The sequence below is a fragment of the Leptinotarsa decemlineata genome, unplaced genomic scaffold (genome assembly GCF_025532065.1).
Source record: "Leptinotarsa decemlineata unplaced genomic scaffold, Ldec_3_MD MMD2_tig00026328_RagTag_RagTag, whole genome shotgun sequence".
In the NCBI taxonomy this organism is placed as follows: domain Eukaryota; kingdom Metazoa; phylum Arthropoda; class Insecta; order Coleoptera; family Chrysomelidae; genus Leptinotarsa; species Leptinotarsa decemlineata.
Genome location: NW_027412688.1, coordinates 32,302,973 through 32,591,330, shown reverse-complemented (window position 1 = coordinate 32,591,330; position 288,358 = coordinate 32,302,973). Strand labels below are relative to the sequence as shown.

The 288,358-nt window shown below is 35.2% G+C and overlaps 3 protein-coding genes across 4 annotated transcripts; 2 read left to right on the top strand and 1 right to left on the bottom strand.

Moving 5' to 3' along the window:
* Positions 1 to 118,206: 118,206 nt before the first annotated feature.
* On the top strand, positions 118,207 to 120,761 carry mRpL14 (mitochondrial ribosomal protein L14). The gene is made up of 2 exons (XM_023157800.2): positions 118,207 to 118,511; positions 120,458 to 120,761. The coding sequence occupies exons 1-2, from the start codon at positions 118,316 to 118,318 to the stop codon at positions 120,709 to 120,711; spliced, it is 450 nt and encodes a 149-aa protein (XP_023013568.2). The 5' UTR covers positions 118,207 to 118,315; the 3' UTR covers positions 120,712 to 120,761.
* A 7,366-nt stretch (positions 120,762 to 128,127) lies between these two features.
* On the bottom strand, positions 128,128 to 285,132 carry crp (transcription factor cropped). Of its 2 annotated transcripts, none has more exons than XM_023158270.2 (5): positions 284,657 to 285,132; positions 247,268 to 247,433; positions 133,485 to 133,668; positions 132,994 to 133,358; positions 128,128 to 131,897 (listed from the first exon to the last, which is right to left on the bottom strand). In XM_023158270.2, exons 1-5 carry the CDS (start codon positions 284,734 to 284,736, stop codon positions 131,568 to 131,570), a joined length of 1,125 nt encoding a protein of 374 aa, XP_023014038.2. In that variant the 5' UTR covers positions 284,737 to 285,132; the 3' UTR covers positions 128,128 to 131,567. The 2 variants fall into 2 exon arrangements, with proteins under 2 accessions (XP_023014038.2, XP_023014045.2); XM_023158277.2 differs by lacking the exon at positions 284,657 to 285,132 and adding an exon at positions 249,578 to 249,825.
* On the top strand, positions 160,519 to 162,279 carry LOC111503862 (uncharacterized). Its single transcript, XM_023158291.2, has 2 exons — positions 160,519 to 160,747; positions 161,463 to 162,279. Exons 1-2 carry the CDS (start codon positions 160,612 to 160,614, stop codon positions 162,095 to 162,097), a joined length of 771 nt encoding a protein of 256 aa, XP_023014059.2. The 5' UTR covers positions 160,519 to 160,611; the 3' UTR covers positions 162,098 to 162,279.
* Positions 285,133 to 288,358: the final 3,226 nt, after the last annotated feature.

Genomic DNA, 288,358 nt, shown 5'->3' with positions numbered 1-288,358 from the left:
ATTTTCACGCCTGATGCTTCGTTTCAATTTTCCCCAAATCAACTCGATGGGATTGAAAACACAAATGTTTTTGTATGTAAAACTTCAAGTACTTAGTAGGTTGTTGGTATAATTATCTTCAAAATACAAATTGTAATTCATTTAAAAACTTTGTATTTCATCTTTCCTCGAACTTTTATTCAGTACTTTGATGAGCTGTCTCGAATGATAGGAAGCGTTGTCAAGAACTATTACACCATTCTCATACAAATTTGGTATCAATGTATTTTCAAACCATTACTCGAAAATATTAGCTTCCATGCTCTTATGATAGTCAACATTGCAGTAAAGTTTTTTTCCACATAATTTCAAAGAATTCGGAACCCATCCTTTATTTCCTCCGCAATGCACAATCATTAGTCGCGATCCTTTGCAGGCATGTTAGCCGTACACATTCTCGAACCGTTAGTCCACCCTTTTGTCTTTATTATGCTTTCCATAACTACTTGACGTTTATTTATTATTTTTAAATCTAAATCCTAGTTTCTTCATTCAATTCTGAAGAGTTTTGTCACAGCAGCTCACATTATGGCCGAAGGTATTCAATTTCTTCCTTATGATTTCAGATGTAGGAATCTCATTACTTTTGTAACAGTCGTATATTGTTTTTTCAATGATTTTATCAGATGAATGTTTTGGTAATCCTGTATCACATTGCGATTTGCATTCATAAGGTTTGTTTTTGACTATTTCACGTACAGTTGGGACAGGAATTTCGATCAAATCTGATTTAGATGAATCTTTGCATGAATACAGTTTATACATCAGAACAACATATATACTACAATTTATATAGGTTTTGTGTAATTTTGGTCATAATATAACGATAAAAGTTTGCGATAGCATATATCTATCTTTTATGTGGTAGCCACTATATGCAAAATACTGAGCCATAAATACAATTAAATTGGATAATTTTATAACAATGCATATTTTAGAATATCTGTCGAATTCTTATAAAAATTGATACAATTGTCGTTTTGAGTATTAAATATAGATAAACTTTGTCTTTTACTCTAAGTAATTTGGACAAATCGTTTCACTATGTTGATTATAAAACAACGATAAAAATAAAAACAACAATAAAAATTAATTTGCGCTTCGGGGCGACTTCATTGGTTCCAGTGGCGCATTTGCTTTTTCAGCTGCAGGAAAACCCGAAAAAACCTGTAGCAACACATCTTCCGGTGATCTTGATCTGCCAATGTCCTCTCCCTCATAAAACAAAATGTAGGATGTCTCCAGAGTTTCCAATAGATTCAATACATTGCGAGAACACTTCGTGACACGACTATCGTTAAACTTAGACTTTTATAAACAAATCATTCAAAAGTTATCACGTTAAGATTAACTTGACGCAATTTAGTATGCCATTACGCGTCGCTCGTACTGTAAGACGACGGGGGACGATGCGCGGGGGTAGAGGGACGGTCAATGAAGCGCCATCACTGAGAACGCGACCCGAACGCGGGCAGACGCGTAAGGGCAGACGTCTTCGGCGGTTGTGTTAGTTTTGCGAAATTTCTTTATAGTTAACATTACTTAGAGCAGTTGGCATATTTTTTTAATTGCTGTATTTTTTAAGTAAAAGTATAAACTACTGGTTGTTGCCCGCTCTTTTAACGTACAGCCGAAGGTACTGAACCTAGAATCTTGAAATATGCAGGTAGGTTCTATGTATGGCGTAAATAAGCATCAGAAAAGGGAATCAGGAATTTCTACCCCCAAGGGGTAGAATTTCGTCAGTTTTGAAGTTGGAAAACTGAAGTTTTCGGTTAATAAACAATATTGTAACTATTTGTTTAAAATGGTCTACAGTCCCATTATGCGCCAATACAATATTATTCCTATGAAAGAAGAACTGTCACAGATCTCAACATGATTTTCAAGTTAATGAAAGGATTAGTTCGTTGTCTACAGCTGTATTCCAAAATCGAGTTCAATGTTCTGGGTAAAACGTTGGGACGTGCAGAATTCTTTAAGTTACATTGTATAAAGATAAATGCTGCTCAAAATTCACCACTTTAGAAAAGGCTTAAAAACTTCAAATAATTTTGCAACAATATCCGATATCTAATACTTATTTTCACTGTTTAGACTGTTTCAAATGTAGGATTAAACAAATTTTAATTGATAAGTAGTGTCACTCTTTTAATAATTATGTTACCCTTTGATTGTACGATGTACAATCCTCTTCTTTTTTCTCAAAGCCCACTTTAACTGAAATTATGAAGTGGGTTGTCTATTGGATTCGTTAATCTGTTTGAAACCCCTATATTGATGAATAAATAAATAAATTTCATCAATGTTTTCTTCTGTACCTATTAGCGGACGACCTTTTAAGCCCAACGTATAAGATACAATAAAATAAAAATTTGCAACTTCAGTTGAACAAAATACATAAAAAATTATCATTTGGATTCTATTCCATAGCTTTCCAATATTTTACATTTGTTAAAGTTGGTAGAATAATTTATTTCACAAGTAACAATACCTAAACTGTGACAATAGATATAGGCCCAGATGAAATAAAAACTATTAATTTCAATTGAGGTAAATAGTAAAAAAAACGTAATTTGGAGTCTCTTCTATAATTACATTACATTCTTAATTTACTAGAGTTGACTGAGAAGTTGTTAAGTGGACAGAATAAAATGAATGTTTTTCATAGTATGCACTCCAAAGTTGTTTGGTTTCTGATCAATAAAAATATCTATCTGTCGTATCTCATGACGGTTACCGTGTTAACAGACCAACATCAAAACTTTGCTAGTTCATATTAGATGAATCAGGGGTGCTGCTCTATATAACTGATCCAACAAAAGATATTCCAGACCTTTTTTTGGCTGGTTTTTCTTCCCTCTTCTCATCATTAGTTCGCCTTCTCTCAACCCCCGCACGAGGATGCGGTAAGAGAACGTGATCAGGCGCGATGATTTTCGAGCAACTAACTAACAACTAACAATGTAACAAAGTTAATGGACGGTTCTTCCTAGGACTGTCGATGCTTCGATAGGATAACAAAACACGCGTCGCGCGGTGCGTCTCGACGTTCGCCGTCGCCAGCTGTGACTTCCGACGGCACGATTTCTATCTAGTTGGCAAAGTTTGATTTGTTTAATTACGAGAGCTTGCCGTCGGAGTGTTAATGATTCAATTAGGATTTCGTCAGCCTTAGAGGCTCCAGGCATCAAATCTTTACGGGGCCAATTGCGAAACGAATGTAAATAATAATGATAATTCTGAAGAAAGGTGGTTTGGTAACAGGATGAATTTCTTTCTAAAAAACAATTGTTTTCTTACCGACGTTTCGAATTTTGTTAATTTATTCTTCAGGGCTCGAAAAGTAGTTTCTTCGTGTTGATAATATTACTATTTTTAAAACCAAAATGACATGAAAGGTACCCTAACACAATGAAAATTCGTAGTTTTTCGTTTTGGAACTTTTTTTATTGCCGTAATCCTTCTTTCACAGCTTATTTCTCCCTAGTCAATTATAATTCGTAATGTTTTTATAATTCTCAATCCTGGAAGTAACGAGAATATCAGTTTTTGATCAAAATTCTATTGTTGTATAATTTTGTATGATCAAATAGCATTTCAATTTATTTGCCATCTTAAACCCGTAAGCCGTAACCCGTGAGGTTTCTATGGCAGCAAAAATGAATGCGTTGTTGATATCTGTTGAGAACTGTCAGACGTTCTTGAACATATCAATGATGTATTCAAAGGATGAAGGGTCTGATTTGCTATTTAGTTAGGCAAAATCAAATTGAAATCCTCTTTTGGCCAGGAATATGTATGTTGAGCTATACACGAATTGTCGTATTCTTGACAATTAAAAAGAAATTTGAGGGAATATGGTTTTTCTGACAGAAGGAAAACAAGAAAATGGGTGGTTGCTGGAAGTGTGAGAATTCAAATTGATGCTATGGGTGAGAAAATATTACCACATAAAAATTTACACAGTGAACACAAGTTTTTTTAATTTAGAATTGACCAGGTACAAAAATTATGCTAAACAAGATTGTTCTTTACAAGAAATTGCCCACGAAAAGGGGATTTCTGTAAAATCCACCAGAACTATTTCGAAAAAGAACAAATATAAATGCTACATGATACGCAAAGTATGGACGGACGAATTAAAGTTCACCAACCATGGTTGTTTTAACAGAAATATCCATTATAGGTGGAATGATACAAATAAACATTTACATAGGGAATTTTGTGTACAAACATCCTTGGCACTTTCTTTTATATTGATCATTTGAATAGTGAAATGTTTCTTCATTTTCAATGCCACACAATTGCCACTGAATATTCGTCATGAAATACAATATTTTCAACTGGACGGCGCTCCTCCCCATAATGCAGCAATACTAAAGGAACATCTAGATGCAATATTCCCAAGAAAATGGTTTGGAAACAATGGACCAATTAACTGGCCAGCTCGATCCCTAGATCTTACTTCTTTAGATTTTTTGTCTGGGGATACATAAAGGATAAAGTTTTTTCAACTCCAAATACGGATATCGACCTTCTCAAACAAAAATTGAGAGAAGCATGTATTAGTATTACACCTATTATGCTAGAAAATTGCCACAGAAATTGTCAGGACCGACAATTTCGAGCATTTATTGTAGATTGCCATGTAGCTTTGATTTTCCGTATTGGTTTCATTTTTCCCAAAAGTTCATGATGAAATAAATTGTTTTTCTCTTTGATTGTTGTCACTGATGATGGTGGTTATTCCAAATGAAAGGCTATAAACATATCAAATGTTATATACATATCAAATGTGATTGTAAATTTATTGCTTTATCCATATCTGTAATAAAAAAGTAGGGTCCGTATTTAAAAAAAGTTGACGGTGGCCATGTTGACACATTTTTTGATATTCTCCGAAATAACAATTCCATTCGAAAAAAACTAAAAACATCATTTTGGTTTTCCCCGTATAACTCGAGAAGGGCGGGAGTCCCCGTAAATTTTCAGTTACCTTGACAGTTACCTTTTATCCCTTTTAATCGTGTTAGTATCTGTTACGGTTTAGAATATAGCAATGTTACCACATCATGAATGAAACGGCCTGTATATCTAATATGTCCGATGGTTTTTAAAATAGAAATATTATCAATACGAAGAAACTACTTTTCGAGCCCTGAAGAATAATTTAATTAAATTCAAAACGTCGGTACAACTGTTTTTTTAAACCAAACAGAAACAACCCCCAATACAGTATTGTGACGCCCGTCTGAGTTTTGTAAAATCACAATAAACTATATTAATGCGGTAAAAATACGTTTATAAAAAGACACAGTCAGCAGAATAATCTGATTTCTACAAAACTGTTTCAACTACCAGTATATTGTGATATTTGCTGTTAAATGAAGATTAAAATTGGTTATTAAAACAACAGAACGAAGTTTCATACCATACCTAGTTATGTACCACGAAATGCAATATGTTTTCACTTTAATCCAAGGGATCCAATTCTCCTTGACTCTAATTAACTGAAATTCCATCTGAACTAATAAGCTGTTTCATTGGAAAAACTTGATTTTCTCGTTCATTTCAAGCTGAATAAGAGAAAAATTGTGTGAAATTGTTAAGTCTAACTTATGTAAAATACATAATTGGAATTTTATTCAAAATAAGAAATGCTATACCCCTAAAATACCTTAAATTGATTGATTTTTCATGAGTATATTTCAAAATTCAATGTCTTATATCACTATGGAGTAATTCCTTATTAAAACGAATTAAAAAAATTCAGAACATATTTGTAAGGTGTATATACAAGTTGAACTACAAGGAGCCTACAGTCAAATTGTATAAACAAAAAAAACATCAGATTTGTCATCCTTACATAAATGAGCTCAAACTTTAAAATTTGACTTTTAAAATCAATGATAACCAACACAACCATTTGACAAGATATTCAGGCAATCTGAAATTAATGAAAATGAAAAAAAATATTGGTCAAAATTCGACATAAAGGTATAAAATTTTACAATAAGCTACCGAATGCTTTAAAAAAAATGTAATGAACAAAAATTCTGGATTAATTTGGAAAAATATTTATTGTTTGTATAGATATATTATCTGATGAGTACGTTTATGTTCATGTTAATAATAATGTCCAAACATATATGAAGGTATATATATGTACCTATATGTGTGTATATGTATGTATATTTATATTTTTTTCAAGTTTCAGTCATTATTCATTTTTGTCTTTGTGTGCTCTGTTCGTACTTAGTTATGTTATAGGTAATTTTTTGAATCACTGTTTTTGCCTGCTGTAAACATTACAAAAAACATTGACATAACTACATAAGAATTCAATAACTGATTTAACGACTCTTAGAAAACCAGATTGACTTGGACTACTTTCAAATTATTTCTTCCCATTTTGCTTATTATTTCAAGAACGACTTATGCACGACCCACAACTATTTTCGTTGAATATTTTGGCGAAGGTGCTGGTTCTTACATTTGATGATACGCCCATTTTCTCCATCATTCACTATTTCATTTGAACATATGTTTTGACTAACAGACAATTCCGATTATTTGCATTTTTTTTTCATCAACACATGTACATATTACACATATCTACACATATTTCATAAAATGAAGATTTTTTTACTCAAAAATACGTTCATATAACAAACTCACTCTATTTTTGCAAAGCGTCGACCTTTGGTCTCTGGATAGAACTTCTTCAGAATGCTAAAATAGAAGAGATAATAATAATAATAATAATAGTGACAAAATAGTGAGATGCATTGAACAACTGATACCACTTTGGCGAACTCGCTTCACCATAACATCCAAACAGGGTGGATCACTTTCAGAAGGTGTGTATTTCATGGTGATTTCCTCAGTCCTTTTCTCTTCTGCATCTCACTATTGCCATTATCCGTTGCGCTCAGAAATACTCGAGGGTATAACTGTGGCACCCCCGAAAACCGGAGGCACAAGGTCACCCATTTGTTTTATATGGATGATCTTAAACTTTATGCCTCTGGAGAGAAGGATCCCCATTAGTCCTTGAGGGTAGTGGAAAAGTACATGCGTACTATGGGTATTAAATTCGGGATAGACAAATGTGCAATGGTCCAGCTCAAAAGAGGACGATGCGGGTACTACGGAGAGAATGTGCAGCTTGTAAATGGAAGCATCCTACACCATCTGGATGCCGGAGAGACGTATACTTACCTCGGGGTGGAACAACGCACCACACAAGATGTAACAACAGTGAAAAACTCTCTTCGCGGCAAGAATCAGCACAAATTTCGACAGATCTGGTCATCGGAACTGTCGGGGAAGAACAAAGTCGCTGCATCAAATTTTCTTGCTGTTCCAATCTTACTCCACTCGTTTGGAGTAGTGAAGTGGACTCGGGAGGAGTTGTATCAACCTACCGTAAAGACCCGAAAAATGATGCATCTCTAAAGGAGTTTGAATACTAAATCGTCCGTTCCCCGACAACAGGTAGGCCGTGGACTTTTGAGTTTGGAGTGTCTACATGACAGAATGGTACTGGATACAGCCTGTAAAGTCGTCAGGAGTTCGGATCCCCTTCTCTGCATGGTCCGTGATCATGAGAGAGCAGGAATTGGAGCATTTCTCTTTAGGGCAGCTGCCCGAGTAGCTGATGAACTCGGTATAGTTTTCGACACTGAATGAGGTGGCCACAACTCTGTCACCGAGTTGGAACCCGTTCAGCAAAAAGCTTAGATAAAAGCCGCAGAGATCACTTTACTTCTGCGGAAACAAAAGGATAAGCCAATGCATGGGGTATTCTTCAATAACATGGCTTATCAAAGCACCTGACGTTCGCTTTTCTCAGGTTGAGTGGGCTGAAGTCGGAAGCTGAGGGGTTCATCATGGCTTGCCAGGATGGTATCTTCAACACCTTAGTCGCGTGATGGGTACAGAGGTTCCTGACACAAGGTGCAGGGCATGCCGCGAGGCGTCCGAGACCCTAATGCATTTGCTATCAGAATGTCCAGCATATGCAGTCTCGGCCTACATCCATCGACATAACGCGGCCCTAAGAGTGCTATATTACCATCTATGGCACTCTTGACGACCCCGGTGTTGCCATACGCTTCGGGGGATATTGAATCCGTTGTGGGAAACGAGAAGTGCCGAATTTATTGGAACTATTCGTTCCCCACCCTCAAGCTAATAAGCCTGGCCTGATGTAGTCCTTCTCAACCACCAGAGCAAAAGGCAAGTTGTCGTGGAGTTTTCAGCTTCTGGCGAGACAAATATCGTTAGAAAAGAGAAGGAAAAACGGATGAAATATCGAGATTTTCTCTTTGAACTCCGCAGACACTATCCAGGCCACTCTGTCAAGATCGTTGTTGTGATTATTGGAGTCCTTGGTGGAATGATGCCCTCTGATCTTAAAATCATACCGGCTTGCCGCACTAAGGCAGAAATTTTAGGCGGACAGATGCAGAAGGCTGTCATTCTTGGCTCACCGCGCTTGCCCAGGGCACATGATTCTCGGATCCAATGATCAAGAGCCAAGAGGCGAAGTTCAAAACTGCAGTGTAGAACACTACAGGTTTGTTCTCCCACTTAACCTCCAAACATCATCAAAAAATGGATAAAAGTCACAAGTATATTGAGTTTACGATATCATGAAACTAAATATTCATTCAAACAGTTTATCAAATTCTAGCATTGATGAAAATGATGTCAAGTTTCAAAATATTTGACATTAGTTATGTCATATCCAAAGCTAACTGTAATAACAAGAATTACATTTATAGTGAAAAGATTTCTTCTCATAATTTACTTGATGAATTATTTACCTATAGGTACAGCGTGGAAATCATTTTTATTTCAGTTATGAACGAAATTGACCCATCTCAAGTGAATAAATTAAAATATTACAAAGATTTTCAAAATCTGTTCATTCCTTGATATTGTTCGAGTGTTAATTGATTTGATACGATTAAAAAAAAATTTTCCTTTCCAGGTGCAGAACTTTCGCTGTCTAGTTTTGAGAAAGTATTGTGCTAGTATACAGGCTTTTTTATTTGATCAAATATCACTTTTATGTAAGGTTATTCTACTCGATGATGTTCTGAAGGATTTTCCAATGTAATTCAAATCACAATCATCACAAGGTATATTATAAACAATATCCGATTCCTTCATAAACACTGTTGAATCTTTCAATTACATTTTGAGATTTCCAATTACTTCAATACTCCCCTTTGAAATTTTAATATCCTTTTCTTTGTCGAAAACTTGAATTGTGCTTGATGGTAGTTTCCAATATTAGGAAGTAAAAAATACTATTCGATTCTTTCATGTATCTGATTTCTAAAAATATATGATTGAAAATATCAAAAGTTGTTTATAATATACCTTGTAACAATTGTAGTATTGATAATAATAATGCTCTAAAACGTTCCCGAATGTTCTATATTGTCAGTCAGCAAGTATTCCACTGAATTTCAGAATGTTCCTGAATGTTCTGGAATATTGTGAAAAGCGGGATCGGTCGGTAGTCTAACATAAATCATTGTTCGAAGTTACATAAATTGTTACTCGTGGGACTTTTATAGGACAGAGTAAACTTAAAAATTCCTTAAATTGATGGATGTAGCCGTTACTACGTGGTAGGAAAGCATAATGAAGAAAAGAGAAATGAAACTTTCTATGTTTTTTACTACTTTCATTTGTAACTAACGTTACTGCAGTTACTGCAATGAACTCTTTATTGTATACGTTTGAAAATGTCCGTATAGGACGAAACTGCAGTAACGTTAGTTACAAATTAAAGTGGTAAAAAACATAGAAAGTTTCATTTCTCTTTTCTTCATTAAAAATTCCTTCTGACGCTGAATCAACAAAGGAAATGGATGTCGTACTTACGGCTCCAACTGACCTCCCTATAATAGACATATACTTTATTGTCCAAAAAAATACAATCTTATTGACAAAGCTTGTTGAAAAATCTGGTATATATAGCACTTCAAAGAATACACAAAATACAAACACAAATACACAGAAACACAATTTGAGCAAAACTAAATGCACATATCTAATAGACAAAATATTTCAATAGAAAATAAAATGTAACAAATTGTAAATCAAATAGTTTGTATAGTCCCTTTCAAAAGATGTAAATAACAAATATATACAATTTCAACATAAGTTCACGTGCCATTGCAATAAAATAATATATCCCAGTATAAAATATAATTTAAAGTATAGGTGTCAATATAAACAACAAAAAAACACCTATATTAAATCACAGCAAAGTTCCATTGCAATATCCATCAAAATTGTAGTACGCTTTAGTTGCAAGGGCATCTTTAACAAGATTTCTGAACTTTTTATAGCTTTTTTCCTTCCTAATTTCGTGAGGTATTTGATTATACAGCTTTTTACTTTCATAAATTAAAGTATACTTTGTCTGGCTTGTTTTCGGAACAGGAAGATGTATTTCAGTTTCAAGTATGAAAATACAAGTAACAGTGAGAATTTTTTCTCTCAAAAATAATGGTCTGCATGACTCACGTACTCCCACTAACCGCTCGCTTTTGCAAAACAAACACTGAATGAAAAAGTTGTTGACTGCAAAATCCCCAGAAGGCAACACCATATCCCAGGTGGGACTTAATCAAGGAATGATATACCATTTTTGTTGTGGATGAACTCAGTTCATTTGAAACTATTCGAAGTGCATAACATCCTGATGCCAATTTTTTATTCAAAGCTGAAATATGTTGATCAAATTTTAATTTGTTATCCATGAAGATTCCCAGGAAGTTGGATTGCTTTTTATTCTCAAGAATTTGTCCATTCAAGTATACATTGTTAATATTACAGCTGAAGGTGAGTAGGTTAGTTTTTTTAATATTAAAGCACTAGTTCGCGTCACACCATTTTTTCACAACTTCCAAATCACTAGAGATAGTTTCTTTCATATCAGAAGTATTTTTTCCATGCCAAAGGAGCGTGGTGTCATCCGCAAAGATGATAAAACTTCCTTGAATTGAGAGAGTCACCAGGTCATTTACGTAAATAAGGAAAAGAATCGGGCCTAGTACTGATCCTTGTGGTACGCCCCATAAGATATCCTTCATGTGTGATAGTTTTTCGTTTGATTTTACTGTTTTCTAACACTTAAGTAAGACCTGGACCAGTCATTACACACTCCTCTCAAGCCAGAGTAGTTCAACTTTTGCAAAAGAATTTCATGATTTACACAATCAAAAGCTTTGGAGAAATCGCAGAAACTGCAGCTACGACCTCACCATTGTTGAGATGTCTGTAGACATGTTCAAGAAAGGAAAAGATCGCATCATTTGTGCTTTTTGCCTTCTGAAAGCCAAATTGACAGTTGGTTAATATATTGTATTCATAAAGAAAAGCTAATACCCTTTTTTTCACCATCTTTTCTATGATTTTTGAGAGTGTTGAGAGCATGGAGATAGGTCTGAAGTTGTTTGGATCTTCTGCATTACCACCTTTGCAAATAGGAATTACAAGAGCTGTTTTTAGACACGGAGGGTAATTTCCAAAGGAAAAGGATTTATTTATAGCAATCAATAGTGTATTCAAAGCGGTATCGGGAAGGTTATTTAAAATTTTTACTGAAATTTCATCAAGGTCTGTTGCATTTTTGTTTTTATTTTCTTGCAAGATTCCTTTCAGCTCTAATAAATTTGTGTCTTCAAAGTGAAAGTTGTTGGGCATATTTACATTATTTAAATAATCCATAGGATTTGGAGTAGGAACAAGGGATGAAGTTAGTTTTTGAGCAATTGTGCAGTAAAAATTATTGAGTGTTTCTGAATCTATATTGACGTGTTCTGGAATTGAGTTTGATTTATTTTTTAAACTATTCATTATGGCCCAGTTTTCTTTGATTTTATTATCAGCTTTGTTTATTCTACTCTTGTAATGAATTTCTTTTGCATGTTTAATTACCCGTCTGTGAATTTGACGGTATTTGTTGAAAAATGTTATAAAAAATTTATCGGAAAAATATTTTCTTATTGAGTGGAGCGATCTCAAGTTGGTAGCAGAAATTTTGATATACATTTTTTTATATAAATTCAGATCAGGAGCGAGAGCTTCTCAACTCTCCTTCTTCAACTCTCAACTCCTGATCCAATAACTGAACCAAAAAAAAAGGTATGGTGGTACAGCCAGGACACGACCAAGTCGTCTCATCAACAGCGGGGTACCTTATAAAACCGCCTTGCACCAAATTCTCAGAGCGGCGTAAGCAGAATCTGTCTCAGGTGGAAGAGCACCAGCACGGTTGAATCTAAAGCATCATCAAGTGTAGCTGACGTGCAAAACCCGTGCATATGGGAAGGTTGTCGCGGGTATCAAAGTGGAAATTTTGCACCTTGACTATCCGACTACCTCATTTATGATGAAACAGCTGAGCATATACCTTATGTCTGCCCCGCTGGGGAGCGAATCAGGTTTTTGGAGTCCGGCAGAGCCGTACTCTTACCAATCTGACATGATAGACCACTCACCATACAAACTAATCGGCTTCGTTAAGAAGCTGGGTTTATTTGGTCGAATGTGAATAGGTGTGAGCCACAATGAAACCTTACGGGTTGCGGTGGAGGGTCGAATAGGACCACTCACTTTGGACCTAACCTAACCTAACCTTACTCTTAGCACAATAACTCACAAATTTATGAGTAGAATATCATGAAATTTCAACAGTTTTCTTTTGAAGTTTAATAGTACCTGAAAAAGTGGTGAATATAATTAGACTACCGCCATGTGTGTTAGGTTCGAGACTTTTCATATGCTGTTTAAATCATAATAGTGGTGCAAAAAATACGATCTTTTCAATATATATTCTTTTGTGTTGTTGCCTCAAACAACATTTTATCGTACTACTATTTCAACGTATACTGATTACTGCTGTTGAGAATAGATCCTTCTGTGATTATTATCCAAATCTTAGTCTTAAATCCTTATCCCATGTTCAATAAACGATTATGTAAAAAAAGTCTCAAAATAACAAGACCGATTTTCTCTCGCAGAATTCGATTTAAAACTGCTTCGTTATGACGCGTAATATATTCCCTTTGATGTCATATTAAATTTTTCACCCTCGTCGTTGAATTTCAAGGAAGTTCGTTATTTTTTGAGCTATCATATATCGGGCGAAACGGCAACTTCATAACTGTTTACTTTATAATATTATCATATTGCTTCCTTAGCGATAATTCTGCTTCTAATGATCGTAATCCTTTCCTTTGACATAAAAAAAATAATTGTGGGGGATTGAGGTGGGGGTTTTCTTTTGTGGATCGGAAAATGAATTACTCTTGCTTGGATGAATGTTTCAAGGGTTTGTTCTTAAGGAATAGATTCATTACCATAATCATTGGAGGGCGATGAAGGAAAAATTAGGATTTCACAGTTTTTCAGCCTCGTTTTCTTTGTAAATAACGAAAAAATTCGCTATGGAAAGTTTTTAAATTAACATTTTGAACATGGTTTTTAAATTTGTTTCTCTTGAGATCTTTACAGTGTCTAGTCCTTTGGAGACGGAATTTTAACCATCTCGAGAAGAGAGAAATAGAGAATTAAAAATGATGTACTTTCAACACATGTTTGGCAAACAGTTAATTCTTCCGAAACCTCAATAAAAGTATCAGTACTTTTTCCGTTAACCACCTGTCGCACCTCTACGAACGACAACCCTCAGAAGTCAAAACTTGTGCGAGCTAAGGATTAACGAGGTCTTATCTTTTAACGTATTACCTAACACGTTAAAGGTAACCTATATTTTTCAGCATATTTCGTGTTGTTTTGATTTTCCTAACAAAAATGTCAGAATATTGCTTTCTTGTGAATCGAACTCACCAAGCTTCACAGTCAGGATAGAAAATAAAGAAATTGCGCTTGAAAAACCGTAAAGTACGACGGAGTCCATATTGATAGTTTCTTGAAATGGAATAATCACGTTAAGGAATGGAGGTTTCACGAGTTCAAGAATTTTGTTACTTTACCCAAACTAAATACTGTACCATGCTATTGTGGAATCCCTACTGCAATACGGAATTATAGCATAAGGGGGGGGGGAGTACGACACTGCCACATTCTACCTCTAGAAATCTCACAAAAAGAATATCAAAGGCTATGTTGGTTGGGAGTCCCTTCCATATATTCCAGCAACCAATTATCTACAGACGCGAACGTAATGGATATCACAAAGCTGTATGCAAAAAACATACTAATGTTTTATAGCGATGAAAAATTTAGTGTACAAACCGTGAATCACATCCACAATACAAAGAATGAACATAAGATAATTACTGCGAGCTAAAAAAGCAATTGGACAGAGATTCTTTGCGTATATTGCACCACGACTTATGAACGCTATTCCAGAAGCCCTGAAAAGTTACATGTATTCTCGTCCTTTCAGAAAAAAACTAAAAAAAATTATTGATTTCTTTTGAGAGACACACAATTTATGCTATCATTTTCCCAGAAAATATGTAAAACCAAAGTGTAAATATAAGAGTATATATGTGTATCAATATATGATTGTTTTTATGTGTTTATTAGTGTAAATACGAACAAGAACTAACAATGTAATACTTACCATTTTCTTCACTTCTCGTCAAAGATAAGCTTTCCCGAGCTTTTTTAGAGGTTTTCTTTTGAAATCATTGCAAATGTTAAGCTGAAACTCCTCAAAGACAAACTTTCTCGAGCTTCTTTGAGGTTTCCTACGGTTATTTTACCAAACTCTTCTTACCTTAATAATGTATTGAAATTTTTGTCTATATTGTATTTGTTTCAAAAACTACAACTCACGATTGGATCTCCACAAACTTTATTTGAAAAAATATTATATTTTTATTAAAACAACGATGAAAATAAAATAGAAACAAAAACAACAATAAAAATTAATTGGCGCTCCGGGGCGACTTCATTGATTCCAGTGGCGCATTTGCTTTTTCAGCTGCAGGAAAACCCGGAAAAACCTGCAGCACCACATCATCTGAAGATCTTGATCTAACAATGTCCTCTCTCTTATAAAACAAAATGTAGGGTGTCTCCAGAGGCTCCAATAAATTCAATGCATCGCCAGAACACTTCGTGACACAACCATCGTCAAACTTAAACCAGTCCGTTTCGTCTTTGACCAAGCCGTAATAATGACCAAATTCAACGCCAGACCACAGTGAACAATGACTGCATGAATATTATAATAGTGGTCTGCTAGGTTGAAATGTTCATCTATTTCGAACCTTCCAAAGAGTTTTTTGCTTCCGTTACAGGTTGAGTCTTGTTTGAAAATCATCAGTGTTATCATTAGATTGACTGGTGCCTCAACTATACTTGTTTCCTTATAACAGTCAGTTAGTTTGGCGCATGTTTGACAATACAGTCGATCATCACCTGTTAAAAATTCCATTTTCAGATGATTAAACAATAAGATTTGCACGGACTGGTTATTAGTCATATTAGGAAAAGCTAGATGAAGTTCCAGAAATTCACATGAGTTTTCGGTACTTCTTGAACATTTACCACAAAGTAAACAAGTGAGGATTTTTTCAGCAATAGATTTACAAACACAAGACGAGATGGGTTGTACGGAATCATTCAGACCAGAGCGGTCAGGAGTATTGATTTTGCTATTGTTTTGCTCACGAAGAGTATTCAACAAGAACCCCAAGAATTCGGAACAATCCTCTTGTTGTCCTAACGAGTATCTAGTGGACTTCAAAGACTGCAGGAAATCGGTTGGAGGGAAAGATGATACCTTTTTACGAAACTGCAGCTGCATGAACAGATGTTTGAGTTTGATGAATAAGTAGGAAACATTCCCGTTCTCGTTCATCATTAAAACTTCGTTCTTAAAATTCTTCGTCATGAACAACACTTTCCTAAATTATCCAATCCAATTTTCTTCTCTGGATTTTCAGGACAACTATCTACGGATTCGTAAGGCAGAACATGTTTCACAGAATCTCCATAAGAACCATTTCTCAAGCTGCGATCGATCCTTCCAAGTGAAGAAGGGTTTCGTAGAGGGATCGATTCGGCTCCTGCTTTATGAAGCTTTTTCACTGAAAGGGAATCAGTTCTACGAGGAATGCAACTCATTTTTTGGGGCCAAGAATGACCTGAGTCCACTGACCGCATTGAAAAAGAAGAAGGTGGATCAATCACTTGTGAATCAACCTTGATAGGAGACTGATGAATATCCACATATGTCGGCTTGTTTCGAAGAGGTTTCAGTTTCGTACTGAAATTAGGGAAATGCATGATCTCATCAAAATTATGTGAAGGAGGAATAGTTCCAAGTACTAAAGCAGCATTGCCACGTTGAATAGCAATACTAATTCTTTCTATCAAAAAAGAGGTAGAACGGTGATCTTTCGTTACTTGGCCTATTCTCCTCCCAAGTTCATGAACGAATAACAGAGACTCCGGGCCATAAACACCAAAATTTTCAACCGCTACTGGATGAAACAGATAGTTGTTTCCAAGATTTTGGTATTTTTTTCTTTTCAATTTCTCGCCAGACAATGCTGCAGTTCCAGCAGACTTGGAACTTTCGGCTAGATGGGAAGCCACGACCGTGTCAACGCAAGTGAAGTCCCATACCACAGGTTTACCGTATTTCCATAGTATGAGAGTATATGAAAAATATAATCACAACATGTTTCGCTAGCACAGTAGCTTTCTCAAGTGTATGAATTCATACACTTAGTGTTCGTTTATCAAACAATAAATGCTATAAACACGAATGCTGCTAGTGAAGATGGATTCAATTTAAAACTATTAAAATTATGCTATCCACATATAATTCCTTACATGACACACATTATAAATTTTTGTTTAGCTCAAAATATTTTTTCGTAACTTTGAAATAGGACCGTTGTAAAAATATTGCCTAAAAATTCAAATCCACCTGAATTCAAAGATTTGCGGCCAATAAGTGTCCTACTAACTTTATCAAAAGTACTTGAAAGATAGAAGTACAATCAAAGAAACATATTGATTAGTATTCATTATTATTATGACGCAATCTGGATTTCGAAAAAATTATAGATGTACAACGGCACTCTTCCATATTATTGATGATATTGTTCGAGCCTCAAAGGTGAGTGTACAAAAAAAATATTCATTTCATATATACAGAGTATATATGAAATGAATATTGAAAATAATGGAATATAGAAATGTACACTAAGTCATTCACCTCTAGAAGTTCAAAATCTAACTCCACTATTTTTCTGTGCGTGTATGACGAAAGTAATTCTTCAGGAGGTTCTTTTGTAACACAAGAATTGATAAAAAATTCAATTATTTCAGCAGGATTTTTCATATTATCTGGTACTGTGCTTGACTTGCCAGGTACAACGTTATAAGCTCTCAAAGTATTCCAAATATTTTTAGAATTTTTATTACTGAACTCTCTTCTAATAGCAGAATTTGTGTAGTTCCTCATGTCCTTATAAAACTGAAGGTGATGATCAGATTTAGTTCCGTTATACATGTTCAGCGCTTTATCATGTATTATCTAATTATGTTCATCAGTAAAACAAACTCGGTATTCGTTACAAGTTATGCTGACGATACAAATATTTTGATTGTTGAAGACAACATGGAGGCACTCCATAAAACTGCTGAGGATATATATGATGAAATCATATTGTGGGCTGAAATGAACAATTTGAAACTCAACGAATTTAAAACTAACACCATGTTGTTCAGCAGACCTGGTCAAAGGGATTGAATGTGATACTATATGAAAATAGTGAAAAATCAATTAGTCCTGTAGAAACTGTGAATATGCCAGGAATTTTTCTAGATAAAAAATTAATATGGAATCAACATATTGATACCTTATGTAATAAACTGAAGAAAAGCTGCTATTTTATTAGATGCAAGTCAAATCATTGAAGCTCTAGTATACTCTTAACATTGTACCATGCTAACTTCCATTCACACCTTCGATATGGCATTCTCAACTGGGGTATGAGTGCTTCTGTTAAAAGGATATTTCTCCTCCAGGAATATGCAGTTAGAATAATAGCTAAACTAGGGTATCGTGATTCATGTAGAGATGCTTTTAAACAGCTAAAAATTCTTACAGTTGCCAGCACCTACATACTAAAGGCTAGTGCATACGTTTTTCAAAAATAAATCTAATTTTCAGTCCTCTCTTCCAAATCATAACCACAATATTCGTTCGAAAGATACAATCGTACCAAACGCTCATGGAACTTCTTTGTACGAAAAAAGCGTAGAGTACAGTGGGTGTAACTTATACAATATGCTTCCAATAGCTCTTAAGAATTCCCCAAATATTAATGTGTTCAAAAGTCAGCTGAAAAAAATGCTACTTCAAAGGACTTGTTACACCATTCAAGAATTCACCAATCAACTAACCTGAGATCTTGAGCTTTAGCACATTTGGTTAAAGTGCTTACTTTCAATACTTGAAAAATTGTGTTTTGACTATATTTCATTGGCTTTTTTATAGTCTATAACTAGTTACATTTACATGTTACTTTTATTACTTTTGGATATTTATCACTGTTTGTGTTATTGTGTTGTTTATATTATTTTGACTGACTTATAATATGGTTACATATTATTTGGACTGACTTTTACAAAATAGTTATATGTAGTTATTTACATTTATATGTTTTTACATTTACTTTTATAATTGACATTTTCTTGGTTTATTGTGCATTGATTTCTGTCAACTGTACTTTTCAACCAAAGAAATAATAATAATAATAATTATTATTATCAACATTTCTTTGTTTGTAGGTGGTTGACAATGTTTCGTGGTGCATTTCATCAGATCGGACTTTCATTGTCTAATATGATATAAATTGATTTGAAATCCCTGAAAGAAGCTGTAAAAAATTTAGAAAGATAAGCTGAAAAAACAATTTTATTAAGCAAAAAACTGAAATTACAATAAAATAACATACAAGCAACAACCAGAAAAAAAACAAAGGAATTGAACTGTTAACACGAGCTGAAAAAATTGAAGAAATTATTAACAAGAAATGAAAATATAAAATTAATATTTGTTTGAAGGTGATTGACAATGTTTCATGATGAATACCACTGGTTCTGTATACCGAAAATCCACTCATACGGGACAGTATCTGAACCACGAATCCAACCACCATCAATCGACTAAAAGAGGAATCATCAAGACCGTACTTTTGCGCTTTGTAATACTAAGGAAGGTCTCGAGAAGGTACTAGACATCATCAAAAATAATCTGCAACGGAATGGCTACTCCAAAGCGATGGTAGAAAATACCTTGGATAAAAGAGAAGAGAAGCCGTCACAACCAGTGCTTGCACTTCCCTACATCAGAGGATTATCGGAGAGGATAAGAAGAATTAGTTCCAAGTACAACATCAGAACCTGCTTCAGATCTGGTAACACTATCCGTAGCAGCCTCACGAAAACCAGGCCACCAAACGCGGACTGCGATTCCAAGAATTGCATTTACCGAATACCCTGTGAGTGCGGAAAATCCTATATTGGTGAAACTAAGAGGCCATTGAATGTTCGCATTGACGAGCACAAAAAACACACACAGCGAGGGGAAACCAGCAAATCAGGAATAGCAGACCATGTTTGGACCCATCAACACACCATCCAGTGGTCCCAAGCTGAGATCTTGCACAGAGAGGAACATTGGTTTAGGAGAAAATTCAAGGAAGCCGCATACATGTTGTCCAACAACGTTTTCAGCTAAGCTAGCAACATATAGAAACCCATCATCAAGCGAAAAATGGCCAACTCCCGCCAAACGGTCATCTCCCACGGAACTAGTGAAGCGGAAAATGAAAAGCGGGGATAAGTGAAAGTACTCGAACGACCTATAAATAGTCATCTCTCGGAGGAATCAGTCCAGTCATCACCCGAAGACGATTGTAGATACTAACAATCGAAACATCGTGAACTAACGTATTCTATTTTTACTTGTGTTTTATTTCACTATTATTTCATTTCAGGTTCAGGTTTTAATTCTTCTTTTTTTGTTGTTTCAGAGATTTCTAATCATTTTATATAGTAGACAATGGATGTCCGAACTAGTGAAATTCATAAAATTAATAGATTCTAAACCAAGTTACTTCGCGACGTTTCGATTGTTAGTATCCACAATCGTCTTCGGGTGATAACTGGTCTTATTCTTTCGAGATATGTGTGTTGGTCGTGTTCCGCTTGATTAGAGGTTTCCATATATTACGTATCTCTAAGCTAGCTTGGCTAAATGCGTTGTTAGACAACATATATGCGACTTCATTGAATTTCCTCCTAAACCAGTGTTTCTCCTTATGGATGATTCCAGCTTGAGCCCACTTGATGTTATGTTTATGAGTCCAAACATGCTCTGCTATTCCGGACTTGCTGGTTTCTCCTCGCTGTGTGTGTTTTTTGTGCTCGGCAATGCGAACTTTCAATGGGCTCTTAGTTTCACCGATGTATGCTTCTCCGAACTCGCAGGGTATCCAGTAAATACAATTCTTGGAATCGCAGTCCGCGTTTGGTGGCCTGGTTTTCGTGAGACTGCTACGGATAGTGTTCCCAGATCTGAAGCAGGTTCTGATGTTATACTTGGATCCAGTCCTTCTTATCCTTTCCGACAATCATTTGATGTAGGGATTTCAAATCAATTTATATCATATTAGACAATAGAAGTCCGAACTGATGAAATGAACATTTCTTTGATAGCGCCAGTTAACTAAGGAGCTCTGGGCTACGAGACACGCGATGTTATTGAAGCAATTGCGTTCCGCGCACTACCGGTAAGAAAATCATTTTCCTTTCAGTTATTACGTATATGAACCCCTCTAAAAGCGCCATACTGGACGAAATAACTCACCAAAAGCTTCCACCATCTCCCGGTCTATAAGGACTAACGAGTTCATCCTATACAGAGCAAATTTTATGAAAATTATTGCTTTCTTCCTTTCTTTGGACCATTCCGACCATTTTTTTGAAGATGGAGAAGTAAAAAGCCGAAACGTTACTTTCTCAAAAATAAATTTCTCCAAGAAATAAACTTCTTTCAATTCAATAAAGCTGTTTTGTAGAATAATTTCATATCGATAAAATAATGTTTTCCATCAGCTTATGCATTGCCAAGATGATTGGATTCGCCTTGCAAACGTGAAAGATTTAAACGAGGTATTCTCGACTAACAATTTCAAACTTGGAATATCAAAACCTGACAAAATGTTATCAATATCCCGACGAGTGTTCTAACGAACGGTGTCGTTAGAAGAAATAAAATCCGTAAAGATCCTTGTAGAAAATGAGACGACGTTCGACGCGGTCTGTAACAAGCCTACCGCGATTTCGACACGATCCCACTTCATTTCGGAAACAAATGATTGTAATTTAATATTCCCGTCGACGCTTATCGGGCAAATAATGCGAATTAAGCTCCGCTTCTGATCAGAAATTCGATATACCGTTTCGGAGTCGAAACTCAAAAACTAGTATTAATCATTGTTATGGCATTTCCATCGTTTTAAAACTCATTATTCGGTTTATCACGAACTGATCCGTCGATGGCGCTTAAAGCTTCGAAGCCTAACTGTTAATTGGATTCATTTTGATGGGGATCCCGATTACAACTGTTCGTAATCGAGAGTTGTTAGTTTTACGACGAGAGGTATTTGTAGAAAATTCTATCGCTCACTTGATAACCTGACTTGATTTTTTCTGATGAATAGTATATTTTTGCTGGCTATTCGAATACTAGCACAGTCCCAGTAAAAATTGCCAACTTGAGCTCTGCTAGCTCATGAAAATCAGAAAGAGCAACGATTTCAGGAGCCTAAGCCATATTGACTGCCTGTGACAGTGTTACACAGTTTTGTGCCAGACAAGGGATAGATGAAAAGATCATTGTCCACTATCAAGACCCCAGTCAATTCCCAATATACCTCTTCGGTATCTGTACCTGTAGAGTAGGGAGGGTGACTATAGACCCACAGCACTTAGGCCACATGTGACCCATTGTACATCCTCCCGAGGAGTTAACCGCCTAGGTCATCTTCCATCTTGTCCTTTCCAGGAAGGTGGACGGATCACTAGGGAGCGACGAGATCCATCTTGATTTTATTGAGGTTTGGAGACCAGCTCCCCTACCCTTTTGGCTGATTGTTGGTCTTGAGAGGGACCAATGGGTTCATGACTGATTGATGACGGCATGAAGTCCTTAGACATCAGTGCCGCCCTTCACGGGATACCCCTACCTGGCTGGGGTGGGATGGATGAAAAAGTTATTCATCCGTTAACGGGGGACATGAGAGCCTCATTCGACAGAGTGTCGGGGCCTTCTATATCGTGAGGGGTCGTCTACAGCATAATCTGTGGCTTCCCTAACTAAATCACTAGGGAACATTTCCTTTATATAATGTAAATGTAGGCCAAGACTCGCCGAACACACACACTCTTTGGCAACCTTGAGGTGTTTCACGGTGGCCTTCGCGAAGGTTTTGGAAAGTGCAGCGACACTTAGGAGGAGGGTGCCACTCCTGCCTCCTTCGCTCTCTTTCTCCTTTTGGTGTCGGCGCCGCCAATGCGCTTGGCCTTTGTATTACATCACGAGTTGATCTGCTATATCCGGCCTCATTTCAAGCGGTAGATTGGGGTGGACATTTCTGTTCATCCCCAGCCACCGCATTAGATTGAGGTGAGCACTTCTGTCCAGCCTCGGGATTGGTTTTTGTTTTTGTTGTTTCTGTTGTTTTTTCATTCATATGTGCTCCCACGAGTAGCAAGGGAAGAGTTGGTCACCTCTGGCAGAGCCCTGCATTACCAGAGGAAGGCTGATTACAATGAAGTGTCACCCGGTTCCCCAAGGAGATCGTTCGTAACCGTATACCACCCTGCGGCCATTCAGCTGTCGGCACGATTCCTTACAACTCAGCTTGGGTAGGCTGGTCCACGGTGGCATGTTTCGCAAAGGATTTTGGGGAGTTTCAGTTCCCCTCACCCTACTTATTACTGCCACTGACCAGGAGTCCGGCGACCCCGTCCATAAGGCCACATTGGCTTCCCGGACAGGGCCTCCAGTCCCCTGGCCGTTCCCTTATCCACCACCTGGGGACGCGCCCGATAGGTAGCCCAACCCACGGGCAATATACCTCTTTCAAACCGTCTTGTTTTATTATAATAATGATAATAATAATAATGTTTATTTCTTTGGTTGAAAAGTACAGTTGACAGAAATCAATGCACAATAAACAAAAGAAAATGTCAATTATTAAAGTAAAAGTAAATGTCAAAACATATAAATGTAAATAACTACATGTAACCATATTATAAGTCAGTCAAAACAATATAAACAACACAATAACACAAACCGTGATGAAACATCAATAAGTAATAAAAGTAACATATAAATATAAAAATATAAATGTAACTAGTTATAGACTATAAAAAAGCCAATAAAATATAATCAACACACAATTTCTCAAGTATTGAAAGCAAACACTTTCACCAAATGTGCTAAAGCTCAAGATCTCAGGTTAGTTGATTGGTGAATTCTTGAATGGGGTAACAAGTCCTTTAAAGTACCTTTTTTTCCAGCTGACTTTTGAACACATTAATATTTGGGGAATTCTTATGAGCTATTGGAAGCGTATTGTATAATTTACACCCACTGTACTCTACGCTTTTTGGAAGAGAGGACTGAAAATTGGATTTATTTTTGAAAACGTATGCACTAGCTTCTAGTATGTAAGTACTGGCAACTGTAAGAATTTTCAGGAATCACGCTGTCTGAGCGTTTTTAAGGATTTGCAAGATTAGTACCCAAAACCTCCATGTCAAGTTTTCGATGGCCCACCCTGTATATAAAACAAGGAATCCACAAAAATTCTCCGCATTATTTGATGACAAATAATAAATTGTATAGCCATATTCATCGTACTTGTTTCAGAAAGTTCTTCGATATCCCGAAGCACCGCTTCCGTAATTTCAACTGTTCGTACACTTTGAGCTCTTACTTCAGATGTTTATTTTTGGACAGTACCAGTTTCCACAAGACGATGAACATTGGATAAGGTTCGATTATCTGGCAAAGCACAATTTGGATATCTTTAGTAACAAATGCTTCTAGCTCGCTCTCCATTACCGTCGGCTACGCCGTACACATAATACGTATCTGCCAATTAGAAATTCTGATAATTCAATATAATCGAAACTGTGAAAACGTAATAATGAAGAAGATGAGGCACAGCACATGATATATTTTATTGTATTGAAGTGTGAATATGAGGTGAATCAAAAGCTGAAATAAGAACGAGTTTAATAAAGTTTTTGGTGTAAGTGAAATTTACTTCTTTCATTCATTGAATATATTGTGTAGGAATACTGTGAATGATATCTGATTCAATTCCATTATGAATGTTTGGAATACAAACGGAATAGAAAGAATGTTTTTCGTATAATCCAGCGTTCATATAAAAGTATTTGTTTCGAAAGAATTACTCTTTCGTGTAATTCAATGTTTATATGAAAGTAGCTGTTTCGAGTTTCAGTTTGTTCCTGAAATTAACTTTTTTGCATGATCTACACATAGAGGGTTAATTTTTGAAATTGGTTGCTTCCACATTTTTGAATCAAGATGATTTTCAGACAATACAAGGGTTTTAATACTTTTACTCAAAAAAGGCATGTTACTGAAAAATTCTCAATTGAGCTTTCTTGTTCAAAATTGAACGTGGAATTCAAAAATAGTTTCCATTTGGGAACAAACATTAAACATAACGGTAGAAAATATCGAATTGTAGAGTTTTTTTTTAAATTCTGAAAATGCTCAACTTCATTAAGTGTCACTGACAAATAATTTGAAAACTGAAGTGAGATCGAATTCAATACAAAAAAATCAATAGTTTCTCAGTTTCATTTTTTACTCTACGATGAATCGTAGAATAAAAACTTATGATGATTTTTTTTATCCCAAATTGAACAAGGAGTTCAAAACTGGGTGAGTTTTATTTGGAAAAAATTCATAGGCATATAATTTTTTTCTGCTGAAATATCTGAGTCAATTTTCGTACCTACGCCAGTATTGAAGTTGAAGATTATTTTTTTCATTGAAGAATAAAAACTTTCATTAACTGTTACTACTTACCAAATATCACTGAAATTTACCAAACAGGTTGTATTTTTGTAACGGAAAATGTTTGGTCCCTAGTTTATCAAGCCTGTAGATTGACACCCTTGAATATTCGCATATCATCAAGGAACACCCTGTATATTACATATCTAGTAAGGGACCGTACAGGAAATGGATGTTATGAAACGATCGGGGGAAACGCAATGAGTACATGAGGCTGAAGTGTTTTCTGCAGACTTAGAAAAAAGCAGTGAAAATAGCTATTTATGATATGACTGTTGAAAGCAAGGTTTTATTTTGTGAGTGGAAAAGTTTGCGAAACAAGCGTAACGAGTTGAGCAATTTCACTTACTTTCAACACAAATATCATACAGAGTTTTATACAACGGTCCTTTTTTATAATAAAATAGAGAAATTTAATATTTCTATATAAATACATTTTGACATCTTTTGTCAGTTAACTATTTTCATGTTATCGCATTTTCTGTGAAGTGGCCGTGTCAGGTGACGCCCAATCACCTGGTTATCAACAAACAGAATTGTTTACAGCTCACGCGTTTTATTTAAAGTCACATTTGAAGTTCTTGCTGATGTTTAATGTCTTGCATAATGAAGAACAATAGTGATGAATTGTGTGTTCCTGACGATATTGAAGAGGCTGCAGAAAGAGCATCAACTGAATTGTTACCAAAAAAATCGGCTCAACAGTACGACATCGCATATTCTAATTCGACTTAAAAACGTCAAAGCCTATCTAGAAGAGATATCAATAATATGGAACTCGTCAAATTCGTGGAGCAAAAATGGTGTTAATACAAGCAAATATTGTTGCTCCCATTTTTGGAATATATGTAGTCTGTCGGCTGTACCATTTATTAATAGAAGACAATAAATTAATAGATAAATCATTGCTTGTTCAAATTCCAAATACTAAAACAAAAATTGGACGTTCGTTTTCCATTCCATATTTTGTGGTTGGATCGTGATTCATCGTGCTAAAATCGTTTTCCGTTATATATTTGCTCACTTTCATACTTAATTCCTGTTTTTCAATAATTACTGTGGCGTCACTTTTGTCGGCTTTAACTGCTGTGAGGTTGTTGGAGATCAACTTCTTTTTTATTGATTTGATGGCTTTCGTGATTGCTGGTTTCTCCGGAGTTTTTTCTGGTTTTTTGATTATTTGTTTCAGCGTGTTGATTGCTTCTGATCTGATTTCGTCTACTTTTGATGCCTCTACTTGGGTCAAAGCCATCTCTGTGTCTACAATTAGGTTCTCAATGGTTTGTGGCGTGATTTTTTGGTATGGACTGAATTTTGAACCTAGTTCGAGTGTTTGTATTTCTATACCGTTGAAATGTACGTTCGTTAAGTTGATGACCCTCGGATGGAATGTGTGGTGTTTTCTCATCGTTGTTGTGTCCTTATCTTGTTTCTGTATTAATGTGTTCAGTTTTTTGTTTAGTTTTTGGTATGTGTTCTCCTTGAGTTGGTGGTTTTTCCTAGATATATCTGCGTGTTTTTCATTCCACTTTTCAGCCGTTAGTACTTTTGCTAGGTGTAGATGTGTTTCATATAATTTTTTGGTGAGGATATTCTTCTTCTTGTATGCTTCTTGTATTTTGTTTTGGATCCATGTAGTTTGGGCTTTTTCTAATACTTTCTTTGCGCTGGTACTATTGTTTTTTATCTGTATTTTCGTGTAAATATCAATAATATGGAACGCGTCAAATTCGTGGAGCAAAAATGGTGTTAATACAAGCAAATATTGTTGCCCCCATTTTCGCAATATATGTAGTCTGTCGGCTGTATCATTTATTAATAGAAGACAATAAATTAATAGATAAATCATTGCTTGTTCAAATTCCAAATACTAAAACAAAAATAGGTCGTTCGTTTTCCATTGTTGCAAAAAACCATGGACTAGTTTAAAAATACGTTGTATTACGCCCTCCTGTTATCAATCATCAACGTTTTTGTCTGAAATACTAAAATTATAAATGCCCTCTACCATTGCTGAGTTTCTGAACCTCCCGGAACCAAAGGAATATACAGTTCACTGTTTCAGAAGGTCTTCTGCTTCTTTGCTAGCAGAATCAGGAGCAAATATAACGTATATTGAGAAGCACGGAGGATGGAAGCCTACAATAGGAGCAGAGGGTTACATCGATCAATCTATTTCTTATAAACAGGCTATTGCTGAAAGAATAATCTCTACAGCTAGCTCCAGCGTTACAGCATCGTTCTCTTCACTTCAAGAATTAAATATTAATGCCCACGAAATTGTCAACTCAGCTAGTTCAAATATATCACGAGGCTCTTCAACATCGCAAGGTATTAATATCAGCAGTTGTTCTCATGGTACTTTTCATATCAAGGTTAATAAATAATAATAATAATAATAATGTAATTAATGTATATAATACATTTGTAACAGCATTTAATTGTATCTATATATATTGCTCATGATGAAACTTCCTCGAAAATTTAATAATTATGTTTTGTTTATTGCTATTTTGTCGAAAAAAGTCGTGTTTAAAATACTTTTGACACTAGTGTTAAAAATATTTTCAACACGCTACTTTGTAGACATCATCTTTTAATACTCTTAACAACCATTAAAAATGTCACTTATGAAAGTTGTACAAAAAAGTCATTACATAAATATCAACCACCCCTGTTATATTCTACCTATCTCCTGATCCTCGTAGCATAATTTCCATTTTCATCATCATTCCCATTATCGAAAGAAACTGGAACTCCTCGTTATCCCAATAAACCGTAGAAAACAATAAATACGGGAATCACCACCCCTTCGCCCTTCTGGTCGACAAACTACCACAATTCCCTTCAAATATGGCCGAATTCTTTCCGGGAATGTACTTATTAGAATATGAAAGAGTCCGCCTCAAATCCCTCTGGTGTTGCCCAGCCGAAGCTTCCGCGATGTCGATTCCGGGTCGACAAAAAACCACCAATTTACAAATGAGAGACTGGTTTCTGGCGGATGAACATTAAACATCAAGCAGGCATCGGAATATAAATTAAAAGCCGAGCGTCGACCAATGGGGGACGTTCGTTTCTAGTGTGCGAGAACCAATGGGGCCTTCGGTAAACTAAAGGTGTTTTGCGATATTTACCGTGTGTGTTTGAAGTGCACACACGTAACAAAAGACTTCGAGGGAATTATAGTCCGGGAGACGAATGGGAGGTATTCGTCTGGAGCACAAAATCCAAAAATGTAAATAATTTGATCCCAGGAATAACATGTGAATTGATTAACAGTGAAAACATTTGAAAAATCTTTCATCTGCAGGCTCAAAATAGACTTTGAATCAGACCAAAAATTATTACACGCATTATTAGGATACACAATTTTTATGATTCCTTGTGCGGGATTTACCTATTTTATCAGGTACAAGTAATTAATCAATAATTTTGCGTGAAATTTTCTCTTGACAGGTTAGGTTAGGTCAGGTCCAAAGCGAGTAGGTCTATTCGACCCTCTACCGCAACCCGCAAGGGTTTATTGTGGCTCACACCTATTCACACTCGACCAAATGAACCCAGCTTCTTAACGAAACCGATTAGTTTGTATGTTGAGTGGTCTTTCAGGTCAGATGGTAACTGTACTGCTCTGCCGAACTCTAAAAATCTGATTCGGTCCCCAGCGGGGCTAGCACAAAGTATGTGCTCTGCTGTTCTGTTCTTGGAGTGAGCCAATCCTAGAAGATTCTGCCAGAAGTCCATAAATCTACTTGCCATTGAGGTGTTCAATCTATGTTGCCAATGACAGATTCTGAAACGATGAAGTTCCTTGCATCACCCTCTTTTGCAAGGGAGTCAGTAGCCTCATTGCCTTTCAGGCCAGTATGGGCAGGAATCCAGACCAGAGACAATCTATTAAGTCCTCCTATCGAGGAGATTCGTTTTTAGCAATTTGCTACCAATTTAGACGTTGCTCGGTATAGGAACCAAGACTGAAATACAGTCTCATAGGTTCCTAGGCAGGTTGATATCTCTGTCCTAGGTCTGTGACGGAAAACACCTGCACCAGAATCGGGAGGTGTTTTTGATCCATCTGTGAACCAACAACAATCTTCTCTCAATATGCCCTTCTCCCGGGGGATCCAGTCCTCTCTACTCGGGAACAGTAAAGCAGTTCGTAGTTGACAGTTAGAGGCATAAAGTCAGAGGTAATTTTCAGAATGCTGTGACTTCCACTGTCAACCAACAGTCTGTTGCAGTCTGTATTAAATTGATTTGTGAAATTGGCAATGTGGACAAGTCTATATGCAGTCGGTCTAGCCTCTCTCTCCAGAATAATGTGGAGAGGAGGTAGATCTAAAAGGATCTCCATGGCCGCTGATGGCACCACTGATAGCCAGACAAGCCAGTCTATGTTAGCCAGAGAGTTTTGCCTGGGCCGTTTTCTGTGAAGCCTTCGGCCACCAGGCAATTGCACTATAAGTGATCAGACTTTCTGTTGCAATAGCCTCTTTAGCCATGTTCAATAACAACAACCGGGATTCTCTGACCATTATGCCCAAGAACTCACTTGGCAGACTTCAAATGATAACAACAAAATTAACGAAAATTACACCCAAAAACGAATAACAAACGAAAATACCATTTCCAACTTCGAACACTATTTCAATAAAGAACCACTGAATTTATCGACATCAGACGATATAAATATAGTCTACAAGTCATTTTGGGATCACGTAAGATACTGCTTTGAGATCACACATCCGTTAAAAAAAATTAAACTGAATACAAATGATACAAAAACAAATTTCATTATGTCTCGAGAATTGAAAAATGAATTTAATGAACTAAAATACCAAAATTGGCTAAGAAAGCAGCAGGATAATGAGAATATCCATGATTACTATAAAAAAGCTAAAAAAAACTTAAATGAAAAGTTTGAATGTTTGAATCAGAAAAGAAAATTTTTTACAGCAATCTTTTATTGAATGCTGAGAACCCTACAAAAAAATTATGGGAGTTAGTGAATTTGAAACTAGACAAAAAGAAAGTTTTGCATAACGAAATCATCATCTGCTTAAATAACGAAATTATTGTAAATAAATGCCACATCGCAAACCTATTCGCAGATTACTTTGCAAACTCAGTAAATGATAAATATGCTGATCAAATGCCTCGTGTCGAAAATTGCACATTACCCGAAACTAATAGTAACTCATTCTTCTACGAACCATATGAACAGAACGAAGTAATGGACATCATTTCAAACCTGAAAAATCAAAGCCTGTCGGAATGAATTCAGTTTATATATCACTCAAATTATAAATATGACAATGAGAGTTGGTCATTTTCCAAATATTTTGAAAATATCAAAAACCACCCCAGTATATAAAAAGGGTGACCCTCAACAAATTGAAAATTATAGAGCAATCACGACATTGAGTCCAATAGCCAAAGTAATTGAAAAAGGAATCTATATACGCTTAACACATTTTTTGGAGAAATATAACATTCTCTCGGGTAGTCAACACGGGTTTAGAAAAGGGTTATCAACCCAAACTGCAACAACTGAGGTCACCCAGTATATATATAGCAGTCTTGATAATGGTGAAATGTTCTCGGTATATTCTTTGATTTAACGCGGACTTTCGATACGCTGAACCCAAACATACTCGAAAGAAAACTGGAACGTTTAGGATTGCGGGGCCCTATTAAAGACTGGAAAGGCAATTATATGTGAAAATTGGGAATGATCTCTCAAGCCAATAATATGTAGGTATTGGAACCCCTCAAGGGAGTATCTTAGGACCACACTTATTTCTGTTGTACATAAATGACCTACCTGACTTCATTGAAGGGGGAAAGGTGTTTATGTATGCAGACGATACGACAATAATAGTGACGGGCTCTTCGCCGAGTACTGTTAATGTGAAAGTGACCTCAGTAGTGAACCAATTCTATGAATGGTGTACAAGAAACCATCTTGTGGTGAACCTACAAAAAACTATGTTCATTCAATTCAACAGTGCACGCAGTAATAAACCAAACCTTGTCAATCTGAATATAAACAACAATCAACATGAATTATCAAGCTCAACAAAATTCTTAGGCATACATCTCGATAATAACATAACGTGGATCGAACAAATGATTAATACACGTAACAAACTGTAACATACATGTAATGCCTTCCTAACACTAAAAAAATCTCTTCATGAATCATCTCTCCTGAAAGTATATTACTCCGTAGTCCACTCGACCTTATCATTCAACATAATCAGTTGGGGCCTTGCAACTGAATGGACTAGAGTCTCGTTCTCCAAAAACGCATAATAAGAATTATATATAATATGAAACCTTTTGACTCATGACGAGAAGTATTAAAACAAAAGGGTATATTGACATTTCCCTGCATATACATTCTAAATATATTACTGTATATACATACTAACAAAGATTGCTATGCTAGAAATGGTGATAGACACCAGTATGAAACAAGAAACAAAGATAACCTTCGCATCGAAAAATTCAACCACGCATATTATACAAAATCACCACAACATAATGGACTTACACTATATAATTATATATCAAATAATGTAAAATAATTATCGCACCCTCTCTTCAAGAAAAAAAATAAAAAAATGCTGACAATGAATGCTTTCTACAGCCTTGAAGAATTTGTGAACTATTGCAAAAGTACCTAATTTATGTTGATACTTGTATGTAAGTATGCCCCTGCATGAATATTGTACTTTCAAAATAATTTATTGAATTTCTAATTTTTTGAAAAATGATTTGCATAACATTAACAATGTGCTACTAAGTGTAATATGACTTGGCATATCCAAGCACAGCTTGGCTACAAATGGTTAATAAAGAATCTGAATCTGAATCTGAACTAACAATTTCTACATCGTACCTTTATATATATTCATTTTATACATATTCATTCAATGATTTGGATCTCACTGACTAGTTCTCTCTGACAATATCTAACAAATTAACTATATAATAAATTTTTACCATTTGGGGAACAAAGAGAGGATAATTGCATTTCTAGTGAATGGGAAGAGTGCTTATTTGCTACTTTAACATTGTTTGGCACAAAACTATAGAAAATGCCTAAAAGATTTTAGAATGGCAGATGTACACTCAGTGAAAAGAAGTGGACCGAAAATTGAGCCTTATGGCACTCCAGAACTGAAATTGATACTTATAGAATGATTATTATCAATACATACCTTCTGTTTTCGATTCCGTAGACTATTCTTTCCAGTAATTTCATTGCAACAACAAATAAACGTATACAAAGTTAAATAGCCCAAAAAAAGTGATTGATTCCAGAAAGACAGAAGTATCAGTACATTTAACAAACCCGACTGATGTCATCCACAATATGCAGGAGTGTAGTGGTGCAACTATAACCAGATTGAATTGCAGAGAGTAAGGAGAAGTTAGTGAGATGTTTTTTTATCTGTCACTCTATAACTCTCTCCAATACTTTAAATAGCGGAAAAAGTATACTCACAGCTCGCAATTTTTTGAATTTATTCGATTTCACCAATGACTTCTTCCAAACCTCTGGAATAATGTCACAACTCAGTACTCGCTTGCCTTATTAACGAGAGGATTTTATTCGCTGTTTCACCCGTTCATCATTCATCTTGATTGAATGTTTATTGTAACGAAACGGGGAAAATACTTCACAAATAAACTTACGCTAAAATGTTAATCGAAAATATAATAAATCACCAAAAACTCACATTATACTGCCATCCACCCAGCAGGATCGAAGAGAAGGAGATGTGCTGCATTGCTGGAAACTTTTCTGAAAATCAATAGATACTGAATGAATTTCTCCATACTGTCTGTTCATGATCTTGACTTCTCTCAATATTTATGAAGATTTATACGCTGACATTGCAACTTTGATCCGGTCACTGTACTTTAGGTAAAATGCTCAATATGCAATCTGTGCAAAGTTTGCGTATTTGGAGATTGTTTTATATTTCTATATCCTGTGATCGTATCAATTTTGATGTCAATGAACTTGGAATATTAAAAGATGGAATTCTGAATACTGAGTGTTTCTGTTTTAGAATACTAGAGTTGAGGTCGGAACATCTTTCAATTCATGTATTTGCTTAAATGAATTTGAATTATTTCATGATTATTTTCCATATTTGACAATAATATTATCGATTAGATGAAAATTGATTATATTACTTTTGTAAGGCATGTGAAAGGAGCATATTTCAATCAGACTCAAATACATTTGGTAACAACCTTTGGCATTGGTGTTAACATTGCAAATTGTTTCATGAAGATCGTTTGAAGTGTTGAAGCATTCCAAGTATTTGAGTATGATTTCACAAACTACACCGGAATCTGTTTGACTAGGATAACATCGGATTCTAAGAAAACATGTTCAGTAGTGGTGATCTATTCAAATCTAGTTGGTCATTCAGTTGAATATTAGGATTTTCTAGTTTATTAATGTCCAATGTTTCCAAGTGATTTAGCTTTAAACTTTTATTTTCCATGTGCAACATTTCGAAATCTCCGTTCAAGATATAATTTTTCTTCTATAATATAATTCGAATATGTTGAACTTGTTTTCTCATTCATATAGCTCACATGATGTTCTTGGATGCGATTTCCGAATGTTTCGCCGGTTTGACGAACATATACCCAAATTCAGAAAAAGTCATACACAAAGATTTATATTCTATTTCGGACCTAAACTATACAATATGTTACCTCTAAAAGTAAAGTAAATAACAAAAATGGCGAACTACAAACAAAACATTAAAAGTTTCATTCTCGAAAACAATACCCTAAATTTAATTTTCAACTGATACACACTCCTCTATTACTCTATAACTTATTACTTATTCTTTCTTATTTTCTCTTTCCCATTATCCTAACCAACCTAACTGATATAAAATAATTCTTATGATAAATTTCAAATCCATCTACTCAATATTATCAATATTATCATTATTATTGTTCGAAACTCGCAGTGCATAAAAAAGTAAATTAGGATACCCAAATGGAAGAATGGAACATTACAATACAAGCATTCATTGCTTAGGTATGTTCTATGTTTCCTTTGGGTTTACGATGTATTTTTATCATAGTAGATATTGTACCAAACACAATATGAAAATAAATAAAAAAAATATATAGTAGAGCAAGCTTCTATCGTTTGTGCAAAATATGTTAAAGTTCTATTATTTTGATTTTGATTATCTAACTTATCAATAGTAAAAATGTCCCCAAAAGCTTTCGCGTAGATTTATTTGGAAAGTATTTTGTCTATTAATTCAGTTTCAAAACCGTTGTTTACTCCAATTTGCTTGAAGAGCATTGACTTATCTACGAGTCATGCTATTATAAGATGCTATTTTGTGTTGATACGAATGGTAGAATCGCAATAAATGGTAATATCCATACGGGAAGGTTTGCGATAAATTGAAAAATCATTGTTCATTTTACTAATTGTCAAATCCAAGAAATTTACTGAGTCTTATTCCGAAACTTCGAAGCCCGCCATTGAAGATGATAGTGTTACAAATAAGGTAAATTTTTTATCATAACTCTTTCAGCGTACCTATGAATAATATCTGATTCAATTCCATATCGAAAGTTTGGAATACAGAAATAGTAATTTCCATATAATTCAATGTTCCTGTGAAAGTAGTTATTGTGAGATGACTTTTTTCTTCAGTTTGTATCTGAAAGTAACTTCTATGCATGACCTTCCCAGCTCTACGAAGATTCATTTCGAAATTAATTGCGTTATTCCTTCTTCTGAATGTCAAAAAGCTCTGTCCCAAAAGTAATCTTTCCTTAAAATATTTCCCTTTCAATTTTATGAAAATAATAGTGTGATATGTGAGTTTTTTAGTGGGTTGCTTTTTTGGTTTATGCTCAACCAAACATACAGATTGAAAAAGCTCTTCGTTATAAAATCTGTAAATGCCCTTCGTTTTTCAGCGAGCACAAACCCTTGTTAGGCACACAATAACGGCAAAATGCACGCTTCCTCAAAAAAATTTCCATCAGAATGTGCGAAGAAGCTCCTTCAGCATCATTCAGTCGACGGTTCCCGTTTTCCATAAAGTTTTCCTCCGCTCCCGGGAAAACCGCACGCATATACATCTCGTCGCTAACTCAACAATGATAAAATAAATTGGATTAAGGCCATACCCTGCTCGTGACTTGTAGAGTTTCACAATGGCTCATCATTCCGATTTTCCTTCTGTTCGATTTTTAGCCGCTGCGAGGAGGCGTTTAAGTGTTTACTGAACTGTCAGATCCGGAAAATGTCTCGGAAAGCATTTTTCCTCGGAAAAACGTGAACACTTATCCAATCTTTTCGATTCTGGCACAGGGGTGGATTAGTTGGTAATGTAAGGCGGTGGCAGTGGTTGATGGATGGAGGGGTATCTGTCGATGATTAGAAAGGTCCAAGAGGATGTTGGTTGATGAGTACCAATGATAATAATAATAACAACATCGAAAATCTTGGCTTATCAAAGCCCCGACCTTCGTCTTCCTCAGTGGGCCAAAGTCAGAAACTGAGCAGTTCACCATGGTTTGCCAGGTAGGTAGGTGTCTTCAACATTTTACTCTACCGCAGTTGGGTGATGGGTATAGAGGTTCGTGACACAAGGTGCAGGGCCTGTCGCGAGGCTCCTAATGCACTTGGTTACCATCTACGGCATAATAATAATAATAATGATATTCACGGTATTGACGAGATGCCGATGTTTGATAATGTTTCAATTAATTTATCAAATCTAGCATCAATAAAATAATGTACTTTATATTTTAATCCAAATGTTATTATCCTAAATTCACTTTTAAAATCTACACACAAGTAGAAATTTCCAAAGAATTCTTTACAATTTAGAGTTGGCAACAGCTTTTATCACTACAACCACGGACATATGTCATGTCAACTGTCTGTCAATCCTAACCAAAAGAAACGTTTTGTGAAATGTCGACATGTGACATTATCTTTTTTCAAAACAATTTTAAACTGTAACGTTTTTCATCAAATATTTTATACAATATTAGACATCCTTTCGCCATTTTTATAAATGTATTGTATCAATGTTCATCCAACACTTTGTGTCCAATATTTTACATAACCATCGAATAAAACATCCTCAAAAAAAAAAGTTGTGAGTCTAGCCATTCATTTATATCTTAATATTACTTACACCCACAATTTTGTAGCATCCCCGATGATGGAAACAATTTATTAAATTTCCGATAGCTTGGACAAACTTCAAAGAGTACTATTTCATTTGCTGCTAAGCCCCACTATTTGTGGTTCCAATAGGCACCAATAGGAGGTTCCACTTATGTTTCGCTTGCATTTACGCAGCTATTTTTATCAAGTACTTTATTGTTTTTTTCTCATTTTGTCTTCAATCAGTCATGAACCCATTGGTCCCTCTCAAGACCAACAATCAGCCAAAATGGTAGGGGAGCTGGTCTCCAAACCTGGAAGAAATGACGATGACATTCTGGTCTCATTTTGTCTTCAATCGAGGACCGCCTGCCCGGTACTGACGATGCCCAATAGACTGAAACAGCTGTCTACCGGTGGCTCCTAAATTGAGATCAATATGAGAATGATCAAAAAGTACTTATCTATTTATTTCTTGATTTTCATGGAATTATTTTCCAGCAGCTTGACTGCATTAACCTTTCTAGATTTCATATCATTTCTAGAAACATGTGGATTCGTTTTCCGATGGCATTTCAGGTTAGCTTCCCAAATTTCTGCTACCGCAGTTGTCGGTTGATTGGTCACCAACACTGACATAAAAACTTGGCAAGTTGACTTGGCTGTCACACCAAAAGGTGGTTCCACTTATGTTTCGCTTGCGTTTACGCAGCTATTTTTATCAAGTACTTTCTTGGTTTTTTCTCATTTTGTATTCAGTTAAAAGGGGAAGGAGGCCAGGCTTCAACCTGAATAAAATCAAGATGGATTACGTCTCATTTTGTCTTCAATCGAGGACCACCTGCACGGTACTGACGATGCCCAATAGGCTGAAACAGCTGTCTACCGGGGGCTCCTAAGTTGAAATCAATATGGGAATGATCAAAAAGTACTCATCTATTTATTTCTTGATTTTCATGGAAATGTGCGGTTAGTTCCTGTTAGTGACACCGTGTCCCGTGTCCCGTACTGTAGGAATGGGTAAGTACTTTAAATTTTCTTTGTTCAAATATCATTTCATACATATTTGAACGGTGTAAAGTCTCCTTACGTCCATCAATTGTGTTTCAGAGTAAAGGGAATCACTGGAATATCTTAGATCTTTCTGCAGAATCATTTTGAGAAATATTCTTTGAGAGACTTCTATCAAATTCAGGGAAGTTCGTGATACACCTCCCCACTCTATGATCCCAAAATTCAAATGAGTTTCCATTCCATTTTTTGTATGAAGTCTAGATAATATATGAATTGTTTGAATTTGAATTATTGAAAACGTATTTTTTCCACAAGATATGATATATGCTCATTCCATCTCAAGTGTGAATCTAGAAATATACCTAAATATTTAATTTTGTTCGCAGTTTTTGAAATATGTTGTTCTTGTTCCACGTAATTTCTGTAATAGTTCGTTTTTGCTTGCTTGATAGAGTATTCTACTTCTCTTTTTTTGTAAATATTCAATATTTCATGTTTCATCATATGGATTTCTCTTCCATTTACGATACGATGTTTTAACCGACTTCATTATAGATTTTGTAATTCATTTCTTTTTTCCTTGTTCTTTATTTTTCATCTTTTTTTTGGTGATTTTTCAATACAATTATGTATTAATCCTATGAATTCATTTGTTAGAAAATTGAGATCTCAATGAGGACAGGGAACTTCATTCCACTCGATCTTTTGAACAAGTTCGGTCAACATGGAATCGTCAAATGTTTCGAAATATCATTGGTTTGGTACTTTTCAATTAATTTTTGTTACTTATAAATATTACGATCTGGAGTAATATGTTAGGAACCACACGTTAAAAGGTAAGACCTCGTTAATCCTTAGCTCTCACAAGTTTCGCACAGATTGTATGGTGATTAGTTATGGCCGTGTCTACTGTAATAGATAAGATCATATTATATTTAGTTTTTTTAGAGTTAATGAGAGTTTGATCCAGGCATGACTTTGAATTTCTTTTCACTCTAGTTGGGGAGTTATTTGTTGAATGAAAACCATATTCGTCTATATTTGATATTGCAGGATATTCCGCTAGATATATGGGTTATTCCCATGCAAATGAATGCCTGTGTTGTGTTTTTTCATTTAAAAAATGGGATATTGAGACATGTATATTCTGTTACTAAATTTTATATTCAATGGAGAAGCTAATCATAGAGAGGCTCATAAATTTAAAATGTTGTACATAACGAAGGAGAGAAGAGTGTTTTTTGTATGAATTTTTTCACGTGATTTTTTGATTTTTTTTACACTTGTAATAGTCTCGAAGTTAGCGTTTGGAAGATTATAGAACTTTGGTCCTGAATAAAAAAGAAATCTTTATGTATGCGTTTTTCTGAAAAGAGTAATTTGTAGTGACAATAAATGATCAGGACTGGTGCTTTTTCAATTTATCCATATTTATAATAATCAATTTGTGGTTTCGATAAGTAAATACACCATTTATATTCAAAACCCCTAAGATTTTTTTTGTAAATGATTTTATAAGAGAATTCTGTGATTTGTAGGTGATGGTATGGTGAAAGGTGTTTTTTATAGAGGTACAGAACTTTAAGTTGTCAACACTTTTTCATCTGGCGGTCATTTTGTCAGCTGTTAAGTGATTTATGTTAAGTTTGGTTTGGCATTTCAACATGAATAGACTGACGCCTGAACAACGCTTCCAAATTATGCAAATTTATTTTGAAAATAATGATTCTGTTCGAAATACGTATCGCGCACTACGTCCAGTTTTCGGTCAACAAAATCGCCAACAGAGCAATTAACTCGTTTACTCTAAATGATAATACGCATCCATATAGATGTCGTACAGTTCGTAATAGCTGCTGTATAGTGTATAACGAATCAGTCTATCCGCCATCGTGCAAAAGAATAGGAAATGTGTCTATCCACCTTATGGAGGATTTTGCTGAAAGATCTTTGTTTGCGAGCTTACAAAAATCCAACTCGTGCAAGAATTGAAGCCACACGATCACCTAGCAAGGCGTAATTTTTGTGAATGAGCCCGATGATCTCGATAAGCGAATTTATTTATGATGGTCTTCGAGTACATGTTGAGACACCGTTACATCCAGAAGAACTGACTGTTTGGTGTGGTTCATGGGCTGGTGGAATCATTGGTCTGACTTTTTCGTTCATCAATCGAACAACCATGATGTGCAGGAGCTGTTGTTTCAACAAGAGGGCGCAACATGTCACACAGCTCGTGTCATAATTGATTTATTGAAGAAAACATTTCGTAACCGCGTTTCGAACCCGTGAATTGGCCTCTAAGATCGTGCGATTTAACGCCGCTAGACTATTTTCTGTGGGGATATGTGAAGTCGCTAGTCTACACCGATGAGCCCGAAACGACTGACCACTTAGAGGACAACATTCGTCGCGTTATTAACGATATACGGCCACTAATGTTGAAAAAAGTAATCGAAAATTCGACCTCCGAATTAGACTACATCCGAGACAGTCGTGGCGGTCACATGCCAAGTCATAACTAGTTGAATTATAATTCCAGAGATTATTTTTCCAAAAAAGTCAATTCAAAAAACTAATCAATAAAGTTTATTGTATGATTTTCACTATAAGGGTTTTAAAAAAACCGCGACACGTATTTCGCTATACAATAGCATGCTTGAAGAAGCTATCGTATAGCGAAACACGTGTCGCTGTTTTTGTAAAACCCATATAGTGAAAATCATACAACAAACTCTATTGATTAGTTTTTAAATATGGATTTTCATCAAGTATCGGCCAATTCTATTCAATTAAAGTCAATTCAAAAATTCATGTTTGTTTCATTTCATTTCAAAGTTTTATACCTCTATGAAAAACACTACAGGTACAGGGTGTCCCATATAAAACTCCACAGGCAAATATCTAAAAAATCACAAAGAATATCCATATTTCGTGAAAGCAGATGATTTTGGTGTCAAAGGGTCCTCTTATTTACGTAGAGATCCAGCACTAGGCGTCATCCGGTAAGGCGTCGCGACACCGACGCCAATTTTTTTAAAAGGTAACCTAGTATTTTCAATTGGTTTTTGAATTCAGCATTATATTCTGAATTCAGCCATATGGCACACTCGTAGATTTCCTTAAATACTGATGAAAAATGTCAATTTTATTGCGTATTATAAAGAGTGCCATATATAGGTCAAAATAAATACAATAATGTATTTATCGATCTGTCAGAAGACCTGTCAGATTCATAAAATTGAAGAATGGTTCAATTTTCAAATGCAGAAAAATTGATATGATATGTATTTATGGCGAAGCAAGAAGGAATTCAAAAGAAGCAGTGAGATATACGCTAATCGGATTCGTGACAGAAAATTACCGTCAGACAAAACATTCGCCGGGTTAGCCAAATCTTTGGCACGAAATGGGTGTTTCAATGAACGGAAGCGAAAGAAACCAAAAACGGCTACTGATGAGATTCACAGTGTTGCAGTGCTAGGTGTTATGGAACCATATAGTTCTATCAGACAAGTAGCAATGCATTATAACATTTCGAAATCGTCAATACAACGTATTTTGTCAAAAAAAAACAAATTCCATACAGAATACATTTGGTTCAAGGACTACATCCAGGTAATAATCTTCATGTTTCAGTTTTAATAACTAAAATATATTCCCATATTCAGGAGATGCTGATAGAAGATTGAACTCCATTGCATGGTTGTCCACCCGTATTCTGAAAGAAATATTATGGAGTAATGAAAGCCGTTTCCATAACAACGGTATAATAAACAATCATAATTGTCACTTTTGGTCTGACGTGAACCATCATTGGGTGCAAGAAACGAGATTTCAGGAATCATTGATGATTGTTTGATAGGACCTCATTTTTTCGAAGGAATTCTTAATGGGGAGAGGTACTTGGTTTTTCTACAACATGTGTTGCGAATCTTTTGGAGAATTTACCTATACAAACTCGACTTAATATGTGGTTTCAACAAGAAGGGGCACCTCCATATAATAATAGAATAGTTACATAATATTTGGATGATACTTTTAATGAGAAATGGATTGGAAATAAGGGTCCAATACTATGGCCAGCTCAAAGTCCAGATCCACTCCACTAGATGTCCTTTTGTGGGGATATATCAAAAACTTGGTTTATATGCGACGTCCACAAAATGTGGAGGATTTGAAAAATAGTTTCACAAATGTTTGTGCTTCCATAACGCGAGAGACGATTTTAGCTGTCACGATTCGGGAATTACAAAAAGATGCAATATATGTATTCTACGTAAAGGGAGGCAGTTCGAACACTTACTAAAATGATTCTCGTTATCACTAATTGATTTCGTTATCATCATGTTAGTCGAGTTATGGTCAAAGTAACATATTTTTTGGTAATTTGAAACATTTATTTTAATTTGTACAGAAATACGCAACTAGATAAAACTGAACAGACAATGAAATCATAACTGATGGATTCATTTCATTAAACTCGTATTATTACATTAATTTTGACTTATTCATGGCCCTCTTTGTAATATGCAATAAAATTGCTTTTTTCCATCAGTATTCAAGGAAAACTACAAGTGTGATATATCGCTGAATTCAGAATTTAATGCAGATTCCAAAAACGAATCGGAAAATCTAGGTTGCCATTTAAAAAAATTGGCGTCGGTATCGCGACGCCCTAATGGATGACGCCTATTGCTGGATCTCTTCGCAAATGAAGGGTACAGGAATAAAACAAGGAATGTCACAAAAAATAGATTTCAAGTATTTTAATATTTTAATATAAATTCGCTGTTAATTGCTTACAAAATGAAACAAAGTTTTCTTACTGTTATATAAAGGCAACTAAAAAATATATTCTTTGAAACAGAGAATGAAATTTTGTAACAATACTTTAAAATTTAGGTTTGTTGTCAAAATTGTGTGCAAATATACAAAAATACAGGAAAAAAACACGGAATGTCCATCATATCCTTGCAAGGAATGTGATAGGCATAGCCGTATTTACATTTTCTCTATTCTTGCCAATCAAGATGTCACTGATAGTGTGCAAGTCTTGTGTAAAAATCTGCTGCTTCTGGTTGTTCACAATATAACTTTAGTTTCTGCAAGTTTAAAAACTTCTCCTTTTTAATGGGTAATGTTTCTGAAAAAATTAAAAAAAAAGTGCGGGTTCTATGTTTGAGATGCTCTATGAGCTTACCTGTATATTTTGCATTAGGAAGTTCAAACTCGTTTTCTCCCAGCTTGATTCTTCCAGACTTTTTCTTTTTGTTATTAATAATAGAACTGTTACTAAAGGCGCCATTATAAGTTGATCGAAAATACATTAGCTTTAGATGATCTCGGGTGCAGTAAATTTCGCGAATTTCTTGAATTGCAAAGGGGCATTTTGCTCTGAACTTATTCTTGAAAAATGTTCCCCAGTCCTTAACCATGTGTTGCTGAACCCTTATCACAGAAAACGGAGTTGGTTTCGTTCTCGACTCTTCCAGTAATTCATAGTAATCTTTTGGCAATTCCATTCGTGTTTTTAGGTTAACTAGTCCCATATTCTTGTCACACTCCAGGTAGGAGTGTCCTCGGATTGGAAATGTGATACGGATGGAATCAAGTCTTCGAACAGAATGTACAATATAATGCATGAAACGGAAAGCGGAATAATTTTTATTCTGTCCTCCAGCAGAGTCACAAAATATGTGCAGATGTTTGATGCTACTCTCAGCGTGATTCATTAAGAAGTCGAACAAAAAAGAGCAGACTTCATCAGATCCCTTATTTGCAAGATTTTCTGGATAGGTATAGAACAGTGACTGTGCTGTACCCAAAACATGTATATTAAAAGAATACATTGACAGTTGACGTATATAATACACGTCGTTTGTCGGTATGTTTGGAAGGTATACGTTTTTCTGATAGTCCATTGCAACGGCGATACAATCATTGCTGGTTCTATCTCGACGCCTAGCTGATCGTTTTTGATCATAAAATGATTCAGCTTTTCTTTTACGGAGTTCATTTTGAATTTCCAATCTTCTTATAGCGACTGCAGCTTCTGGAGTCCCTTCGACTCTCAATCTGTTTACCTCCGCAGTAAATCTATCACATGTACTACATGTATCGCTCCGCCGATATCCGAAACTGATGTTAAATTTAGTGTTAAAAATATTACGATAAGTTTCGTAAGATATTTTTTCTGTTGGATGTACCAGTTTAAACATGTTGAACATCTTGGTGATGTTAAGTTCTTCAGGTAGGTAAAGTTTTTTTGAATCGTTCAAGCTATAATGTGAAAGCCTTCCCTTGAAAGAACTAATATGGTCAAAAACGTGTTGATATGTAGAATCAGGTAAGCTCCTTATCTTGGAACTATGTTGGCCTCTTTTATCTTTCGGGGCCGTTCCTCTATTCTTTAAAGCTTTCTGCAAGTGCTCTAGTTTTCCTTTGCTAATGCCATGGATACTCAGGAAAGCTTTGTAGCAAACCGATGTCTCAACAATGCGGGCGTCTTCTTTTACCCTAATTTTATAGGAAAATACGCTATCATGAAATACAGCTTCCTCTTCTGACTTCCGATTTCGACGTCTTTGAACCGGAGTAACCGAAATTAAACTGCATAAATAACTATTTTGTTCATTGTTTGTGAGCAAATTGTTGAAATGTGACAAAATCGTCATACGTTGTTCGTTTGTTGTAACTTCAAAACATCTCAAACGCTTACAAAGACATGCCGGACCCTGCTCATGGGAAGCCAATCGAACTTTCTTCATCACATCTTGAATTCGTCCAGTTTTAGGCCTCTTTTTTGACCGTTTTGCCACATTGTCGCATTCCATTTTTGTCATAAAATATAGTACAAAGCTTCCTATTAACGATAACATAAATCACGATGCGTACTACATGCAAGTTGAATTAAGACTGGACCATTTTGATCGACGAGACTCGCTGGCAGTCGCTGGCACCGGAAGCCGTGGACCCTCCTTGTTTTGAACGTGTAGCGCGCGGACCTTCCTAGTTTTATGCGTGTACGGTAGATCTTCATAATGTACAATCTACGTGACGTTCCAAGTTTCATGCCGCTAATGTTGGCCACAAGAAAAAGCTTAGAAAATAGCACCCGATAGAACTGAAAACCAAAAAACGTAATATTTTGGACACTCCTTGTTTTATTCCTGCACCCTTCAAATAAGAGGACCCTTTGACATCAAAATCATCTGCCCTCACGAAATATGGATATTCTCTCTCATTTTTCAGATATTTGCCCGCGGAGTTTTATATGGGACACACTGTATATTTTTAAAAGCACTTTCTCACGTTGAGATGCAATAACTTAAAATTAATCCTAAAAAATAATACAAGGTAATCAAATTTTTTGACATAATATCTCCTAGACTTCCTACAGTATAATTATTATTCATTCATGTATGTGCTCATTACATATAATGTGTTTATCTCAAAAAATTCTCAGATATTTAATAGAGGGCGTTTAAAATATTTCCGGAAACCTAACAACTTTGTCGTTGATAATCAGGTTCATAGATTTTTATTGTTTATAGAGTTGGTTGATCTGTTGTAGCTTTTTTGACTTAAAAAATAAAAACGAAACAGAAAGATACAAAAATGATTAAAGATTCATTAGGCTAAAAGAGGATACACAAATTAAATGGTATTCACAAGAATTGTTCAGTTAATAGACTGAGCAAAATGCAGGGTGTCCACTTCACAACATTTCAAAACTGTCTTGAACTCTCCACCGACATAAATTATTGACTTGGAATACCGTCAATGAAAATCGAATATATCGTGAGGCAAAATATTTTGAAATACTGAATGATTCAATTTTGAGAACTCCTCATCTCTGATTTCGGTAGATGAAAACATGGATTTACTTTTCGACAGAGCTCTTCTGCTCGTTGAGAGATTCATAAAAGAATTATAAAGATTGAAGATTCATGAAAAAATATTCAACATCATTGAAAAAATCAGTGAGTATTCAGAATAAGTAGAATTATTTAAATGATTGACAAGCAAAGGAGTACATTAAGCAATTACGTTCGATAATTTTGAAGTTTTGCTCGACCCGTTGAGTCTATTTTATCTGAAACAATAAGCGAATTCATTATGCTACTTTTACTAGTCTAATCAACAAGTTCAAAAACATGATTTATTAGACATTTATTCATTATAATTGCATAATTTAATTAATTATATAATTTTTATGACACTTTTTTATATATGTTTGTTTGAAGGTGATTGACAATGTTTCGTGATGAATTTCACTAGTTCGGACTTCCATTGTCTATTATATAAAATGATTTGAAATCCCTGAAACAAGTAAAAAAGAATAAGCTATTCTTTTTTAAAGAATAAGCTATTCTTTTTTTAATTATTCTTTTTTACCATTGTCTATTATATAAAATGATTTGAAATCCCTGAAACAAGTAAAAAAGAATAAGCTATCTCTATTTTTTTGAACTTGTTGATTAGACTATACATAGAAATTCGCCAAAGGTGGAGTTGTGACTTATTTTAGAGATGATTCTATATGTGATAAAACTAACCTCGATGAATGTTGCGTAATAAATATATAAAAACGTGCTGAAACTGAAGTATTTCGGAACTTTCCAGTTACCGGTTACAGTTATCTACAGGTTGAATTTCCCATTATGCAACAATCTATTTCATTTTCTGATCATGTACCTATTAATGCACATTTATGTACCTATTTCAAAACAGCCACTTTCCAACGGAATCATATATATTGAGAAATATATCTACTATATTTCGACGAACCCCAGAAAACGTTACGACCCCTATCTATTGGGAAATCCTCCTCACATCCCTTATTGACGTCCATATTTTTTCACTACTGATTGAACATCTATCAGGGTTCAAATTGCCCCTCGAGGGGAACTGCCGAATTCGGTTATTGGTTAACTAAAATTTCATGACAGCCTGACACGTTTTTGGCATGTTATTCAATAATGAGTAATTCGAGGGGGTGAATAAATTGAAAAATCGCCTGTCCCTCGTTCGGCTCGTTGGAAATGTGACTGTGACTGTCACAAAATACGTTACAGTAATAGTAATTGCATTTGGGCCACTTTTATACCGCATGTTATCTGAAAATTAACAGACTATAATTTCGGTGCATTTAAGTTACGATGATGACATTTTGTCGTTCAAACAATTCATTTCTAAAGTCCTCAAACTAAAAACTCATTTAGAAGTTCGAACCCAGCACTCAGTAAATTCTACCCGAAGTAATAAAGTACACATCAGAAAGAATGATATACCCCTCTTTCCATAACTGAGTAGTCTCCAAGCAACATCCTGGTATATTCTGGAATACTCCGGAATAATCTGGAACGTATAGTTCCAAAGTTTTTCGTGGCTTGGAAAGATTTTCAAGGAACTGGGTATGAATGTAGTTTTTAAAACAAGTCATACACTACAGAGCCTTTTAGGAAGTCCAAAAGACAAAGTCGAGAATTCGGTAAAGTCTGGAATTTACGAAATTAAATGTGAGGACTGCGATGCTAAATATTATGGACAGGCTGAAAGATCTATTGAAATAAGATATAAAAAATACTCAGCACACCTAAAATATGGAAGACCTGAAAAAAACCATTCTATAGATTTCAGTTCATTAAGATCAGTTAGACAAGTTAACAACAACAGGCATCTAGATGCCTATGAGAGTGTAGAAATGAGTTAACATAATAATATTATAAATAACGATGGTGGAGCAATACCAAATAATATACTATTATAGCTGGTTAAAATACTATTTTATTTATTAGATCTATCTGACTACTACATAAGAACATATTGTAAAAAAACATATTGTAATTGAAATATTTCAATTATTAGATTTACCTGACTATTACATAAGGATACATTGTAAAATTAATTTAAGATTAGTAGATAAGGCAAGGAAAGTTTTTGGCTTTCTACTACTCCATCTTGATACAAAAAAAAGGATGAGGGAATCTTCCAAAGAAAGGAAGGAAGTAATCAATTTGAAAATAAGTAACTCTATACATGGATGTGTAGATCATGCAAAGAAGTAACTTGCAGACTAGATCATTTTTTGTATCAAAATGGAGTAGTAGGAAGCCAAAAACTATCTTTACCAAAAATTAATCACTCCAAAAAATATAACCCCTTCAATATTGTGAAATTAATTTAGGACACTCAAGACCTAGAACAGGTATCTATGGTATAAATTAGGATAGCTTTGTAAATATAATTAGTTTGATCTCCCTCTTGGTCACTTGGTGATCGAAACACTTGTCCAGGGGTTGAAATAACGGTTTGGTGTTGAGAAAAAACTCCAGTAATATTCATTACTATGCAAAAGGTTCCAAACAGTGTGTCACAAGTCTGTTAAAATCTGTTTTTCGATCAACCAGCTGTCACTAACCTACGAACAACAACCCTCAGAAGTCGAAACTAAGCTGAGAATTAATAAGATCTCATCTTTTAATGTGCGATTCTTGTACTTGAATTCATTGGAAATTTCAGTAATTGTATTTTAGTAATAGCTTCTTTTCGAGCAAAATTTTATTCAAGACTTCAAATGCAAAATAGTGACTAACTACAATGAAAAATGCTTACCTTAATGGAGATTTAAATTCTTGCAACAAATCTGTAGTTGTGATGTTGTTGCAGTGTTGAAATTTGTAATTATATTACGGTCTATCCAGGCCATTTTTTTAGCTAATCCCATTGTCGCTATATCGGAAACGATAAGACCTACTCGTACAAGGTCGGTTAAATTGGAAAATGGTTTCCTATTTTGGAGAACTAGAATAATCTTTTTTAGATCAAGAATATATGTGGTTGTTTTTGAAATATTCGCCAAAAACTAGATTTGTCGAATTTTGTTGTTTTTTTTGCTCTACGGCATCCATTTCGAATGATATATAAAAGGCAGAGGAACTTCTAGTTTTTTTTTCATCGATATTTGTAGCCATTATAATGATTAATCAGCTATGTATTATAATACAAGTCCGTAGTGAAAAAATAAAATATGAGTTTACAATATTCAATGCCAAAAGCTCAGCACAAAATAAAAAACAACACCATATTTTTTTTATATAATAATAATGTTTATTCATAAATAGCAAAAAAATACAGACCTTCCATTGTTACAAAGTAAAATGATTCAAAAAAAACTTAGCAATATGAGGTTTAGAATAAACAAAAATCCACCGAAGCTAATATTATCAGCTTGTGTGTGGTGACATATTATTATGGTGTGATGTTGACGAATCAAATGAGATACAGTCAAATTAATGGAAAAGAAAACAAGGGTATAAATAAAATTGCAGGTTAACGAGAATAATGTGTTTTTAACTAGCTTGAGAGTTTCAGATAAAGCTTAATTATAAAAAGAGTAGTAGACCAAAGTTGGAACAAAAATGGCTTAAGAAAAGTGTAAACAATATAATTGTTTTCCAAGGAAATAATACTAAATAATAATACCAAAAAATCCATAAAAATAAAATTACTATTCAGGTTATCATAACGGTAAGATTGAGAGTATTCATCAGAATATACGAATTGTAACTATAATTTGTTGTGAAGTAAGGATAATTAGTACAAAAGAATCGTTTCAAACGTTATATTTACGCCATAAATTATTCATGAAATATGGGGCAAGGGCGATCATGAAAGTATAACTTGTGTTGATGTAATGATGGCATGCCTTAGATTTCCACAGAAAAATACGACAGAACGAGTGTGTGAAATAAATTATTTTAAATAGCCTCAACTTCAATATCAATCATAGTATGTATTTTTTATATCGACTAATCGATGTGTTACAATTCTAGATCTTGAAATCAGCCATAACTTCAGCTTCTTCTCTGGGATATAGTTTTAGTCATATGTGGAACTAAAATGGTAAATTTTTTTGACCTTGTGGAGTAGGAATAATCTAAGAATATTTTGCACCGGTTTTATCCTGGTCAACAGCAAGTGTCAAATGAAATAATTGTTTTACATCTAAGATATTGCCAAGCTTGTAAGGGTTATCTGATGGGTAGGGAATTGGTTTTCTGAATATTATTTTCAAAATCATTTTTGAATTATTTCAACATTCTTTATAATTTCACAAACTACACCTAAACGATTTGATCTCCACAAACTTTATTGAAAAAATATATCACAACATGTTTCGCTAAACATTAGCTTTTTCAAGTGATTAATACATCAAATTATCCTTACATTCATATTTATATACTACAGGTAACCATAATTGAGACTACCTGTAAGAAATTACCTAAATCTCTACATCTCGTACCTGTTCAATTATGATTACCTAAAGCATATTGCCTCACATCTACATCAATATTATCAAAATGTCTGAAAACAGCGATATAGAAGGATTACCATCGACTCCAATATTTTTAAAAGATCAGATTAATTACAGTTGTTATATTCAATATAAATATAATTAGAATCTTTATAGTTTTCATATATCCATGATAATACCATTAAGTTTGTGTTTTTTTTTAAAATATGAGTTAATTACTGTAAACGTGTTCAATACAAATATAATATTTATAGTTTTTCATTATTTATCGGGTTTAGAAAAAATAGCATATGCAACTCTCATGTAATGGTTATTAATACACTCGCATATACCATACAAAACTCGCCTTCGGCTCGTTTCGTATACCGGTTAATGCATGTGTCTTAATAACCATCTTTACATGATCGTTGCATAATTTACTATTATATGCCTCTCCCCAAGCTATTATGCCATATCTCAGTTGGGATTCCACTAATGCGCAATACAGCATTAAGAGATGTTTTTCTTAAAGAATGTTTCTTAAATATTAGAATTTAGACAATAGGCTTCTAATCTTCAGCACTAACTTTCTAATGTGTAAGTTCCATTTTAAATGATTGTCTAGCATTACACCGAGATACTCTATTTTTGTAGCTTGTGTGATTTTCACTATGCAGTTTTCACCTCTGATTGCAAAAGGTGGAAGACTGAGTAAGTTTCAGTTACTCACTGAAAAGGTTAAATATTTTGTTTAAGAAGAATTTATAGTCAATAGTTTGAAATTGAGCCAGTCAATGATTGTTTTGAAGTCATTTTGTGCTTTAGTGATGAGTGATGATGAGGAAGTAATGACGTTTTTTACATTTGACACAAATATGTTGAGAAAATAGATCGAATATTTATTTAAAATGAGTAGATCAGTATTCTTAGTAGATTGATAATATGGGGCTAGTGGACACATCTATATGCAGGATATGTGAACAGGAAGATGAAACTGTCAGGCATGTCCTGTGCCCGGAGTTATCGTCAATATGTGTGTTCGGCGAGTCTTGGCCTACACCTGCCGATATGAAGGAGATGTCTCCTAGTGACCTGGTCACTTTCCTGGAAAGGACAAGATGGACGATGACCTAGGCGGATAACTCCTCGGGAGGATGTACAATGGGTCACATGTGACCTAAGTGCTGTGGGCTTACACTCATCCTCCCTACTCTACAGACAGACATAGAGACGTCATTTATGAATATGTGGATTATTGGCTAAAAATTATTACATAAAAGATTAATTCTGGCAAGATTTTGAAAAAGCAATTCAATGTTATGCACTCACTGAAGGAAGCTCAAACTGTTCGATATCCTTTTTTCAGTTCATTTAAATACTTGTAATTCTGTTCTTATTTAGAAAGTTTTTTTGTACTGTGTTATTGAAAAAAAATCCTTTCTTGAACGTGTTTTGTAGAGACGAATACGCTGCACCTTTCGCAATCACCACACAAAATGGCGTCCGTGGAATGGGCATTGCATCGTTGCACTTTCGTCATTAAAATTTTGTAATTACCGCAGCATTTGAATCCAGAGAAATAAACAAAAACCGGCTTTCAAATCATCCTGGCTTTTCCGTAGCGTTGTATAACATTTGTCGCATCTCGAAATACGTTTCTGAAAAGGGTAGATATCCCTTGGTTTCCTTTCCTGCTGTATTAAAGTTCGCCTCGTCACACATGACATCAGGAATAATTATCGCCTCGCTGCATAATCGACCCTCCTGCTATTATAATTCGTATAATAAGTCTGCCATTTTTAAATAATAATGTGGATTTAATGGCGGAGCTCGCACTTTTTAATCAACCTACTCGCAAACGGATTATTTTGGTTGGCTTTCGTCTGCATATTTTGTTGACTCATTAAAGACTTTGATGATCACTGGGTAACAACGGTATTGCTTCTTAGGTGAAAGTACCCAATTCAGAATAAATTTAAGGCACTGAAGATTATCACTTTGCAAGCAGCTCCAATTTCTGTGATATTTTAGTTTTTTTGCATCATAAAGATTGCTCAATAATATGCTCGTCATGATTATCTCAAAGTTCTCAATCTGTTCACTCCTCAGATTGAAACACACACAGCGAGGAAAACCAGCAGGAATAGAAGAGCATGTTTGTGGTCGAGTGGTCCCAAGCTGTGATCTTACACAAAGAGAAACACTGGTTTAGGAGGAAATTGAAAGAAGCCCCATACATGTTGTCCAACAATTTATTCAGCCAAGCTAGCGTATAGAGATACGCAACATATAGAAACCCATAATCAAGCGAAAAATGGCCAACTCCCCCCACACGGTCTTCTCCCGCCAAACCGGTGAAGCGGAACGAGTAGATAGGTGAAAGTACTCGAATGACCCATAAATAGTCATCTCTTGGAGGAATTAGTCCAGTCATCACCCGATTATGGATAGTAACAATCGAAACGTCGTGAAGTAACTTAGCTTGAAATCTCTTAATATTATATTTTTGTTTTTTTTTACTTTTATTTTATTTCACTGTAATTTCATTTCAGTGTTTATTTGCTTAATATAATTGTTATTTTCAGGTATTAGTTACAATTTGGAAGTCCAAACTAATGAAATTCATCATGAAACATTGTCAAACAGCTTTAAACAAGCGGTTATAGATGTTTCACATAAAAAACCCTAATACAAAGATGTGTAGATCATATATCCCTCTCAATTTAGACAAGATTCCTATGGCTGGGATTGAATCAAATAGGCGATATAATGTCATTACGTAGAGCTTGCCAAATGTAGGAAGAGCTTTCGAATTTCGATATGGTTATAGGGAACGCACATGTTGTGAGGATTCTCAAGTTTCTTTCTAGGTTTGACAACATCGGATGTCCACCAGTGAGGATGTCAGTGTTCCATGTAAGTGAGATTTTACCTCTTTCATTTACTATATTGTGTAGTAATCCTGTGAATGTTTGAATACAAACTGAATAGAGAAAAGTGTTTTTTATATAATTCAGATTTCATATATAAGTACTTGTGTCAAAAGTATTTTTCTTTCGAGTAATTCAATATCAATATCTCCATGGGCTTTCCTTTCAGTTTGTGAATGAAAGTTATGTATTTGAATGATCTCACACATCTTGATATAGAATCATCTTTTTAAATTGATTGCTTCCTCCCTTTCTTTGAAAGAATCCGATAAATGTATGTATGTAGATGGAGAAGTAGAACGCCAAAACCTTTATTTATCCTAAAAATTGTTGTATCTTTTTTGTTCATACTTCACAAATACTGATGAAAGGTTTGAACTAGTGACAGTATGGAATGAAAATATTTTGCAAGAAATTGTTGGTTAATTTTATGATCTATAACAGGAAAGAAAAATACAAAAATTATGATTAAAACTTGTAATTTGGTTTCCACAATAGCAATACCAAAACAAAAAAGGCTGGAGAGTCTTGCCAATGACCAAAACTTGTAATCTGGTTTCCACAATAGCAATACCATAACAAAAAAGGCTGAAGAGTCTCGCCAGTGACTAAAACTTGTGATCTGGTTTCTACAATACCAATACCGAAACAAAAAAGGCTGAAAAGTGTCGCCAATGACTAAAACTTTTATCCGATTTCCAGAATACCAGTACCAAAACAACAAAGGCAGGAAAGTCTCGTCAATGAATAAAATTTGTAATTTGGTTTTCATAATACTAATACAAAAACAAGAAAGGCTGGAAAGTGTCGCCAACGACTAAGACTTGTAATCTGGTTTCCACAATACCAATACCAAAACAAAAAAGGCTAGAAAGTGTCGCCAATGACCAAAACTTGTAATCCGGTTTCCACAATACCAATATAAAAAAGACTGAAAATTGTCGCCAATGACTAAATCTTTTAATCTGGTTTCCACAGTACCAAAACAAAAAAGGCTGGAGAGTCTCACCAATAACTAAAATTTGTAATCTGGTGTCCACAATACCAATACCAAAACAAAAAAGGCTGGAAAATGTCGCCAATGACTAAAACTTGTAATCCAGTTTCCACAATATACAAAAAAGACTGGAAAGTGTCGCCAATGACTGAAACTTGTAATCCGGTTTCCAAAATACCAAAACAAAAAAGGCCGGAAAGTCTCGCCAATCAATGACTAAAACTTGTAATCTGGTTTCTACAATAGCAATGCCAAAAAAAAGGCTGGAGAGTCTCGCCAATGACTAAAAGTTGTAATCTAATTTCCACACTAGCAATACCAAAACAAAAAAGGCTGAAGAGTCTCGTCAATGACTGAAACTTGTAATCTGGTTTCCACAATACCAATATCAAAACAAGAAAGGCTGGAAAGTGTCGCCAATGACTAAAACTTTTATGCGGTTTCCAGAATACCAATAGCAAAACAAAAAAGGCAGGAAAGTCTCGTCAACGAATAAAACTTGTTTTTTGGTTTTCATAATACTAATACAAAAACAAGAAAGGCTGGAAAGTGTCGCCAACGACTAAGACTTGTAATCTGGTTTCCACAATACCAATACCAAAACAAAAAAGGCTAGAAAGTGTCGCCAATGACCAAAACTTGTAATCCGGTTTCCACAATACCAATAAGACTGAAAATTGTCGCCAATGACTAAATCTGGTTTCCACAATACCAAAACAAAAAAGGCTGGAGAGTCTCACCAATAAGTAAAATTTGTAATCTGGTGTCCACAATACCAATACCAAAACAAAAAAGGCTGGAAAATGTCGCCAATGACTAAAACTTGTAATTCAGTTTCCACAATATACAAAAAAGACTGGAAAGTGTCGCCAATGACTGAAACTTGTAATCCGGTTTCCAAAATACCAAAACAAAAAAGGCCGGAAAGTCTCGCCAATCAATGACTAAAACTTGTAATCTGGTTTCTACAATAGCAATGCCAAAAAAAAGGCTGGAGAGTCTCGCCAATGACTAAAACTTGTAATCTGGTTTCCATAATACCAATACCAAAACAAAAAAGGCTGAAAGGTCTCGCCAATGACTAAAACTTGTAATCTGGTTTCCACAATAGCTATACCAAAACAAAAAGGGCTGAAGAGTCTCGCCAATGACTAAAACTTGTAATCTGGTTTCCACAATAGCAATACCAAAACAAAAAAGGCTGGAAAGTCTTGCCAATGACTATAACTTGTAATCTGGTTTCCACAATATCAATACCAAAACAAAAAAGGCTAGAGAGTCTCGCCAATGACTGAAACTTGTAATCTGGTTTCCACAATAGCAATACCAAAACATAAAGGGCTGGAGAGTCTCGCCAATGACTAAAATGTGTACCTAATCTAGTTTCCACAATATCAATACCAAAACAAAAAAGGCTGGAAAGTGTCGCCAATGACTAAAGCTTGTAATCCGGTTTCCAGAATACCAATACCAAAACAACAAAGGTAGGAACGTCTCGTCAGTGACTAAAACTTGTAATTTGGTTTTCATAATACTAATAGAAAAAGAAAAAAGGCTGGAAAGTGTCGCCAATGACTAAGACTTGTAATCCGGTTTCCACAATACCAATACCAAAACAAAGAAAGTTGGAAAGTCTCGACAATCGAACTCAAGAATAGTAATTCTTCACACCTACTGATGGAAGTTTCGAACTATTGACAGTATTGAACGTAAAAATTTTATAGGAAATTGTTGATTCATTTTATGATCTATAACAAGGAAGAAAAATACAAAAAATTTGGCACAACTTTGTGATCTGGGTTCCACATTCTTTCTCATCCATAATACCAAAACAAAAAAGGCTGGAAAAGCTCGCCAATCGGACTCTAGATATTCCCAGCATATGCGCTTGTCATCGCAAACGACCCTTTCATTGCATAATTCATCACGACAAAATGGCCCCTAATTTGACCAAACATGAGAAACGACGTAAGCGATTTTATCTATAGAAATAATGAGCAAACATCCTGTGGCAGACAAAAGCCCGTTGAAGAAATTAACGAAATTGAAGTTGAGAAATCCATCGAATCCTCATACCCCTTTCCGGCCTCGAAACAAAAAACAAATCTACGCGATAGAAATTCATGAAATACAATCTGATCAATTCGATTCATCGTGCTGTCTGCTGTCAAAACAGCGACGTCATCAACGTCGTCAATTACTGTAATGAGAGGAGATAGCAAAGCGTTCGAGGGTTGGTAAGGGGGGTGTGGGAGGCAGGCCGTGTGTTGTGTGTGTACACATAAATGTCAGGTTTCATTTCCGATAACATCTAAAGATGTCTTGCGGTTCGAATGATATAGATTTGATTTTTCAATAGGTGAGATTCCGGACGATAGCTTTGTCGAGAAAGAGAGCTTTTGATGTCGGGGGTAGAGTTTTTATTATGTAATGCGAGTGTGTTTGTTGTGGGGGTTTTGTCGTTTGTTAATAACTTGAATGTGTTGGGCTTTGATTTGTATCAGAGGATTTGTTTGTTATTCCGGGAATTTTTTTTTGCTTTGTTGTCGATTACTGAAACTAATATTTCATTTATACTTCACAACACCCTTAAAACAATTATTTATATTCACACCGCACAAATATTTTAAAACTCTGATTTGATCAAGAAAACAAAACAGGAATATTTCACTACGAATTTTTAAAATGTTGATCAAATGTATGTCATGGAATTTGGAGAGTAGCTACAAGAAGGATCAAGGAATGAAATAACAATGATCAGAACAATAATAATAGTAATATATTCGAAGATTCAAGTGACCGCAGTTTTCTTCGACAAGTTGAATTAAAACCACAAATGGATGTTCCATTTCAACAATAATAATATAGCTTTTATTTGCCAAACAGTAAAACAATTTACAGAGCAATTTGTTGAAGGTAGGTACTCACTTTTTGAGGATCTACGAAAAAAATATCAAATATTATGCACAAATTCACTGCGAAATCAAAAATCCTTATGTTACGAACCTCATGTGCGACACTGTATGTAATCTGGTATAGTGACCTAAAAAATATTGAAATATGGTCCCAGTGTGAAAAGTAAAATGATTTCTAACAAAATATTGGCCTGATGGCCAAGTTTCTTTTGCCAATGGAGCTGAACACCAACAAAACTCACTATCAAAACAAATCATGGCTCTTGTTATTTTTTGCGGTTTGAAACGTCCACAATCTAGAGGAGTGAATCAAGATCATTGAAAAATATACCAATTTAAATAAACAAAACGGTTTTATAAGATCAAATCATGGCCTTTTGGTATTTTTTTGGAGTTTCAATGTTCACGATCTGAAGGAATTAATACATCAAGATCATCGGGAAACAATGCGGCATTTATAAGATCAAATCATGGTCTCTCGGTATTTTTTTGGGGTTTTATCGTTCCATAATCTGATGAAATCAATACATCAGTGGAAAACATGCCAATATGATAAACAAAATCGCAGTCATCAGATCAAATCATGGCCTCTTGGAATTTTTGGGGTTTTATTGTTCCACAATCTGAAGGAATTGATACATCGAGATCATTGGAAAACATGACATTTTAAATGAACAAAATCGCATTTAATAAGATTAGAAAGAGAGAGAGAGAGAGAGAGAGAGAAATATACTTCATTGTCCAAGAAATCAAGTTCTTATTGACAAAGCATGTTACGAAAAAAATTGTTGAACAGTGCTTTTTTAAATATACAAAATATTTACGAAAGTAGAAAAACCCTATACTAATTAATTGAAAAATAATCATGTCAAATATAGAAAAAAGGAGTGGATATATAAAAAAATCACATAAAAATAAACTAAAATGAAATATAATAATATATACTGAGAATAAAATCACATCTTTCACTGTAAAATTCCTCGAGATTATAGAATGCTTTTTTGAGTAGAGCTTCTTCCATTATTTTTCTGAATTTGTAATAATGTTTCTCCTTTCTGATTTCGGAGGGTACGTATTTATATATTTTTTTGCTTTCATAAATCAGAGAGTCCTTTGTCAAAGTAGACTTCGGAATAGGGAGAGGTATTTTATTTTCCGATATTTGCCTTGTAACATATTTCATTTGACTGCTTGGTTATGGAGTATCAACTGTATTAAGGTTTTTGTGTATTAGACATAGAGACTATAGTATAAAAATACAGGTGAGGGTAAAAATGCCCTTGCTGAAAAATAATGGTCTACAGTGTTTACGCATTCGAGCTTTGCTTAGGTATCTAACTGTCCTCTTTTGTAGGACAAACACTGATTGAAGTAATTATTGACTACAAAATGCCCAAAAGGTATTTCCATATCTCAAATGAGCCTCAATCATAGAGTAGTAAATCATCTTCGCTGTAGATGTGCTCAGTTCATTTGTGACAACTTTAAGTGCATAACATCCCGCCGCTGATTTTTTTGTCAATGATCTTATATGCAGATCAGATTTCAGTTTGTCATCAATATATATTCCTAGGAATTTTGAATTATTTTTGTTCTCTGAAGTTTCTCCGTTGAGGCTCAAATTTTCACAGAAGGTGCTAGAGGTAAGTACGTTCGATTTATTGGTATCAAAACATAAGTAATTGGAATCACACCAATTTTTTACCATTGCAAAGTCACTAGTGATAGTATATTTCAATTGCTGGAATTTTTTTTCATGTCAGAGGATGGTAGTATCATCTGCAAAAATAAGCATGCTCAAGAAAATAAAAAATTATCGTGTTAGTCCTTAGCTCGCACAAGTTTCTCAACTTCTGAGAGTTGTTGTTCGTATGGGGGCGATATCTGATTAACGAAAAAACATATTTTAAACAGATCATTGCTGCTTTTTGAACTTTGAAAACCAAACTGGGTGTTTGATAAAATTTTTTGACTGTCTAGAAAGGCTAGAACCCTTTTTGGACAAGTTTTTCAATCACTTTCGAAAGAGTTGAAAGATATTGGTCTGTAATTGTTTGGATTTTCTGTTCTGTTCTGTTTTTTTAAATGGCAACCTATATTTTTATCGCTTTTTTCGGTTTCTACATAGAAAATAAAAGACACTTTATGTATATCTTCACTTCGAAAATTTTGACGGTTTTCGAGATATCTAGCATGACAGGTTTTTTTTCAATATTCGTCACTCAGAATATTTGAAATTATAAACTTGTGCCAAGTCCAATTGTATTTATTTTTTGGTCAAATATTCTACAGTGGTAACTCTCTCAAACGATATATCTGAAGTCGACCTGTGATATACAGGGTATGAAAAACCGCTTTCCACATATTGTAAATAAAAATTTGCAGAATCTTCCTTATTTCAAATGGAACACCCTGTATATTATTGATCCATAAGGAGCGCCAACGAAACCTCTACAAATTTCATAGAGTATTCCCTATGGCTAGGTTCAATAGTTTTTCTTAAAAAAGCATTTTTTTCGAAAAATGGTCGTTCTTCCTATTTCTACGCCATAAACTCGATGAAAGACTTTTTTCAAAGCGAAATCCATTTGACGACTGATAAAAATGTACGAAAGATATTTTGTTTCAATTTTGTACATTATAGCGTGAGCAAACAAATATTTTTTACGAAATAAATGTAGGTATATACCTATCACATTTTTCTAAATGGAAAATTATTTTTTTCATTGGATGCAGAATTTTTCCCATAAATCGTACAATATCAAACCAAACAAGATTAAATGAAAAAACATTGTGAATATTACTAATTTTTTTTTTCATGTTATGGTGTATATTCATGACTTCAGGACTTAAGTTCTAGATATTTAAATTTGTCAACTGACAAACTACAAAACTAAAAAAGGAAGAGTTTAATGAAGGTTGGTAATGAAACTTTTATAAAATATGTTCGACATGTCTTCCATTTTCTTGAATGCAGAGCTGAAGTCTATGTTTGAAAGACTGTTCTATCCTGCGCAATACAGCTGGTGTAATGCTGCCAAAAGCATTCGTTATTCCAAGTCACATATTTTCGGAAGAAGCTAGTGGCTTGGTGGCTCGACGTGAACATATTTTTTATGTATCCCCATAAAAAAAATCCAGTTTTGTTAAATCTGGTGATGTAGCGGGCCACCGTACAGGCCCATTCCGTCCTATACATTTATTGGGAAATACTTCATTTAGATGATCTCTCACTTCTGCCGAAGGTGCACATACATTGTTCCATTCTTATGTCCCTGAAAAAAGTATGGACCAATTACATATTCTCCAATGATACCTTCCCAGGCATTTATCGACCACCTATATTGATAGTCCACCTGTTCCAATAAGTGGGGATTTTCTGTCGAATAATAATAGTAATTATGTCGATTCACAAATCCATTTTTATGGAATGTCGATTTATCCGACCATAAAATGTTATTGAAAAAATATTTGTTTCGACGAACTTTTCCCATGACCCAATTGCAAAATCTCACTCTTTTCTCAAAATCGGCATACAGTAGTATGAGATGGATGAAAGCGATGTTTCTTCAAAACTCTTTGCACTGATCTCTCACTTATATCCACTATTTCACCAATTTGTCGATGACTCCTACTAGGATCTTCTTCAACGGCAAGAAGAACTTGCAATTCATTATCTTCATTAGTAGCTGGCTTGATGCGGTCATGTTTAGAATAATTGATACATCCGGTTTCAACAAATCGTTTAATTTTATTTTATTCGCTAAGGTAGTTTTAGACCGAAAAAATTTGGCACAAATTTCGATTATTGAAATTATTGTAATTATTCAATTACGTACATTTTGCGGTGTAATTCAAAACTTTTTTATCTAGCAACAGATAATTTTAGGCATGGGACGATATTTTAAGGAAAGGCTTGGACAAAAACTATACATCAAATGAAGAAATTTCACGGTGTTCTATTTAGGGAATACATGTGTTATAAAAATAACATATATCTCGATCACAGTCGTCACATATGGGTTTCACAGTAAAAAAATCATTGATATTATGGCGATAAAATAGAGAGTTGTCATTTTTAGAAAAAAAAATAAGAAAAACTATAGGACACGCTATCATGTACAAAATTGAAACAAGATATCTTTCGTACATTCTTCAGTCGTCAAATGGATTTCGCTTTGAAAAAAGTCTTTCATCGAGTTTATGGCGTAGAAATAGGAAGAACGACCATTTTTAGAAAACAATGCTTTTTTAAGAAAAACTATTGAACCTAGCCATAGGGAATACTCTATGAAATTTGTAGAGGTTTCGTTGGCGCTCCTTATGGATCAATAATATACAGGGTGTTCCATTTGAAATAAGGAAGATTCTGCAAATTTTTATTTAAAATATGTGGCAAGCGGTTTTTCATACCCTGTATGTCACAGGTCGACTTCAAATATATCGTTTGAGAGAGTTACCAATGCAGAATATTTGACCAAAAAAAATTCAATTGGACTTGGCACAACTTTATAATTTCAAATATTCTGAGTGACGAATATTGGAATGCTAGATATCTCGAAAACCGTAAATATTTTAGAAATGAAGATATACATAACGTGTGTTTTATTTTCTATGTAGAAACCGAGAAAACGATAAAAAATATAGATTGCCATTCGAAAAAACACAGTTGGGATCCGCCCAGAAAAAATTGAACACCCTGTGTGACCGCCAATATTTTTATTTTGTCGAGCTCGAGTAATAAGGTAATATTATAGAAATTTAGATTCCTATCTGTTTCCTAAATAGAGATATGGAACACCGCGCCACTGTTGCAGGACCCTTTATATTCTTCCAAGCTTCAACTTTTCAATAGATTTGTTTCATGCAACTGAAAATTTTAAGACAACAGCTTCATGGTCAGATAGACGTGCCGGAATTACATAACAAGTCAGTTTATTTTCATACATATTTGTGCAAATATAGTATATGATAGTGGACGAGTGTCGTGAAATAAGTGTTGGCTCCTGAACTATCATTTTTAGGTCAAAAGACAAGAGTAAATCATCTAGTGCTTGAGTGGATGATGAAGATGACTTTTCATTATAATTTGTTGTTGAAATCGCCACCTATGACAAGCTGAGAATTGACAGGAAGATGTGACAGAAGAATCTCTAATTTATGTAGAAATGTGACATTACACATTGGCGATCTATACAAACAAATTAAGAAAATGTTATTATAATTATCGTGAACTGTAGATAATTCAAATTCTCTTTCTGCTATGAGGAATTGAAATTGATCGATATTTTTTAGTTTAATTTCTTTATATAAGCTTTCCTTGATACACTTCCTGAATACCAGTTTTCAAATATGTCCCCATTGAGAGAAATCAAAATGGCAGACATTTCACTCCACTCCTAGGTTCAAGTGAATATCGCGTGGAATCTGTATTAATTATTCTTTTTGTCGGCACCTCATATTGAAGAAGTATATACTTCTTGCTTTTTAGTTTTGCCAGGATAACTTGTTCCTTCCGAAATTACAGTCCACTTGAAAAATACAAGTGAACCTTTATTCATCATTACTATCCCTCAGAGTTACCGCAAATACCTGTTGAAGCCCGTGCTCGTATCCTGGGGCTCTGTGCGATTGCTCCAAGTGGAGATTTACACACAATTGTGTACTTGCTTTGGCATGTTGGAGGACCCGCCTTGTATGAGAGGATAATACACTAAGAAGAAATGGCGAAAAATTCTAACGAAACTAATTCTAGTCAGCCATGCTCAACTGGTGGGAGATAGAAGAGAATAAACTTGTTTCCGGGTCCTAATATCACAGATAACACTGTCATATAATATTCAAATGAACTCGTTCCCATCAACTTGAATCTCACGACAGTCTCTTCAGGTTTGCTTTGATTGTTAACGAAAGACATTGCCAATGTTATAATAATAATGATAATAATATTGGTAAACTCAAACACAAAATACAATGTACATTACATTAAATAATAAACAAGGGCAGGAGGAATTCCACTAAAACCGATTTGGTTGTGTGTAGAAGGGTTTCCAGTTCCAGTATTCCTAACAGGTGTGCTCAGGGCCGTCGCCATGGGGGGGTGGGGGGGAGCTTCCCCCCCTGCTTTTTCGACTTGGGAAAAAGTTGGGAAAGGTTGTGAAATTTTGGGCCATGAAGATAGAAAAAAATAATAGTAGAAAACAATAAGCACAATATTATTTAAGTGTTGTTTCCTTTCATTTGTATTGAATATTCCTATACATGGTGGAAGACCAAGGACCTTGGGTCGAAAGTAGAATAATTTCCATTATTATTTTTATAATCACCAAAATTTATTTTTGTTTGTGCATACCCTAACGGGCATAAGCATTCAGCCAATCTTTGGATAGCTAATCCCTCGGCTTTCATTCCTTCGAAAGTTGGGAAACTTTGCTGGTGGAGTTGGGAAAATTTAGATTCCCTCCCCCCCTGGTTTTTCTTTTCGCTACGGCCCTGGGTGTGCTAGTAGCACATCACATTAAAAACAAATTTATAAGCATAATGAATTATTAAGTAAAATCTGAAAGCTAGGTTTTTTCAACGTAGCCGTAGGGCTACGTGTTTCATAATTAGAAGTAGTAGTTTTGGATTTATTTCTTCTACCAGTTTGTATATGGAAGAAATATATGTGCATGTTTAACACATGGTTGCAGAGAGTTTTCAAACGTAGTTGATCTTTCCCTTCTTCGGAAGTCCCTCATTTTCCATGAAATATGAGAATTGGAACTTTCTATGTTTTTTACCTCTTTCATTTGTAACTACCGTTACTGCAGTTTCGTCTTATGTAAGGTCATTTTCAAACTTATACTTTAAAGTATAGGACGGAACTGCAATAACGTTAGTTACAAATAAAAGTAGTAAAAAAACATAGAGAGTTCCAATTCTCATTTTTCATGATGATTTCCTACCACGTAGTAACGGCTACATAAATCAATTTTTTTTCCATATAATTATGGAAAAACCTATGTTTTATCGCATAGTGATGAAGGACATCGCAGAATGGTTATGGAAAGTGGATTTCATAAATAAGCACACTGCTGTGTTTTCATCTCTAGACAAAAACCATTTATTCTTAAGGACAAAACACAAGCACAACAGGAAAATACTTAAGGTGCTCTAAGAGCGGTGCTTTTGAGAAAGTAGTGATTAACATTAGCTTTGAATCGCTGGAGATTAAAGTCATTTGGAAAAATGTTCCTAGGAACTTCATTCACGTAAACGCCATTCTCTAGATGAAAGAGTTCTTAAACTGTGAAGTTCCAGGTGAACTGAGTTAAACCTCAAAACGATGAGCAGCCATAGTGGTGAAATGAAATGTACCAAGTCACTTGAACACTTCCCTTGAAAGTATCTATAAAAAAGAGACAGATCTGCAACCATAACTTCAAAATTTGGCCAGCAAATGACACACGGTCAAAGGCCTTAGAAATATGAAGCGCTATACAGCTCTTGACTCTCCATGGTTCTCGATTGCGTTATTCCAAATATGGATGATATACTATAGAAGGTCGCCTGTTGATCTTTGTTTTCGAAAGCCATACTGATGATAGCTCAAGATGTTGAAGCCTTCCCTACTGTACTATGGTAGTGAAGTTGTACATGAGTGTGTTGATACTATAAACGCTAGTCTTGAAAGGGTGTATAGATATTGCTCTGAAAATCTGCTGAAGTTGAATGTAAATAAACAAAAAGGATGTTATTAGGAAAACATAGAGATCATAATAATGAAAACCTACTTCTACGATTGAATGACAGTAATATAGATAAAGTAAACAAATTCGTGTACTTGGGTGTAACTATTGACAGCAACTTGAAATTCAAGGAACATGCTAATCAAGTTATTAAAACAATAGTTTACAAAATCAACTATTTAAGAAAATGTTCAATGTTCAATGTTCAAGATATGTTGCTTTATGACTTATTCCATGATTTTTGATATCACTGATAGGAAAGTGACTGGTTTATAGTTATTTGGAAGATTTTTGTTGCTATTTTTGGGAATAGGCTGAACGCAAGCAATCTTGCAACAAGAAGGAAAAACCCTTATTTTACATTTACATTTTCTGTTTTTGTTTCTGAAAGTAAAATCGCTTCTTTCTCCAATTCCTTAATTGTCAATTTTGATAAAACGGTATGTCTACAGTTTTATTCTCGTTCAAAAATCTCAAACGATTATTTTGTTGGCGTAAACAACAAAAATATATATTTTTCGGATTAAATAAAATTTCTGGGCACATATTTATGCAAATTCGAAGTGGAATAGGTTGATCAGATGTATGAGAGACTCAATAGTAGTTATTATGCTATTTTGCAGCTGAAAAATATATTCACACTAGAGCAATTAATAAATGTGAATTTCATTAGTTAGCACTTGCATTGTCTGATATTATATAAAATAATTTGAAATCCCTGAAAAAACTAATAAAAAACAATAATTTAAAAAAAAATAACTGAAAATAACGATTATATTAAGCAAAAAAACTTGAAGTGAAATAATAGTGAAATAAAATACAAGTGAAAACAGAACAAAAATTGAAAACAAAAATAGAAAGTTGAGAGATTCCAAAAGTTAAAAGATTCTTTTTATTTTCATTTCTAATTTTTGTTCAATTGTTCTTTTTTTACTTTTATTGTATTTCACTGTTATTTCATTTCATGTTTTTTGTTTAATACAAATGTTATTTTCAGCTATTCTTTTTTAATGTTTTTTTATTAGTTCTTCCAGGGATTTCAAATAATTTTATATAATATCAGATAATGAAGTCAAACTAATGAATGTGTACTATGCTCTCTCATATTCAAATATTTCTTATCCTTTGGGGAAGTACGGCCAATGCTCGCAGTGTTTTTATCAGTCAAAAAAGATCAGTTAGTCTAATCATTGGCTTGGACTACCAAATGACGTGTAGGAATCATGTTAAAAACTTTAAATTGTTGAAGGTACCATCGATTTACATTTATAAGTCTGTAACATATCTAAAACTCAACATCAATAGCTTCCCAAAAAAAATTGACTCTCATGACTATGCTACGAGGCATAGTGACTTATTTCATAATAATATTAATTCATAATCTTTTAATTTGTTGATTGCTTGTTTGTATGGACGATATGTCTATGTATACACATGTTATGACTTGCCCTATATCATGTGTATGATCTAAAAAGATGAATAAAGTTTATAATTATTATTATTCTAACTGTATATCATACCTTTATATGAATTGTCCATATATAGATATTTATTATTATTATATCGAACCAATCCTTGTTTGACAAATTATTCTAAGCAAATCTAAATGAATAGACTCGTTGACTGACCATAAATAATTTCTAAAAGTGTGAAATATAAATGGCATTCATCAAATTTGAATTCGATTGGACAGCTTTGACAGATTTCAGTTTCATTCAGTATTGTAACATTTTTTATCTTGTTATCCTGCCCTATGTATGCATCTATAAAAATGTAGCTTTGTTATTTGCCCGTGTGTTCACTATTGTTAATTTGAAAATGATGGACATCCCCAATGATTACCACTGACGGGTGCCACGTTAATACAGAATTAGTTATTCAACGTACCAACCATTGAACAATTTCAACGATGACATGGAACATTACTCCAGGGAAATTATTCAAGGAATCCGGAAAAATAGTAGCATTGTCGTCAGAGTGGAAAATAATAATAATAATCAAGTTTCAAAACAATATTTTTGTACAACTGTCATTAAAAGTGACATTTTCAATGGTTGTCAAGAGTATTAAAAGATGAAGTTTACAAAGTAGCGTGCTAAAAATATTTTTAACACAAGTGTTAAAAGTATTTTCAACATGATTTTTTTCGTCCAAATGGCAATAAACAAAACATAAGTCTACAATTTTTAAGGAAGTTTTATTATAAACAATAGATATAGATATAATTAAATTCTGTTACAAATGTATCATATACATTAATTACATTATTATTATTATTATTTTCATTTATATACATTAATATGAAACGTACAATTAAAACATCTGTTAATATGAGGTACCTTGCGATATTGAAGAGTTTTGTAAGCTTTGTAATATATTTGAAATATCTGAGTTGACAATTTAATGGGCATTAACATTTAATTCTTGAAGTGAAGAAGACGATGCTGTAACGTTGGAGCTAGCTGTTTGGATTATTCTTTCAGCAATAGCCTTTTTATAATAAATAGATTGATCGATGTAACCCTCAGCTACTACTGTAGAATTCCATCCTCCGTGCTTCTTAATATCCGTTATATTTGTTCTGCTGGTTCTGCTAGCAAAGAAGCAGAAGACCTTCTGAAACAGTGACCTGTATATTCCTTTGGTTCCGGGAGATTCAGAAACTCAGCAATGGTAGAGGGCATTTTCCCAAACATGTTCATACCAACCTATTTGGATGATATTATCATTTCATTTCACGACTTTTTGTCACAGGTGAGACAAATCTACACCTGTCATGTTTTTTCATTTAATTCCAGCCACAAAAATCTTGTTTAAATTGAAAAGGATATATTTTTAGGAGAGAGTGGTTTGTAGAAAGAAAATTTTTGGAAAATTTTCAAAGGAAGGAACTCTTTACAAAGATGTGCAGATGATGCACAGAAGTTACTTACCAATGAATATTACTGGAGTTTCATCCCAACACCAAACCATTATTTTAACACCTCGATACGTGTTTCGATCATTAAGTGATCATCTTCAGGAGGAAGATTAAATTTCCTCTTGAAGATGATAACTTGATGATCGAAACACGTGTCGAAGTTTTGAAATAACGGTTTGGTGTTGGGATAAAACTCCAATAATATACGTTAAGTGATCATCTTCAGAAGGAAGATTAAATTTCCTCTTGAAGATGATAACTTGATGATCGAAACACGTGTCGAAGTGTTGGAATAACGGTTTGGTGTTGAGATAAAACTCCAATAATATACATTAATAATAATAATATACTTTATTGTCATTAAGAATAAATATTGTGGACAAAGCTTGTGAAAAATACACACAAATGTATATACAGAAGTATAAAATGTGAATATAAAAACACCTACAAAAAAAGTAAAGTTAGAGCATTCACTATAGTTCAACATCTAAATTTTGTCTCAACATGGTTGTGTACAGATTTGTTTGAGAATATTGTCAACACTTATATAATAGGCAACACTTGGTTACCAAAAGATAGAAATATAGAAATACAAATGCACGGAGCCACCAACAGGAGCCAACCGCACATTTGTGGTTTCAGTTGATAGATCTCGTGTTCACAAGAAAACTATCAAAATCACCACGGAGGCAGCTGTAGCTACCTGCGTGACATCCGGGTCCAGGAAATTATACAAATATGAAAGTTATTGAGTGTCTTGATATAGAAACAGAAGTTAATATCGGACATAACACTCATGAAAGTGGCAAACCATAGACACGTGTTTCGGGCTTTTGGCCCATCATCAGTATGGTGCAGCCAAGTGTAAGGATGGGCAACACTTGGTTACCAAAAGATAGAAATATAGAAATACAAATGCACGGAGCCACCAACAGGAGCCAACCGCACATTTGTGGTTTCAGTTGATAGATCTCGTGTTCTATCTTTTGGTAACCAAGTGTTGCCCATCCTTACACTTGGCTGCACCATACTGATGGGCCAAAAGCCCGAAACACGTGTCTATGGTTTGCCACTTTCATGAGTGTTATGTCCGATATTAACTTCTGTTTCTATATATATATATATATATATATATATATATATATATATATATATATATATATATATATATATATATATATATAATATAAGATAAATAAATTGCACCAGATAAACAAACATTTATATCCAAACAAGAATATAAACAAATATCTTATATAACCTAAATTCAAATATGCACATTTTGTCACGTAAATTTATCATTATAGAACTCTTGCATATTATAATAGGGTCTATCAGCTAAAAATGTTTTTACTCCTATTCTAAACATTTTGTTGGTCAAATGTTGCCTGTCTTATATATGAGGGCAAGTGATTAAACATCTTGACCCCATTCTAATTAATATAATTCCTGAACAAATTTGTTAAAGGAATTGGCAATTTCAACGCGATGGAACGGGTGCTATAAGAATGGCATGAAGCCTCAAATAGGGACATATTTTTTAAATGAGACAAACCGTTTCCAAAATGAACAAAGCAATCACTTTTAAAATCTTTTGCTCAGCGAATTTGTGTATGCATGAATCACGAGGTTTAATCTTACCCATATACTTGATAGCCGTTTTCTGCAGTACAAATACAGACAGAAGTGCTGATGAACTACATACTCCAAAAAAAGGTATTCCATACGTAGGTGGGATTCAACTAGGGCGTGATACACGTTGTTCAATATGCTCAATAAATTTGAGCTTATTGGCAATGTGAATACCTAGAAATTTAGATTAAGTCTCGTTCTTGATCACTAAGTTATCACCATATGACAAGACATCAAGAGCACATCTAAATGATAAAATATTTGTTTTCGTGATATTGAAGAATGCCAAATTAGCATTACATCACTCCTTGATTTTTTTCATATCAGTAGATATTACGTTGTGTAAATCATCTGAGTTTTTGTTGTTCCACAATATCGTCATGTCATCAGCGAAAAGAGTGAAATTTCCATAAATGCTCATAATTGCAATGTCATTGACATATAATGAGAATAAGATGGGTCCCAAAACTGATCCTTGTGGAACACCACACAAAATTTCCCCTTTTTGTTTCTGAAAGTCCTGTTGTTCTTACCATTTGATTCCTTCCTGAAAGGAAGGATTCAAACCATTTGAGCGTCATTTCTCGGTAGCTGTATTGGTGAATTTTTCTTAGCAATATCTTATGATCAACACAATCGCACACCTTAGAAAGATCACAAAAGACCGTAGCTGCTACACTGCCAGAATTGAACTTTGAGTAAATATCATAAAGAAACGAAAAGATGGCATTGTGCGTATGTTTATTGCTTTGAAAACCAAACTGGCTTTCTCTTAAAATATTGTGGTGTTGTAGAAAAACGGTCAGACGTATTTTCACAAGTTTTTCGATAACTTTGGCTATATTTGGAATGAAAGAGATCGAGCGAAAATTTGCGGGATCATCTGAATCTCCACCTTTATTCTAATGGAAGGACAACGGATGTTTTCAGAAAATCAGGAAAAAGTCCATTGTGGAAAGAGATGTTGATATTAAGAGATACCAATGTTTGCAGTGCCTCAATTTGAAGATTGCTACACCAAAGGTTCCAAACAGTACATCACAAGTATTTGATACCTATATTGAGGAAGTTGTGAAAAAATATGTAATACGCCATTTTTTTTCTGCGGCCATCTTGGATTTACAATGATACAGAATTCATTAAGTTGCATTGTCATCAAAACTGAATGTCTGTACCAAATATCAGATCAATCTATCAACAGAAAGGGGGTCTTCAATTAATAAACTTACCCAAACAAATAGGATAATCTGAATAAAACCTTTTGAAAATATCAAACTCGGAGCTGTTTTCCTTTCAATTCTTGCAATTTTTTGAAAGAAGTATTGTTGACATTTCGAAGCTCTATAACTACTGAGCAAGTGAATCAAGTTTGAAGGTTTTGTATTGGTTTTTCGGTGAAAATTTGTCCTGTCAATGCGATTATGGATTCTTGCCTTTTCTTGGCAATTTGGACTTTTCTTGTGGTACGTTTCTAATGTTCCATCCCGTATAAATTCTTCACGACAAACTCTCTTTGTCTAATAATAAATTTTTGATTCTATTCTCCTGTAGTTTCACCTCAATTATTTTATTATTTGAAGACCAATTATTCATCACAAAAAGTGAAAGGACTTCAGTTTTACTCAATGAAAGCCTAATTTTCACGGAACACATTCTATTGGGGGTTCCTGTAATTCGAAATTAAAAATCGCCCCGCACAATGTGTAATGGCTTCGTTGTGCTGACGAATGAGGATAATTACGAATTACCATATTTAATATAATAAAGACTTCCCGGCAGTCGCTCCGGTGAGCTTTGTGTTCCTATAAAATGGCGGTAATTTCTCTCTCTCGGCGAGCGGGGATTCGTTTTCGGTTCGTTAGACGTCATGATGAAAATTTCTCTCGCCATATTTGTGATCTAAGATTGAATGGTTTGAATCGTAATGGCATTTCAAACGAAGCGAATAGCTGACTGTTCTGGTCTGCACGGTTGTGTAATTGACTTTGTGCAAAACAAGCCCTAACTGGGCTTTTAAGTTCGTTATCTAATCATGTTTTGGTCGATTTCGTTCGTTACTTACGTTTCACGTTCCGTTTTCGTTCTTGGAAATGCTAATTTTTGATTATCCTCAAAAAAAGAAGATCGATCACAAACATTTTATTAATATTAACTTCCATGCTGGAGTTCAAAAATTAGTTTTCAAAGACGCATATAGAAACTTTCTATACATCTGAATCTGGTCATTAAAACTACAGAATTTACCACGCCGCTCTTCCTCTACTCGCTTGGAGTAGTTAAGCTGTATCAGCTGGACGTAAAGTAATCGTGATAGTCGCACCAACTATTAAATACTAGCGATCCGCTCCAGCCCCGCACGGGTGCAATACTGATACTAAATATAAATTCACCAATCGGAAATTTAAGGGCACAAAGAAACAATGATGAAAAAATATTTTTGTTTTACAGGCGCACATTTTCCCTCACAACTGACGTGGAATATTTAAAGATATTTTCTTATCGCACGTCTACAACATAAAACGAACGTACATACAAAATGTCAGCCTCCGAAAATAATTAAAAAATGAATAGCTGAAAATAACAATTAGATATATCAAGCAAAACAAACCTGAAATGAAATAATAATGAAATAAAATACAAGTGAAAATAGAACAATCGAACAACAAAATAAAAATAATGAAGAAAAAGGAAAATAAAATGAAAAGTTAAGAAGAGATTCCAATACAAGTTAGTTCACGACGTTTCGATTGTCAGTATCTACAATCGTCTTCGGGTGATGACTGGACTGATTCCTCCGAGAGATAACTATTTATGGGTCGTTCGAGTACTTTCGCTTATCCCCGCTTTCCATTTTTTCCGCTTCACTGGTTCAGTGGGAGATTATCGTTTGGCGGGAGTTGGCCATTTTCCGCTTGATGATGGGTTTCCATATGTTGCGTATCTCTACGCTAGCTTGGCTGAATACGTTGTTGGACAACATGTAAGCGGCTTCCTTGAATTTTCTCCTAAATCAATGTTCTTCTCTGTGTATGATCTCAGCTTGGGACCACTCGATGTTGTGTTGATGGGTCCAAACATGGTCTGCTACTCCAGCAACATCATCCCCAAAGGTTTTCTGCTGAAATCGCCAATCCCAGGAGGGAGAGCTAAACGTATATTGGAACGCGCCAGCCGAGCACTGATAAGGTCTCAAATCAATTGTCTCCGTTGGAAGAGGTCAACTTTGTTGCAGGATGCCACGGGACAATTTAAAAAAATTAAGATGGGAGACATTGGAAGATGATCATGGACCAATCTTTGCCAAGATTGAAAGCACGTGCTTGAAGATCCGCCAAGACATGGATAATACCCACAACAGAAAGTGGGGGAAGTTAGTGAGGAAACAATGCCCAAATACAGACCGAAAACCGGACTACTATGAAGCCGCCAACGTCATCAACATGAGTTCCCGCCCGCTCACGGGAATAGAGGAATCCTTGTTGAGGAAAGGCCTAAATTTCGCCATTGTACCAACATCTATGCCCACTTTGCAGATAATTACTGCAGTAGAATCCACCAGTTCCCTTATCGACCAGACCGAGACAGAAGAATTCAGATGTAAAATCAGAGAACAGCTGGATCGAGAACCAGTTCCAACATCTAACATCAGCAATGAAGAACGTAGAGCTCTGAACGGCCTACGTAGAGACAACACACTCAAGATCCTACCTGCAGATAAAGGAAACGCTACTGTGGTGATGGATACTGTTCTCTACGAACAGAAGATCGAAGATGTTCTTCAGAAGGGACGATACACAAAGATCGTACGGAGCCCTACTGCATCAATTGAAAGCAAGTTGTACCAGATGTTGAAAAAAACACCAAGTCTATTTTTCGGACAAGGAAAGATCATCGCTAACACCGCACTACAGTAAGCCACCTCACTTGTATGGACTACCCAAAATCCACAACAAGGACGTTCCGCTTAGACCGATCATGAGCTCCAGAGATTCGGCTACTCAAAACTTGTCTAGATTTTTACTTTCCATAATACAACCATTACAAGGAAAAACATCGTCTTTTGTGAAGAATTCGAACTACTAGGGTTAATTGAAATCACACAGGAAGATCAACTAATTAGTTTCGACGTGGAAAGCCTTTACACAACGTTCCGGTCGAAGAAGTACTCCAAATCGTACAGAGAAAGCTATTCAAAGACGGGAACCTGAATCTACCTATAGACGTAATTATGGAATTACTAGGATGCTGTGTACGAAACTATTATTTTCAACTGAAGGACGAATTCTTTACACAAGATGAGGGACTGCCAATGGGATCGCCACTTTCACCAATCATAGCCAACATATATATGGAGTTGTTTGAAACTCTGGCCATTGAAGAAGCCCACAAGAAACCTCGAGTCTGGTTGAGATATGTTGATGACACCTTCATAATATGGAACCATGGGAATACTGAACTAGACGCCTTCCTGAAACACATCAACAGCGTGAGACCTTCCATCACTTTTACAATGGAGAAGGAAATCCACAACGAATTGCCATTCTTAGACGTTTTGGTGAAGAGGACCGACACTAAGTGGGAAAAATCTGTATACCGAAAACCCACTCACACTCCAACCACCATCAATCGACTAAAAGAGGATTCATCAAGACTCTATTAGACCGTGCTTTCGGGCTCTGTAATACGAATGAAGGTTTCGAGAAGGAACTAGACATCATGCTCTTCTACGGAATGGCTACTCCAAAGCGATGGTAGAGAAGACTTTGGCTAAAAGCAGGAGCCTCGCAAGGTAGAGAAGCCGTCACAACCAGTGCTTGCACTTCCCTACATCAGAGGATTATCGGAGAGGATAAGAAGAATTGGTTCCAAGTACAACATCAGAACCTGCTTCAGATCCAGCAACACTATCCGTAGCAGCCTCTCGAAAACCAGGCCACCAAACGCGGATTGCTATTCCAAGAATTGCATTTACCGGATACCCTGTGAGTGCGGAACATCCTATATTGGTGAAACTAAGAGGCCATTGAATGTTCGCATTGCCGAACACAAGAAACACACACAGCGAGGGGAAACCAGCAAATCAGGAATAGCAGACCATGTTTGGACCCATCAACACAACATCGAGTGGTCCCAAGCTGAGATCGTACACAGAGAGGAACATTGGTTTAGGAGAAAATTCAAGGAAGCCGCATACATGTTGTCCAACAACGTATTCAGCCAAGCTAGCGTAGAGATACGCAACATATGAAAACCCATCATCAAGCGAAAAATGGTCAACTCCCGTCAAACGGTCATCTTCAACTGAACCAGTGAAGCGGAAAAAATGGAAAGCGGGGATAAGTGAAAGTTCTCGAACGACCCATAAATAGTCATCTCTCGGAGGAATCAGTCCAGTCATCACCTGAAGACGATTGTAGATACAGCTATTCATTTTTAATTCTTCCTTTTTCATTTGTTTCAGGGATTTCAAATCATTTTATATATTAGACAGTGGAAGTCCGAACTAGTGAAATTCATCATGAAACATTGTCAATCACCTTCAAACAAAAGTGATGAAAAGGTAATTTTCATACGTAAACGCGTCCGTTTTACCCCCAATGGGAGATCCATAGTTGGAATATTCAAAAATCCTTTCTTATTGCATATCTACAACATAAAACGAACCTACATATAAAATTTCAGCCTCCGAAACTATAGCGGTACCAAGAAACACCGATGAAAATAATTTTCATATGTAAACGCGACCCTTTTGTCCCCAACGGAAATTGAATTGTATTTGTTTCGAAAGAATTATTTTCTTTCGTGTAATTCAATGTTTATATGAAAGTAGCTGTTTCAGGAGGACTTTCAGTTTGTGTCTGAAAGGTACTTCTTTGCATGATCTACACATTCTTGTATAGAGTTTCAAATTGATCACTTCCTTCCTTTCTTTGGAAGATTCTCTCTTTTTTTTGTATCAGATGGAGTAGTAGAAAGCCAAAAACTTTCTTTCCCTAAAAAATTTGAGAAATTGTTGAATAAAAAAGATGAAAATAATTACGACGTACTGTTTGTTAAATCATGACAGTTGTGATTGTGAGCATATGATTAATTGTTATGTCATAACAGCATCAGAATAATCAGCAATATCCATCACAACGTTATTTACAATTACTCGAGCGAGAAGATCGAATCTTTCACAACGGAGCCGTAATGCAATTACCCTGCAGAATATTGTGAATCAATCAAATGTAGATGAAGAAGAAATCGCCGTGTTGTCAGGTCTACTGTTTTTGCAGTGAATCTTTGTTTTTGCTTCCGAATTACTGTTTTACTGTGTACTAATCTACTGACAAATAATGATTAATGAATGACTGTAAATATTGAAACTAACGATATATGTAGTACCTAAGTATCTATAAAATATATTTTCTATTGTTTTTTGTATCAATAAACTGTTTTTATACAAAAAATCTTCTGCTAGGCATAAAAATGACCGGGTAACACTGGCCATGTTATTAAGGCGACACTTCTTGTTTCACAAACACAATATGAAAACGTTAATATAACGCAGCTAATATCATAACATATCAAAAAATAAGCTCAAACATGCAAATCTGACTCTCAAAATCAATAGTGATCAACACAATTATTCGACAAAATACTCGTATTCAGGCAATCTAAAATCAATAAAAATGGAAGCAAAAATTGGGTAAAATTTGTAACGAATATTTTTAGGACCTTCATCTCTATTTTTCATGTTTTTGAACTTGTTGATTAGACTATCAATAAGTTTTTGGGTGTTAAAACGAACACCAATATGTCCTGGCATATCCGTGTCGATTGCAAAGGGTGCTTCTCAAAAGCTTGGAACATTATTTCGAACCAGAAAACTGTACACACCTCAGCAACTTTTGATGCTTTATAAAGCTCAGATCAGACCTTCTTTGGATTATTGTTCTCATGTATGGAGGTCAGCCCCTAATCATGACACTGAAATTGCTGGATTCCATCCAGTACAGAGCCATTTGCCTGATTGGAGACACGAACATCACTGGCAACCTTGATAGTCTGGAACATCGAAGAAAGGTTAGAGATTTGCCTCTCTTCTATACAGTGTGTAACAAAGAAAACTTAACAGAGCCGTTTTTGAAAATAAATAGTAATATTTTTGAAAACAGCTGGGACACATCGATTTCTAATAAAAGGGGGACACCTTTCAGACTAATCAGATTTTTTGTAGTACGTACCTCCTTGGAGGGATGCGTCCGACGACCCTTATTTAGATTGGGAAAGTAGGTCGAGTGGCACCTTGTTTTAAAGGTCTTTCGAATACCTTTACATCTCTGTTGAAAGAAAATTTTTGTAATCATTAGTTTTCGATATAATTTGAAGATTTAAAGGTATTTTTATCGAGTTCAACTCTTTTTAAAATAAATCAAGTTGTTTTTAAGGTACAATTTACGTTCAGAACTTTCATAAAAAAAAAATTTTTGCTTTTTATGGCAATTCGTAAAAAAGTAAGAATTATTTGTTTATTACGAGGAGATTTTTTCGGGGGATGGGGTTGGTTACCACCCTTACATTTTAGGTAAATTGAGTGGCACCTCCTTATGAAGGTTGTCTTTTGACGTGGAAATTTTATGGTTCTGGTGAAAAAATGAATCATATTAAAAACTTACCTACAGAATGAATACAACCTGCTGATTTCCTTGAATGCTGATGACACAGAAAAGTTTAAAAAACTGTTTTAGGATTGATAAATCCCAAAAATTGTTTTTAAAGCACACACAAAAAAAGTAACACCTAATAAGGGTAACTCACATGTGAAATTTACAGTAAATGTTCAAAATGTGCGACATTTTGCTCCATGCAACAATAAAGATTTTGTTCGAATTTTGCTCTTACATTATTCAACATCTCAGGAGTTATAGCTCGGCATTCATCAATAATTCTACGACGTAATTCATCCAAATTGGCTGGCTGTGTAGCATACACTTTAGACTTTAAATATCCCCACAAAAAGTAGTCCAGTGGTGTTACATCTGGTGATCGTGCTGGCCATTCAATTGGACCTCTTCTGCCAATCCATTGTCCTTCAAAATTATTATTCAAAAAATTTCTAACCTGCTGGGCATAATGGGGTGGTGCACCGTCTTGTTGAAAATGGATAAATTCAAGTTGACATCTTGGATCCTGTTCAACTATTTCAACTATACGAGGTTGTATTGCCTCTTTAAGAAGTTGTAAATAAGAATCACTGGTTAAATTTCCATCAATGAAAAATGGACCTATAATATGATTGCCTAATATTCCGGCCCAGACATTCAACTTTTGAGGATGTTGGGTATGTATTTCTACGTATTGTCTTGGGTTTTCATCCGACCAATAACGGCAATTGTGACGGTTCACGCAACGTCCGAAAAACAGATGTTATAAAGCAGCTCGGGATTTTGCATTAATCTCTCACTCATGCCCTCATAAAACTCCTGTCTTCGGTCAAAATCATCCTCATTGAGTTCATGAACAATTTTAATTTTGTAAGGATGGAATTTGTGGTTTTTAAGGATCCTCCATGCGCTCGTATGGCTTATTCCGGCCATTGCTGATAAACCTCTGGTACTTAACCTGATGACTTGACCAATCACTCCAAACGCATTATCGTCATTCACTACCCTTCTCTGAACATTTTTTTTATTTAAAACCGAACCTGTCTCCCTGAATTTTGTGACCAAATCCAGAACGTGATTTCTGCGTAGGTGTTTACCAGGGTTTTGCTTGTTGAAGAAAATTGATGTTCTATTAGCATTTTGGTCGTTGCCAAAAAATGAAGCAATAACTGAAACCCTTTCAGCAGTAGTGAAAGGTATTTTTAAACAAATAACAATACACGACCTGTTTAAACAAAATAATCGAACGATGTACTAATGAAAACTGGAAGAGGAGTGGGTATTGATTTTGAAAAAGGGATTTTATTTAACAAAAAACTGATAAGAAGAACTGCTCGATTTTTTTTTTATGTAGGCATACACGTTACCGAGTGTCTAATGTATTATTGAGATGGCAATTTTAACTTCAAATTATCTCGAAAACTAATCGTTACAAAAATTTTCTTTTACCAGAGTTGTAAAGATATTCAAAAGTACTTTAAAGCAAGGTGCCACTCGACCTACTTTCCCTATCTAAATGAGGGTCGTCGGACGCTCCCCTCCGAGGGGGTGCGTACTACAAAAAATATGATTAGTCTGAAAGGTGTCCCCCTTCAATTAGAAATCGACGTGTCCGAGCTTTTTTTAAAAATCTTACTTTTTATATTCAAAAACGGCTGTGTTAAGTTTTCGTTGTTACACACTGTATATACTTTCACGAGAGGTGTTCAAGTGACTTGGCACATTTCATTCCATCAAGGGTACATATCAAAAATACGCGACGGACTGTGGCTGCTCATCGTTTTGAGGTTCAACTTAGTACACCTCGAACTTCACTGTCCAAAAACTTTCATATGGAGAACTGCGTTTATGTGGAATAAACTTCCTGCGAGAATATTTTTCCAAATAAATTAAATCTCCAGCGATTCAAATCCAACGTGAATCGCTACTTCCGCACAGGCACCGCTCTTAGATCGTATTAAGAATTTTCCTGTAGTGCTTGTGTTTTGTCCTCAAAAAATAAAGTTTCGATAAATTATGATGATTGAGATAATTTAGAGTTTTACCCAACTCCTTGTCAATACGTTTCGTTGCCCGTACTATTCGGCTCTTCTACCCTCCGGCTCTTCCTAACATCGCCAAGAACACATAATCAATGAAAAGGTCGCAGAAGCCATTACTGTGACGGACCTCAAAGCAAACCGGTAAGTGCCCCTCAGAAAAGCTCCCCGGCTATTTTTTATTCCTCCGCACGGTGACTTCGAGTTAATGGTAGTGCGGATAGGGGGGCCAGCCCCTCACCTATAGTTTCGCGAGGGGCGGTCTCACCCCTCTTCTTCGTGAATAAAAAGTCGAGCAAAGCTTTCGCTCATATTTACATATTTTTACATCTCAAAGGGCCTTTATTCGCAATGCTATCTTTCGATGGAAAGCCGGGGCTGGGGAATATTCATTCGAGTCGACAGGGACGAAGGGGGGATAATTTTTTGAAAAGAGAAAGACGGCAACAGCGATGGCTGAAAGTACAGTCCGCGTTAGCAGTTCGTTGAGGTTACTGAAGGGTGGGTAATGACTGGTTTTCGTTGTTAGATGGTTAATTTTTGTTACAATGGATTTCTCGGCTTCGATGGGATTATTGGTAATATTAGAAATTATAATACTTATTTCGCCAACTCCTCTGGCGAGTAGTTTACCGAACTTTTTCGTCATTGCTCAGAAGATACATTGAATTTTAATTTTTCTCATGACACAACTTCAAAAATGCAATCCCATAATAATATACGTAGAGAAGATTATTGTTTTGGAAAAAAACCTTCTGACCTTTTATTCTCCATAAATGAACATAAGAAATTTATAAATTTACAAAACATAGGAGAAAATAACATCCATGACAACTCTCAAGATAAAGTTATGTGTATTATATAAAAAAGGAGTTTCTTCCATATACAGTGTCACCCATTTTTAATGGAAACACCCCCCTAAAATTTGAAGTTGTAAACCAATTTTATTAATTTTTTTTTGAAATGTCAAGTACTAAAAGGTCTAGCTTGGGAGAAAATTTGAAATTTTTATTAAAGTTTCAGGGCATACTACGATATTTTTTCTTAGTCGAAAAATCACTACGCCACTGGATTCAGAGTGCCTATAAACAGGTGTGACCAAAATTTCATGAAAAAATATTCATTATTAACAAAGTTATGACAACTCAAAAATTCGAAAATTCACACAGCTGACAGTTTCAAAAAACACCCTATATCAACAGATATAGCCATGAGAATAATTTTTTTATGATTTCAACAATAAAGTGCCGCCAGATGAAAAAAAAAACAAATAGCGTAAATTTTTTTAATGAAAATAACGGAATTACATTCAAGTTTTCACGCAAATTAACTAAAACTAAGACCTAATATTTCAATTTAAATCTTGCCATGGAAATGATATTACAGTTTGGCACTTGTGAAAGATTTAAGTGTACTATTGTCAACTATATTCACCTTACAGTTCTTCGAATTATTTTGTATCATGGCTGCAAGATTGAGCATAATAGAGAAAATTGAAATTGTACGCCTTTCGGGAGATGACGTTAGAAGTGCTAGAGAGGTTTGTTTGTAGAGTATTTAATGAGAGACATCCAGATCGTCCTCGTATTAGCTGCGGTAAGGTAAATAAAATAAATAAAATATTAAATGAAACTGGTGCAGTATCAAAAATGATGTTAAAAAGTAATCATGTACAAAGACGAAACAGGAATGACAGAAATGATCAAATCATTTTAGATTATTTCGGAAATAATCCAAATGCCAGTATAAGGAATGCCACTTTAGATTTGAATATGCCACGAGAAACTAATCGGAGATGACTCAAGGCGAAGAATATTAAACCTTTCAAGCCAAAATTTTTACACACACTTCAAGAAGGCGACGAAGCAGGACGCCTGGAATATTGTTTATGGGCCCAAGGGAAATATTTAATATTCACAAGCTGCCAATCAATGAACGATCAGATTTAATTGTCCAGTTAGATGGGTGTTCAGTTCATTATGCCAGAGCTGTGAGGCAATGGCTTAACGAACATTTTCCAAACCGATGGATAGGCCGTGGTAGTCCGTTTATAGAGTGGCCACCCAGATCTCCAGACCTCACAGTTTTGGACTTTTTTCTCTGGGGACTTCTCACACAAAAGGTTTACAAAAACCGCTCAAGAGATAGAAATGAACTTTGTGCAAGAATTTGACAGGTATGTGCAGATATTAGCCCTCAAGAACTAAGGAACGTAATCAGAAACATTCGTAAGCGCTACGACACATGTATCGAAATACGTGGTGGATTAGTAGAGGCTACTAGAATATGAGTTAGAATTAATTGTTGCACTGAATTGGAACATTTCAATAATTAGTTATTAGTTACGTTTATTAAAATTTTTTGCATCATTGTTAGTTGAATTGTGTGAATGTAATTCCGTTATTTTCATTAAAAATATTTACGCTATTTGTTTTTTTTTCATCTGGCGGCACTTTATTGTTGAAATCATAAAAAAAATATATTGTAACTGTTAGCTGTGTGAGTTTTCGAATTTTTGAGTTGTCATAACTTTGTTAATAATAAATATTTTTTCATGAAATTTTGGTCACACCTGTTTAGGGTCACTCTGAATCTAGTGGCGTAGTGATTTTTTCAATAAAAAATCGCTAATAAAAATACCGGTTTTCGACTAAGAAAAAATATCGTAGTATGCCCTGAAACTTTAATAAACATTTCAAATGTTGTCCCAAGGTAGACCTTTTAGTACTTGACATAAATTTTAGGGGGGTGTTTCCATTAAAAATGGGTCACACTGTACAAACGTTAATATGTAAAGGGTAGAGAATTTTCAGAGAACGAAAGAAAACTGTAGATATATAAACTACTCAAAATGAATATAGAGACATCCTTAAAATCCAATAAGTGAAAAAATATGTATTATTTCATGATAAAAACCTCTGGTGTGTACTCCATACTAATTCTTATCATGTTCCATTCGTTTGTTGTTTACTTTTTTTACTTCTTTTTGTACTTTTAGCTACAAAATCATTAATGTGAAAAATTCTGTATTCAGTTTCACTTCACTTTAGTTCGTGATAGGTATTAAATTTTAAAATTTAAACAATGAATGTTGATGTATTGGGTACAAGGAGGATACGTAGGTGGTACCTCAACGAATTTCAAGTTGCTAGAGCAGTGGCATTGATCGAAGTAGGGTACTCAAGGCGTCGTGTAGCCCAAATGCTTAATGTGAGTCATTCTGCGGTTTCCAGAGCTTGGAATCGCTACAAAATTTACGGCATAGTAAAAAGATCCCCTTATACCAATCAACAAAGAGCAACAACCCGCAGAGAAGATCGTTTGTTACGACTTTGGGCAATTAGGGGTCGCACCGATTCTGCTAGAACACTGCAAAATCGCCTTATAAAAGCTACGGGAATGCGAATTTCGAACCAAACGATACGAAACCGATTTCACGAAGTACAACTCCATGCAAGACGGCCTGCTAGAACCCCTAGATTAACTCTGTAATGTTTACAGATGAAAAAAAATTCATGTTATTCAACAATGACGGACGTGTTCGGGTATGGAGATGTCCCGGTGAACACTATTTGGATGACTGTGTGCAAGAAATTGTTCCATTTGGAGGTGGATCGATAATGGTATGGGCTGGTATAACTTTGACAGGACACACGGACCTTGTGGTATTTCTGGAAGGGACTTTAACGGCTGTCCGTTACATAGAGGAGATATTGGAACCTCATGTCCCATTTACCCAAAATATGGGAGCTGGGTTCATAACAAGATAATGCCAGGCCACACGTAGCCAGGGTCGTGAGAAATTTCCTACAGGAGCACAATATTGATGTCATGAGATGGCCAGCTAATAGTCCGGATTAAAATCCGATTGAGCAGCTCTGGGATGAAGGATCATTAACCCTTCCAAAATCTGAACCAAGCTGCAGATGCTCTTTTGACGATTTGCGAGCAGAGCAACAAATTATTAGAAATTTGGTGGAAAGCATGCCTCGTCGTTGTGTCGAACTTCTTAGAGCCAGGGATGGACGTACTTACTATTAATGTACATTTTTCTTAATTTTTTTCTGAAATAAATTTTATTTGCAATCCCAGCGACATGATTGTGACGAGACTAATTGATGTGTTTCCTTCAGTTTGTATCTGAAAAAACTCTTCTGAATAATCTGCAAATGAAGAGCTTTTATAGTTATTACGTTTATTACGAACACTAGTGCATTTAATGTGGTAGTATCAAGAAGGTTATCAAAAATTTTAATTGATATTTCATCTATTCCAGCATCCTTTTCATTTTTGAAAGAGTGAATTATTTTTTAAGCTTATTTGCATAAGTATGGTGTAAAATAATAAATCCAAATGTTCTCTAAATGAGTCTGCGGATTATAAGGAATAAGTATGTTTTTTGTTAATTTTTCTGCAATAGTAATTGACGTTTGACGTTTTCACATAAGATTGAACCCGTTGCAAATTCATTTTAACCTGGTGGTAATCGAATTTCAAGGGATTAATCTCTTAATTTATTTTATTAGTTTAATAAAAATATGAATGAGACAGTGATCATTGGATAATTTTAAAATATAATCAATTGAAGTAAATTTAATTGAAGTCGTTTCCTTATAAACAGGTGTTCACTATTGATTTTTTTCATGAAGTTGTCCATAAAGGTAGAGCTTCTATTTTTTTCTTTGCTACTGACTGATTGAATAAGAATTATTCTAAAAGGTATTTTTCTTTAAGAAGGCACTGATACTCAATTTCAAATTACTAGTGAGGATAGGGTTAGGAACAAAAGATGTAGACTTTATTGTTCCTTTCCCACCATTATTTTTATATCGATTACATTGGGCGAACTTCGACGAACCGTACTCTTATATTTCCCATGCCTTTCAATCCCAGAGAAATAGATCCTTTATTGTTTTAACGAATTTGAATTTTGAGTTCAGTCGAAGGGTATAGCTCTTGCTGAATAGTCTAGCTGCCTTAGTGTATTATCAAAAATGGATATCAGTGTTTTCGTTCAAGTGTCGACAGTGAATACAACTTTTTGTGGTTGGGATGAGTAGAAAAATGCGGTGTTTTTGATTATCAAAAAATGTGTAGAGAATCACGAAGAAGAAAATAGTTATTTGCCTGTCTTTTCTTGTGGCATTTCATAGATATGAAGTATACATTTCTCAAAGTTTTTGCGCTTAGTTACCCTACGAGGATTTTTATGGTACCAGGTATTTTTCTCAACCTCTCGGAAAAGTAGGCTTTCTGGAACCGTTCTGGAATAGAACTGGTATCCAAATTTGTTAAGTTTTCTCATACCATGGAAAAAAGGTTCTAAATGCATGAAATGCTATTCCATGTATTGCTTCAGACTGCAAAATTTGAAATTTCTTCACACAAATATATAGATATGAAATATTTTTATGGAAAAATGAGAAATCTGAGTGAAAACTTATTATATGCAACTATTCCAACCAAACTGAAATTCAGTTACTCCACTTTTTCTCAGTTAAATCCAATACCTTTTTTTAAACTTATCGTCACCTGAAACCAGAATATCATTAACAGTCGTTGCAAAATTGACAAGCTGCTGATTATGAAAGTTGAAACTCCCCAGAAAGATTAAAGAACAATAAATAACTAAAAAGAACTAAAATAACAAAATTTACAAAAAAGTTCAACAATTCATAATGCCCACTAATGGTCTGAGGTGATATATTCCTTTGCAAATTCATCATTCATGCTATTCATTGAGCACATCAAGAAGATTATGAAAAATATCGGCCCGAGAATGCTACCTTGCGGTATTCCATTTAAATGATATGTGAATCATTTTTCCACTTCTAACTGAAATTATGTAAACTTGACCAGTCGTTTATGATCTAGCCCAGGGGTCTCCAAACTACGGCCCGCGGGCCAAATCCAGCCCGCCAGTGTCATCAATCCGGCCCGCGACAGCCAATGATTTACTGTCATCAATCTGGCCCGCGACAGCCAAAGATTACCTAATTGTTGTTACTATTGCTGTGATAAGTTGAAGAAGAAAACACAGAATGATAATTACTCGGTTTTATTTACTTGCAAGGTAAAACTTAACGACAGAAATGATGACAAAGAAAACTTAACTTGAGTATCTAAGTTTAAGCATATTAATAACTAACAAATAATTGAAATGAATCACAGTAAAACAAAAACACTAATGAGATATATGTAATTGTGATTTTCCACCGACAATACTTTGTAGTTGTGGATCAATTTTACTTGTACCAATTATCAAAAGAGATTTAAGATGCTCATCGCTCAATTGAGATCTGTAAACATTTTTTGTGTACTTCATCTTGGAAAACGTTTTCTCACACAAGTAAGTAGTACCAAAAACAGAAAACAACTCACGAGCAAATTTACGCAAATTATCAAATTGTTCCAGTGGGAGACTCTTATGAAATTCCAAAAAAGATAAATTTTGATATTTGTTCTTAAGCATATCACTGCACCGTAAATCAATAATTACCATTTGGACTTCCAGAGCCAGGGTTTCAATGTAAGAATCAAAAGGATTTTAAAAAAGCTTAATTTCATTCGCAATGACATCAAAATCTGAAAAACGAGTATCAAAATTTATCTTCAAAGCACTCAAAGTTTCGATTGCAAAATTGACGGGAAATTCAGTCTTTGTAGTATGGCTGAATATTTCACATGTTTCAAAATGTGTGAAACAGTTTTTACCTAATTGCGATTGAAATAGTATTATTTTCTGCCTGAAGGATTTGATATTGGTGTATAAATCAGGGAGAAGCTGATTTTCTCCTTGCAATCTCAAATTCAGTTCATTCATATGATTTGTCAAATCACCATAGAAGGCTAACTTCCACATCCATTCACTATTTTCTAAATCGCCAAAAGGGCGCTGCTTCTAATTTAAAAAATTCTGATCTCTGCTCGAAGTTCAAAAAAGCGCTTAAGGACTTTTCCGCAACTAAGCCAGCGTACGGCAGTATGATATGGTAAATCATTTTCTCCAATCTGTTAAATAAACTCGCGGAATTGTCGGTGATTCAGCCCAGTGGATCTGATGAAGTTAACAACTGATATGATTGGTTTTAGAACTTCAGACATATCCAAACATTTTCCGCACAAGGGCTGTTGACGAATGATACAATTAAGACTAATGGTTTTGAACCACCATCATTTTCTACAGCCTTTGACACAAGTGCAACCACTCCTTTATTTTTACCATACATATTTTTGCCTCCATCACTTGTTATAGATTTCAAATTTCTCCATCGAAGGTTCTTTTTATTAATGGCATTTTCAACTCCCTTAAAAATATCTGCCCCAGTTGTCGTGCCGTGAATACTATCAATATCAAGAAGTTCTTCATACACTTCATAGCTTTTATCTACTCCGCGAATAAAAATCAACACCTGAGCAGTATCTGGCACATCCGTTGACTCATCCAATGATAGAGATGTCCATTTTTGTCAGACAGTTGAGATGATATATTTTCTGCGATGTCTTGCACCCTCCGAGCCACGGTGTTTGCTGACAAACTGACACTTTTAAATAAATTTACCTTTTCGGGGCATATTTCTTCGGCTACTGCAATCAAGCATTCTTTTATCATTTCTCCATCGGTGAATGGTTTGCCACGTTTTCCGATTTCAAGAGCCACACGAAAGCTGGCGCGAGTTGCAGACTCTAGTTCAGTATTAGCTTTGGTAAACAAAGATTGCTGCGATTTGAGTCTGCGTTTCAAAGCTTCAAATTTTTCCTTCCGCAAACTTCCTGAATACTTGGAGTAACTTTGAAGATGTTTCGATTCATAGTGTCGTTTAACGTTATAGTCTTTGAGAACAGCTATGGTTTCATTACAAATTAAACATAGCGCCTTATTACTGGACTCAATCACAAAATACTGAAACTTCCATTTTTCTTGGACCTTTCTGCATTCACTGTCGATTTTTTGCTTCTTTTCCATACTAACAAATCGCAAATAAAAACAATAAGTCAAATCAAAACACTTTTATTGACGGGTGTTACTTTATTTCACAATAGACAGTTTCGCTTTCTTCGCCTTTCCTACGCAGACTAACTCGCAGTTGCGCCGCTAGCCTTTTTATATGCAATTATTACTGCCATCTCGAGGTGATCGGAATACACTAGCTTGAACCAGAACTTTCTCGAACCAACGCAGTAATTCCTAATATTTAATTACGCCCAATGCCACCTAGCGGGTAGCTGCAAAATATAGTACATAGTACCACTACTCGCCACTAGATGTCGTTAAGTGTCACAATACACAATAATAATTGAAATGCAAAAAAAAAGCAAGTTTGCTTAGGTCACGCACTTTGCGACTATCCTAGTCTAGAAATATAGTTAAGGGCAGAAATTGGCCCTTGGAACAAACTGAAAAAATCATTATGGCCCGAAGACTTCAAAGTCTGGAGACCCCTGATCTAGCCGATTTCAAAATTTTTGCTCTGATGCAACAAAAGTGTCCAGTCCAAGCTGTCAATAAATATCTAGTGAATAGCTGACATAGTTGATCTTCTTAGGCGTAACCATGTTGGTTCTCACAAAAAAAGAAATCTATGATCTGATCAAAATAGGCTTATTCAAATAACTTTGAAAAACTTGAAGGTTGACTTATAAGCCTATAATTTTCCTTGAGTTCAATATTAGCGCTTTTAAGTGTTGGTTTCACTATAATCAATTCAAGTGGTTCTGGAAATATGCCTAAATTTCATTATATATGATATGTGAAGCAGTTCTTTCATATAAGGAATATTTTCTTTTAAAAAAGTGTTCGTGAATCATCATCCCCACTGCTTTTTTATTCTTAATCGTGTGATAATTCGAATAAGTCTTCTTGAGAAACAGGTTTCATCTATCGGTATTTTACTGAAATTGTTCATATGGAATGTTTCTCATCATATTAGGCATATTCTTTTGTGATTTTTCTAGCTTCTCAAAAGGTTTTTCCGAAAATGCTGCTGAAAAAATTATCCAGAGTTCCACTGGAACTTAACCCACTTTCTGTGAATTCAGAGTAGCGATTCAAATCCAACCTGAATCGCTACTCTCACACAGCCACTGCTCTTAGAGTGAATTAAGGATTTTCCTGTAGTGCTTGTGTTTTGTTCTTAAAAAAAAGTTAGAAAGTCAGAACTTTTCATTCCCAAAAATTAATCTTTCCTAAAAATATAACCCTTTCAATTTATGCTAAATGTGTTCTATAAATGGAAAACTTTTGAACTCAACGCTAATCGATATCACCCTGTATATATATAGAGAGAGATTTCTCTTGCAATTAAAGAAATTATGCAATGCTGATTACGAAGAGAACCAGAACGAATAATCATCAACGGGATTATAATTATAATAAGTTCCTAAACTGGTGATCCAATCCGCGTGGAACAAAGAATGCATTTATTTTCCCTAATGAACAATTCATATAATTGTAATTCGAGAAAACCGAACCTGTAAATTATTCGTAATTATCCGATAATGCTCTGACTGCATAATTGATGGTTTTCGAAATTCCTTTTCACAATTTACTTATGTTTACAATATTTTGCCATCACTAATAGTTATGAATTTGGAACTGTATATCTCTCAATTGATTTTCTAAGATTTCTAGGTTCTAAGGCAATTACTTTTTCTACGGATACTATACAATGTGTCACTTCTCTCATCGCTTTCATACGTTCAAAACGAAAAATTTCTAACCCAGTGAGAAATATCCGTCATTACAGTGAGAAATAATTTCTCACTGTTATCACGATAACCCAAGTCAGTCATGAATTGTTACATGTCAGGTTGATATGACACGTTCTTCATGTTGACAACGCTACGCCAACGATTCGCGTGCAATATCCAAGTAGCCCATTGTCGGCGTTTCCATAACAACAAAACCGAAGAACTGCATAATTATTGCATAGATGTTTGCAATAATTTGCTACCAAGCACATCAAGAGAAAAATATGAAACTTTATGGACTGGAAAATGAAAGCCAAGGTAAATTCTTGTTCCAAAGATACCTTGTTTGTTTATTTTGAAGAGTTGTCAAGAAGATTGAAATCATCAACATTATGGTTTCAGTACTTGATGCTGAGGTGTACCTTAATTATTAAAAACTAAGTTGATATATCAAAATACGTAAAACAACGTGCATTTTTAAAACGCAAATCTGAAAAATCTGACGTGATATATCATCTTGAAGCATTTTTCACCATCTTTCAATTTACCGAGTAATATACAGGAGGTTTCATTTCATAAAATGAACTTTTGACTACTTTTATGCACAATGGAAATAATACTAATTTTAGCACGCCCTGTATGATATGGTGTTATTTATATATTTCGGGTTTGTCCAAACTATCTTCAAAATATCAACTTTTCATGAATTGAGAGTACTGATGTACTTAATTTCAATTAAGGATTTTTTTTGGACCATATTTAGCACAATTTATTTTTTATCTCGAAAACAGATAGAGATAGGTATAGGACATTATTAACAAAAAAGTATTAAAATACCAGAGCGATTCTAAAAATGTATTAATATACGGGGTGTTCCATTAAAAAAAAAGTTGCTAGGACTTTTTGATGGAAGTGGCAACGCCGCAATGCTGAAAATATTTTAGATCGATAGAACAAGTAGTAAGTAAATGTGAGAGGTGAAATTTTCAGAAAAATCATGATTTGCGTTTTCCAGAAACGTCTAACCTACCATCGACCGTGAGTCACGCTGTATATGTATTTTGATTTTCAATACTTGAAAACAAGCCAACCGTAGAAAAAGTACAGTGTACAATGCGTGAGAGAATGACATATAATAATAATAATAATAATAAATCGACTTTATTCATCAAAAATAAATTAGATGAACAGGCGGATTATCAGCATAAGCTGTTTTTCAAATTAACCTTACAAAAATATACAATAAAAACTATAATAATAACAAGTATAGAATAGAAGATAAATCAACCAATACAACAATAAACACAATAATAAAAGCTTGATTGAAATGAATAATAATAAGGGTTTTGCAAAAATCGACATACAGAGCACCAATTACCAGGATTTAAGCAGAAGTTTCAAGCGTTTTTTAAATGTCATAATCGTGTGAAGTCTGAAGTCACTGGGCAACTTATTATACAGCTTAGCGGAAATATAGGAGAAACTTCGAGTAAAAAGTGCCGAGTTGTGTTTGGGAATGACCAAGACAGATCCATTTCGAGTATAATAGTTGTTAGTCTGGGAAAAACTAACAAGTCTATTATATAAATAATCAGGTTTATTTGTTAATAGTAATCTATGTGTATTTGTGAGGATGTGTAGAGTGCGTAGTTTTTCAAGTCTTAACCATCCGGAGTCATCAAACCTACTACTGATTTGATCAAATTTACGTATACCGAAGGAAAATCTCAAACAAGAGTTTTGAATTCTTTGGAGGCGAAGAGAGTCGTACTGAGTAAGGTCCATATATGCAATCGCAATAAGATAATTTAGAGAAAATTAAAGTTTCGCAAAGCTTAAATTTGAGCTGTGTAGAAAGAATGTCTCTATTGGGAAAAATTTGTCTGAGAATGTTATAAGACGATTTACAAAGATGACTGATATGTTTAGAAAATCTCAAATCGGAGTCAATTCACAAACCCAAGTTTTTGCATTCAGAAGTGAAAGGCAAGGCAACATCATTTATGTGGATCTTGATGAGGTTGGAAATAAGGCTCCTTTTAGATTTGGGTCCAAATAACATATACGATGATTTTTTAGCATTCAATTTCAAGTTATGTGCGCACGAGACGTTATACAGTGAATTGAGATCTCTATTTATCAGTTCTTGTGCTTCCAGATTGCCTTCCGGAAAAGATAAGTAAATTTGAGTGTCAATTTGAGTAGTGATGGATATTGCAAAATTTAATACATTTGTAGAAATCTGAGATATAGATGTTAAATAAGAGAGGTCCAAGACTGGAACCTTGTGGAACTCCAAATTTGGTGTTCAGAACTGCAGATTTTAAGTGATCAAGGCTGATACACTGAGTTCGGTGTTCCAGAAAGCTTTCAATAAGATCTACGGCACATTTATCCAAACCAAAGTGACTAAGTCTATTACATAAAAGACTGCGGTCTCACTCGCTTGAATTGCGCTTGATTTGCGGCATTCGCCTTTGGCTCGTGCCAACAAACTTTTGTGCTCGAGAGAAATATGTCGTTTTTCTCACTTGTTATACAATATAATATTGTCAACCGCTCTGATATTGGTAATTGTGGGTAATAGGCCATTGTGAAAATAACTCCTCAACATGAAACTAACCTTTGCATAGAAGTGCTCGGTAATGGTAATAATCTATATCAAAGTGAAATGGAAAACTAGGTTCACCATACCATAAGTTAATTATCGCAATCTTCTTCTTAACCTAATCTACTGATGGTGTTCAAGTTCAAGACGTTTATTCACAGTTAGGTAACATTAATTCTCAGGTACATTGGTGGTAGGAGGGAGGCCCTGCTATAGGTTCATGCCTCTTCAGGGTACGGGTTAATTTACAAATTATTCTTATCTTTCTTAGTGTTTAGTTTTTGCAGGTTCAGGTTGAGTTAGAACAGGAATGGTGTGAATAAGGCTTCAGTGTATTCCAGGCTGTGTGATGTCCACTAAGGGATTACCAGTGTGATGTCGAGGATGTACCGGATCTGCTCCATCGGGTCTTCCATTGCTCCTAGGAGTTTGGCTGAGGGAAACGGGAGCCTCCTCAGTATCCTTCTGAAGCCTCCACGAGGCGTTCAGAGACTAGTCAGTGTGTTGACAGCTGGAGTGTTGTTGCTGCTCATTGTTTCTGCGGCGTATCAGCCTCAGAGTTCCTGAAATCTTAGATTAATTGGGGTAATATTTATTGTGTTATACAAAATTTGGGAGGGGTATCGGAATAGGAGGTTATGGATGTTACGTGGAATTCTTTTCTCGGTTGTTAGGATGTGATGGAATCGTCTCAGGGAGAGCGTGCAGTAGATCGTGGCTTTATAATCCAGAACTGGTCTTATACACATTTTGTGTATAAGACCAACAGAGTCTTTCTGTTGCATCTTCCTAGCTTGCCTTTCAGCGATGTCGGGTGATTTGCTCTTTACCAAACTCTGTCCAAAGTTTCTCTTAGGTCGGTTTCTCAGTCGAGAGTCCTCGTGAAAGTAACCCATTGCTGTTCTAGGAGAAAAAGGTGGTCCCTTTCCTTTATGGAGCAGAACGCAAATAGTAAACGGTATTTCCAACGCTGATTGTAGATTTTCCATTATATTGGGTTGTAAGGCTCTCCAGGCTCTTATAAATGTTTGAAATCAAAGCTCAAAAATCAAGCATTCGTACCAGTATCACACTCTCACCTTTGAGTGAATGATCATTGGTTCCGAAAATTGTGTGCCTTGAGTATATGGATTGCCTGACCAGCTATCAGGTCCTCACCAAATTGTATAATGGTTGTCGACCTTGGAGCGAACTGTACTTCACAAGCCAATTTTGGATCCTGGTAGTAGTGGAGGGTCAAATATACTCATTCACTTTGGACCTTCCAACCCCCATATGGAATGAACCAAAAATGAAAGTGTTGGTCAGAAGTTGGTCAAAAAACTACGCCACGTGTGAAAAATTAATAATTTTGATAGATATTCCCAGTATCCCTCGTAGCTTAATGAATGACCATGGTCTCGTCATAACTGTAGGACTTCGCAAGGAGTTGGTAGACGTTAAAATGGAGGGGAAATTTTCCGTGTGGTTAGCAAGTGCACAGAGGTGTCAAATGCCTTGGAGTGCCAAGAAATTTCATGATGGTAGACCAAGATAATAAAATTGGTTCTTGACTTGAGCTGACGTAACCTGAGAAAGGCAGAGGACATGTGTTTTGTAGGAGACGATGTTCTCGATGTTGTCAAAGAAGACTCCGTAAATATGTTCATAGTAATATTAGTTCTAATGACCTCACTCATACATCAATTTCATTTTTGTTCCAGTAACAGGACATACAACGACGATAATCTAAACTTTAAAATCTGTATCAAGAATATTTTTGTTATCTTATGCACACAATTAAAATTATCGGCCTCTATGTTGTCGTTAGACTTATAACTAAAGTGTTGTTGTTGTCATCCTTGTAAAACAATTCAATGATCTTAGGCATCCAGCTACTAGACTCACGATAATTATTTCTGATGAAGATAATGGTATGTGATGACAATTAAATCATTGTACAGGACGAAAGTCAGTTTGAGGCATGCTAGGAACAAAGATATTGTTCATTGAAGCCGATATTTCTAATGAATAAACAATTGGAAACCTCCTTCGATTTAACGGAAAATAAACTCCAGTCAAGAATTTTCAATAGAACCCTGTATATGTTTTAACCCCATTCGAGGTGTGTGTATGTTTTCAACAATATAACACAAGTAACTACTTCCTTTCAAAATGGCGGTGTAGGAGCCATTGCCTTCAAATTCGCTAAAGCGGCACTATGAGGATATCTATGAAAACTTGATGTAGTTAGAAAAAAATAATTGCTCAGTTTTTTAATAACAAATGGAAATATCCAAATGCAAGAAGTGATATCTTTGAACTTTCACATCACAGTGTACCTCTTCTACTACAAAGAATATCAAGGACTCTATACGGTTCATTTTTCTGTGCCAGTGAAGAAGTGAGTTTCAAAGCTTCCAACTTTATCTTATCATAAAGTAGTTATTCTTGAAAAAAAAAAATTTACAAAAAACAAACCACATTTTTCGTACTCAATATAAAATTTTCGAAGTTTGGGAACACTGTTCCCAAACAACAGAACTGCAACACTCTTCTCGAAGCGCGTTTCACCAACCAAGGTGGCGCTTTCGGGAGATAAACGTCATTTGCATTTGCCTGTCCACTTACAATAATAATAATAATAAATAAACTTTATTGTCTGAAGATACAATAATCTTATCGACAAAGTGTAGACATTCATAAAACTTAATATATCATGGTTCACATGATATTGTCAATAAAATATAGGACTATCAATTAATTTAATTTTCAATTGGTTATAACTAGTATTAAGATAAATAAATTAAATAACACATATAACATACTGAGCTGATGTTAGAAGTCAGTGAACAGTTTCTCAAAAAATTCCGTAATACTATATAAAGCCAGATCCAGAAGAGAAGTTTTCAATTTTTTTCTGAACACAGCATATGTTTCAGAATGTTTTATTTCTGTTGGCAGATGATTGAATATTTTGCCAGCGTTATATGCATAAACTTTTTAATAAATTTGTTTTTGGGATTGGAAGTTTTATGTCATTTCTCTGGCGGGTGATTCCATCAGCGAACTTGTAAAGTGTTTTGTTTTTATATACTAGACAGGTAGTTTCGGGAATGAACAATGAGGGCAGAGTTAACAACTTACGAGTTTTGAATATAGTTCTTTACAAGATACCCTGGAAGCCGCCTTACAAAGATAGCGAATTGCACGTTTTTGAAGAACAAAGATTGAGTTAAAATGTACTTAATTACAGACTCCCCAGAAAGCGATTCCATATCGAATGTGCGATTCGATCAAGACATGATAAACCTGCATTGCTGTCGCTGTAACTAGTTCATTTACAACGATGCGTAGTGCATAACCACCCGAGGCGATCCTTGAACCTAGCTGTCTAACATGATGCTGGAAGTTTAGTTCCCCATCCATGTGCACCTCTAGAAACTTATTACATGCATTATTTCTTATTGCACCATCACCCAGAGGGATATCCGGCAAAGCACAGTGGAATGATACGCAGTTAGTTTTTTTAATATTGAAGGAGAGTAAATTAGCATCGCACCACTCTTTGATCTTTGTAATCCCTAAAACTATTTTTGAGTGCAAGTTATCAGCATCTTTATCGTACCATAGAATGGTAGTGTCAACAGCAAAGATTGTGAAAGAACCGTCGGTTGTAATATTTACTAAGTCGTTAAAATACAGTAAGAAAAAAATTGGTCCCAGCACTGAGCCCTGAGGAACCCCACACTCGACGGAACCTCCATCTGAGAGCCTATGTGTTCTCACAATCTGAGTTCTCTGTTTAAGGTACGATTCTATCCAATCATAACTCTGTTTTCTGAAACCATACTGGTTTTGTTTACGCAGTAGAATTTTATGGTTTACACAGTCAAATGCTTTTGACAGGTCGCAAAACACCGCCGCACATGCGTCTCCACGGTTTAGTGTAGTGTACAGATCATTAAGGAAGACAAACATGGCATCTCCAGTTCCTTTCCTAGCCTGAAAGCCAAATTGCTGCCTATTTAGAATTTTATTTCTTTCCACGAACTCCATTATTCTTACCTTTACTAGTTTCTCAATGATTCTACCAAGAATTGGTATAAGCGATATTGGCCTAAAATTGCAAGGGTCATTAATATCACCACCTTTATAGATTGGAATTACTATAGTGGTTTTTAGGAAGTCCGGATATGTTCCCTTCACAAACGAGTTGTTAATAAGTTGGACTAGTAATTCTAAAACGAAAATAGGCATGTTTTCAATGATACTAACTGAGATATTGTCATACCCACAACACTTTTTGTTTTTTATGCTACTAATAGTTGCCATAAGTTCTTGTAAATTGGTGTTATATAATATCAAGTTTTCGGATATTTTGATACTATTCATATAGATCAAGGGATCAGGGGAATCTGGAATGCTTATGGATAGTTTTTTTGCTATAGTGCAGTAAAATTCATTGAGTGAATTTGGACCAAGGGTAACGGTCTCAGTTCTGGCTGAGTGTCTTTTTGGTAGTACAAAACGTCAGGTTAATTTCAATATTGTAACTTTTTTAGTGCTTGTGAAAAAAATTGTTATACAAATTTTATGTACCCCCTTTAAGGGGCTGTATCTTAACAAAGAATGCTCCAATAAAATTTCTTTATATGAAAGATCCTATCTTTTTTTCGATGAGGAAACACCTCCTTAAATGTTTCACACTCATTTAGTTACACCCAGTATTGAAATGTTCTTCACGATGAAAAATGTCTTTATTGGTAATACTTGGGGATCATGTCATACAATATTCTTAAACCATTATTTCACCAATAAATCTCTTCACAAAACGCAGTTTCAATTTTATTCAATATCTAATAACTTAAAATCAAAATAAATGACAGAATTTCAAATCGGATCCAGTGTTGCGAACCTGATATGGCTGAATCCACAGAAATTTGCACCGATTGGTGTTCCTTCAAAATAAGAATCAGAACGGATATACACGATATAAATTTATTTATTCATTTAGTACAAAACTTCCAGATAGAAATGTTGCTGGCAAAAGGAAGTTGATAGAGAGGGTTAAGCAAAAATTGATGAGGAATTTGTTGAACACAGTAAGAAACGTTGATTTCTTCCCAAAAGTATCTCTCAAAGAAAATTGGAATTTCTCCAATTTTCCTTGAGACACGCTGTATCTTGGATCATTACTGGGCCCGGCATTGTCCCCCCTGAAAAATGGCTCGCACTTCTGAAGACTGCTTAATAACACCCTCTCCCATGCAGCGGAATGAATTGCCATTCTCCCGCTTCATAATGGAAAAATCCTTGTATGCAGAAAACGTGGAGGCGGTTCACAGGCCCTATCCAGAATGTAGGAAAGCAACGTCTCGCGCTCTTGATGGGGATTTACAATTAGAGATAATTAGAGCTGCAGTAGCGTCTCTCGACTCTTGGCACAAGTTGCGGGGAAGCGATTAATTAACGACATTTAATTGGATAGTTGCACATTGAGCTCGTTTCACTGTGGAAACGCATACTAGATCTATATTTGATGCGATTCTGCTGAGGATCTTCCAAAGACGATGTATAACAACAAATTATTGTCTGAGATTCCAACGAAATGTTATAATAATACTTTATGGAGCCTGTGAAAGCATCAGGAGTTCGGATCTCCTTCTCAGTATGGTTCGCGACCATGAAAGAGCAAGAATTGAAGCATTTCTTTTAAGTCAACTGTCCAAAAGCGAGTTGAACTTGGTTTGGTTTTCGACACAGAACGAGGTTATGACAACTCTGTCACCGAGTTGGAAACCGTTTTGAAAAAGGCCCACATAAAATCCTCAGAAACCATTTCACTACTGCGGCAAAACAAGAATAAGCCAATGCATTGGGTCTCCTTTAACATCACTAAAGACCTCAGCTCACCAAAGCACCTGACCGCTTTTCTCAGGTCGAGTGTGCTGAAGTCGAAAACTGAGGTATTCTTCATGGCCTGCCAGGATGGTGTCTTCAAAACCTTAGTCTACCGCAGTCACGTGATGGTTATAGAGGTTCCTGGAACAGGGGATTTCGAATCCGTTGTGGGGAACTAGAAGCGCCGAATTTATTGAATTCCCCACCCTCAGGCTCATGCAACCGTAATGAGCCTGTCGTAGTCCTTCTCGACCACCAGAGCAAAACAATATTTGTCGTGGAGTTTTCAGCCCCTGGAGAAACGAATATAATAATAATAATATCGTCTTTATTATCTTTTAAGACATCTAAAGCAAATCAATCATGAACAGTTCATTTATTATAAGAAGATAAAAGACTAAGTTCAATTTACATGATGACAAGTCATCATTCAATTGCTCTTCCACTTAACCTCAAAAATGTTGCCTAGTACGCAAAGGAATAAACAAAAAGGATTCTTAATTATCTTATATATTATGCTAATTCATAGATTTGTAATAGGTAGGTAGCTATTGGGTCGTTAATAGTTTAACGATAATAAGAATCGTTTGAAATTGATTGAAGTCATCTCGTTTCATGGGCTCGGGAATGTCATTATAAATTGCACAGATCTGGTAGCTGAAACTCCTTCTAAAGAACTCTGTGCGAAAGGATGGTGGAGTTAGTCGACCTTTATACCTTACCTTATACCTGGTGTAAGTGAGACGGCACTTTACTATTAATTATTTTGTGAAACAAAGTTGCAACATGTAACACTCCCCTATCGTTCATATTTAACCAGCCGGTATCCTTCAGTTTATGTGATATTCTTTCTCTTCTTCTAATACCAAAAATTACCCGTAAGCAGGAATTCTGAACTTTTTGTATCTTTTTCTTGAATTGGTTGGTTAAACATGGACCATACAAAACATCAGCATAATTGAATATAGATAAAACTAACGATTCACACAGATTCGCCTTCACCTTCATGGGCAGGAAATTTCGGTGTTCATATATAATTTTAATCGAATAATATGCACGCCTAATAAACTGATAAACCTGACTTTCGAATTTCAAGTCCTTATCTAAAATGATGCCCAGGCTTTTGGCTACTGGAACAACCACAAGTAGGTACATGATCATTTACTATTACTTTCACAGATTTGCAAATATCATTTCCAGGACCTTTTGGTCCGAAAACAATAACATTGGATTTACTACAATTTTTATTTAAGCAGTGATCAGAAACATTTTTCACAAATAATTTTAAGTCACTATCGATTTGAGTACACGCATTATCTATCATTTCAGGTGAGAAGCTATAATACAACTGGGTATCGTCTGCATACAAATGTATATTATAAAATTTTAAACATTTTGCAAGTTGATATGTATAGATAGCAAACAAAAGGGGTCCCAAAATAGAGCCCTGTGGTACTCCACATATCAGCTTCAAATATTGTGAGCTGTTTCCTTCTATGGTAACCTTTTGTTGACGGTTGGTGAGATACGATCTGATTAGTGATATAGTATTTTTAGAGAGTCCTATATAGCCAAGAATTAATAACATTAAATCGGAGTTAATAGTATCGAACGCTCTACTAAAATCAAGAAGTACCAATACTGTATTATTTTTGCGTCAAGTGCTCTTATAATATCATCCACTATATGCAACAAAGCAATTGTACAACTATGTACTTTACGAAATCCGGATTGAGTTATTGGAAGTATACAGAAATTGTCAATGTGTTCTTTCAACTGAACTTCAATAGCTCTTTCAAGAACTTTTGACAAAGTTGGTAATAAACTAATGGCGCGGTCTTTGTACTCTGATGGATTTTTTTTTGGTTTTTTTGTTGAGCTCTGAAATGAAATATACCTTCTTTTTTCTCTTAATCGCCTGATTAGTGACGTTCCGCATGTCTTTATAGAACTGAAAATGAATTTCTGATTTACTTCTTTTGAATCTTCTGAAAGCTTTATCCCTTATTAACATCATCTTATGTTCCAATTAGTCAAGGGGATCGCTTCTTAGTTATTCTAGATGTTTTCAAGCGAGCATGTCTATCGAAAAGATTGGTCAAACAGTTAACTAAAATAGTTATTTTTTCATCAGCTCCTTCCTGATCAAATATATTAAAAAAAGGAATACAGTAAAGATTTCTCTTGAAATCGTCTCCATTGAAATATTTGAAATCCCTAAATTCATGAATTTTAAACTTATTTTCATCAGTCCTAATATTTATTTTACACGAAACGAGCATATGATCTGAAACTCCATTGGTGTCAATGATATCTTTGTCGAGAACCCATTCAGCTTTAGTTATAATTACATCTAAAAGTGTTGATGTTGTTGTAGTTATTCTTGTTGGGGCATCTATAATTTGATCTAAACCAAGCACTGTATAACTGACAATATTTTTTCGGTATTGTTATTATCGTAATCAAAAACATTGATATTGAAATCTCCCCCACAACCAATGCCATCTACTGTGGGATATATAAAACCGAGGACATCTTCAAACTCATCTATAAAATCTGTATTATCAAAATTAGGTGGCTTATATATCACTCCAAATGCACTTTTCTTTTTCTGAATAGTTGCTTTAATCCACAATTGTTCACTGGAATGACAAGTCTAAGGCAAATCAATTTTTTTACTGGAATATGTTTCCTTCAGAAAAATACACAACCCTCCACCACTATTAGCTCGATCCAATCTGTACAACTTTTACATCAATGGAGATATCATTATCACTTATATTGCTTGTGAGCCAAGATTCACATATAAGAAAAATGTCAAAAAAAAAACTTCGAAACTAATAATTTAATATCCCTTAACGAAGGTATTAAGGATCTAGTATTCAAGCTACTTACCTGCAAAAAACCACGGTTCATGTTGAAATTCTCAAGCAATAAAAAATAAAAAAAAACAATGATAATACTTTGAAATAGAGGAGGAAAAACGAATACATTATCGGGATTTTCTCTTTCAACTCCATTCAATCCAGATCACTCTGTTAAGATGGTTGTTTTAATTATTGGAGTCCATCTGCTCTATTTTTTCTTAATTACTTCCTCCGCTATCGCACCATTTACAGAAATGTAGTTAAACTAGCCAAAAGCAAATATAAAAGTAGAATGGATAAAGCTACGAATAAATCAAAAGAAACTTGGTGTATAATTAATGAACTTACTGGCAAGTGACACAAAAAATTTGTAGACATTCCGTATTCTCCTACTGAACTTAATAACTTCTATAGCTCTATTGCGGAGGACTTGACAAAAAATATAAAAGCAGCCGGTGACCCCTTAGACTATATGAATATTGAAGTTACGAACACCTTTATATTATATGATACAAATATTACCGAACTGCATGAAACATTATTTCCCATTAAAAATAAAAACACCACAGGCTCAGATTAAATCTCTATAAAAATCCTAGAATATATTCCGATAAGAATACTCGATATATTAGTTGGTCTAATAAATAATTCATTAAGAGAAGGAATCTCCGGTTTTTTTGAAGTTGTCGATTGTGTTAGCACTGCCAAAGGAAGAAGTCATCAATGGTCCATCAAGTCTTCGTCCAATTTCTCTAATCTCTGCAATGGCTAAATTGATAGAAAAATTAGTAAAAATAAGAATTCTTTGCTTTCTGATTATAATAAGTGATTGCCAGTTTGGTTTCCAAAAGCAAAAAAAACACTTCCGATGCCATATTTTCATTTGTTTACAATGTTCATTCCAACATAAATAACAAAGAAACAGTGGCTGCGGTCTTCTGTAATACAGCCAAAGCATTTGATTACGTGAATCATAAAATTGGTTTACGGAAACTCAGTAGATACGGTATAACTGGAATAAGTCTTAAGTGGTTCGAGTCATACTTAGCAGATCACCTAGATGGTCAAAACCACTTCATACTGAAATGGAGGTAAAATTACTTGCGGCATTCCACAAGGTTCGGTACTGGGCCCACTTTCGTTCTTAATTTACGTTAATGACCTATCGTCTATAAACATCCCAGGAAAATTTAGTTTATTTGCTGATGATACTACAATTTTATGGCATGCTCCTAACAACCATACGTTGTATGAAGTTATTGAGAATGACATCACGAAAGTGGAAGACTGGTTTCACTCAAATCTCTTGAGCTTGAATTTATCAGAAACAAAAGTAGTGTCCTATCATTCCAGCCGTACATCGAAATAATATTCAGATTGACAACGTAGCAACTTCTAAATTCCTTGGCTGGTTCATTGACAATAATTTAAAATTCAACAAACATGTAAATACTTTGAAATGAAGCTCTCCCCTGGATGTTATGCAATACGAGTAACTGCATTTGAGCTCGGATCTGCAGAAGCTAGAATGGTTTATCATTCCCTTTTTGAATCCCATGTTCGTTATGGTATTTGCTTTTGGAGTGTGTGTTCTACCACATGCCTTCAATCAGTATTACTAATACAAAAACGTGCAATACCATGCATATGCAAAGCCAAGCCTAGGGACTCTTGTCGGCCTCTTTTTGCCTCTAACAGAATCCTAACTGTGGTCTTCTTATTTATGTAAGAGACAATCTGCCTTCTCTTCAAAAATAGGGTATTTTTTAACAACTTGGATGAGCCAATGTATCAAACCAGGCAAAGATTCAGCTTCAAATTACCGTTGCCTTTTCCGACCCTAGTTAAAGATTCCATTATTTACAACGGTCTCAAAATGTTCAATCACCTTCCTCAAGCTATGAAAATCATAAATGACCTTAGAGCTCTTAAGAAAGAGTTGAAAGACTTGCTTTCTGTGAGACCTTATTATAGCTTAGCAGAATTCTACGATGATAATTTTAATTGAGAAGACTAACTGTAATATCTACGGTATTTTATTAATTTGATTCAATTTAGTTTAAATTGATTTATTTAATTTTAATGACCATGTTCTTATATCCTGAACTTTGTATTAGGTTATTATTACTTACATGTCTCTTTTCAGTGATTTTACTTTTGTGATACTTTTGTGATTTCATGTATATGTTATTTATATTTCGCACAAGGCTTTGTCAATAAGAATTTATTCTTCAGACAATAAAGTGTATTTGAATTGAATTGAATTGAATGATACCCTCTCTACTCTCGAATCTCAAGATCATACCGGCTTGCTGCACTAAGGCAGAAACCTTAGCCGTCTTAGCCATCAATTGATATCTGTAAGGAACGGTTTTTTATCAGAATGAGTCTGAACTACTGAAACTGGCTTGTAGGTGATCCACTCGACTGATTTCAGCAAAGTCCTGCCATTGGATGAACAAGAAGCGTCTATGAAGAATCTTGCAAATATTTGTGTAAAATATATTTCAATGTACAGCGTGGTATTAGCCGGAGAAGTGATCATAGGCATTTACCAGAACTAACTGTACCTTGGGAGAGATGAATACTTATTTTCTTCAGTATTCGAGAAACCTGGAGAGCCACATGCATAGATGAAGTAAAATTGCCAATGTCATTCCGATTCCAAACATAGCTACGCCTAAAAGTTTTAATGATAATCGTCCCTTGTATATTGTAACGAATCTGAAGCCGGCCCTGACCGATATCTCAGCCAGCAAACACATGACTCACCGCGAACCGCCACGAAAAGTATAGATGAGTGCCGAAACGACTAGAGAGATCTGGAGTGATCGTTGCCGATATAAAAGCCGGCTTCCCGTTCCGAGATGGCAGTCTGTATTCAGAAAGCGAATCGAACGGTTAACAAAGAATTCGAACATTGAAGATAAATTAAGCGTTAGTTGCCTAGTGTTGTATATAAATTAGTTGTGATAGTGAAATATTGTTAAAAATAAATTTGTTTAAGACAGTTAATTCTTCAATTCGTTACAGTATTTTACCTACATTTTCCAAACTATTTAAAAAAATACTTTCTCTACAGATCAGTTCAATAGTATCTTGCCAGAAGGGCAGTCCGGCTTCATTTCGAAACATTTTACACAAACGACTTTTTTTAAAGTCTTGCATTCATATTGATAACTCAATACTATCGATTCTAGTTCTTATGGATCAAAGTAAAGCTTTCGATCTTGTTAATTTTTAGCTTCTTCTTGCGAAATAAAAATTCATTGGGTTTCAGGAAAGAGTATTAGATTTAATTAATAGCTATATCCGAGGCCGATCACAAAAACTAATGCTTCATAATAAGCTGATATGCTATACACTTGAAGCAACCATTTCTGAAGTACCCCAAGGTAGAATTCTCTGGCCTTTATTATATGTCATATTCATTTTTGATTTTCTATTATTTTTGAATTGTTGTCGTCGTGTTCATTTATATGTCGACGATTCATTTTGCGATTTGCCTGATTTAGAAAGCTATGTGAGCAACGCCTTGTCAACTTTTTAGTACGTTACAACATTAGTTGTAAATATTTAAATTTAAGTTTAAAATTCGTTAACTTCAAGTCTGACAAATGGTTAGATTAACGGAAATGCATAAAATAACAGTTTTACAAATGATTGGTTACTGTAGAATGCAGCCCTTCAGTTTATTATAATTTTCTACCTGAATATAATCGACAAAAATCGACCAGATGGTCGATTGACTGAGCCAGCTAAGAATTAACGAGGTCCTACCTTTCAACGTGCGATTTCTAGCACGGGTTGAGCAATGGGGGGTGAAAATCAAAGGCCCGGTCTCGCGGATTGAACCACCGTTTCACCTAACGGTCGATTGAATAAGTTAAACGAACCAGTCATGCCAACGCAACCGACTACCGTCCCACCTACAAGTATGTAATGTATTCAAAAGTAAATGTATTTATGAATACAATATGTTTGGAAAAATATGTTTTTCCTTATGAATAACAAACCCGTATAAGTCGAAACTTGTATGAGTTAATGATTAACGATGTCCAATCTTTTATCGTGTGATTCATAGCACAATGAATTTATACTTGTTGTATATTTTACATATGAATAGGAGTCATTCTTATTTTCAGTCCAATGAAAAAAAATTGAATAGAATTTTTTCAAGGACAAAACTCAAGCACTATAAGAAAATTCATCAGGCGCTCTCAGAGCGGTGCCTGTGCGAAAGTAGAGATTCACATTAAATTTGAATCCATTTGGAAAAACGTTCTCGGAAAGTTTATTCCACTTGAATGCAATTCTCCAGATGAAAGAGTTCTTAAGCAGTGAAGTTTTGGTGTAGTGAGTTGAACTTCAAAACGATGAGCAGCCACATTGCGTCGCGTATTTCTGATATGTACCGCTCTTGGTGGAATCAAATATGCCAAGTAACTTGAACACTTCCTATGAAAGTAACTATAGAAGAGAAACATACGTTCAACCTTTCTTCGATGTTCTAGACTGTCAAGATTGCAAGTGATGTTCGCGTCTCCAATCAGGCGGATGGCTCTTTTCTGGATGGAATCCAGCAGCTTCAGGGTATGTTTGGAGGCAGAGCTCTATACATAAGAACAATACTCCAAAGACGATCTCATCTGAGCTTTAAAGAAGCATCAAAAGTTCCTAAGTTTTGTTACAGATTTCTGGTTCGGAACAGTGTTCCAAGCTGTTGCAGCTTTGCAATTTCAGTGACATATGGGTGTCCATTTTATCCCCCAATAAACTTATCGAAGCGGAATTGTCTGTCCTAGGTCCTGAAATTATTATATCTGGATCCCTGGATCCCTGGGTAACACCAGCGTTGATGGTGAAGGTATTCTAGAAATATCCATCGACGGCCACTTGCAGGAAACGTTCTTTCAGGAAGCTGGACAGCCATATACAAAAATGATCCGACGAGCCATAGCATCGAAGTTTGGCCAAAAAACCTTCATGCCACACACGGTCGAAAGCCTTAGAAATATCAAGCGCAACAGCTCTTGACTCTCCATGTTTCTCGATTGTGTTATTCCAAATATGGGTGACATACGATACAAGGTCACCCATACAAAAATTTGCCCTCTTCGCGGGATGGCGGTAGGTTGAGTTTAAGGCTGTCACTCGGGCTGAATATTGCGAAAAATGCGGCCCATGAAGGTCTACGCCTCCACCAAAAATCAAATATCTGCTTTCAAAAATTACTGCAATGCAGGAGTGCCTTCATCGCTTAAGTATGTCACACTGTATTATGTAAGATAACATTTGTGCAGAATAATTTTTTTATTTTTTGGGAAAGAAAGTTTTTGGCTACTCCATCTTGATACAAAAAAAAGGATGAGGGAATCTTCCAAAGAAAGGAAAGAAGTAATCAATTTGAAAATAAGTAACTCTATACATGGATGTTTAGATCGTGCAAAGAAGTAACTTTCAGACACAAACTGAAAGAAAGTCCTCCTGAAGCAGCTACTTTCATATAAACATTGAATTACACGAAAGAAAAAAATTCTTTCGAAACAAATACTTCCATATGAACACTGAATTATACAGAAGATACTTTTCTCTACTCAGTTAGTATTTCAAACATTCTTTGTGAAAAAAAAATCAGATATCATTCACATTAAAGTTCTACTTTAAATGAATTGTAACAAATTTCACTTACATGGAACACTGTCATCCTCACTGGTATACATCGATGTTTCGCCTTAAGACACTTGCCCCAAGGCTCTTCACTACCAAATTAGATAACATTATAGAAAATACACACAATTCATTCATGAATTACGATTTTTAATGTCACGGAATAAGCTTGATCTGATTATGTCATCGATGACATCGTAATGACATTCATTCACCTATTTGATTTATTCCCAGCCAAGAGGAATCTTATTTGAATTGAAGGGGTTATATTTTTAGGAGTGATTAATTTTTGGGAAAGAATAATTCAGTGTTCATATGGAAGTATTTGTTTCGAAAGAATTTTTTTCTTTCGTTTAATTCAATGTTTATATGAAAGTAGCTGTTTCAGGAGGACTTTTTTTCAGTTTGTGTCTGAAAGTTACTTCTTTGCATGATCTACACATCCATATTCCTTTTTTTTCTGTATCAAGATGGAGTAGCCAAAAACTTCCTTTCCCAACAATTAATCACTCCTAAAAATATAACCCCTTCAATTAATTTTTTTTTATTGTTATTGAAATTGTTAATATATAAAAAAAGAAAGTAATACAAATTATGAAATTATGAAACAACAACAGAAATGAATTGACGCTCCGGGACGACTTGGTTGAATCCAGTGGCCACTTTGATTTTTCAGCTGCAGGAAAACCCGGAAAAACCTGCAGCAACATATCATCTGAAGATCTTGATCTGCCAATGTCTCTCTTTCATAGAATAAAATGTAGGGTGTCTTCAGAGACTGCAATAAATGCAAGATATTGCCAGAACATTTAGTGACATGAATATCGTCATGTCACTAAATGCAGTCAATAACTGCATGATGATTACAATAGTGATCTGCTAGATTGAAGTGTTCATCTATTTCGAACCTTCGTAAGAGTTTGGTGCTTCCGTCACAGGTTGAGTCATGTTTAAAGATCATCAGTGTTATTATTAAATGGACTGGTTACTCGGCTATATACTTGTTGTCTTATAATGGTCAGTTAGTTTGGGTGATAATCAACTGTATTGCCAAATACAGTTGATCAGTTCAGAAGATTTAACAATAAGCTTTGCACGGACTGGTAATCAATCACATTAGGAAACGCTAGTTGAAGTTCCAGAAACTCACATACGTTTTTGCTACCTCTTGAACATGTGCTACAAAGTAAACTAGTGAGGATTTTTCCAGCAAAAGATCTACAAACACAAGACGAGATAGACTGTACGGAATCATTCAATCCACAGCGGTGAGGATTCTGCTATTTTCCTGCTCACGAAGAGAATTCAACAAGGACCCCAAGAATTCGGAACAATCCTCTTGTTGTCCTAACGAGTATCTAGTGGACTTCAAAGACTCTAGGAAATCGGTTGGTGGGAGAGATGATCCATTCTTACAAAACTGCAGCTGCATGAACTGGTGTTTGAGTTTGGTGAATGAATAAGAAACATTCTGGCTCTCGTTCATCGTTGAAACCTCGTTCTTGAAATTCTTTGTCATGAACAACACTTGTAGAATACTATTCATGTAGCAAGTGTTTCCCAAATTATATAATCCAATTTTTTCCGAAATATTCTCAGGACAACTGTCTACTGATTCGTAAGGAAGAACATGTTTCATTTACATCAGAACCATTTCTCAAGCTGCAATCGATCCTTCCAAGTGATGAAGGGTTTCGTAGAGGGGTCGATTCGGCTCTTGCTTCATGAAGCTTTTCCACTGAAAGAGGACCAAAACCACGAGGACTGCAGCTCAAATTTAGAGGGCAAGAATGGCCTATATTCATTGACTGCACTGAAGAAGAAGAAGGTGGATCAATCACTTGCGAATTATCCTTGACAGAAGACTGAAGAATATACATATATCTCGGCTTGTGTTTTGAAGAAGAGGTTTTAGTTCCATACTGAAATGAGGGCAATGCATGATCTCATCAAAATTATGTGAAGGAGAAATAGTTTCAAGGACCGAAGCATCATTACCACGTTGAATAGCAATACTAATCGTTTCTATCAAAAAAGAGGCAGAACGGTAATCTTTCCGAATTCATGAACGAATAACAGAGACTCCGGGCCATAAACACCAAAAAATTCAACCGCTACTGGATAGAACAGATGTTAATAATAAAATTAATATTTTCATATCAGTTTCTGCTATTTTTCTTATGAGCAAACTGGTGTTGAAGCACATGTCTTTTGTGAATTAGTCAGTGTCATGAAAAGTATTCATTCCATCAGAAATTTCCTCTATGCTCAGGGCAATAAGATGAGAATTCCCGGACAAGATGAATATCTGCGAACTTCGTGCTTCGTCAATAAGAATTTTGTTCTCTAGAAAATAAAGTATATCTTGATAAATTGTCCACCTGAGGCACTCCGCCCCTGCCTCTTCGTACGGTCACTCGATGGAAATTCGGCAGCATTCCCACAAATCCACCTCGAAACCGACGTAACTCGATCCGGAGTCCGTTCTTTCAAACATTAGAATAAGGTGTTAGGTCCTTTGTTCGAGCATTGTCATTCGTTAAAGGGATCCGTCCACTGTGTACAGCGGCCGTTTTATTCGGTCCCGCGATGTTTGACAAGTACTCGAAACATGTCCACACCTCGGTGAATGCGTGTCACGGCAAACCGAGATTGAAAAGGACACCCGCACAATGACTGCCGTATACAAACACACCTCGAGTCTAAGAGCGAACGTCTTCATTCTTTCCGTTTTTTTTTGCTCCAGATGACGTGGTTTTCGTATCCATCATTCATCGAGAGATGGGTGGCTATTGATTCGATGGGAAGTTGGTCGATGAGGGGATTTCACGAGGAATGGACTATTTGCAAGTCTCGCTCAAATGCCAGTACAACTCTTCTATTTATCATTACAAAGATACACATCACTTCTTCAAACAAACGCAAGAAGTACGTACCCCCCTCTTAACTTTCGAACGTGGCAAGATATCAGAGTCGGACAAAATTTTTGTAGATTTTTTCAGTACTTTTTGATGAAGAAACCAACACTTGCCGCTGAGAAAGCGAGGATAAAACTGGAGGCTGAGACCTTTCACTCTAGAACCTGGCGTTCCCACCGGTGTTCTCCAGGGTAGCGTTCTAGGACCTATGCTCTTTCTTTAATTCGTTCACGACCTCAACAACAGTAATCGTCAACATTGTACAGTATAGTTTGCCGACGACTCTCCGTTCACTCTGAAGGCCACGGATTATGAGAGACTGTCGTGTCAGGCCAATCAAGCAGTTGTTCATATGCAAAAATATTGTTCTCAGAGTGGTCTCATTCTCAACAGCTCTAAAACTAGCTCTACCTATTGTCTACCTATTGTCTACCTATGTCACACCTATTGGTGTGACACCCAAGTCAACTTGCCAAGTTGACTTGACCTATTGGTGTGACACCCAAGTCAACTTGCCAAGTTGACTTGACCAATAGGTGGTTCCACTTATGTTTCGCTTGCGTTTACGCAGCTATTTTTATCAAGTACTTTCTTGGTTTTTTCTCATTTTGTCTTCAATCGAGGACCGCCTGCCCGGTACTGACGATGCCCAATAGGCTGAAACAGCTGTATACCGGTGGCTCTTAAATTGAAATCAATATGAGAATGATCTAAGAGTACTTATCTATATATATATATATATATATATATATATATATATATATATATATATATATATATATATTTATATATACTTTGTATTCAACGAAAGTCATTTTTTGTGGAGGAAAAAATCAGTTTTTTATCGACCTTTTTTTGGGTAAGTAATCGTTACCTTCCACAATCTGAAAAAATATAAAAATTATAATGGAGAACTTTATACAAATGTAGAAGGGCAAACTTTTTAGTTTACCCCTATAAGTTACTGCGTAAAAATCAAAGTATTTTTAACAAAGAAAAATCTTCTATTTATCAGTAACTTGTCGTATTTCACAATTTTGCCTATCAAAAAAAAAAATTATTAAGAAATTATACTTATCTTTTACGTTTCGGAGGGCAAAATCTGTCTCCGTCTTCAGAATTGGATAAAAAATCGGGGTAAACTAAAAAGTTTGCCCTTCTACACTTGTATAACGTTCTCCATTATAATTTTTATATTTTTTCAGATTGTGGAAGGTAACAATTATCCAAAAAAAGGTCGATAAAAAACTGATATATTTTGTATTGTGAATTTATATATCACAAAGAGAATTTGGCTTTTAACAACAAAAAGACTGAATATTGTGAAAATACAAAATTTTAGGACTATACATTGATGAAAGTCTATGTTGGAATACTCATATTGAGATGTTAAAAAAGAAAATCGGACCAATTTTGGGAATATTATTTGGGAGTAGAAATCTCATTCGAATTTAATATCTTAAATGTATATATTTCTGTTAGGTATATTTAAATCTACACTATTTAATTTCAATTTGGGGAACAGCTAATTCACCAATAATGAATCTTCTCAAGAGACTGCGGAATAAAATATAAAAATGTATATTCACATTACCTTGTCTTGAACCTACGTCAAATGTATATATATATATATACCACGTGATCTTTTAGATATTCAGTCCATTTTTCAATTGTAAATTTGTTTGTTCAATCATTATGTTAAAAAAATCATAAACATTCGAATTTGGATTTCAATCAAATAAATACCATCCATGATTATAATACAAGACAAGCAAAAAAACTACTAGTTAAATCATATCGATCAAAATTTGGGGATAAATCAATATTTCATTTAGGAGTTGAAATATATAATAATCTTTCAGAGAAACTGAAAATGAATCAAAAAACAAAATTCAAATTGGAATTGTATATAATATATGTATATGTGTAAATATGTGTTTGTATTTATGTATGTATGTGCTATTCATTCATTTAATATGTTAGTATTGATATAATTTAATCATTATTTTAAATTTTATCCCTCTTATAAACATTCTTATTTCTTGGGATTAATGAATATTACTATTATGAAGTGGACCAAATTGGTCACTTTCAAAGAGAAACTTCTCTTTTCAAACTAAATAAATAAAAACTGATGGCTGTGTCTGAATTTTATTGACAAAGTTAATGGTGAAAACCGCATATCAATATCCATCGTCGTTTCTGAGCATGTTTTTCAAAAATGTGCATTTTCGAAAGTTTGCTTCAACTTTTTTCCTGTAAATGATTTCTTGTTTCTTGTTTCAATAGTGTATAAAACTTATTTTTTCAAATGAGATATCAATAGTTATTGATGAAAAAGAGTTAGAGCTTAAAATTACCTTTCCAAAAATATAGCACATTTGATGTTTTCCTAGAGTCATCTTTGAAATACTTAGCTTTTAGGTTTTTCCATATAGCAACGATGCGGCAACAAAACAGAATGCAGATCTTTACTGGTGGCTGTCAAATTTTGATTAAGCAGTAGAAACGCTCTTCAATTAGTGGTTTTTGTTCAATTTTCAAACACATTGGCAATGAATTATGAGAATTACGAAAAATAGGATATGAGTATGCTTTATACAAACCGAGAAAATGCAGCCAAGCAATTTGGGTAAATATTCGTTTTGAGGGCACTCGGCGATTTTGAAAAAAAATTTGAGTGTACTTACGTATACAGATGCGTAGATTACGAATCCGAAAGAATAAAACGGCGCTCTCACTTATTTACAAAGTTAAGGCCCTTGAAAGTTCAGAAAAGGGAAACTTCTTTTTCACAATATAAACTATTTAAAAACACAAACATTTGTTCACTAGGTCACTTTTACACCATATTCCTCCTTAATTGACACATTTCAATTCAACAATCAACATTTTTCTTATAAAAAAACTCAATTTAAAAACGAATACTTCTCCTGGTGACATTCTTCTATTTCTAGGTTAGTTACTAGTGACATTTCAGAAAAAAGCGGTTGTATATTTCCCGCCGCCTACTATTTCAAATTCGTAGATTATCTTATTACACCACCAGGAATATTGACAGCATTAGTAGTACCAACCATGCCATCCATTAACCTTAAAAAGGTAAAATACAGAGATATATAACCAAAAAAAGCAGCTCCGTACTTTTTTAACATTTTTATTGGAAAAATGTTGATTGTTGAAGTGTCAAGGAAGAAGGAATAAGGTGTGAAGGTGAGCTAGTGAATAAATGCTTGTGTTTTTAAATAGTTTATCTTGTGAAAAAGAAGACTGAAAAGTTGCTCTTTTCTGAACTTTGAAGGCCCGTAACTTTGTAAATAAGGGAGAGCGCCGCTTTTGTCTTTCGGAGTCGTAATCTACGCATCAAAATACGTAAGTACACTCAAAAAATTTTTTCAAAATCGCCGGGTGTCCTCAAAACGAATATTTACCGAAAAAGTCATTTTGAAAGCTGTTGAAGATAATCCCAAAACATCAACGCGAAATTTGAAAATATAAACAGACCTAGCAAGACTAACGTTAGGAGGATTTTCAGAAAAACTCAGATTCAAGCCATACAGGAGGGAGAGTTCATCAACTCAGACCAGGAGATTTTGAACGCCTAGTTCAAGCCAAGTTCGTGATTTTTCGTTGGATTGTATTTGGTCAGACGAAACTTATGTAAGCAGTGTCGGCATTTTCAACCGCTACAATTCTTATACTTGGGCACAACAAAATCATAATTCTATTGTGGAGCAAAGAAGTCAAGGAAAATTTGGATTTAGTATGTGGGGTAGATGTTTTCAGGAGTAGAATTATCGGCCCGTTCCTTTATAATGGCACTCTCACTTTTCACCATTCGGTTTGTCATAAAATTTGACCCTCAGACAGAGCCATCAGTTTTCATCTCACCAGTTTGAAAACAGGAGTTTCCCTTCAAAAGTGTCCAATTTGGCCCAGTCAGTACAATTCCGTAATAGTAGACACTAAATTCTCAGAAATATTATGGTATTGAAACGAAAACATTGTTATCAAGATTGTGACTAGATATTTTATCATTTTTCACCAGTATAATTTCTGTACGCCACTGACAGTCTTTTCTTAGAATTTACTGCCTACTATTTTGGAATTATAGTTTTCCAACTTTTCTTTCCAATATCAGTATGAAAAACTTTTGTTGTCTTTTATCTTTCATTTTAAGATAATAACTTGTTTAAGAAAACAAAACAGCTTTCAATATTTTTTGAAAAAAAAAATGCAAGAAAATAATGAAAAATAAATTATTTTTGTATCGGTTGCTGAATCAATAAACGACATTTCCTTAAAGGTATATTATCATATTTGCTAGAAGTAAAAAAATGAAAAACGTCATAAAAAAATGCAAATAACAATAGGAAAAACAATTTCGCACAACAAGTTGTTCAGTTAATAAACAATAGAGTTAATAATTTTGTTCACTAAAATTTTCATGGATAACTTCGAAAAAACAATTCTACTCCCCCTTATCAATATTAATTAGCAGCTGACCATAGCGCATGATCCACAGACTCGTCAGTATCCCAATATCCACAGAGAATTCCAACAAAAAATTAAATTGGATAAAACAAAATGCAGTGAAGAGCAACTTCAAACCGAACGATTCATCACATACTTGACAAAAACTTTTCAGAGGCCATTAACTAAATATACGCCCACATTGAAAATAACACCAACACCTACAAAACACTCAGATGAACAGGGAAATCATCAAATAAAATAGATAGACTACTAACAAAAGAGAACAATAACATAGTGTTAGGAATCACAAGTTAAAATGTAAGACCTCGTTAGTCCTTAGCTCGCACAAGTTTCGACTTCTGAGGGTTGTCGTTAGTTGGGGGGCGATAGCAGGTTAACGGAAAAAACATATTTTTTTTAAACATTGTGTAAAGAGTAACAAGTCAAACATGAACAAAGATAGCAAATCAGGGGTCTACAAAGTTGCATGTGAATCGTACACAACTTTTTATATAGAAAGTACTTCAAGAAATTTCAAAACGACAATCTCACCTGTTCTTGCCACCTTTCAGAGAACAATCACGATTTCAATATGGACAAAAATAAAGAATGAAGTACAAAAAATTTAACGTCCTGGAATCTCTGGAAATCAATAAATCAGACATTCAAGTTTCCTTGTAAATGAGCACATTCACTCACCATTGTTAAACTTGTTTTCATAAAATGACAATAATTAACATAGTGTCAAATTACCTGTTTTCCTAGAAGTTATATTGCATTGTTATGGTTTTTTCAAAATCTAGGTACCTGTTTTGACAGAATTATCTAGTTAAGTTTTATACCTACTGCTGTTATATAAAACACATTGTATAATGGTAGAATTCAATAGAGTTCACTCCAGAAATCATATTAGAGAAAATGAAGTTACTCGATGTGAATAAGGGTGCTGAGATCGATGGTTACCCTACATACTTCGTTAAAAATTGTGCCTCTGGTCTATGCTATGCCTTGAGCATCTTATTTAACAAATCCATGCAGTCTGGTGCTTTCCCAGAGGTTTGGAAACCTGCTCTCCTAGTCCCGATTTATAAAAACTCTGGTAATAGAAACTCAGTAATAAATTATCGAGGTATCAGTAAACTGTCCATTTTCAGCAAATTGTTAGAAAGCATTGTTTATGACTCTATGTTTTACCATATCAAGTCATCAATCTTAGAATGCCAGCATGGTTTTTTCTCCAAGAGGGCCATAGAAACAAACTTAATATATGCCGACTACATTTCAACTGCATTAGACAATCGAGCACAGGTGGACTCACTGTATACTGACTTCAGTAAGGCATTTGATAAAGTCGACCATAACCTTCTTATTTCAAAACTTGCTGGAATCGGTATACAGGGAGATCTCCTTAGATGGCTTTCATCCTAACTTCACAATCGCAGCTCAGCTAATGAGCATAAATGGATACAGATCTGCTCCAGTTGTGGAAACCTCGGGAGTACCTCAAGGTTCACATCTGGGTCCATTAATGTTCCTAGTATTTATAAAAGATTTGAAATATTGCTTCAAGCATTCACATGTATATGCTGATCACTTAAAAATCTACACAAAAGTAACGACGATTAGAGATTGCTCAGGAAGATTCAGGAAGACCTCAATGCTTTTTTAGAATACTATACCCTCAATAAATTAAAACTTAATAATAATAAATATGCATGTATATTTACATAATTTGTTACAGAGTAGACCAAATTAAAGATCTAGGAATCTATTTTGATACAAAAATGACTTTCAATCCCCATTTGGATTATGTAATAAATTCCTGCAGCAAAACCTTGTGATTTTCCTGCAGAATATGCAAAGACTTCAACAAAGAGGCTACAATAAAATCTATTTACTATGCATTTGTTTATAGTAAACTTAAGTTTGGAAGTGTCATATGGAGCCCACATTATAATACACATAAATGACAATTGGAAAGATTCCACAACAGATTTGTAAGGTTCTTGCATTTCAAAATAATGAAGACTCATGTAACACTTGGCATTAGTGAAATTCGATCTCACTATAAAATACAGCTTCTAGAACAACGAAGAATAATAACTAACTTAGTTTTTATCTATAAAATTATAACAAACGGTTATGACTCACCCAATCTAGTATCAATGATTTTTTATCACGTTTCTTATAGGAACACTAGAAACAGAAAATGACTTGCCAGTCCGAATTTCAACACAAATTTGGGCAAAAACTCCCCAATTACTAGAATGTGCGATTCTTTCAACAAATATTGTAACGTAAATGTTTTCTCTATTACGTTGAATTTCTTTAAAATAACGATGAAAAGAATATTCAACACATAGCAAAAATAATTGGTTAGTGTGTACGAAATTTATTAATTCATTAATTTTTATTTTTTCTTGTATCTGTTGACACCGTATATCTCTGTAACCACTACTATCAGTGGATGCTCCTTATGGGTATTTCTGTTTGTATCCCAAATTTTGAATAAATAAATAAATACATAAATAAATTAATGTACCAGTCCAACTGATTGTGTATTTATCATTTATCATGGATAAAAATAGGACTGGTATTATGTGGTCATATGAAACTTGTTATACCAAACGTTTCGTGTGGCAGTCATCTTCAATGCCATAGTATCATATGAAATGTTTTATTTATTTATCGAACACGGCTTAACGACTCAAACATGTGTTTTTCTTATGTATTCATTGTGTTTTTTATTGCTACAAATTAAAGAGTTAGTAAAATTTATGATAACTCGTAACGCAAACAGAAAGTTTATTAACATTTTTCAAAAAACTGAAAATAAAATTTTTACCATTTTCTTTAAAATAATCTCAAAACACTAGGTACTAGTCGCCTTCGAACTAAATTAATGGACAACCCAAAATGTATGACAATAACAAGAGAATCGTTATCGATGATCAGCAATACAAATACACCTTTGAAATCCACACATAGGAACAGTAATAGATGCATTAAGAAATTCCATAGCACAAAAGTGTCAAAACCGTGATGCGGGCCATTCATATCGAACGAATTCCCAGTTAAATTAGCCACACTTGTCTCAGGTACCATCATCAACAAGAATAAGGAATCAGCAGATGTGGACGCCCTGGCAACTTCAACATCACATTCGTGTGTCATTCATATTTCAAACACACAATGATTGTGTATGAAAATATTGTATACGCTTTTTCTTGGGAATACAAATTGTAGGGTGGATGTCCTAAAGAAAACCAAGGGGATGTTAATATGTTGTTTCTTGAGACAGGTGGGGGTTTGGTCAGCTGAATTCAATTTCATATAACGAAAAGTTCAAAACCGTATTTGACTAATACTTCAAACTAAAAGGGGTATATTTTTGAGAGAGATTAGCTTTTGGGAAAAAAGTTTTTGGCTTTTTTTTCTCCATCTTTATACAAAAAAGTATCGGAAACTTCCAAAGAAAGGAAAAAAGGTTCGAAATAAACTCTGTCTACATCATGCATAGAAAAAATTATTTGACTACTTTCATATGAACATTGAATTATTCGGAAATCAATTTTCCTTCTCAGTTTTCACCCCGAACATTCGTTATGGAATGCCAAAGAGAGTGTCTCTTCGGCGAGTCTTGGCCTTTACCTGACGATATAAGAATCAAATCATTCATATTAATTATGAAAGAATTATGAAATGTCACTTACATAGAACCCTATCATCCTCGATGGCGGACTTCGAAGTTTCGGAATAAGACACTTGTCTGATTATCCCATCAGCAGCTATCTGGATAATATTACAAGATTGAACACTCGATTCATTCATAAAATTACAACTTCTTGTCATAAATAAGTTAAATATACTCATGTCATCGATAACAATACGTAATGACACGCATACCCCTTCCATTTTGAAAATTATTGAACTTTAATTATTCGTCAACTGTCGATTAAAAAAGCGAATATAATTAGTCTATCTCTTCGATTTTTTTCTATTTTCTACATCTACATATCCTTAAAAATAGATAGTGAATTTGTAAAGTGGTCAACAGTGTACAAGGAAATTTTAAAATTTTCCCGCGATTCCTACATTATGTATTGCCATTTTCTATTTGATCTCAAGAATGCAAATCGAGAATTGAAATGCAAAAAGTGTATTTTCAGAGATTTGCAGGTATTTGTTGATGATGTCATAGATGATTCATTATTGTGTCTATTCTTATTCTGAAAAAGATGGTTCAGGTCTACCAATCCATTAAAGAATTGATAGTGAGGCTAATTTCGAGTCTAGCAAAATTGATAGAAAAATTAGATGCTAGAGTTTCGTTTCTGTTGCAAACCAACAGTAAGATAAATTCAAAAAAGCAACAACAGCTGTTTTCTGTGATTTTTAAAAACCTTTGACTGTGTAAATCAAATAAAATCAACTATAAAAGCATTTTGCCATAGAACTGGAGATAATGGTTAGTTATAATGCATATCCTGCTTTGAAAAATGCAAACAGTTTGTCAAGCTATTTTATTTCACACTGAATGTGAATGTAGGTCATTCCCAAAGCTGTATATTTTGATGTATATTACTGACCTAGCCTATGATACGACTAACTTATGCTAGACAACAACCCTGCTCAAAACGAAACTGTTAGTCCTGATTAAGTTTAAAGTCAAGAGTAGCCGGTAAGTACCTACAGATCTTGTATTCAAATAAATGTCTTTGCATGATCTACAGATCTTTGTAGAATTTCATAGATGTATTTAATTATTCCGAATATCTGGGATCATCAGTTTGTTGTATGAATATTTCTTTACATACTGTCATTGTGACAAAGCAGATTGTCTTTCATGGTCATAAAGTTTCAGCAAGGTTTAAGTGAATCATCTTCCAAAGATGTTCAAAAAAGTGATGTTGGAGAGTTGAAGACTTTTGTTTTCACCGCAAACTAAAAGTTCGCCTACAGATTGAAATATTTTCTTGTAATTCAAATTTTACATTAACACTCATATATTTTACGTTGTGTAGTGAGAATGTGTGGAGTGAAAACTGAATGAAAAAAAATGTCCGTGTAATCCAGTGGTTACAATTGAAACCAGTTGTTTCAGATATATTTTTGCTTCCAAATGAAAGTCACATCCTATGCAACTGCTTTTAGATAGGTAATCATTTGTGAAAAAAGGTGATCGAAATTGTTTAGCTACTGCTGACTACAAACAAAATTCAATGCACACTCGCGACATCTGTGAACCAGAACTTTCATCTTTCTTCAGTTTGTTCAAGCATGCAACAATAGGTGAAACACCACAATTTTTGTTAATGAACGTTATTTGTAAAGAAATAAGATGAAAGTATTTGAACATCGACGAAATGATCAAGAATTGTGGTAAATTATGAATTATTCTTGAATACGGTATGTTTCGTATCTGATTATGATCCAAAGAAAAATGAAAACTAAAAATATCCATCTACTGTTGAAATTTCAAACTTGGTATCTGCTTCTGGAGACGTCAATGCGTATTATCGTTTTCTACACATTCAGTCTTCGTTATTTTTATAAATGTTAGATGGGGTTAATGACAGATGTCACAGAAAACCTAACCTAACAATTCTAACCTTACTTTTTCTCAATCTAAGTTAAATTTAATATTTTTAATTAATATTCAAGGAACCAGTCTTTTCAAATCAAAAATGTTTTCTAATAGTTTCTTCATAAAATCAGTTCATGTCGTACGTAATTTCCACCTCTCAAGTCAACGATTGGAGATCCAAAAAATGACCAGACTCAGGGTGGTTGATAACAGCCCTATTGGCAAGCAAGCAATGGCAGAAGGAAAACCTCCCAGATGCATACAAGTTTATAATAAAACTGGAATAGGAAAAATTGGTACGGTACCTAATGACACTGCTTAATTCTTTTTGAAGAGACAAATGGTTTAGTTGGCATGATACTTTAAGTTCATTGGTAGTTGTCATACCAACCAACGGAAATCTTATATATGAAGGAAGTCCAAATTGCTATGCCCTGAAGATGGTTAAACGAATAGTAGCTTCTGTCAGAAATATGTTTTTGTCGTATAGTATTACAAGCTTCTCTTCTGCTTGAATTTGCTTTGAAAATGGAGTAGTTTTATCATTATCCGTGTTCCTTATTCTGAACTGCTTTTTTGACTAATGTATAGTTGAACCATTAGGAAAATAAAGGAAACAAAAATTTCTGCGAAACTTCCTTTATTTCTTAGTTCGTTCCAAGCAACTGAATGAATGAAAATAGCACATGAAGCATTGTTCAAAATACTTATATGGTCCATGTAAAAGTATTTTACTAGCTTGGTAACGTTTTTTATTTCTCCCAGAGATGTTCTGTCAATCTAAAAATATATACTTAGTTCATCCATTTTCGATTTCATTTTCAATGGAAGTTCAATTCTCTGAAAAGTTGTTTGAAATTATTTTGCATTAGTTTCACCAAAGGAATACTGTATTAATTCAACATAATTTCCAACACTTGAGTCTGAATATATAATTGCTATAAACAAATTATACAAAGTACCTACAAAAAGTCAATTTTACTTCAGTGAAATACAAAACTGGCAAATGAGAGTGAAGGCATGACAGATTTTACATAAACTCAGTAGGAATGGAAAAACTCAGAATAGCATTATATTTTTCATTATAAATAAATGAAAAACAAACCTATTGAAAGTGAATAAATATAATTGAACAAAAGTATTTTTTTGGGACGAAATCAGAGTTTTTTTTCTGGAAATTCTCATCTAAAATAAACTTTTAGTCGTCACAGTACTCAATTTATCAAGGTGAACTAGAAGATTGCCCTTTCTGCAGCTGTATAAAGTTCTCCATGGATATGAACATGCCTGAGTAAGCTTTGGTATAGTGAAACAAGTGTTGAAAATCTCACAAGAAAGTGTTACATGAATACAGATTTTCATCAAGTGTCTCATATCCCATTTTGTTTTCTGATATGTCACTTCTTCTCAAACAAAACAAATTATACATTCTTGATAAGAACATGGGCTTTCACAACCTGAATCACGATTAACAAAATTTGGCTGGTAGACCTTGCAACAAAAAATTAAGGATCTAACTGCTTTTGCCTTATTACAACTTAAGAATAGAATCAGCCCTTAGATACTTCACTAGACTCCTGCCTCATGATCATTCCTGCCTTAAGATATTCAAATAAATTATTTTTTGTTTTGCAGTTGCTTAAGCATATCCATAAAGCTCATAATTACATTTACAATGCCACACAAAAATAGTAATATGATATTCCCTCAAAAAATTACCGATAACGAATGTATGCCTTTAAAAATATAGGTGTCTTGCAATCAAGTAATTTATGTTGGAAATAATCTTGAATAAGGCATTCAAAATGCCTTAATATATGTATATTTGACTTTCACATGTAAATCATTGTATTCTTGAATATTACTGGAGTCTTTTCCCAACACCAAATCGTTATTTTTAACACCTCGACACGTGTTTCGATCACCAAGTGATCATCTTCAAAGTGATCCATCTTCAAACACGTGTCGAGGTGTTAAAAATAACGATTTGGTGTTGGGAAAAACTCCAGTAATATTCATTACTATACCAAAGGTTCCAAACAGTGCATCATAAGTACATTGTATTCTTGTACATATCTCTTGAACTGTCTTTATGCAGGTATTTATTTCATTTTCACCTTCAACATCTATGTGTTATATATCGACTACTTTTGAATTATTTACAGCTTTATTATTCAGTTGAATAAATAAAGAAATGATTTGATGCAATGGTCTTGTATGAAGAAAGTTTTCTATTTCATAGGTGACAAGGTTCTGGTAGCAATAAAAGGTGAAAAGAAGAAGGGGATTCTTGTTGGATTAAAGCAGAATCAAAATGCCAAAGTTCCCAAATTTGACAGCAATAACATTGTTCTCATTGATGATAATGGAACGCCCCTTGGTACAAGAATACATGTTCCGATACCTACGATACTTAGAACGATTTTAAAAGAGAAGACTCATGCCAAAGGAGCAGATTACACAAAAGTTTTAGCTATTGCTTCTAGGTTTGTTTAGTTTCTCATGTTATATTTGATAGATTTCAATATATTTATATAAGTACATAAGGGTCTTCTTATTTTCAGTTCATTATTACTTTCCTATTTAGCTTATATTGAACTGTGCTTCTGAAGTGGTTTATTGTGGCTTTTTGCTCGTTATCAACAAAAAAATAGATTTTCTTGTACCATTTGCTCCAATTTAAGTTGTTTCATATTTCAACTTGATAGAGAGTAAAGGTTAAGACCCATGAAAATCTTAAAATTCTAAAAGTTCATCTAGTTTATAAAAACACTTTAGCAGTCTCTCTAGAAACTTGAGTTTTAATTCTAAAATATTGGTATACCATAATCCAGTTACATGTTGTGCCACAATATCTTTCAATCTGAATGAGCTCGCAATATTATAAAAAATATCGAAACGGTAAAATGAGAATTATTTTAAGATATAATTCAACGTGGGAGCTTTGTTCACTCAGTCAATCGGCCGATGTGTGAGTCGATGGTTCAAGCCCCAGGCTGAACGCTCGGGTTTCACTTGCTATCGTCTGTGTTAGGAATCACACGTTAAAAAGTAAGACCTCGTTAGTCCTTAGCGCGCACAAGCTTCGACTTTTGAGGGTTGTCGTAGGGGTGTGATAGCTGGTTAACGGAAAACACACATTACAAACATAACATATATTAACCTCTTCTAATTGATTGTCTGTAGAAAAAATATTGCGTTTCTTAATGGTGAAAAATCACTAAAATATTTTTAAGGCCTCCTAGTAAACAATCAACAATGTTTGAACAAAATACAAAGTGCAATTGAGGTCAAATATGACCCATGCCATTGAACTTATTTGATAAAGGTATCCTGAAAAATAATATTTTACCTAGTACTTTTAAGAATGCAATAAATATAAAAAACTACAAAGATTAACTGAATATAACAATTTTATTTGAACAAAAAAACTGAAATTACAAAGAAATAACATAAAACCAAACAACAACCAAAAAAATAAAAATTGAAATATTAATAAAAGCTGAAAATTAAAAATTTTCATTAACAAAAATTGAAGAATAAAAATTTAGATTTCAAATCAAGTTATGTCACGACGTTTCGATTGTTAATATCCACAATCGTCTTCGGGTGATAACTGGAATTACTAGGATGCTGTGTACGAAACTGCTACTTCCAACTGAAGGACGAATTCTTTACGCAAGATGAGGGACTGCCAATGGGATATATATATATATATATATATATATATATATATATATATATATATATATATATATATATATATATATATATAATATATATCAATCGACTAAGAGAGGAATCATCAAGACTCTACTAGACCGTGCCTTCGGGCTCTGTAATACAAAGGAAGGTCTCGAAAGGGAACTAGGCATCATTAAAAACGACCTTCAACGGAATGGTTACTCCAGAGTGATGGTAGAACAGGGTTCAGCTAGAAGACAGCAAGAGCTCCACAAGAAAGAGAAGCCTCCACAACCAGTACTTGTACTTCCCTACATCAGAGGATTATCGGAAAGGATACGAAGGATTGGGTCCAAGTATAACATCAGGACCTGCCTCAGATCTGGGAACACTATCCGTAGCAGCCTCACGAAAACCATGCCACCAAACGCGGACTGCGATTCCAAGAATTGCATTTACCGGATACCCTGCGAGTGCGGAGAATCATACATCGGTGAAACTAAGAGGCCATTAAAAGTTCGCATTGCTGAGCACAAAAAACACACACAGCATCCGGAATAGCAGAGCATGTTTGGGCTCATCAACATAATATCAAGTGGGCTCAAGCTGAAATCATCCACAAAGAGGAAAACTGGTTTAGAAGCCGCGTATATGTTGTCCAACAACGCATTTAGTCAAGCTAGCGTAGAGATACGTAACATATGGAAACCTCCAATCAAACGAAAAACGACCAACTCGCGCCAAACGGTCATCTCCCGCTAAAATCCAATGAACCGGAGAGAGAGAATAGGGGATATGTGCAAGCACTCAAATGGCCTATAAATAGTCGGATCTCGGTGGAATAAGTCCAGTTATCACCCGAAGACGATTGTGGATACTAACAATCGAAACGTCGTGACATAACTTGGTTTGGAATCTTTTAATTTTTCATTTTTTGTTAATAATAATTTTTAATTTTCAGGTTTTATGAATATTTCAATTTTTATTTTTTGGTTGTTGTTTGGTTTTGTTATTTCTTTGTAATTTCAGTTTTTTTGTTGAAATAAAATTGTTATTTTCGGTTAATCTTTTCTAATACTTTTTCAGAAATTTCAAATCAATTTATATTATATTAGACAATGGAAGTCCGAACTAATGAAATTCTCTAGACGATGTTTTCATAATGGACAACTGTGTTGATTTCGACAAAACAAAAACTTGAGTTGTCAAAATTGAAAACATTTTGAACACTTTGTGTCGCGGACGACTGTTTTTGTCAACAAGGAAATGTTCCGTTGGCAGGCGTAAAGATCAAAAGGTTTCGGAGTTTTGTCTGTGTTTTTGTAAACAGAGTTCGCTATGTAGAAACGGTCGGCAACAACAACAAGCAACTATTCAGTTCACTAATTTGTGACTTCATGTGACATTATTACTTTATTTGAAGTGTTATCTGTGGTGGGTATAAGTTTTGATGATCTCAGTTTTCCATTTATAAAATCTGCCATAATTTTATCGATTCCATAATCTATTCATTTTCTCAACTATGATCTCATCCAGTATCTTGGACTTTTTAGCTGTAACTGTATCAATTGAAATATTTTTAATGAGTGATCCTACTACTATTCACATAGAGGGATATCAAACCATGTAACAGTATGCGTGGACTTTTCAAAAATATTTTCATCTTGTACTCTTACGAGTATCAATAAAACAAAGCATCAGTTTAATGATTTTTATTGAAATATTCAGAATGGTACAAGCAACACAACATAAATATGATCAAAGCACATACCTAACCGTAAGTTAACAGTGCAATGAATTTAGTCAGACCAGACCACAAAAAGACCATTGCTCTTGTATCATGATGAGATCGAACAAAAACATCAAAAGTCTACATGCAATAGCCATCCAATACACATTATAAAAGATTAGCTAAAAACGAAGTAATACTGAACTAGTTTTTGAGTTTTGGACAGCTTTCGTTTGAAAATTCTTTTTTATTTGTAAATTATTCTAGGCCTGCCAAATAATATGCGTAAATATTTCTCATAAAGTTATTTCTCATTCCATTATTAGAGATCTGATAAAATTATTTCATCAGTTTGAAAGATTCTCACTGTCTGAACATCTATTTTTTCCCCCTTTTTGAACCGTTTTCCTTAAACCGCTCACACTAATTTGTTCTCAACAATTTTATCATCGATTTTCTGAGTAAATGTACTTGTGTCCAAAATTAGGTTCAACTGATGTTTATTGGAAATATTTACGTAATTTTTATCAGGCCCAGAACAAACATTTTGAGATTTGTGTCCAAGTCCCAGCTTAGCCCAAGAACTACATTAGAATTAATTACTATTAAAATTCTTTGAATAGTTTCGAAACAGCATAGTAGTTCAATTTGTGTAAATACAATCACGGAAACAAACGAACCGATAAAAAGATATCTCAATTTAGTAATCTTACTTTACATCCATCCAGTATTCATTATAAAGTAGACTTATGTTTTACAGCTAGTATTAAAGTTTTATTACTATCGCTACACCCAGTCTTACTTCAGTATTATTAACAGGAAATATATTTCAATCTATATAAAGCTGGTGGTAGTTTTTTGACAAATGAACGCATGTTAGGCAAAAACTTCAATATAAATAAAGTCCACTTTTCCTTTGAATACCTTTTTCGTATAATAATAAGGAAGTTCGTAGTAGATTTGAGTTTGTATATTTTAAAAATTTTAAATTATCAAAATATTCAGTGTCTATAGTAAACGCTTTTTATTTCGGTACAAAATGGCAGTGTTTTTTCAAATACAAGTGAAAATATCGTATTGCAGTTACTATAGTTTCGGCTATGGAACATTATATTGTAGTTTTTCAAGGAAATATCAAACTCACGTCTTCTAGGAAACGATATTCCAATAATATTAGGCCTTTTACACAGTGCAATATTGTTAATTACAACAAATGCTACTATTGAAAAATCTTTTGAATATTGATCGCAAGAAAATTTGACAAAAGTGATCTGAAATTTGTTGATAAGAGAGAGATGATAATCAAATGTTTTCAATTTTACCACATTTTCTATATAATTGTTGAAAAAATGATGGCCATAGTACAAGTACGTTCTGAACAATATTCAAAGGAGGTGGCATTTTCCAGCAAGTATACATATCCTCAAATCATCATTAACACACTTTTCGAACCAATTATGAAGGATTCTCTAAAACAGTATACCTGCATAAGTAACTACTCAGGCAAATTTTAGACCTAATTAAAAAATTGGTGGATTCATCACAAAATAACATTGAAGCACAAATAATCATTCACTTTTTCTATCATTTTTACATAGAGAAAACTGACTATTCCAAATTCAACCACTATATGCATAAATGTTGATCCATCATAAGTTACTTGTTTGTTTCCTTATCAAAAATATTCGCAATTGCCTATACCTACTTACCAAACTCAGTTTTCGTCTATGAAATATAACCAACTTGATGTTACAAAAATGCTACCAACAAGACGAGAACGATTGCTATCAAATCAATTTCCATCTAATCAACAATCAATTTTGCTACGGTCCAGAATATAAACTATCAACAAAAAGCAACCGTACTCGTCATTCTTTCTTGTAACTTGTCTATCCTAACTTTCTGCTTAAGAAACTACATATTTTCAATCATGCCTGACAAAATTGACCCCTTCCAGATTTTTGGCAAAGGTTAACCCATTCCAAGGAATTGAACATGTTATTTGTAACAAAGTACAGTGATCTTATGAATTAATTCAATTAAAAATCATTTGTTTTTCCAATGGTTGAAGATAAATACCCTCAAAGGGGTTAACAAGGATTAGTTCGAAAGATATTTCTAGAAAAGCATGTGCGAATAAGAATATATTTCCCAAATAAGCTTTTTAAAATTTTCCTGTTTCTTTATGTTATTGAGTTCAAAACAAACCACTTCGGGAGGGCAATTAGAAACAAAAGTGGTCAGACTTCTCTAGTATGTCCACTAGATTGTTGCATGTAATGTTACAAAATGTTTGTGAACCACTTGTTAATGTGCCTGCTCCAAATTTCTATATTTCTGGTTTTAATATCTCCATAACAAGTCCTAATCTTCCCATATTATACTATTAATAAACTTACTGAAATGCTATTTTACAAATCCCGTTTTGATCGCATGTCAGATGCCTCAAATATTCAAAAACAAAACTGTGTAATGGGTAGTTTGTAAACGCTTGGCTTGTTATAAGAATATATGAAAAAGTCAATGCTTTTACAAGAGCTCCCACATGTGAGAAAGAGTATATTATTCATTATGGAGATTATGTAATCAAATCTGGAATAAATAAGTGAAAAATAAATTGTTTAGAAACAAATTACAGAATACCAATTTGAAATTTCATCAATATAGTGACAGAGTAATCCCGTAGTTCTTTTATAGCAAATAATTTTCTCACATATAGTCAATGGACATACTTGAAGACTGGCTATAAATCAAATCATCTGACGGATCAATTCGTTCCGGCCAGTCTCACTCTAGGTTAATGGACTGACACCCATCAGAAAACAACTACTCCTCTGGCTAATACCACGAAGGGCGTTGATTTATATGCGACAGGTGTCAGTGCAGGATTCTTCACTGAAGTTATTCCTGCATATGCTGTCGGCGAAACAACTGCCGCAATAGATTTTCAATTATTGGAACACACTTGCAAACTGGTTTCGTGCTGTTTGGCCACTCGTCAGTGCAATCAACATAAAGTCAGTGATTTCCGATAACTGAAAATCGAATTCTTTCAGAGTATCATTCCTCGAACTAGGCTGAAGCGCACAACAAACAACAGGTTTGTCATCGCCCCATCTGCCTGTGAACGAGGTAACCAACCGCATATCCGAAATTTGCTCAATTCCTCGTATATATGTGAAAACTTTTCACAATCAGAAAGTTAATGTATGTGACTGAAGCTACTTATAGTAGATCATTTTGAACATATTCAGATATCAACGTCAATATAATGAAGTTGAATCGTCTTCATAAAGTTTGACCTGTCCCTTCAGTTTTAAAATTTATACTGAGTATAAAGAAATTAAAAAATGTTTGGCCTAATTAGATCCTTGAGGTATGCCGCAAGTATTCTAAAACTTTTCCCGCGATTACAAAGTAGAATAACTTTTTTACTAAAATTTTATGACTCACTCTATCAAATGCTTTGCAATCGTTTGAAGGAACTAAGCAGCATTTTTTGTTTTCATTTATTTTGTTCCAATATCTATAATGATAATTTTCCCAGTATAGTATAGTATGGTAAATATCCTGATGGCCCTAAATAGGTTGATAAAATTCCTTGAGAAGAGGGCTACAGTTCTGGTATGTGGAAGAAGTGTTTTCCTCAAGTCACCTATTATTGGTTAGAAATAAATATACTCCAGTCTCAATGATTCTGATAATAATAAAGCTTACAAATACTCTGAACAAGTATAAGGTATACCTTCAACATAATTCCAATTTCCAATACTTTTATTGTAGTCAGAAGTGTGGTTTTGAATCGTTCTATTGATTTCTTCTCATTTTACCCAATCCAATTTGGTTTAGGAAATTGAGAACATGTGTAGGAATCAAGAAGATTCTATTTACAATTTCATCATTTATGATCTCTAAAAAATATCTATTGACTTCATTCACTATAGGGAAAATAGATTCAAATCACTTCAAGATAAAAATATTTCTTCTTTCCGAAACTAAAGAAAGCGTTTGAAAGGGTTAAATACTATCACCAAAAATCTTCAGGTAGAAGAAGTGAGAGGTCAGTGATTACTCATAAGTATGAATATGTGAAATATTTTAGTAATAAATATGTTGTCTCGTGAAGTTTATCACATTCCTATCAAATAACTGAACAAATGTACTTAATATATGACGTATCATTTCAAAAAACTTGGTTTTCAAGAGAGTATAATTGTCAACAACCACCCCTTTCTGCCTTGTTGTCTTGACCTTAAGAGTACTCCAAGAATGAAATTCAAGAAGCATGCTGCTGTAGAAGTTATCAAATTAGGATAAGACAACTTCTATACTTACCCTTAATATATCCTCATTAATCACATTACAATTAGAAACTTTTCCCTCTAACACCTAAATGAAACTAAACAAGCAACACTTGAAAACTACCTTTAGTGCACTAAAAAATTCTATTCGCACTGCATTCACTATACTAATGCTTGAAAAAAAAAATGACAGGCATGATTAAAAAAAAATTAGTTTATTAAAAAAAAGAAAAATACAAATAAAGTGGCGGAAACAAATATTCGACAGTTTCTAAACAATGAAATATAACGAATAAACCTACTGTTTCTGTGTATGTGTGTGTCCTGGTCAGTGAAAAAACTTTATAACTAGTCATCTACGAAATAACGAAAAACAATTATAATTATTCTCAAACTTCATCATACGTATACCAAATTTTCAAGTTATGTACAAGATGCAGATAAATATTACATACGAGTACATTCCTGCGTGGACTTGAATGATTAAATCTTTTTTCTCGTTTTTTGTAATTATCAAGAAATTCACTGGTTTCAAAAATAAATACTAAATTTGTCATTTCTTGTAATTATCGCTAATAAATACCACAGGCTTCACTTTCCTAAATCGTCAATGGAAAAAATAGTGATGTTCCCCACTTTATTCGTCAACTTTGTGAACTTTGAAAAAATGGGAAATCTATAAAAATATTGACGGACACAGATCATTTTTTATAATTAACACTTAACCATAATCGACGTTCATCCTGGAGATTAACCATAATCAATTGTTTATGGCTGAATATTCGATTATGCTTGTACACTGTGCAGTCTGAGCTGTCGATTATGGAAAAATATTCTGTAGTCTTTCTGTATTTGCTTGAGTTTATCTAAAATCCAAATTTAATTCACTTTCTTTTAAAGAAAACAGATAAAAAGGTATTTCTGATTACTAAAAAATGTTCCAGGAAGACAGTGATATTCTTTGGAATGTTGCTTAGCAACATGAAAAAATGACGAAAAAGTTAACTGAAATATTTTTGTTTCACTCAAAATCACCAAATATATATCGAGTTGTCCAAGTGAGAAGCATATTCACTTCTATCTTAAATTTCTTTATTACATCCCAAAATGCCAGCCCAACTTTTTTCTAAACTGTGTTTACTTCCCCGCCAAAAATTTCACACAAGATTTCGTTGCTTAATTTCGTATTTTGGAAAAAATTCTCGATATCTGGAGATTTCAAATGTAAGGTTTTGAACCTAAATCGGTTTCCAGGAATCTTTCCGCCATTCCTTCCTATTCTGAGTCAAGTCCACTCAGGTTAAAACCATCAAAAAAAAAACAAACTTAAAAAAATTACTTTCATGCATTCAGATTGTGCATTGAATACAAACTAGTCCTATGAGGTCGTGACTACGCGACCATCTATAATTAAAAATATGTACAAAAAAGGAACAAAACGTTTCACTATATTTTCTAATAATGATAAATATATATTTTTGGCGTTTCAAATAAAAAGAAACCTTTACTCTTTTAAGTAACAAAAAATCATAAAAAAATCGTCATGTTGGATTTATATATCAGAAGATCGAGCTGATCATTGGAGCGTTCAACCCCACCCACATAAATTTTACAACTGGTTAGATTAACGGTAAAGCACAATATAATTTTTTCAATACCAACATGATTCGCAGTTCTCTGCAAATCCTCATTTAGATAGCAAGGAAAAATAATGATAGCTTTATGATAAAATATGAAAAATCGCCTGATAAAAAGCATTTCAAATTAATATAATTATTATAAAGCCAATGTTATTTAATTTCTTGTACAGGTTGTACTGATACAACTCATGCTATATTTTAATGAATCGATGAAGGAAAGATTAATTTTACAGAAAACTCATCAATAATTTCTTTAAATTCCTATCGATTGAGTATTGCATATCTTTCAAGCATTTCACGAAATCATTATTTTTACTTGGAAGCACAAAGCTTTAGAGAAATATTTTTCAATACTGTTAACTGGAAGGTGAGATGATGGTGTGTTGTTTTTAATATATTTTTTGTAAATACTCGTATACAGAATTAATGCAAGATACTTAGATAGTGAAAATGGAATTGAAATGAGACACTGAAAAATAAAGGCACCAGAATAACTACGGAAATGTTTTTCATCATTACAGACATTACATTTCATCAGACATAGGACGAAAATAATCCGCAATTTGTTCAAAAATGTAACCAGTAAGAATATTATTTACTGTAGAAATGTCAGCATATGACTTTCGCATTGAATATTTGTTGTCGTTTTTCAAACTTCAACTTTTTCTTAATTTCCATTTTTAATTTCATCATTTTCATGTTTTTTTACCTACATTAAGTAACCCACCCTGAAATTTCAGTCCCAAATTTTTATTTCATTGAGATTCGAGTTTCGGATGATGGAAGTTCAACTTCGATTATTTACATACTTATGCAATGTCTCATATGACAATTTGTGCATTGTATGTGACAATGTCTACCACAGAAAAACCGTCACGTCTGAAACATAACATCACAGCCATATAGTAATGTAGCCCATTTTTCTGTTTTTCTTCAGTTTTGCATTGACTCCAACACTAAGCGGCGATGAGAAAGTTTTATTTTCAACTGAAACCGAATAATACTTTCAACAATAAAGCTGAGTTTGTTCAATTTCTCAAGGAATAACTAATAACCAAAATGTATGACATCTTTGAAATTTTAGAAAGTTCTGAACTGAAAGATCCCATCCAGATACAATTTACTACCAACATACTAATTTACTTAGTAATAGATCCATTTTATAACAATACCATAGATAAATTAATCAACTGCCCAAAACTTATTTTTAACAAGCCGAAAACAAATATTTATTTCCAACAAATTTTATTCATGTTTGTTGTTTTCATGTAATTTTCAGTTTATCCAACTAGACTGATTTCAACTGTTACTGGAAATGTTACTCGAGGTAATTACACAGAATTTCCTATTCGAAGAAATGACAAAGTTCATTCTTGAAAAGTATGTAATACTTTTCAAGGATGAACTTGTATATAGTGTATGACCTTGTGTATAGTGAAAATACTCAACGAGATATGACAACAAAAATCAAAGTGCAATTTCGACTCTTCTTTTCAATACCAATATTCAACCATTGCTTGATAAATCGAGTAGATTCAGTCAAAGATTTTGTCACTAGAGATGAAGGAAAGAAAGAAAATCTTCTATATTTTGTTATACAAATTTCCACGATTTTTATAACAAACTTCCGAAGTTTGCATCACAGATATGAATGAAATGATGGTTTGATTTAATATCACCAGTTGAAATTCGAATGTACCTAACTTCATGTATTGCATTCAACAATCATCACCTCACCTTCGACAATACCTTTAGTCGTTGGTAAACGTTTTTAATTTCGATTCAGATGGGGTCACAACAAGAGAATAATAAATAATAACATTCACATCAAAAGGCCGGCCGACACCTGGTGGAGGCGGTGGCGGCTCTTACGAAACGTCATCGTCTAACATTTCGTTATGCCGGGTCGGGCGTTCCGTCCCGATGCCGCTACTCTTGGAATCCCTGCTTCGACGGCGGCGCTGGAAGGGGCGCGCCGGCAAAGTGGATGATTTTCGATCACGATGCCTGTTTCACGACGATCACCCCCGGCCGCGAGTGCTGGTGCTGCTGGACGATGCTCGCCACCGCCGTAGTCGTCGAGGAGTTGAACTCCAGGTAGGCCTGCATATCGGCCTTCAGAACATGCTCGGGCGTTCGCTGCGTCGTCGTCAGCGCGAGCGGAACTTCCTGGATTTGGGGTTCGTCGAACATGTGGTCGCCCTCGAGGTGTCGAATCGCCTCGACGATGGTCTCCAGGTTCTGCCGCGACGTGTTCGGTTTGTACATGCGGTTCGGGTCGTCGTGGTGCGGCGATGTGTTCGGAGAGGGTAGCCTCTCTACTTCCACCTGGAATAGAAAAAGATAGATTGAATCCACAGAAATCTAAACACTAGAAGATAAATTTTGTCTGGTTTGCTGTTGGAAACCAAATATTATTTTTTGAATCTAAAAAGAAGTAGCTGGTCAGGCTCTGTACCCGAAGCTCCGACCCATTCGGGGGACATGCCGGCACCATTAACCATTTTAACTGAGTGGTCTGGGTAAAGTCTAGAGTTCAAAGAGTAAATATCGATATTTCCTCTTCCTCCAACCTGAACAGAAAACCCTACAATAAATATCATCTTACTTTGGTGCCGGGGATGGCAATATAGCACTCTTAATGCCGTGTTGTGTTGATGGGTATAAGCTGCGGCCACCATCTTGGTAGGCCATGATTCCTCGGTGTCACCTACTTGATCTGAGCAAAGCAAAAGTTCTTGAAAGTTTTCAGTGTTTTTGAAGAATATCCCGTGCATATAGTCGCAGGAGTAAATTGTTGAGAGTTCCATCTGGGTGACAGAGTTCTGATCATCTTGTTCGGTGTCGAAAACCAAGTCAAGTTCATCGCAGCTCGGGTAGCTGCAGAAAAATTCTCTTGATCACAGACCATGCAGAGAAGATAATCCGAATCCTGTGTTACTTCACAAGTTCCAGCCTAAACCACTCTGTAATGTAGATAGGCCCAACTCAAAAGTACACGGCTCATAGAAATGCATCATTTTTCGACTCTTTACAACTACGAAAAAGAGTATAATGTAATCGGAATGGCAAGATAATTGGTAGCAGTACTTTTTTTTCCCGGCAGTTCAACTACCAGATCTATTTAAGTTTATACTGTGGAACTGTTCCAACCCAAATTAAGTGTCTATCCGGCATCTAGATGTTGTAGTACGATTCCGTCCTTGCATCGTCCTTTTTTGAGATGGCCCGTTGCACATTTGTCTAACCCGAATTCCATACCGATAGCAAAAGTTTACTCTTCCAGTACTAATCAAGGACTAATAGGGATCCTTTCAAGGGCATAATATTTAAGATGATATAAATGTTATTGCGATTACTATTATTTGGGAGGAATGCACAAGTCAGACGACTCCCAAGTAGTAAAAAAATATCCTGGTCTCACCTTAGGTTCAGCATTGATGGCCGCCTCCAGCACAGACGGTATCCGCTGCTCGGGAACGATCGCCACCGGACTCGGGCTCCTCGAATTCATCGGCGAACACACCACCGTCTGCGTGTGTCCGACGGGGGGCAGACTGTCGGCCGCCACCAGTTGCAGACCGATCGCTTCCGTCTCTTCCATCTCGAATATCTGCGCCGTCTGCTGTTGCTGTTGTTGCTGGAAAAGCTGCGCTTCCAACTGTCGGACCTGATCCTCCAGGATCAACCTCATTCCTCGCTCCCTCTCGAGTTGCATCTTCATGTCTGTCGAGCAGTCGGCAGGGGTGGTAACGGCGGCAATCAGTTCGGGCGACATCGAGCCCAAACCTGGAAAGGAACGATTTTAATAATGATGGTAATCATCGAGTTTATTCATCACAACTGCTTAGAATGTTTTTCTCAAAATACGTTAGTCCACTTCCGGTATTTGGTTCGTTCACTGAAATCGCTTACCTTCATCGGCCGAATCAACCGTCAACGATGGTATAACCAAATCAGTCTTTCTCTTCTTAGGAGGTAGTTCGCCTCCTTCGTGCTGGTTGATGAGCCGCTTGAGCTGGCAATTCTGCGCCAAGAGCCTCGTCTTCTCTTGTTCCAGAACATAGATGTATTCTGCGGTTTGCTGGAGAATCGCCGCCTGCAACAAAATCAATGGATAAGGATGTGTTGACAAAAACGAGAAACATTTTTCATATACAGTATGATGGTGTTAATTGTTTTCACTGGCCACTCAGAGAGGTACAATACGGACAATAGGAAAAGAACTCAACCGAAACAGAAACAGTTATATTTAAATACTACGGAGCAATCACTTTGTGACCGAAAGCTTTACAGTAAACGGCTCAGGCGAAGCAAAAACAGCCTCGTCTGGCTATCTCTAATGACATCGGCACCACAGCATCGATTGTCATGAAAATCCTTCTAGAACTACCTCCTCTCCACATCTTCCTGGAGAGAGAAGACATATTGGCAATAAGTATTTCAAATAAAAACAACATTGGTAGTAAGCATTGTTGCCTACTGAATTGTAGTAACAACACAAGGTATAGTGATTAACAAAATCAACTTCACGTGCACTATAGATACAGTTGCTATTTGACAAAATCATTTTATTGAACGGGGTTTCAATTGACAATCCTACTAAATATGTACATGTCTTCTTAATATTGTGTTGAATATCAGTGTTGCCAATCATAAAATACCTGATACTGACTGAAATAATGTACCGCGAAAATTTCAAAATATTTGAAAATTCCTCATATTTTCGACACCCCTTGTATACATTTCCATTCGTGGATAAAGTCCAAATCCAAAGCCTACAGAAAATGCCTCGTCTAAAAATACCTACCAACAACATCCGCCAGAAATCGACTCGTCTGGGTCTGACATCCGATATTGTGTGCGAAATGCCATACCTGTATTATTATAAATTCGCAAATTGCAATGCAATCTGCGTTTCTGGCGAATCAAACTTACCGGTAACGTTAGTCCGCCGATCTAAAAATAGACGCGATCGCGACACGATCGCCGTCTACTGGCGCCCCCCCGAAGCCGCGGCGTTATTCTCAACTAACGCGAGAACGTGCCTTGTATCCGGTGCTGCCAGAGCTGCCGCTTTTACGGTAGATCTACCATTTTAAGCCTTCTCATCTACCGTTTTGAAGAATAAAACGACGTCAAGTCAAAAATGTTTATCGTAAAGCTTAAAACATTTTTGACTTGACTTATCTTGACTTCATATTCTTCAACATATGAATCAATATCTAGGAATCTGTGTTAGGATTCACACGTTAAAAGGTAAGACCTCGTTAGTACTTAGCTCGCACAAGTTTCTCAACTTCTGAGAGTTGTCGTTCGTATGGGGGCGACAGCTGATTAACGGAAAAACGGATTTAAAACAGACAGAAAACAGATTTAGTATTGCAGGTTTACTACACACCAAAACATATTGTTTTGATTTTTGAAATTCATTGAGAAGTTATCAAGTGAATTTCATAAAAATTGTCAGATCTTCATTAATTATTCTGTAACTACTTTATATTTCAAATTCTTTTGTCAAACTTCAATATCTGGTATTTTAAATATTCTAGAACACGGAACATTGACAGATCCATGCCCAATTTAAGATAAAACTTTATATTCAGCATGAGAAAGTTATGTATTGTGGAGTATGGAATATCCAATTCATCAGTTGTGAAAACAACTGTTTGTGTTGTAATAAATACTGTTTTGTCTATGTTTTTCAGTGCAATTGTGTTTGTAGCCTATTTTATTGATGACACATGTATAATCTTTCATTATCTCAAGTGTATTGATTAATAAATGCCTCAACTTGAAAATTGAATGCAAATTATTGACTTATAATACATAAACAGTATTTTATAGTTTCTAATTCTGTTTAACAATATACTCATACAAAAAGATAAAGTCCCTATTTCTCGCTTTACTTTTCTTTGTTGAAAATTAGTTTTACTCCAGAGTTTATTGTTGTTTTTATATATTAATAAATACTGGTCAAAACGGTTTCAACAGATGTTTCTCAGATGACGAATGACCATAAATTTTTTATTATCTTATCGAAAAAAACAAAAATACCTGTCTACTGCTTCTGACATTCTAGATCTGGCAACACGGTATGCATCTCGCGGTTGTTCTCTGGCCGAGGTGTTTGTTGTCGGTTAGCTGTTAGTTCGTAAAAGCATGAAAGAAAACTTATCGCCGACTATTCTGCAACTTTTTTTATTTCTTACGTAAAAAGGCGTTTCTATTAGTCGAAAGTACGACCGTTCAAGGCCGTGTTTATCGATGTAGGACGGAATTTTTTCCAAATGACGAACGATGTGAATCCCTGAGGCGCCATTCAGGGACGGATGGAATCAAACAACCGAAGCGTCTTCAAACAATTGAACTTTATCTTCCTTTTCTGACACAATTTTGAACCTTTGTAAGAATTACTCGATGAAAAGCTTTTAATAATGAAATTGAAGTCTTTGACTAAGTTGTCCCAAGCATCAGGAATGACTATAAACGTTTTTAGAATTCCAGAAATTCCAACCTTACAAATAGAAAATGATTCAGGAATTGAACGAAGATGATTTCGAAAAAAAATTGAATTTTGTTATAAACTCTTGCAAGGGTATGCTAGCCAAACTTTGATGCTATGTTTGTCGAATCATTTTTGTGTATGGCTCTTCAGCTTCCTGAAAGAACGTTCCCTGTAGTGGCCATCGACGGAAAGCTCTAGAATACTTTTACCATCAACGCTGGTGTTCCCCAGGGATCCATATTGTCTCCAACCCTCTTTTTATTGTATATCAACGACTCAATGAAAAACCAAGAAGCCAATATATTGGATCTAGAGCTGATTTCGAATTGGGATGAATTAACCAGGTTCAATTCAATGCAACGAAAATCCAGGCATCGATTTTCTCCAAAAAGATGAATGTTTCCGAACCGGATGTAATAATGTCAGGACAGGACAATTCCGATTTCTGCTTCGAAAAGTTTGTTGGGGGTTAAAATGGACACCAATATGTCCTGGCATAATCATGTCGCTGGAATTACAAAGGCTACTTCTCAAAAGCTTGGAACACTGTTCCGAACCAGAAAACTGTATAAACCCCAGCAACTTCTGATGCTTTATGAAGCTCAGACATCTCTTCTTTGGAGTATTGTTTCAATGTATGGAGATCCGCCCCCAAACATACCCTGAAGATTCTGGATTCCATTCAGAAAAGAGCCATCTGGAGATTTGTCTCTCTCCTATAGATACAGAGGCACCGCTCTTAGAGTGCCTGTGGTAAAAAGTCAGATGCTACAAATGCAATACGCATATATACAGACGGCTCAAAAACCAAAGAAGGCTCAGGATGTGGTGTATAATCCAGATAACTAAGCCTAAGGATTAAGTGGGGAATGGCTGGTATCTCAATCGCCACGAAAGAAATAACCAGGAAAGAAATTTCTGGCAAAAACATAACAATCTGCACTGACAGCAAGCAAGCTCTATTAGCCTTGAATAGCCAACGTGTAACCTCAGGGCTAGTACTAGAGTGTTACCAAGATTTAGCCAAAGCCTCGATAGATAATAACATTATCCTGAGGTGGGTTAAAAGGAACAACAGGAGTAAAAATCGCATTGCCGAGTCTTTAGTCAAGGAAGCGGTTGGACTAAGAATTTTAGGACTCAATGGTACCTACGACCTGATGACTTCAACAATTGCGGAACTAGCCAAATGTTACACCCATGCTCAATCCCTAAAGAGATGGGATGGGATGGAATCAAAGGATGCAATCTTGCCAGGATCACCTTGGACGACCCTGGGAAGCTGGCGCCGAAGAAATATCTGGCGATGACCAGGAAAAATCTACGCTTAACACTAGGATTTCTGACTGGCCACTGTCAACTGAGGAAACACCTCCATAATATTTAGCTAATGGACACACCTCAATGCAGGATGTGTGAACAGGAAGATGAGACTGTCAGGCATGTCCTATGCGAGTTGAGTTATCGTTAAATAAGAGAGTATGTGTTCGGCGGGTCTTGGCCTACACCTGTCGATATAAAGGAGATGTCTCCCAGAGACCTGTCCACCTTCCAGGAACGGACAGGATGGACGATGTCCTAGGCGGATAACTCCTCTGGAGGATGTACAATGGGTCACATGTGGCCTAAGTGCTGTGGGTCTACACTCACCTCCCTACTCTACAGATATAGATACAGATAGAGTGCCTCTGTAGTACTTGTCCATAAACAAACCATGATCAACTTTGTTTTTGTTTCGTAATTCAAACATCAACACTGGCCTCAGAATCGAGTATCGTTAACCCTACGGAGGTGGCGCCAAGTCTGAAGTCTGAGAGACCTGGCGCCACCTCTGGTGTTGCTTAGTTGAGAAGGTGTTAATATTGTGTTTTTTTATTCATTCGGTAAGTTATCGAGATTTTTAGTGAATGGTTTTCTTATCAATGGTATGATTGTTTCCAGGAATGGATTATGAAAAGGAGCAGGTGAGATTACGTCAAATGTGGGAAGAAGTTGATGAGATTACAGAGGTATAAGATGATGAGGAAGCTGAATCAGCTTTAGAAATTGATACTATAGAAACAAGAAGTACAGATAGTGAATCGGAACAAGAGTGTGAAGATATAGTTGAAGCAGAGGAAGTACCTCCTCCAGAAAAAATTCCAAGATATCCATGGATAATAAGACAAAATGGAGGAAACATTGTTTTAAAAAAACGTCTAGGACTAGACAAGAAAATATTATTGTTCCCCTTCCTGGAGTGAAAAATTATGCAAAGAATGCTAGGTCAGAACTGGAATGCTGGTCATTATTTTTTTCTCATGAAATTTTACATATAATTATTGCAAATACCAATCTATATATATATATATATATATATATATATATATATATATATATATATATATATATATATACAGTGTGGCAGATAATTATGCGAGGGAAAGATCTGCCAGACCAACTGATTTGATTGAAATAAAAGCCCTGTTTGGACTATTATATCTCGCTGGTACTCTGAAAAGTTGCCGTTTGAATACCAAAGATATTTGGGCTAGGCAAGGAATGGGAGTTGAAAGATGAACAATGTCTGAACAGCGCTTCCGATTTCTACTAAATTGTTTGCGATTTGATGATCTTTCTTCCAGAAATGAAAGAAGAGAATGTGACAAATTTGCACCAATTAGAACTGTTTCTGACCTTTTCGTGGAGAATTGTAAAAAAGCCTATACCTTAGGAGTGAATACAACTATAGATGAAAAACTTGAAGGCTTTCGAGGTCGGTGTGGATTCCAAGTAAGGCAAATAAATATGGAATTAAAAGTTTTGCTCTGGTTGATGCTGCTACAACATACTGCAATAATTTGGAGGTTTATGTTGGACAACAACCGGAGGGTCCCTATAATCGAAAAACTGATCCATATAGCGTTGTTTTACGGCTCATAGAGCCAATTTCTGGAACTAATAGGAACGTGACCTGTGACAACTGGTTTACTAGTATTGAGTTGATCAAAAATTTACTAATAAACCATAAAATAACTTTTGTTGGAACCATTAAAAAAAATAAAAAAGAACTACCACCAGAATTCATAAACACGAGACAGAGACCAGTATATTCTACTGTATTTGGTTTTCAAGAAGATATGACACTAGTGTCATATGTCCCCAAGAAATATAAAACTGTTCTATTGGTATCAAGCTTACACCACGACGAAATATTCGACTTATCAACTAGAGAAAAATCAAAGCCTGAAATAATTACATATTATAACTCAACAAAAGTAGGTGTAGATAACTTAGACAAGTTATGTGCTACACATAACGTGGCCAGAAACACAAGAAGATGGCCAATGGTTGTTTTTTATGCCTTACTAAATATAGCAGGTGTAAATTCACAAGTTATTTATGCTTCGAATAATAAAAAGTATTCAACCATTCGTAGAAAATATTTGAGAAACCTTGCTAAAGGGTTGACCCAAATGTATATACAGCGACGTTCTTTGGAGGTGAATATACCGAAAGAAGTGAGGGAACGAAGGCAAGATTATGCTTGCTCTTCTATTGCAACCCAGCCGCCCCAAGAACATGTTCCAGGAGTACGCAAAAGATGTTTTTTTTGCAAAAAAGACTCAAAAACAATATTTTTTCGTGTGAAAAGTGTGGAAAATGTATTTATATATCCCACCTCAAAGCTTGGTGTTCTGAATGTACCAATTCAATCATAAACTTGTAGAATGAACATTTTGGTTCATTGAGTACACAGTTATACCAAAATAGTAGAGATTTTTATAATTTTTTATTTGTTGTTGAATATTTTGATAAGAGTAACATTTTTATGTATCCACTTATTTATTTCGTTTATTTATGCTTTTCATTATATTTTTATGTTCATGTTTTGATTTTAGGACAATTAAACGTTTATTTGATCACCTCTAATCATTTGGTTTGAAGAAAAAATTGCCACGTATGTATTTTGAACATGGGTCTCTCAGACCCAGCGCCACCTCCCGTGTCATGAAAACAGGCGCCACCTCCGTAGGGTTAAAAAACGTTAACGTCGAAAGTTCGAATCATGCATAAAATTTGAAAAACCACGTCCAGATAATGACTTTCTTCAACCGAAGTTTCGCTACATTGATGCCGCGAACTTTGATCGGCAAAAACGATACGCGAAGCCCAGATTTTACGACGATTTCCATCGCAAAGCCGGCCGGCACATTTCGAACCTACTTCAACTGTTACACAACGCATACCAATCGAAAGTAAGTAAATGAAATTTTATTCATAAGGAGGCGTGTTGATGTATCTATTTTAAGAACGGATTTACGCTACACGCCGCCCGCCCGCCTCGTTCCCCCGCAATCGCCCGCCGCCGACAATCATAATTTTAACCTTGGCCACGACCGGCGCCAGAGAGGTATCGCGTATTTTCGTTGTATCAGCTGTTTTCGCCGTTCCGACCATATTATTATTACATACGAATGCCGAAGTCCATTATCTATTTATCAGCTGGAATAATGTTCAATAAGTTTCTCTTTATTAGTCCAGTCAATCACCATTTTCCTGTATAATTTTGCGAAACAGCACCGATGTTTGGATTTAGGTTCAACGTACCCTCTACTCCAAAGTTGACCCTGTACCGGTGGTTACTTTTATTCTAGGGGTGGATGTCACCCTTTCTCGGGGGCGAAATACTTTCACTAGTATAATACCAATAGAAGTCAAATTATTTCCGGATATTAATTTGACCTCGCGTGGTATTCGGTAAGAAAATTCCACACCAAATTGTGGTGGAAAATCAAATATTTCAAAAATTTATTTTTCCATTCTCAAAAATGCAAATTATTTTCATCATCAAGTCACCAGGGAAACATAAAATGTGTGGTCGACTTGATTGTTGAGTTGCCATGGTAACTAAGTAATGTCTACTCATTGTAGTTGCATGTTAATACCATTTCAAGATAGAAAGTGATATATTCTTTAATTTTTGAGTAACTACAAGTGGTAGAAAATTGTGCTTTTTACGTTTTTATTATGGTGGGTTATGCGCGCCTTCAAAAAAACTCGTGTTGCAATTAAGAATATTGCACAGCCAGTAAAACCAACAAAATTCTTTGTTTAGAAAATGCATCGATTTGAAAATCATACTATATGCCAAATATGTGTGAAATTGTCAGATGTAATGATCAATCATCGTAATTGTGGCTCCAACTTGAAGAAAGAAATTTTGTTCCGAATTGTCCACGAATATTGCCATCTAAACTACGCAAAATTGAAAGTACTGAATGGGAAAAAGGTGAATAAATTAGTGTCTAAATATTATATATTTTTTTCATTAGACATAGACACTTAATTGAAAACATTCAAAGTCCTGCATTTTCGCGATTAAGAAGAGAGGAGGTGTCCAAAGCATATGGAAAACATCTCAGTTTTGTAATTAAAATGTATCAAAACTAAATATCATGTGAACAAATAAAAACCAATCTGTCAAAAATGATCTGTTATTGTGAACATCAAAAAATGTCTAGTATAATTCGCTGTTGGGTATCCAACGAGAAAAAAAATTCCACTATAATACCTCCTTTGCCATGGTGATTTGTCAAAATAACGTATTTTGATTGGTTCAAAATTACACGTGTGAAATTTTCATTGAAATACGAATAAATAGATTGACTTCCATTTGTTTTGTAAAGTTTTTTCTCTGGAAATCAATACTTTTCGACTGATTCGTGATTGAAAATATCAATTTTTTGACAAATAAACTCACGTTTCTATAGATTTTTTCACGGATAACTCAAAGAGACGGTATTTTTTCAAAAAAGGCGTGTGGCCCATAAAAAAGTATGGTAGGCTGTACCTCCAATATCCAATACGAACGGATAACTTGTTGAACTTTGGTCCTTAGTCTCAAACGCCAAAATTGAAAGTTTCACAAGTAGGTAACATAAAACAATGCATTTTTTTCAGGGCAAACTTATTTTAAGTTAAAAAAAAACGATTTTGGTTTTTAAAAGTCCCTATCATCAAAATTGGGCGAGTTATAACGATAATAATGTTGATCCCTATTTTTTTGTTACTTGTGACAGTGAAAATCACCCGCTGCAATCGTAAATAAACAGTTCCATTTCATCTATATACTTGTAATATGCTTCAGATGTTTGACCAGTTCAAAAGGATTAACTTTGAAACAAATTTGAGGTTGAAGTGAAATGAGCAATTTTGTAGATTTAAAAACAATTGCTTCTTCAAAATAACTCTATTATCTACTTACTAAAACTATTAATGGCACATGATATACAAGGTATAGCTATAATGTCTTGTGTATTCATGCTCCAATCGATAGTTTCTGAGTTACTTCGAAGAGAAGGCAATTTTTTGCAAAATGTTTTTATTACAAAATCTTTTTTTTTTGTACTAAACACTTTCAACCGGTCAAAATTGTAGAGCATATTTATACAGTACATGAACATAAACGTGATAACGAAGTGATTTTCACTTTTTTTGTCGCCGAAAAATAGGGTTCAACATTACTTTCATCCTAATTTCCTCAGTTTTGATGCTAGGGATTCAAAACAAAAATTGAGTGTTTTTATTAAAGCACATAGGTTCTGGATGTCTCCCTAAAATGTATTGTTTATTTTTGTTACTTTACGTTGGAACTTTCAACGTACATGGTCAACTTTGAAGTTGAGAACAGAGAAAACCCGAACCCTAATTTTTGTGCAAATCGATGCTATTTGGACATTTGAACAGTATCGCCGTATTTTACCTCCAATGAATGGACTATATCGGGTTCGAGGAAAAACAATGCGTCGACCAAGTCAATGACGTTACTCCGTCAATTTTCCAATCTAACGAATGATGCAAATCAACCTAACCTTCAATATTTTACAAAGTACGTATGAATATTATTTTTCAGTTCTTCCACTGCAAATATATCCCAAATTTTCCGAATTTCCACTAAACAGAATTTGAATAGTTCACAATTGTAACGAATTTGTGTTACAGAATGTTCCGATCGTATTTATAAAAAGGGGGCAAAATGTCCATCTTGTCATTAGAATTTATAAAATTGACTCCATTAATATTACGACAAAACCACTTTTTTTTTCCTCTGAATAGTCACTGCAGCAAAAGCTACTGGCCAACACCACTCAACATCGAGATCAGCCTAATTCCGTGAAAAAAGTAGCAAGTTCACATGATATTAATAATTGAATTGTATATTTTCGAATCGAGGACTTCCCTAACTTTTCTAGGATTTCTAGGGTTTAGATATAATACTGTTGTTAGATCACGATCTCTCGAATACTTTCACCATCAACGCTGGTGTTCCTCAGGGATGCATATTGTGTGTGGCATGGGGGTTTGCTGGTCAAACTTCGATGCTATTTCTTGTCGGATTCATTCTTGTCTGGATCATGGCTCTCCAGCTTCCTGAAAGAAAGTTCCCTGCAAGTGGCCGTTGATGGATAACTCTCCAATACTTTTACCATCAACGCTAGTGTTCCCCAGGACTCTATACTGTCTCCAACCCTCTTTTTACTGTATATCAACGACTCACTGGAAAAAAAAACAAGAATCCAATATTGCTCTGCTGACGACAGCACACTTGTCTCGTCATTCCATTTGGATTCCAACATATCGGGTACGGAGGCACATCTTCACCGGCAGCAGGAGGTTGCATATCTTAATGAGGATCTAGAAGTAATTTCGAACAATGCTACAAAAACCCAGGCATCGGTTTTCTCCGATAAGATAAATATCTCCGAACCGGATATAATAACGTCAGGTCAGTCGACTCACCTTTTTGCTTCGATGAGTTTGTTGGGGGTTAAAATGGGCACCAATATGTCTTGGCACAATCATGTCGCTGGAATTGCAAAGGCTGCTTCTCAAAAGCTTGGAGCAGTGTTCCGAACCAGAAAACTATACACATCTCAGCAACTTTTGATGTTTTATGTAGCTCAGCCGACGAGTCATCCTGATTTCATCCAGGTTTGGAGACCAGTTCCACTACCCTTTTTCTGATTATTGGCCTTGAGAGGGACCAATGGGTACACCACTGATAGATGACGGCATGAAGTCCTTAGACATCAGTGCCGCCCTTCACGGGATACCCCTACCTGGCTGGGGTGGGATGGATGAAAAAGTTATTCATCCTTTAACGGGGGACATGAGGGCCTCATTCGACAGAGTGTCGGGGCCTTCTATATCGGGAGGGGTCGTCTACAGCATAATCTGTGGCTTCCCTAACTAACTTGTAGCTCAGATCAGACCTTCTTTAGAGTATTGTTCTCATGTATGGAGCTCTGCCCCCAAACATACCCTGAAATTGCAGGATTTCATCCAAAAAGGAGCCATCCGCCTGATTGGAGACGCGAATACCTTGGCACTTTGATTCCACCAAGAGCGGTACATATCAGAAATAAGCGACGGACTGTGGCTGTTCATCGTTTTGAGATTCAACTCAGTACACCTCAAACTTCACTGTTTAAGAACTCTTTCATCTGGAGAACTGCGTTTATGTGGAATAAACTTCCTAAGACGTTTTTCCAAATGGATTTATTCTCCAGCAATTGAAATCCAATGTGAATCGCTACTTTCACACAGGCACCGCTCTGAGAGCGCCTTAAGGATTTTCTGTAGTGCTTGTGTATTGTCCTTAAGAAACCGATGTAGGTAAATTAAAACCCATATATTTTATTTGTAAAACCGTAAAATTACACAAAGGAGATAAATAGGTTGTACCAAAACACAGAGACAGCATATTCTGAAGGGGGTTTCAGCATTCAGGACGACAAAATTCAAAACTGTTAGACAAACAACATATGGAACCAGAACACAAAGCCTAAATCATGGCATCGTCATTTACCGAAAGTGCGTCGTCCATTCACATCGGACAGGTGTTTCCGAGCTATTAAATCCTCATCAACTTGCACAATAATAAACTCGCGAATAAAATGATGATTGCCGAGTAAATTCCTCTGGGGCAGATCCCTCCGTCCCGCCCCACCTCAAGCCGCAGTGCATCCTCTTCGTCTTCGAAAAATCAACCGTGCGTTCCCCATCTGCGGCAGTCATCTGTTCAGTTAAAAGGCACCTCAGAGCCAAACTGACCGAACGGCGGCAGCTGTTTCGGATCATGAACAGGTGAAAGACCTCCGCGTCATTCTCGATTCTTGTACCATCACCGACGATGATGATGAGCATAAAGAGGGGTTTACACTAGCATTTAACGCTTGCGTAGGTTTCACTTGCGTCCAACTTGCAAATGAGCTAAAGCTGTTTTTCAAATTTGTTGGCCTTGGGCTGCAGGTTTTCATGTCAGACATTTCGTCTACCAATATGACGATGAGGCAACGTACTATGTGATCTAGGCGTCTTCATAGTGGATATTATATGAATAATTTGGGTCTTCGGTTTAATTCCATCGCTGGTGGGTGTCTTCTTTTAGGGTAAAATCGTTTGTGACTTTCTACCGCCTTCCTAAATATATAGTCTGGGATAATAGCTCGGAGTTCTATCGAGCACTTGGGTCTCTTCGAACGCAAGAACGTGAGAGCTTTTACTTAGTGTATGTTCTCTCTTCTGTTCAAAGAGCCGAGTACTCACATTTCTTTTCGTTGTTCCAATGTATACCCTCGGTGTTGATAAAGATCCAAACAGTCCTAAATGGAGTTAGCTTGCCATTTTCTTTATTGTGTCGTAATGCCGGCTCGAATTTGGATTCGCTATACCAATTCCCTTCAAAGGACTTCCTCAGATGACTATGTTTCTCAGAATAATTTAAACGTAAGTTTACAGGACCTTGGACCTACCCTATGTTGAAAATGTTACAGACCGTATTGTGAAAATCCTGGAGAAACACGAAATGCAATCGATAGGTCATCAGAAACTATCAGAGAGAGCCGTAAGGTCAGCTGAGAAGTCCAGAGGGCCAATAACACCAGAGGTATCCAGATTCCTTGTAGCTGTGGATCGGTCTACAAAAGGACCGATCCACAGTAAACCACGTGGAATAAACCACGCCCACCACCTACTGGAACACCTCGTCAGGGGCCTCGTCGCATCAGATATCTACCGCAGTTGTAGACGAAACAGGCATGAAAACCTGCAGACCACGGCTAAGAAACACAAAAAATCAATTCAACACAGCTATTTCTGGCCATCAAAGTTTACACCCTGATAAACTTACAAATGTAACTTTGAAATGCGTGCATGTTGCACTTGCAAGAAGGGCTCGCGTTCAATTTTTATTTACGCAAGTAATACCTGTTTTGGCAGATATTAATGTTGATTAGAAACATAGCAGAAGCAAGTTGTTTTTTTCTGTGTAAACCTGTTACTTGCAGACAAACACCACTTGCAACCAGTGAATCGTGATTTTACATCAAAATATCAGTTTTTTGTATTGAGGGAGCCGGAGAAAATACCTGTTACTACCTGCATCTTGATAATTTTTCTGATAGTTCCGATCCTCCAAACTGCAACTTTCTTGAAATCTTTTTTTGTTGCTTGCTGGGTTCTTCTCTTGATTTTCAATAGGAATAGGAGTTCGTTTTTCTAGTATGTAAATACTAGCTTTTACTCGTGGCTTCGCTCACATTTATGCCATTAATAAGTGTCAGTATAATAGAAATGAATCAATATGAGAACTATATTTTAATACTTGCCTGGGATTATCAATTTTTAAACATTATTACCTAACCTAACCCGACCTATCCTTATCTAACATAACCTAACCTAACCTAAACTAACCTATCCTAACCTAACCTAACATAACATAACCTAACCTAACCTAACCTAACCAATAAAGTAGCTAGATTTTGAGATTTTTTGACGAACATTTTTTTATCTTACATAAAAAATATTTTTTTTAAGTAAAAAGTATCCTATGTTACTTCTAATACCTCCAAGAACATGTGAACACAATTTCATGATGATCGGTTGAGTAGTTTTCGCGTGAAACCGTAACAAACAAACTTACATTCGAATTTATAATATTAGTAGGGATAGGGATAAAAGAATGAATTTACGGTATGCAGACTTAAATGGAGGAACGAATTGGAGAGTGATCTGCACACAGCAAATACACTCTTTCATGAAACACTTTTTCAATTTTAAGTCACGTAAAGAGTATATAACTATGAAAGCTGAACTACCAAAGTAAGTTTAACTTACATCAGTGAGCAAATATTTACTACAATATTTGTTACAAACTTGTACGTCCTACTCACGCAAGCTCTAGAGTCTAGATGCTAGTGTGAACACCCCTTAAGCGACGAAGAATAACAACAACGCCATAACCGTACCCAAGAAGAGAGTGGATGTGTATGGAGTTTAAAGAGCACTTGATACAAAACACGTGATGCGGAAAAAATTGTAAACCTTATTCGAGAGGTATACCTTCGAACGTGGCGTGACCTAAAATTTGAAGGCGTCGACGATGATGATTGATCGTTTTATAAAAAGGTACCGGAATAAAAACACTCTCTAACCGGTGCCGACATCATTAGCACGTCAAGAATGTAAGAGTTCAATGAAATTTACTAGTAGGTATATCAGATAAAAATACAAGCGACCTCAATTATATAATAGAGGTAGCAAGCGTGAAAATAACAGAAATGTTGCGATTCTCATAATATTTAAAAGCAAGAACAGAAATTGATAAATTAGTGATGCAATTCATCATCCTCCTTTAATGGTAACTAAAAAATATTTTAAAAAAATCTCAAATATGTTCCAATCACAGCATGTAACGAAATTTTTTAAACCTATTTAAGTTCAGCAAATACCCAAAAAGTATATGAAAAAAGTTTTCCGAGTAACTATAGACAAATTGTGTGGTTTTAAAATTTACAGTTGGGACATACGTCATCAACAAAATACGCGACAAAACACATACTTCTTTCTACTAATGAAAAAAAAAGACAGTTAAAGTTTGCGTTAATTCAAAGAGAGCTCTCTTCTTCTTTTATTGGTTTGGCTTCTAGGTCATCACTCATTTGAATGATGCGTGCACTTATGATATTGTCGGCAATTTCTTTGATTTTCAAACACACAGTTTAACACATCTGCCCTTTCTACACGGTTCTATATACTCGTCATCCTGAAATTTAGTTAATAAGCGATATCTCCTTCTTGTTTTATGTAAAGCTCGGTGATTTCAGTAGCAAAAACCTCATTATACACTCTTCAGACTAACTGCCGGTATACTTATTTAAATACGGGCAAACATGTTTATAAACTAACGAGTATATTGATGTTTTCAATGCATCTGGAAGTTCACTGACATATCAATCGAATTAGTCAAGGTCTTGTTGGTTCAAATATCTTGCAGGTAAATATTATTGTTGCTTCTTAGATTATGGCTATGTAATTCACCTACTGTTATGTTTAAAATATATTTAAAGTGACCCTGGTTCAATACAAATGTATTGAATAACACTCAAAATCAACACGGTACAGATTTCTTGCTAATTACCAGTATTACAGATCTAATATTACAGTAACCTATGCAGAATATGAAGTACCTACTATTAACGTCTGATAATCCTCTGTTCAAACGGCATATATTCGAGAAACTTTGGTTCTTGGGTTCTTCATCTCTGTTTCACAGCGACTTTTTTTCTACTTTTCTCAGAGATTAGGCTAATAGTTAAGATCAGTGCCTTCATCAAACATTTTCAAAGATTCACCTAGATTCAATGGCTGGGATTGAAGTTACTAGTTGTATTGTTATTGTGATAGGTCATATATGTTTCTTCCAGTTTCAAGAAATGATAAAAGTTTTCGCATTTTTCAAATATATCCAAGAAGCTGGAGACTGAGAGCTATTTCTGTAATTAAAATTTTGTTTCGCATGAGCCGTACCTACTTACTCATTCACCGTTGTTATTAAACTGATAAAATATTTTCAAAACCAGATTCTATATATTAATGAATAGGGATCATTTTGGATTATGCAATTATTCATGAAGTTCCCTAAATGATTAACGTATAAATGACCTTTTCCGATTATTATATTTCCAAAAAAATGAAAATTGCTTCAAGTTTAATACTGAAAAGAGAGTATAACACCCTTGTATTTCAATGGGGAAATATAAAACCGGAGAGGTATTTTCCCAAGAACTAATTGGGTTTTTCGTATTTTCAATAATATGAATTGAATTGAGTTGTAATTACGATTCCGGTTTCATTCTTATTCTTTGGAAGGTATGGAGTAGCTTTAACGAGTTAAGATGACAAAAATTCAAGTTTTCATGTACTTTCCAGGGTTGTGGTGAATGAGCCATGGATGTAATGAATGGTCGTTACAAATATCCAGCATTATGATTTAATCATTATGGAATATCAATGACAGTTATTATGTGGGAATAAAATTGTATACGTAAATGAAAAGGCAATGTGAGTTACACAAAATTATAATAATTCCAGCCTAATCATACAAAATCAAAATTCGAAGGGGTGTAATTATAAAAAATATACAGTTTCTACTGTAATCAGTCAGAAACATTGACAATTGTTACTTATTTACTTATTTCAAAAACCTTACCGCTAAATATTCAGTTATGATGTATTTATTATTATCTGATGAGAAAAATATATTTCTCATGGAAAAATAAACTTATCTTTTCTGTTTTTATTTTGGCAGCCTAATCCTTTTCGGAAGCAGCTTTTATACGACCTCTATTTCTCAGCTTTTCTCTTTCTTTTTTCTCTCACCTTTTCTGCGAAAAAGTCTTCAAGTAAATAAACATATGCAATCGATATACATTCAAATGTAAGTAGTTACCAATTTGAATTTATATTTTTACAACCATTGATTCCTACGTTGTCTATTTTGACCCATGACTTGCATAACGACAAATCCGTTTCGTCCATATTGTTGATTTACTCGATATGAGAAATCTTGAACAACTTATATATTATTATGTGATGGTGAAATAAAAATAAATAATAACATAAAATATTGTTACGATAAGTTTTGACGTGGTATGCTCGTCAAAATCCAACAAACACACAACACGAGACTAAAACAAAAGCTAGTGTTGTCAAAGTCAAATAATGAAATTTAAATTCTTTTTTATGTAATTGAAAATGAATCCTTCGATCACAACATTCACAGAATTCATTTATCAACAAAATTACTGACAGTATTTTGAAAACAAATACGAACTTCATCAACATCCAAAAAATTAATAATACTTAGAATTATACCTGTAAACAAGATATTTTCAAAACAGAAAATAAATTATTAGATAGTGACACAAATCTCACAAGCCAGGGCGTGATTTTTCTGGATATTTGATTCAATTAATATTTTAATAAAAGTAAAACTGTGATGATTTCGTTTACAGTTAGGTAACTGATTTGGTTCTGGTGAGTTTATCATTCATTAAAATTGAGCATCTCATTTATTTGAGTGTATTATTTCAATTAATAAATCTGAATATTAAATTTATTTGCCTGAAAAATTAATTTTTTTCTTGCAAACATTTTGTTTCAATAATTATAGCAACAATCAATAAAGCACATGTTTTTTTTGTTCTATAGAACAGACAATTGACAAAATTCAGCGTGGAGCAGTGGCCCCACGTTGGGCGCCAATTATAATTCTCTTTTGCTAGTTTATACTGCAGTTTCTTCGTAGATCAACTGTGGCCTAAAATTATTTATTCTTTTCATCGGAACCTGATTTTTTTTATGCTCTAAAATAAATATATAAAGTAATGGTACACTCTCAAAAAACATACCTTTAGTAAACTCTTGGTATTATAGAAACAGTTTTGTTTAGAAATTATTAGCTAGTACTAGTTACAATTGTTTTTACCCCGTATATGTGTTTTAGAAAAAGGTTTTACGACAAAGTTATAAAAGACCTTGGAGTATAAACTGAATACGAGAAAGTTCGTGTTTCTTTCGTGTAATTCAATGTACATGTGGAAATAGTTGTTTTGGAAGGGATTGTTCTTTCAGTTTGTATCTTAAAATAACTCTTTTCCCCAAAAACTGATCTCTCCTAAAAAGTTTACCCCCCTTCGATTGAAACCTCATTTTCAAAAATTATTTACCAACATTCTCTTTGCAGCAAATAACTCAAGAGTTCACTCTAAGAAAATGATGAACGTTCCGTTGTAACGGAAAAAGATGAGAGACTGATCGGATTCCGGATGATGAATCAAAACATCCTGTTCTCTATGTCAATATTCAATAAACCGCGGTTGATATAATCTCTGTTTACGTAAACGGAAAACTATAAGCCAAGATGATTCACCAAGTCGTTCGCCTAAAAATCAAAACCATTCCCCGACTTTTCCCGGGTTTCGCAAAACGGCGATGAGGGTCCATCGAAGTAGGACGTTCACCCTGTGACGTCGATTGATGCGGGCAGTATATCGACCAAGACGACGCGTCGTGACGTCACTGCGGCATCAGCTGGGCGTGGCGTCGTTTTCCGATTTTTCCGCTGCTCTCTGAGGTCGCCCCAATCATAAAAATGACTCGTGTAGCAAATTAGTGCACACAGATTTACTATGATACTACTACTGTTACCCGCCACGCCACTAGCATTTATTCAGGTGTGGGGTGTCAATGGGAAAAGACGGCCCCTTCGAGATTCAGCTTTCTGTCTAGGTTTGAGGTGAATGGCTTTACTCGGAGCGAGAAAGAGCAAAGGAATTCGAATAGTTTAAAAAAAAAACAAGCGAATCCATTCATATTGTAGCAAAATGGAGAACTAGTCCAGTTCGAAGAAATCCAAGGCAGAAGAGAATTGTTTGAATTCTAGTATTCATTTGAAATATATTTGCTTGGTCCGAGTAATATTTACCACGTCATAAGATATTTGTATTGAATTTAATAAATCGATTTGTATAAATTGATGGATGTAGCCGCATTACTACATGGTAGGAAATCATGATGAAGAAAAGAGAATTGAAACTTTCTATGTTTTTTACCACTTTTATTTTGTAACTAACGTTACTGCAGTTTCGTTCTATAATGTCTCTTTTCTTCAAATCGATTTGTTTATATTAACTAAAGTGTTTATTTGAAATACAATTTTGCTAAATATTAAAAATGCATCGATTCATTTAAGTAAAAACTTCAAAATACTTGTCTACTAAGAACATTGATCTATTTAGTTCAAATAAATATTTGATATTTCCTCTTTTAATATTTGCATTAGATAAAACAAACGTCAATTAACTTGATTTTCACAAACAAAATTAATAATAAGATTTGTCTGTATTTAAAAGCATATTTTTTATGTTTTCTTCTATTCTTGCAAAAATATAGGTTTTAGATTTTCAGAAATCGTAATTATGAACCATAATAATAAAAATACAAATTATAACATTGTCCCACTATTTTTGCTACATATTTTTCAACAATGTGAATTCTCATATTTTATTGAAGTTGGCCCTGAATTTATAGTCAGTGGATTTCGCATTTGCTGTCTTAAAGAAAATATGCATGGAGAAAGACGATAATGCCATTAAAATTCCTGCGCTTTCCAATTTGTTCATCAACTACTATACCTACTACTGCATTTCTATATGAAGAAGTGTCTAATTAAAATGAAACTAGGATAGTAGGATAATGAATTTGAAAGAATGTAAACATTACAGTTTGTCTTTATCTGTCTAGAAATATCTATACCTGCAATATGGTTCAATTAAGCTGAAATAAATATTTTTGTTTTCAGTTAGGTAACTGATTTGGTTCTGGAGAGTATATAATTTATTAAAATTGAGCATTTCATTCATTTGAGTGTATTATTTTAATTATTGAAACTGAATATTGAATTCATGTCCGAAATATTTTTTTCTTGCAAAATTCTGTTTCAATAATTATATCAATATTCAATGAAGCACATGTTTTTATGTTCTATAGAACAGAAAATTGATAAAATTCAGCGTGGAGCAGTGGCCCCACGTTGGGCGCCAATTATAATTCTCTTCTGCTAGTTTATACTGCAGTTTCTTCGTAGATCAACTGTGGCCTAAAATTATTTATTCTTTTCTTCGGAAGCTTATATCTGACTTTTTTGTATGCTCCGAAATGTATAAACTAAAACATATTCAGTAACTGATTCACCATTCAAGAAACGCAATTATTAGCCTCAGTGATAGCCTCACACACTGAAATATATGTAATGAATATGAAAAAAAAACATTTGTTACAAAGACATGAGTAGAAAAAGACATGAGGAAGTTAGAGGATTATTCATTCCAATACTGAACTATGGCATGGCATGACATGAATTAGGAAGGAACATAACAAATATGTTTATTCAAAAATAGTGTACCACCTACATTTACATATTCATAAACCAATTGTAAACGTTGAATGATTCTTTCGGCTCACAGTTTCCGAAATGTAAAATCACGATGTTCAGATTATAACAGATCATACGTCAACAATCCCGAAAAACAATACAAAGTACGATAATGACGCACATATACATGTTAGTACAAACAATGTAGATAGTTTCGCGTATTTTGTGACGTTGGACGGATAAGCTTGATTCACGGATCGCATGTAAAGTAACACCCCCACATATGTACATTATTTTTCCGAGAGGTACAATTTTAAATAATCTGAATATTATTTGAAAATATTTGAATATCCGAACAACATATATACTTTTTTGCAGTCTTTGACATTTTTGTTTTTTTCGCAAGATAGAGAAACACTATCTCTCGATAGAAAATGGCCATTATTAATGACCAAAACAGTTTCAAAAGTCGAAAACACATTTCTTGGTGGTCTACATGGAGTACCATTATTCAAAATATTGAACTCGTTTCACTAAAATAATGTTACGAAGCCGTTCCTGACGATTAGCTATATTTCGAGAATGTACGAGGTTTGTTCAGAAAATAGTTTTTCAATTTTTAATGTTGGTAAACTCGTCTCGAACATATGTTCACATGTTAAGTTTGTTAGTGACAAGAGTTTTGCGTGTTCTGCGATTTTCCGCTATCAAAGACACTTGAAATGTGAACAGTGGCATACGGTGATTGTACTCTGAGTCAGAAAAAAGTTTACTAGTGGTACAAGCGAAGGTCGAAAAGATGTGAATGACGACGCCCGCCCTGGACGCCCCAACAACCGATGAAAATGTTGGGAAAGTGGAGAAAATTGTTATGGAGAATCATCGAATCACTATTAGAGAAGTGGCTGAGGATGTCGGCATATCGATAGGCTCATGGCAAAATTTTGGGTATGAAGCGTGTGGCAGCGAAGTTTTTTCTGAAATTTCTGGATTGCGCCGATTGCGAAAAGAAATACGAAGAAAACGTACGGTATTGTGGAAAAACAATTCATGGGTTTTGCATTACGAAAATACACCTACTCACTCGTTATTGCTTGTTCGTAATTTCTTGGCGTACAACCAAACTGTAATCATGCCTCAGCCACCGTATTCTCCAGATTTGCTCCCCTGCGACTTTTTCCTGTTCTCATAATTGAAGAGCTCCATGAAAGGAAGTCGTTTTATGACGATTGAGGGGATCACTGAAAGAGCTCAATGACATACCAAAAAGTGCACGCTAGCACAAGTTTATTATATCTGAGGGGCACTACTTTGAATGGGACAAAATAGAAATCAATGAATAAATGAATATTTGTTGAGAGAAATGAAAAGTCACCTAATTTTTTGAACAAACTTTGTAAGTAGGAACTAGATGCAAGGAAGAATCATATTGGAGGGACGCAAAGAAGGCTAAGAAGATGAAGAAATAAAATAGAGGGCAAGAGTTAACATACATACAGTAAACTCATGTATGAAAATTATGTATACAATTATAACAAAATTATAGACAAATGAAGATGTTCTATTCGTTTCCCATCTTTTTGCAGTTATGAAACAATTTAGACTGAGTTTTGTTTGAAAAAGGCTATAATTATTTTTTGAGTCGCACCGAAAAAACAATTCAATTTACCGATTCGTTCAGAAAAATAGGTGTTTTATTTCGACAAGAATGTATCTCGTCAAGTAAAAAATAATCATATGACTACTAGTCATATGAAGAAAAAATTCCTTCTTGATAGCGCTATTGTGTCCAATGAAGCTGAATGAGAAATATATCTTTGTGTTTTTATGTGATTACTATAGATGTCAGAAAGTGAGGAATGGTTATAATAAAATACTATCGCAATCGTGAAGAAGCATGAGAAACCACCGGAGACCGGACTTTGTTTTTCTCTTTGACTCACTTCTGATGGACGTTGTATATGATTGCTATCATGTCCTAAAACAAAAAAACAATATCTAACAAATATTTTTTATCAAATATGGTCAGTGACATGCAGGAACATACCAAAAATCAGAATACACTCAGATCCAACAATTTGTGAAAAGTTGAGAACTTCAGCTTCTGCCATAACCGCGCAGTACCTTTGCTATTAACAAAGACCCCACAATGCGAGCAAACAACACGACATCTATAAAACGCCGAGTTAAAAGGGAAAAGAATTTAAATATATGTCGAAACCATTCGTCACGCGACTTTTGTTTTGATATTCATTCGATTAATCGACGATAAATAAACAGATATTACGACAGTTATTAATGGAATATTATTTATAAATGTGTATCGATAAAACAGCCATCAAAGACAACGACCGCATCATGCATCACCACATCCGTCGAGGACGTCTTCTCAATGAAAAAAAAAAAAACAACGAGAACCAAATGTTGGGATAGCGAGGAACAGAGTGATGCTTCCGTTTTGCTAACGATACGTACGAAAGAGAAGCAACAATTGTAAAAACAAATTTTGATTTATAGGGTTATTCACATTGCTGACATGATACTTCTGACTTTATTTTAACAACGACACGTTTTCAAATGGTTGCAAGTTTGTCGAACATTTTTCTTAACAAATTGATTTGGCACTAAAATGTCGTCCACCTAGTTTCATAAGGCCCTTATATCATAATTGTTTATTTCAATTTCCGAAGAGTCTAATCAAATTCTACAACGAGAAAATCAATTTTGAAACATACTATTTTCTTAATTTTTTATATGCCATGTTAAAGTTACCCAACAACGAATTATTTGAAAAGTATATGCCTAATATCTTTACAACCAGCTCTGGTAAAAATTAATTGAAAAATTGGTTAAAATGAGAATCAATTGATCATCCTGACATCAACAAAATAAACACTACTCATCAGCTATGACTTGTCAATAACGGAATACTTTTGAGAAAGTTACATCATTATGAAATTACTGAAAATTGTCTGAAATAGTTTCGAATCCTATCTTTAAGATCGTACATAATTTGTGAAAACCGATAGCTCCAATACAAAAAATGGAAGCAGGAATACTCTAAGGTTCAATACTGGGACCCATATTCTTTTTGACTTCACTAAATGATCTGGCTTCTGTACGTATTTTTAATTTCATTGTTTTTGCTTTGTGGTATCATCCTGTGGCACCAGAACGCATATTTAATGACCTGAAAGAAATTAGGTAACGGTCATTCAAACCTGTTTTCAGTCAACATAAAAAATATAAGTATAACACCTACAAGTGCAGCCATATTCATAAGAGAAATGTTATAGTACAGAATAACATCTTTTGGCTGTTAATATCGACGAATGTCTGAAATTCTAGATAAGAAAATTTCTCCGGCTGTTTTGAAGTGAATGTAGTTTCCAAAGAACTACTATTCCGTGCTGCAAAAAATGTATATGCCCTCACAGACTCTCGGCTGAGACATGGCAAAGCATTTTAGTATGTATACAGTAAATTAATTTTTTATTCTGACTTCATTATACAGAAACGTAAAGTAAGTAAAACACTAAGTAAAATGAAAAGATCCATACAAGGAGTTATATAGCTGTGATTTCACTGTATATTTTTAAATCAACATGCCTTATATAGAAGAAAAGGGATACCTATTATTCTCAACCTCTCCATTATATCAGACAGATTTTCCAATTGAAGGTTTCCATCCCAACAACTAGTAAAAAAAACTCAATTATATTCAATTGATTAAAAATGTACAAGTTACCTAAAACATAAATAGAATGTGGCTTAGGCACATACGTAATGTGCATATTCATCCTTTCAATTTTTATTGCAACGAAACTGAAGCCGCTCCTGACCAGTAAGCCGGCCGAATCATACAACAAACACATGACATCACCACGAAAGAATGCAGTCGGGAATCGCCGGTAAAACTCTAGTATCGAACCGACTACAGATTTCTAGAAAGGACCGTTACATTATATAAGCCCGGCTTCCCGACCCAAGAGGGCAGTTCAGTAAGTGAATCGAGCGGCTAAACAAGAAATTCAAATAGTGGAAATACATTAGGCGTTAGTTGCTAAGTGTTGCAATAAATAAATTAGTTTGTTATTAGTGAAATATTGTTGGAAATAAATTTGTTTAAGACAGTTAATTTATTAATTTGTTACATTATTTTTATCTGCAATGTTATCATCTTATTTTTCACTCAGGTACAGCGTTACATTTTGCGTTATGTGCTTTTATATAACGCGTTTTGAATAAAATTCATTGTGAAAAATGTATAATTATCAAGTAACGGGTCAGTGTATTCATATGAATGTATACGAATGAACACTAAATTTTACATATAGTCAGTGGGCAAACTTGAAGACTGGCTATAAATCAAACGAATTGTTTCTATAGATGATTTCATTCAAAGCCAGTGTTTAAGTATGCCCACTGACTATATGTGAAAAGTTTTCTTTCCTTATACGAGGAATTGGGCAAATTTCGGATATGCCGTTGGTTACCTCGTTCACAGGCAGATGAGACATTGACAAACCTGTTGTTTACTGTCCGCCTCAGCCTAGTTCGAAAAATGATACTCTGAAAAAATTCGATTTTCAATTATCGGAAATTATCGACTTTATGTTGATGCTAGACACTACCTTGCACTAACGAGTGGCCAAACAGCACGAAACCGGTCTGCAAGTGTGTTCCAATAATTGAAAATCTATTGCGGCAGTTGTATCGCCGAACGCATATGCAGGAATAATTTCAGTGAAGAATCCTGCACTGACACCTGTCGGATATAATCCAACGCCCTTCGTGGTATTAGCCAAAGGAGTAGTTGTTTTCTGACAGGTGTCCGTCCATTGACCTATAGTATAGGGAGTTGAGACTGGCCTGAACAAATTGTTCCTATAGATGATTTGACTAAATTTTAGCTCAAAAATATTTAACGACAAGATTATAGTGACTCCTTTTTATGTATGTGGAATGAATTAACAAATTCCACTAAAGTACCTACTGAAACCCCCGCTTCATTCGATTCAGTACTTTGTAATGTTCAACGTGATCATCTGAAAGCACCAAGAAGGAACGGGCTCAGGTATGAACCTTTAGGTATCCCTTGCAAAATATTCATGTGATACCGTTCCTTTCAGTCCAATAAACAAAGGTCGATTCAGTAAATTTGAAATGATTTAGAGTGACTCGAAACAAAAAATTTGAAATGTCAATAGTCTACTTCTCTTTCCACGATCATTATTTTGAACGCGGTCCTGATAATCAACCACCTCTGACTCCATGCCTTGATCTTGTTCCCAACAAATTGTTGGAACGAATCGGATTCGTCTTAGCATTTTAACTTTCAACTCCTACACAGGATGTTCGCGATTGTTCTCATGTTCAAAATAAAACAATAGATTTGTTTCACCTTTTACCGATACCGCCAATGCAGTGCCGCGTAAAATTAAACGGAAAATTTCAAGCCGTGTGCCAGCATAAACGAGTTTATTGATAGATTTGAAATGAGTTAAATATGTCCTCAACTTATCGGCAGTGAAAGGAAATCAGGAAAATTTTTCATTTCATCAAAAAACTTTAAATATACGTCTGATCATCTTCTCAGTGAAATTTATATTCTTGACTTCAGATAGCTGTATTACCTTAAAGTCATCAACTGTCTAATCAGAAAAATGTTCATATCACACTCCACGACAAAATCTTTTGATTTGATTTTGAAAACGAAACGTCGGATATAAAAACTAAAAATACCATCGTGTAGTACCTTGAAAGTGCAAATGAAAAAGTGTTATTCGTTTTTTTATATCTTTTCAAATAAAGTCAGAAAAAAATAAAATTAATATTGTCAAATTCTCGTTTTTCCCAAATATCTCAGCAGGCCATGAAAATTTTTCAAGTTTCTAAACGGCATGTAAATAAGCTTTAAAGAACACAACTTTTTCCTAATTTAACCTAAGCTGTATCTCCAACAGGTACTGAGATTCCCATTCTTAGGATCCTTATCTTGGACACACTGTATATGTAAAAAAAATTTTTCTTCCACAAACATCTAACAGCAATTAAATTCTTAATTATAGAAACATACAAAAAAAAGTAATACAAATTATGAAATCATGAAACAACAAAAATTAATTGGCGCTCCGGGGCGACTCAATTGATTTCAGTGGCGCTTTAGCTTTTTCAGCTGCAGGAAAACCCGAGAAAACCTGCAGCACCACATCATCTGAAGATCTCGATCTGCTTTGCTTTTTTATGGCTGTTGTTGCCATTGAACCACCCCCTTGTGTGGTCTTTGTAAGGTTTTGATTGACAGCTTTAGCTACCGACCAGAAGAATCTATACCGGTTGGGATTGGCAAACAGTTTATTTTCTTATTAGTCAGTGGGCTATGCAGGCAGTAAACAAATCTATCCTTAGCCACTCATCAGTGCAGGATAGTTACCATTATCAACCTAAAGTCAATGATATTCCATATTCCGTGTTAGGAATCACACGTTAAAAGGTAAGACCTCGTTAGTCCTTTGCTCGCACAAGTTTCTCAACTTCTGAGTTGTCGTTCGTATGGGGGCGACAGCTGATTAACGGAAAAACAGATTTAAACAGAACAGAATTGAAAATCGATATTCTTTCAGAGTATTTCATTCCTAGTCTTCACAGAAAATTTTTCGCATATGCAGTTTATTTCTAATTCTCTATTTGTCCTCCTCTAGTTCGGTTTTCCGCACTGGGAATTTTGCGCCACTGCCGGTAGGCGAGATTTTTGGAAGCGACAACTTGCTCACATTTTTTGTTGAACCAAGGTTTGTCGTTAGAAATTCGTTTCATTGAAAAATATATATGCATCCATGGATGATAGAATAACTTCCGTGGTTTCAGAAGTCAAGTTGATGGATCATTAAATCTGAAACAAACATCTAGCCAGAGGAAATTTCGGAAATGGTCTTGAAGATTGTTCCCCAACATTTATCGGTAATTCACTCAACACTGAAACGAGTTTGTGGCCTTACAGCGTGGCCACAGGACATTCGCCGATGCGAACATTCCCGCGGTGCGAACGGCGAAGCGTCTAGCGACTGAAATAAACGCATAACAATGTACTTACGAAGCCACGCGCAACGGCGATCGGCGAAATGTACCGAGCGAACCGCGTGGACGACTTGCGGCGCGGCGGGCGAGCAAAACAAAGGCATGAATCAGTACGGCGCGAGCCACGGAGTTGAGCGCTAGTCGTGGCGAATAGTGCAGTGATCAAACGAGTTTAGTTGTTTTGGCCGCGAAAAATGAACACCGAGGCTTTTATTGGTGAAATACTAGCTAGACCAGCTATTTGGAAGTCTGGCCATCCACAGCATAAATTTAAACATGTAGTGAAGAGATTGTGGGAAGAAATACAAATAAAATTTCCAGATTCTGAAGGTAAGATAGTATTCTTTATTCATTTAGGCACAAATAATTAATCAATAATGTCACACTTCACTTTAACTTTATATAAGTATTTACTAATATAGGAATTTGTAAATAACACATCTATATTGTGCCAGCGCCATCTACGTTGCGCTAGCTGACCTCAAACACAGTAACATTTATGATATAAATAATCACAAATAGTTAACAAAGTAGTCTTTAAATTGATTTTTCATGTCTAGAGCATGTGACGTAGCTCTATTGTTGATAAGATGTAGATCTAGAATGCATGTACCGTCTAAAATCGGGATCACTATCACCATCTTTTTCTCCTACAATATTATATGTAGTAGACATCCAACTTTAATAATTAGTTTTACATGTTTGGTTTCGATTGCTTTGAGATAAACTCGCCACTAATTAGTCATAATACCATAAGCCCACTCAATTGTCACTCGAGCTCTTGACAATCTTTCATTAAAAATTCTTCTCGAATCACCTAAATTACTTGATGGAAAGGGTCATATAAGATACGTTTTCAGTGGATAGGCTTCGTCGTCAACTAGGCAGCAAAATATTTGACCCAGGTAATATTTTTGGCGGTGGCATATTTGATTGTTACATAAAATATTTTTTCTTAATGAACCTACACATTTACTATCTTCATTATTTCTGTTTATTAGTACCCTAACTTACATATTGTAGTTTAATCAATTCATTTTTCCAGTTGGTGATCTCAAAAAGAAATGGAAGAACCTGAGGGACACATATAATAAAGAGTTAAAGAAAATACCTAGACCCCGGTCGGGTGATTCGCCAACAAATTATGAACCAGCCTGGAAATACTTCACGCTATTAGGATTTTTGAAAGATGAGTACATGCCTTTAACTGCCGAATCAAACTTAGATGAAGGAGACAGTGTAATAATCGATAACGAAGACAATGATGATATGTCCAATGAAGTTATAAATGAAGTAAGGTCACCTTCTGGTGCATCTTCACCCATTGAACCATCTACCTCTAATTCCCAAAATTCAAGAAAGCGACAAAAAATACAAGACATTCGGGCACAGTATTTAGAGATTGAGAAAAAAAAACTAAAACTTTTAGAAAACGATATGTCTAAAAATACACCAGTTGACAGTGAAAGAAAATCAGGTGACTACCATTTTTTAATGAGTATTTTGCCGGAAATGGAAAAACTACCTACTATCCAAAAAATAAGGTTGAGAAATAAAATAAACCAAGCTCTTTTGGACGAAATAAATGTCACGATGTACGGAGAACCTCATGGTCGCTATGGTTACTCTACTCAACCAAGTCATAATAACTTTAATAACGAAAAAAATACCTACACATAAGTAACATCGAAAAGACTATGATTACTGTAATTCATAATCATTGAGAAGAACAAAAAAGACTGATTAAAAAAGTTACAAATTCATTATTCATTCTATCCGTCAATTACAGGTTAGAAGTTGTTTTTTGTTTTAGTTGTACGAAAAATTAATGTCATAAAATTTAGATTTTTGCAATAAATAACATAATTATCTGAAAGTTTTTTTATTTAATGAAATATTAAAATACAGGGTAACATTTCATTAGTTGATTATATTTTGGGCAAAGATAGTTCCAATTAAATTAAGTTACAAAAAAATCCGTTTGCGACCATTACTTTCTTGGGAAAAAAGTTGTTCATACTGATGGATACTATAGGTAATTCTCCAAAATCAGCTAATTAAATATTACCTTAATGCATAAGTATATAGATAAATACGTAATGAAGATTAATATAGATGGATATTTATAGATAGGTAAGTACATACCTTAATGTCAAAAACAATTTTTCAGCAGCACTTGAAATTCTATTTGCATTAACTTTTTTATATATATTTCTCATAATTCTTGTGAAATTCTCCATCTATACCCCGATTCTTAGTCAAATCATGTACTCCGCAATCTCTTCCAAATATTAGGTTACCAACCAAAAAACTATTACTTTCCAAGCAAAACCCAGATAATTTCGATAAAGACATTTCGCAGCGGCGAACGTGACTGCCCGTGGCCTGCAAACGGTACCGCGCGTATAGTCGCCTCGCCCCCGAGTCCGCACCGCCGATCCCCGTGGCCAGGCCGTTTTACGGAGACTGTGTAAATTTCGAGATTTGTTGTTAGGTATAGATTCAGAAGACAAGCATATTCATTTCAAATTCAAATCAAGTGTTTCTGCTTTCATTATTGAGATCTTCAATTTTTTTTGGCACTGTATTCGAGGGTTGCCTTTTATATTTCGGGATTAGAGAACAAAAACAAATATTAATCACCGAAAATCACTTTATTGTTTTTCAAAATATTCCACATGAAGATCTACATACTTTTGCATGCGTTTGAATCAATTGTCGAAGCACTTTTGCCACTCTGACTGAGGTATCTCCAAAACATGCATTCTGAATGCAGCAACCGCTTCTTCAGGTGTCGAAAAACGTAGACCTCTCAGTTTGTTTTTTACGTGCAGGAATAAAAAGAAGTCATTCGGTGCCAAGTTAGGACTATACGGCGCATAACTCATCTAATCGATGTTTTTGGTGCTCAAAAATGCAGTTATCTGAGCCGATGTGTGAGAGCTCGCATTGTCGTGGTAAAGAGTGATCCGTCTTCGACGGTTGGTTTTCCTGATTTCCTGGACGACAACTGGCAAACAAATGGTTGTGTACCATTCAAAATTGACTGCTCTGCGTTGTTTTAGTGGCATGGTTGCGACATGTCCAGTTTTTCCGAAAAAACCGGCGACCATTTGCTTGGAAGTGCTTCGTGCACGAACAACTGTTGTTGGATTTGGCTCATTTTAAAATACCCATTACAGTCGACCGCTGTTTACTTTCCGGCTCATACGCGTAAATCCACGATTCATCACCTGTCACGATGTCTTAGACGTGTTTCAAAGCACCGCGATCGTATCTTTTGAGCATTTCCTTCGACCAATCGACACAACCCTTTTTTTTTAGCGATTGACTGACTCACATTTTTTTGACAGTCAAATATTTATGCAATATTGAATGTATGCTGGTCCCACTAATGCCTAAGGTTGTCTCATTCTCACGATAGGTCACATGACGATCTTGCAATCTCAGTTCGAGCACAGCATCAATGGTTTTCGGAACAACAACTGATTTCGGACGACCTTCACGAAATTCGTCTGGGAGTACGACCACGATTGAATCACCATACCATCGATAAACACTGGCCCTTGATGTAGCTTCATCGCTTCATTCATGCACTGTTGTTGAGTTAATCCACGTCGAAAGTTGTAAAAAATAATCGCACGAAAATGTTCACACGATTTAATTCCATTTTTGGGTCGAGATGAATCTTTTAGGTTACTGTGAACAACACAAATAGCGCGCGTATGCCAAAACGTTCAAAGTACGTATAAGTTCAAAATTGTCCAACTTTACTCTGTCAGTTGCCAGATTGCAACACTAGGGTTGCCAAATCCCGAAATATAAAATTCAACCTATTGTATTAGGGGAAAAATGATTTAAATGTTGCAAAATGAATCAACTCAGTATGTATTGTAGAATAATTTTGATAGTTGACTTTCGTAATCAATTTTGTGTATGATGCAGGATGGTTTTTAAACTAAGGATCATAGGAATGCAACTTATGTATAACTACTATAAAACAATGAAAAAAAACTACAATTATTGGTTAGTTGAGGAAAATGGTTTTGACCGAAGGAGAAAGTATTTTAGTGGATGCACTCCATACCAAGTTTATGAATATTCGATTGGGGATCCAAAAAAAACATAATTTAAAAGATGTGACGATGATGTGATTGATAAATACTTGTGTTATTCTATATTTTGTGATGTGCAAAAAAAGGCGAAAAGTTGCAATTTTCGGAACTTTGGAGGGTACATTTTCGTTATGTGGACACCCGGTGATTTTGAAAAAATTTTTGACTGTACTTACGTATTTTGATGCGTAGATTACGAATCCGAAAGAAAAAAGCGGCGCTCTCCCTTATTTAAAAAGTTACGGCCCTTCAAAGTTCAGAAAAGGGCAACTTTTCAGCCTTCTTTTTCACTAAATAAACTATATAAAAACACAAGCATTTATTCACTAGGTCACCTTTACACCTTATTCCTCCTTCTTTAACACTTTTCACTTCAATAATCAACATTTTTCTTATAAAAAACTATTTTTTAGGTTAGTTACTAGTGACATTTCAGAAAAAAGCGGTTGGTATTTGCCGCTGCCTACTATTTCAAATTCGTAATACACCACCAAAAACCAATTTACGATCTGAAGAATGAAGGTAAAAAAACATTTGAATTACTTCAGGAATATGGACTGCATCAGTCGTACCAACCATATCATTAACCTTAAAAACGTAAAATACAGTGATATGTAACCAAAAAGCAGCTCCGTACATTTTTTAACATTTTTATAAGAAAAATGTTGACTATTGAAGTGAAAAGTGTTAAAGAAGGAGGAATAAGGTGTAAAGGTGACCTAGTGAATAAATGCTTGTGTTTTTATATAGTTTATTTAGTGAAAAAGAAGGCTGAAAAGTTGCCCTTTTCTGAACTTTGAAGGGCCGTAACTTTTTAAATAAGGGAGAGCGCCGCTCTCCTCTGTACGTAAGTACACTCAAAAATTTTTTCAAAATCGCCGGGTGTCCACATAACGAAAATTTACCCTTTGGAGGGCTTCAACTCTGAAAATAAGGAAGAGCATCGACTTTTTCTTTCAGATTCGTAATCTATACGTCAGAATACGTGAACCCCCCAATTTTTTTACATCGGAGGGTGCAGTCCATTCAAAATTTCACCTTTTCTAAAATTTCTGACAAGCGTTACCCGCCAGCGATATATCCGTACCCGGCACTGACAAATCGCGTCGACAGAACTAAATTCCGGTCGTGTCGCCAAATTCGGCGTCCAAATGTTGAGAGAGTTGAGATCATTTCTCCGAAACCGAGCGTCACCTTCGTGGGGCCCGCAGCACCAGCAAACACCAGGGCCAGAGCATCGGAACAGCTGATAGATAACAAACACTAAACGGTTCGATGACATCACGCGAAAAAAATTCCAGACTAGGTCGTGATGTTCAATGTAAACACTTTCGAGAGAGGAGATGCTTAATCATTCCATTAAAATAAACGAGGCGGATCATGTGAGACCGTACGGACGGTTCACGGAATGTATATGATGTGTTCGCTATTCGGGATGCTGCAAAAAAATTAAAATGATACTGGGCCGGAAGTCAATTATGGAAAATAAATTTATAATTATTCATTTATTTATACGGTGACTCGAAAACATTTGGAAAAAAACGTACATTTATCGGACAATCTTTCAAATACAATTTTTAAAATTGGTCTTGTCGAAGTAACCGGTATTGTGAATAGTTAAAGCTATCGGCGAACTCAAAGGCCAAAAAAACCAATACAAAGAAATGATTCCGCTGCGATATAGTCCAGGTGGACTGAAGAATTGGCGAATCGTATTGGATAACCGAGTTTTATGATTGGCTGAAGAGTCATTAAATTAAATTTGAAGTCATGTTACGGGAACGAATAGAATGCTACGATCTCTTTAAAATCTGTTCAGCAATAAGATTCCTAATAAGGGAGAAATTGAATACTTCCGGCCATAACGTGAGCTGCTGTGACAAAACTCTTTAGAATTGGATAATGAAACTAGGATTTAGATTAAAAATAATAAACAAACTTCAAACAGTTATGGAAAGCAGAAGAATGGTGGAATTGCGTAACAAATACTTAGAACAAATAACTCAATATAGACAAGAACAACGGTAAATTTTCTATTTGGACGAAACTTGATATGACACTCACGACACAGATACGAAAGGATAGACTGATAGTTCGAGAATGTGTACGCCTAACATGCCTGCAAACAAAGGATCGCGACTAATCATTGTGCATTGCGGAGGAAGTAAAGGATAGGTTCCGAATTCTTTGAAATTATGTGGCAAAAAACTTGAGGACTGCAATGTTGACTATCATAAAAATATAGAAGCTAATATTTTCGAGGAATGGTCTGAAAACACATTGATCCCAAATTTGGATGCGAATACTGTAATAGTTCTTGACAACGTTTCCTATCATTCGCGACAGCTCATCAAAGTACCGAATAAAAATTCGAGGAAAGATTAAATACAAAGTTTGTTAATGGATAACAATTTATATTTTCGAGATAACTATACCAAAAACCAACTGCTTGAAATTTTACAGACAAATACATTTGAAAAAGTGTATGTCCTTGAGAGTATTGCTGAAAAGTATGGACACACCATACTAAGACTTCCCTTCTATTTTTTGTGTTTTTAATCTCATTGAGTTGATTTGGGGAAAATTGAAACAAAGCATCAAGCGTAATAGTTATTTATCATACAAGGGAAAAAAGTATTAGATTTTAGCACGAGGGAGATTCATTTTTTTAGTCCGTTTTCCAACCAAAACATGATAACAACAGGTTTTGCTTCGGTGTGCAAAATCGGAAATGTGCTGCCAAATGAATAATTCAAACATTACAACGGAAAGTTTTTCTTCGAGGGAAATAACTCCTGCTTTGTTTTTCACAACCTTATCTACCTTCCTTGAACACTTCATATCACTTGCAGAAGGTCACCTAATTCATATCTTCACTAACTATTGTAATTTCACTGTAATCAATTATCTATGTTGGACATAGGAAAATACCCAATAAACTAGTCATACTACACCATATTAGTGATATCCGGTAAATATTGTATTCTCAAAATATCCCTCATATGATGGTTTTCTATATAGATAGACCAAAATAGTTCAATGAAACTCTTTCGTAATGATATGATTACGGAAATGACCTATAAATAATGTATATATGACTAAAATGTATGGCAGAATATTGAACATTATAATATATAATCAAATTACTTAGTTAATTTTTCTTCAAGTCGATGAATACGTTTTTTTTGTGATGTTCCATGTGAATTTTAATCATGCCTGAAATATTCCGTAAAACTCTTGACATCATAAATATATCTTAAATCTCATGATTTTTATTGAGCTAATAAAAATGCATATTTTTTTAAGGAATTAAATATGTGTATTTCTTTCTATCTGTATTCAAAATGTTGGAAAAGTAATGTTTCATTTCTGTAATGTTACAAACTGTGATGTTTATGACTGTCATGTGAAAGATTTTTGTCTCAACATATATACATTATTTTCATGCTTCAAATAATTAATTTCCATCATATCCTGTATATACTTTCTGTATTTGGTAGTACCCGAACGGTTGGAAAAAAGTTGATTTGACTGTCCAACACAATAACCAGATTTATCCCTACTGGATTCCTTTTGGTGAAGACTCGTTGAAAAGTGAAATGTATCCAACTGAACATCATGATACCTTTCAATTTCACCTTTCCCCATATTGCCAGAAAAACAATGAATGTCTACTTCCGGTTCGAGTTTTTTGTACAATAAACCAAATAAAAATGGCCGCAGAGCAAAATTCCACACTTCAAATGCCGGCTGATTCCCACGACCAATATTATCTACGGATAGTTAGCCACGTTCGAGTACAAATACCAAACAAAACAAAAAGGACTCGGGGAATCACGCCACTCGAATTTTCATGTAGAAAATAAAACATATACAAGTATTTGCGACACTTTGAAGTGACGTCAATCAGTCATAATGACCAATAATGCCAAGAGCGTGTACACAAAAACGGAAACGGAAAAAAATACTTTCGGGTCGTTTTCAGAACGACTTAATGATATTTATAACAATATAATTATGTAAATGGTATTCTAGTTCATTTATTCACCTATTCATTAATGAAATTTTAATGAGGTAATGATCCGGAACGTTCTATAATTAGGTGCATATAGCACAAATTAAGATAATTTCATTCAGTTAGAAACTCAACCTCGTATTTGAATTCAATGAAATTTTATTTACGTCAATTAACAAACAGAACAGGTATTTCAAATGCATCGAAGACTTCACTTTTTGTTAATGTCTTTATTACTCATATATATATGAAAACCGAATGAATCAAACAACTAAATTTCAATCACCATCATCGAAAACTTTATTGTCATCATTTGATGTGAACATAATAGTATTTGATTTACTTTAATCAATGTTAGGGCCAATTTAGGCATCATTTTCCTTGTCTATGTCTTTATTTTAGTCTTTCTATGTGTATGTTGCCATAAAAGTATATATATTATACTACTCAGTTTTTGTCCTCAACTTGTGACTTGTGATGCACTGTTTGGAACCTTTGGTGTAGTAATGAATATTACTGGAGTTTTTTTCCAACACCAAACCACTATTTTGACACCTCGACACGTGTTTCGATCACCAAGTGATCATCTTCAAGAGGAAGATCTTCCTCATGAAGATCTTCTCCCAGAAGATTATCACTTGGTGATCGAAACACGTGTCGAGGAGTTTTTTCTCAGCACCAAACCGTTATTTAAACACCTCGATACGTTTTTCAATCACCAAGCGATCATCTTCAAGAGGAATATCTTCCTCTTGAAGATGTATAAATTGACCCTCAACCGTTAGTCATGCGTAAAAATGGACCTGTTGATGCAGCTTTTGGAATACTATAAGTAAGTATTATCCACTACTACTTGAGAAAAGTTAATAAATCTGGATTGTACATGGTGAACAATGAAGGTCAAGTATGGATCCTTGGGAAACTCCAGATTTCAAGGTGAGGTATCATGTTTCAGAAAAATATTTGATTACAAGTTATTAATATCGTTCTCTCTGATGGAGAAAAAAAATTATTCGTGATGTGCTGATTTATTTTCAACTGAAGAAATCATAGTTATACTCTTATTGACAGTGGTGTAGACTAGTATCACTAAACTCTTTATCCCAAATTATTCGGAACGTCATTGTGGAAAAATATATTTGTTCTAAACATATTACTTGTTTCATACATCACTGGATTCATGAAATATCAGATGCGAGACTACATTAAATGTTTAATCGATCCCGGTGTACGTGTTTTGACGGTGACATCGTTTTGTTTACTATAGATAGTGAGAACAAACATGCAGAGGCGATGCATTTGAAAAATCAATAAATCTACTTAACCGATTCACCAAAGTTCATACACAGCTCAGGTTTAAATTTGGACTAGTTATTTACGTATCAGTGATTAAGCCAGAAGGATTGAAACCATAATGGAACCAAAAGGATGTTACACTCTCGTCGAGGAAAAATATCTTGAAGATGGTTTTAGAATAAACTTCTCTTCGTAAAGGTAAGTTATGGACAAATGAGCTGGCATTAATTGTTAGATTGTGAGATCATCCTGAGAGACAATATGTCTCGATTGTGGAATTATTTTTTTAATTATGTTATTTTTTTAATGATGTATTGACTGCAGAAAAATCCTGAGAGAGATACCCATGTGCAAAGTGTCAATAATATGTATAGAAAAATAACACAATTTTCGGTCTAACTTCCAGAAACAAAATGAGAGAAAAAAATCTATCCAAAATATTCACTTTAGAATATGAACATTAAATTACAGTTAAACTACCAAACATTCGTAATGGAATTGAAACAAATATTTTAGACATCATTAACAATACATGCCGTAATATATGAAAGAATACTATTTTAAAATTCCACTTATGAAAAAAGTTAAATCTCCAACTGCCCATTAGCAATTTTTGTTTGCAGAACAAGAAAGAACTTCGAAATAATTTCTTCTGGTTCAACTGAAAATCATGAATTTTGAATAGAAATCTGTTTTAAAATCTGTTTTTCCGTTAATCATATTTTTTCAGATCATTTGATATCATAGTAAATTCTCGTTTCAACGATATAATGGTGATTTCCATTAAATGGCGGTCTAGAAGTCATTTTTTCCAAATACAATATGGCGGCTAAAACGTCATCTGCGAAAATATTCGTGTCAAATAACTTGATGTTTGTGAAAAAACAGACGAAGTTTCCTCATTTATTGAGAAAAATGCCATTCTTAACTTGAAAGTCTCAACAGGTTTTTTCAAACTTAAAATGCACCTCTAGTAATACAGAAATATCTCGAAAATATTAATCTTTTTGTGCCAAAAATAAAAAAAAATTGGAAGCTTCCTTCAATCATGAGTAGTTATTGCCGAAATTAAAAATACTAAAATAAACAAAACAAGTGATTTTCATAAAATTTCTATAATCTTGAAAAATTCACTTCTTCCCTAGCGTAGTGAAACACACAGCCCAACTGAGGATGCTAGTATGTAATGAAACGCGTATTGTGAAAAATCATAATTATTATCATGAATAGATTTATTGGAATGAACTGGATTGATTTTAGAATACAATTTTTATTGAAATTATGATATATTTCGTTTGTTTGTAGATGCTAAAAATGAATATAGAACGACCTACTTATTACTGGGGACCGCCTAATCCGATTTTCTAAAATAAAAGAGTATTGGATAGATAATTGAAATACCTTTCGAACGAGTTATCACAAGACCCCCTTTCCATTTGAAAAAAAAAAGTTGGTAGTTGGTGTTTTGTCCTTAAAAAGGGAGGAGGGAGGGGACTATTCATGCCCGCATCTGTATAAAAAAGTATTTTTTCCGTTTGTTTGTATCTAGTGTGTGTGTGTGTGTCATACATGTATCATTGATATATCTAAACTTTTCTTCCGTTCTCTGAAAAAGGTTTCTGTGGGTGATTGTTCAGTTAGTAGTTGTTTGGTAGATGTTTGCAGGGCTATTTGGTTGTCCTTTTTAGAAAATTTGTATAGAAAAAACATTTTTGCCAAAGTGGAATTTCTCCACAAACATATTCCATACCTAATTCGTGACACAACCTGTTCATGGTATACAGCCTCTAGCTGAGGTATTTCCAGTATATATTTGAGATTCCTAAACATGAAACATACAGAATTCAATATTTTCATTAAGTTTGCACAGTGACTTTCCAGCTTACATTTTCATCAACAAAGAGTCCAACATAATTGGTTTCATCTGTACTGTCATTGGATACATCAACACTCATCTGAGAGGATCGCATTTTCTTTGATAGTTATGAAATTGTATGATTTGGGTTTTACGAGCGTTCTAATTCAGAAAATTTGTATTGCACCAGTCCTGCATCAAATCTAGAGCTTTTTCTATGTCTTTTTGCATATTAAATTCGCTTTTTTGTGAAATTATCAATGACGTGTCGTCTGCATACATTGTTACATGAATGCCTTTCAAAAATTTATCCAGATCGTTATAGTACAATATGAATAAAATAGGTCCCAGGATCGATACTTGTGGTACACCAATATTAGTGGATTTACTCTTTGAATTGACGAAACCAACTCTTTCAGATTGAATATTTGGAATACATACGTACTGATGACGGTGTTTCAAAAAAGATGAAATCCATTCTAATGTTAAACCAAAGTTACCAACAAAGACTTTATGTTTGGAATTTTGTAACAGATATATTTGATTGAGTAGTACTGAGTTCTTATGTTGTATATTCATTGATGTACTTTTTCTCATTTACAAAAATCATATACATTTTGGAACGTGTGTGTTTAATGGGTGAGGGGAGGGGTGTCAAGTGACTTCATAGTCATTTTTGAAACTTCGATTTTCCTTCGAAATGGAAAAATTCAGGTGTTAGTTATTTCCTGATGAGTGAACCATATATTTTGATGGAAATAACCAATAATAATGATCTGATCGTTTTCCTCCGGAAAGTGTAAAAGTCTATTAAATTGTTATCACAAAAGGCATGCATTACCGTTTTCTCTTACTCCACTTGCATCGTCGAATGGATCGGTATGCGGTCGTCAGGACAGAGAACAGCATTCTTTGTCTGCCCGAGTGCCTGCCGATGCACATCCGCGGCCAAGGTCAAAACATTTCTTCTTTCTCTATTTACCTGTTACTAAGCGAATATCTCCACGGCTACTCGATCCTCGCCGCATATATAGGCACTTGTTCTTTTTGTCGACTCTAAAATTCCGGAGCGAATGTTTATTTACTCTGGAGGCTTCTCGGCTAGTTTGCCGAGAAGGAAAGAACCGTAAATTGGAAATCTGGTCACAAAAATTCCTGTACTGTAGGTTGTGTGCCGCCGAAAGAAAGGATTTGTTGTAGAAACAACATTCCTAATAACTATTATATAAGATTTCTCATTAACGTGCTAATATTTATTAGGTTATTTCTTGGCCCATTTTCAGAAAAAAATCATATGAACGTACATATGTCCTACAGATCGTAATTTTTGAACTAGGTGGTGATAAAATTTAAAGATAACTTTGGTATTGCCCTATACTCTGTCCAACCAAGCAACAGAGTGCTCCAAAACATTATCATGCATAGTGGACGAGCGTCTCCCAAACAAGGCTGCTTGTACACAGTCCCACTAAGGAACGATCGATACTCCGACACTGTAACAATGAATTCCGCTAGCCGATTGCAGTTAAATCTGATTGGTCTGCGTAAGGAGTCTTGTTTATTTTATGCAATAGATGCAAATACGTGGTGATCATGCTGTAATCACGTATCTATCACTGTTTGAGTTACTTTTTTGTTGGATAGTTCAGATACTATTGCTATTATTTTCAAGGAATGAAAACGTAATCTAAGAAACAGAAATTAGTGTATAAACATACAGTTTATACACTTGCCTAACTAGTCTAGTTTTCAAGTATGTCGTCAGTCATTTAAATTGATATGAAAAAAATATTAGAATTCAGAGCAAATCATGCATTAAATGTATGAGCCTGATGCTCTGGAAGCCTCAGTATTCATTGATCCAAACAATAATCTAAAGGGAGTATAGTCGAAGTAACCGGTATAGTGCATAGTTAAAGCTATCGGCGAACTCAAGGGTCAAAAAAGCAATACAAAGACATGAAGCCGCTGCCGAATAGGCCACGTGGACTGTAGATTTGGCCGTTCGTATTGGATGATTTTTACTAACAGAGTTTCATGACTGGCTGAAGAGTTATAAAATTAAATTTGAAGTCATGTTACGGTGACGAATAGAATGCGAGCCGTCATGTTGTAAGTGTTCAGTTCAGGAACTGATCGCGATTTGAGTTTTGAAATTCGGATATTAGTGCCGATATAATAACTTGAAATTTTTGTTACCTGTTTCAAATGTGGCGTCCTTGGACAAGTATTAATAGTAATAACGATTGTGATAATAACGCAGTGTAGTGATTCCAACAGCGAAAAAAGATACCAGTGAATAAGATTCGAATGCATTTGAATATTGAAACATAGAGAGTATGTTTCAACGTATCTAAGAATCTACATCTCAATTTTGGTTTTGAGGGAAAGAAACTGTTACAAGCAACATCAGATTTGACCGAAATTCTTTTCTCCACTGTTCGTTGAATAGTCAAAAACAAACCTTAAGAACGCAAGACGCGATGTGATACGGGATTACCAAAACCTTTTTGGATGTTCATGTAATAAAATCATTGAAAAAACAATACACGACTGTTACAAAAGCAATGAGATTTCTAAAACTGAAAGAAAGGAAGAAATTGAATACTTCCGGCCATAACGTGAGCTGTTGTGTCAAAACTCTTCAGAATTGGATAAAGAAACCAAGGATTTAGATATAAAAAAATAAACAAACGTCAAGCAGTTATGGAAAGAAGAATAGTGGAATTGTGTAATAAATACTTAGGACAAATGCCTTAATATAGACAAGAACAACGCCAAATTTTCTATTTGGACGAAAGTTGGTATGACACTCACGGCATAGTTACGGAAAGGTGGATTGATGGTTCGAGAATGTGTACGCCTAACATACCTGCAAACAAAGGATCGCGACTAATCATTGTGAGGAGGAAGTAAAGGAGGGGTTCCGAATTCTTTGAAATTATGTGGAAAAAAACTTGAGGACTGCAATGTTGACTATCATAAGAACATGGAAACTAATATTTTCGAGGAATGGTTTAAAAACACATTGATGCTAAATTTGGATGCGAATATTGTAATAGTTCTTGACAACGCTTCCTCATTCGCGGCAGCTTATCAAAGTACCGAATAAAAATTCGAGGAAAAAAGAAATACGAAGTTTTTTAATGGATATCAATTTATATTCTGAATATAACTATACCAAAAACCAACTACGTGAAGTTTTACATACAAACAAAATCATTTGAAAAAGTGTATGCCCTTGAGAGTATTGCTGAAAGGTATGGACACACCATACTGAGACTTCCCTCCTATTTTTGTGTTTTCAATCCCATTGAATTGATTTGGGGAAAATTGAAATGAAGCATCAGGCGTGAAAATAATTTTTCTGAAATAGAATACAATTTTTATTTCTATTGCCTTTCCTTTAAATTGGTATATTTGTTGAAACGTTTATAATCTGTTATTTTGTACGTACCTTGCTTAAATTTATTGACGACATTTCAAAATGTAAATAATATTGATGTGCTGTTGTTCTTCTTAGTGATTTATAGTGAAAGTTCTGCCCATGTTTTTCTATGTTTTTGATGTTTTTTTTTGAGAAATTGGAATGAGTGTTGTTTTCTTGAAAATGGCAGGTGGAGGGATCTTCTGTGTGTGTAGTTTCGTCATTTCGGTGATTGAGGGAGATGAGGACGTCATTTCCGCCCTCATAACAAAATTAGTTAGCTCCCTAACTAATTTTGTTAGTTACATAAATTTAAGGGGAACTGTTGAAAGGTAGGTTGCACTATATCGTTTACTTGAACTATACCTCCATTATTCAGCGGTATGACCGGCTTGAAAGTAATACATAGACATGTAATAAATCACAGAACGAAAACTTCAAACAAATTCGACGACAGGCACAAAAATGAGTTAAATAAACGAGCGCCTCCTTCTTTTTTCGAACCGAATGCCGCCTCATCGTCAGCTGATCGGTGTTTACGTTTCGCCGGTGAAAAGTAAGGCGCCGGTTATTTTTAAATGTCGATGCCGGTCGCCGGCTGTACAACTTTTGTGGTGCAATCTCAATAACACACACTCACACAGCTGATATTACGCTATCTTTAGTTTGTTCTATTATTATCATCGCCGAGACTTTCGTAGATTGATTTATTGTCTAGTCACTCCGCAAAGGTGCGTTTTGGATACTGAAAATATTGGAACATCGATAAATATAGTTGGTTCACTCATATAATAGATAATGAAGAGCTCAGAAAGCTTCATTTGCCCCTCTCAATTTTTATTTGATCTGAACATTTCAAACTTAAATCGGAACTGTTTCAAGTTTCTTCCTACAAAAAGTCCTATTTTCGTAACTCTTACGAGTGTTTTTTTTCAATTTACAAACTAATTTTGCGACTGCAGATTACAAAAAAATGTTAAAATGAATACATGAATCGTTAATGAAAAAAAATTAAACAGACGATTCAGTTGACACTAATAATAATAGTTATCCAAAACAGTGCTGATGAGGTGATAAGACAAGTGTCTGTTTAAAATCTGTATGAAATCTGTTTTTCCGTTAACCAGATGTCGCAACCCTCCGAACGACCACTCTCTAAAGTCGAACCTTGTGAGAGCTGTGATTCCTAACACGGGTTGGACTATAGCGGGTGAAAAATGTCCGGCTCGAACCACCGGTTCACACAGCGGTCGTTTGAGTGAGTGGACCACAGCACCCACGTTAACCCGATCGATAACTGCCCTACCGACATGTAAGTGACACTAAAAATCAGTACTCTTTCATATATCAATCTCAAAAGATGTTTGTAGCAATTGCTTTCGCCAAGTATTTGCTTTATAAAATATAGCGGTATCATCTGCAAATCCTATAATCTTCCCCTAAGATTTGTATGATAGAAAAAATGCTGTCAATATTTATTTTCTAAAAAAAAAATGCCGCCAATATCCCGTGGGTTGGGCTACCTATCGAGCGCCAGAGTCAGGGGACTGGAGGCCAATGTGGCCTTACGGACGGGGTCGCCGGACTCCTGGTCAGTGGCAGGAATAAGTAGGGTGAGGGGAATTAAAACTCCCCAAAAGCCTTTGCGAAACATGCTACCGTGAACCAGCCTACCCAAGCTACGGTGTAAGGAATCGTGCCGACAGCTGAATGGCCGCAGGTGATATGTTGTTACGAACGATCCCCTTGGGGAACTGGGCGAAACCTCATTGTAATCAGACTACCTCTGGTAATGCAGGGCTCTTCCAGAGGTGACCAACTCTTCCCTTGCTACTCGTGGGAACACATAAGAATGAAACAAACACAAAAACAGAAACAACACAAACAAAAACCCATTCCGAGGCTGGGCAGAAGTGCTCACCTCAATCTAAGGCGGTGGCTGGAGATGAACAGAAATGTCCACCCCAATCTACCGCTTGGAATGAGGCTGGAAATAGCAGATCACCTCGTGATGTAATACAAAAGCCAAGGCGTAAGCGCATTTGCGGCGCCGAGGGCAAAAGGAGAAAGAGAACGAAGAAGGCAGGTGTAGCAGCAACTATAAGTGCACCCTCCCCCCTTCCACTTCACCTCCAACAGCAAGGGCATTTTCTGCGGCGAGCGCCGAGAGCTCCGCCTTGAATAAAGGCAAGGAACCGGCTGCCCCTGCAGAAAAGCTCCCTCACGTGTGCACCTCCACGGAGGGAACCCAAGAAGGTTGAAGAAGCCACGCAATGACAGTAATGTGGCTGTACCTTTCAAAACCCTCGCGGAAGTCACCGTGAGACACCTCAAGGTTGCCAAAGAGAGTATGTCTTCGGCGAGTCTTGGCCTACACCTGCCAATATAAAGGAGATGTCTCCTAGTGACCTGTCCACCTTTTTGTAAAGGACAGGATAAACGATGACCTAGAAGGACAACTCCTCTGGTGGATGTATAATGGGTCACATGTGACCTAAGTGCTGTGGGTCTCCACTCACCCTCCCTACTCTACAGATACAGAGATGCCGTCAATATAAATATTGAATAATGTAGGACCTACTACGGTACCCTGAGGTATTCTATACTTAAAATATCTTCGGTCTCTCATTATACCATCCACTTACACAGATTGGGTTTTATCCCTCAAATAATTTTTGAAAAGACAGTTATCTCTGATACCTATGTTCTACAAAGTCTATAAAAGTGGATTTGAATGCTTTCGACATATCGATAAATAAACATAAAATTGGACTGTTTTCATCCAGACCACTTGAAATATTCGACGGATTTTATAGTATCAGCTTCTGTATCTGTATAGTAGGGAGGGTGATTGTAGGCCCACAGCACTTAGGCCACATGTGTACATCTTCCCGAGGAGTTGTCCTCCTAGGTCATCGTCCATCCTGTCCTTTCCAGGAAGGTGGACAGGTCTCTGGGGGACATCTTTATATCGGCAGGTGTAGGCCAAGACTCGCCGAACACACACTCTCTTATTCACGATGACTCCGGGCACTCGCATAGGACATGCCTGGCAGTTTCATCTTCCTGTTCACACATCCGGCATAGAGGTGTGTCAAAGAGCCCCATATTGTGGAGGTGTTTCCTTAGTTGACAGTGACCCGTCAGAAATCCTACTGTTAAGCGTAGATTTTTCCTGGTCATCGCCAGATATTTCTAGGCTCCTGCTTCCCAGGGTCGCCCAGGACGATCTTGGCAAAATTTCATCCCATCTCTCAAGAGATTGAGCATGGGTGTGACGTTTGGTTAGTTACGTAATTGTCGAACTCGTCAGGCCGTAGATGCCACTGGGTCCTAAAATTCTTAGCCCAGCCGCTTCCTTGGCTAAAGAGTGGGCAATGCGATTACCTTTACTTCTTCTCAGGATAATGCTATTATCTACCGAGGCTTTGGCTGAATCTTGGTGGCATTCCAGTACTAGCCCTGAGGAAACACGTTGTCTGTTCAAGGCTTATAGGGCTTGTCTGCTATCAGTGCAGATTGATACTATCACAGTATCAGCTTGAGTTCCTACCAATCCAGCCCATTTGTTTTATTTCATGATTAAATAATCAAATGGAAAATGGTAATCCATCCAAACGTCATATACGTATACAGCCTGTATATTGTATAGTTTATCTTAATTAGTAACATGATTGGATAGCGAGCCCATCTCGAGTCAGACATTTCTCAGTAAAAATATGTTCTTGTACCATCTACACTCGAAAATATCTGACAGTTTATACGGAGTTCTCTCTCCTTTTTGTGCCTGGACAAATATGAAAAAGAAGAAAGAACCTCAAAAATGCCTCAAAGGTATAATCATCAGTATTATTATTGAATTAATAAATCCACATTCGGATATCCTATCATCACTGTGCAGCGTATATTTGAGCTCAGTATTAAATAAATGAGGAATGACTTACTTCCAAAACACAGCATATGCATTCATCTTACCTGAAACAAAATAAAAATATTTAATACATAATCCAAATTATGTTACTTATGTAACATACATCAGATGAAGTAATTTTGTTTAGATGTTTACTTTCCCTATCAAAGCACTGTTTTCCCAAACAATTGCACCAATTATATTTTTCTCAGTAGAATCTAACGACCAAATTCAAATTGGGTCTCAACCTTTGCCTAACCAAATATTTCACGAATATTACTAGAGTTTTTTCCTAACACCAAACCTTTATTTTAACCCCTCGACACGTGTATCGATCACCAAGTGATCATCTTCAAGAGAAAGATCAAACAGTTTGATCTTCCTCTTGAAGTTACCAAGAGCACACATCAAGGATGTATTTTGAACATCTTCACGCAATCACATAGAAATTAAGACAACTCTTCTTTCTTGACTTTGAAAACATTCCTGCGAGTTATTTGTTATCAAGGTGGAAATAATAAATAGAGATGATTCAAAAGATTCACTTTCAACACTCTCACACACGATGGTTGGGAATTCTCAAGTGGTGTGAGATTCAACCTAGAACAATCAGAAGTCTTTGTAGAAATTTGATAGCCAGACATTCATTGAAACTGTACTCCGATTAGGAAAGAATTCCACATGGTCAGAAAAGTATACAGTCGACGGAATGGTCAAACGAAAGAATAAGAACATCTCCAGTACCTGTCGATATTTGTTTCAGAAAAATGACAGGGGGTGAAATGGTGTCAGTATCTCTTTTATTTCATCTCAGCGCCAATCAAGTTTCAAAACCTCAAACTCAACCCATTTCATGTAGTTCAGTTCTAACAGGGAAATGTTTTTGTCCACACATATAGTGCGACTAGGGAAGTAGGTTTCCTGTGATGCATTTCAAGGAAACGCCCTCCTATCGCTGCAGGGTAGCAAAATACTCCCACCAACCAGGAGACGCTCTCTTGATCCTTTCAGGTGATCTGTAACCTGACAGGCTGGAACAAGCCGCTTTGGAATTGTTTCAGCTGATTGATCGATAATGAGGGATGTTGGAGATGCAAGATTGCCACCCCTTAATGATCGCGGCAACCTTTCCATGAGATCTACCTCCTCTACACATTTTTCTGGAGAGAGAGGCTAGATGAACGGCATTTAGACTTGTGCACATTCTCAATGGTAATGCAGAGTGCAACAGACTGTTGGTTGACACTGGAAGTCACAGCATTCTGGAAATGACCTCTGACTTTATGCATCCAACTGTCAACTACGAACTGCCTCATAAAGTACTGTTCCGGAGTAGAGAAGACTGGATCCTCCGGGAGAAGGAAATATTAAGAGCAGATAGTTGCTGGTTCACAGATGGATCAAAAACACCTTCCGGTTCTCATGCAGGTGTTTTCAGTCACAGACCCAGGACAGAGATATCAACCTGCCTAGGAACCTATGCGACTGTATTTCAAGAGGAAATTTACGCTATTGAATTGCGTGAGGAGAAATTGGAAGAATCCAACCAACAGTCTAAATTGGTAGCAAATTGCCAAAAACGACTCTCCTCAAAAGGAAGACTTAACAGGTTGTCTCTGGTCTGGATTCCTGGCCATACTGGCCTGGGCAATGAGGCTGTTGACTCAGCTTTGCCAAACAAAGATTGAACATCTGGATGGCAAAAAGACTTATGGACTTCTGGCAGAATCTTCCAGTATTGGCTCACTCCAAGGCGTTTATTTACCCTTCGAAGCTTGATACCAAACAGTTGTTGGATCATAGTAGGGATGAACTACGATGTCTAACAGGCCTTCTTACAGGTCACTGCCATTTGAGTCATCATATGCAGAGACTCGGACTGTCGGAAGGCAGTGTATGTCGCCTCTGCAGAGTACATACTTTGGGCGTGCCCGCTGGGGACCAAATCAGGTTCGGCAGCAGAGCCATACTCTTACCATCTGACTTGAAAGACCACTGACCATACAGACTAATCGGCTTAGTTAGGAATCTGGGTTTATTTGGTCGAGTGTGAATAGGTGTGAGCCACAATAAACTTTTGTGGGTTGCGGTAGAGGGTCGAATAGACCCACTCACTTTGGACCTAATCTAATCTAACCTAACCTTTCCATGAGGGCATTTGCAAGTCAGGCCTACATATGAACTGTACGTCCCTTCAAGGGATAAAACGGCGATTTTCTACAATGAGGTTAACTCTATGTCCAGGTCATGGTACTACGTTGGTGTAGAAGAGACTCGAAGGGAGTTAATGATCCCATTTGAATTTGTCATTTGGGGTGAAATAACCTAGTGAAACAGTTCTAGTTCAGTTCTAGTTGCTACATGAATTTGAAAGAGTTTTTAAGAAATAAAGAAGCCTCCCTAGATAGGGAAGAGTTCTAGGGTTTTACCGTTATGAACATATAGGTAATTACTGTCAGTTGAGGAGTGTTTCACGAATATTTTTTGAAATCGAGAACTGCACCACTCACATGCTAACAAAAATAAAACTTAATGTTCATGAATATACTGATCGTTTGTGATCTAATTGATTGTCTCTTTCTAGCAGATAGTCAGAAAGATATTCCGAGCAATTTGCAAAAGTTATTCGATTCTGATAACTTCATGTAAAGCAAATAGGACTATGTTGTCAAATAAAACTGTTCAAGCAGAGTACAATAAATTCAGCCTTGCTGCACTTCTTAACCCTCACACGAAGTCGGCCGTTTTCATCTGTTGCGATGCTAATCCGCAACAAGAAGTCAAGAATACCAAGAGAGAAGGCTGAGTTGAGAGAGAAATAAGAGGTATGCAGATTTTTAACGCGTCAACTGGGAATGGCCGATGGAATTCCTAAGCTGTTCCCACGCGCATATAAACATATAAAATAAACTAGCGAGAAAGCTCTTTCAGGTTCTGGATTGCACTCTTCGATTCGCGATTGAATGCCACTCTCGTTACGTCACGCATTCCAATCGAATGCCGGCCAAGTTACACACCGGGATGTTTATCAAATCGTTCACAAGTTGCGTTTCATTGATGCTTTGGATACCGAGTGGATTTTAAGCCAATACCAATGTGGGCGAAGTTTATAGTAGCACAATCAATATCATCTTTCGATGGCGATAACATTTCAAGCCAATATAAATTTGGGTGAAGTTCGAAATAGCATAATCGAGTAACATATTCACTATCATCATCAATGTATCCCCTCCGATACAAACATATTTTCAGTAAGTGAAAAATAAAAGGAAGTTATGTGTGTGATGTCTTCAGCAGTTTGCAAATGTACTTAGTTGTCATCATAAACTTCCTGTTTTCTCAAAGCCAAGAGAACAGCTGATCTAAAATCTAGGTATCTTTTTAGTTTTGTGGCTAATGACAGCAATCTCAAGTCTTTGTCTGCTTGAACAGGCAAGCAACTCGCGATCTGTTTAGTTTCAAGTTGTTAATAACAAAACTCCACAAGTCTTTGCTGCAGGTAGCAAGTAAGTCTAAACAAGTTTCAAACATACTTAGGTATTGCCATAAAATCGAAATAATTTTCAGGCAATTATGAGCCATTGTGAGCCTAAATTATTAATGGGAACTTGTTTTCATCAGCACAAAATGTAGTATTTTTCACCACAACAGATATCTTTATTGACTGTATTCGAATTGAATCTAACTACTGCAACTTTTCAAAGAACAGAAATGTACAAAAAAATCTCAGATGTTTCGAAAACCGTGAATTTTTTGGAAACATACTGTTGGAAACACACTGCTAATGAAGAACCAAAAATCCGGGTTTTTTGCAACCTCCAAACTTTTGTCTGAACTCATCAGACACTCTGTATAGTATACAGGAACCTCTCAAATTCGTGTTTCACCAACCAAGTTAGCATCATCAGGATATGACGCTGAAATCATAACTCAGCCTATCATGTATGACCTGGTGAACATTCAGAAAAAAACATTCTGGTCTTGGGATAAGTTCTACAAAATGAAAACGTGGGATAATTTAGGCGATTTAATTTCAATGGTTCCCGAGGTTTCACTATACAAAGTATGAAGACAAAAATGATTACAGGAAACACCCGATATCCTTTGAAACTTTATTGTTTAAAGACAGTTCGTTAATCGAAACTTAAATTTTTGGCAGTTGGGTACAGATTCATAAAAATGTCAAAATTCCCTACAAAAATATCCCTGCACATAAAAAACGGGCAGCAAACGAGTTTCCCACTGTTATGAAGATATGTTGCGCTGTCACGTGTTTCGTTTTTCCAAACAAAAATATTGACTTGTTTTTATGTCAGTCGTCTCCCCATCCTTCTTCAATCAATCCAGTTTTTTTCGCAGACTCGACAGCCGTCCGATTAGACTGTGCCGCAACTAGTACGATAATGTAATATTTATGCCGAAGATGTCCTTGATTCCGCAGGAGCTATTGACCTATTCATAGACGTACCGAGTATTATTAAAATTCCAAGGTGAAACTACTACGCGGCAAAAGTATCATTATTTCCTTAAAACAGGAAACCCGACGTGATCCGTTGTTTGGTCGCCATTCCACAGGGTTGGCGTTGGGAAAGCCCGATTATTGTTTTGAAAGTAACGAAAAATTAATTTTCCGCAAGCTCGAGCCAAGTTGTAAATTGCTCCAAGTCAGGAAAATTACCGAATATTTAGATTTATTTACAATTGATCCCAGGTTTGTGTTTAATAAACCCTACAAAATACATACAAAACAGAACACAGAGTCAGATGCTACAATGCAATACGCATATACACAGACGGCTCAAAAACCAAAAAAGGCTGAGGATGTGGAGTGTACTCCAGATCACTAAGCCTAAGGATAGAGTGGGGAATGGGAAAAAATACCAGCGTGGTCCAAACAGAACTGGCTGGTATCCCAATCACCACAAAAGAAATAACCAGGAAAGGAATTTCTGGTAAAAACATAACAATCTGCACTGTCAGCAGACAAGCCCTATTATCCTTGAACAGACAACGTGTTACCTCAGAGCTAGTACTAGAGTGTCACCAAGATTTAGCGAAAACCTCGGTAGATAATAACATTATCCTGAAGTGGGTTAAAGGGAGCGACAGGAGTAAAGGCAATCGCTTTGCCGACTCTTTAGCCAAGGCGGACTAAGAATTTTCGGACCCAGTAGGACCTACGGCCTGATGACTTCGACAATTGCGGATCTAGCCAAATGTTACACCCATGCTCAATCCTTAAAGAGATAGGATGGAATCAAAGGATGAAATCTTGCTACGATCACCTTGGGCGACCCTGGGAAGCTGACGCCGAAGAAATATCTGGATATGACCAGGAAAAATCTACGTTTAACAGTAGGATTTCTGACTGGCCACTGTCAACTAAGGAAACACCTCCATAATATGGGGCTAGTGGACACACCTCTATGCAGGATGTGTGAACAGGAAGATGAGACTGTCAGGCATATCCTATGCGAATGCCCCGAGTTATCGTCAATAAGAGAGTGTGTGTTCGGCGAGTCTTGGCCTACACCTGCCGATATAAAGGAAATGTCTCCCAGTGTCCTGTCCACCTTTCTGGAAAGGACAGGATGGACGGTGACCTAGGAGGACAACTCCTTCGGAGGATGTGCAATGGATCACATGTGCTGTGGGCTTAGACTCACCCTCCCTACTCTACAGATAGAGAAAATTTATTTACCTTCACAAGTACAACAAAAAATCAACATTTCTCGAGAAACTCATTTAATCAAGAATTATTTGAAAAAAAAAGAAATAGGATCAGGTTTTCTTTCAAATATCTCGGAAACGAGTAAAAGTGTATAAAATGCTTGAAATACATTTTTGAACATAATGTGAAAAAATGTTTCTAAATGAAATGAAGTCGCGTTCCCATGTTGGGCGCCAAATATATAGTAACAATTATAGAGTTTATGATGTTTTCAGAGATAAATCCAACTGGGTCTCACAAAAAAGGTGTCTTTTCTGTTGACATTTCAAAATTGGGCTGTTAAGTATCTGTGCAAAGTTGAACCTATAGAAGCCGTATTCGTCACTGCGAACAAAATTTCAAGAGTCATTGCTTTGTAAACAAACATAAATCAAAGTTCAAATTTGTTTCCACTCTATATGTTACAAGCATTAGCAATTATAGAAATACAGACTTCTAATGCCCTCATCTAATTTAATCAATGGTTCCATCTCTCAAAATAATGTTCATAATATTTTCAATCACAATAATTGTTTTCATATCTTTTGTATTTGTTCTTTTTATCGCCTACACTAATATTTTCTTGGATTTCGTCAATAATATGCAAATATTCAGACTCTAAGATATATTTTGACAAAAAAAATGTAATTTCGATAGCTCACCAAACCAACTTCTGGGTGTTTTTAAAAAAATCTCTTTGAAAGTTCGAACCTCTAGATCCGGCACTGACAGCTGATGAAATTCATGAGGTACTAGCTATTACAAGAGTTTGTTGAGCATAGCGAAAGAGGGGAAAGAAAGTCGACCCGTTGCGTTTTGGTTCAAGCGAGAAGTTCCGAGTTTTAATACAACTTAAATGTAACATCAGGTGTAACACCTGCTTTTGCATAACCTTCCCATAAAAAATAATTGACGCGTTCCTTGTTACGTTATGGAAGTGCAATCAACATGCATAATTGAATTCAAATATAGTTGTTAAGACAACCGAGTTGACAGTTTTTCAATCTTTCGCAGTAGTCATCAAGTTTTTACTGCTAGTTTAGGTAATTTCGAATTTTTTCTGCATACTTCTTCAGATCAATTTTATATACAGTCCAGACGTTTACTATGAATTTCTTGATTTTGTTATGATTACTAATAATCAATCCCTGACTGCTATGTCCATTTGGAAGTACCACGATTACAGCCAATTCTTCAGCAGTTATAATTAGTGAATGTTCAATTTTAAGGCCAATATTCTAGCAATCAGTGTCTTTTGTCTGACCTATTCCTCATAAATTTTTGTAAATGAGAGACGGAGATGAAGATTATGATCTATTATTCGAATCAACTGAATCAGTATTCATTATGAGTTATGAATCATTCTGTTCATTCCATCAGATGACATTATTATTATATTTATACTTGATTTTCGACACTAGGGTTCCGGAAGCAAATATGCCAAAATCAAATTAGTTGTCAAACTTTTAAATTTCAATAATCTAAGTGTTAAGGATTGGACGAGACTTAAATTGACAGGGGTATATTTTTAGGAGAAATTAGTTTTTGGGAAAGACAGGTTTTGGCTTACTACTCGTCCATCTTCATACAAAAAATGTGAAAAACTTTCCAAGGAAGGAAGAAAGCAAATAATTCAAAATGGAATCTTCTCAAAGATTATTGTTCTATACCAATGGAAAAATTCAAAAAATCACTTTCATTGGCAGAAATAATAAAGACAATTTGTTTCACCGGAAAGTTTGTTCTCTTTTCATGTGGACGTATCAAGGTGTTGGAGGCGCCATTTCGGCAGACCACGATGAATTCCTCAGTTTTCCACTCCAGTGCTGACAACATTGAAGGCCTAGTGCTTTGATAAACCAAGGTCGTCGATGTTTCTGAAGAAAACCCCGTTCATTGGCCTCAATCTTGTGTAGCCGCAGGAGTAAAGTGGTCTCAGCGATTCGAAAATGGGTATTTAGCTGATCGGGTTCCAAATCGATGTCAAAGCTTCATCCAGTCCCATTATTCAATATAGAGACTCCCAGCCCAAAAACCCACAACCTTCCTGTGGCCGGGGTAAGTATTATCGTAGAATGCTAACTCTTTCATAGATGCATAGATGCGACATTTGTCGGGTCTTCAAGTTGATACCTTCCCAGTCCACTTCGCTACTACAAAGAAGGTGGTTTTTTCTGAGGTAAGTATACCTCTCTCCGGCATCTAGATAGTACTCTTCTACCAGTTGCACATCCTTTTCGCAACCCCTACATCATCCTATTTCGAGATGGATAATTAAACATTTGTCTATACCGAATTCCATAATGATAGCATACGTCCACCATATCATTAAGGACTGTTGAAAACCTTTTCTGTAGAGGCATTAAGTTTGAAGTCATCCATCTAAACAAAAATTGGTGACCCTATGCTTCTGGTGATACCACAGTTACATCCCCTAGTTTTTCTCAGTACAATGAATAATGGCAACAGTGAGACGCAGATAGAAGGGAGAGAGATAATTCTTTCTGAAAGTAATCCACTCTATTTTGACTCTAACCAGACCAGCCGAGTCCTTCAAGTATCGGTTGTTCAAGACATTTCGATATTTTGGTGGGTACCGCAAGGCATCTGACTAAATAAAAGATAATCTCATGCGATGTTAAATCAAATGCCTTTCAGTAATTTCAGCCATGGATAGGTTTTGCTCAAATTGTATCGAATCCTGTGAATATAATACATCAGTAAATGAGCAGGTACTCCTTGCAGCCAGAGTTTTCGTTCGTATAAAACATCCGAATGAAACATGCTAATGGTCTGCATTTTTTTAGAATTGATAAATTTCAATATTTGAGGATGAAAACAGTTCACCTATTGTGGAATCCTGCTACTTTTTTTCCACTCAAGTATTGAAAACTCTGACCAGATGGCGATGAGTGGTTTTTCCATCTATAATTGTTTGACACATATCAGTTAGGAGCTACCAGGATTTTCAAACTGATAAGGTCTCTTCGAACATCATCCAAAACTGTTGAACTCTCTACATTAAGCTTTGAACTACGCTAAGGCTGTAATGTCTGGTGGTTGTGAATGTTGATCAATGATCCACAATAAGCGTAGGCTCTTGGAATAAACTAGTTCAATTTTGAACGTATCCGGATACGCCCATAAAACACACAAACCAACATAATTGAAAAACAAATTACTCCGCAACCTATGCGCTACGGTCCACCACGAATCATTTCTGCGGGGGGTCGACGAACAGAAATTGGAGCAAAGCCAATAAAGAAGAATTTTTTACACCGAGTAAAGGTAATAAAGACGACGGCCCATTAATTTCGATTATGATGAGGACGACGCTAAGAGGAGCCTCGCCGACGACGCCTCGTTCCGGGAAAACCGTTCAAAAGGTTAAAGTGCATTCGGCCACCCGTTGCTGGTGACGTATTACGAGTATTCCTGGGCGAGCAATGCTCGTCTTACTGGGTTACGGCGCAGTTGCATTATGTGCACTTCATTATGCGGCATCCGATGGCTCGTGTTTGCTTTTACGGAACTTTAATGTATGACAATTAGGGTGACATTAAAGGTACGCCTTTGCGTTTCATACCGTTAGGCGAATGAGTACCGGCGATCTGCTATCATCAAGAAACATCATTGGTTCTTTTCACTTCTATATCGGTTTCAGCACAGTAAAAGCGTTTTTTGATTCTATATGACATCGGGACTTTCAAATTTCATGAGCCTGGTTGCACAAGACAGTAGTAGAAGAGGGGGGCTTTATCGGAGAAAAAATATTTATATAAAAAATACCACACCACAAGTTTTCCAAAAATTCACGGAATCACTCTTACTACAAGAAACTCAATTTTTTTAAACCAACCTTGAAATCTAGAGTTAACACACAAGGCCAAAACAAGATCCTAATTGCATTTTCTTGTCCATAAAGAATTGTTTGTAGCAAGTCAATACAATTAACTGACTTTAATAGTCAGTGTACTGAGTCTTATTTGATTTATTGATTTAAATTAGGGGCATGATGCTGGAGCTTTGATGTTGTGTCCTTGTTTACCAATGTCCCACTGAAAGACTCTCGCCAACTATTTCATGGAACGTTTTGAAGAGAAAGCATTAAACCCAACCTTGTGGCTAGGTTACGTGGATAATACCTTCCTCATCTGGAAACATGGAGGAGACGCTTTGAACCTTTTTCAGACCACTTGAACGCTCAAAACCCAATCATCAAGTTCACCATAGAGACCGAACAGAATCAGTTGATAGCATTCCTAGATGTACTAATTGAACGATGCGGTGCTAGACTAACCCACCAAGTATACCGAAAACCCAAGCACGCACTATCGAACACAACATCGAACACGCACAACAAACTAATGGAACGGGCTCGAAGAATATGTGAACCAGATCATCTAGAGGATGATCTTGTGATCGAATGGATACAGTGTACCCGAGATCAACAAAGTCATGAAACTGAAATTCATACGGTTCAAAACAGGGAGAAGGATCAGATGGTTGTACGCGCGTATCTACCATATATATTCCTAGGGACATAGACAAAATTGGAAAACCATTGTGGAAACACGAAATTAAAACAGTTTTCAAACCCACCAAACCCACCTGCTGCTGATACAGCAGCAAGGGTATATCGCATACCGTGCACCGTGTCGAAACCACCAAAAGATCCATGGGCTGAAGGAGCATGAAAGAAACTGCAGACTGGGTCAAACGGACAAGTCGGCTGCGGCAGAATACGCACTTAGTGAAGGAAACCACAGGATTTTGTTTGAAAACACATCTCATTGTCCCCAACCAGATATACCATAGCCGACTGGCTACGAAACCGGAATTTTCAGTCATTGGATATTAATCCAAGATGTATAAACCTCTGGAGCAGCTAGCCACTCGCGCCGTTGAAACTTCAGGAGGAAATTCAAAATAGACAAATGAATGGGAATTTTTTACTGGTATACATTGAATTCCTATAAGTAACGTTCCTGGGTACTGAATGATCGAATATAGCATCAATCAAGATCAACTGGAGATATTTCAACTCGGGTCACACATCTCTGCGATAGCTCCAACAAGAGATAGGAGAATTTGCCAAAATATTTTCGGTCTCTTTTGGAGAGGTTCGTGTTTTGATGATTGAAGAAATATTAATTTCAGCCGACCTGCCAAGTACAATTCCCTTCTTACCTAGCATTTGAAAATTCGTTACCAATCACCTTTAACGAAAAACGTAATCACATTGAGATAATTAGATTCTAAAATATCATGGGTTAACTTCTATATGAGGCTAAGAATTCAATGTTGCGCAAAAATTCCACCTTTCATATGACGAAAATTGAATAGCAATCTTCCATCGACTACTCTCCTTACCAATCCTCTCACACGATACAACCTTTCCAACCCAAAACTTCGCAAAGAAATGAACAACCCTTTTCGCCCCCGCGGCGAAATTTCCAAATCCTATAAAAGAAAATCAACAATACGACCAGAAAACCCCAATATCGCCACGGGTCGCTGGAAAACTCCAAACAACCCCGCATTTTACGCCGAATGCGTCACAAATCCAATCAGAAACCTATTTCGGACCGATTCATACTTCTTAAAATCGAATAAATCACCGGAGTCATCGAAACCGTCCGCACCCCAGACCCGAAAATAAATTGCGTTTATTTTCCAAGCGCTGCGAATAAAACTCTTTCCTCTCTCCGTTTCTTGTTCGCCTTCGACCCCAACTTCTTATCGGAATTTCTGTAGAGCGAAGAGTGGACCCTGTGACGATGAGAAATGATTCAGCGGGGAGTGACACCACTACAATGTTGCCAACAATCTGATGGTGTTAAATGGCAATTGGTCTAGCTAGACGTACGAATAATCTCACAGTTATTGTAAAAAAGGTTAACTCTAACTACTTGTCTAATATTGTGAATCATCTTGATAAGAAGACCAGCATAATTTCTTTGAGATTTGTAAGTCAAGTCTCCTACGTAGTCTCCGAACTCTTCATCGGTGCGAAAAGAAAAAAGTGTTCATATTCTGAAGTACATTTAAAAAGTTTAATTAATTTAAAGCTGCAGATATGCAAAAACTCAAAACACAGAATCTAGGAGAGGTCATCAATTGCTGGAAAAGTGCTAGAAATGTGAAGACCACTGAGAAATACTTGAATAAGTTAAATATGATCAACACAAATGAAAATATTCTTTTGACAGACTCAACGAGTATTTTCCTGGTAGTGGTTCGGACGCAGAGCAGAAGCACCCATTTTTAAAACATCAATCGCCAATTTTGTTGGTTCACTTGATCAAATTCTCAGAAATGTCCCACAACAGGAGCCAATCGCACACCTGTGGTTTCAGTTAGAAGGCCCGGAACATACAGGGTGGGCCATCGAAAACTTGATATGGAGGTTTTGGGTACTAATCTTGCGAATGGTAAAAAACGCTCGGACAGGTCGATTTTTATTGGGAGGGGGACAGTTTTTTCCCCATTTACAGCGTCGTCACTTCCACCCCGGTGCAGAGGGGTGAACAACCCTTGGAATTTTAATAGGGAACTGGGGGCGAGTCGCACATCGTTTGAAAGATCTTGGAATTCTCTAAAAAACGGTGTACATTTTTTTAATTTGGACGAACCATATTAAATTTAGAGTTGAAGTTACTTACTTCATATGCTTAAAATGGGCATATGCTTAAAATGGGTACCTCCAGCTTCCATGCAATAATAGAGATTCTGCTAGAAACGTTCTCGAACATTGTGGAGCGTTTCTGGAGTGATTTGGCGACATTAATTTGTAATTTTTTGCCGTAAATCTTGAGTGATGCAGGAAGAGTACAGTAAAATCTGCTTTTCAAATGATCCCTCAGAAAGAAATCTAAGGGCGAAAGGTCTGGTGATCGTGGTGGCCATTCGATAGTGCCCTGCCTCCCAATCCAGTGATCCGGAAAAGTCTGATCTAATTACTGCCGAACAGGCAGAGCATAGTGCGGAGGAGCCCCATCTTGTTGAAATATTAACAGATCCTCCCGATAATTGTGGTCATTTTCAAAAATATCAGTGAGAAGTGGATTACTAGTATCTTCCAGAAGTTCCAGATACATTTGTCCGGGTAAACTGCCTTCTAAAAACAATGGGCCAACAATACGGTCACCAAAAATTCCAGCCCATACAAATGTGAGGATTTGAATCAGCCCAATAGCGACAATTATGGCAATTAACTGTGCCGTTTAGAAAAAAAGAACATTCATCACTGAAGCACATGTTGAAAACAAAATGTGGATTTTCCACAGCTCGTTCACTAACCAACTGGTTGCAAGCGTCGATCGAAATCATCTTCATTCAGTTCTTGCGGTGATTTAATCTTATAAGGATGCAGTTTGTGGATTTTTGAAATACGCCGAATGCTAGTTCGTGGCACCCCGGAAACAAATGCTAACTTTCTTGTGCTCAAAGTAAGGTCAAGCTCAACGTGGCCCAGAATTGCCACTTGTGTCGCCTCATTTGTTACTGGTGGTTCGATTTGCCGTTTTTATTTGCTATAGATCCAGTTGCGTGAAATTTTGCAATTAAATCAAAAACATACTGTCGCGACATATTCTTCTCATGTTGTTGATTGAACAGTTCAGCGGCTCTCGCAGCACAACATCTATTTCCATAGTACAGTTCAATCATCTCAACCCTCTCTGCAGTTGTGTAAACCATTGTTTCTTTAGCAACACTTTACGGCACTCACTACTAGTAATAATGTAGATATCACTTTTAACATAAAAATGAGAACTATTTCCATTTCTCAATTGTAATAGTCCTCTTATCAAAGAAGAACTAAAGAATAACAAAAAAGTAGCGTGAGAAACAAATGAAAGAGTTCCAAATACATTCCAACTGAGCAGTGGCGTACAACAATTTGTTGCTATTAACAATATTGAAAGAACTCGTTTAAATACGTCCAAATTAAAAAAAAAATACACCACTGTTTAGAGAATTCCAAGATCTTTCAAACGATGTGCGACTCGCCTCCTATTCCCTATTAAAATTCCAAGGATTGTTCACCCCTCTGATCCGAGATTGAAGTGACGACGCTGTAAATGGGGAAAAATCTGTCCCCTGTCTGAGCGTTTTTTCGGATTTGCAAGATTAGTACCCAAAACCTCCATATCAATTTTTCGATGGCCCTCCCTGTATATGTCACATACCCAATTACAATAAATTGGCACCCAACGTGGGGCTTGAAAGTTTGTGTCTTGAGTAAAACATAATAAGCCCAAACTTCCAAGTTCAATAACCAAAGTGTTCTGGTAGACATGGCTAAATGGTTTAGAAATATAAAGCGAGTATGCATACTTTCTTAACTATGTATTACTATTAGCTTTGCCGAAATGCAAATTATGGGATCTTAGCCTATTAGGTTTGAGAAATGTTCTACGGTTTCGGCTTTTAATATGTAAATTCGTTTTAATTGAATGGGTGGGGTGAAAATCATACTGCACAATTTACACAACACTAACATTTAATGCTAACAGATGTTTCGACACACTGTGTAATCTTCTGAGCGAGTTATAAACTAACCTAGGTATATGATGTCATTTCTTTAAATACTAAAAGTTGCATTGTAGGTAGAGAGAGGTATCAAAGGGCAGTTGAGAAATTACTAATAGCATTATTGCTGGTTTAAGGTTTTGGGAAAATCTCAAATCCTTCGATATCATACAGGTTCATGCAATACAGTTTCGGTATCAAGCAAACCAAAAACGAAAAAGTCTTATTTCGGAAAGATACCTCTGAATCCTGATTACCGTCCAAAAATACTTGTCAAAAATCAAACTCCATCAGAAATCACTCTTTTTTTATTCAAATCGTCTCTTGACACCTGTTAAAAACCTGACACCTGGTAAAAACCAGAACTATTCAAATCAACTTCTACCGGGATCAGCAATAATAATAATAGCTTTCAGCTCATGAAAAGGATACCAGACAGTGTGGAAACGTGGCAATGTCGAATCCGCCCGAACATTTTGCGTCGTTTTAGAGTTTTGGCCTTGAACGAGAGAGCTGAGGGTTTGTGTCGTCGTTGCAGGGCGGCGAACCTCGCGCGTGTCCTTGGATGACGGCGGCGGCTGGCCGCCGCCCCGACTGCCTCTATCGATCCCGGGGAAAAGGTCACGCCGAAAATTCGATTCCACCGACGCCACGACACTAACGGCGGCGCACTTCGCCGGAACGAGCAACGAACGCTCTATTTGTGTACTCCTCTCCACTCCGGTTTGCTCTTTTTGCTCCGGTACAGTCGGAACTCGAAACACGATGATCGAGTTGGAGTAAATCGATTTCGGAATTTAAGTCGGTGTAAACTATATATGGAAAAATTAACTCAGGAACTCTTCCACAAATGAAAGAGTTTTTACAAATGTAGTTCGAGGTGTGTAAAGTTAGCCTCGAAGCAATACGAGTAGGTATTTAACCACACACTTCTGACATATATCATCGCTTTCGGAAGAATCAGACTGAGTGAGGCAGATAAGTGGAACCCTTCCTGTGGAAGAATCCCTAGAAGACAGACAAGTCCCTAACCGTTCTTCGATGTTCCAGGCTATCAATATTGTATGTCATGCTTGGATCTCTAATAAGGCATTTTCTGGATATAATTTAGCAGCCTCTGGATATGCGGAACTCCACATATATGAGCAATATTCCAAAGGTCTAATCAGAACGTTATAGAGTATTAAAAGTTCCCGAGATGTGCAAAACTTTCTGGTTCGCGATAGTGTTCCAGACAAGCAGATTTTGCTTTTCCAGTAACATGATTGTGTCAAGACATGTTGGTATTCAATTTGACACTCAACAACTCGATCGATGCAGCTAACGTTGTTTCCAATTTTGCTGGATTTACCTTCTTGGAGAAAAACTGAAGCATAGGTTTTCTTAGGTTGTTTACCGTCACCCCAAGACAAAATTTCTTCGCTATCTGTAAACCTCTCGTTTTCACCGTAAGTGTGCGATGGCAGCTGTTGTCAGATGTTACGTTACTTCAAAGACAATATTTTTGTACGACTCCGAAGACATATCCCATAATTATCATTCGTTGAACATCGTAAGAAACGAATGGAAGTATTCAGAGTCAATATATAGAGTGGAAAAGCGAAGTTTTATTAGCGTTGAATTACGTAAGACTTCCTAGTGTATAGAGTGTTCCGCAGATGACATGAAAGTAGAAATAGGATCGGACAACAATTCTATGGTAAGTCAACGTTGAGGACTACTCGAAAGAAAGTAGTAGTACCACAAACTTTGGATGTATCCAAACCCACTACTACAGATCTCCATCATACATGTAATAACGTAAACTACTTTTTCAATCATTCAATATCTTCAAATATTTCCAGATGTCAAAAGATATCAATGTTGCAGCAATATATAATTCTTTAAAACCGCTGTGTGAACCGGTGGTTCAACCCACGAGACAGGATGATCGATTTCCACTTCCTATCGTCCAACCCGTGCTCTGAATCACACGTTGAAAGGAAAGACATCGTTAATCCTTAGCTCGCATAAGTTTCGACTTCTGAGGGTTGTCGTTCGTAGGGATAGACATTCCTTTAGGGAATAGCTTGAAATGAAAATGAGGTTTCGGGTGTGACCATCTCTGTATTGGAAAATTTGGTCATAAATTGTCCAACAGACATCGATTACCTCTCACTACATCACTATAATATTGAAATATTTCAAACCTCAATCATATTTATTAATATCAAAACATTCTACGTCGAACAATGATTTGCACAACTAATCATGATATTTGACTAACATTGTTTGAAATTTCTCCACATTTTTCCTGGACTATTTAATGGAACTATAGAATCGTCTCCGAAAGAGAGCAGCAACGGAAATGTTTTTGCGTAACCGAGGAAGCGACACGACATTTGATCGGGATTATCGTCCTTGTAAGGATTCATTAGATTACCGAATTCTTATAAAAAAAGTAGACACTTTTCAGGATTCCTTGCCGACCTTCATATGTTCTTTACTTTCATTCAGTGAATAAAAAATGTACTATTATGGGTACCATGAGATTCAAAAGAGATTTGAATGGATTGATCAAAGTTTGCTGATTCTGTATCAGTGAAAATGCCATTACGATTTGCCAGTGAGTCAAATGCCAGTGAGTCAAATGCCAGTTTTTTAGGTTAATTCAACAACCTCACACTATTTTTATTAAATAATGAGACCTTTGATGAGTAAAACTCTCATAATCATTATGAAATTATTCAAAAATACTATTCAAAAACTCATTACTTCAAAATCATTTCACAGTTATTTTACTCACAACTAGTGAAACGTGTCAGAACGAATCTAGATCATTATTTCAGAGTAACAATTGGAAGTATGTAACGTTCGATTGTCTCTCTAATCGTCCTTTGATCCATGGAAAACTCGTATCCTCGCCACGTTCGCAATATTTCTCACTCGTCTGCTGTCCATTCGCATCTTCATCAGCATGTGGGATACTTCAAAAAAAGTCCTATTTCCAAATAACTTTGGATAAGTATATAGTTTCTCGCACTAAAAAAATGTCAAAAACATCGGAAAAATCAATAAAAAATTAATGTGGTTCAATATATTACTCGCTGAGAACAAATCATTCATATTCGAACACAAATTTTCTGCAATGAAAAAAGAAATTGAAAACATCTTTCAAGGTAATAACCCTGTACTTCCGGTATATATTATCCCCTGAAAAAAAAAACTCGGCCGCCGCTGGTCTTCGTTAATCCACTGGGACTTGGCTAAGGTCGCGCTCAACTCGACTTGCGGTTCTCGATCATTCTAGATGCCGCCTAGCTTCCGGAGACTTCCATTACGACATATAAACACTACCAACAGGCAGAAGGGGCAAGTTAGTTGAAAGTGCGATACGAAGTGATCCAATAAGGCGATATACAATTGAGTATTATTAGTCTAAGGTTACAGTTGATGTGTTTGTGTTATTTTGTCAGTGTAGCAGTGTAATAAGAGTTTATTCGTGTAGTCAACTATTGTCTAACCCACGGAGGAAACAACAATATCATTCATTTCTCAAAAACACTGTGTTTTTTTTTCATATCCAGTCGTTTAACTATCCCATGTGTTTAATTTTTATTTCAAACTTAACGCAAGATGAGGAATTGATTCTATAGAAGTGACACCCACACTATATGTTCAATACATTGTTCCAATCAATATAAAATCATATTTGAACGATTTCAGATCATGGCATTCTCCCTGGAGCTTGCAATTTTGAAGTCATGAGAGCGAACAGGAGCGATCGGTCATTTTTCTATAGCCGTTTTGACACCCTATCAAAACGTCACAGCAAAAACTGACGTTTTGCCCTAAATAACGGTTATCGTATATACAATCTTGACGGATGAAAAATGCTCCCCGACACCTATTTTCCACCGAGAAGGGCGGCGAGTAGGCGGTTCCAAATTAATTATTTGTAAATACCTACGTGAATACTCCAGGAAGATTCGACATTCTGTGGAAAGCTCTACGCTGGGGCGAATTTTTCAAATTAATTCTCGAACTAAAGTTGTAAAGTTTCGTTATCATACGCGAAAACGACAAATTACCAATGGGGAGGTGGCCGCATGTGTGCTCTCCAGAAACATTTCTGATTTTGCACGACGATTTAGCAATGCGATATTTATCTTGAAAATCGCTATTGCACTTATTAATACTGAAGAAGATTTCTCAATGTTTGACATTGAGCGTTAATACATAATAATTATGACTCTTTCGTGAGGACCATTTTCATATTTTTCTCTAATCCAGAAACAAGTGGAAAAACTTGCAGAAACTTGTTGGCACAAGAATTATCTCAAAAGTGAACTACTTGCCATATATATGTCAGTTACTTGAAAAAGAGACTAAAATCTGAATGTCATCGACGCTATATTGTTTTATAATGAAGGCTGCGGTAGAACTAATATTAAACCCCATAGTTACATTTACTCCGGGAGAGTCTATTTCTTCCTATACAATAGTAAATCAAATATTGAGGGGGTCGTGAATTTCATAATATCCACAAAATGGTTTTTGATGATCATCGACGCGATGTTGAAATAATAGAATAAACTTATGTTTGAAGGTGATTGACAATGTTTTATGATGAACAAGTAAAATAGAACAATTGAACAAAAATAAATAGAAATAAAGAAATGATAAATGAAAATAAAAATAAAAAGTTGAGAGATTCCAAATCACGTTAGTTCACGACGTTTCGATTGTTAGTATCTACAGTCGTCTTCGGGTGACGACTGGACTGATTTCTCCGAGAGATGACTATTTATAGGTCGTTCGAGTACTTTCACTTATCCCCGCTTTCCATTTTCCGCTTCACTGGTTCCGTGGGAGATGACCGTTTGGCGGGAGTTGGCCATTTTTCGCTTGATGATGGGTTTCCATATGTTGCGAATTTCTACGCTGGCTTGGCTGAATACGTTGTTGCACAACATTTAGGCGGCTTCCTTGAATTTTCTCCTAAACCAATGTTCCTCTATGTGCAAGATCTCAGCTTGGGACTACTCGATGTTGTGTTGATGGGTCCAAACATGGTCTGCTATTCCTGATTTGCGGGTTTCCCCTTGCTGTGTGTGTTTCTTGTGCTCGGCAATGCGAACATTCAATGGCCTCTTAGTTTCACCAATATAGGATTTTCCGCACTCATAGGGTTTCAAGTACAACATCAGAACCTGCTTCAGATCCGGTGACACTATCCGTAGCAGCCTCACGAAAACCAGGCCACCAAATGCAAACAGCGATTCCAAGAATTGCATTTACCGGATACCCTGTGAGTGCGGAAAATCCTATATTGGTAAAACTAAGAGGCCATTGAATGTTCGCATTGCCAAGCACAAGAAACACACACAGCGAGGGGAAACCAGCAAATCAGGAATAGCAGACCATGTTTGGACCCATCAACACAACATCGAATGGTCCCAAGCTGAGATCTTGCACATAGAGGAACATTGGTTTAGGAGAAAATTCAAGGAAGCCGCTTACATGTTGTCCAACAACGTATTCAGCCAAGCTAGCGTAGATATACGCAACATATGGAAACCCATCATCAAGCGAAAAATGGCCAACTCCCGTCAAACGGTCATCTCCCACTGAACCAGTGAAGCGGAAAAAAATGGAAAGCGGGGATAAGTTCTCGAACGACCCATAAATAGTCATCTCTCGGAGGAATCAGTCCAGTCATCACCCGAAGACGACTGTAGATACTAACAATCGAAACGTCGTGAACTGACGTGACTTGGAATCTCTCAACATTTTATTTATATTTTCTTTTTTCATTTCTTTATTTTTATTTATTTTTGTTCAATTGTTCTATTTTACTTGTATTTATTTCACTATTATTTCATTTCAGGTTTATTTTGCCTAATATAATTGTTATTTTCAGCTGTTCATTTTCAATTCTTCTTTTTTAGTTGTTTCAGGAATTTCAAATCATTTTATATAGTAGACAATGGAAGTCCGAAATAGTGAAATTCAGAATAAACTTAGAGAACCGGTTGCAATAAAGGCTAGTTCGTGACGTCAGTTTTTTGTGTTACAACATAGACAGTTTTCTGTCATTATTTTCAGAGAGGTAAAACAAACAACGACGAATATTATGTGAACTTGGTGCAGCACTATAGTAATGAAGTTAAGAAAAACCACATTTGGAAAACATTCTGTTTTCATCAACACAATTCAGACTAATTCCTATTTACAAAAAATGGTTCTCTGTTGAAATATTTGGCAACAATGAGGAGGTGGAGTGTATGTTTAGTGGTTATTTTGTGAAGTTCCAAGATTTTCACTATAATAAATATAGTTTGAAAAAACCAAAAAACATGCTTTTAAAGAACATCGAATTTAAAAGTAAATTTTTTTTAATCTCAAAACAATAACGAACGAAAAATACTAGTATTATTGTGAAAAAATCGACGGGCGCTTGATATACAAAAAATATGGCACAAAGCGCCCACGCTTTTTTCATGATAATAATATTATTTTTAGTTCGTTATTGTTTTGACCTTATTTAAAAAAAATACTTGAACTTTTTAGTTTGATGTTCGTTAAAAGCGTGTTTTTTAGTTTTTTAAACTATATTTATTTTATTTAAACTTTGGGATGACCATTGATATTTTCAGATTCCGGAGAGGGAGCCTGAAAATCAGCTACCAAGCCCAAGGAAGACAGCAGGCGCACAAAGGAGGGTTATAAATGAGGCAGCAGGTGCACGTGTTAATAAAAAAAATCCTTTTCAAATGAAGAAATACAGGTAAAGTGAGCTCGATTTATATCAAGGAAGTTACGTACAGCGCCATCTGCCCGCGAATAGATCAAGCAATAATGTCGATAATTCTGGAGTTACAAACAAACATACATACATACAGGTGAAGCTAATAAAAGCGTGTTAAGTAAAAAGAGTTTCGAAACTATCGTGCGTCGCTAGGAAAATTAGTTATCGCTAAAAATAATTACGCGAAGATACTTTTCTATTTTTTGTTAATTCGGATATGTTGATCATGATTCTAGGATTATATTTTAAATGGTGTCGAACAGTTAAAAAAATCTACAATATTGAAGTGTTCGCCAGTAGAAAATGATAAAAAAAGCGAACTTTGCGTTTTTCTGCCCAATTTCGCTGGACCATCGCCCGTAGTAAGAACGCTCAGACTAACGACCTATCATTACACAAAAGCGTAGTAAAATGTGCGGTCGTAGCCGATTCTACGGCCGTTCCTATCGCGCCTATTCTTCGATGCCGCTCGTGGGGAGTCGAGGGATGTAGACCGAGGGTGCCGAAACAAGAGAGAGGGAGAGAGAGACGAGAAGTTGGGGCGACAGAGGAAGGATGCAAGTTGGCAAAGGGGTGTTTTCTGGCGAACGAGCGGAAGTTACTATGGCAACGTACATGCCCGGAATGCCATACTCGCTGGTGCCCGGATTATAACCGAGGCCGAGAGCGTAACTCATTTCGGGGTGGAAAACGATGGAAAAAACGATCTGTCGACATCTGCGGCGTTATTAGACGCCAAACTAGTTGAAGGCTGTACTTCGTGGTCTGCATCGATATATATTTTCATCTCTTCGATAACATTGTTAAGGAATTCCAGAAATCGCAAAGCTTATTCTATCGCAATTCATCTAAGGTTATACTTCAAATGAAATGTTCTGCCATTAAAGTTTCTCTCCAGCTTTTTTGACACTTTTTTTCCACATTCTTCCATCTACCGTTTTATCGTGCACATTTGCTTCATTTATAATTTGAAATCATTCAATAACACTGCTTATTACCATCCTTTCTTTTTGATTTTTACTCAGTAGATTTTCTATCTGAAATCATTTTTGTCATTCAGTTCTTCAGTATCTGCTCCGTAGCTATTTCAGGTTCTGCACTTTTATGAAATAAATACCCTTATCTTCTGTTTTATTTTCTCACCTATAATTTTTGCCACCAGTTTCTGCGTTCACGGCATCAGTTTGGGTTTAGACAAATATAATCAATTAAGTACATACGTTTTTGTAATCACAGCATTTTTAAAGTTCTTTATGTATGTAGTATTATAAGCTCTAACATATTGATATGTTAGAGCCTAATTTAGGCATTTTATAATTTTTTCGATTCCTTCGTAGAAAGAAAAATTGAGTGACATCAAGATTACATCCATAGTCCATATTAGAGATTTCTTTCAACAATTTTTGAAATTTTGACTGTACTTCTCATCATCCTCTGTAATTATACCAAGTATGCAAATGCACGTATCCTTTTAAATTTTTACTTCTCCTGTTTGTATTTCAACTCTAGATTCTTCCCCTCTTGTTTCTGAATGCCACCCGTAATCATTAATTTATTCATTAGTCCCTGCTTTCAGATTTTATTGTTTATTGCTAATATTTATGGCTTACCAGTAAAAAAATGCTGTTCTCTAATGGCCGTCTTTGGATTTTGTTTTTTCAAATATTTTCTATGCTGTTTCCAATCATAATTTCAAGAACTGAATTAAAAAATCACTGCTGACAACAGAGCTTGTTGCACCTCTTTTCAAATTATTTGGATGAGGTCCAAGAGTTTTATAGGTATTTTTAATTGTAGTGTTCCAAATACTGTAGATCTATTCACTTCAAGTACTCAAACATTTTGAGGAATATGACCCTCTTCAATTAAATACCTCGAAACGTATGAAAAGATGATGGTACGTGAAACTATTCTGATGATAAAAACGCATTTTTCTCAACCTGAGGTGCAAAATTGTAGAGACAGGAAGCAAAAGAGTAAGAAAATTGAATGAATAAAGATATGCGTATCTAAGTCTCCGGAGTACACCAAGATTCCTTCTTTAGGCACTTGGGAAACTAAACGGTAGTGGTATTTGAAATTAATGACAATGATTCACAAAAAAAAACACCCGAAAAACTTTACTGTCCAATATTCTCCGATTACACAAATAAAACAATTTGAAACATTTTAATAATTCAGTTGACACGTCCACTGAAGATGACTGCCGCTGTTGCAGTTGAAAAGTTTGGAGATTATAACAAGAGAAGACCACGGCAAAACCTGGAAACCAACCAAAACAATTCAATTAACCATTCGTGTCCTTCCACAGAAAACCCTTTATTTCATTACCTATGTCATCGAATTGGCCGATATATATTTTATTTTCCATAAAAAACAAGCAACCACTTCCCGCGCAATCACTTCTCCATCCCTTACCGCAATCGAGACGGCAATATAAATATATAGTGAGTAGTATCGCACGAAAAAGGGCCGTATAGCAATGCGGAATTGGCGAAATCCGGGGATAGCTAAAAGTGCATCGAGTTCCAAGTTCCAATGATGAAATCGATGTTGACGTTTCCCAGGTAACCGCCAGATGTGACGTAATCCAATCGATCCCTCCCCCGCTAACGTACCATATTTCTCCCAGGAGATTGTTCTAAATGTAACTAAATGGGTTAGTAGTTGAAATCACATCCAGGGTTGATCTAAAGACCCGTGTGGAATGTGTGAGAGAAGTCAGTATCTTCATAGCATGTTCGATAGCAAAAAATAACTTAATTATTTATCACACAACCTTTTACTTTTAGTGAGAGGTATTAGACAGGAAAGGTGTGTAGAATGTACAGTTTTGTACAGAATGTTCCCTTTTGCTAAATGAAGACTTAGCTCGTTCACCGGATCTGATTATTGTCTAGCATTCTTTCGGACAGGTGAAAATTACTGTCGATTGAAAATTTCCTAATCAGTGTTCAAATTACTTCCCTTTTCCACACATTCTTCCATGGGCGGTTCTCTTCGGAAAACTTTCAGTCCTTACATTGCAGGTCTGCCTGTATAACGGAGGGATGCCTCCATATAAACATATTGAAATTTACAGAACATCGAAAGCTCCCCAATCATCACATCATCCCAATAATTCATATAAAAATTTATCAGCAGAACAAAAAGTATAAAAATAAAAGATTTTCTCGACCTACATACAGCAGTATATAAAACGATACCATAACAAGTATTGATGACGTCATGATGTGATAAAATACCAGTTCTGTTTTGTACGTATTCTGAACTTGAACTTATTGCCGTTTAGTTCTATCATGTGATGTTTTGTTAGATTGATCTTCTTATGGAATGACAATATGTGTTTGTAACAGTAAGATAATTTGCTGTTCCGTATACCTTTTGCATTATGACTTGCATTATGAAGATGTAATTCATGAAACTGTATGTTTCGATGGAATATATTATAAAATAGTAGTATTAAAAAACTCTCTATTTCTGATTTTCCTACTATCGTGATGATTAAGCAAAAATTCTACTTCGCAATAAAACGTGAAAAACAGCATATATACAATTTGTTTTGAACAAAAATAAAAACAATTCAAAAATGACATTGAGAGATCTTGCAGATTGGGGTGTTACTGCAAAATCATCCTCGCAAACCAATAGCCTTCCAATTGAACTGCGTAGACCTGAAGAAATCAATTACTATTTTTTAAACGTGGCTGGACATTCAATAGTAAATAATGACACTCTTTCATTCTACAATAATAGTTGCGTGGCCAATATAAACACAGATTTGCACAAAACATTCCTATACTCGGAGAATCATGGACTGAAAATCAATCCAAATGGAACTTTGGCCTTATGCATAGGGTCTGAAAGACAAATAGTAGAAACTCAGTGTAACGTTAGGCTCTCTCTCGATAACGCAGACATTGACTGGGTAGACAGTGCTAAAAATGTTGGCGTAACCATAGATAGCTTTGTCTTTCCATGAACATGTGACAAACATTTTCAAAGTATCATTCTTCAAACTCATATCGCTATATAAATTCAAGTATCAGTTATCAGAAGAAATGAAACTCAGGTTAGTTAAAACTCTTATTTACCCCCATAATGAGTATTGTTGTTCGGTGTATTACAATTTTTTGCCGCAATATAACAAACAGAAGTTTGTTATATTGCTGCAAAGAAGTTAAATAAGAATATTACAATTTTTATTTTCTTTGGTTGTTGCTTGTATGTTATTTCTTTGTAATTACAGTTTTTGTTTAATAAAATTGTTATTTTCGGTTAATCCTTCTAAATTTTTTTATATTATATTATATTAGACAATGGAAGTCCGAACTGATGAAATAATCTTCTTCATTTTCGCGTTTTCACCGAAAACGTTCGCTATTGGTTGCCAAACAAATACTGAACAACGCAGCGTCTTCAAACTTGAAACATATGCTTTATAGATTGTGTACTTTCTAATACAGTGAACTACCGCCATCTCTAGGTCAGGTCGGATACTTCTGGGACCACCCTGGTAGGTATAGTGTAAAGCATCCCCAATAATATTAGCAGGTTTAATCTCTACTAACGAGAGGTGCACGTTTCTTCCTTCTGCCTTAGCTCATACACATGGTTTATAATTTCATTAGAAACTTTAATTTTGCTAAGATCATCACCTAACCTTCAGCAACAGTTGACGATTTACAGCCACTTCAAGATGTCGGGTTAATGGGATAGGCGCTTAGTTTTCAAAACTTTACAATTTTTAGGACTGACTGTCGTTTGATGTAATGTGACTTATTGAACTTCGTTGACCAAACTTCCGAGAGATCGTTTTTGTTCATGGCTAGTTAGCTGTAAATTGCGCGTATTTCATATTTCATCGTATTTTATATAGTAAATATAAATTTTTACGTTAAATTAGGACTGGTTCTGTCTGAAGTAACGCACACTACAATATTTATATTGTCAGATATAGGAGTTGGGATATGAAATATCAAATAAAATTCATTTACAGAACAAGAAATCCCGAAACACGTCAAATTTAAATTATAATTTGACATACTTCAACGGAAAAATGCTACCCCTACCTTCAACCCCCGTCGAATAACAGATACAACTCCCAATTTTTTAAATGGACAGTATAGGCTTGTGATATATCATTTGAAAGGTCTTTTCATTCTCTATTCAAAAATGCTTTCAAGATTATTGCAAAAATTAAGATAAAATAAATTAAAATAATGTGGTTACCGAAACTCGATAAAATACACTCAAAACTTATTGCAATATACTCAAAACTCATTTCATGTTGAGGTATGGATTATAAAAAAGTAAGTAAAAACAATAGCAATGTTCTTTTTAGATGGTAGGTATCCTTTGAAAAACTGTAAGTAATTTCCGTGGCAACGGAAACTAACGCCTTGTCAACTTGTTTTGTATGTTACAGCATTAGTTGTCAGTATTTAAATTTGAGTTTAAAGTTCGTTAACTTCAAGTCTGTCAAATGGTTAGAAACGGAAATGCATAAAATAATAGTTTTGCAAATGATTGGTTACGGAGATAAAACCCGAGCACAGGAGGAAGTAGCTCGCTTATTTCATGAGAAATTTCCTAATTTACCGCCCATATCTCAAGGAACAATAAGCAAAATAGAGAAGTTGTTTCGCGAGCTTGGTCATGTGGGGCAGATAAAAAAAGGAGCTGCCAATGCAATTAGTGGTGAACTCAAATTAAATGTTATGCTTGAGTTGAGGAAAACCCACATACATCGAGTAGACAGGCATCCACTACATTCAATGTTAGCCATACATCGATAGTGAACTTATTAAAAGAAAATAAAATGCATCCCTATAAAATGATACCTACTCAGGAGCTCATGGAAGACGATTTTGATAGAAGAACTTATTTTTGTGACCAAATGATGGACATGTTGGATAACAATATCATCCAATTAGAAGACGTTATGTTTTTTGATGAGTGTACTTTGTCTCTTAACGGTTATGCTAATCGGCAAAATTGCCGCTAATGGTCAACGGAAAATCCTCACCGGATGAGAGAAGAACACACACAATATCCTCAAAAAGTTAATGTTTGGACAGGGATTGTAGAAAACCCTATCATTGGTATCTTTTTCATCGAGGGTAACTTGAATGGCGATAATTATTTGGCACTACTTCAAAATGATGTCATTCCAAGTTTAGCAAATTTATATCCTGATCCAGGAAACCATCAAGTTCCAGTGAATACCATATGGTTTCAGCAGGATGGAGCACCACCATATTACCGGCAATACCTCGATACAACATTTCCCAATCGGTTGATAGGGAGGCGAGGATCGATTGAATGGCCAGCGCGATCTCCTGATCTATCATCATTAGATTTCTTTTTATGGGGATATGTAAAGAGCAATGTGTACAAAACTAAGAGATTTGAATGACTTAAAAGAACAAATGACGCTTGCGATTAGGTCGGTCACGCCTGATATGTTAAATAATGTTAGAAGACAGTTTTGTTTGAGATTAGGATGTTGCCATTGCTACGTTTCAATACATTTTGCATTACATTTTAGTTTTTGATTTTATTTTATCGAGTTTCGATAACCACATGACTTTAATTTATTTTATCTTAATTGATGCAATAAACTTGAAAGCATTTTTGAATAGAGAATGAAGAGACCTTTCAATCGATATATCACAAACATATAATTCCCATTTAAAAAATTGGGGGTTGTACCTGTCATTCGAAGGGGGTTGAAGGTAGGGGTGACATTATCACGTTGAAGAATGTCAAATTATAAGTTACATTTGACGTTTTTTGGGATTATTTTTAAATATGTACAGTAACCGAAATAATGAATTTATTCCATTTGGCTTTTACACACTGTATATTTACACCACTAGTGGATTAGTGTTGCAATATACTGTTTGGCTAACAAATTCACCATTAACCAAAATGCCAATTCGGGTCACCAACAACAAACCCGATCGGGAAAAAAATTAAAACATTCGAACCGAATCCCGCTCGGAGTAATTCTGACGTCACCAGTCACCATCGGCCCCACTCAGCAAGGCAACATACGGAGGCGGCGGGGGAGGGACGAACAGAATAGTCACCTGGCGTAAATTCGAGCGCCTCCAGAAATTGTAACGTAAAATGCACTATGCAGCGTACACGTACAGAGAATAAGTGCATGCACAAACGAAAACGTCAATAGCGGAATGTGCAAATATGCACTGCGCAATTCGACGTGATGAATTGCAGCGGACGGGGCGAGGACGATAATTGACAAGTGACATGAAGAGCGGACCCGCCCACCGTAGTACTATTCGATATACGTAGTACTAGAGAGAGAAAACAGCATCAAAGTGCTCCGGTAATTGAAATTGATTCGATCCGGCGATTGCGATAGGCATGATTGAAATATCTAGGTCTGAGTTGGTGGGAATCTTTATCGACTACCGAGTGACCTGTAATAATGATTTTGAGCCAAAATTAAGGGTCAAACTCGAAATGAGAGATAATAAGCTGTAAACTGCATTTTGATAAACAGAAATGTGTCTAAAAAGTCTCATACAAGTATTGGTGTCCAAGGTCGTGATATACAAGGTCAAAAAAATGGTATTTCTATCTGTTGTAAAAACTGATAGTACAGAATCCCGCCGCAAAATCATTACGTTCATAGGGTCGTTAATCAAACTCAAATTTGTACATACATTTATGAATACGAAAATACATTTATGACAGGTTGCCAGTCAAAAACTGGCCGCCAATATTTTTATTTCAAAAAATCAAGCTACTAAAATAGGAAATAAGGGCCGGGTTAATTCCTCTACGAAACCCTTCATCACTTGGAAAGATGGGAAATAGTCATGAAATAACTCGAATTCATTCAAGCAAATACATGAACTGAAAGATGTTTCAACCCCAACTTCAATATTCTAAAACAAAAACACTCAGTATTCACAATTCCATCTTTTAACAGACATCAAAATTAATACGATTACAGGATATGGAAATATAAAACAATCTCCAAATACGCAAAGTTGCACGGATGCCTATTAGGCATTTTACTTTAGTAAGGTGACCAGAGCAAAGTTGCAACCTCAACATATAATAATAATAGTAATAATTCGTATTTATTATTTCCAATATTAGGTAGTTAACAGTACATACATACATAAAGTCGCGTGGTTCCAAACACACTCGCTTTTTTTAATTAAAAATATTTGCGGCCACATTTTGACTGGCACCCTGTCGTAAATGTATTCTCCTATTCACAAATGTATGTAAAAATCTGACTTTGGTTAACTACGCTATGGACGTAGTGATTCTGCAACGGATCTATGAAGAGTATACAACTCTTTACAAATGTTGTTTCAAACATTTTCTATATGGTGTTTTTCCGCGCACTGAACAATCCATATAAATGAATAATTTGTATCATTTATTGAAGAAAACATTGTATTCAATGATATTCTCACATATCAAACTAATTCATATATCAATATATACGTTTTTGTGTAATTAAAAAACTATCGAGTGAAATACCTAATTAACAATATTGAGATGTGAAATGTTCAAAAACATATTTTTCTAATTATGATTTTCTAATCAATATGAACAGCTTTTATTGAAACTTCAAAGCCATGATTTCAATCGAAAAATCAAATAATACCTAATTACTGAAAACCCCTTGTTTGGATCATTTTCATAATATTTTATATTCCATGTCTCGCAATTTAAATATTCCAGTATGAGGAACATTAGGCAGAACCATTCCAATCAAAATTATAGAGCTTTAATGTATTTTGGACAAATAACGAAAAAAGTGGCTTCATTTTTGAGGAAACATCGAAATTCGAGAAATCAGGAGTATATAAATAATTGAAGGGTTGAACGTGCCCTAAGGTATATATTGGTCAAACTGGCGGAACATTCAGGAATCGAATCCAGGAACATCATATGAGCTATGTAAATAAGAATATAAATTCAACATAAGTAGCAAACGATTCTATGGACAAAATAGTAAAGAAACAACGTGTAAAATCATACATAAAAGAAAATAGAACAAAGGAAATGCCGCCAATTTTACCATGCTATTTATCAATAATTTAACCTGTTAAATAACTACAAACGAACCAACTCGGTTTTATTTTTACTTTAGGGAGAGTGGTGTATACCTTTAAATTTTCCCCTTTTTTGTAATTGTATGATGAACTTTAGCTAAGTATTCAGCACTAGGAACCCCAACAATATGTAACCTCTTTGCAAATAGGAAGTGGACTCAAGACAAAATAATATGTGAACTCTCTCTCAATATCAACTGGTTAGTAAAAAACATAACGCCTCTTTGGGTGGTCTCATTCCTCAGCCTCGAAGGCTGAGGGATGAGACGATCTCGTCTCGACGGACTCCCGATGACTGACTTTTTTGTGTCTCCCGCAAAAACTCTCAAGCTCTCGTTTAAGCATCGCTAGCCACAAAAACCTCACCTCAGCGTTTTTTAACTTTCCCGAGCATTATGATCTTCGGCAGGATGTAATATATACATTTGTTTAATCTAGCCCAACTTGTACATGACCACAACGACGCTCAAAGGTTCGACAGTCATAAAGTAATTCAGCGCTTTTTCAACTGGAAAATTATCGACACCGAAAAAACGGGGGATCGACTAGATCTCTATGAATGAAATAATATTTTACGTTACCCATCGCAATGGCAGTTATTACAATTGGTACATATTTCTTTGAGAACGACGTTGACCAGGCCATCACTGTCAACGGCGAGCAGCACTATAGGTCGTTGACTACCAATTTCTTTTGGCTTGAATGGGGAATGTTCCTCAGTTTGGGTTATTACAGCAAATGCAAGTTTCAACAAAATAAAGTTGAGTTTAATTCAAATTCACTTCGAAAAGTATTCAAATTGATGTTTCAAATATTGGGTTTTAATTTTTAAAGGGATTTGTTTCTAATTCACATATTGGCAACAGCGCCTATATCAAGTTGAAATAATTCATACGTACCTAGATATTCTACTTTAAAAAAAGGAAAATTATCTTTATAAATCAACAATTAAGGCAAAATATAAATTATAGTTCAATACCACCTCCACAAGCCACATAAACAACAGTTGTTTTGTTATTTATTTATCTAGAGTAAGGTAGGTTAGGTGCACAAAATGTCATATGTCACAGACTGTCTCGGAACTCGGAACATAAGTAAACAGAACAGCACGCCTCTGAAATATGTCATCTTTGTTTGTCTCATACAAGTAACAGATTCATTGTCCTTTATTAGCTATAACCGATGTTGCCAAATGGTGAAATAGAAACGAATCCCTTTAAATGTTGAATGCATTATTTCATTCCTCTATTTTAAGAATTTAAATAATCTTTTAAAGAAAAAGGTTGAAATGATAACTTTAAAATGCTCAATTAATCGTTTTCAAACGACATTAAAACACAGACATTTTCGTTATATCGGATAACATTCAGAAGAAAGTACCTAATCACAAATTTATTGTTATCACAGAGGATTCCCACCTATGCAATATGCAACAGACGAACCGGTGCAAATATCGCACCTCCCAATCGATTTGCATTCGTGTAGTATGCGAGGAATTTCATAGTACAGTGTGAATTAAACAGTGCAAGTGGACTAGTCACACGTCACCTGTCACTTTGAATATTTCATCGGGGCCATCCTCGAATCGCAGGTCGCTCGCACACGACGGTCGTCCCGGTCTAGTAGGCCGGGCAGAGTACGCATGCGCTCTAGTCCATTCAAACTGCATAAACTACACCGCAACGCCAATGCATAATCTACCCCTCTGAATGACCGTGATACATTTTTCAGGTCTCATTAAAAGAATCGGGGTGAATATTAATTCAAGGCGTTTTATAGTGAGTTGGCATTATGGCACTCCGATATAGAACTAGAAAAGGACGAATGTAGTTCGTTTTACGAGGAGACATTGGAAATATTTTGCAGCTTTTTAAATCACTATCTTTATACAAAAGACGTAAGAAAGTTTTTTTTGGCCAAAAACTAATCTCTCCTACAAAATTTACCCATTGCAATTTAAAGTAGTTTTAGTCCATTGTTTTGCAAATATCTTCTTCAAATTTTCGACTGTTATGAAGTGCTAAAAACAAAACTAATACGGGTCCAACTAGTGTACTCGTAGTTGCGTTATACTATTTAAAAATTAATTATATCTAACAACATGCTATATCAGAATGCTTGAACAATGAAACAAATCCAAGTTGCTGTTTGTTTTTTACGAAGTCATCATTACAGAAGTTTTCAGTTGCACAAATGTTCTGTTCTGAAGAAACAAGTGAAAGTGTATTGATTTTTTCAATGTTTCTTTCCGAGTTTGTTTCTTATTCTCAGCATTTCTTTTTCACATACCTACCAATTAGCTTCCATTGGCTCACCCAAAAAATCAGTAATTTTTAGAGATGCGTCGAACAGTAGTTTCACCGAATAACCTACTATAAGGTTTAAATATTGATTTGAGGTTAAAAAATAAATATTGATATAAGTTTAAAAAAAGAGTTATTGATTGAGGTAAAAAAAGTTGATTTTAAGTTTAAAAATAAATATTGTTTTCATTTCATGTTTGAGTTCACTTAAATGCTGAGAGCAGAGTAGTCGTGTTTTGCTGAGCTCCCAAATATACAAACAAAAAATGTAAAATTGCAAAGAAAAAACATAAACAACTAAGTGAACAAATATTGATACAACTTATATTAGTTATAGACAACAACAAAAAATGGTTCTCACACGTGAAATCAGAGACGAAATTCAGCCAGCAGTAAATTCCGCTGTAAATGATTGTCTAAAAAGTGATTCATTTATTAAAGAGATAGTAAATAACGTGTCGAATGCCATAAAAAACCCTGGAAAAGAAACTGACCAATATAGAAAAGGAAATAAACGATATTAAATTTAAATTTAGCGAGGTAGAAACAAGTTATGAACAACAGATGCACCATCTTGAGAATTCAGTGTCCAAAATATCAGAAAAAAAAACAAACTCGAAATCAAACTTGATCATTTTGATCAAGAAACTCGAAAATAAAATCTGCGACTATTTAACGTTGTTGAAAACTCCAATGAGGACACTAGAGAAGAAGTGTTAAAATTATGTAACACAAAAATGAATTACGAAATCAAAACAGAGGACATCGAATCTTGCTATAGAATTGGAAAGAGAGAAAAAAGAAACAGATGCACTTTTCTGAAGTTGAAATCACATGAAATGAAGCAGAAAATATATGATGCAAAAAAATGGCTAAAGGGAACAGTGATAGTCATTAGAGAAGACCTGACACAAGTCAGCTCTACTTGATAAAGTTATCGAGAGAGTGGGTCTGAAAAAATCATGGACAAATGAAGGGAAGATTTATGCTGGAATAAACAATAAAATCGTATTATCAAAATCGTCCGAAATTCTTAACAAACTTTTCCGCGACATTTGAAATTAATAAACTAGTATAGTATTGTACAAGATATGATTTTTTTTGAATACATACGTTTTAATAATTTTTCACTGTATATAGATCACGGAAAAAAATACGTATTTGAGGTTCAAAAAGGAATCTTGATTTTGAAGTTTAATTACTTCATTTTATCAGCTTTATTCAACATTTTCTTCAATAAGATCTCTTTGACTTATAACATAAATTTTACATAGAAAGTTTTGAATATTCGGCGTATCACTTCTTTTCTATTTCTGTTCTAAATTTTATCGTTTTGTTAAAGTCATATCAAAACTTTGTTGTTTTTTTTTAGTTGAACAAGTTCGAGCTTCAATTTATTAATTTTTGACAATAAAAACATTTTCAAGCATAAAAATCAATGCAGCAACCGATCGATAATAATTAAAAAATGAATATAGTTTAAAAAAACTAAAAAAAAAAATGTTTAAAGAACATCGAACTGAAAAGTTAAAAAATTTTTTTTAAATAAGCTCAAAACAATAACGAACGAAAAATACTAGTATTTTGAAAAAAGCTACGAGCGCTTGATATACAAAAAATATGGCACAAAGCGCCCGCGCTTTTTCACAAAAATACTGGTATTTTTCGTTCGTTATTTTTTAAACTTATTTAAAAAAATATTTTCAACTTTTTAGTTCGATGTTTTTTAAAATCGCGTTTTTTAGTTTTATAAACTATTTTTATTTTTCATTTTTTAGTTTCGTATGCTATAAAAGCGTGTTTTTCAGTCTTATAGATCAAGCAATAATGTCGATAATTCTGTCAAATACAAACAAACAAACATACATACAGATGAAGCTAATCAAAGCGTGTTAAAAATACCCGAAAAGTTCAATTTGTAGAATTGAAATATATCTTACCATTTTTCATATAGACAAATAGTGGCGCTATTTAAAAAAATTACAGAAATTGCTTGGGCCATGATGAAAACATCCAAACGTTCTTTCTTGATATATATTGATTAAACTTTTCGCAGTCGAGTTTTTCATGACTCAGTGAAATGTATTTTTCCAGTTTTCATTTATTTTTTCTATTTTCTCAAATACAAGCATCACGGAAGAAATCTTGAGAAACTCCTAGTTCAATATAAGATCTGAAATAAACCTAGGTGTGTTAGGAATCACACGTTAAAAGGTAAGACCTCGTTAGTCCTTAGCTCGCACAAGTTTCTCAATTTCTGAGATTTGTCGTTCGCATGAGGGCGACAGATGATTAACGGAAAAACAGAAACAAATTTAAACAAATTGATAAATTTTAGAAATACGCTAATGGGGAAAACTGCGCTGTGATAATCTAACAAATCTTTTGATAGACATATTTATCACTTTATTGCATAATAATTCTCAGAAATTGATTCAGAATAATGTTTCAATATAAATTTACTGGGGCCCTGATGAATTTTATAAATACCCTCATTGAGAAAACAAGAAATATTTCAAAATTTCATTGATAAATTGTTATTTAATATTCTTTCTTTCCGTACCGTTACTATAGACATTAATACACATAAGAAAATTTTGGAAATAATATTTATAAAAATCAAAACTGATTATTTCACATTTCTAGCTAGAAAGTGAAAGTTTTAATTTTAAGGCCCGGAACATATTAGACATGTTTTTTTTATTGAAAAATAATTTATATATCTATCGCACCAGACGAGTTTTTTGGTCAAGGCGCTTCGTTCTACATCTGAAGCCAACAAACACCTTTTTTTCAAACTGAAGCATTCAAAGACCAAAACACCATAAACTCGAATTCAACACGGGTCTAAGTAAGCGTGACACCTTGTAGAGAACGAGGTGGTCGATTTGCTTTCTAAATGTCAATAACAACGTTCAAAACGTTTTCTGCTCGACTGCCTCTTTTCGCTGGGGATAATAACAGCTGTTCGTTTATTTTCAATGCAAACTACGCTCAAGGTCGTGAGATTCGTTTTAAGTACGCAGTTTTTTTTTCATCGCCGAAATCGGTTTCGCATAACAAAGAAATACCCGAAATATTAAAATTGAGTGGCCTCGAATAACGTTTCGGATAATTATATATCAATCAAATTCGCACAGGCGTTTATGATACTATTTTACACACTGGCCCACGTAATAGCCGGTTTATTTAGATTTGAATCCGAAGCAAAACGATGAATTTATAGTTCCTGGCCGAGTTATGAATATATTATTATGCGAGGTTTAACCATTGGAGCAGACCCGTTAAAATCTCAAATTTGTACAATTTTGTTGTTTACTTCTAGTAACTAAGTATAAAAACCAAGAATTTTTTCCTAGAGCATTCAGAAAACCTATAGATGATGTGAACACAATTTAAAACACCATTCCATAACCTCGTAGCTCTTTTGATTTTTTGGAAGTTCCAGGAAAAAGTTTGTTATCAAGACTTTTTGAATTTTTTTTCCATGTCCCATTCCCGTCAATCACAACTGCGGTAGCTCTTTCGCTCGAGCTACAATCAGATGAACTATGTTCCATTTCCACTGTAATTTGTTCCATATAATTCATAATACTCTAGGCAGTGGAGACTTTTAGTTTAAAAATATTGGAGGTTATATGGTTTATGATATGAATGCAAAAATCCAAAAATATTCTTCTTCTTTTTCATAATATAATGGCCTCAGCTACTAAGACTATAACGAATTGACTGTGCATTCAATTATTCAAGTTTCAACTTCCACTGCAAACCTCTATACTAGAATTATATAATATTTATATTCAACTGACGAAATGTATCTAAGCTAGAGAGTTGTAGACGGCAAAAAAGTGCTTCATAATCATTTGGAAAACCCTATACAGTGTTTCCGCAAAGTATGGACTAAATTCGATATTTCCAAAACCAAAGGCCGTTTTACAAAAACCTGAAACACGTCGATTTTTAATTTTAATATTCTACATTTTACAACAAAATTTCATTATACAGGGTGATCCATATTAATGTGATGACGTCATCGGTAATTTTTTTAAATGCAACACCCTGTATTTGGTGTCAGTTTTAGATAATCCGTAACGAGCTGATTCCGAAAAGGTATGATACTTGGGGTCTAACGGACAGAATTTGAAAGATGTGCGCTTAGAAAATAAATTTTATTGATATCTAATAAAATTAGAAATTAAATAATTTTTTTTATGAATAATTTAACAACGGGAAAGTAATCCAGTAATAAATACATGACTTCATTTTACATATTCGGAACTGTAGTCCTTGTTGTATTTGACAGTAACCTAAACGTTCAATAAATTCTTGTTGAACCTTGTTTATGTTTTCTCGAGAAATATTGTTTATTTCCGTTAGAATTATCTCTTTCAATTCTTGAATATTTGCTGGTTTCGTTTTATAAACAACATTCTTCAGATGGCCCCACATAAAGTAATCCAACGGATTCAAGTCTGGCGACCTCGCTGGCCATCCAGTATGTCCACGTCTTCCAATCCATCCACATCCACATTTGTCGAGATACCTTCAACACCTGCATCATAATGTGGAGGAGCACCATCCCGTTGAAACCATAAATTTTCATCAAAACTTTCAGGATTAATTCTACTGGGGAATAAATTGAAGTAGGTAGAAGATATCCCCTTAAAAACTGAAGGTATGTTGGCCCGTCTAAAGTACCGTTGAAAAGGAGGGTCCGATGATACTGTTTCTTACAATGCCAGCCCATACATTTACCTTTTGCGGGTATTGTGTATGATGCTCAAGAATACAGTGGGGTTTTTTTGGCCCAGTACCTACAATTCTGACGATTGACTCCACCATTCAATGTAAAAGTGGCTTCATCAAAAAAAAAAAATATATTTTTTACGAGGAGACGGTCTCGGTGACAATTATCCATCATTGCTTCACAAAATTATATTCTTCTATCTGGATCATCCTCGTTTAATTCCTGTAGAAGTTCGATTTTGAAGGGTTGCCATTTTTCCAATTTTGATACTTTGTGTAGGTACAGTTGTTTTACTGACATCGAAATAACGACTAACCTTACGAACAGAAGTGTGCACATCTTCAAAAGCAAGTAGAACATCTAGTTTTGTATCATCATTTACAGAAGGACGACCTGATTGGCGTGAATTTTCAACTGTACCAGATTCTCGAAATTTCTTTTCAATAATATGGATCACCCTGTATAATGAAATTTTGTTGTTAAATGTAGAATATTAAAATTAAAAACTGACGTGTTTCAAAGTTTCTGTAAAACTACCTTTGGTTTTGGAAATATCGAATTTCTTCCATACTTTGCGGACACACTGTGTAATACTTCCTTAGAACAAATACATAGCACTAGAAACTATTTCGAGTTTCAAAAATATTTCTTCTCAAAAATTTTCAATTTCTGGGAACTGTCTCAACAAATGTCAAAATAATAAGCACAAGTTGTCAAATTCCTTCTTTTTAAACCCACATGTGAGCAGTAACCTCGAAAATACAACTTATTTACATAGCTAGTAACCGCTTTAAAAATAATTTCAAACCTTTCGGGTCGTTTCATTCATTAAAACATGACATGGCCTAGGCTTCCAAACATCGACTTTTGTGAATGAAACTCCGGCTCTTATCTAATCGAGGAAATGATGGACATTGTATTTATTATTATTCGCATTGCTGCAGACGCGTCACATCCTGCCACATCGGGTCTTTTTATAACCACGTCGGCTGGACAGTGTTGCCAATGACAATTAGCCATTTTCGGTCCAGATTTTTTCAAAGGGTTGATTAACCCTCAAAACCTTGAAAAAGAATATCTTCACAAAGGTTTAATTTATTTTTTAATAATGATTTTTTCTCTGAGAATATTAAAAAATAGATTACATATTCAGATTACAATTCAAATTACGAATTACCCCCAGAGGGGTTTTATGTAAATGAAGGATCAATAAGTGATCCATACTATTTCTCCTTATAGTAAAAAGTAATAACAATAATAATCATATCTATTCACAATTTTTTATACACTTGGGTATATAAGGTAAGTCAGTTGTACTACAAGCTAGTGAAGATAAAAAGAGAAGGATACTTACTGAGCACAGATTTACCTCTATATATATACACACATATACACATATATACACATACATATATAACTTATCATGAGATGCTGTGGGATTTTTAGAAGATCACCATTTCTTGTATTACGACTGTGTTCTGAAGCAGTCTTATCATATAATTTATGGTTTTGCCTAACAAATAAAATACATTTAAGAATGAAGATGGAGGGGACTGTCAATATTTTTTTTGTCTATAAAAACGGGCCGGCAGCTATCCCGGAAATCCATATTGAAGATTAGTCTTATGATGCGTTTCTGTGCTATAAAGACTCTGGAAAAATCTCTTGCTCTGCCCCAAACTATAATATATTCAAACTCATATGAGGGTAGACCATGGCATAATATATGCTAAGTAAGCCAGTTTCATCCAAACAGGATATCAGCTGTTTTATGGCATAATATGCTCTATTTAACTTAGCACATATTTAGTCCACCTGCCTATCCCAATTTAGATTAGCGTCTAGGTAGGTCCCTAAAAACGTCATTTCTTCAGAAGTTTTAATATCATAGCTAGAGCGTCGACCAATTGGAATATTTCTTCTGAAGTGAAAGTTAACACTGATCAATTTAGAAGTATTTAGAATAAGCTTATTTCTTTGGCACCAGGTACTGAACTGATCAATAATGTGTTCAGATTTGCTGATGAGTTGCTCAGCATTATTGCCCGTATAGTTTTCGTTGTTTCATCAGCAAACATTGTGACGTAGCCCCCCTTTATATAATAAATGCTCATTATTAATGCATAGCACTAACAAAAATTTTTAAACAAATTTTTGTGATTTCGTTATGATTTGCCACAACTGGTATACTTATAATGGACGGTTTGGAACCTTTGGTGTAGTAATGAATATTACTGGAGTTTTTTCCCACGCCAAACCGTTATTTTAACAACTCGACACGTGTTTCGATTACAAAGTGTTCATCTTCAAGAGGAAGATTAAACTGTTCAATCTTCGTTTTCCTCTACATTAATATTCACGTTTGTATCGCAAACGTGTCGGAAGGAAACGATTTTATAAGCATTCGGGTCGTTTTCTACCCGCAGTGGCGTACATTTGGGTATTTAATCAAAAATATTTGTTGAAACTGATAATTATGCTTATTTGAAAAGGTATTAGGTATAAGCACAAATTGTGGTGTGTAATCAACGGATAAATCCAAGAAGACCAAAAACCCGGAAACGAACCAAAACGTTGACGTCAGCCGTAAAAGCATACATTCCCTAAATCCAATGAATTCGATAAATTAACATGATATTTAGGTGTTTTAGCGACTTTTTTCGGGTATTTCCACAATCTGAAAAATATAAGAATTGTAATGGATCTACATAAACGACGAGTTATTGATAAATAGAACATTTTTCTTTATGAAAAATACTTCGAATTTACGAAGTAACTTACCGGGGTAAACTGAAAAGTTTGCCCTTTCTTCACGTGTATAAAATTCTCCACCACAATTTTCATATTTTTTCAGATTGTGGAAGGTGAAAATACCCAAAGGAGATCGATAAAAACTTTGATTCCCTCCACCAAAAATTAATTTCGTTCAATAATAAATGAGTATGCTTATTTAAGAAGGTATTAGTTAAAAGCAAAAATTAAAGTTTGTTATCATCAGATGAAAATCTAATGAATCTTCGTCGAATGATATGATTCAAGGTTCTACAATTTCCTCATCTATTGGTCTAATTTCCATACATTGTCCTCTTCTTTTATGGGCTCCATAAAAAATATTTTGACATCTTTAGTTGTGTTTCTTGCAACGAAACCCTTTACGAGTTCAATGACATATACACTGAGAAAAATTCAAGAGCCCCATATCCTTATTCGATATGGTAAATTTTGCACGAACGGTGCCAAATTCCCCAAAAATTGACAAGTATACCAAATATCGGCATCACTGCAATTGGAAGCTTGGAATTCTTGTATGATGAGAGTGCGTGTTTGCTGGTTTGTTATCACAGCTGAAGCGATATAAAAAAGCCAATTGATGGCGTTGTCGACTCTTGCGATAAGGTAGTGTTTACATGCCATGCCGGCAGTCTTGGACCACCCGTGAATTTCAGAAAATGTCGCGCTTTTACGAATGCTAAGAGAATCACGAACTGTCCCTGAAATATGTTTTTATCAAGATCTAGCTCATTATCCCAACCGGATATCCTGTGGGTATCCATTTCATGGCAAATTCGGCTCTGAATACTCATTTTCGCCGGTGGCGAAAATATCAGCTATTGTCAGGGTTACCCTTGGCATTCCTTGTTTATCCTTGTCAATAGAAGTATTTCTAGATCTGTTGAAGATCGCGAAAATTACACCAATTCACAACTTCTTGAGAATTATCGTCCGGTAACAATTCCTTGTTGTTTCTCCAAAGTTTCCGATTATACTTATGCATACAGACTTTTATCATATATTGATATCAGACAATCAACATGGATTTCTATGTAAGAAATCGACAACCACAGCTCTCCTAGTGTCACAAATTAGTTTATCACAATGAGACAGGCGAATGCCCTCTTGGGATTTTTGTGACCTCATCAAGGCATTTGACTGTATAAATCACATAATTCTTTTGGGTAAACTCTATGCTATGTTGTGAGGGGCACACCTCTGGATCGCATACGCTCATACCTTTGTGACAAACTTCAATTAAAAACGAGATATCTGGGTACCTTAAAAACGACTTGGGTGTCCCACAAGGATCAGTACTTGGCCCTTTGCTATTCATAATTCACATCAACTACAATGATGAGCTTCCTGTGCCAGCATCCTTCACTATGTACGCAGATGACACCTCACTTATTATTTTCAACACCCGAGAAAGTTCCATAAAGGAAAATTGTGACGAACTTTATCCATAGTTAATAATTAGTTCTCAGCGAACTTTCTTTTTCTAATTATTAAAAAAACAAAATGCCTTAGATTTGACAACTCCCAGAGAACCTGTGGATATATCTCATTTGGTTTTCGTATGATCTCCACTAATGTCGTAAGAAGGAAGTTTCTGGGTTCAAATTTCGATAACCTTCTCAATTGGAAGTCTTACTGCAAAGATATTGTTTCCGAAATGCCTATCATTTTGGGAATATACAAGAAATTTTGAATCCTGATCAGTTATTGCAGCTCTATTATGCACAGGTAGAAAGTAGACTACGATATGGTGTGACTTGTTGGGAAACATCAACTTCATCGTATTATTCGTTCAATGTTGGGTTTGAGCTCTGGATATATATGTATAAAAACAGATACATTCCCCCAGATTGATTCTAAAGATGGGTATAACACTAGATATAAACAAACTTTATTGTACCTTCAACAAAACTTAGAATAACTCAAATTGACCCAAATTACAGGGCTCCAAAACTATTCAGTTCGATTCCAGAAAATAATCAGTTCAATATTCATAAAACTAATAGATTTTCTAGTGTAAAATTGCTTCAACTTTTCAGAACAGTTTTTTGAGCATCACTTCTGAGTGAAATGATGTTAATTGTCTGTTATTTATAATTGTTTTTATGCGGTGTTTGCCATTCGTTTGTTACTGTTAAACGCATTTTGTATTAAACCCTTTGTTTGACTTTTTTCATATAACATGTACTTTCTCCAGGAAATAAAATCATATTTTATTCTATTATATTCTGCGTTCTATTGTACGTTATTTCTTGCAATTAAACTGTATACTTTATGCAAAAAGTATGCAAAAACACTTTATTCCACATGATTTGATCTCTGTGGGAATGAAAAAAGTAAACTCATAGAAATGGACAAAACTTTTGAAAAAACCTTATATTTTGGACTATATTAGGTACGTATTAAGAGTTATTTTCAAAATATTAACTAACATTCCTGTGATCCACATGATTTCATGTGGATCCCACACCGTGCAATATCCATAGTGCTAGCAATACATCCTGTATACGTCCCCGACTCCAATAACCCAGAATTCTTAGAACCAGCCATAACAAAACACCATCGCCAAATTCGTTACCCGAAAACTACGCCTTGCATAACTTCGACAAAAAGTGCAAGGACGTTGACTTGGCATACTGGACCTTGATTTCATTCGCTGGCTAGATGAACACAAAGATGAAGACAATTCGCTTCTTCGGTCAGCCAGTCCGTATGACGACTAGACCGTGAAGGTTTCAGGTCGTCGAGCATTGCCAACGAGTCAATCCTCTGTTCTCCGTATCGCAAGATCTGCGAATCTGAGAATGCCGGCGTTATATTCAGCTTTTATCCTTGCATCTGTCTTGGAAAAAGGCGATTTAATGTAGAACCTTGATCTGTCTCTTTTACCGGGACCAGCAAAAAACATTCTCACTGAGATCCAAGTATCACTGAATCATATATCTGGTGACGTCATGAGGCGTGACGTCACCAGATATATGAAATATGTACCCGGCCAAGAGTCGTCATTAGTTTCAGACGTTTCTGTGTGAACAGTTTTAAATTCATTTATTATTTTAGTGTTTGTATTTACTGCCTATGTTTCGAAAGTATTGAGGATAAAAAAAAATCCCAAAAAATATTATGTATATCGCAAGATATACCTATTCAACCCGAACTGCATGAAACAAGTTGTTTGTAACTGTTACCAAAAATTAAAAGGTAACAAAGCCTTGCAAATAGCTATGCGAAGAAAAATTAATTTCATTTTAAATAATACGATATCAGAAACACGTTCGATCATTAGATTTGATAAAAACCATGTCCTTTTTTTGGAAGTATTCCATAATCATGGATGACTCCACAATTACTTGTGTATGCCTCAATAAAACTTTCCAAGACTCTACACATCTTCATCCAAACCTCAAACACAGATATCTCGTAACATCACATTAGCTTTCGACAAACGCGTAGTTTCAAGGTTACAGTAAAATACAAAATTATTTCTCAATTGATGTAGTTTTGGTAGGTTGTAAGATTAAAATAATAAACTTGTGTTGTATCAGCAGTTACCCAGATGCGTTTCATCATGAATATTACCACCTTCAGTGTGAGCCTCCAGCAAAAGATTGGAAAAATCTCATTTTTTTTATTGTCGTTTCATCGCTGAACGGCATTTTTATTTCTATCAATTTCACAAAATTAGACTTAATGTTCTGGCTTCAAACTTGCTGATATGCCTCCTCTATCAAAATATTTGCGAAATCAACAAAAATAAATCACAGATGCTAACAATTTCCATCACAGTAATAGTTCTTGAGCAAGAATTATCCATTTTAATATTTCAAAGGTTTGCCCATCATCATCGTCAAAAAAAAATCAACCGTGGATACATCAAGGTAGACAGCGTGAAACTCTCATCGATTATTCATCATTGAATCATTTTTCCAAGATTTTTTGTCTCCACCTGAAAATGCCAATTTTTAAAAGGTTGCCCAAATCTGGATTGCCCTCTTTTTTTCTAGTATTCGTTCCAACACGTAATATGATGAATTTCAACTGGTTTATATATCTTGGATGAATTTTTCTGTTGGAATATTTATTTGTTCTTTTAGCTTTTCCAGTGTATTGCAAAGAATTGCAGAGTGATTGAAATAAGTTACAATTTATCTTGGTTAGGCAAAAACATCTATTACCGTTCTTTGTCAGTCTACCAACCGAATATTACATTGTTACTTAGGTGTAAAGTTTAAGTGTAAAGTATGAACAAAACCAAATACTTTGATATTTTATCATCCAGAGAAAGAAATGAATGGTTGATAGGACAATGTGTCGATATATTATGAGACCATCTTGTGGACGCCCAGTTTTATTGAAGAACGAGCAGAATGTGTGATTCATGACTTTAACACACTACTATGTTGATCTAACTACAGCTAGTTGAATTTTTTTCTAGACCTACATTTTAAATTGGCAAATGACCCTCAAAAATTCAAGCAAATTAAAATGTATGGTTGCCAAACTAGAAAAAAACGTTTCAATATTTTTTCGTAGAGGTCACAGATTTAAAAAAATCGGTATTCAATTCATGATATGGTGAAAGCAAAATTAAAATTGATAAATTTGTTTTTCATTATGAAATTTCCTTTAAAAAAATCAACATGAACCTCACTGACACAGAGGGTAACAACTTGAAAAATAGAACTGTCTCTGACAAACCCGGTCTAATTTCAAGAACCATCACTTAACAAATTTGAAATCGAAGTTTAATCAACAAATGTAGATCTAGATCTCGGTCCCATTTACTGAACCAGTACACCATGTCATAATTACTTTTCAGTTTCCAAATCGTAATTAATCACGTACTGCTTACGGATGATAATAAAAACGAATGGGCGAGTTCAACCACTTTTATCGATTGCGCCAATAAACTCTGTATTAGAAAAATGTGTTTATTACTCACAGCACAAGACGAAGTCGCAAAATTGTGGTTTCATATTTCCACTACAGTGCAAATACCAGAAATTGAAAAGTTGAAAATAAGCAACTTACTACTTATTATTGTTCATTCAAAAGAAAATGTTTGTTTAAAGACGTGAAGATATTACTCAAAAGATTTTTTGTGGAGAGTAATAATAGAATTTTTTGCTGTCTCGTTCTTTCAGTAATATGATCTACCAACCACTTCAATGAAATGAATGAAAACACTTTTGTCTAATTTCCACTAGTTATTTTATTTTTACGACCGGTTTCCCGTCATCAAGTATAAAACTAATAAGTGAAATCCGAAAACTAAGTTATATATAAAATTCAACACTGAATATTATAGGGATTGTCAAACTTATAAATTCAAGAATGGAGACCTAAATAAATGGAGTTGCTCGTTAAGGGTTATATATTTTGGGTTTATGATTGATTCATTCATTTCCATGGCATGTAAGAAATGAATTTGTTGGAAGCCACGGAAATTAATGAATCAATTAAAAACCCGAAATATATTACCCTAAACAAGCAAATAGATTTATATAGTTAAATTTTTATAGTTAGCACCCTTATTCATTTAACTACCTAGCCCTCTGGCTTACCTAAAAACTCCCTATATAACCTAGTTTTCAGATTTCACATGTTACTTTTATACTTGATTACGAGGTAAAACCCGAAACTGGTTGAAAAAATAAAATAACTAGTAGAAATTAGACAAAAGTGTTTTTATTCATTTCATTAAAGTGATCATGAATGTCTACAAAATAAACATGTCATCAATCACACATAAATGATGTACCAAATATATACCAATTTAGCGGTGATAGATGAAAACAAAATACTAAATGTACGTCTGTTTGGCTTTCAAAAAAAAATAGAGCAAGTGACGTCATTTTTTTATTTCTTCAGTTACTATATAACAGAAACAACGGGGACGAAAAACGACAGTAGTTGAACGAAAGTAATTTTTTGTGGAGGAAATCAGTTCTTGTCGACCTAAAATAGAGCAAAAATCATTTGCAATACAGCTAAAAATTTTTGGTAAAGAAGTATCCAGATTCGTTCGTAGATTCAACAATAAATGCAATAGAAAATGAACAGTCAATTTTAAATCAAATGACCCTATGAACAGCATAACAAATTCAACAACGAGCTGCTCCACAATTACCGAATCAACAACCACCTACACCTTCCATAACTAACGTTATACCTCGCATTCCAGGGAATGTAAGGTATAATTGGAGAAATTGGAAGGATATGTGATATTAGAACTTCTCACAAAACAGCAAACACTGAGATCTATACTCAGACATACAAAACCCAACATAGAAGAAAGAACAAAAACTGCAATCATGAGATACCCACCTTGTTCTTGTAGTAAAAGTTATATTGGTGAAACTTCGAGACCACTGAAAGTACGTGAGAATTAACATCGAGATTATATCTTAAATATACAAGGTAGTGTTGCGATGTTATTTTCATATTGAACGGTGGATTTTGTGTCAGAAAAACATTTAATAATTAGTAGATTTTAACTCTCAAACAGTATAATAGTAGCTCAAGAGCCTAGGTACTGTAAAAACAGTTGACCTGGCAACATTGCACCCGGTGCTCCTCTCGTGTGATCACTTCTTCATCTGCAGTTGATTGATTCGAATTATTTCGCAGTCTAATTGCATCGTAGCTTTATTATAAACGAATCCTTTTTTTCGCTTGAAATATAGTGAATAACACTGAAAATATTGCTCTGACTTTGCTTCTATTATGACACACCAATAATTCATAACCTCAATTTTCTTTACGCACACCATGATAATTGTCATAATCTGAACGTCTCCAATTTGTACTAATAGTTATTTTGCCATTCCGGGCGGAGACAAACCAGCAAATCATAAATCATGAAAGTCGGACCAGCCGTTCCGAAATAAATGTGTAATTAACACGATGTTGCCATTTTTTATTATATATTAGTTTAGATCGTAATTCATTCTCTATAGACGTAAACGATTAAACATTATGTGTTCTTCTGTACATATATTTCTCGAAAGCTTCGGAAACAACCTCTACACGCCGCCACCCGTGACCGGTCTTTTTCGCGCCAAAACAAATGGCGAATGCAAGGCCGAGTCGCTTTTAACCAGTCGGTAGTCATAACAGGTTCGACTGACGTCCTTGAGGCTCGCAATTTTTCATACATATTCAAACACGAGGCGAATATTCAAATACAGAGACGGTAATGTCTTGGAAAAAACGAATCCGCGCCAATCCATGAACTTTGAGCTTATCGAATAGCGGAAAATGAAAAAAGACATCCTCCATAGTCAGTAAGATTTAGATTAGTAAGGTCTGGTTGAGAATAATTGAAAATTGAAAAAAACAGATTTTTTCTATCATTTTATCAGTGATGGATGCGACTCTCTTCCTATTGGATAAATGAAATGATCTGATACGAGAGAAATCAAGTGCAGGTAGCCATATTATATTTATGTTAACTCCCTCTCCCTCTCGAATTTCTATGGCCTCCCAATTGTATAGAACTGAATACCAACTTAGAGTTATATCGAGCAATTGGGTTTTTTCAAAGACGATAACGGGGGTAATTACAATTCTATTGGCTTGACTGACAACAATTAGGATGTTTGTTTAAAGGTGATTGACAATGTTTCATGATGAATTTCACTAGTTCGGACTTCCATTGTCTACTATATAAAATGATTTGAAATCCCTGGAACAATTAAAAAAAGAAGAATTAAAAATGAATAGCTGAAAATTACAATTATATTAAGCAAAAATAAACCTGAAATGAAATAATAGTGAAATAAAATACAAGTAAAATAGAACAATTGAACAAAAATAAATAAAAATAAAGAAATGAAAAAAGAAAATAAAAATAAAATGTTGAGAGATTCCAAGTCACGTTAGTTCACGACGTTTCGATTGTTAGTATCTACAATCGTCTTCGGGTGATGACTGGACTGATTCCTCCGAGATGACTATTTATAGGTCGTTCGAGTACTTTCACTTATCCCCGCTTTCCATTTTCTGCTTCACTGGTTTCGTGGGAGATGACCATATGGCTACGCTGGCTTGGCTGAATACGTTGTTGGACAACATGTATGCGGCTTCCTTAAATTTTCTCCTAAACCAATGTTTCTCTCTGTGCAAGATCTCAGCTTGGGACCACTCGATGTTATGTTGATGAGTCCAAACATGGTCTGCTATTTCTGATTTGCTGGTTTCCCCTCGCTGTGTGTGTTTCTTGTGTTCGGCAATGCGAACATTCAATGGCCTTTTAGTTTCACCGATGTATGATTCTCCGCACTCGCAGGGTATCCGGTAAATGCAAATATTGGAATCGCAGTCCGCGTTTGGTGGCCTGGTTTTCGTGAGGCTGCTACGGATAGTGTTGCCGGATCTGAAACAGGTTCTGATGTTGTACTTGGAACCAATTCTTCTTATCCTCTCCGATAATCCTCTGATGTAGGGAAGTGCAAGCACTGGTTGTGACGGCTTCTCTTCCATGCGATTCTCCTGCGGTCTTTTAGCCAAAGTCTTTTCTACCATCGCTTTGGGGTATCCATTCCGCTGAAGATCATTTTTGATGATGTCTAGTTCCTTCTCGAGACCTTCTTTCGTGTTACAGAGCCCGAAAGCACGGTCTAATAAAGTCTTGATGATTCCTCTTTTAGTTGATTGATGGTGGTTGGATTCGTGGTTCAGATACTGTCCCGTATGAGTGGGTTTTCGGTATACAGATGTTTCCCATTTAGTGTCGGTCCTCTTCACCAAAACGTCTAAGAATGGCAATTCGTTGTGGATTTCCTTCTCCATTGTGAGAGTGATGTTCTATTTTACTAGTATTTTATTTCACTATTATTTCATTTCAGGTTTATTTTTGCTTAATATAACTGTAATTTTCAGCTATTCATTTTCAATTCTTCTTTTTTTAGTTGTTCCAGGGATTTCAAATCATTTTATATAATAGACAATGGAAGTCCAAACTAGTGAAATGAACAATTAGGATGTTTTTCCTTTGACAATGAATTATTATCAATAAATCAACTTAAATAAACCATATTTGATGAGTTTTATATTTCATTGTTGGCAATCACGATTCCCATCATAATTATCAATATCTTTAGTTAAAATAATTCAGATATTTGATGTATTTGAAACATTTGATTTGATTAGAGCTTCTAGTCAAAATGTTGAACCTGGCCTCCAGTTGACCCTCATTGAATAAGGTCAATTTTAAACTGAACCGGAAAAATACCATCTCACTCCATCTAATGAGAAAGAATGGAGTTGAAGGAATTGACATACTTATATAGTGGTGTCAACAATGAAATGTAAAACTCAGCCACCATATAATCTTTATCTTATATGGTCAATTAAAAATCTAAAATTACACTTTTACAAGTATTACAGCTACAAGAGAATTAATCACATTGCATTAAACACTTAATACGTTATGATTAATGATCTCATAATAACAAATTAGAAGTCTACCTTCGAACAAACCTTACATGTAAAATATTATCCATGATTAAATTGATGATGTCAACCTTTACCTATCTCAATACAAGGTTTATATTATCTGTCGCGATTGTTATATAAGACAGTTTGTTCGGGTGTTTTCAGAAATTACTCAAAGAAATGGGTTGATAAAAATGAGTTTTTTATATGTCGTCACCCTAACTGTTCATATTGACAAATGATTCTCAATAAAACTAATGGTTCAACTGAATCATACCTTTCTTTTTTATGTAAATATTTACCAAAAAACATCTGAGACATAAACTCGTAATTTTATGAATGAATTGAGTGGTTCGTCTTATGATGTAAACCAGATTTGGTACTGAAAAGGCGATAAGGCAAGTGTCTTATGCCAAAACATCGATGTCTACCAGTGAGGATGACAGTGTTCTTATGTAACTGAAATTCGTATACTATATTGTGTAGCAATCCTGTGAATAATATCTGATTCAATTCCATAACGAATGTTTGGAATTCAAACTGAGCAGAAAAAAGTGTTTTCTGTATAATTCAGTGTTCATATAAAAGTATATGTTTCGAAAGTATTTTTTGTTCGTGTGATTCAATGTTTATAAGAAAGTAGCTAATTCGCTTTTTTCATAATAATACTAGTATTTTTCGTTCGTTATTGTTTTAAGCTTATTAAAAAAACTATTTTTAACTTTTGAGTTCGATGTTCTTTAAAAGGGTGTTTTTCAGTTTTTAAACTGTATTTATTTATATATAGATGGAGAAGCAGAAAACCAAAACTTTCCTTTTCCATTAAAATATTGTGTTGAAATTTATGATATATTAAATTGCTCGAAGAGAAACAATTTAATTCATTACACAACAATGTGAAACAAATATAGATTGAAATAGAAGAATAAATACGGATTTTTCTCAGGAATATTAAAATGAATACAGACAATTTCTTTGAAGGTGGTTGACAATGTTTCGTGGTGTATTTCATCAGTTCGGACTTCCATTGTCTAATATAATATAAATTGATTTGATATCCCTGAAAAAAATTTAAAAGATTAACCGAAAATAACAATTTCATTAAACAAAAAACTGAAATTACAAAGAAACATAGAAGCAACAACCAAAAAAAAAATTGAAATATTAATAAAAACTGAAAATTAAAAAATATTTTTAACAAAAAATTAAAAATAAAAATTTAAAGATTCCAAACCAAGTTACGTCACGACGTTTCGATTGTTAGTATCCACAATCATCTTCGGGTGGTAACTGAACTTATTCCTCCGAGATCCGACTATTTATAGGTCATTCGAGTGCTTTCACCTATCCCCTCTTTCCTCTCACCGCTTCATTGCTTTTAGCGGGAGATGACCCTATGGCGGGAGTTGGTCGTTTTTCGCTTGATCAGAGGTTTCCATATGTTACGTATCTCTACGCTAACTTGACTAAATACGTTATTGGACAACATATACGGCTTCTTTGAATTTTATTCTAAACCAGTGTTCCTCTTTGTGGATGATTTCAGCTTAAGCCCACTTGATAGTATGTTGATGAGTCCATACATACTCTGCTATTTCGGATTTGCTGGTTTCTCCTCGCTGTGCGTGTTTCTTGTGCTCAGCAATGCGAACTTTTAATGGCCACTTAGTTTCACCGATGTATGATTCTCCGCACTCGCAAGGTATCCCGTAAATGCAGTTCTTGGAATCGCAGTCCGCGTATGGTGGCCTGGTTTTCGTGAGGCTGCTACGGATAGTGTTCCCAGATCTGAAGCAGTCCTGATGTTATACTTGGACCCAATCCTTCTTATCCTTTCCGATAATCCTCTAATGTAGGGAAGTACTGGTTGTGGTGGCTTCTCTTTTTTATGGAGCTCTTGCTGTCTTCTAGCTAAAGCCTGTTCTACCATCACTCTGGAGTAACCATTCCGTTGAAGGTCATTTTTGATGATGCCTATAGTTCCTTTTCGAGATCTTCCTTTGTATTACAGAGCCCGAAAGTACGGTTTAGTAGAGTCTTGATGATTACTCTCTTAGTCGATTGATGGTGGTTGGATTTTTTGTTAATCTTTTTAATGTTTTTCAGGGATTTTAAATCAATTTATATTATATTAGACAATGGAAGTCCGAACTCATGAAATACAATACAGACAATATTATGTATATATTTTATCTCACATGAAAAAATATAGGTGAGGAGTTATTTTGATATAAAATTAGTACCAGCTCAAAACGATTTTGTACTATCATGTGATTACTAAAAAAACCTTAAATTTAATGAAATTCGATTTTCTTCAAATGGATCTCTTATAGGAGAACAATAATTTTTGAAGCCGTCAAAGATTGTGTTAAAATGTCTAATTGTTTACAATTCTAAGATGGATTTGTAACTGAACTGTGCAGAAATGTTGCATCATTTTCCCCGCAATTTTCTATTGCTGAACATTTTAAATAACAAGCTTTTCCCCGAATACCACCGTGAGAACCTAAAGAAGAAAGAGTATCAACAAGATACCAAAAACTACGATTTTCGTCTTCAATTGCTTCAATCTAAATCAGAGCAATCGTCGAATATCTAAGGATTTTCAACCAAAAACTTTGTCAGAGCCAAGTACACTGTCATAAAACCAAGATAAATGGTCTTTCTATCACAACTAATCCACGAACAAACAAAACTGATAAAAAGACTGATACAGGCGTAGAATGTAACAACGTTGGGGTAGTCCGTAACTTGTTCGACGACCCGCGATAAGGAATATTTCCCTTCCCCGAATACGATAAAAAAAATCCATTCATATTCGCGAGGATTGATCGCCCGCGAAAGATACAAAATTCTATTTCTGACGGGTCTGGCAAGAGGATATTTAAAAATGGCAGACGACGGAATGAGCCTGCTGCCTATCCAGACTCGAAATACAGAAACTAGGTCAGGGTATTTCACAGCCGTGTGAACAGATAGAGATCCTCGGCCCGGCCGTCTCGTCTTGAGAACTTCGATTGGCCTTTTGTCGTCTGGCCCCGACGTCCAATTTCTGTTTTGGAGTACAACAAAATAGACATTGCAGTCAAATAAGAACCGAGAATAGACTTATGGGATAGCCCGACCAAAGAAACTACTACAATAATTTACATGAAATACGTTTTATGACAAAAAACTCGTGTATGGGGCTATAAAGTCTCGCCTTTCCCAAAGGAAGTTGTCATCCCCTCAATGAGTTTTTGAGGAATGATGTCCTGACACGTTACTGCATGGTTTCTATCATTTTATCAATTACAGATCTGGCAGTGCCAGAACAAAATAAATTTGTAAAATAAACCAGTCACATGTGATTGTTGCAGTAGTTATAACGATGTCAATGTCCAATGTTTCTAGACCGCACTGAAGTTGATCTAGTCTGCATAAAAAAGAATGAAACTCACTTTTGCGAAAGAGTTGCATAGTATAGACATTCATTAGTTGTAAAGTCAACTTGAATGTTGTGATATCTACTCCTGTTTCATTAAAAATTAAAAAGCCTCTTCTAAATGTAAAAAAAGAATACATCAAAGTTTCGTTATTAGACCATCCCGTTCAGTTTTGAGTTTTGATCTCAATAGTATATAATGAGTAATTTTTTGCTGGTATCTTGTTGGCAACACTGTTTTTGACAGATCACGCGTGAATCGTGTCTTGTGTCATTGCCAAACTTGTTCAGTTTGGTCTATAATTTAACCATGAATCGACTTACGAATGAACAACGCCTGCAAATTATTGAATTTTATTATCAAAATGCATGCTCGGTGAAGAAAGTGCATCGTGCACTTCTTCCAATTTATGGGCAGTTTCGTCGGCCTACTGAGGGAGCTATTCGGAAGCTCGTGACTAAATTTCGAACCCAGTTTACATTATTGGACATTAAACCACCAACACGCATACGCAGAGTGAGGACCGAAGAAAATATTGCGGCTGTATCCGCCAGTGTTCGTGATGACCGTGAAATGTCGATTCGCCGCCGTTCGCAGCAATTGGGCTTCTGTTACTCCACTACGTGGAAAATTTTACGAAAGGATTTGGGTGTAAAACTTTATAAGATACAGCTGGTGCAAGAATTGAAGCCACACGACCTCCCACAACGTCTAACATTTGGTGAATGGGCGCTGGCAAAGTTGGAGAAAGATCCACATTTTTATCGAAAAATTGTGTTCAGCGACGAGGCTCATTTCTGGTTGAATGGATACGTTAACAAGCATTGCAAGAGCTACCGATGCATCCCAAAAAAATCACTGTTTGGTGTGGATTATGGGTCGGTGGCATCATCGGGCCGTACTTCTTCAAAGACGACAATGGCCTGAAGGTTACTGTGAATGGCGAACGCTACCGTGTGATGATTGACGACTTTTTGTTGCCCAAGAATTGGACATGCCTGACATGTGGTTTCAACAAGACGGTGCCACATGCCACACGGCACACGAAACAAATGGCCCAATTAAGAGCCGCCTTCGGTGAACAGTTTATCGCACGTTTGGGTCCCGTCAATTGGCCGCCTAGATCGAGTGATTTAACGCTTTTGGATTATTTCTTGTGGGATCATGTTAAGGCTCATGTCTACAGAGATAAACCAGCAACGACTGACGCTCTGGAAGCCAATATTGAAGCATTTATTCGTGAAATACCGGTCCATGAGCCATCTAAAGCGGAGCCGCGGAAAACACTTGCATGAAATCATCATCAAACATTGAATTATATTGATCATTCTATCGATTCCAATTAAGATTTCATCAATTTTTTCAAATTTTTTGTGTTGTTTTGAAAATCAAATCCTATACCTCTTAAAAAATCGCCCTAAGGCGACTTTTGATACTTTTCCGCTTGATATGAAAGTGGAATGATTTTCATTTATCTCTGTTTCAAACGATTTGTGAGGGTGATAAGTTTTAAATATTTCGAATATGATGTATCATATTTCATCGCTTCTAGGTTGGAAGTGATTCTGCATCCCCTTCATATCGAGGGTGCAAACATTCTCCTCTCATGGATTAGTAATATAGGACTATATATTTCGGATCCAGTGCCTGACCATTTCAAAGATCTTCCAGGTATATGTTTTACCAGGTCAGTTGCTACATTTTCCTATTGAAAGAATGTACACAAAGTTCTAAACTTCTACCCTTTCAATGAACAATTTATTTTCTCTTGCACGGGCCATGAAGTGATCAAACACAAATCTGAAAATGCCTCCAGCTCGAACTAGCAACCACTTCAACAATCAATCAAAGCACTCCAAGCACACATTCCGGTGTCAGCTGCTAACACAAAAAAACTCTTTATTCGTTAATCGAGAGTGAGAGATGAAACGCCGGCAATCGGTCATGCAAACTGACGCGTCGTGCAACCTTGAAAAATATGTAATTATCGGCGTACATTTATACCTGCACACCCGATAAATGAAATTACACTAGTACAGCAGCATGAATGAATGAGTGAAGCTATTTTGCATAAGGACACACAGGCAGGTAGTCATTTGCGTAGGTCACGTGTTACGCCATTTTAATAACATAATAGCAGGTACATGAATGGCATTTCCTCAATTGGAAACGATTTCATCAGAAATGATCCACGCTTCACACCACAACTGTAGAATATAACGGATATATCGGTATTATTGAGAGGTAGTGGTATTTTATATTTTTCATTGTTTTTGCAGAAGAGTAGGGAAATATATGAAGTTTACGTTAACCTCAAAAATGCAATTTTTTTATTCAATAAACCTTTCGCCAGCATTACTACTAAACTGAATGCCATAGGAAGCAACAGACTTTGTGAACCTATATCTGTATGGTCAAGAAAGTCTATATGTAGTAGGTCTACTTGCAATTCTTAGTCTGGAAATGTAGTGTATCAAGTATCTGGACAATCAGGAAATATAAACGACATAACTGACGAATGAACCAAACATAGATCATAAATTTCATGTATGGTTTTACCGTTTGTGGAAACACAAAATAGAAGTGTATAAAGAAAATCTCAACCGTAGTCAATGCCACAAAGGCAGCTCGACACGTGTTATGTAAATGTGAAGAAATTAACAATCCAAATCATATTCTACAATAGTACTTTTGAGAACATGATTGTTGAAAAAACAAAACAGATTTCAATATAATGAAGAAAAGAGAAATGAAACTTTCTATGTGTTTTACCACTTTTATTTGTAACTAACGTTACTGCAGTTTCGCCATATGCGGATATTTTGAAGCATATACAATATTGTATAAGTTTATACATTTCTCTTTTATTCATTATGATTTCCTACCACGTAGTAACGACTACATCCATCAATTGATTTCAATATACTTCAACTATTCTTTGTTTTCCTATACGTTTGCACCGCCACCTAGCGACAATGGTCAACTCGAATATTTTAGGTCAGGAGCAAACAGAACTAACCTCTTCTTCTTCTTTTTGGAACTGACAACTTCAAAAATCGCTGTTTTATCCTCGACCAATTAGTTACAATTGAAACTGTGAAATCGATATACGGATCTCGACGAAGTTCATTAACGTCGATTTGCATTCAACGCCTACTCGATTCGGGTGATTTTCCCATCGTTCATCGTTCGATGAATGAAATTTGAATAGACGTGGGTAGTTTAGTGCGCCTGTTGTACGATGCCTACGCGTTTACGTTATATATTAGTTTATTGCATATTGCCGTTTACTGTGGTGGGTAGCAATATCGGGCGAGAATGTCACACACAGATTGTGAGTTTACGAAACCAAAAAAGGACCGACGCGACGCTTGATTGGTATTTTGTTTGATGTGGAATTTATTTGTGTTCGACGATTGTCAACGAAAGTGTTTCGATACAGAGGGATGATATTGAAAGAGTAAAGAGTAATCCAGCACGTTAGATATTTCCGACTGTACAGAAATGATAGTTTTCGAAACTTAAACCGTTGCCGGAAGATGGCGATACAAAACTCAGGGATAACTGAATAAATTCTAACAAATTGGTAGTTAATGGTATCAACTAGACAAAAAATGAGCTGAAGAAATTTCAAAACTCATTTTTCGAAGCCCAACTTTATAAATTTGAATAATTTGATTTTTGCTTTTCTCCTCATACAACATCCTTGTAGTTTTTGAATAAAAAGACTAAAAATGTGATTCTAGGACATTGGGAAGATATATAAACTAAACTTTTGTGATATTTGAGTTTTGCCTTCTCTCCTTGAAAGATATTTATTACATAACGCAAATTTTGGAGAATTTGAGTTTGGTTTTAGGGACAAATAAATTCGAATAATGAACCCAGCCTTCATTGAAGAAACCTCCTATGGGTGAAATTTTGGAATTGTGATGTCATAAAATTAATTTATTTATTTATTAGTTTACAAACTCTACAGACCATGGCTCAGTTACAGAGTAGGAAAGGTAAATATCACAAATAGATGTTTACATATAACAAAATGACAAAAAAGTTATGTAAAAAAAATATTCAACAAGAGTTATACAATTTCATACAATCTATTTCTGAAACTAGTAAGATTTTGGAAGAAGATATCACAGTCATTTTGTACATTATTATAGGCATTGCACATATCATTTAATGGGGCATTTTGATAATAATTTGTTCATACGGATTCAATATAAAATGTGCGAAACGATCTAGTTTCATAAGCAGGTACATTGAAAATGTACCTGCTAATGAAAAATGTACCATGTATCATCTTATACAAGTATATTAAGTATGCAAATACTCTTCTTTTCTCGAGGGTTTGTATGTTGTATTTTTCAAGTAGCACTACTTACGAAATAACAAGGTCATAGTTATATTCAGTTTATGAGATCTAAATGATAATTCAAAATCAAAAGTAACACCAAGGTCCGTTATTTTTCGAATTCTGTTGAGTTTTATACCGTCTATCTCGTAGCTGTACGTTATACTGACTTTTTTCAGGAGAAAGGTCATAGTATTACACTTTTGAACGTTGAATAACAATTTTTTTTGACCATTCAACGATGTTATTTATATCGTTTTGTAGATGTACACAATCTTCAACTGTTCAAATTCTTCTAAAAATTTTCAAGTCATCTGCAAACAACAAGTAGCACGATTATGTGATATTTTTTACAAGACTGTTGATAAATAAAATAAATAACAAAGGACCAAGTTGGAACCCTGAGGAACTCCAGACGATGCAATAAATGGACTGGACTTATGCCCTTTCACTATCAGACTTTGTTTTCGATTAGATAGATATGAACTGAAAAATTTTAACAGGTTGGGATGAAAACCAAAGTCATATTCTAGAGTTCTTAGAAGAATTGGATGGGAGACTTTATCAAAAGCTTTAGCAAAGTCGGTGTATATTATGTCCACTTGAGCACGACTATCCAAGTTTTCAGCTATAAATTGGGTAACATTGCGAAGATTACTAACAGTGGATCTTTTTTTTTCATGAAGCCATGTTGGAACTGTGATATTTTAGGAGAAACTAATCTATAGAGATGCTTGACAATGACATTTGCGAAAAGTTTGGCTGGTGCCGATAAAACTACCACCGGCCTGTAATTGATAATATCGGTTTTTTCACCTTTTTTGAAGACTGGAATAACCTTTACTTCTTTCCAAGTGTTAGGAAATGTTTTGCTTCTCAAGGACAGGTTAAAGATAGTTTTCAATGGATATAAAATTTCTGATAGACCAGTGTACGTCGTTTATTCAACGACGAATCGCCAAAACACACGCACGCATCTCTTTCTGGCAACCACTCCGAGTTTGTTAATGAACAAACGAGAGAACGTGAAAATAAATAACCATTACCTACACAAGAATGCGCTGCCGGTCGCTACGAGATAGGTTTTTTAAACGGGAATGAATAAACGTTGGCTTTGTTTTAGCGAACGCTACAGATCGCGGCAGACAGTGGTTGACCTCAAAGCCTTTCACTATTCGACATTTTCTGTCAGGCTACAAACGAGGAGAACGCGTACCTACTGCGGAGTAACAGCCGAATACCGTGAGAACCGATACATTTCAAACGTATACGCTAATGATTTACAACAGAAGATAAGACTTATAAGTAGGAAAAAACTATTCGATAAGATGCTTATCGTTTCATGTGAAGGCACTGGACGGAGAAAAAAAATCGTTTACTTCAGTCTGTTTCCAGATATTTTTTCCTGATTAACCATTTGCTTCGAAAGGGTCGTTGGCTATCCTTACAAACTTTACTTTAGAGCTCAAAAACACTTGAAATTCAATATCACTTCATAATGACTTCACTATCTCGGTTCGTTCGCTATCGCTGCCATATCTTGGACTAAACTGCGTCAACGCGCTTAACAAAAATCTAAAGTAACCAAGGCGAAGTTTCTTGAGCATTTTCCACCTCTGTTCTCGATCAGAAAACCCATAGTGTGTTTTCCAAATAATTCCATTAAAATCAAAAGATAAATAAGTACTATTCTGATCATTCCCATATTGATTTCAATTTAAGAGCCACCGGTAGACATCTGTTTCAGCCTACTGGGCATTGTCAGTACCGGGCAGGTACCAAATTTTATGTAGATATATTTTTTCAGATTAGATAAAGTAAAAAAAAACATCTCAAAAAACCACTGAAAAACTGAAAGCAACTCAAACTTACATCTTGACAGAAATGAAAGAACGACTTTGCATTTTCTGTATTTGATTCATATTTCACGGTTGCAACTGACTGGGTTAATAAATATTGTCGTTAATGAAAATAATGAAACTACCAGTAGAAATAATTATTTGAATGTGTATAGCCTTATGCAGCTCTCACGAATAATTGAAAAAACAAAAAATTGTATAAAAAATAAATGAAATAAGTCTGCAAGTGACATCGCAATGCTCGGTCTACAAATTACCCTCATTCAGGAGTTCAGTTTTGCAATATAACTGTTGGAGATTGCAAGTTAACAATCTAGATTATTAATTTCATTCATTGTTGACTAATTTCAGAATATGAATCATTCGAGTCTTACGAATTTTAAGGAGTTATGCAGTTGGTGAGTTGAAAAACACATCGAGAAGAACGCTACACGTATACTTACGCTATTATGATTATTACAATTAACCATTTTTTTAAACTTATTTACTCGATTTTAAGTCTTGGTGTTTGGTAAGAAATGTTTACCTTTATTAAAGTTTGTGTACAATCAACGTGTACAATACATTCCAAGAGAAATTTTATTGGCGATAAGTTAACAAACACGAGGATACTGTATTTTGAATTATTTTGGTTTTTCGAACCCTCTATAACACTACACAACATTTTGGTTGATTCATGAAATGATGAATGGTTGTAAACCTAAAATAAACAAAACTAGAAAATCTTCAGTTGTATTACTTAGATGCCTCCACTCAGATGTCTATTAATTATATTTTCAGGGATACGGCCATAAGGAGGATACAAACGCCATACAGCTGTTACGCCCATGATGATTGATAGTACGAGCCGGTACTGACAAAGTTCCGATATTTTAACGTGGAAACAATTATTTTTTGAATTTTTCATGAAACATTGAATCACATTTTTTTTAAATAGTTATAATATATAAGCATTTTTTTTTCAGGGATATTGCCAAAGAGGATACAAACGCAATTAAGCTGTTACGTCCATGATGATTCATAAAACGATCCGGCACTGACAAAGGTCCGATATTTTAACATGGCATCACATGCTACACATGAAATTACTAGAAATATTTTCGCGGACGAACGAGAATGTTCGAATGTAGCATATCTATGAGACAGCTTCGTGTTGCAAGGCAGTTTAAACCAGAACGCGAATTAGTTCGAAAACAACGAAAGCGACAGTGAAATAAGTCATTGAAGTACAGTGTTCATTTGTGATTATGAATTATTGAACATAAACGTATAGACATAACACTAGTGAAAGCAGATAGATCGTAACACTTATTTTTTATTCTCAAATATATACGTGCCTAAAGTCTCTCCAGGGTTAGTATGTGGTATCGATAACCAAAAAGATGTTTTTTCTTGAAAAATATAAACTGATATTCAATTTCGATAATTAAAATTGTATATAGAAATATTTTTTATTTTGAAATTGGGATGTAAATGATCAACTTTCTCCAAAGGAGAACTAATGAAGTAAGTACATTATTAATTTATGATAAATAAAGAGTTTATTAATGATAAGTACATTTTTATTTGAATCGAATTATTATCAGTAGTGAGCTTGGGTTATTTCCGGACCGATTACTAGTCATTAGTGATTTCGGGTAACTGACCATTCTTCAATATAAATAATGTCAGGGTTATTCATTTGTGGCAAGTGAACTGATGAAAGGTAGATACATTATTTTCAATTCTTATAGAAATTTTGTGTGCTTGAAAAAAACAAAGATTCATGTTAAAAATATTTTTCAGTGAAACCGAACAAGAACTGACAAAAAAATAAACGGAATTAACTTTCAACTTATGTTTTCTCGCATTCAAAAGGAATTTCGGATACATTTTTTGAATAATTCAGTACATTTCATAGATATCGAAAAGACGTTCGATCTGTTTGCGGATACTCGACAAGGTCGTCAACGACAGTTTCACACCTGACGGTCAATATTAATTGATGATTAACAAGTAACTATTTAAATAATTCCAAAAGAATTTTATGTAAATCAGCATTATCGATTATAGAGAAGTATCGCCCGAGAGTATTATTTTACATGAATACGGTATTAACGAATAAAAAAGTGTTCTGTTTTACAATTGAAGAACGAATGTACAGAAGTGAAGATTGACAATGATGGGATAAGGAAAAATCCGAGTAAAATATAAAAACTATCAGGTATACCAACAACTCACAAATATTTGTCTTTCCTTTGGAATATATTTAATCCCCTGCCCGGAATACTGGTTTCACCAGTGGTGCTTTTTCAACAGGTTAATTTTCTAACCTTTCTTCTGGAAATGGAGGGGCTTGAATTCATGGTTGAGCTCATGTCCCTTTGTGGTTAAAAGAGTGGCATATGTGGAATTTATTTTTACATTCTGGAAACAATTTTCGTGTACCTTTATGCGGGCTTTGACCGTTCTTCCAGTTTGACCTATATAAAACATCGGACATGACCCACATGATAATTTATAAACCCCCGTTTTTTCTGAAACTGAACTTTCATATTTGTTATGCACGCCTAAGTTGTTGTTGGTTTTGAAAGTAACATTTACACCTTTGTTGTAAAAAAATTTCTATACCCGTTCTGCATTGCATCAGAGATGAAAATACGATTTGTGGATTATCCGAACAAAATAGCAACAGACACAACAATAATTAAGAATCGCGAAAATATTATTAACAAATTCTGCAAGCCTAGGACTTCACTTATTCGAAGGTTGAAAACAACTTAGCCAAATGTTATCGTTAACGACGGCTTCGTTGTCGTCAACGAAGCCGTCGTTAATAATGCAGTCTACGATGGATAATTCTATCGCGAACGAATTGTTCATCAGGATAATTACCTACAGCAGGGCTAAGTTTCAGCCGCTTAGAAATTGAACATGTTCTATAGTATTATAGTTATGCTGTCAAGATATGATTTTTTTTGTCCTTACCAGGAATGAATAAACCAAAAAAAAGTTCTTTGTGTGACGTTTAAGAAAAGTTTTGAATTCATCACCAGGGATCTATAAAGATAATTTATTTTATCATAATAGCTCATACATGCCGATATAAAAGAATAACATAATCCATGAACTAATAACCTATATAACGAGAAGATGATGAAATTAGTGTGTTTTTTCTCAAAAGTCATGAGACTGAAAGGGGGAAAATATCACTGTAGCCGAAAGAACACCATAATTTTTATTTATTCATTTTTAAGTTTCAATAACTAAGCAAGTGGCTAATGTGAGAATAAGGTTTTTTATTGATTTTTTGAAAAAGTCATCAGTAGTTATTATAGAGAGATTTTTTTTTAATACTACTTCAATTTCCTCGGTAATTATTTGTCGTTTGTCGACGACATTTTTTCTAATTATAATAAATGTTAGGTTAGGTTAGTTCCAAAGTGAGTGGGTCTATTCAACCCTACACCGCAACCCGCAAGGGTTTATTGTGGCTCACATCTATTCACACTCGACCAAATAAACCCAGCTTCTCAACGAAGCTGATTTGTTTGTATGGTGAGTGGTCTTTCAGGTCAGATGGTAAGAGTACGGCTCTGCCGAACTCTAAAAACCTGGATCGGCCCCCAGCGGGGCAGGCACAAAGTATGTGCTCTGCTGTTTCATCATTTTCCAAACAGAAGCAACATACACTGTCTTCCGACAGTCCGAGTCTTTGCATACAGAGTGGTCCAACGAAAAGTATGCACCTTGCTTTTCTCCTTTTTTTGTAACTTAACGCAAAAATGCTCGGACAGGTCAATTTTGCTTTTGAGGTGGACACATTTTAGATGTATTTTTCTACCTGTGCCTTCAACCCCCTAGCGAGGGTGAGTAACAACTCTAAAATTTAAAATGGAAAGTGGGGTCGAGTGATATATCATTTGAAAGGGCACAAAATTATCTTTCCAATGATACCTAATTTGTTGTATTTCACTCAAACATGTAGGTATTATGAAGAAAAACAACTACAACCCAGTACTTTGAAATGTGTAATTGACTTAGTAGAATCCTACTTCAGCAAGTTCTGAAAATGTGACCCATTTGCTTCCATACAATGATACAGATTTTGTTCAAATCTATTCCTAACATTCTGTAGCATATCAGGTGTTATACTTCTGCACTCTGCTGTAATTCGTTGGCGAAGATCTTCTATGGACTCGGGCTGCGTAGCAAAACATTTATTTTTCAAGTGTCCCCAAAGGAAAAAGTCTAAAGGCGATAAATCAGGTGACCTGGCAGGCCATTCGATGGGGCCTCTCCTTCCAATCCTCCGTCCAGGAAACCGGTCATCTAAAAACTCTCTTACCAGAGCAACATGTGAGGAGGTGCTCCATCTTGCTGGAAATGAAGCCGATCATCATTATGATTTTGGTCATTTTCAATTTTTTCTGTTATGAGAGGATCAATTGTATCTTCAAGCATGTTCAGGTAGACCTCACCAGTTAAATTCCCAGGAATAAAAATTGGCTCTATGATATGACTACCTAATATGCCAGACATTGATTTTTTGAGGGTACCTACTGGGTATGGACCTCTACGAATAAGTGTGGGTTACTGTCATCCCAGTAACGGCAATTATGCCTGTTCACAGCTCCATTCAAAAAAATGTACTCTCATCGGAAAAGCACGTGTTTAATGATAGGTGCGGATCATCAATTAGTAGCTGGCTCAGTTGTTCACGAAATTGCAGCCTTTTATCAGGATCATCTTTATTGAGTTCCTGTAGTAATTTAATTTTGTACGGATGAAATTTATAGGCTTTTAATATCCGTATTATGGACGAATGGGAGACACCTGAGGCTGCAGCAAGCTGACGGGTACTTTGAGTATGATCCAATTAAACATGTCCCAAAACAACAACTTCCACTGCTTCATTTGTGATCGGTTTCCGTGGCTGGTGTTTCACATTACAGACAGATCAGGTATCGACAAACTTTTGGACTAACTTGACAACGTACAAATCATTTACATTTTTCTCGGGATGACTGTTATTAAAAAGGCGAGCAGTAAGTCTAGCACAACTATTATGTTGATAATAAAGTTTAACAATTTCAACTCGTTCAGGAATGGAATAAACCATTTTTACAGTAAAGTTGAAATAATTTCAAAAGCAACCGAACTGAATCAATGAACGTTTGCCCAAATTCTTTTTGTACACTTATCTGCTGTTATTATTTGAACCAATAAACGCACGAGAGAAATTGAGGAATGTGATAAAAATGCCGTTTTTTCCGCATCTTCATTAACACTAAAAAAATCGAGTAAATGTTCTTGCTTTTTTTTTAACTATTCAAGTAAATACAACAAATTAGGTATCATTGGAAAGAGAATTTTGTGCCCTTTCAAATGATATATCACTCGGCCCCACTTTCCATTTAAAATTTTAGGGTTGTTACTCACCCTCGCTATAGAAAAATACATCTAAAATGTGTCCCCCTCAAAAGCAAAATTGACCTGTCCGAGCATTTTTGCGTTAAGTTACAAAAAAAGGAGAAAAGCAAGGTGCATACTTTTCGTTGGACTACTCGATATGATGAATCAAATGACAGTGACCTGTAAGAAGGTCTGTTCATCCCTTCCGTAGTAGTTCATCCCTACCGTAGCCCAACAACTGTTTGGAATCAAGCTTCGAATGGTAAATAAACCCCTTGGAATGATTCAATCCTGAAAGATTCTGCCAGAAGTTCATAAATCTTCTTTCCATCCAAGTGTTTGGCAAAGCCTAATATATTTGTGATGATTTTTCGAAATGTTTTGAAGTATGTACACTTTGACCTATGCTTCCTCAATTGTTCAAGTTATCACAATAAACTACAGATGAAACCTATATTGAGAGGACTGTAGATAATCAACATTACTGGAGTTCTAACACGTGTTTCAATCACCAAGTGAGCATCTTCGAAGGAAAACTGTTTACTTCGACTAATACTTTTTTGTTTCAATTTCTTGAAGCTGCAGAGTTTTGAACGGGCACTGCGACAAAGTTATCTCTTTCTAAACAGCAGCCACGTAAAAACAACGCATTTTACGCCTACCGAAACAAAAATCGATATCCCACCTAATTAGTTCGAAACCGATTCTCTCCATAGACATCTCCATTCTCGGAGACTCCTTCGAAACTCCCACGCCATTCGTTACGAGAATTAGAGAGGCGAAGAAAAAACTAGAAGGAACAGAACAGAGTCCACGCATCAGCTTTAATTTTCATCCGCGACGAAAACCCAAAAGAAAGAGCTGCTGCAGTCGTGCGTATAGCAGTCGCTTAGCTCATTACTTAATCCTGTTATAAACATCCGAAAATAACAAGCTAGTATCTGTCTAGACCGTCAAAATACGGCGTGTCTAGGTCGCAACGTGAATGGCAAACAAGCCGGACAACAGCGAACGCTGATTTTCGGGTCAGCTGATCGGATAAACAAAACAAAAAAGTAACATGGCCTGCGTTTTAAAAAAAGTACCCGTCATTCGTGATTTCATCAGTTGGTTCGGTTTTTTAATATTTTTGTTGAACTCAAATTATCTAAAACTGTTGATGTCTTTTTCGTTGTAAAAAAATTCTATCCCATTGTCGATACTCTTGAATTTAAATGAAACTTAATTACGTCATTCGATAACATCATTTTCCAAAATTTGTTTGGAGTTAGTTGATTAGGTTTCTTGCTGGATTTTAGAGGTTCGTACTATCTTGGGCTAAAAATGTTATTAGGTTAATTATTTGGTAATTCTTTAAAACCAACCCATATCGACGTCGACACAAAACCTCTGCCTGATCTAACTCACAATGGACCAAAATACATGTGAAATTTTCAGACTGAACAATGGAAAATATAATTGTATGTGCACAAGTCTAACAAACAAACACCGTCCTAATGTCATCTACAATTACATTGCATAAAACTGTTTGTTAATGTGAAAATAAGTGCTGCGGTCAAAACGGAACAAAAAGATAATTTATTTAATTGCGTACGTGTGTGAGAGTAAACCCCTATGACTCTTCAGATTTCTCATTAGATCGAAGAAAAATACGTGAAATTAAATTTTAGTAGAAATTTAACTAGCGATCATAAAATCGTCGATTGTTGTTCGACACCGCATAACGACTCGTTATAAAACGGTGAAACATATAACGAGCGCTATAAAAGTACGGATTGCATTTAGCATTTTATAGTGCAACAGAGGTGTGGAGATGATTATTCTGGTCGAGGATTCCAAAGTTTTTTTGTCAATATGGAGGTTAAACAACAAGTGTTATAGTCCAAGAGCTCCACATTAAATTTTGAGAAGGATTTTCAAGTCGTGAGAATTTTGAACAATGAATAATCAAATATCAAAGCAGTGAGTAATGTAGGATCTGACAGGCCAAATCGGCACAACTGCGCATGACGCACTTGTTGCCAAAATTTCCAGCTAAAAAAGATATTTCAATTCGTATGAAACTTAATGAATATGGAGTTGATATACAGTGCTATTTAAATTCGTTTCTGTACATATATAGGGATCTCGTAAACGATAAGAGATATATTGTCGGTTAAATTGTGGCAAAGTTGTGTATTTTAGAGACCTATTCAATGATGTAAAGACCACTACTATAGCTCTTTTGGTTCTGGAGATATACAGGAAAAACCAAAAAATCCCAAATTATTTTTTGCCTATATCTTCTTTATTCGCAGAGATATTGAAAATCTGTCCACATTTTGCCATTGGCACTTGATGTAGGCTCTCAGAATACATCCATGAATCTTTTATACAGGGTGTCATCTGACTTGGGCCACCCCCATCTTTGAATTTTTAAATACGGACCTGTATTTTTTGGATCGTAGACATTTACTTCATACTGAGAAATTAAATAAAATTTTATATTTCGGGATGTTTCGGTAATATTCGGTTATAATTGTGACGTGAAAGTTGCTATTGTGCTTTTATTCAACTCAGTCAATCAATTTCCAGGGCCGTAATTTAAAAGAGAATAATTCACACAATTATAATCGAATATTACCGAAAAATCCCGAAATATAAAATTGAATTTAATTTCTCAGTGTGAAGTGAACGTCTACGATCCAAAAACTACAACAAAAAATACAGGTCCGTATTTAAAAATTCAAAGATGAAGGTGGCTCAAGGCAGATAATACCCTGTATAAAAGATTCATGAATATATTCTGAGAGCCTACATCAAGCGCCAATAGCAAAATGTGGATAGATTTTCAATATGTCTGCGAATAAAGAAGATATAGGCAAAAAATAATTTGAGATTTTTTTTCCTGTATATCTCCAGAACTAAAAGAGCTATATTCGATTTCTTTACATCATTGAATAGTTGCGTATTAACTTTGCCATAATTTAACCGACACTCTATCTCTTATCGTTTACGAGATCCCCATGTACAGAAACGAATTTGAATAGCCCTGTATTATCAAAAATGAAAATGCTAATAAACTATTTATTCATATTCATTGAGATTATGTGGTTATACATTATTTTATAAATATCCCACAGATGCTTAGTGCTCAGTGCTAATTTGAAATGCAATATATGGTAGTGTAATGAAATTGTTAAATTGACCAAAATTAAAGTTATTAGCAACTATATGATCTATTATTTTTTCTCTCCTCTATCATTGTTATGATAGTAAATACCTATTTTTATAATTATTTTCTTACACTCACTGTATAATTTTTGGGAGAAGTAGAAAATAGCCTTTGGCTAACCCTTTTCCTTTTATGTAAAAATGTATTTTTTATGCATAATAAACAATATTATTATTATTAAACGTAATGTGATTATTTTTATTGTATTGTTAGACTAACGGACCTGGATGAATCAAAAATTTCAAAAACACTCTTCAACTGATTCCTTGGTGGCTATTCATTTCACAAGAAATTTGCTACAGAATGAATGTTTTTAAATTTGAATTTTCTTTCATTTTAGAGTGGCCGTTTTACTCCAGTCTCCCCGACGTTAGCAGCCGCCCCAAAAGTTGTCGCCTGCTCCTAGGATGAACGACTCGAGTCCCGAATTCGAAACGAACGTGGAAACTTTTCTGTACGCCAGAGTCCAGAAAATGCGCAAAGAAAAGAATGTCACATTCTTTCGGTCACGCCGGGAAAAATACTCCTCAAAAAAAATAATCAGATCATCTCTTATCTCCACTTACCTTGCTCAATTTTTCGCCTTCGTGGTGCGGCAGAAGGATCCTCAGCGCTTGGAAACCATTATTTATGCTCTGCATTCTCCTTCGCTCGTTGCTGTTGGCGATCTCTCTCCGCATACGCTTCTCCTTCTCCATAGCCGTGGGCGGTTCGCCACCCTTGTTTATCAAACTAGAATTTAAAAAAAAAGGGAAAATCAGAAGGGTCCATACTTATATTTCATCAACATCACATTTCCAAGCAGTCGAAAGCAACCGTCATAAAATTATTTTGCTGAAGTAGAGGGAATGTTGACTGTTTCATTGTGCGAAATGAAAAAAAAAACTGAGATTTTTTAAAAAATGGGAATGCTCAAGAGCTACAGGAGAAACCTTGAAATTTTCTAAGAGCATTTTCTGTGCGAAAAAGTTTAAGCTCTTTATAGCGCGAAATTCAGTGCGAAATACAGCACAAAATTTTACGCGAAATATCAGCAAACATATTTTACGAAAAGTGGACGATACTTTTCAAAAGGAATTGCACGTAAACCAAAAGAAAAACCTTGGTACTGTGCGAAAGGGTATACATTCTTAATAGGGCGAAATATGGTACAAAATTCAGCCCGAAATATCAGCAAACATAGAGTTTACGAAAATACTCGATTTTTTTCAATGAGGATGCACAAGAACTAAATAAAAAAAAATAAAATTCTATGCCTGTGCGAAAAGGTATACGTCCTTTTTCAAGCGCCTTCCCAAATAATGTGCATATTTTTCAGCAAAAATCAATGCCGCGTAAATGTAATTTAGCATAATTTTGGGATTTTTCTAGGGTTTGGGAAATGGTTGAGGTAGTTTTGGCAAAGATTCTTGTGCAGTAACCAATTCGCGATGTATTTTCGCTGTGAATCACAATATTTTTAAAAAACGTCCATTCTAGCGAAAAATTTTGCATAGAATAAATTTTGCCTATATTCGTTAGATTCTTTATTGGTTGTTTTAGTTTTTACATCGAATATTTTGCACGGTAACGCTTTTCGTGAAGAATTAGGCCCTTTAATCAAATCCCCGGTGTATTTTTCACTGTGAATGAAGTGATCCGCTAGAAAATAGCGATTTACGTTAGATTTAAATCCCTGTAAAGAAACTGGCTGAAGTTACGATTGAAGAGAACAAACTCCGGTTCATCAGCTACTGCGGCAGACATCATCAGTAATATGTGCATTGACTGCGAGGACGAAGGTTCTAATCGAAGTCTCGGCAACGACTGGCTGGCGAGTTACGAGTTCATTAGTATTTATACTTTTAGAGGGTGGTAGGGGTGATGGTGGGGGTGATGCCCTTGCGGATGCTCAATCCTGATTGAGCATCGTTCTGATTCGTCCGCACTGTTACTAGATTGTTCTGATTGGTCCACGTTGTTGACGGGTAGAGTGGTGGACATATTCTGCAATTGCGGATTTCTCCGATTGCATGAGGCGGCAGCTATCCTGTTGTTCATGCTGCGTTTGATAGTTCCGATGGGAACTGAGCCACAAGAACAGGAAATCCTATAAACACCGTCGAACGTCAGAAGCTCTCTTTTGTCATTGCCCGATCTGGTAGCGTTGATTTGAAAATGGTCTTAATGATGTGACGTTCAAACAGTTTTCCGATACGGTCCGTGACTTTGTTCATTTAGCAAGTTGACTGTCCCTACCACTAGCGGCTGGATCATGGTCGAAGTTGAAGTATTTCGTCTTCTAGGATGTAGAGCGCGCTTGATTCCTTGCGGTGTAGACCCTTTGGCCTCTAGACCTTGATCTAGATGGCAAAGTTCGACTTCAAGATGTGGCTCATAAATCCTGGTGGCAATGATCAACAAGTGTTTTCATCGTATCACAATTTTTTTCCTGGATGGCGGTTTGATACCGACCTGTATGAGTTTTCCGTAAGTTTTTCTGTTGACCAGTACATTCAAAAATGGTATATTTCCTTCAATTTCTTTTTTTATGCATGCGAATGAATGCGAAAGCGAATGGAGTTGATGTGGCGAAGAAACTATTCGGATGCTTGTTCCCCGTGGCTCCAAATAACGAAAGTGTCATCATTGAGCTGCGTTGTGTTTGAAAATGGGTGAATTTGAAATAAATCAATCATTTGCAAATATACTCCTGACAAATTATCACGAACCGTCATAAAATGTGAATGAAGTAGATCGAAATTGTCAGTAATGAATTTTCAATAAAATTCAAACCTGAAATAATTCATAACAGCTGAATTTTTTGATAGTTTCGCATTTGCACTACTTTTTCAACCAGAATATCGATTTGCCTTAACAAAACAAATTTTACTAACCTATATTATCTGGATTCAGTCATCCATCATGCACAAATTCCCCGGTACACCACATTATTTTCGATTAAAGCAGATAGATGTTTATATTCTTATAGAAAATAACATTTCTGGGTAATTCCGTCATTCTTAGAACGTGTTTTCGAACTGCAATTGTTTTACGAAAACTATTTATAGATACAGTAGCCTGCGTGATAGCATGAAACAAACAATGCACAACACACCGCCACCGTACCACTGTCGACTGACTTATCACTAAAATTGATGCCAAGTACACACTTAATAAATAATGTCATAAACACGGTTCAGGGATATACGAGGTGGTCCGAATTTGACAGTTGACATAGTGATTAATGAAGTATATCGATTTTTCTTTTTATGAATTTGTTTCAACTGATCAGCAGGCTACAACCTTTAGAATCAGAGCCGAAAATAATTTTAAAAAAGTATGGAAGATCCAAAAGTACACGTCATGGTTTTTTAAAGATAATACATTAGAAAATTCTCAAAAGGTATTTAACTCTTCGGCGCACGAAAGCATATGAATGAAAAATTCCTGAAAATATTTATTTTTCTGATAAACTATGTTGAATTATAAAATAATTATTCAAAAAATCCTTATCTTTGTCGTTTCTAATCATTCGTTTTTATTTAGTCTGGCAACAATGCTTGGCGTTGAGAGGCAATCGTGGGGAATCCCCGGTCAGAAACCTCGGGACTTCCCCTTAATAGAAAACCAATCAAAGTATCACGGACAGACGCAATCTCCCTCTATGTTCCTACAGTATAATTTTTCTAATAGTATTCGATGTGAGAATAAATAATAGTGTTATAGGTATAGTTTCAAAACGATAACATGTGTTTTATAAGTAGAAATTCGGATTGTGTCGTGAAGAAAAATAATAGCATCTGTGTTCATTTCATTTATCAAAAATAAGGTAAGAAGTATTCATTATACTTACACTCATATTTTTTATAGTTTTCTTTACAAAACATAACATGATTAAAAATTATGTCGAGATATAATTTATTTCACTGGAATTGCTAGAATCCACCTTTTTTTTTCGTTGTGTGTATTATATTGTATTAAACATATATTACCTGAAATATTGAAGTAGGTAATATACAAAGTAATATTATTATGTATTATATTCATCCAATTTTTATTCAAACTCATTAGTCCAATTCCTTATAAGTTAATTATAGGTACCTAAAGAAAGAAAAAATTACCATCAAATGTCATTTTTTTTTAACAGGTTACGGACACAATATTGGTGCATTCTTCTAATTTATCAATCATGTCAGGCTTAGGCACTAAAAGAGATAGAGATAAAGCAAGAAAATGGAAATCTGGATCAGTAAAAAAAGAAAGTTTTTGTTCCTGTAATTGAAGTGAGTAAATAACAGTGTCAGTGACTTTGACTGGGGTTTTAATACGGCGACCCAGAAATTATTTTTTTATCACTTTTGAGTTGATTTTGGCACATTTTCAATTTTGTTATTTAATGTTCCAAAAAAGTACACAAGTAGAAGTTTTGGTGTTCCTTAATGAATAAAAAATTGTTTTATTCGATTTTTTTTTAGTTTATAAACCCTTCTTCTTGCATCACCATAGGGCCTCGCGAAATGTAGGTTGCCCACAATAAATTTAGATCTTGCGCCGCCACTGTTTGGAATATTCACAAATTTGATGAAAATGACGGTACTGCGGCTTGAAAATGCCTTGATGAGGGCAGGGCATTTTCAGATTCACCTGTCAAAGCCAGTAGACGAAAATGGGTTACACCAAAGTATAATTCCTTTATTGGCATTACAAATTAGAGAAGTTGGTGTAACGTTTATATATATTCGGTTACGGATTTGAAGTTCACTTACACCTACTCTCAATTAGCTATTAATCAACGATAACAATGAATAGTGAAGCTGACATTTACTATTTGAAAATCAGTAATAGTTATGAAGGCACGCCTAAATGATACAAACGAGCATTACTCATGAACCATTATTTATAAAGCATTATTTATAAATAATTTGATGAAGTTATATCAGAAACTTGTGACATATTTGGCAATCAATAACTACAAAAAGAAAAACCATAATAAACAAATTATAAAAAAACTCAAGAATTAACAATTAACTAAATTGGTCTTAACAAAATGAAATATCTTTGGCGCGTATCAATTTGTGCCAAATGACCTGTAACGCAACCGCGAACATGTTACGGTACGGTTGGTTAAGTTTTATCGTATATATGTATCGAGTATCTTTACCTGTTGTATCTATCATTGTATCGTACCTTGTTTGGTTCGAACTTCCGTCATCTCGCAATGAGTCGAACATGTGCTGTGTTAGGAATGTGCTGGCTCTCAGGAATACATTCCTACAAGCCGAACCACTATTGTGTTTGGCGTTATGTCGTACCTTGTTACTCCCATAAGCGAATGAGCCGAACATGTACGGTGTTACGGTACGGGTCATGGATTCATATGTATACACGTCTACAAGTCAAACCACCATTTTGAATAGTGTTATTTCGTTCCTCGTTGCTTCCAGAAGCGAACCGTGTCATCTCACAACGAGCCGAACATGTACGGTGTTACATGTGTATACACGCCTACAAGTCGAACAACCATTTTGAATTATGTTATTTCGTTCCTCGTTGCTTACAGAAGCCTACCGTGACATCTCGCAATGAGCCGAACATGTACGGTATTACAGTACGGGTCATTGATTCATGTGTATATACGCCTACAAGTCGAACCACCATTATGTATGGCTTTATTTAGTACCTCGTTGTTTCCAGAGGCGAACCATGTCATCTCGCAACGAGCCGAACATGTACGATGTTACGTTACGGGCCATTGATTCTAAGGTATATGTTTTTAGAAGCCGAACCACCATTGTGAATGGCGTTACTTCGTACTTCGTTGCTTCCAGACGCGAACCGTGTCATCTCGCAACGAACCGAACATGTACGGTGTTACGGTACGGGTCATTGATTCATGTGTATACGCGCCTACAAGTCGAACCACCATTTCGAAGAGTATTAATTCGTACCTCGTTGCTTTCAGAAGCGAACCGTGTCATCTCGCAACGAGCCGAACATGTACGGTGTTACGTTACGGGCCATTGCTTCAAAGGTATATGTTCTTAGAAGCCGAACCACTGTTGTGAATGGCGTTACTTCGTACTTCGTTGCTTCCAAAAGCGAACCGTGTCATCTCGCAAAGAACCGAACATGTACGGTGTTACGGTACGGGTCATGGATTCATGTGTACATGCCTACAAGTCGAACAACCATTTTGAATGGTGTTATTTCGTACTTCGTTGCTTCCAGAAGCGAGTCGTGTCATATACGGTGTTTGTTAGGTTACGGGCTATTAGCTCATATGATACGCGTCTTAAAATTGTCAATTCTTTTCCTCCCCAATCTGAAACGGAAATATAAACCACCCTGTAAAAATAACGTAATACTTCAGATAATGTTATCAGTTGTTATTGTATTGTTCGACACGATGATACGGATTTCTCTCAAGCCCCACCTAAATTCTAATCACGTTTATCGTATCTAAACAATCCACTTCGGTGAAATTACGTAAAGGAACTCCTAAACGGTGTTCTATTCGGTAACGAAAAACATTACGAATTTGTTTTTATCTATCAGCTGTGTTTATCAACGCTATGCTTTAATTATTATTGTCATTCATATTTATGTAAGAAAACGTAATGGATTGCGTGGCATCCTCGGGATTTGAGTGACAGAATATTTTTGTGGTATTTCTTATCCATAACTGGCAACTATATGTATGTTTGAAAATAAAAAAGATGTTATGAAAGCACCAAAACATTGCCCTAACAAATTCATAGTTTCTCTGCACCTTTCTTGCGAATTCTAAGATATATGAAAACAAATGCACGATGAAATTTATATCTTTAGAAAATCATCATCATTATCATAATCAATGAAGAGTGTATTTCATTGATTTATCTTGAAAATAAACCACTTTGTTATGGGCTAATAATTTTATTTTAGAATACACCATAAATTCAAATTGATATCTCAGAAGTTATCACAAAATTAACAATAGCGCCACGCCACACGCTTGTTGAAGAAAGGTAGCAATTGCGTTGGTTGTTTTACGTAGTGAACCATGATGAATTGTACTGTCCCATAACTAAATATAGGGAAATGTGTCCCGTATAATCAAGAATGATTCATTCAGGTAATACGTAAGATTACAGATTGAAAAAATTATTGAAAATGTATGTTTACAGAATGATTTTCATGAATAAAGTGTAATCAGAATTCAATTAGCAGATGATGGGGGATTATAAAACTTGAGGAACAGTATTTATATTTCTAACACTTCTAAAACTCATCAACAGTATGTGTAATCAAACTTTAGCATATAATTAACGACGAACTTCAATTATTCTCGCAATAAACGAACTCGTTTGCACCGGGTGAAGAAATCGATGATGTCATTAGCTTTGGAACGATTAAATATTATGACCAATTAATTACGATGCATAAATGGAAAAAATATCATTGCCACGCACGTAGTCCATCAGCTGATCTAGCACGAATATGGGTCACAGCCTCTGTAGTATCGCCTAAAAACGTCGGCATTCAACTTTCTCTAGACCTGTCGACGAACATACACTATCTATTCCAATGACACCGGCTGACAGCCAAGAGTACTGCCATGTGATGCAAGTGAACGAACTGAATGAATGTCGCAATAGTTCGTCGGTAATTTTTAAAATTCCTCGAGACATGTCGCACGTTTATGAATAAATGAGTGTGGCCTATTTTAGAAAAATTGCGAGAAAAGAACATGGCATTGTTCAATTGCAAAATACATTTCGATTGTTAAGTCATTTAATGTTGAATGCCTCCAAATTCCGTTACTTCCGATACTAGAGCGACAGCTTGAGAAAGCTGATCGTACTACGCTAGTATCGTATTGTAAAAAAAATCAGTTTTACAGAGCTTTGGGTACCAATAACCACAGGTCCTATGGTAAATTGGTTACAACAGTACCCGGAAGGGTACTGTTGATCTTAGTTCTAGCCTTGAAGAAAAGAAAACTAAACTAGAGAAAAAACAAAGAAGAGAAAAATTCAGCTATGTAATAAAGTTGACGTTGAAATCTAATGAACGAAACGTCGCATTGCATATTGGTTCATAACAGATAATAACAAATATGAAACAGTATTGAAAGTTCCCCTGCCTTTTTTATATCATTCGAATTGGGGGCGGTAGAGTTAAAAAAGATATTAAAAAATTCTAGTTGTTGGCGAATATTCCGAAAACAACCATTGACATTATCGATCTGAAAAGAGATTATTCCAGTTCCCCAAAACAGGAAACTTTTGTCCGATTCAACTGACCTTGTAGGTCTTACCGTTTCCGAGACCACGTAGGCAGCTATAGCTACCTGCGTGGTCATGTTAGATGTAGCCTAGGAATTCTAGGTCTTCTAACTGGAACCACAAATGTGCGGTTGGCTTCTGTTGTTGACTCCGTGCGTATGTGTTGTTTCCTGCTTTCGGCAAACAAGTGTTGCCCATCTTTACACTTGGCTGCACCGCGCTGATGAGGCCAATAGCCAGAAACACGTGTCCGCGGTTTGCCCCTATTTTTTGAGTGTTGTGTCCACGAATTATTTCATTCTTGATTTGTATCATACACACTCGATAAAATCTCTATCTGTATTTATATCCTGGACCCGGATGTCACGCAGGTAGCTATAGCTGCCTACGTGGTCATGTTAGATGTAGCCTAGGAATTCTAGGTCTTCTAACTGGAACCACAAATGTGCGGTTGGCTTCTGTTGTTGACTCCGTGCGTATGTGTTGTTTCCTGCTTTCGGCAAACAAGTGTTGCCCATCTTTACACTTGGCTGCACCGCGCTGATGAGGCCAATAGCCAGAAACACGTGTCCGCGGTTTGCCCCTATTTTTTGAGTGTTGTGTCCACGAATTATTTCATTCTTGATTTGTATCATACACACTCGATAAAATCTCTATCTGTATATATATATATATATATATATATATATATATATATATATATATATATATATATATATATATATACAGTTACTTGAACCATGAATCTTTTCAACTCTTCTCATTTCACAAATAGTAATAGATTATGGGTTTTTCTTCGAAACCAAAATCAAGTTACATTCTCGGTCGGTATTTCCAGTGTGTTTTTATCGTCGAACAGTTTCCTGTAGAAAAAACAAGTCGCCTATTCCAAACGTTCTGATAATGGGGTCAATGGTGTCTCGACTATTGTCGAGTTAAATGTGGTAGTTTTAAATAGATCAAGGTTATTTTGGTGCATTAGCGACTAGCGATGTGCCTTACGTAACGGGGTTTCGAGCTTCCTTAAAATCTTTATTCTGTTATAATCAGGTTGATGTTCAGGTTGGGGCAACTAACGATTACACATGCGTCATCAAAAAATACTCGATAAAACATATAGGTACTTTTTAATATAGCCTCCTTTTTACAGTTATACTACGAAAGAGTAAAAGAGCCCGCCCGATTTAATAAGTAGAATTTTATAAGTAGAATTTGGAACCTTGGTCGTGAAATTTATCTATGGAGAAAACGTTTCCTTCACCAGAACAAAAATGCTGTCTCTAGACGCGTGTTTTGCACAGTATCGACTATGATAGTATGGTAGAGAATGTAGAAAGCAAAAACATTTCTTTCCCAAAGATGTAGAATCTTCTTTAAACTCATTTACTTTCATTTTGATCGAGAATAAACGTAACACTGGACCCAAGAACACATCGCCACCCTGACAACTCTACAATTAGAATTATTCAGAACGAACTGTTGCAACATACAGTTTTCCAAAAGATAGTCTATTCACAGCTGTGGGAGATGTTTGTGTTCCGACTCTCTGTCTCTCTTTTATGTGTGCGTTCTCAAACAACAAATACGTAAATAGTTCTCTATTGATTGAAATATTCTCTTTAGATTATTGACCTTTTCGAAATTCCGTGACCGATTCAGGTCGAACCTTGAATATTGTATATGAAAGGAAAAATGGGACGGCCAGATGTCGGCTTTATGATTTGTTTATTATCTATTTCAATAAGTAATCGAATATTTGATGGTATTACGTGTTTTTGACTTTGTTATTTTTTGTTAGGACAAGTAATTTTTTGACATTTTTTATAATATCCATGATTCAGAAAAATTTCAGATAGTTAACAGAGGTTGTGACACGTCACTTTGTTTCATACATAACTTATTATTCTATTTTTAGTTTTTCGAGTAAATTAGGTTGTAATCAAATTATTAAAAAATTCAAACAGACCCACATGAGAAAATTCACATGATTTAGATAGGTCTTCTTCTATCAATCCTGTGCTTCAAAGTGTGATGCTGGTTATAACAATACCATTAATGAATTAAATTAATATCATCCTATATGTATAATGCATACGAAGTCAATTCGAATGGCATAAAAACCAAGTAGTAACCGAACGTCGGCAGTTTCTTTTTTATGGCATGGGTGGCGCGGCGTGGTAATTCATTCGAGGTATAATCATTACTTTTATGTGGGAGATTAACTAGTAAATATATCAGACCCGGTACATTAGTTTTTATTCAGCTGCTCGGATTGACTTCCTATATACTATACAAACAGTCAGAAACAATCAATTACGTTAAAAAATCTTGAGATCACATAATAATTTGGAAGGGGGAATAATTTGGAAGAGATCAACAATAAATAATGGGAAGAGTAAGAGGTCGAGGTTCGAACCCTGAAGCATACCTGGGGCGGTTGAACAGTGAACAGATTGATGTCCTTCAATTTCAACACACTGATATCTGAGGAACATATTAGTTTGAAAAAATTCCATCTAAATCAGAAGAGAACAGAAATTGATCTTGATAGACTTTCTGTAAGAAACCACTATCGACATGGGCGGAAAAAAACGCGGGGCCCGAGAGATTGGATAGGAATTAGTCAGTCATAGTCAGTCAACTCGAGCGAGTCAGGCGAGGAGAGCATTGTTATTCATTTAGTTGTTTATATCCAGATAGGAAAAGGGGTGATGGTTTAATCATTGAGTTCAATTGTGAATTGATGCATCTTTGGTAATATATATTTTTTACGAATATTATATCTTCTTTTCTTATATTTCTTCGATTCCACGTGAAAAACATTGTCCCGGCCAGATTTGAAAGTTACGCTAGTTGCACACACCGATTTTGGACGGCCAGTATAAAATCGGCCGATATTTTATTGGTAGCGGGTGCTTGCACATTCACCGGATTTTTATCGGTCAAACAATCAGTTGCTTTGTTGTCGTAACGCTAGTTGCACACACGCCGATTTTGGACGGCCAATATAAAATCGGCCGATATTTTATTGGTAGCAGGTGCTTGCACGCTAGTGGCACACACACCGATTTTGGACGGCCAGTATAAAATCGGCCGATATTTTATTGGTAGCGGGTGCACACTCACCGGATTTTTATCGGTAAAACAATCAGTTGCTTTGTTGTCGTAATTAGCACGCACTACCAAAACAAAAGTAATGCGTAGTAACTACAATTTCACCGAGCATTCGAGACTGGAATGGTCGGTAAAAAACCGGTGAGTATGCAAGAGTGTATTTAGTCATGTACGCCACTACTTCTTGGTACTGCCGGCGATACAGTGGCAGTGGACGGCTGCTCACCGGTATTTTACCGGCGACGATCCCCGGTCGGCGTGTGTGCAAGGTCCCGTTCCCACATGTGGTTCACTATTGGAATTTGAACGACCGGTACAAATTCGGCCGTCCAAAATCGGTGTGTGTGCAACTAGCGTTAGTTTGTCAGACATCGAAGTGATAATAAGCCAATAGTAAAACGTAACTGCAATAATTAACTAAAGTGTAGCTAAAGTAAGTACCTAATCAAAGTAGTAGAATACAATTACTGTGATAGGTAATAAAGTAACTAATCTCTAGATAGTCTCAATCTGCTCACTTTTTATAAATAACAGTATGACATGGAAAGAAATGATTGAATGAGAGAAATGGTAAGATGCCAAAGTATGGTATATTCTTAATTAGAGTGGGCCTGTACATTTTCTTATGATTTTTTGCTACTCGTTGGTTTTAGAATAGTTGATCATCAACAAAAAATGGCTAAAAACAAATATTGTTTGACCTATTACGTTTTCGATATTCAAATTATTATACGAAGCTGGTTTTCTATTGCCTGCACTGAATTTGCTCATTTCAACTTCCTATTGTTAAACAAATATACGTTCTTCCTCATCAACAAAAAAACCAGCCATTTATTCATCCATTCATAGAATGCGCGGCGTGATATTTTGCATCACAAAAGGTCCGACTTCCTCATAAGGCTCATGAATAAGCTGGGAGATATCTCCGCAGTTCCACTCCAATTATTCAATTCAACTTCCGATGGGCTGCTCGCATCAAGAACCTGTTTGAAGCATTTTCTTGGTTATATACGTGGGATCTTAGAATGAAGGGCACATTTCCGAACAGACATATTCAAAAATAACTGAACGAACTGATTGAAGAGAAATGTAATTATGGTAAAGGAATAATCTGCCTTCTTGAGAATGATACATTAGATGTAGAGCTGTGAAGAAACGCTGTTGAAAAATATATAAAAACATCGAGAAGCAAGACTAATTTTTTTCGAGAATAAGTTCATATTGCTGTGTTCAGGTGTCGCTACTGTTGAACACAATTCACCGTAAAAAAAGAGTTCGTTTCGGGACGCCCGACAGAAGTGATAATTGTTTTTTTTGGGAAAGTTGGCAATGGCAAGTTGACTTGGGTGTCACACCAATAGGTGGTTCCACTTATGTTTCGCTTGCGTTTACGCAGCTATTTTTATCAAGTACTTTCTTGGTTTTTTTCTCATTTTGTCTTTAATCGAGGACCGCCTGTCCGGTACTGACGATGCCCAATAGGCTGAAACAGCTGTATACCGGTGGCTCTTAAATTGAAATCAATATGAGAATGATTAAAAAGTACTAATCTATTTATCTTTTATATATATATATATATATATATATATATATATATATATATATATATATATATATATAAAGTAATTTCATGAAAAGTGACATTTTGTTACCTGTCATCAGAGATGAAATGTCAAACTTTTTTCCCGTCACAGAAAAAACACTATCTTTAAAAATTATTTTCTGCATACTGAGTGATTTAGCCGAGCGTGGCCAACCAAAATAAACAGACCACCCAGTATATGAATATGCGTCATTCGATTCTATATTTTTTAGCACTCTAAGGTATTTTTGTTTTTGAATTTTCTCTGATAAAAAATGTAGTTAAATGTTGAAACACCTGAAACAAATGAAAAAATACAGAGTCTTTCATTTGAAAAAGTTGAATTATGTCTGTTTGAAAATGAATGAACCTTGACCGGTTTTACCGAGCACCCTATATATTGTTTCCGAAAGTTGAGATTCCCGAAATTATCATAAAGATGTTGACTAGATATTTAAAAAAAAAACACTTTATTGCTGTAGACATGTGGGTGGTTAATTTAAAAAAAAACATTGTCTGCAAAATAGGTTTTTCTGGAATAACTTGGAATGCCCCAATGGAAATTCGAAAACAAAAATTTCATAGAGAGTTTATAAAATATAGAATTGAATGACGTATTCATATACTGGGTGTTCCTTTTAAAAAATATAACTTTTGTTGGCCACGCTCGGCTGAATCACCCAGTATGCGAGAAAATAATTTTAAAAGATAGTATTTATCGATATGACTGCAAAAAAATTGAGCAGTTCGAAAAATTGTTTCCTCTGATAGCGACCGAGGGAATCTTGATGACTCACCCTGTATAGACGCTACGGCGGTAGAATTATTAAATGCTTGTCATTGATAAATCGTATTATATTAATTTATTAAACTAACCTTTCGTTGGCAGATTCTGTAATATTCCGAGGATCATCTTCTGCTTGTTTCATCAAATTTTTTATAATCACTTTCAAAAGCGGTGATAGTTTTACGTTGTATGCTCACTGTCAACAGTATATGTCGAACGCACACTGAACACAGAGTCATACGAAGAAAGGCGAGAGAATCGTCCGAAATACAGCAAGCGCTGTGTGCGAGTGAGGAGAAAGGAAAGCCAGACATACTGGCGGCGTTATGCGTTACGTTACCAAGCGGTTTACCTCCTATAAGAAGTTATCACTTCAAAAGTTTGACTCTATTCATGACAATAAAACAATTTCCACACTAATAACTTTCTCAGTCGAATTAGCTTCTATCAGCTTAGTTGAAAAAGTAAACAACTACTGCGATTGTATAAAGATTTTCGTCTCTAAAAAATGTATAAGTGTGTATAAATGTATAAGTGTGAAAACTGTTTCATGGATAGTTACAGATTAGTATATCAATAAAGTTGGACTCGAAAATTATTTTCATACATTTCCCGGTTCTGATCAACTTTCGCAACTTCTAGTCATCAATTCTAGAACAGTGATACTAGTAAACTTTAACATACTTCAAGATACAGTGAAATAGTATTGAAATGACCCTTTATCGTGAAACTAGCCTAAGAAATGATCACAACTAGATTAGAGATCGCTACTACAGTAGTAACGCATCTGAAGAATATTTTGTTTAATGAAACACTGTCGCGGTTTTGTGAACTGTTTAGTAAAGATCTTACAAATATTTAATACCGACCATCTTGTAATGGCATTTGTTTTTTGTTACACGATGCATTGTAACGAAAGACATATTTATAATCGTACTTTGACACAAGTACTATGTATCAATCTGTATCTCTGTATCTGTAGAGTAGGGAGAGTGAGTGTAAGCCGACAGCACTTAGGCCGCATGTGACTCATTGTACAACCTCCCGAGGAGTTGTCTTCCTAGGTCATCGTCCATCCTGTCCTTTCCTTTATATCGGCAGGTGTAGGCCAAGACTGGCCGAACACACACTCTCTTATTGACGATAACTCCGGGCACCCGCACAGGACATGCTTGACAGTCTCATCTTCCTGTTCACACATCCTGCATAGAGGTGTCTACTAGCACCATATTATGGAGGTGTTTCCTTAGTTGACAGTGGCCAGTCAGAAATCCTACTGTTAAGGATAGATTTTTCCTGGTCATCGTCAGGCATTTCTTCGGCGCCAGCTTCCCACGGTCGCCTAGGGTGATCCTGGCAAGAATGCATCCTTTGATTCCATCCCATCTCTTTAGGGACTGAGCATGGGTGTAACATTTGGCTAGTTCCGCAATTGTCGAATTCATCAGGCCGTAGATGCCACTGGGTCCCAAAATTCTTGGTCCAGCCGCTTCCTTGGCTAAAGAGTCGGCAATGCGATTACCTTTACTCCTGTCGTGCCCTTTAATCCACTTCAGGATAATGTTATTATCGACCCAGGCTTTGGCTAACTCTTGGTGGGACTCTAGTACTAGCCCTGAGGTAACACGTTGTCTGTTCAAGGCTTGTCTGCTGTCAGTGCAGATTGTTATGTTTTTGCCAGAAATTTCTTTCCTGGTTATTTCTTTCGTGGCGATTGAGATACCAGCCATTCCCCACTTAATCCTTAGGCTTAGTTATCTGGAGTATACACCACATTCTGAGCCTTCTTTGGTTTTTGAGTCGTCTGTATATATGCGTATTGCATTTGTACCATCTGACTCTGACTTCTGTTTTATTTGTATTTTATACGGTTTATTAAACAAAAACCTGGGTTCAATTTACTATGTATCAAATTCAAAGGAATATAAATGCAAAGGAATATAAACTTAGTAGAGATTTTTTTTTTAATAAAGGTTTTGGATTTCTATTTCTTCATCTTTATACAGAAAATGTGGGAAACTTTCAGAAGAAGTCCAATAAAATAACTAACAGACAATAGCGCAAAGTCTGTCGATATATTTAGCAGCAGCCTCTTCAAATAAAATGTAAATGATAGTGTATCATCTATCTAATCGTCCCTCGTATCTACCGTGTATTCATTTCGTATGCGATTCTATCGTTCCCCGACTTCCGTTCTGAACAGGTTTAAAATACACTTTGATGAAATAATACATGTCCTAATTCAATACAAAAAGAAGGGACAGGTGGTGAAGAAAGAAAGAGACCAGCAGATATAATGCTGGTGAGAACTCTAATAAGAATAATAAAAGGTCTTCGAAGCACAGGATGCCTGTCAGGGTCAAACTTGTTACTGAAAATGTACACGAAGATATTTTCCTCTCGATTTTTTTTTATCTCATTACGTTTTTCGTTAATCAGAATACAATTTAAAAAAAAACCCTTTCCTATTTTCAACTCTCACTTTCGTTGTAAAGATAGAGAAGCAGAAAGTCAAAAAGCGTTATTTCCAAGAACCTAATATATTCTAAAAATAAACCCCTTTCAATTCAAACAAGATTCCCATGGCTGGGATTGAATCCAATAAGCGAATGAATGTCTTTATGTCGATGTCCTGTCATGAGGTAATAAGACAAGTGTCTCATTCCGAAACTTGGAAATCCGCCATGGAGGATGACAGTGTAAAGTGAAATTTCATATCGCAATTATTTCTTATATTATAATGTGTAGCATTTTAACGAATGATATCTAATGCAATTCATAAGAAAGTAGTTGTTTCAAATGTACTTTTTGTTTCGGGTAATTCAATGTTCATTTTGAACTTGATTGTTTTCTTTTTTCAGAAGTTTTCCTCATTTTTGGAGGCTGAAATGATTTTAGAACGATTATTTTGAAGGTTGTTATGATTACTCACATACAAAAGTTGTTATCTAACGAATGTGAAATATTATTGTAGGAATTTAGGTTAAAACTAATAGTGAAGTAACGTCCTCATTATGAAATTGATAATCCCCCGACTTAGATAACAACTCCTCAAAAATGCAATTTCAATATTTATCATCTTGTCATACTATTTTTATTTGAATAGATGCACGATAAGCTGTTTGATTTCCACATCAAGTATTATTTCAGAATTATTTTTCATCCTTTGATAAATAAGTGTCATGAGGGCGTGAAAATTCAACGGAATGAAAAAAACACTCTACTTCCCAAATCAATCAACCGGATGTGAGACGGATATGTTAATAAATAATGGGCAAATGATGTAGGTGGAGAGATTCGAATTCGAATAAGTCGAATGATACTATTAAAAAACTAAGTATTTTATGATGTACTGATAGTAGATATACTACCCTGTTCAAATAATAAAGTAAATTTTCATTTTTCTTAAAAATATTCATTCATTCAGGTTTGGTAACAAAAATGCTACCAAACCTTGGTGGAGATTTGAACACTTTGCAGAAAAGGTATTATATCATTAATGTCGACATATATATATATATTTATCCACTTCGAAACATTGAAGAAAATCTACTTGAACATACTCTCAATGTTTTACTCCGATAAGTCGACGAAAATATTACAAAAATATGCAGTTCTTTTCATCCTCATATCTCGGTGATATTTCTAGATAAATGGCTGTCCAGTCCCTGCTTATAACAAACTAGTCTGATAAAGATACGGCTGAACAATATCAAGAAGTTATCACCGGAAGTTCGAAACACTTCAACCCTGTGATTAGATAAAGATACATACGGTGTTCATGCAGGCATATATCTGAAGTTGAATGATACGTTCTAGTCAGATAACAAATGTGTTTCAAAGGAGACGTGAAATTTATTATGTCACCCAAAAAAGATGAATAAGTTGAAAATTGATGTTTCAAAATGACATAATATTTGATTGAGTACAAACTGAATTTTAACTTTTCAGTAACAACATTCTTTCGAAACCATTTTCCCTAGATATGTCATGTGATTGACCGATACTTGATGAGAATCCATAACGTAACGCTTTATTATGATACTTTCAATCAGTTTACAAAACAGCAACACGTGTGTCACTATACGATATCTTCATACTGAACATGCAACACGTGTTTAATCAAACAATATAGCTTGCTCAGGCGAGTTCATACCGAGAGCTTTATAATACGAAACATGTGATGTGCTTTTGTAAACTGTTCGGTTAAAATTTCACAATAAAATATTACCTGAATATGTAAATCACTTCGCGTGATTTACGTGTTCAGGCGTGTTCATATCAACTAACTAATTAGTGCTTTATATAAATCAACAATTCGAAGAAATTTCACAAACTCGTTTGTATGGTCATGTAAATGAATGAATCAAAAGATGAATCCTATTCTCTTTTATTCTTTGGGAAGAAGTTCTTCCCGTTTGGCCAATATGAAGTTTGGACAAAAAACACGTATAAACTCCCGACCTATCTGACACTGAAGTATTTTCTTTACTGTTCTTTACTGTTCTGCAAATCAGGTGCAAATCTTTATTTTTTCAAAAAAAGAGGGATATTATCGTCATAATATTGTATATCAAGAAAGGTTTCAAACTCAGTGTTTTGGAGTACTTGGAAATCGATATATTCAAAGATTCTAAAAATTTACCGAATGACCAAAAAGAATGGAATAGTTTCTTTTTAATAAATCTTTCTTCTGTAATTGTGTAAAAGCTATTTTCCATTTATTATGCCTGACGTTTCGTCTACCACTGCGTTGTACATTATCAAAGACGATATAAAAACGGTCGCAGTGCCCGGTTTTATATCATTATTAGTGGACGGGGCTGGGTTTATCTTAATTGGATCACCTGACATGTACCTTGAGGTACACAAACAGGGTCAGGTAATTGGATTACCTGAATTACCAGACCTGTAACTTACAGGTACACAAACAAGGTCACGTAATCCAATTAAGAGAAACCAAGCCACGCCCACTAATGATAATTTAAAACCTGAGTCAAAGATCAGCATCGTAGTTACCACATCGCCTTTGATCATTTCTACCGCAGTAGTAGACGAAACATCAAACATCAAAACCTGCAGACCACGGACAGAAAACCCGGAAAAAGTCTGTTACACTTTCATCTCCGGCCGTGAAAGTTAACATTATTTGATCAATGTGGATATTGTTAATCAGTTGATACGCCAACATGTTTATTTAAATGAGTTTCCTCATTTGTTTCCTAATACTTGAATTTCTAATTACTTTATACCTGAACTCAGGTGTGTCCTATGGATAAGGCTTGACCATGGCATTCTACTAAACAAACTAGTAGCCTTTGGATTATCTCCATCTTTAATCGCACTCTTTCAGTCCTATCTACGGGATCGAAAACAATATGTTCAGCTCAATGGTTTCAAATCTACAGAATACAGTACTTCTTCCGGTGTTCCACAAGGTTCAAATCTGGGACCGTTGCTCTTCAATATATTCATTAATGATATTGTAGATGTTATAGATGTGTATTTCCTTTTATATGCCGATTATCTAAAACTATACTGCCTCGTTGAGAACATAGATGATTGTGTGAACCTCTCAGCAAACGTAGAACGAGTTGTAGAATGGTGTTATCGAAATAACTTGTGACTGAACCCGGATAAATGTAAGGTCATGTCCTACAGTTTGAAAGGAATATCTTAATCTTTGATTATTCAATAGAAAACTTTTCCCTGGTGAGACCAGAAACATTTACTGATCTTGGCATCACATTTGACACAGCACTATCATTTAATAGGCATATCGATAATGTTGTAACCTCGTCCTGTCGTTTGTACGGATTAATTGCACGTAACAGTAGTGATTTCAAAGAAAGTTCGACCTTAAAAACTTTATCTATGCTTTCATAAGATCAAAGTTAGAAAACCCGTCAGTTGTGGGGAGCCCCTTTTATCAATATCACATTGATAGAATAGAAGCAATTCAAAGACGATTTTCAAAACTGCTAAGCCTAAAAACCGATGGCATTTATCCTCCAATAGGAACAACCCACTCTGAATTTCTACAAAAGCATAACTTTTGCAGTCTGAAAAAAGGCGTGAATATTATAGTGTTGCACTAACCTATAAAATTATCAAAAGCGTAGTTGACTGCCCAACATTACTGGAAAAGTTTAATATTTGCATTCCTGGAATATGTTCCAGACACCCGAGTACTTTCTATATAAAAACATCTCGCACAAATGTTCTGGAGAATTCTCCGATCCATACCATGTATTAAGTGGCAAATTCTGTTAGTGATAATTCAGATATATTTAGTTGCAAATTGTCATATATGAAATCCCACTTCCTAAAATAATTGTTTTGTCACCTATAATAAATATAAATTGTGTAGTCTTTATAGTCACTTGTTTGTATTGTTTATAGTGTTTGCAGACTTTACAGTCACTTGTTGTGATGTATTTATTATACTGTGTTATTTCCTGCTCTGTAATTGGGCTATGTCCTGTAGAGTATTGTATTACAAAAAAATAAATAAATAAATAAGAACTAGTACTCCTAATTCTTCTACGTTCCTGTATCAACTATCTCATTTAAATTTTGTTTGGTTCAATTTGGTCAAAACTAGCACGTGATCTTACGATAGATAGATTTTTCTTCGTAATAAGCAAACACGCACACTTGTTACCATTCTGAAGATAGCGGAGGTGTTTTCAAATTTTTTCCTCGCTTCATAACAATCGACTTTGGTGGTCTTGAGAGCGATTTGCATGTCCAACATAACAAACGACTCTGTGAACATATATTTTGCCCAGCTGGCGAATCACGTTCTTACCTCAAGGGAATGTAATGAAACAAAGAGAAAATATATGTATATTGTGAACGTGAGTAATGTGAGTATTCATTAGGGTCGTAACAATTGCAGAAAACGAATGAATTCAACTCATATTTTGTATCGACTGTATGCAGAATAAATAAAAAATGTGCTATATTTCAAGAATGGAACACCACTATGGATTTGTTGATTTAAGAAAAGTTTGTTTTGTTCGCTCTCTAGCAAAAATGTCATTGATATATTGAAGCCCATTTACTACCTGTTATAATTTATAGTTTATAACAAAAAAAAATATAATATTGTTTACATGTAAACGAGAGTTCAGGAAAAATGTTTCCTGTTCACAACATTTACAGAACAATTCCATAATAACAGGCACTAAATTCTCAGAAATATTATTGAATTAAAACGAAAACATTGTTGTCAAGGTTGTGATTCTATATATTTTCTATATACAGTGTCGCCATTAAAGTGCGCACCATATGGGAAACTTTTTTTTCGAAAAGTTTCAATGAAGTTTAACTTCGGCACTTGTTTTTGCTTTAAATTTAACTTGAAATGAGGAAGAATAATCTTCCTCTTCCTCTTGAAGATGATCACTTGGTGATCGAAACACGTGTCGAGGTGTTAAAAATAACGATTTGGTGTTGACAAAGAACTCTAGCATAATATTAAATAAAAATAATCACGTATATTTTTGAAATTACAAATTTGTGTCACAAATTGATAGAGGGTTATTTTTATTCAATTTTTTACTATTCAGAAAAGTAGGGTGATCATGTATTTGTTTATAATAAATTGTATATCAAACAAAAAAAAAGAATATTTGTTAAGGTTACAAAAGAACAGGGATAATGTTTACGAAATAGAATGGTTCTGAATATTGATATTCACCAGTAAAAATAAATAGTTGATTAATCAATATGTTTTTAGGAAATAAAGTGTTATACAAGTTTTTTGATTTTAAGATGAATGCATATGTTTTTTAAATAGTAATGAAACATTTCAAAAATCATATAATAGTAGCTTTTATCAAGAATTAAAAAAATAATTGGAATATTTTCATTATTTTTTATACACTTTTTCAAGAATAAATTGATCCATCTAATTGTTCTTCCGCTTAAGCTTACTGTTTGCAAGTATTGAGAAACGTTCTTTCAATAAAATATGAGGGTTAGTCTTAAAAAATGCGATTATTTAGGATTTCGAAGAGAAATTAATAAAAAAAAATCAATATACAACAACAGAAAGTGAGTTTTGGTTTGTTTTCCGAAAGCAAAAATTTTGATAAAACTGTAATTTTCATTTACGAAAACTAAATGACAAGAAAATACGTCGCAAGATAAGGTTGGTGACTTGTTGGGTTAGGTTCGACGACGGAAAATTCAAGAAAAAAAATTGTGTTTTAATTGGAAAAACTATGTGGGTAAGTCTTTAAAAATGCGATAATTCAGGATTTCGAAGAGAAATTAATAAAAAAAAAACATTCTTCAATACTCAACAGAAAGTGTGCGTTTTGGTTTGTTGTCTGAAAGCAAAAATTCTAATAAAATTGTTATTTTCATTCAACAAAATCACAAATGATACGAAAAAAAGTAGTTTTTCATCATCAAAAAGTGATTGTCCATAAAACGCTATACCACCGAGATTTTTACTAGACTGCATGACATCCGTATTTATGCTACTCTCGAGATCCTCCCCAAAAAAATATGTTAATACCGAGCAGTATCGGAAAAAGTAAAAAACGCCAAGATGGGAAATAACATCCGGATATATTTACCTTCGATATAGGAAGGCACGGTGAACTTCCAATTCCGGTCGGCTTGCAACATGTGGGACAAGATTATTGCAGCGAAAGGGGGACGACTGATTCGGGCGTCGCGACGCCCACCCATATGTCTGCCGACGACGCCGGACCATTTAGTTCGGGTCACGAAAACCGTTAATGCGTAGGATACGACGTATCGATTTTTCCGTAGTATACGGAGAGGTCGTTCTTAGGAAGAGATTCTTGCTCACACGGCCGGGAGAGTCGGTTTTGCGGAAGTCGGTTTGGCAAAAACATAGTCTGTAGAATTATAAACGTTATTTTGAAGATGTATTTTCATATGAATATTGATGAAGAAATCAATTATTCCTGTTAGATGATAATATTTGAAACAGTTTGTTTGCTTGATTCAAGGGTAGTTACATCGGTGATATTACAACTGTCCACTTTTGTCCCTAGCAAAATTTTTGGACTCCGAACGATATACAATAATTTTTGATAAAAAAGTGGTACGAATTTTTAAAAAATCAACTGTTCAACCTAGTCACTTTTTTCATCCGAAAATCTTTTGACTTTCAAAGAATTTTTGTGATTTTTGAAAAAATTAATGTAAATATTAAAAAAACCGTATTTGACTACCAACAATTTTCGGTGATTTTTGAAGAATAAAATTTATATAATCATTGAAATCAGAATTTGACAAATACTCAAACGAAATTTGTTTCAAAATGATATTTGATTTTCATAATACTCATATTCATTTTCAATAAAAAAATCATTAATAATTATAATAGTTTGAAGTCAATAGTTTTGATCTGGTCCAAAATGGACATATGTTATAATATGGATGTACTTACCTAACTACTTTGAAATCAAGCACAAATTGAATGTTTCAATATTATCTTTGAAAAATTTATTGATTTTTTTAATGATTATATAAATTTTATTCTTCAAAAATCACCGAAAATTGTTGGTAGTCAAATGTCAAATACTGTCTGTTTAAAATATGTGATTAACGGAAAAACAGATTTTAAACAGACAATATTTGACAGTATTTGTTTAAAATCTGTGATTAACGGAAAAACAGATTTTATACAGACAGTATTTGACATTTGACTACCAACAATTTTCGGTGATTTTTGAAGAATAAAATTTATATACCTAATCATTAAAAAAATCAATCATCAAATATTCAAATATTCAATTTGTGCTTGATTTCAAAGTAGTTAGGTAAGTACATCTATATTATAACATATGTCCATTTTGGACCAGAGCAAAACTATTGACTTCAAACGATTATAGTTATTAATGATGTTTTGATTAAAAATGAATATGAGTATTATGAAAATCAAATATCAATTTGAAACAAACTTCGTTTGAGTATTTGATTTCAAGATAGTTTCATCGGTATGGATTTTTCATTACCTATACCTGGCCACATTTTTTCTTATTTTTCCTCAGCAAAACTGTGAAATTTTTAAGGAGTTTTGGTTATTTAAAATATGATGCTACTACAATTTTGGGTAGCTTCAGGGCTTTTTCAAGCGATGGTCGAAGTACCTCAGCTTTTACTACTACAGGTTTTCCTTCTAGTCGCGCCGGAGTTTTTTGCAGATCTGCATATGTTCTTCCACCAATATTCTGATTTTTGAACTAAATCAAACAGACCCAAGAAAATTATCTAAATGTCGTACTGTCGTACTAAATGTCGTACATGATGTCGAGAGATGGGATATTCGATTGTCGTTCGACCTATCGGAAAATGGACTTCTACAATTATGGGTTCTGTTTGTCCCTTAGCAATTGTTGATATCAAGTTTTTCGGGATGAATTCAAAGTATTTCCTTATCATTGTCGATGGTGAAGGTATATTCAGTGTCGTTTGGATGACCTCGGATAAATTGACTGCACGTTCTTTAGTGAGGAAGTAGACATCCTCGGGTTTTGAGCATCGAAAGCCTCGCCGTCTCAACTACTCCACTTTTCCCGGAATGTTATTTTGTTTCTTTTATCAGTGACCTGCACCATCTTTTTGCGTCGGTGTCTCTCTTTGGTGTAGGGGACCTGTTTCTTCTTAGAATTCGCATGTTACTTCTCTAAGGACGGTGGTATCTTGTTCTGCCTTCTTCATCGACAATCTATTTGTAGATGTCGCGGTTTTCCATAACAGCATTTTTTTCACGAAGGTCTCCTTTTCTTCACCATTTGAACTAGAGAAGTTTCCTGGCGTTTATTGATCTGCAGCTGTAACACTGTCGCTTTAACTTCACCGTTTCTGATAGCATCAAACTGGTGTACTGAGACAGTGCTGTATCTCGTTATCTTTCACACTTTTAGACCATATATAAAGACTTGTAGCTCAACCAATGCTTTTTGAAACTTGAGAAGGAAGACAAATTAATTATTCTTTCGATATCTTCAAGGACTTTTGCCATTATACCCTCTGGGGTATAATGTGTTTTCTAGTGTTTCTAGTGCCTGACTCACTGTGCTGAAATTAGCTTGTACTACTTCTCTTTTGATTTCTTGTTTCTTCAATTATATCAACAACTCTTTGCCTTTTTATTCAGTCATAATCTTCTTCCTTTGCTTTTTTCTTCAGTTCTTATTCTTTCGAAAACCTAAAAATTATCCGTCGACTACTTGTAATACAAAAAAATATAAAGAGTAACATTTGAATGCGTTGAAAAATATAGAATTTCAAATTAGGAAAAATAGAAAAGTAATCAACAGTGTATTAACCAACTTCGCTAAAAATAAAGGAATTGAAATAAATGGAACCTGTTTACAATTTTAATTGCTGCAAAACTGTAATTAATCAGTTTATCTAAAAAAGATCAATATATTTTTAGTCATCTTTTCTGACAAATCAAAGCTATCGAGACAGCTACAGTGTTGTTTGAAGGTGATTGACAATGTTTCATGATGAATTTCACTAGTTCGGACTTCCATTGTCTACTATATAAAATGATTTGAAATCCCTGAAACAACTAAAAAAGAAGAATTAAAAATGAATAGCTGAAAATAACGATTATATTAACCAAAATAAACCTGAAATACATGAAATAATGGTGAAATAAAATACAAGTAAAAATAGAACAATTGAATAAATAAAAATGAAGAAAAAGAAAATAAAAATAAAAAGTGAAGAGATTCCAAGTCACGTTAGTTCACGACGTTTCGATTGTTAGTATCTACAATCGTCATAGTCATAGTATCTAACCAGTCATCACCCGAAGACGATTGTAGATACTAACAATCGAAACGTCGTGAACTAACGTGACTTGGAATCTCTCCACTTTTTATTTTTATTTTTTTTTTTTCATTTCTTTATTTTTATTTATTCAATTGCTCTATTTTTACTTGTATTTTATTTCACCATTATTTCATTTATTTCAGGTTTATTTTGGTTAATATAATTGTTATTTTCAGCTATTCATTTTCAATTTTTCTTTTTTAGTTGTTTCAGGGATTTCAAATCATTTTATATAGTAGACAATGGAAGTCCGAACTAGTGAAATTCAGCTACAGTCTTCTTCTTCTTATTATTTTGGGATCAATGGCATCAACTAAGGACCATGCAACAAAAATACAGACAGCTCATCATGTTTTATGCGAATCCAAATTATGACGAAATACTTCCAAATAATTTTTTCAAGGAAATCGAAGCTCCCGCTCAAAGTAACATGTTTATCAGAAATCAATATAATAAAACACGTTTAAGATTCAATAAACGTTGTTTTCAGTTGAGAAATTTTGTTTGCTTTTTCATTGGCCAGAATGTATTACTACTGAAAACTTGCACGAATTTTTTCATTGAGAAATAATCAATTCGATGTATGAATCCGCCTTGAAAGTATTATCCTGACAGTGACATTGCTGCTATCAACGTTCATTCCCCTACAAAATTTAAATAAATTAAAATCGTTCATTGAAGGTTCTCTTGCTGAAAAAAATCAACTCACGTTCACCAAACTATTACTGATGACTGTTAGAACGAATAAAGCCGATTAGGTTATTGTTTCGTCGTGAAGGAAGACTCTTATATACTTTAAGTAGAGTTCAACTTCTACTATTATTTAAGTAAGAATCGAATCTGGAAAAATCACAAACGAGGGCTACATTTTCATAGGAAACTAAGATTCAGGGTATGTTTGGGGGCGGAGCTCCATACATGAGAACAATACTCCAAAAAAGGTCTGATCTGATGAAAAAACATTGATGGAATTGTAATATGAAAAATCAATATATGGCATTCCAATTAAAAAAAAACTCAACTTTGTTACGCCACGCCTCTACTGGATACCCTGTATATTGAAGAATACATTAGAATGGCCCAATTCATTGATGTCTAAACCACGAAACCCCCAAAAACGTACAATCCACGTTGAAGAATATAATATAATATAATAATAATACCATCTTTATTATCTTCTAATACATTCAAATCAAATTAATCATGTACAGTTCATTTATTATAAGAAGACAAAAGGCGAAGTTCAATTTACATGATGACAAGTCATCATTCAATTGCTCTTCCACTTAACCTCAAAAATGTCGCCTAGTACGCAAAGGAATAAACAAAAAGAATTTTTAAATATCTTAAAATATTATGACTATTTATAGATTTGTAATAGGTAGGTTAGCTATTGGGTCATTAATAGTTTGAAGATAATACGAATCGTTTGAAATTGATATTAAAATGATTGAAGTCATCTCGTTTCATGGGCTCGGGAATGTCATTATAAATTGCACAGATCTGGTAGCTGAAACTCCTTCTAAAGAACTCTGTGCGAAAGGATGGCGGAGTTAGTCCGCCTTTATACCTTACATTAAATATTATGCACATCAGTTCTAAAAGTAATTTTCTGGTGTAAGTAAGACGGCACTTTACCATTAATTATTTTGTGAAACAAAGTTGCAGCATGTAACACTCTCCTGTCGTTCATATTTAACCAGCCGGTATCCTTCAGTTTATGTGATATTCTTTCTCTTCTTCTTATACCAAAAATTAACCGTAGGCAGGAATTCTGAACTTTTTCTTGAATTGGTTGGTTAAACATGGACCATACAAAACATCAGCATAATTGAATATAGATAAAACTAATGATTCGCACAAATTCGCCTTCACCTTCATGGGTTGGAAATTTCGGTGTCCATATATAATTTTGAGTGAATAATATGCACGCCGAATAAACTGATTAACCTGGCTTTCGAATGTCAAGTCCTTATCTGAAATGATGTCCAGGCTTTTGGCTTCTGGGACAACCCCAAGTACATGATCATTTACTACCTACTACTTTCACAGATTTGCAAATATCATTTCTAGGGCCTTTTGGTCCGAAAACAATAACATTGGATTTACTACAATTTATATTTAAGCAGTGGTCAGAAGCATTTTTCACAAATAATTTTAAGTGACTATTGATTTGAGTACACGCAATATCTATCATTTCAGGTGAGAAGCTATAATACAACTGGGTATCGTCTGCATACAAATGTATATTACAAAATTTTAAACATTTTGCAAGTTGAGATGTGTAGATAGCAAACAAAAGGGGTCCCAAAATAGAGCCCTGTGGCACTCAACATGTCAACTTCAAATATTGTGAGCTGTTTCCTTCTATGGTAACCTTTTGTTGACGGTTGGTGAGATACGATCTGATTAGTGATATAGCATTTTTAGAGAGTCCTATATAGCCAAGAATTAATAACATTAAATCGAAGTTAATAGTATCGAAAGCTCTACTGAAATCAAGAAGTACCAATACTGTATTATTTTTTTCGTCCCGTGCTCTTATAATATCGTCCACTATATGCAACAAAGCAGTTGTACAACTATGTCCTTTACGAAATCCGTATTGAGTTATAAAAACAAATGAAGAGAATGATGATTTAGCAAGAACGTGTGAAATTCTTTCCGATTCCTAGTCCTTACTGGTCCCGCAGAGGATTACAAACAATAAATAATGCCACAGACGGAAATTCTGTTGTTGAAACTGACTAATAACACCGTTTCTTACAAGGCAAACAATTCGTTTGTTGCCACCCGACATGTTAATGACCGACTAACTCCCAGATAATGCTCGAATGCTAATGGACGTAATACTCTAAGTGTGTTTCCGATACGCGCGTCGCAGATAACAATGCGATTGTTTGCGAAATAGAATTCTTCCATTAAATTCACCTGCTGGAAAGGACATTTACATGTTTTCGTGATGACCTCTTGAGTCAGACAGATAATACACATTTTTATACAGTGTATTCCGATTAAACCCGGCCATCCCGAATTGGTCATTTGTAATTAATACAGATACGAGTAACACACTGTCTAGTGACATTATTATGAAAATATTATGGAAGCGTATCAGCTGTTAATGAAAATGTGACAAATCAGGTGATTAAGTAATGTGGTCCTTCGAGCCGGATCTCCTCTGATAATATTATTGATAATAACCACCGGGAGACCGAAACTTCCTGAAACCGTAGATGTCTTTCACATCAATTTTCTCCCGTTCAGGTCCTCCGACAACGTAACCTCAAAAATTTGTTTCTCCATCTACGACGCCTAGCTGCGACTATCGTACCGCCATTCTATTTTTAAAAATCACGGATCGGTGCAATGTAACCGGCGAAGCAAGCAGTAGGCAATAATACAATGAATCACTACTGGCGCGAAACATAGCGGACGGACGAAGAGAAAAAAATCGGTGAGTATGTGTGCATATAAATAAACACAATCACCTTCAACGGCCTTCCGCTAATGATCGGTTAGCTGAACGAATAAATAGACACATTATTGCAAACAATTTCTATAGTGTAATTATTGTTGTGCGGTTGACGTTTCACTATACTTGCGAATATTTACGATGTGCGCTAAAAAATTTTGATTTCGCAAAACCACTTTGAATGAATTATATCTGCCAGCGAGTTAAACTAATCTTTCGTGTTTCAGTTGACAGCTACCCCACATCACAGTATTTCATATATTTGCTTACAAATATTACTACCGATTACTGATTAGTCCAAAAACCTACAAAATTACAACTTTTACGTAACAGAATCAAAAAAAACTTGAAGTTTGACACATAATACTTCCCCTTGACATTTGCAACGCTGCTATTTTGTCTATTACACTTACTACGTGATAGCTGTCAGCCATTAAAACAACTAATAGACGCATGCGCCAAAAACAATTACAATATACGTATGCGCCAAAATCCATTACGACAGACGTATGCGTCATAATCAATTACGACAGACGTATGCGCCAAAATCAATTATAACAGGCGTATGCGCCAAACCATTATGATAGTGAAGCGTATGTTTCAAATTGAAAAGGCATGATTTTGGATGAGAGGCAGAAAAGCAATGGAATTTCAATAAGGAGTTCCAAAGAGTACATAGATGGCAAACATATTCAGTTGGGCAACTTAAACAGTAAGAAAACTTAAAAACCTGAAACGAAAACAAATTTGGACAGCTCTGATAAAGGGACACTTCGTTAAAACCTCTTAAAACACTTGTCTTCAGTCTCTAACAGAGAATACATTTTCTTTAGGAAATGAAGAGAGGTGAAGAGACGTGGCAAGAAGAGAAGATGAGGGAAGGGACGAGGGGTGGGGAGATAATTTAATGGATAGATAGAGTCACAGAAGTAACCTAACTCATTAAATTAAAAAAAATTGGGACCGCCAGCAGAACCTTATTAGATTAATAAATTATTATTATTTAAATTTGGGACAGTATTAAATGGTAAAAATTAGGTTAAGTAACTTGAAATTAATATACTAAAACACCACAGCATTAACTTCATTCTTTGTTTGAAGGTGGTTGAGATTAACTTTCTTCATGAAAGAAACCTTCAAACATCTACGTGTCATATGGTATGTCAGGTATGTGCCAAAACCAATTTGTAAATTGAACTGATAAAACCGAGGGACCCCATCAATTGGATTAGTCATTTCCAAATTATTTCCCACGTCGTAAAGATGAAATCATCACTTGGCAAATAGTAAATATTGGGTTAATTATCCGGACTCCCATAAATTTCTGTCAAAATTTAGAACAGGTAGTGCTAATAATTTCAAGTGGAAGAATTCAGAGTTGTCACTTGACTTTTATAATTTATAATATAAACTAGTCCTATTCTTAAAATTATGCTATGCGATTAAGAATCCATATCTTATGTAGCGATGATGAAAATGAAAAGATAAATAGATGAATACTATCTCGATAATTTCCAATTTGATTTCAGTTCAAGATCCTCTAGTATAGAGCTGTTTCGGCCTGTTGGGCATCATCAGCACCGAGCAGGCGGTCCTCGATTGGAGACAAACTATGAAATACCAGGACAAGTACTCCATGAAAATCACGAGACAAAACCCCCTATCCCTATTGAGTTTCACACCAAAAGGTGGTTGAATTTGAAATTTTATGCCAACGAATCCCTCAGTTTTTTGCAAATAAAACAATTATCAACAAATGATGTTCATTCATCTCCATATGAGTAATTGGATATAATATGAAAGTACTGTCTCAAATGCCATTTTGCAACCTTCCTTCACAATAAACAATCACATTGGTGCTATTTGGCCTAGTTCTACTTGGATAGGCGTTATTTATTAACAAACCGGTAATATTTTTAGAGTCTAACAAGTAAATGAAGAAGGTGATCCATTGACAATCACGTTAACAGCTCTGCAGTATCAGTATACGCAATACATTATATGTCTAATGCGTGGACGCCACTGATTAGAGGGGTAATGATGGATAAATTTCAATATCTCGTATTGAAAAATCATTCACTTAATATGAAACATGTCATGAGTAGCTTTTTATTAAAACGCTTTTATTAGCTTCACCTGTATGTATGTATGCATGTATGATTGTTTGTATGCATGTTTGTGTGTAACTCTCAAGCTCGGGATCTGTATTTGACAGAACATTATTGCTTGATCTATTCGCGGGTAGATGCCGCTGTAGGTAACCTCCTAGATATAATTCGAACTCACTTAACATGTATTTATTCATTTGACAAAAGTATTTTTATTATTAACACGCGCGCCTGCTGCCTTATTTGTAACCCTCCTTTGCGCGCCTGCTATCTTCCTTGGGCTTGGTAGCTGATTTTCAGACTCCCTCTCCGGAATCGGAAAATATCAATGGTCATTTTTCTAAACAATATACGGCTCGATTGATCCCAAAGTTTAGATAAAATAAATCTAGTTTAAAAAGTCTATAACATTCTATAAGTCTATAACGGTTTTATAACATACGAAACTAAAAAATGAAAAATAAATATAGTTCAACAAACTAAAAAACACGTTTTTAAAGAACATCGAACTAAAAAGTTAAAAATATTTTTTTTAAATTAGCCTGAAACAATAATACTAGTATTTTTCGTTCCTTATTGTTTTAAGCTTATTTAAAAAAAATATTTTCAACTTTTTAGTTCGATGTTTTTTAAAAGCGGGTTTTTCAAACTATATTTATTTACAACTGGCTCACCGTAATGTTCTAAATTGGTTCCACTTGCACTTTACTGCTACTAAACCACTAATTCCAATCACCTTGTATGATTCGTAAATTGTTGATTTTTCATGCCACCTTCTTCAATCGTTCATCGGACTGAATTTTTTTGTATCTGTATAGGAAACACTCTGTATACGTTACTTTATTATTGTCGTTGAAGTTTCCCACCCTAATCCTCAGTGAATAACATGTTCGATAAAGTATTTTTTCTGGCAAGCTTCCAAACAGCTAATCCTACATTCTCACATCGGAATTGAACCCAACTCGATACCTGAGCGTATTTATTTTGAAAGTTTCATGTCGAACATGTGCTGTTTTCACAAAGCCCGTCAACTATTATTCAACGAAACGGCATTACTTGTTCCATATTTCATTGTTACGCGTTCAACAATCCCTAACTCAGGTATAATGTACTGGGAATTCGTTAAGTTATCATTGTGTGGCCATAATTCACAGAAACAGCGTCCTTTAATGTAGTGTTACACTTCAAAACTTGTATTGACCTGTATGGAAAATTCTACCTGCGAATTTTCGAATGTAATACCACAAGATCTCGAAATCTTATCGATAAATTTCCATCCAAATTACAATAAACCTTGGTACGTTTGAAATAAATTTTATCTAGATCTGCCATCTTATGTAGCTGTCAAGTATTCAAAAAGGTACAATTTATACTTTATTTTATCATAATTTTTTTTGCATCTTTGGATTTCATACCTTTGTTCCAATTGACCACCGTCGACCGCATATGTAATTTCATTTGAATGATGTCATCTGGCGGCGAACTGAAAGAGTCTGCAGGGTAGATCCCCGGTTTGAAGTTTGGAGAAATATTGCTATGGATCGCTGGTTTATCAGTTGCGATCTCGTCCAAAAATTGAAGACAGAATATAGACTGACCATCGTGGGTACAATAAAGAGCAATAAAAGAGAACTGCCGCAAATTTCAACACATACTAAAGATCGTCCTGTTATCTCCTTCATTTTTGGGTTTGGTGTTCATATGATGGCATCTTCTTATGTGCCCAGAAAGAGAAAGAAGGTGCTGATGATATCTTCGTTGCACAACAGTGATACAGACGATCCAATAACTGGTAAACCAGAAGTTATTTTATTTTATAATACTACTGAATGTAGAGTCGACATTATGGATAAAATTAGCTGCAGTTATAATGTGCAAGGAATACGAAACGATGGCCTTTAGTTGTGTTTTACGGTATTTTGAACATTGCTAGCATAAATGCATTCATAATTACCAGACACAACGACCCGAATCAGAATCATAGTAAACAGAGAAGATTATTTATCAAGAATTTGGGTTTGGAAAAAGAAGTTGCAGTCCAGAGCTACTATGTCAGGTTTTCATTCCTACATCCGAAATACAATAGCTAAACATACTGGAATCGACACTGAAGAAAAACCTGACCATCTTCCCAATAAAAGAGACCACTGCAAGTATTGTGAAAAGAAAAAACACTCGTTATTTTTGTTAATTTTGTAAAGCTTGGCTCTGTATGAGTCACATAATATTAAGTTGTAGAGAATGTGTTCATCACCGATCCTGAGTCCGGTACTGTCAATTCACGTCAATGCAGTTTCTGCAGTGGCGCAGTAATTTTCAATTTTTTATTAAAAATTTGTTTTTTGTTCGTTACTTTTTTTATAATGGCTGATTCTAATGATGAAGCCAAAAAGCATGGTTTTTGCATTTGACGGTTTTTGTGTGTTTCTTATCAAAAGTAAATATATTGGAGTGTTGAGCGACAAATTTTTCATTGTCAGTTATTGCATCCAATTTCTTTAATTTATTAAGCCTGTGTTAAGACCCGCGCAGACTTTGAGAATAGCTATTGAAGTTCGCAAATTTTTTTATTTGTGGATTTTTTGACACAGCCGCTGAGCCTCTAGCATGGCTACATCGCTAATCCGGCACTGGGATAGAGACGTGCAGTTATCCAAAGCATTTCCTTCATGTCGGGCGATATAAGTATGGGCGGTTCCGGCGATTGGTTAGAGGCATCTTGCGAATGACGGAACATTCAGATGTTTGAAATTCTTCGATTTTATCGCGGACAATAATGATTATCACTGAATGGAGTATCATTTCTACGAGTGAGTTTATTGTCGCAATGAAACAATCGAGATTATTACGGAGAGCCGTTAACATTCCTCAGGAGTTATGGAATAAGAAATGATAATTCGAGAAATTGCGAAGCTGAGAAATTTATTAATAAACTGTGAAATTGCCTGTGGAATTCACTCTTAACGCGATAACACTGCAAAAAACAACACAAGACACAATATTGAAAGCACTGATTGAAGAAATATAATATGGGAGAATAACCATTTCTCAATATACGAGGTGTGTTCAGAAAATAATGGAAATTTTTCGTTTTCTGAAAAAAATTGTTTATTGCACTGTTGTCAACTATCCTACTGAAACGACTACCCCTTAAGGTTATCTTTATTTTTTGTAATTGGAAAAAGTCACACAGAGCCATGTCTGGCAAATATGGAGGCTACGGCATCGTTACAGTACTGTTTTGGCCAAAAATTCACGAGCAAACAATGAAATGTGAGCAGGTATCGTGGTGCAAATGCCATGAATTGTTTTTCACAAATCCAGACGTTTTTCTTGGACTGCGTCAAGCAAACGACGCTGAACTTGTGCAAGAGTTAATGATGCACCATGCCAATAAAAGAACACAGTGAGCATAACCTTCACGCCTGACCGTACTTGTCAAGCCTTTTTCGGTCTTGGCGAGCCAGAATGCCTCTACTGGGACGATTGAACCTTAGTTTCAACGTCATATCCCCAAACCTCGCCATAAATACATGTCTGTCACCTGTTATATTTTCGTTCAATATATAGTACAGTACTTTATGGTACTTTTGGAAGTTTTGCAAATGCAGGTAGGATGCAAAATGGCCTCAAATTATATGGATTAGGTATTTTACAGCTACCAGAAAATACTCCTTGTCTTAAATCACCATCGCAAATTTTCCTCACTACATCAATACAGAGCCAGAGTATTAGAATTATTATCTCTTTCAAGTTGATTTCATCAACACCCTAAGCATATGACCTGAAGTTTTTCAGGCAGGTACAAATTACCTGAAATTTGAGAGAAGCAAGAAGTAGGTCATTATGCATGAAATAACCAATTAATTCTATATTTACATTGGAATTACCAACAACATTCAGAAATTAATCATAGATTTCATGAGGTTTTAAAAATTCTTCGACTGTTCATTAATTCGCACAAACACCCCATTTTTTAATTTTGTTCAGAGTCTTCTGAAGTATTAAAGATGAACATGTATATTCCAACAATTTCTAGAAAAGCTGAAAAAAATAAAAACGACATTTTCATCCCGTATTAACCCCCCAAGATTCCCCACATTTTCCGCCTTGCCGTTGTTTTCCATAGGAACCGCTCTCATTTCGCCCATTCATAATCGCGGTACCATTCGAAAGACGAAACAATCGGCAGTCGAAACGTTCGTCGTGAATGAATGAACTGCAGCTTGTACACACAACGTTTCACCGGATAAAGAGCGTGTGTACGCCTACTCTGCAAAAAAAAACGAATATGCCGAAAGCCGTCTAGAAAGCTACGACAAGGGCGTGAAAGCTGCATTTATACGGCAAAGATCAGGTTCGGTTCTTCGACGCCCACGTGTATGCATGCGGATCTACGAGTAGGCCGGTAGGAAGACTTGAACGTCGCATCTCTGGGCAGATCCAACATTTTGGAAAGTTATCAGTGGATTTTAGCCTATTATTATTGAAAATTCAAAGGAATGGCATTATTGTTGGAAAAATGCTTCTTCGTGCGGTAGCCAAAAGTCGAAAGATGCCAAATCTGGATTGTTTAAAAATCTGTACGTGAGAATTCAAAAAATCCACTACATACAGCCGCTCATTGTCATGACGTTATAAAATTCCTCTATATCGCCGAGCTTTACAAGTGACACCGTGTGGTGTCACTTGTAAAGCTCAAACTCGTCAAATATTGACCCTTTTTCGTTTTTCTCCCAGTTTTTCTCAGTGGCAACGGTTATTAGCCTCGTGTTCTAGTGAGGTAATTTCAATAACTTGTCGAGCCACCTAAGAACTCCATAGCTATTCGCAGTTCTGTCAAACATGTAACTAGGCAGATAATATTAACTAAAAAAATATTTTTGCACCACCACTTGCGTCAACTCCCCTCTTGTTTTTCTCGTTTAAAAGTAGGAATTAAAAATGATAACTTTGTGTACTGTTATTATTTCCTTATAGCTTGATAATAATGCATTTATTTGTTTAGCTTTGATTCACTTTAAGGCTCTATTCAGTTATTGTTATATTAGGGTTCCTATTCAAATGCCTATCTGTTTCAAAAGATATTCAGTTTGTCGAACCCTTTTCCCCAAAAAATAATTTTGTACGTTCAATCGTATATATTTTCAAAACCCCTCTACCGAAATAACGATTTTAATCGATGGATTCGTATTGTCTCAACAAGGTCCACAAACACCATATAGAACATTATTTGCAGTCGGCACTGAAACCAACCGTGCTACAAATTACAATCACCAGTTTTAGTTCACTACGACGCGGCGTTTCAGACAAGCATCCAACGCACGCTAGATTATACACCCAATCGATGATTCATGGTTGAATGAAATATATGGAATTTAGGCCGTCCCGTCCTTATCCGTCAGCTGTTTGCTTCGATAGTTACAAACTACGAAAACAGACGAAATTCAATACTTCGTCAATTCGAGAGAGGCCCGAGTAGGAAGAGGGTGAATTGGGGTTAGGGGTGGTTATAAATAATGCGGGTAGGGTGATGTCCTACGTGACCTGCATGAAGGCCACGTACGACTGCGTTAAATGTATCTTATTTATACTCGAGATGAACAAAAATATTGCTGAGTATGCTTAAATTGAATTTTAAATTTCCGACGATTTTATTAAATAAAACACACCACATACAACAAACTCGGGAGAGCAGGTCTACAATTTCAAAGTTGAAAGAATTCACTCAAGAAACATTTGAACGTGACTGGACTACTGAATTGTTGAATCAAAAATGCATTTCATACAAAATTACATTTAAAATAAATATTGTCTGAATGTTATTTGTGGAGGTACAATACATAGGTATTGTATGTCAAGATACACCCGAGATTTATGGGTTTTCATCCCCTGAAATACAAAAAATGTTCGAAAAAAATCAAATATGAATATCTAGTTCAATTTAGAATGACTTTGAGTTGCCTTTTTACCGTTGTGTGTGTGCAAATCCATGGTTTACGAAATTTTGCTAAGCAAAGTGTATAGTAATTTACGGATATCCCAAGAGCGTCTATAAAATTTTGTAAATTATGGAACTGTACGTGCCTTTCAAAAATTCAACCTTTCACGACAACAAAAAAAACTGTAAAATTTAACCAAAAAACTAGTTTTCGTTGCTGATAAATAGGTAATGAGTAGCTATACAAAAATTGGAAAAAATGTATAAATATGGTTTTCCTTTCCTTTGAATTCAGTATATTTCAAATGCAATTTCCTGAATTTTTATTTTATTCAAGTTTTATTTTATTATTTGAAAAACTACATTACCAAATATAAACCTTCTAAAAAAAAGTTAGGTCCGTCCATGGACCCACTAAAATAACAAAAGTTGATTTTGATCTAGTTCCGATTTTGCAATGTTTACATATCAAAAACAAAATCACTAATTATTTATGAGAACGGCTTTGAACTCGGTACACATTTCATTGCCAAGTGAATTTGCCAAAATGAAAGCGATAATAAATCAAACTAAAAATGAATTCGAGATGCATTTATCAGCTGCTGCAAATATCAAATCGTCACGTTCAGTCAGCACGTTATTTTTCATCTGCATCCGCACAAGGGTTCAATATTCGAACACTACGAGATATGAAATTCGAATACACCGGTAATACTGCCATCAAGCATGTAATGTTAGTAAAAAAATTCAGCGGAGTGTAATCTCGTTTTAGGCAACCTCGTGTAAATTCGGAAGTGACAGTCACTGGTCCAACACAAACGTCAAAATCATGTGTACAAACGCGCAGATAAAATTCGGAATTCTCACCTGGCCAAATTCTCCAAAATGTCCTTCTTGTCGTCGGCACTCTCCTCGAACACTTTCTCTTCTTTCACGTGAAAAGACATAATTTCCACTTATCGAACAGTCCGTATCACTGACAATTAAAATGTAAACTTATTAAATCACTATTCACTTATAGTACGCTGGAGCGCGGGACAACCAGCATACGCTACGCCTCACAGCAGTTTTCTGGTAGCGGCGTTTGGCGGGAAACAGCTGAGGCCAGGTCGACGCCAATGTAATATTCCTACGCGGTAGCATCGAATCTCTCGATGCGAAAATCGGAGAGAATCGAAAGAAAATTCGTTGTCGTTTATTGGTATCGACTAGTCAAACATAAAACCTGTCATTATTTATCAAAGTTAATGGTATTTTGAAAGTTATTCGCGATTACATGTGGGATCTATTTACGTCGCGGATGGAACAATTACGGAGAGTCGCTCATCGTCTGCCAGCTGGCGGCGTGGCCCCTCCCGTTGACTATAGACCTAAGCCTACTACGTTCGTCCTTCCCGCCAACTACCGCGCGCTCCTAGTATGAATGCTTGCAGAGTTGTTCTGTACTCGTATTCTACGTTCGCACTCTTTTCAGACATTAGTGTGCAACAAAATTCGTACTGGAGTTTCTTGCCGATTGGCTTGTTGATATTACTAGAAATATGTATACAGATATTTGTTTTTTTTTTCATAGAATTCAGAATTCAACTGGGATTATCGACGTAACTTTCTAACTCAGAAGGCTTTGAAAACTGGATGTTCAGTAATGAATCCCTGGAGATTGTGGGACGGAAACGAAAAATGCAATATTACTCTTATAGAGGGGGATGTTGACTAATTGAATTTACCTTTTGTTGGCGTATTCCAGTGGCGCCGGACATCATGGGAAGAAAATAATTTTTTTTTATCTCTGCAAACTACTTCGCTGAAGGGCCATATTTTTTTATCATTCGTATCTTGAAAATTACGACTTTGAAACTCGAAATTTCGACTTTAAAATCGAAATTAAAGTCTAAGTTTTGAGTTCAGAGACGTATTTTCAAAATAACGAGATTAAAGTCGTAATTTCAAAATTACGAGATTGAAGTCGAAATTTCGAGTTTAAAGTTGTAGTTTCCAAGAAACAAGGAATAAAAATATCTGACCCTTCTTGCGCTTCCGCAGATATCACTGAAATTATTTTACTTACCTGGTCCATGTTGTGAAAAATAATTTTCACAGTTGAACCTATTTGGTAGGTAGTTCCAATCGTCTAGATAATTTGCCTTTGCCGGGCAAAAATAAAATAGCTAATAGTTTTTTTGATACCTGATACTTGTATTTTCCTTTTGAATGTTATATGCAAACACTGTGCTGTGTGTGCGTTCCCAAAGTATAGTCATCTAATTTGACCTCTTGTCAAAACTATTTGAAAGTTGCATACTAAAAGAGTTATAGCTACTTTATTGTCATTATTATTTCACATGTGTACATACTCCTCGTATGTTAGTATTGTGAAAACTACTTCATCGTTTGCAGAAACACAAAGTAAGCAGAAAAATAAAATCATTTTGAAGGACTGATACAAATAGTCTTTAACAAAACACGCACTAAAAAGCATGTAATAATACAAAAAGTTTGCCATACCTTAGATAAGTGATATCAGCAATAACCAAAAAAGTTTTTACACGGCAGTGCTTGGAAATATCCAAAAATGTGTGTAATAACATATTTATTTTTTGAAAATATTACTCTATTATGCAACTTTTATATTGGTGATTTTTTGATATATCAACTTCTTGTGACGAGTTCTAATAGCTGTTAAAATTGATGACTTAACTTTGAAATCTATGATTTCAAATGCAAACTTTCTGGCACATCCTAGGATATGGATTCAGCTTTGTTCACAACCAAATATAAAACTGCCAAGTCCGTTTCTCTTTCATCATAACATAAAAGAAATGGGATATTATATCTTGGTTGAAATCTCTAAAATTTTGGTATGAAAGAAATGTAAATCAACTAGAATTTGTATATCAGGAATGGCTACTCATTGAATTTTGAACTGGTTTGAGTTTTAATCTTCCTCTTTGAAGATGATCACTTGGTGATTGAAATTCGAGTCGAGGTGTTAAAAATAACGATTTGGTGTTGGGAAAAAACTCCAGTAATATTCATTAATATACCAAAGGTTCCAAACAGTGCATCATAAGTGGTTTGAGTTGAAATGTCTCTTCTCAGGACAATCATGAGCGAGTTAAGAGAATATACCTTAATGATGAAAAATGTTTTTCCTATAGACAGTTTTGTGGAAATTGTTCGTTAGTGTGAATCAACTATATTCAGGGAAACATAAACCCAAATTTATGTTAAACTAGAAAATACAAAAACGAAATGATTTTTGATTTCATGGACTGAATATTATTGCCATCGTTTCATTCAAACCAATCCAGTTCTCCTTATGGCAACTCCTGTGTTTCTCTTTGTTTCTGATTTAAAGCTGATTGAACGTATGTCTGAAATCCCCACAAAATCCAATTCTTCATTGGTGGAATGTCATATTGGGTTAGAATCAAGGAGCAAAAAATCACGTAGATTAAATCCATGCGTTTTGTTCAAATAACACCAAAATGTGACGAATACCCACGTCCAGAGGTCTTCCATTTATTACAAATTTGTTTGGAATTGTAAGATTAAGTATATCAATTTATACTAAAAATTGTACCTCAATTTTCAATGTCTTGTTCCTACAACCAGAGATTAGTGCAATGATCCAAGGTAAATATGCTTTATAACCAGCCGGTAATTTCTGTGCAGCACATCATAAGTCACAATTTGTATGTGTAAAATGAAAACATGTTTGTTAAAGAGCAATATTATTGAAACTCATGTGTTGAGAATTGCAATTATGTGCGAGTCAACACTGGGGATTCCACAGTTACATAATATATTAACGGGTATCCTTTACTTGGGTATTTTACAGTATTGAAAGAACATTAATATTCTGTAGTATTCCTGAAAATAATGCCGGCAAGAAAAAGTTGCAACGTTTGAAATGAGTTATCAAAAAAGACTCCTGAGAATAAATATCACTGAAAGTTTGGAGGGCAAAAACAAGTAAACTTTTTATAAACGCCAAAAATCAGGAGCACAGTTTTATGAACTCAAATTAAGCTACACATCTCTCAAAGAAGGGCATGAAAATAATTATATAATAAGTAGGTTACCAACTTTATTGATTATGTTATGAAAAAGTTTTACATTTATAACCGATCGTAAAAAAAACTTAAAAAAATATTGAATAAAAAACAAACATATAATTTAAGGATATCAGTAGAAGGTTGGAAGTGATGTTTTCATATATTCATAAATACTACAAAAACAATATGGGAGTAGAAGTTTCACTTTGTTTTTCAATTGATGACGATTCAAGATTATGACTTGTATTATAAACAGATTAGTGTTTATAGACCCATATCACAGTACCACCTGTCTGGTAAAGTTTTTTCTATCGAAAAGCTTGTAGTAACTGAAAAATGTTTTTCGCAAATATTACAATTGATTTTTTTAATAATTTCGCTATTGAATAGCCAAAAAAAACCCACAATTCTGAAAAATTGGTATAGGAATGTAGGCTTTCACGGCTGGCGTCAATATTTTGGTTGGTTTCCAAGTTTTGTCATGGTCTTCGTTGGTTATAATCGCCAAACG

Bases quoted from the DNA above. Each gene is read 5' to 3' on its own strand.
- mRpL14 (XM_023157800.2), top strand. From the start codon at position 118,316: ATGTTTTCTAATAGTTTCTTCATAAAATCAGTTCATGTCGTACGTAAT. The intron at 118,512-120,457 runs GTACGGTACCTA...TCTATTTCATAG, and splicing joins AACTGGAATAGGAAAAATTG to GTGACAAGGTTCTGGTAGCA.
- LOC111503862 (XM_023158291.2), top strand. From the start codon at position 160,612: ATGAACACCGAGGCTTTTATTGGTGAAATACTAGCTAGACCAGCTATT. The intron at 160,748-161,462 runs GTAAGATAGTAT...TCATTTTTCCAG, and splicing joins AAAATTTCCAGATTCTGAAG to TTGGTGATCTCAAAAAGAAA.
- crp (XM_023158270.2), bottom strand. From the start codon at position 284,736: ATGTCTTTTCACGTGAAAGAAGAGAAAGTGTTCGAGGAGAGTGCCGAC. The intron at 133,669-247,267 runs GTAAGTGGAGAT...ATTTTGTTGCAG, and splicing joins AAGGCGAAAAATTGAGCAAG to GCGGCGATTCTCCAGCAAAC. The intron at 133,359-133,484 runs GTAAGCGATTTC...GTTCCTTTCCAG, and splicing joins GGTTGATTCGGCCGATGAAG to GTTTGGGCTCGATGTCGCCC.